This window comes from Aulonocara sp. 'chitande type north' Nkhata Bay, linkage group LG11 (genome assembly GCF_057382095.1).
Source record: "Aulonocara sp. 'chitande type north' Nkhata Bay isolate Kocher_YH1m ecotype deep benthic linkage group LG11, A_spYH_male_GT1.1, whole genome shotgun sequence".
In the NCBI taxonomy this organism is placed as follows: domain Eukaryota; kingdom Metazoa; phylum Chordata; class Actinopteri; order Cichliformes; family Cichlidae; genus Aulonocara; species Aulonocara sp. 'chitande type north' Nkhata Bay.
The window spans coordinates 30,968,593-31,249,779 of NC_141354.1; the positions used below are offsets into that span (position 1 = coordinate 30,968,593).

Below are 281,187 nucleotides of genomic sequence, written 5' to 3' on the forward strand. Positions count from 1 at the left end.
TCCAGGGTATTTTATCAAACCATCCACTGCAGGACTGAATCCCAAGCCTAAAGGTTGCTGTGACTGTTCAACCAAAACTTGACAGGGAGTCTGGTGTTGATTGTCCAAACGCAATTCTTGTATTTAATATCCATATCCAGGAGTTGTGGCTGGACATCATGCTCCCAACTCTCATTCTCTACCTCCTGCAATAGCGCAGAAGTCAACAGAGGAATTAACTGACTGTCCAAAGACTTGACTTCATGGTAACTGTTCTCCTGCTCTGTTCTGGATGACTCTCCATCTCACGAAGTTAACCAGTCATGGCATGTATAGTTAGAGCAAGTGAAAACAAATAATGAACTCTAAAGGCCAAAAAATGCCCAAAAGATTTACTTTTTCAAGTGGACCATTAAGGCATTTGCTATAATGGTTCAAGTGATAGTCATGTTATATTTGAACTTTATTGGCATTTTTATTTAGAGTTATAACAACCACAAGAACTTGGTTCTCAAATTAAAGTCACTTTTGGTAATTTCAGTTAAGTCTTCAGAGGCAGGACTGTGGCATATCATGTAATTATTGTGGGGTTTACTTTTTCTTTTCTTTTACAAATCTGTATAGAAGTCTGTGTTAATAATTTGTTTTTAGGAGAACATTATACTAACCTGACAAATTTAATCGGAATTAAGGTATTCAATATTTACATGGATGTTTGTGTTTATATTTCCACAAGAGTCGTTTGTGCGAGTGAATATAATGCTGCATTAATGTTAAGTTGAACTTTTAATTTAATTCCATTGTTCGTATGTTTTAAGCTTAAATTGATCTAATAACTATAATAATGATGTTTAACATAAAATGTCACAATGTGCTTTGCTGACTTAGAAAATATATAATGAATGAAATATTTTCTTTTATCAAGCTGTTTGTGTAGAAAAATAAAATTTTAGATATCATCTCAGTCTTTGTCATTATTACCAGAGCCACTCAATTTGCAAAAGACTGGCTGTTTAAAGGGGAACGATCAATACACAAATATGGATCATGTACAGTGTTAAATGGGACACTTTAGTTATTATTAATAGGAGATTAAAAATACTCTGATTTGCTCAAAGAAAAGAAGCTGCTGTTACCAAGAATAATGATGAACATAACTGATTATTTGTAAATCATTTATAAACCATTTGTTTAGTGTGACAGGTATGGGAGGGGGAACTTGATTTCTTGTAAATCACATGCGGGAAATCTGGCTTGAACTGAGATGGTTACACATTGTGAAAGAAAGGAATAAACACTTTCCAGGCAGCAAGCCAAGCAGGGATATAAAAAGGATTTTTTTAAATTAAACATCTTGTGCTCAGAAATGTTGGCCTGAGAGTCTATTGTAATATGCAAAATTAAAATCTATGTTTTATGTAAATCTGTACAGATTAAGTATATTTTTAACACCAAAATGTTCACACTATGGAAATCACATGTACGTTACACATCTGCGCACATCAGGACACATGCTACATCTAGTAGTATTAAACTGTTATCATATTATGTCTTGAGTGTCATGTAGTTTTATCACTTTAAGATGCAATAGATGTTTTTTCAGCTCAAGCTGGAAAAACAAACCAGGGGGAGGGCAGTGATAAGATCCAAATGTTGTGAAATACAGGGGTGGATGACTAACAAAACCTCAGTTAATCGAAAGTCTGTGTCAAAGCAGGCAAAGAAATCAAAGCAGCGCGATGATGTGCCACATTTTTGTGATACAGCTCCTAATATGGATCGTGGAGTGTTCAGCGCAAAACAGGTAAATTTAGGAAGAACTAAATGTGATGTTTTAATGCGATGTTGACTCATTTATTATTGTTATATAGAAGATTGACATTATAGATTAAATAAATTACATGTATTAGTATTCCCATATATCTTTCCTAAGACTCAACTTGAGTTCATGTTGTAGATAATACTGAACATGCAGCACTGCAGATTGCATAGTTATCGAAAAATCATTTAATGGGAAATAGATTAATGAATGATGCAGCAAACACTATCTTTCATTTTTGTGTGCAGATTCATCATCTCAGCCCCAAATGTGTTTCATGTGGGTGTTAATGAGAAAGTATTTGTCCAGATGGAAACTTGTAACAGACCTGTTAGTCTCTACCTGGAGGATGAGGTTTCTAATACTATTTTGTCTGAGAAGGGAAATGCTTCATGCAGAGAGAAGACAGAACTAGTTAAGCTCAAGGTATGCAAACTTCACCAGAAAGTAAACAATACAGACATTTCAATTTTATTTATATAGCACCAAATCACAACAACAGTTGCCTCAAGTTGCTTAGACAGAACAGAGTAGCAACTACCCACTTTACCCTAACTTTATAATTTACGTCTTTACAGCTAAACATGGCTTCTTTGTTAAGATTGCCTCAATTTCCTTCTTACGTTATGCTCGTGGCAGAGAGCCAATCCTTCACACCCAACAGGAAGTTAACAAGGGTTCTGGTGTCAAAACACAGGGGCTACATCTTCATTCAGACAGCTCAGCCAATTTATAACCCAGCAGACAGAGGTAAAAACAAAGTTAAAAAAAATAAATGAAGCAATTCTACAGACTTTACCTAACGGTGAACCTTTAAAAAAAAGACATTTTATATTCCTTTTATGTTATCGTTCTTTTAGTGAAGTACAGAATCTTCACTCTTGACCACACGATGAGGCCTCATGAGGAACCTGTCCACATATCAGTAATTGTGAGTTATAATTATTAATATTATATATTTTCTTTATAAATATATCTTTGGAAATATAACTTTGAAAGACAGAGACATACAGTTTTCCTGCCTTCTTGTCTTGGTCTGTGTTTTGGTCACTCTATGATAGAATGCTGCTGGAAACAAAATACTGAAAATCATGAAGATTGCAAAGGGAGGAGTACATCAACACTCATTCCCCATACCTGAAATCTCTCGGTAGGTTACAACAAATTTCAAATAAAAGTGAAGATGTCAAGCAACTTTGACGCTTACTGTACTTTGTTGTTCGTAAAGAACGGGTACGTGGAAGATTACTGCACACTATGAGAATGATGAAGCAAATGCTGCCTTCAGAGAGTTCAAAGTTCAGAAATTTAGTAAGTTTACTATAAACTGATTCACACAGTTTATATTGTTCTTAAAATTCACAGAAAGTATATGTTGACTCGGAAAAATTGTTTATTGTTAAAAAACTCTAGTTTTACCAAGCTTTGATGTGAACATCGCAATGGATCAGAGATACATTTTGTTGACTGATGAAGAGCTTCAATTCACCATCTCAGCAATGTAAGTACTTATTTTCTTTCCGTTAAAATAACTCTGCTGATAAGCTTTCTTTACAAATTAATATCAAGAAAAACCTTGAAAATAGTCAGATCCCATATCCTGTCATTAAACATAGGATGTTCAGCGAAATTAGAAACACCTCCCCGTTGTAGCATGTATGAATAAATACAATAAAAACAAATCTAAAAAAACAAAATATGAACATTTTAAAAGTGAGTTCTGTAATATTGCACATTGTCATGTGTGTGTGTGTGTGTGTTGTATGCTTGTCACAGTTATTGATGTTTGAGTTTGGGTTGTGTGTATGTGGTCAGTATGGAGATCACCTGTGGATAGAAACCATTCCTGAGTCTGTTGGTACTGGTTTGGATTGACCTGTAGCGCCTCCCAGAGGACAGTAGGTCAAACAGGTGAGATGCAGGATGGGTGGAGTCTCTTGTGATTGAGAATAGGGAGCTGCAAGTAATCCCAGTGGAAGGGGTTACATGAAGAGGATGTGGGGCCTGTGGATTCTCTGAGACCCAACAGGATTTTACAACATGCCGTTCTAAAGCAACTTCTATCACAAATAGAAACTGATGAGGTACAACAGTCAGGTCAGGGAGGAGATATCATCCCCGACCTTCAAGACTGAGTACCAAGCCCCAAGAATAACTACTGCGCTGAATGTGCTGAGGGTGACAGCAGCTGACCTGAACGAGGCTCAGCTGGAAATCTGTACCCTGTGTGACCAATTACCCAGACCCAAGACCTCTGCTTGATTGATAATCAGTTAAAATTGTAGATATGATAGTTGTAGGAATGCTTCAAGTGTACATGTTACTATCATATTTCCTTCTTTCTTTCTTTGCTTTTCTTCTTTAGGTACACACATGGTGAAAAGGTTAAAGGAGCTTATCACTGCCAAATTGGAGTTGTAAAAAAACATGGCTCCAGTGATCAGAAAACCACTTTTATCAAGGGTCTAGAGCTGACTGGTTCGGTGAGGATGTAGACAGTCCATTCAAAATTCAAAAATCCTGCTAATTTTAAAATCAGTAACATAATGTAAATCAGCATTGTTGCATTTTTTTTAAAGCTTTACTGTTTGTTGCAGGTCAAAGATGGAAATGCAAAGGTTTCTCTTTGGTTAAATGAGACAAATGCAAAACTTCAGAACCAGCTGAGCACAACTGTCTCTAAGATGCAGGAAAATGGAGATCAACTCTATTTGAGAGTGTTTGTTACCAACATACAAAGTAAAGGAGATATTTACATTCATCCGTTTGTAATTATTCAACTGTAGTTTTATTGTTGTTACTTGATCAGTAATGTTCTTTGTAGGTAAGTACACCCTACACATACAATATGTTAGAGTGAAAGATTCGAATATTTTTCATTGTCAATTTATACACGGGATACATACACAGGACATACGAGCCAATCTAAATACTGCTTCTCTTTTACTTTAGTATACTGTAGTTTAGGAATTACAATGTACAATAGTCACAGTAAAGCAAGATATAATTAAATAAATAAAGCATCTTGAAAAACATACAAGGACAGTAGTAGACCAACAGCTGCAGATATGACAGTGTTGAAATCATTCAAACATTGTCCTTTTAGAAGTCAGTCTCACCATGTGGGTAACCCTCTGGAAATGTATTTGAGCAGTTATGTTTTGAGAAAAAAATAGTTGCAGACTCTGGTGTAAACAAGATTTTAGAAACTTTCTACCCTCTAGAAGTTATACTGTTACCACCAGATGTTTCCCGCTGTCTCACCTATATGTCAGCTGGGAGTGGTACAGTCTCTGCATTACCCTAGTTTCACCCATCCATTTTCATTACAACTGCAAAAGCAGTTATAAAAATGGTTAGATGGAATATAATCTCATGAAACTATTAAATTACTGAAACTTAGTGGAAGTAGACTGTCCTACTGTGCAAACACTATATATTACTTTATATGGAAATTTTAATTTAATTGACAGAACTTACACTACAATATGATTGATAATGCAGTTAATATTAATACAACTAAAACCTAAAGAGAAACCCACTGCAATGTGCCAAAGACATGGAGAAATATTAACGCGACCTTTTATTTTTCTTGATAATACTGTGTACATTTTTTGGCCTAGGTGGTGAAATACAAGAGGCAGAAGTTTACCTGCGAATCTTCGCCCACAAATACACGATAGACCTCTCTCGAACTCGATCTCATTTTATTCCTGGATATCCACTGGACGTGGTGGTATGTCTGAAACTAACACATGGGAATAGTTACACAAATTACTGGAATGATCTTTAATATAACACTTTTCTTTGTTTTTCATATAGGTGCTCGTGCGTCTGCCAGATGGCTCTCCAGCAGTTGGTGTGCCAGTAAATATTAATCTACCAACATCACAGCCTTGGGAAGGCACCACTGATCAAGACGGGGCACTGTTCAATACTTTTAATGTTCATGATAAAGCTGATATTACAGTTGAAGTTAGTATCCCCAACCTTATTCAAAGGTGTTGTTTAACAGATTTGATTCCAGTTTTAACTGTTTGTTCATCTGCCTCCAACAGGTTTCTACAAATGGATTACGAGAGAGAAAAATAATGCGACGTGCTTCCTCTCAACATGACAGCTACCTTTACATGACTTTTACCAGCAGGATCTACTCTGTGAATGAATTCCTTACCATAACATTCAACACCATCAACAGCCCACGCAGTGGATATATACACTACATGGTCAGAAATATCTGACTAAATGCAATATTGTGTATTCTCATAAAGGAGCAGCATTTTGTCTTGATTTTACACGTTTTAATTGTCTTTGTTTCAGGTCTTAAGCCGGGGAATTGTAGTAAACAACGGCTCACTCCCACTTGGTATATCAGCTAAACACCAACTGCAGATAACACATAATATGGTTCCATCGTTCCGTGTGATTGGCTACTATCACAACACTAACGGTCACGTCATAGCTGATTCAGTGTGGGTAGATGTCAGGGATGAATGTGAGCTAAATGTCAAGGTAAGTAAACAGAACAGATAAAAAAGTGCAGCACGAGCAGAGAAAGCAAAACTATTTCAAATGTGTGCGCTTAAATCTGTTCATTCTCATTAATTTGGATCCTTTTTTAGTGTTCGTTAACCTATAACTTCCATAAGTATTTGGACAAGAACATTGCAGGATACTGTAATATGTCCTATGAATATTAGTTTATCTATGTAATTTCCTCTTATTTTTAAGGGGTTAATAAATTGTTCCAATGATCATTTAGATCATCATATAACACCCCCCACTCCAACACACACACACACACACACACACACACACACACACACACACACACACACACACACACACACACACACACACACACAGGAAGTGACATTACATACAAATATTTAACTAATGGAAGTGTACAAACATAGCATATATTTAAATAATTTAGATTTACCCCTGTCTACATGTATTTATATTGATAGATTTATTTGATTTTGGTTTTAGAAGTACTATTTGAATTTTCCTTGACTGAACATAAAATAATGAAAATCCTTGTATATCTTAAATGTCTTAATTTAGGTTCAACCCAAAGGTCCATTTGCACCTAAAACACAATCAAAGATAGACTTTGATCTACATGGGAACAGAGCAAAAGTGGCTTTGCTGGCTGTGGATAAGGCCTTCTACGCTCTCAATGCTGACAATAAACTCACACCCAAACAGGTTACAGTCTTACACACTACTTTCATACTTATGGTATTTTTTGTCATTTATAGGTAATCATAGTAGTAAGTCTAAGCTTTTCTTCTCAATTGTCAGGTATTCTCTACTATGAACTCATATGATCTGGGTTGTTCCTATGGTGGTGGACCTGACTCAGCATCAGTTCTGTTAGACGCTGGCTTGGCTGCTGTATCTAACGATCTGTCTGTATGGAGAAAGGGTAAGAGAAAAATTAACATTGAAATGAAAATACTAAATGAAAAGAGTTTGTGTTTTATATTTGGTGTCAAATAAATGGTTGTCTGCTGGAATAGACAGTTATCCAAAATATGGGTTCAAAAAAGTCTTAGGAAGTGCTGATTACACACCACTATTGTGTTATTCTTGTAATATGGGCCCTGTTGACCTTAAAAAGCAACAAGGATTTTTTAAATAGACAAAAGCTGAAAGTTAAAATAAAGCTACTGTTGAGCAAATGTATGAGGTATGCTGACTGTTACTGTTAATTTTATATATATATATATTTATTTTATTTTATTTTTTTTTCTGTTGCATTCAGACTTTGGCTGTGCTTCACCATCTGTGCGACAAAGACGCTCAGTGGACCTTGAACAGGAAATGATGACCTTAAGTAAGAGGATTCTGGTATTGAAAATGTTAGTCTTATAACAAAAATACCTCCTGAAAGTGCATCATTTGTCTTTTCTCATTCCCTTTAGAACTGAACTACACAGAGGAAAGCCTGCAAGAGTGTTGTGTTCATGGATTTTCTCGAATCCCAATGGAGCGAACTTGTCAGGAAAGAGCAGATCGGGTCCTTCTAGTGAAAAAAAATCCAACTTGTGCTGAAGTCTTTTTAAGGTGCTGCCTTGAAGCCGAGCGTCTAAGACAAAAAATGATCCAAGAAGAACTCCAAAAAGGATTTGGCAGGAGTGAGATAAAAATGACACTTTAAAGATCAACTTCAGTAGCTTTTAATGGGTTATTAAAGTTTGACTATGAACTTTTGTTTGTTTATCTTTTTGTTTTGTTTTGTTTTCAGGTGCAACCGCTGATGATATCGAAGACTTCTTCTTGGACACGTCTCAATACATTCGAAGATATTTTCCCCCAAGCTTTGAATTTGTAGAATTTGAAGTCACCAACAAAAGAACGTAAGCATTTTTAATGTTAATAAACATATTTCATTTTTTCCATTTCCAGTCAAATACAGTGGTTAGATGCGTAATTACACTATGCAGTAGCTTTGTCTATGTACTCATCTTTATTGGTGTTGCTGGGAATACTGTGAGTGTGTTATTTCACTTAAGCAGCTTATCTTTGAACCCCAGTATAAACTGTGTCATTTGTCTGATTGATTTGATTTAATTTGATTTCTCTTCATCAAAAACTCTTGTAGCTACTCATTGCTCCTTCCTGATTCCATCACCACATGGGAGATTCAGGTTGTCACATTATCTCCATCCACCGGTAATAATAACTCTGTGCTTTATAAACACATCACAGATATTTTTGACAGGAGCTCCTTAACTGCAACTTATTTCTATTCACTCAGGTTTCTGTGTCGTTAAGCCAGAGGAGATCAGAGCCTTTAAGAGGTCATTTGTGTCTCTGAGACTGCCCTCATTTGTGAAAAAATTTGAGCAGCTGTCGGTTTCACCTGTTATCTACAACTATGATGACTCCGAACTGCAGGTAGATTAACCTCAACATCAGCGCTGAGTGTCACTGGAAACAGTAACTACTTTGTGTGGAATAAGTAAAGATTTTTTTGTCTTCTTGGACACCTGCATGTTCACAGGTGGCAGTGCACATGGAACAAACTGAAGGGCTTTGCTCTCCTGGTTCAGCCACCACCTCATCTTACGTTAACATTACTCTTGAACCCCAATCCTCTCACTTTGTCTCCTTCTCTGCTGTGCCCATGGTCGCTGGTCCAATACCCATCAAAATACGTCTCTATGATATGGAGAATAGCTTCGGAATAGATGCAATAGAAAAAACTTTGAATGTGCAGGTGAGTGAAATGCATTAGTTTATCGTTCTATGAAATGTTTTTTATAGTAATTAACAATCCAAACCAAGGCATCTTATGTTATAGATGGAAGGATTTGAAAAGAGAGAAGAAGAAGAAACCATAGTCCTCAACTTAGATGGTGAGTGATTCGGTATTTCTCAGTAAAACCTTCATGTCAGATGTTATCTTTATATCAGCTTACTTTTGTTATGATAGGGAGAAGCTCAAAGACCTTGATCATTGATGGATCCTTACCAGATGACACAGTCCCTGACTCCAGCTCCAATATATTTGTTTCAGTAGAAGGTAGACACTGAGAGACACAGACATACAACTCACAGACGTTCGTAAATAGCTGGACTCTTAACTTTCCAGTGTTCTCATCTAACAGGGAAGGGATTTGGCAGTTCATTTGCACGAAAACTTCTTTCTCCTGAAAAAATTGCTAAGATGATCGTTTTGCCAACTGGATGTTTAGAGCAGACAATGTCAAAACTGGCTCCCACAGTTCTAGCTGTCCGGTACCTTGACTTGAGCAATCAGTGGCTTGAGCTGCCTCCTGGAAGCAGAGATGATGCTCTTAATAAAATTGAGCATGGTAGGTACACACCAGAACAGTTAATTCCTTGTATAACTACATCTTTATTATTTATTGAGGATGTTTGTAATTGTAATTTCTAATATTTTTGGCTTATCTCTTGAATCCATTCTTTGTCTTTAAAAAATACTTTAAAAAAAAGAAAAAAAAAGAAAGGAACTCAATTTCAATTTTATTTATTTATAAAGCACCTCATCTCATGCACCTCACATCTCAAGATGCTTTATATTGTAAGGTAGACCCTACAATAATACATACAGAGAAAACATCACGAGGCTGTACTAGTGGCCATTCTCCAAATGTGAATGAGTACTTTTTAGCTGGATTAAGTTTTTCTTCATTATGTTATTGGTTTCTCTGTTGCAACAGCAACATATTTGTAATGTCACCCCCAGCGTAAACAAGACTCAATGAGAGACTACACATCTCCCTATTATAGGTGTTCCTCTCTAAAGTAGGCTTATAAAGTAGAACGAAGTTTACTTTTATAGATACACCATGAGGAAAAAATCCACTACATATACTCTTGTTAGCGCCCCGTATTGTGAAGCAATTGGATGACATTTCCTGCCACAACCCCTGAAACATTTATTAACTGAATAAATTAATTACGTAACAAGACTTATGATGTGACACAAACACAATTACTATTGTGCTGCATTCTTTCACTGGATCAGGTGAAGAACTCTGTCTTTTAAACCCTATAAATCAACTATTTTGGTGTAACTGGTTCTCAACCAGTTCTTCTTTTTTTTTTTTTTTTCAAATGTTCTCTTCTTCAATTTCCATTAAAAATAACAAATAATATATATAATATTGATCTGTGGCACTGAAAATTAGGTTGGGCTGGTCGATTGAATATGTTGTCTGGTGTAACTGAAAAAGCAGTTATGTTGTAAATATTATATACATACATATATATATATATATATATTTAATCAGGCTATACGTGGGTTATGACAAAATGGGGAACCAAAGCTGATGGATCTTATGGCTCATTCTATACAATGCCACACAGCAGTAATTGGTGAGTATTTGTTATTGCCACTATTATTATTACTTCTTCAATTTTTGTTGTTTTTTGGTTGTTACTGTCACAGTGTCACATAAAAACAAATTTTCTTCATTTTTACTCTGTACGACTATTAAACAAACTTTTCCATATGCTCTTTTCACTTGTTTATCTTCTTTTGTCCTCAGGGTGACTGCCCTTGTAGTGAAAATATTTTCATTGGTGGCACAACGCCAAACAGCCGTTTTTGGACTGCAGGGTCGAATTAATAAAGTTGTGCCAGAAATAAATATCAGGAAACCAGTCAAATACCTGCTCAAAATACAGAATACTCAGGATGGGTCGTTCAGTGATCCAAATCCTGTGATACACAGAGGAGTCCTGGTAACTTCTCTCAAAAGTTAAAACATGGTCTGCATGTTGGCCTATATGTAAACCCAGTATCAGATTTTTATAGATAAATCTGAAGTACATACATTTGAATGCACACTACTGTTTCTGTGTGTTTAATGTAGAAAGGCAAAAACCAAGATGCATCCATGACTGCGTTTATGACTATTGCATTGTACCGGTCCCTTGAATTCCTCCAGCTTGAAGTGCGAAATGATGTGGTAAGTTGATATTTGAACCTACTGTCTGTGCTAACTGTTATTAGCAGTGACAGTGGGACAACGTAGTCAATCATCTCAAAAGCTAATTAAAATATCAAGAGTCAAGTTGCACTGAGGATGAATCCTCATAACTCTGATGACTCATCAAATACAAAAATACGCTTAACAGAAGTTTATTTTATGATCAAATTTCAAACACTATTGATCAGAAAAATGAAGAAAGCAGAACGTCATCAAAAGTTGGAATGATAACATTTAATTTAAATAGTAATATCTCCCAGTACAACATGTTTGTATGATTATGATGTTTCTCTTATAAATGGCAATTAATAATTTGCATTGGAACTTTTAATTTTTTTTTCACTTATTCTTTATTCTGCCGCTAGGAAGCAAGTATTTTGAGATCGACATCATATCTCCTATCACACCTAGCGGAGCTTCAGCATCCCTATGCCATTGCCATTACAGCCTATTGCCTCTCAGTGTGCCTGCCAGAAGGAACAGATCATTCACGTACATGGGCAAAACTTAAAGCAGGGGCTGTTAAAAGTAGGTGTATCTGATATTCTTATGTAAGGGCTGTTTCTGCATCACCATAATAATGTTAGTCCGGGATCAAAATTGCAACTAACCAGCCATATTGTTGTGATGTCATTGCTTTGAAATATGGGAAAAAAGAAAAACAAATTCCCTTCATTATGTAGAACTCTTTTCTGGAACAAATGGTAAGCATTTCAAGTGATTTATTTAATAAGTTATATAGTATAATAAATAAATGATCAAGTTAGGTTTGGTGTTAGCCAACTTCAGGCTTGCTCCTCCCCCTTTTGTGAGTGTGGACGCTTCCTCTCTTTGCTCTTTAAATGCTTTGCTTCTTTTCCCAGGAGAAGCTGGGACCCTGTTTACTAGAAGGTTTTCAAATTTCTGTACTTTTAGGTGACAGAAGGAGACATGTGGCCTGGTCAAAACACAGAGAGCGGCACTCTAAAAGATCTTTAAATATAGTAAACATACCTTGTGTGCCACAGACTGCTCCCAAACACTCTAAAACACTTAAGTTGGCTTTATTAAACATTAGATCCTTAGCTGGGAAAACATTTTTAATTAATGATAACTGTTTTTAACTGAAACTTGGTTGGACCAAAGTAACAGTGGAGCTGTTCTCATCGAGACGACCCCTCCTAACTACAATTTTATCAGTGAGGCCAGGGTGAGCAGGAGGGGGGGGGGGGGGGGGGGGGGGGGGGTTGCTGTCTTATTCAATGAATCATTTCAATGTAAGCAGCTATCACCTGGAAGTTTTCAGTCTTTTGAATATGTGGCTTTACGGCTGAAGGCCCCATCCAAAGTTGTGTTTCTTTTTCTCGGTATGTAACAGAGGCCACACATAATAGAGGACACACTCTTGACCTACTGATCTCCAAGGGTCTGAGCATTTCAAAGGTTACTGTGTCTGATGTGGGCCTGTCTGATCATTACTGTGTTTTCTTTGACAGTAAAATTTCAGCCCACACAAATATATCAACAGCAGTGATCACAAAACGGTGCATAACTGAATACAGTAGTGAGATATTTAACCAGGTCTTCCCATTAACACCTGACCTGTCCAGAGGTTCAGTCAATGAGCTCGTCAATAGCTTCAATGCTAAAATGTTAAATGTAATGGACTCTATTGCTCCCATTAAGGTGAAGATTATCTCTGGAAGGAAAAAGTCTCCCTGGAGAAACTCCACACTGGTGAAAAATGAAAAAAGAGAGTGTAGGAAAGCTGAGCGCAGATGGAGAAAAACAAACCTCCAGGTTCATTATGACATCTATAAAGAGAAACTTCACAATTATAGTTCACAACTGAGGAGTGCAAGGAGGTCCTACTTCTCTGACATCATCACTAAAAACAGTCATAATGCTCGGGTCTTATTTTCTACAGTTGACAGGCTAACAAACCCTCCTGTGTCAGTGGCAGCTGAACTTCATTCGACCATGGCCTGCAATGACTTTGCCAAATTCTTCACAGACAAAATCCAAAAGATTAGACAAGCAATTGGTACATCAACAGCAGATTCAGAATATGTACTGTGTCCACCGAAAAACTGTTTAAACACCATAAAACAGTTTCACCCTATTAACAGCAAAGACCTGGAGGACATCTTAGGTCAACTGAACTCCTCCTCTTGCTGTTTAGATGTCCTGCCAACAAGTTTTTTCAAAAAGGTCTCAAAGACTTTGGAGTCAGACCTGTTACAGATCGTCAACTTTTCTTTAATGTCAGGTGTGTTTCCAGAACCACTAAAAACTGTAATTAAACCTATACTGAAAAAGGACAATCTTGACAAGACACAAATGAACAACCACAGGACGATCTCAAATCTCCCATTTTTAAGTAAGATCATTGAAAAAGCAGTTTCAAGTTTTTTATCAAGGATAAAAGATCTGATGTCTCAACAGGACCTGGAAAAACCAGTTCATGTATTCATCTTTAGTAGGCTTGATTACTGTAACAGCATCTTTACAGGTCTACCTAAAAAATCAGTCAGACATCTACAGTTCATTCAGAACTCTGCTGCTCGAGTCCTCACTAAGACCCAAAAAAGTGGACCACATCAGTCCAGCTCTGAGGTCTTTACACTGGCTGCCTGTCCGTCAGAGGATAGACTTTAAAGTTCTGATGCTGGTCTATAAAGCTCTGAATGGTTTAGGACCAAAATACATCAGTGACCTCCTGACCCAGTATGAACCTTCCAGATCCCTCAGGTCATCTGGATCCGGTTTTTTATCAGTTCCCAGAGTCAGAACCAGACACGGAGAAGCTGCATTCAGCTTTAATGCCCCATATATCTGGAACAAACTCCCAGAAAGCCTCAGATCAGCTGAAACACTCGGTTTATTTAAATCCAGGTTGAAGACTCACCTGTTCTCAGCTGCATTTGAATAAAGCACCAAATCCACACTTTTAAGCTTAAATTTCAAAACTTATATTTTAACTACTGATTTTATCTATTGTTCTGATTTTATCTACAGTTTTTTTAATCAATTTTAAATCATGCTTTTTATTTTTTAATGTCTATCTAAAGCACTTTGAATCACCTTGTTGTTGAATTGAGCTATATAAATAAACTTGCCTTGCCTTGCCTTGCTAAGGTAACCCCTGACTCATGCTAAGTAGTCTAGCCAAAAGTAGCCAAAAGTATAGACCAGTGACTAGGCTTGACAGGATTACAACAGGAACTGAGGTGAATGCAAGTGAAAAAGATACACAAAAGATACAATTTACAATTTCAACAATACCAAGTAATAAGCTGTCATAACAAAGCAAACAAACCAAAAAAAACCAAAGTTCTATTAGTCAAGTCAAGATTGCTTTTAATTTCAGTTCTGTTATTGTTTTGTTACCGGTAGAAAAGAATGAAGTTCTTTAACAAGGGTTCAGTTCAGTCTGGGCACCAGCTCGCCATCTCCATCCGGAGAAAATCCAGGAATCAGTTCAAGCTGCTTTTTAGACACCAAAATAAATACAAGATGAGGTATCAGGGCGAACATAGCAAGGCACACAGTCACACGGTCTCTCTAGCTCATGCTCCTATCAACAAGAAGACCCCAATAGTTCAGCATGGACTGTCTGCAGCCTGTCTTGTTTACTTCTCAAAGTGCAAAAGACCTAGCTAATACGTGATGGTGATCCTCCTGCTTGGAAGGCGGGACGAGCATTGCTTCTAAACTAGTATCACCCATCGCGATCTGTGAAGCAGGAAAATAAAATTAGAGAGAGGATTGCACCTCTTTTCAAAACAAGTATTTTTTTCAAGTAAAAGTGTGAAAATGCAATGATACAAATAAAAGGGAGAAAGAAAGAAATTTGAAAAATAAAAGAGATTTTCTCAGCTAGGTTACACTAACTTCTTGGCTAAATGCTTAAACAATGTCAATGGTCAGTTCCAATGTTTACTCTGGAACAAAATTATTATGATTATGTAGGAACAACACCAACACTGAGAACTCGATTGGACTGGACTTACCTTCAATGCACAAAGTCTGGGTGATCGGTGTACAATCCACTGTTGCTATCTGTAATTTAAATTGAATTTCTCGATATTGCTAATAATGGATGATCAACTGAGAAAAGTTGGGATATCTGGAAAGAAGGATCACTTAGCATTATATTGTTTAATAATTACATTACTCTTTGCTGTTATTTGATTTATTTGTTTATGCATCTTTAATTACCAGGGAAAGATGGCTGTTCTTTCTGGCCATCTGATGATAACCAAAAGGTGGATGCTATCACAGTAGAGACAACAGCCTATGCTCTCCTAACTGCAGTTCAGCTTGGGCATGTGAAAGAGGCTGATGAAATAGCCTGCTGGTTAAACTCCCAAGAAAACTATTATGGAGGCTTCAAGTCAACACAGGTGATTAGGCTAGAGCCAAAGAGTACATCTTTGAATGGAGCTCCTGTTTCCCTTTTTGTCTGACATCATATATTCACCATCAGAGTAGAGATATTAAATATTATATTAATAAGTTCTTACCATTCCCAGGATACCCTCGTGGCCCTGGAAGCCCTCGCGGAGTATGAGCTAAAGAAATCTGCCAGTTCTGAAACAAGAATGAAAGCAGAGTTCACATCCCCAACAAGGAATGAAATTGTAACACTTCAACTGGAAAATAAGAAGGAAAGAGTGGAAACTGACTTGAAGGTATCATAAAACATTGCACTCAGACATATCTATATAAGATTAAATCCCATTCTGAATTTTTTTCTAAATACATTTTTTTGTGTCTGTTGTTCTAGAAATTTACAGGGAACAAAATCACTGCAAATCTGACTGGAAAAGGAGAAATTAAGTTTAAAGTATGTTGGATTCACTTCTTTGTTTTTATATTATGAATCAGATCTATAATTGACTCTAAATGTCCCTTGTAGATTGTTAAGGCTTACCATTTATTGGAACCCAAGGATGAATGTGACCAGGTGTCTATCAGTGTCAGAGTGGAGGGGAAAGTGAAGTACACTGGTGAGATTTGTAAATGCTAACAAATCACAACTACTGATAAAATGCACACACTTACATTAATCTTTGTCTATCTAGCTCCGATATTAGAAAATTATGAATACTATGACTACGATGATGCAAAACAAGACCAGGAAGACCTGGGACGAACAGCTATTGAGGGGTCTGATGCTCACACCCGATACAGGAGAACTGTTGATAACAACTTAAGTACAAAAGAGGCTGTTACCTACACTGTCTGTGTCAGGTTAGTTAAAAAAATCCACATCACATTTATTATTTATTAATATACACAAAAGAAAGAACTCTGCAATAAAAAGTCCACAACTCCTGAGCCATCTCAGAACATCTCTTTTCCTTTCCGTGGCCATAGGCAGAAGAGCAATCTTACAGGAATGGCCATTGCTGACATCACATTACTGAGTGGATTTAAGGCTGAAACTAAAACTTTGGAGAGGGTTAGTGGGTGTCTTTTCTTACTCTTCATCACTGTGTCCCTTGCTTGCTCAGCAGGAGCAAGGGAGGACCACATCTGTTTTAGTCACCTGTGGTCCTGGGTGTCACATCTGGATGCTGATATCAAAGGAAATAAAGGGCACATAATAAAACAAGCCATTATTATTAGGGCACAAATCAGTCCTGCAGTCAATGAATACTTAAAGTCCAATAATTATAAACAGCAAAAGTTCAGACAAATAATGTCATATTTTGGAGGAGTGAGGGCCCAGAAGCAGACTCTACAGGTAAACAGATGTAAGCAAAAAGTTAACCTTTTTGGTTGATAGCAAACTCCAAATAAACTAAAACTAGCATAGAACATGTAGTGAACACAACAGTAAAACACAAACAACAGTAAAACACTTTAAGTACACTCAGACACAAAAGGGCAATTAGGGAGGAGTGGAAACATGAGTGTACCACAGCTAATAAGCAACAAGAAAACTTGGAAAGTAAACCTAAATACAAAGCAGGAGAGACAAAGGACTATCAAACTAAAGCAGGAAGTAAAAACTGTAGCTCAGTAGAGAATGCAAAGACATGCATGAACTTAACAAAAGTTCAAATAGAGGGTGACTGGGGTGTGACCTATAATAAGCTATGATCATCATGCCATCATGTTCACATGAAAGAGGTATCATGTGTTTGCGTCATGTGATATGTTTCTTGTGTCATTTTTTTATCAGTACAACTTGCACTTTAGGAACAAATGGTAACACCTGGATATGTTTAATATTCTGTGCTTCTGTGAATCAAGGTGTTTAAATCATTTTGTCTGGCATGTAGTAACGTTTTAGCCTTTTTAGCTGCATTTGGACACAGGCAGTATAAACACAGATTTCAAAACTCCAAATACACTTATTTTTAAACTGACAATCAACAAGAACAAAGCTTCTTTAGGCCTATAGCCATAAAATTGCTTTGAAATATCTTACAGCTAGCAGAAAAAAGAAGCAAGGAATGAAGTTCCATTCTGTAAGAATCAAGGTTTCTCATTGTTGCTTGTTAGAGAAGGAGAAAAGCTTCATATGATCAAACAAAAGACCATATATTAGCTGTGTCCCAATTCCTAGGCCGATTACGTCACAGCCAGGCGACGAAGGCCATCCCAATTCGAAGGATGCACCAAATGGGGCAGACAAATGCGTCCTTCATTTTCCCTGATTTGAAAGATTGGTTGGGTGTATCCTTTGTGGCCCAAACTATCCCAGAATTCATAGCGCGCCCAACCAATTCCAGTTTCTAACAATGGCGGCAGCTACTTAGTTTTAATATTACTCTTTCTGGTTCACAAACTAAACCTTTAAGATATTTTCAGGCGAGAATGTAGCTGTGTAAACTTCAAATATCTGCTCGATTAATCAAGACATCACATATTTGCAAAAGTCTGTTGCCCCACTGGGAGGTCGAGGCTCACTAGAACCGGTGAGAACACTGGACTCCCGGCACATTATTTTCAGCTGGGGAAGGAAAAAGGAAGGGAAATAACTAAATGGAAAGATAACACACATGGACATGAATAGATAAAATACAAAGGAATAAAAGGAAATCAAAGGTAAACTTCAGAAACTTCCTTTTTGCTATAACGTAGAATCAATTAATTCTTGTCTTCTCCAGCTAATGGAGCCATCTGAGCAATACATTTCCCATTTTGAGGAGTCTTTTGGAAAAGTTCTGCTCTACTTCAATGAGGTACTGCTGAATTCAAATTATATACAATAATTGTACTTGGCCAACACTGAAACATTTTTTTAATCTCTCTAGCTTTTTAAATCTGAGGAATGTATTAGTTTTGAAGCTACACAGCAGGTACCGGTTGGTCTTCTACAGCCTGCTCCAGTCTCGTTCTATGATTATTATGAACCAAGTAAGATTTTCATTTCAGAAATTTCTGTATGTATTTGTTAGGAAAGAAGGGATTTTATCATCAGGACTATTTGTGTTTTTCCTGCAGATCGAAAGTGTACTGTGTTCTATTCTGCACCGCAAAGAAGCAAGATGGTCTCCACATTGTGTTCGGAGGACGTGTGCCAATGCGCAGAAAGTAGGAAAATACTTTTACTGTTCAATCTTTATTAGGGCCTCTGTCTAAACTGAAACATCTAAATCTGGAAAACACTGAAACAGTCAAATTAATGTAACTATCTCAGCTGAAACAATCTTTATTTTATTATCAGTGCTGTTTGTAAAGCATAACTCAAAATTAGATGAAATTTTCTTTAAACTGCTTTTGCCACAGACCACTAGCCCATATTTGTGATTGGGCTGCACAGACTCTGTTGAAACTCCTTTTTCATTTAATGTAAGAAAGAAATTTTTCACAGGGCTCATTAAGGGTGCACCTAAATACACCCACATCGGATGAGCGAGACATAAATAAAGCCATAGTGGCTCGGATGTCTCCAGGATTAACAAGGTGTGCGTCAGGTGTTGAGGTACCAGGGTATACTGATGAGAATTAGGCTACTAGGACAAAGCATAAGTTGATAAGGGATGATAATAGAGAACTGCTGTAACGCTACTATACATGTAACCCTAGTGAAAGAGGATGTGGGACCGATGAATTCTTCATCTAGACTAACATTCAAAACACTGGTAGCTCAGTGTTCCAACATTTTCAAGAAGCAACTGCTATTGCAACTAGAGATTGATGAGATACAACACAAATGCTATAGCAAGGGAGAATCAGGATATCAGGTTAGGAGGGAGATATCATCATCCCCACACACTGAGATCAGGTATCAAGAAAAAACAGGTACATTAAAAGCCAGAGCAACTGACCTGAAAGAGAAGATCCCGGCTAAGCTGGACCCTCCATGAATGAATACCAAAACTCTGAACATCTACCATAAGATTTAATCCAGAGTTACAGAGTATCCCTACTGCGACCATCACTGAAATCAACCAGGTGATCTATATCACAGCAACAGTTATCCTTCAGATACTTGGCTACAAGATGAAGGGCCACAAGGAGCAGTACCCTGTATGGATAAGGAGACTAGAGGTCAAGATAAAGGTCAGTTAGCCAACTGCAGAACAGTGTTAACTGACAAAGGGTCTAAGAAGTAATCCGAGGCCTGCCAAAAAAAGGATCCCAGCCTTGGCTCACCCCTTGATGAGGTAGAATACAGAGATAGAAGGCAGGAGAATAAACCAGCTATACTCCACTGAACCATTCAAGGAGTACTCTAGGTGGCAGGGGAACAATATGAGAACAGCCCCACTCAGCCTGGAAATGAAGGAAAACTAGAAAAACATATGGGAGAAGGATGCAACACATAACAACGATGCTTAGTGGTTAGTGGGTCTAAAAGCAGCCCGCAGCCACCTCTCTGAACAGGATTATCACAACCAAAGTGTCTGTACTGGAACATTTGTGCTGAGTAAGACCTGAGGTCAAAATGTGATAACCAAGCTAAGATCCTATCAGACTAACAAACTGGTGATGGCTAAGCAGCCAGACAAAGTAGTAGTGGAGAAGCAGAGGAAGATGGCTGCAGCAATAGATCTAGCTATACCAAGTGATAGCTACATCAGGCAGGAAGAGCACGAGAAGCTTGAGAAATGCCAACCTGAAGGCCACATGAAGTTTGTAGGTACTGACTCTGCAGAAATCTGGCGACCTCTGTGCGCTCGTGCCTCAAAATCTGCCAACCCCACACTGTGATTTGACTGCCCTACCACTTTGTGGCTGAATTGCTGTTGTTTCCCATCGCTTCCACTTAATTATAATACCAACACTTGACTCTGGAATATTTAGCTGCAAGGGCAGGTGCATCCTATCATGGTACCACGCTGGAATTCACTGAGCTCCTGAGAGCGAACCATTTGTTCACAAATGTTTGCAGAAGCATGCTTAGGTACTTGATTTTAGATACCTGTGACCATGGAAGAACACCTGAATTTAATGATTTGGATGGGTAAATGAATACTTACTATACTGGTAATATAGTATATGCAGTAATATATATCGACCGTCCGTGAATGTTACTGTAGTCTATGAATGAGAAATATTGATTTAAACCCAAAATGCATCATATGACTGTAAAATCACCCTGCTGTGTAATCGATTATCATGCAAACAATGAATGAATGACATCTACCAATGAATATTAGATAGTGTTTGAAAGCAATTAGCTTAATATGCACACTTTCTGACAAGTATTTGTGAATAAAAGCATTCCAGTGCCTTATTAGGTTGATGTATAATTGAAAACTCACTCATGTTCATTCATGTTTTTATAGGACCTTGTCATAAACTACAAGATACATTCAATCGAAAAAGAAGAATTAGGAAGATTAACCGTGTCCAACATGCTTGCTTCTTCCCTATCGTAGATTATGGTGTGTATTCTAAACAAAACATTTATTTGCATCAAATAATAACTGCTTGCTATCATGATTTTTAAATATTAATCATATTAAGCCTTTTTTTGTTTTGTTTTCCAGCATACATTGTTGAGGTCACCAGCATTTCTGTGAAGAGTAACTTTGAGCTGTACACTACTTCTGTAATTGACGTTCTCAGATCAAGTAAGTGAACTAACTACAAGCCTTATAAGATGCTGTAAAACTGACTCTTATATCATATGTTTCATTATGTTTATTAAAAAGCTTTCTTTAAATATTATGATTATAATGAATATAATTTATTGAGTCTAATCCTTCTGCTAGATAACGATGCGTCAGTGAGTGAGAACTCAGTCCGAGTGTTTGCTAAGAGGGTTCACTGCAAAGGAAAATTACACTTGGAAAAACAGTATCTCATCATGGGCAAAGATGGCACGACAAAAGATTCAAGTGGAATGTGAGTATGTCAGTGATATTAAGGAAAGTGTGTTTTCATAAAATGATTCTCTGGTCAACCATTTTTTCTTTTTATAGGATGCAGTATCTGCTGGAATCAAACACATGGGTTGAAAAGAAACCTTCAGTAGAATGTAGTAAAAGTGTCAATAAATATGTTTGCAAGGAGTTTGATGAGTTTGTAGATGAGTACAAGGTGGATGGCTGCAGACAGTGAAGCAACCTGCTCTCATTTTCATTTTCATGCAAGTCAGTTAAATGAATTTCCCATCAGATACACAGTTAGCATGGATGTTAAGAGTTTCTGTTGTTGCTTTTACTTTTTGGCTTATTCTACTGCCACATCACATAGTTGCACATGTATGTTCTGCATGTATCTAGTGATTTGGCTTTTCCTTTGCTCCTTCTAAACTGCTTTAATAAAATATCCTGCATTCAAAAAGTCTAAATTCTGGACATTCCCTTTTTAACCTTTTGTGAAACAGCAAAGGTAAAAACCTATGTTTTATCACAGGTTACTCTACCATTAAAAATGAACAGATTCTTGAGGTCTATTAAAGGCCACTAATTTTCATTAGTTAGTTACCAAGCGCACAGATTTAGAGGAGAGCTGCTGCTACACTGACAAGCACGCAATCAGAGGGAGCAGGATCAACATCAGGAGGGCAGTTAGAGCTGGGCGAGTATCCTTCCTGCCTCCATCTGACCTCAGTCTGCCTACTGGGTGATAATCATAGCATTAGAGATTAAGACTTTTTAAACAGAGACCCTATTAACTATTAGCAAAATCACATACAGATAAACTCTGTTTTAGCACCCTGTAACACTTTTAACATAAAAGGCTGGATGTTAAGTCCTTTTACCCTCTCTCAGATGTAAAGAGAGGTAATGCCATCTTTCTCAACACTAGCTACCCATGAATCAAAATGGTATAAGCTTATGACTCAGTCACGTTGTGATTTAACCTGTAACCTTTAACCATTTATTTATATGCAAAACAATGTTCTGTGTTTCATTTAAATCGTCTAATATTGAGCAAATGACATTGCATGTGTATTACAGTACTAGTCCAAAGGAGCAGTAATACACACACAAAGTAGCAAGAAACAGAAGCAACTGGAAAAAAGATTTATATTTATAGTTTAAAACAATCTAATTACCATAATGATGTTTAATTTTGAATATCATGAAGTGCCTTGCTATATTTATTTACCTTATTATTCAATTCACTAATTAATACACACATAAGGACCATGTGTCACGATCTGAGGAGACAGACCATGCGGTGGTGCATGTGGTGGACCCAGGTGCGAACACAAGAGAGTAGACCGGAGTAACTTATGAGTCTTCTCTATGAAGACTCAGAAAACCATGACAAAGACTGGTCGTGAGGACACGACACAGACTGAATAAAACACAGAGACTAAATACACATAAGGGATGATCAAGGGAAGTGGAAACACATGAGGGGGAACAGCTGATACACATGAACCTAATGACAGGACAGGAAAAGTGAAACTACATACACTGACATTAGACACAGACTTTCAAAGTAAAACAGGAAACATGGAGATTAGACGTGATCTGAACTGAACATAACCACACAGACATGACGCATGACAGGTAGACACACGAACCAGGGAGACTGCGTACAGGAGGAGATGACATAAACACTAAGAAACAAAGGACTAAACAGCAACCTCAAAATAAACTAGATGAACTAAACTAGGGCACAAATGAATACAAAAGATACATAAAACTCAAACACTGGGTCGCTCGACCCAGGACCATGACACCATGTCCAGCAAGTGTGGAATAAACAGCTTTTCTAACTATTACAAAGAGATGAGAAATACTCTATGACTGCTAAAGAAAAAGAGAACAATTAATCTGTATTCGTCAAATAATTTGTCAGCCATTTAGTTTCAAAGGTAGCTAGGAGGGGGGGATGAAAACAGAAAAAACAAACATGATTTCTTGTAAACCACATGACTTAAGGGAAATCTGGCTTCAACTGACCAATGAGGAGATGGTTACACATTGTGAAACAGGAACACTTTCCAGGCTGCAAGCCAAGTAGCAATGTAAAACGGATTTTAATAAAACCAAACAGCTTGTTGTCAGAAATGTTGGTCTGGTGGTCTATTGAAACCTAATGTGCAAAGTTAAAAAAAAATATATAGATTTAATAATTTTAATAATTGACAAAAAAAACACATTGTGTGTTAAACAGCAGCATGCATCGAGCAACATGCTATATCTAGCAGTATTAAACTGTTATCATATTATGCCTTGAGTGTTTATGCATGCATTTTTTAAAGTTTTGTAATTGGTTTTAAGTTTTATAAGTCTGTTCATCTGCAGCTGAAAAAAACAGAGGGAGGGCATTAATGAGATCCAGATATTGTGAAACAGGGGTGAGTGACTTACAAAACAGCAGTTAATCTAAAGTCTGTGTCAAAGCAGGCAAAGTAATCAAAGCGGCGCGATGAAGTGCCACATTTTTGTGATACTGCTGCTGATATGGATCGCGGAGTGTTCAGCACAAAACAGGTAAATTTAGGAAGAATGAAGTGTAATGCTTTAATGGCTGATGTCATTTTAGCTGATATATATAATTAAATATAACTAAAGTTTTTGTCTTCAAACAATTTCATAACCTTACAAATGAAAAAAAAATCACATGTTGGTATTCCCATATTTATTTCCTAATAATCAACTTGACTTAATGTAAGATACGCTCAAATATGCAGCACTGCAGATTGCATAGTTATCTAAAAATCAGATTATGTGAAACAGATTATTAAAAGATGTAATGTTCACTATCTTTCATTTTTGTGTGCAGATTCTTCATCTCAGGCCCGAAAGTCTTTCACGTGGGCGTTAATGAGAAAGTGTTTGTCCAGATGGGACCGGGTCACCTTAACAAACCTGTTAAGCTCTACCTGAAGGATGAGATCTCTAGTACTGTTGTGTCTGAGATGAAAACGGTTACGTGCACTAAAGAAGACAAGATTGAAATAGCTGAGCTCAAGGTATGCAGACTTCACACTCAAACAAAAAGCAAACAATAAAAGACAGGACTGAGATGTTACTACCCACTTTACCCTAACTTTATAATTTACATCTTTACAGCTAAACATGGATTCTTTGTTAGGATTGCCTCAATTTCCTTCTTACGTTATGCTCGTGGCAGAGAGCCAATCCTTCACACCCAACACGAAGCTAACAAGGGTTCTGGTGTCAAAACACAGGGGCTACATCTTCATTCAGACAGCTCAGCCAATTTATAACCCAGCAGACAGAGGTAGAAACAAAGTAAAAGAAAATTAAATAATTCTACAGACTTTACCTAACAGTGATTATTTTGTGAAAAAGACATTTTATATTCCTTTTATGTTATCATTCTTTTAGTGAAGTACAGAATCTTCACTCTTGACCACACGATGAGGCCTCATGAGGAACCTGTCCACATATCAGTAATTGTGAGTTATAATTATTAATATTATATATTTTCTTTATAAATGTCTTTGGTAATACAAGTTTGAAAGACAGAAACATATTCACTCTTTCTTGTCTTGGTCTGTGTTTGGTCACTGTATGACAGAATGCTGCTGGAAATAGAATAATGAAAATCATGAAGATTGCAAAGGGAGGAGTACATCAAGACTCATTCCTCATACCTGACGTTTCTGAGTAGGTTACAAATTTCCAATGAAAGTGAAGATGTCAAGGAATTTTGACACTTACTGTACTTTGTTGTTCGTAAAGAACGGGTACTTGGAAGATTACTGCACACTATGAGGGTGATGAAGCAAATGCTGCCTTCAGAGAGTTCAAAGTTCAGAAATTTAGTAAGTTTACTATAAACTGATTCGTGCAATTGAGATCTTTTTTTTAAATTCACAGAAAGTATCTTTTGACTCTCATAACTTATTTACTAACTGTAGTTTTACCAAGCTTTGATGTGAACATCGTAATGGATCCGAAATATATTTTGCTGACCAACAAAGATCTTCAATTCACCATCTCAGCAATGTAAGTGCTAATTTTACTTCCATTAAACTAACTCTTTCTTTGCAAATTCATGTCAAGAAATGTTAAAAGCTAAGGCTTTGGCATTGGGGTGATTTTGTCAACATCTTATCAGCAGGATGACTTTTAACAAATAGAACAGTTTAACTGTTTAACCAAGTCATTACCTGACCAAGGGCTGCCAGTATTCAAATAAGCACACTCATGCAATGAAAAATGCAAAAAACGTAAGGGAATCTGCAAGTCTACTGTAGCACGATTTGAAAAATGAAATTAATGTCACATAATGACTCATTATGACACATGATGGTCCTTGCAGCCTCTGATCACTTACCAGGTGAAAACCTGGAGTTTGAGATTGGGCATTTTCTCTTCCATAATTCTTTCCTATGCAGTGAAAATAATAAAACTTTTTATTAACTTGGATTCAGCAACAAAAAATATTCACTGCTTGAGTCAGACCGTTTAATGCTTGGATTGACTGTCTCAAGTATAAATATACTATTGCATTTTTAGACTATCTTTGCTCCAGTTAACAGTTGTTTTCTTTAGGTACACACATGGTGAAAAAGTTAAAGGTGCTTATCACTGCCAGTTTGGATTTGTAAAAAAAGATGGCTCTGGCGGTCAGGAAATGACTTTTATCAAGGGACTGGAGCAGACCGGTTCGGTGAGGAAATCCATCCAAAATTCACAATGCAGCTAATTTTAAAATGAGTAACAAACTGCATGCCATTATTGTTTCATTTTATCAAAACTTCTCTGTTTCTTGCAGGTCAAAGATGGAAATGCAAAGGTTTCTCTTTTGTTTAATGAGACAAATGCAAAACTTCAGAGGCAGCTGAAAACAACCCTCTCTAAGATGCAGGAAAATGGAGATCGATTGTTTTTGAGAGTGTTTGTCACAAACATACAAAGTAAAGGAGACATTTACATTCATCAATATATCTGAGTTTGTTTTTGGTTATTTTATTTGAAATCATAGATATTAGAGTATTTAATTGTTGTAAACAATGTGGTTTCATATAGCAGTGCATAATACAGAATTTCTGGAGCTACATTTAATTATTGCATTTAATAAGTAAAAGTTCCAATATAATAAATCTATTGATAAACTCATTAAGACATGGAGAAATATTAATGCGACCTTTTATTTTTCTTGATAATACTGTGTACATTTTTTGGCCTAGGTGGTGAAATACAAGAGGCAGAAGTTTACCTGCGAATCTTCACCCACAAATACACGATAGACCTCTCTCGAACTCGATCTCATTTTATTCCTGGATATCCACTGGACGTGGTGGTATGTCTGAAACTAACACATGGGAATAGTTACACAAATTACTGGAATGATCTTTAATAAAACTTTTCTTTGTTTTTCATATAGGTGCTCGTGCGTCTGCCAGATGGCTCTCCAGCAGTTGGTGTGCCAGTAAATATTAATCTACCAACATCACAGCCTTGGGAAGGCACCACTGATCAAGACGGGGCACTGTTCAATACTTTTAATGTTCATGATAAAGCTGATATTACAGTTGAAGTTAGTATCCCCAACCTTATTCAAAGGTGTTGTTTAACAGATTTGATTCCAGTTTTAACTGTTTGTTCATCTGCCTCCAACAGGTTTCTACAAATGGATTACGAGAGAGAAAAATAATGCGACGTGCTTCCTCTCAACATGACAGCTACCTTTACATGACTTTTACCAGCAGGATCTACTCTGTGAATGAATTCCTTACCATAACATTCAACACCATCAACAGCCCACGCAGTGGATATATACACTACATGGTCAGAAATATCTGACTAAATGCAATATTGTGTATTCTCATAAAGGAGCAGCATTTTGTCTTGATTAAACACGTTTTAATTGTCTTTGTTTCAGGTCTTAAGCCGGGGAATTGTAGTAAACACCGGCTCACTCCCACTTGGTATATCAGCTAAACACCAACTGCAGATAACACATAATATGGTTCCATCGTTCCGTGTGATTGGCTACTATCACAACACTAACGGTCACGTCATAGCTGATTCAGTGTGGGTAGATGTCAGGGATGAATGTGAGCTAAATGTCAAGGTAAGTAAACAGAACAGATAAAAAAGTGCAGCACGAGCAGAGAAAGCAAAACTATTTCAAATGTGTGCGCTTAAATCTGTTCATTCTCATTAATTTGGATCCTTTTTTAGCGTTCGTTAACCTATAACTTCCATAAGTATTTGGACAAGAACATTGCAGGACACTGTAATATGTCCTATGAATATTAGTTTATCTATGTAATTTCCTCTTATTTTTAAGGGGTTAATAAATTGTTCCAATGATCATTTAGATCATCATATAACACCCCCCACTCCAACACACACACACACACACACACACACACACACACACACACACACACACACACACACACACACACACACACACACACACACACACAGGAAGTGACATGTCAGGGATGAATGTGAGCTAAATGTCAAGGTAAGTAAACAGAACAGATAAAAAAGTGCAGCACGAGCAGAGAAAGCAAAACTATTTCAAATGTGTGCGCTGTAACTAATTTTTACTAACATTTAACTAATGGAGGTGTACAAACATTGCATATATTTAAATAATTTGGATTTTTAAATTGCCTACATCTACATGTTTTTATATTGATAGATTTATTTGATTTTGGTTTGAGAAGTCTATTTGTATTATTTGAATTTTCCTTCACTAAACAAAAAAAAAAAATCCTGGTATATCTTAAATGTCTTAATTTAGGTACAACGCAAAGGTACCCTTGAACCTAACACACATTTAAAGATAGACTTTGATCTACATGGGAACAGCGCAAAAGTGGCTTTGCTGACTGTGGATAAGGCCTTCTACGCTCTCAATGCTGACAATAAACTCACACCCAAACAGGTTACAGTCTCACACACTACTTTCATACTTATGGTATTTTTTGTAATTTATAGGTAATCATAGTAGTAAGTCTAAGCTTTTCTTCTCAATTGTCAGGTATTCTCTACTATGAACTCATATGATCTGGGTTGTTCCTATGGTGGTGGACCTGACTCAGCATCAGTTCTGTTAGACAATGGCTTGGCTTCTGTATCTAATGACCAGTTTCTGTGGAGAAAGGGTAAGAAAAAAAAGTTTTTCTTCATTTAGTTAAAGGAACATTAGGTAATTTTTTGAGGTTATTTAATTGATTAGTGTGTAATTATATCTTCTCCTTGAAACTTTTTTAATACATTATTGAAATAATCCAATAAAATATACATAGGAGCGGGCACAGCTCTGTGGAAGCCACCATGTCGTCCCACCATCCTGAATACAGTAGCTGAGATGGACAGGGCCTTTCTACTTGGTTTCGTTTTATGTATGCGATTAGAGACTAGCCATTTACGTAGTATTGCCTATTGCCTATAAATTTTATCAAGATCACAAAAAGCTCTTTCAAAGTTGATATGACTATTCAACATTTGTACTTTTATATCTATATCATGTCCTTTTCATAATGACTTTCTACTCCTACTTATCTGCTTCCTCCACAATTGCCCGGTCCTTTTTCATTTCCACCTCATTATCTTCCTCGCACCAATCCCCGTGTCTTTGAAGTCAGGACCCTAACACACAAAAATGTGAAGAAACATGCTTATTTCCTCTCGACATTGTTGTAGAGCTCTGTTATGCTATTTTAATGTAATAAAATACCCTGTTTTTAGAAAGAAAACTAACAACCTCTGTTAATTAGTACCAAGGTGTTCTGAATGCCATAGCAGTTGTTACTTCATATTATTATGATATCTTTAGGTTATTTTCCTTTTTAAAATACAATGAGTGTCTTTTAAGGAATTGTATTTTATGTAGACTTCACTGTTTAAATAAAAAATTGTATTTTCTGACTTTGAGAATAAAGCTTCCATCAATCCAACCATAAACACAACACTTTCCCATCCATCCATCCATACATACATACATACATCCACTCTCTTCCGCTTATCCTTTTCAGGGTCATGGGGGGGGGGGCTGCTGGAGCCTATCCCAGCTGTCTTAGAGCAAGAGGCAGCCTACTCCCTGGGCAGGTCGCCAGTCTATCACAGGGCTAACACATGAAAACAATCATTCACACTCACATTCATACCTGCATTCACATCTATGGGCAATTTAGTTTCCAATTAACCTATCCCCACTAACTGCATATCTTTGGACAGTAGGAAGAAGCACTTTCGCTTTTCCAAATTATTTCCTACAACAACAGCTAATAAATACGTATTACATTTTTTTATTCCATTCGAATCATTTTTCTGTTGCTTTCCTGCTTCTCTCCTACTACTAGATTTTGGTTGTAATTCTTCATTAACACGACAAAGACGCTCAGTGGACCTTCAACCCGAAATGATGGCCATGAGTAAGAAGATTCTAGTATTAAAACTTTGGTCTGATTGTATAAAATATTTTTTGCAAGAACATGCTAAATGTGTCTTTTATTTTCTTTAGAATTGAACTACACAGAGAAAGAGCTGCAAAACTGTTGTGTTTATGGATTTTCTCAAATCCCGATGGAACGAACATGTCGGGAAAGAGCTGATCGGGTCCTTCTAGTGAAAAAAAATCCAACTTGTGCTGAAGTGTTTTTAAAGTGCTGCCTTGAAGCGGAGCGTCTAAGACAAAAAAAGATCCAGGAAGAACTCCAAAAAGGATTTGGCAGGAGTGAGATGAAACTGACACTTTATGCTGACACTTTAAAAATCATCTTGAGTAGCATTTAATAGCTGTAGCTTAATTATCAAAGTCTGACTTTGACTGACTTTGACTTTTTCTGGCTTTTAGCTGCATCCGTTGCTGATATAGAGGAGTTCTTCTCAGAAACCTCTCAGTATATCCGAAGATATTTTCCTCCAAGCTTTGGTTTTGTGGAATTTGACGTCTCCAACAAAAAAAGGTAAGCATTTTTAATGTACCTTTAATATATATATATATATATATATATATATATATATATATATATATATATATATGTGTGTGTGTAGACTACATGCCTTTGGAGCAGAGGATCGCATGTTCGATTCCCCCCTGGGGTGTCTGTATCCAGTAAGGGTCCTAAGGCTAGACCTCCCATGCTAAGCGAGCCTACCGCAGACATGAGCGAGACAGATAAATATGAGGCATACCGGCTTGGATGTTGCCCGGATGAACAAGGTCCGTGTCAGGTGTTGAGGAACCAGGGCACCCTGACGAGAAGTGGGCTACTGGAACAAGAAGGCATCGGTGGGCAAGAGACAAAAATAGGGCATTGTTGGAATGCTACTACACTAGTAACCCTCGTTGAAGGGGTTACATGAATAGGATGAGGGACCTATGGAATCTTCGATACCCAACATCCACAACGACGGCGAAACAACTAGCTCAGTGTTCCAACATACGAAAGAAGGGACGGCTCTCACAGCTAGAGATTGACGAGGTACAACACAAATGCTGAGCCAGGACGCCAGGTCAGGAGGGTGATATGATCAACCCCACTCGAGATTGGGTACCAAGCACCAAGTGCGATAGAAGAAGGATCGTTGAGTGCGAGAGGAAGTGACCTGAAAGATGGGATCATGGCCAAGCTTGAAACCTGAATCCCCCGTAGCCGGTTACCAAGTCTACGTGAAGTACCCTCAGAAAGTCTGTTAGACTATGTTAATGCAGCACTGTGGACGATACCTACAGCCACCATTACCGAGACTAACAAGCTGATCTACACCATGGCAGCAGTGATCAGTGAGATGCTTGGCTACAGCCACAAGGGGCAGTGCCCTCCATGGAGAAGGAGGCAAGAGGCTAAGATCAAGGTAGTAGGGAGGGAGGTTAGCCAACTATCGGAGCTATACAAGATCAACAGGAGTCTAAGAGCCTTCATCAGGTAACAGTGGTCCCAGTGGTAATCGGAGGACTAGGTGCGGTGACTCCCAAACTAGATGAGTGGCTCTAGAAGATCCCAGGAACAACATCATGTGGGGTGGCTGTGGCTCAGGTGGCAGAGCAGGTCAGCCACTAATCAGAAGGTCGGTGGTTCGATCCCAGGCTACCTCCTGGCTGCATGCCAAATATCCTTGGGCAAGATACTAACCCCATGTTTGCCTACTGGTGGTGGTCAAAGGGCCCGGTGGCGCCAGTGTCCGTCAGCCTCGCCTCTGTCAGTGCGCCCCAGGGCAGCTGTGGCTACAATGTAGCTTGCCATCACTAGTGTGTGTGAATGTGTGTGTGAATGACTGAATGTAGTGTGAAGTGCTTTGAGGTCCTTAGGGACTAGAAAAGCGCTATATAAATGCAGGCCATTTACCATTTTACATCGGAGATCTCTGTCCAGAAGCGCACAGTCCTAGGAACAGCTAAGATAACGCGCAGGACCCTCAAGCTCCCAGGCCTCTGGTAGAGGACCCGAGCTTGAAGGGGCGAGTGGGGAATTTTTTTTTTTTATATACACAAATCCATTTCCAGTCAAATACAGTTGTTCGATGCATAATGACACCATGCAGTTGCTTTGTTTATGTACTCATCTTAATTGTTATTGCTTGAATAATGTGTGATTATTTCACTTAAGCAGCTTATCTTTGAACCCCCGTATAAACTGTGTCATTTGTCTGATTGATTTGATTTAATTTGATTTCTCTTCATCAAAAACTCTTGTAGCTACTCATTGCTCCTTCCTGATTCCATCACCACATGGGAGATTCAGATTGTCACATTATCTCCATCCACAGGTAATCATTACTCTGTGCTTTATAAACACATCACAGATATTTGACTGGATCTCATTAACTGCAACTTACTTCTATTCTGTGTTTCACTCAGGTTTCTGTGTCGATAAGCCACTTGAGATCAGAGCCTTTAAGAGGTCATTTGTGTCTCTGAGACTGCCTTCATTTGTGAAAAAATTTGAGCAGCTGTCAGTTTCACCTGTTATCTACAACTATGATGACTTCGAACTGCAGGTAGATTAACCTCAACATCAGCGCTGAGTGTCACTGGAAACAGTAACTACTTTGTGTGGAATAAGTAAAGATTTTTTTTTGTCTTCTTGGACACCTGCATGTTCACAGGTGGCAGTGCACATGGAACAAACTGAAGGACTTTGCTCTCCTGGTTCAGCCACGAAATCATCTTACGTTAACATTACTCTTGCACCCCGATCCTCTCAGTTTGTCTCCTTCTCTGCTGTGCCCATGGTCGCTGGTTCAATACCCATCAAAATACGTCTCTATGATATGAAGAATAGCTCCGGAATAGATGCAATAGAAAAAACTTTGAATGTGCAGGTGAGTGAAATGTATAAGATACTTTTATGGCAGTCTGAGTTCCAAAAACAAGGCATACTATAAACTGGTTGTCTTCTATCTTATGTTGTAGAAAGAAGGATTAGAAAAGAGAGATCAAGAAACCAGTGTCCATAACTTAGATGGTGAGTGGGTTTGTATTTCTGATGGATAGTTTAATGTCAGTCATAGTTATTGTTCTCCTTTTTATACTTATCTCTGTTATGATAGGAAGAAGCACAAAGACTATACCTATTGACGGATCCTTACCAGATGACACAGTCCCTGACTCCAGCTCCAATATATTTGTTTCAGTAGAAGGTAGACACTGAGACACAGACATAAAATTTGTTGACTTTTAGAAATACCTGACATCTTATTATTTAATTTCTCTCATTCAACAGGGAATGGCTTTGGTGATTCATATGCAAGAAAGCTTCTTTCTACTGAAAGGGTTGCTGAAATGATTGTTTTGCCAACTGGATGTTTAGAACAGACAATGTCAAAACTGGGACCTACAGTTTTAGCTTTCCGGTACCTTGACTTGAGCAATCAGTGGTTTGAGCTGCCACCTGGCAGCAGAGAAGATGCTCTTAATAAACTTGAGCAAGGTAGGAAGACATGAAAAAATATCCTTATTAGGCGCTAAATATGCTACAAATTAAAATTGTTTTATAATTTATAGATTCACTGGTCAGTCCACATACAATTATTCGGATCTTAAAAAAGTTACCATTTGACCTCTCCGAAGGATTTCTTGAACAAATATTTTAGCATGAAGTTCACCTTAGTTTAATGATGTTAGAGCTGAGTTACAGGCTCTTGAAATATACTGTAGCTCAATTTAACCAGTCTCCTGTCCCACATGGTAATACAACACCATCAAGTATACACAGCATGCACTTTTTAAAAAAAGTTTTCTCTAGTGACTTATCAGAAAGCAAGTAAAACATTAAGGATGTGAGTGCTTTTTTCTGTACTCTGCATCATTAAATTGGTAAAGTTTTGCTCAATAGTAATTGAAGAACAAATCCTAATGAACAAATACAGGACTTTTTAGATTATTATTTTTGGATTGGGTGCATAATAAACCAAAAATGGAGCTTGAATGTGTTTTTAGCTCAAAAGATTTCATGTGTTTTCATCTCCTGTAGTTCAGAAGCTATGAGGACTCAAATATGTTGGAAAAAATTATGCAAACAAAAAAGATTACAATTTTTGACTGTGGTAAAAATCAATAGAATAAAGGTAAAAAAAAAAAATACATAACCTTATTAAATATGTTAAAGTTATTGTAAAAAAAAATCATACTTGAAATGCACTGAAATGCACTCACAAATTTTTTTATGGAATAACTTTCTGTGTTTTAATTAGGGGAAAAGTCAGTTTTGTGTCACAAATCATCACTATGCTTGTATTTCGCCTTCGTGATTCATATATGTATTCATATATATATAGTAATGAACTGACACTTTTATAAGCACAGTGTACTTTTTTGCTAGGCAGTAAACACATCACAAGCTATAGAAGGCATGATGGAGCCTATGGTACATTGAGTTATGTGCCATCGAGTAATTGGTGAGTATGGGTTTATATAACTCTTCTTTAGTTTTGGATGTAAAGTAGTAATTTGAATCTCACTTTATATTTATATTTTAAAATCTCCATTATGAATAATAATGAATCAACCTTTTCACTTTGTTTTTTCATGTTCTCAGGGTGACTGCTCTTATAGTAAAAATGTTTTCATTTGTGACTCAGCGTCAGACTAATGAAGAACGGAAGAACGTCAGATTAGGAGAAGACATCAGAAGATCAGTCAGTTACTTGCTCTCAGTCCAGAAACATGATGGGTCATTCAGTGACCCAAATCCTGTGCTACACAAAGGAACCCTGGTAAATTCTCGCAAAATAAATGTATTGTGCATATTAGAACTAGGGGTGCAACGATACTCATATCGATATTGAACCGTTCGATACAGTGCTGTCGGTTCGGTAAGCATATGTATCGAACAATACAAAATTTTTAATTTATTTTATCAACTTTTCTTCTGACGATGCTGTCCGTGTTGAGAGCTCAGTGGATCTGCGTTCGACTACTCCGCCTAGGCTGCACTGTTGAGCGCAGATCCACTGAGCACAGCGCAAGCTAGCAAGACAGAAGCTAAGCTCATTGCAAAATGGCAAATTGAACCTCCCCCACCCTCATTCAGATCTGGCCTTTGGAACTATTTTGGTCTTTTTTTTTATTATTATTATTGTATCTTTATTTCAGACATATACAGAAAAAAAAACAATATGTACACAAGTACACATACTTGCATTTACAAATATGAATATATATGTAAATACACACATATGTATGGGGCGCCGTTTGTAAAGTGAAAAATGCTGAAATTAACGGCAACATTTTTCCACATTGTGCTCAGATAAAACCAAAAAGAAAATAAATAAAACAAAACAGAGTCTTCATGTGAAGTATGACCCTGAAGGTAAGCGCATCATGGACAAAAGTAAAACAGTATGTCGGATGTGCCACGCAATGCTCAATTACATGGGTGGGAACTACTGGCTCGTTAATGTGTTGGCCGTCTAGCCCCAAGCACGGGGCGATCCGCGGTAGCTCGTTAACGGAGATTTGCCGTGTTGTGGCGTTAACGTCATTTCAGATTAACGCTGACAGCACTAGTGGGAACACAATTAATATGACTGCACATTGACTCCGACATCATCCTAGTGCAAAGACAAGTGGAAGCCGACAAAAACAACAAGCACACATGCTACAAACTTTACCCGAGTCATTTAGACAGCCGTTAGCACATGATTCCCCTTATGGGGACCTGATATGTTTAATATGCTGCTGAGAATATAGCCCAGAAGAAGCGTATAGTATAGCTTTTATTTTGGAAAGAGACATTTCTCTGTAATAAACTCTCTTTTCCAAAGATGAGTGATTTCTCGATCAGATAGATTTATTTTTTTATTACTTTGTTCTTTCAGCAACATTAAATTTAAAAACTGTACTTTTGAGTTAAAATATATATTTATAATTTTAATAAATGACAAATTAAAAAAGCATAAAAAAAATTTGGTATCGAAAAAATATTAAACCGTGACACCAAAGTATCGAACCGAACCCTGAATTTTGTATATCGTTGCACCCCTAATTAGAACATTAGGGGTATAAACAGATGACAAATTAAAGGAAAAGTCATAAAGCCTTGGTTGGCCCATTTCCATCCTGATGGCAGCGGTTTCTTTGCAATAGTCATCATCTTTAAATCTAACTAAAACACAAAAAGAAGGGAATATTTTTGGAAGAAGAACATACTATTTTACTATCAGAGCTCCAGACACTGGTCGAGTCAATGCTAAGTTACATTAAAGCTGTTCTGGCAGCATGTGATGGGCCAATGCACTGCATTTTATAATGTTCATTCTTTTCCTTTAATTTTGTCTCCCATATCATGTCAAATATCATGTTTCTAAATACAACAAACCAAAATACAGTGATCTGAGTGCAACTTTATATCTGTGTGTTTAATCTAGATAGACAAAGACCAAGATGCATCAGTGACTGCTTTCATAACTCTTGCACTGTACCGGTCTGTCGAATTTCTCCAGCCTGATATGCAAAATAAAGTGGTGAGTGGTGATATTAAAAACCAACTGTACTTTTTTTACTAGTTTTGACTACAAGTGGGTAATTGTAGTCAGTCTGGTATCTGAGTCCAGACTGCAGTCCAGACAGCATTTAAATGATAAACTCTGATGGAATATTACACAAAAGAGAAAAATAACCAAAGCATATGCCAAATTTCCTGCTTTTGTAGTGGTGAGCACGCTCACAAATGATCAGTTATTCCGGTGCATTTAATTAGAAGCACTAGGTTGCTACTTACCTTCCTAATTCCTATGAAAGGTGTCAGGATGTACTTAGTGTTTCACCTGCAGGGAGTCCTGTGAAAAACGTTCTATATATTAGCATTACTGTTGCTATTTAGATAAAACAGGACATTCATCAGGTTCGGGGACACAAAATAATTGATGCTACATTGAGAATTGTTAATTTTTATTTGCCACAGTTAGCCCATAAGTCACAACAAATATGAGCAAAAAATAATTCACCACCTTCATGTTATTCTCTTCCAGAGACCAAGTATTTCCTCTTCAACATCATATCTCCAGTCACTCGCAGTGGAGCTGCAGCATCCCTATGCTGTCGCCATTACAGCCTATTGCCTCTCAGTGTGCATGCCAAATACAACAGATCATTCACATATATGGAAAAAAGTGGAAGCAGCGGCTATTAAAGGTATGTCCAGTACAAGAAAATGAGTGTGGGCACTATACATACAATAATCTATTACTATGACCAAATTATATGTGCTGTCTCTTCCTATATTATCATATAATGTCTAATTTTTGTATAATTATTCTGTTTTGTTTTTTTTATTAGGAACGAATGACTGCTATTTTTGGGCAGTTAATGACAGCCCAAAGCTGGATGCTATCACAATAGAGACGACAGCCTACGTCCTTCTAACTGCTGTTCAGCTTGGGCATATAAACTGGGCAGAGAGAGCAGCCTGTTGGTTAAACTCCAGAGAAAACTATTATGGAGGCTTCAAGTCAACACAGGTGATTAGGCTAGAGCTGGAGAATCCATCTTTGTGTGGAACTCCTGTTTCCCCTGTTGTTTAACACCATTTATTCACTGTCAGGGAAGACATGTCAACCATTATATTATTAAGAATTCTTACCATTCCCAGGATACGCTCATGGCCCTGGAAGCCCTCGCAGAGTACGAGTTAAAAAAGCCTCCCAGTCCAGAACCAAAACTGAAAGCAGATTTCACCTCTGCTGGAAGGAATGAAATTGTAACACTTCAACTAGAAAATAAGAAGGAAAAAGTAGAGACCAGCCTGAAGGTATCATAAAGCAATGCGCTCAGACATATCTGTATAAGATGAAACCCCCTTCTAATTTTTTTTCTGTTGCCCTAGAAATTTACAGGGAACAACATCACCGTGCATCTGACTGGAAAAGGAGAAATTAAGCTTAAAGTATGTTGGATTCACATCTTTGATTTGTATATTATCAATCAGATCTATAATTGACTCTAAATGTCCCTTGTAGATTGTTAAGGCTTACCATTTATTGGAACCCAAGGATGAATGTGACCAGGTGTCTATCAGTGTCAGAGTGGAGGGGAAAGTGAAGTACACTGGTGAGATTTGTAAATGCTAACAAATCACAACTACTGATAAAAGGCACACACTTACATTAATCTTTGTCTATCTAGCTCCGATATTAGAAAATTATGAATACTATGACTACGATGATGCGAAACAAGACCAGGAAGACCTGGGACGAACAGCCATTGAGGGGTCTGATGCTCACACCCGATACAGGAGAGAGATTGATAATAACTTCAGTCCAAATGAGGCTGTTACCTACACTGTCTGTGTCAGGTTAGTTAAATGAGATCCAGTAAATTCATATTTACTTTTCATGAATATGAATTCAGAGTATGAGCTGTGCAGTTCAAAAAACAAACAAAAAAAAAAAACATTTCCTGATCAATGTCTTTCTCAATGTCCTTTTGTTTTTTGTATTCATGGTCATAGTAAGAAGAGGAATCTTACAGGAATGGCCATTGCCGATATTACATTATTGAGTGGATTTGAGGCTAAAACGGAGGACCTGGATAAGGTTAGTATTCTTCACCATTACTCCCATTACAAAGTAAGAGAAGATTTTCTAGACATGTGCAAATCTCGATGCCACAGCAATTATTTACGCTGAAGGGGAATTGCACGTGGTGTGCTTCATTTTAACATTCTTTGAGGCAATATTTGTCAGAGTTGCACTGTGACATAAATACAAGTGCTGGGGTGTCATTCTGATAATTAGAAATTACAAAAATGTAAAAAATAAACATAAAATAAGACAAGAAGCCTATATGGAAGGTTCGATCCTGTATAAACTGCATTATACTACTTCCAAGTAAGTTCGTCATGCTCAGGAAACTAACATTAGTAATCAGACTTAGTGGTTACATAAAAGGTGGTTATCAGCTGGTGTTTTCAGCATGAGAACATGAAATCATCCCACAGCAGTGTGTAACCGGGCTGCTGACCAACATGAGGACGAGGTGCCAGGCTTTTATAGCTGTGTATGGTTCTTCCACATGGTGCTGGAGCCCATATTGTGAAACAAATGAATTAAGATGCAAACATGTCTTGTTGCTTCACACTTCAATGTGAAGCAACCCAAACAAGAGTCAACAGGAGTATAAGCTGTTTGGCATTGGCAGAGCAACCCACATACTCAACTGTGATGCTTAACCCATAAGGCATTTTAGAATAGAATAGAATAGAATAGAATTCAACTTTATTGTCATTGCACATGTCACAGGTACAGGGCAATGAAATGCAGTTTGCTTTAGCCATGATACAGATATATTACAATATATATTAGCAATAATATAGATATGTAAGTGTATTACAGAAATGGGTCTATTATGGGTATGTTATAATGTACACAGTATGAAGTATGTTATGAATATTCTATAACTATAAGTATGTACAGACTATGAACAGGATATAAATATGAAATAAAAAAAAACTATACAGAAATCTGAGGTATACAGTTATACAGAAATGTGAACTATGCAGGTTATAAACAGTTTTAGGATTAAAAATTATGGTATGTACAGAATGATTATTTACACAGAACTATACATATATATTTTGCTTACAAATGTGGCGCCATTTAAGGGTAAAACACAGGCTTTCTGGCAGTATTAGATTTCTTGTCAAGAAGTATTGTTACAAAAAAGAAAAAACTGACCAAACACAAATGATCTTACTTTTTGTGCTAAGTTTAAAAACACAATTGATAACCTTAATAAGATGTTTTTGCAAATTTACAGTAAACAAATACAAGCCTTTAGTTTTCTCTGTTAAAGAGAGAAAACTTGTGAAAAAAATGTATTTAGTCTTTAGATCTTTTCTTTATCTATGTGTGAAGTTATTTTAAGTTAGCTATATTTAACATACAGAAATCTCATTTAACTCAAGAAAAAAATATTTTGTGGTTTCAAAGAGCACATCAAAAATATTATAATAAAAGTTACATGTGAAACTGGAATGACCTGTACTCACACTGAAACTTCAGAAGATTCTTTTTTTCTGCTAAAATGCAAAATTGTTTAATTCTTTTTTTCCCCAGTTAAAAGATTCACCTGAACATTACATTGACCATTATGAGACGTATTTTGGAAGACTTCTGATTTACTTCAACGAGGTATGGATGAATTCAGGTTATGGAAAATAAATGTGCTTGTCAAATGTTAGATTTACTTTTTTATCTCTGTGAAGGTGAAAGAGGATGAGGAATGTATTAGTTTTGAAGCTAAACAACTGGTACCAGTTGGGCTTCTACAGCCTGCTCCAGCCACATTCTATGATTATTATGAACCAGGTAAGACTGTCGTTCTTTCTTTCTCTCTTTATACAAACACATATGCGATCTCTTTTATTGAATAGGACTTCATAAATAGTACTATGTGTTTTTCTTACAGACAGAAAGTGTACTGTGTTCTACGCTGCACCACAAAGAAGCAAGATGGTATCCAAACTGTGTTCAGAGGACGTGTGCGAATGCGCAGAAAGTACAAAAAAAATTTAGTACACTACAATGACACCCCCAAATCTAAAACGGCCGTCTAAAATCAAAATAAAAACTGAATCCAATGATTTTCAGATTTCATAAAGTCATATTTTATTCAAAATAAAACTGAAAAGATATTAAATGTTTAAACTGCTTAAAATGTTTTTAAAAAAATAGCCCACTTTTTAATTGAAAGGCAGCAACGCATCTCAAAAAACAAAAGTCTGTAAATTTCTGTATATGTCTGAAATAGCGCTGGACTTTTGAGAGATGAATGTTGTCCAATTCTTGTTTGATACAGGACTCGAGATGCTCGACACTTGTGGGTCTTTTTTGTCATATTTTACATTTTGTCAAGCACCAAATGTTTTCACTTGGGCAGAGGTCTGGACTACAGGCAGACTAGTTGAGCACCCAGGCTCGTTACTAAAATATCATGTTTCTTAACTTGATGCTTTGTATGGTTTTACATTGTCTTGCTGAAATATGCAAGACCTTCCCTGATATATATTGCCTGGATAGCAGCATATGTTGCTCTGCAATGCATACAGACCTTTCAGAATTGAGGGTGCCTTTCGAGATGTGCTAATATATGACTTTGATGAAGCCAACAGCTGTATTCACAGAAAAGTGATCCTGAGTCCATGCTGGGACTTCCATAACAGAAACATGTCTGTTTTTAATTTTATGTAATTTTGTGTAAAAAACAATCAAAAAAATATAAGTGTCTTGACTTTTTAAAAATCTTTTTATAGGACCCTGTCATACCCTACAAAAAACATTTGATCCAAGACAAAAAATTTGGAAGGTTACCCGTGTCCAACATGCTTGCTCCTTCCCTATCGTAGATTACGGTCAGTATTCTAAACAAGACATTTACGTGAAAAGAATCAAATATTAACTGTTTGCTAGTTAGCTTGTTAGCATTTTTGGGGGTGTTAATCACTGCATTATTTCTATATTTGTTTTGTATTCCAGCATACATCGTTGAGGTCTCCAGTATTTCTGTGAAGAGTAACTTTGAGTTGTACACCACTCTTATAATTGAGGTTCTCAAATCGAGTAAGTGAACTATTGTTGCCTTTCATTATGTTTATTTGAAGACTTTCTTTAAATATAATAATTATAATCCTTCTACTAGATAACGATGTGTTGGTGAGTAAGAACTCTGTCCGAGTGTTTGCTAAGAGGGTTCACTGCAAAGGAAAACTAGACATGGGAAAACAGTATCTCATCATGGGCAAAGATGGCACCACAAAAGATACAAGTGGAATGTAAGTATATCAGGGATATTAAGGAAAGATTTCAGAGAACGATTCTCTCTTCATTGCTTTCTTCTTTTTATAGGATGCAGTATCTGCTGGAATCAAACACGTGGGTTGAAAAAAAGCCTTCAGAAGAATGTAGTAAAAGTGCTAATAGAAAGTCTTGTAGGCATTTTAATGACTTTGTACAAGAGTACATGATAGATGGCTGCAGACAGTGAAACAAACTGCTTTCACTGTCATTTTAATGGAGCTTGATTAAATGACTTTCCCATCAGATACACGATTAGCATGAGTGCTTAGAGCTTTTGTTGTTTTTCTTATACTTTTTGGCTTATTCTACTACCACCTCACAGTACATAGCTATACATGTATGCTCTGCATCTATCTAGCTACCTATAAATCAAAATGATAAAACCTTGAAACATATACAGTAAGTACAGTAAGACATTGGTAGACATACTGAGTGTGACTCCATCACTTTGAAATGTAATCTTTCATATGCAAAACAACGGTCTGTGTTTCATGTTAAATAAAAACATCTTCATGCTATAGAGAATATGTCATTGTTTGCATAATATTCATTTTATAACTTAAAATGAAACAGAAGCAACTGGGTAAAAAGAAACACAGTGGGCCCAAACATGTATGTCTGCACTTTCATATTTTTTCCCAGAAGTGTGATTCAGTGTGGTTTGATTTAGGTTTCTGTCGAATATATTTGTTTTTATGTTTTTTTTTCTTCTTTTTACTGCAGCAAAGGCTCTGAGAGGGGTCTCTGTACTCAGTGTAATTCCAGTCACCCCCTCACGATATAACATCTGCAGGTTGAGGAGAAAAGGGGAGGAGGGGGTGGCTTTTAGTGCACGAGTCCATTGCTGCTCATGGATTTGCACACTGACAAGATATGGTTCAATCATCTCTTCACAAGCATTAAATTTGATCTGTAGTCCCTAAAATGTGGTCATATTACACAAATGCAACATGGGGTACTCTGTGCAGTTATATAACTTGCAGGTAATGCAGAGGGGCGGGGAGAAAACCAGAGGTGCCGGGTTGCACGGTGAAGTGGCTGAGAACAAGCAAAGGCTTATGTGCTTATATTATTCTAATCTCTGAGTCCAGGTCCAATGTAAGCAACACAGCGCACTGACCATAACTTCAATCACAACCAGATCAATGTGCGCACTGTTTCAGCCTCACCATTAGACATTTCATTAAATCTGAACCAATAAAAGTTAAATAAATAGTCTGACTTCAGCATCGCATATTTTCATCTCGAGATTGCTTTGGTGTGCTGTGAGCTGCCAACAACACATTTTAAAAAGATGGGGGTTTTTTTTCTTGTCGAAGTAAGCAGTGGCTTGTCGTGACCGAACAGTTTCGACATGAGTTTTCGTATAATGACGTAAACCAAAGAACACTTGATTTACGCAACGCAATAAGTTATTCTCACAACAACAACTGATTGAAGTGCAGTTGAAAAATAAAGTGTTTATTTTTGGTAGATTTGTGTATTGCCCAAAGGGATTTACTGTAAATGTACATTTTCCATTCCAAGTACAATCTGACCTGCTCTGGCCTATGAAATGTGCTTGAGCAACATCTGGGAACAGCTCTGGGGGAAATTTGAAGTGTGCTCATATAATCAGGTGTATTTTCTCAGGTGTGCATTTGCCATAGGTGTTGATGGCACGTCTATAACCATTTTTTTTTTCCAAAGGCCAAGAGAGGGTCAGCAGTTTGAGGGTGGTCTACGATGTCGAGCGCCGTAAAAGGCACAGGTGTTTCAGGACGGTGCCGCAAGATAAAGCGGGACCCCCCACTTAGCAGTCCATGCTGCGCTGTCTTTTTGTTTTTCACTTTGTTTAGCATGATTTGTTCTGTTAACAGGATAAAACTTTGCCACAGAAGGTGGATAGGGGAATACCACTCAGCTTCTTCAGTTTCAGTTTTCAAATCAACATACGCATCTGAAAAAGAATATACCTGACTTTCCCATTACTTTGTTACTGGCTTATTTGACTTCTGTGACTCAGAGATTAATTTATAGACAGACAGGAAAGTGTGTATGTATCTGTAAAATGGCTCATAGAAACCAGTTAATTAGGTAAATGTGTATATGCATGTGTAGCCTTGCTTGTATACTTATACATGCAGTGTAACCATTCCTGGCTTTCCCACACTACATGTTAATTGTTTTGACTGTATCCTTGCCCTTTAGGTTATGTGATTACATTTTTGTAATCTAACAAAAGAAGCTACAATTTAACAATTACAGCTGTAAAAACACACAGTGGTGTTAATATAACTCAATTCCATAGATCCGAATGCCTCAGAAGACTGCTGCTGTTCAGTCTTATAGCTTTCTCCTCCCAAAGGCAGGGCGCAAGTATGCTTCTGTTTGTTTGTCTGTCTGTTTATATTGAGTATCGAGTAATAATAATGTGTTATTGAGTAATATATCATATGAAAGGGCATTAAAAGAACAGACTTCAAAGTTTTTCAGGGATGCCCTACGGCGCTACAATCACACCATAAAGTGTTACAAACTCAAACACTACATGAATATATCTTATCTCGGTTTTTTACAGCTTATAGAAGCCAAAGATTTCAGCCATGTCTGCTCCAATCATGAGGGTAAAGAAAATAATTAAATACACAGTTTTAGTATCTAAGGTCATAGGTCAAAGGTCAGACATGAGAGTGCTGTTATAAAAGCAGCTGATGACAACATGTTGTAAAAAAAAAAATCATTAAACATTGAACTTTACATATAGTCCATGGCATTTGGGGGGAGTTGCGCTCTCTTGTTTAGACTTGAGTCTCACTCTATAAAGTCTCTGAGCCACATCATTTTTTTATCAAGTCAAGTCTCAGGTTGCACTAAAGTTACTAAAATTAAAATAAAAACAAGACTTTTGAAAAAAAAAAAAAAAAAGAAGTTTAATCATTTTGTTAACTTGGAAAACGAACTAAAATAAAATGAAAATATAGAGGGAGTATCTCAACTGAGTTACCTAAATGTTTCCTCTGGCATATTATATCTAAATAAAATGCTACTCAAAAACACTAAAACTAAATAAAAACGAAACTACAACTAAACATTTCCAACCAAAAGGAAAGCTACACTAAAACAAGCAAACCCAATGCCTGTTCTACAGTGTCTATCTTCAGGGCAGTTGTTTGAATTGCTATAAGCTGTTTTTGTCTCAAGGGTCAACAAAGACACGGAAATCAATGTACTGAAGGCTATGCAACTTTATACTGTTTTTTTAAGATGAGGATTTATGTTATGTTGCGTGTGGATACAAAACTGTGTGTAGGGATTGAACCAGTGTTACCGAGAAAGAAAAAACACACAATAGAGCTCAGTGATGGGCTGGCCTCCCCACAGTCTGGACTGCAACACTGCATTGATAAGTATTGACTTTCAAGCTTGTTAGAATTATGCAAACTCTGTTTTTGCCTCATATACTTTATTTCTGCGTACTTTTGCACATTTAGCAAGAAATCCATTTTTAAAGTTAATATAAAGAACTGATGATACAAAACAGTTTATGTAGAATACAGTGGGTACTCTAATATGAAGGTACAATGAAAGCCAAGCAGCAGACACTGGTATAGTGTAAAACCTATATAATATACTGTTATATGTTTTTTTTTAAAAGAAACTATTTCTGCAGTTTACATTACATTAGGTACACTGTAAAAATAACTGCACAATAACCTTTTTGTTGCCGGCAGTTTTCCGTAATTTAACAGTAGTACTTGTTACACTGTATGCCATTTTTAAGAAAGCAAGTGACGCCAGCAGCTTTGCTGTGCAGCATCAGCTGTTAATGTTGCACTCCTGCCGGCCTGGAATCCCCATAATTCAATATGCAATTATTGTCGATTTTTATACATTTACTATCTGCTTGTCATTGACATTCCAATACCACAACAGTGTATTGTAAGTTGCTTGTTGTGTCTACCAAGAAAAACCTAGCTACGTCAAGATATTTGCAACAAAAGTATGAAATAACAAAAGCTGAATAACTGACGTTTTACACACACAGACACACACACTGTAACATATATGGATTGAGCAGACGTAAAAGTAAAAGAAAACACGCTTCTTCTGTATCACCCATAGTTTCTTACCTCTTATGTTTCTTATGTTAGCGCAGTGTCTTAACCTATATGCTCTCTTGTACATTTAGATGAATGTCACTTACATACCTTGTTTGCTCTACACCCTTGATATAGCCTACTTGTCTTCATGTGGTTTACAAAAGGTGGGTTGGTGGGTGGCCATCTTGTCTGAGATGCAATGCATCCACAGAGGATTCCTTAAATCTGCTGGATATTTGGTCACTTACATAACTCCCACGTAGTTACATCTCATTACTTCCAACAAACAGCCGATTCATATAGAGAGAGGGTCCTGTCCCCCAGAGTCTGCTCTGAATGCCCACAGTGTTATGTATTCCAGATGAATCATGATTCTCACACCGGGGCTTTATTCAGCCAAAAACTGTGTGCTGCTAGCAGCAATCTTTGGGATAAGGCAAGTTACATGTGACAGACATTTGTGAAATAACTGCTATACAATCTGCAAAGCTGAGTCATAATAATTTTAAATTACCGGTAAATAGATAAGATTTATTTGATTGTTTTAAACAATTCAGCAATTCAGTTGCCGTGTTCAACAATTCAGTGTGTTGTTGAGACAAACTAAATGAAGTCATTTTGAATCAACTCTTGAATCAACAGTGGATTTTCAGCTATAAGAAGCAAACATGTGCTTTCTTTGTGCAAGCAAATAAAACAGAGTAACTTGTCATGTTAGATACAGAAACCAGTGTAAAATACCATGCCTTTTTGTAAGTCCAATACAAATATTTTTCATGGTGGTTGAGAGAGTGGGACCATAAGATTTGGTAAAGGGCGTGGGGGTGGGGGGATTTTCCTTAAGTAGGAGCAGACTTTATCACTCTCCTCCTTTCTAGTGGTGGTCCTTCTTCTCACCTCTTTCCTCTCAGGTTAGTTGAAGAAGTTCTGTGTCCACTCTTCCAATTAGATGGAGGGAGAAAGTCAAAGAAAGAGATAAAGAAAGAACCAAGTCATTATTCAAGTAAGTGCAACTTTTTATTCCCCTTTTTTGTGAAAACTGCATTGGAATAACTAGCATCCTACTTTCAGGTGTGTTTGTGTGGATGGGTTTTTAATCTTATTGTTTATTTGTAGAGTATAATGTTATAATTTTCTGTGTCTTAATGAGTAGAAAGGGTTTTGGTGTTGATTCTTTCCTTGTTTTATTTACAGTGAAAAGGATTTATAAATAGTAGTTTTTGTGAGTGCAGTGGAAAAACAATTTTAAAAAAAACCATTATTGCTAAATTTTTCCTTTTAGTTTTAATCATGGAATCAAAATGAATTCTATCAGTTTTAGAAATAAAGAAGACTTATTAATTCAACCAGCACTGAAGCCCATTTAAAAGCAAGGCTGGACGTATTTTCTTTTGTGGTTTTATGAGTTGTGGGTGACGAGCTTTATGTAACCGTCTGTATAGTGAAAGACATACTGTGTCCCACAGTTCTTACAGTAAAGCTCTGTTACCTGGCCACATAGTCTCAGTGGCACACTCTGAGTTTCCCACTCAGGTCAGCTTTTCCTTCCTGCTCAGTGTCCAGTGACTTAGACCTTACTTGGTTTGAACAGCAGTCACTTTACGACTGAACACTTGGAACACTTCTGAATATCTGGATGCATGTCTGTGTCAATTTTTACAGCAGCTTTATTGTAAAAAGCACATAACAGAGGTTTGGACATGTTTTCCAGTTATGAGTATTTAGGTATATAGCATATTTATAGTATATATAAGTGGCAAAGCTCAAAGGAAATACTTAAAAGGTCATTTAAATAAATCTGCTTAGTTAGCTCTAAAGGTCAGCTCACTGCATACAGCTTCTGCATTAACACTTTAACACCTAGTGTATCATATCTGATATTTTATTTTTGAGAGTTCTCCATCATATGCGTATTTTCCTCTCTGGAAAAACTTGAAACAATTGAAAAATAGATTTTTAAGCAATAGACTACAAAAAACAAACAACAAAAACAATTAGAATTTTTCAGTAAGTTTGTTTTTCAGGAAAAAAAATCTAAATGTTTTTTGAAACTGAATAGAAAAAGTAAGTACTTAGAAGCCAGAAATGTCTTGTCAGTTAACCACTTTTTAAATTGCTGCCAGTCTCTGATTAGCCAGTTCTACTGAGGAGCTTTAAGTGTGAATGGAAGCTCTGTGAATGTGATGCTGGTCAGTCCTGTAAAAGATATATGTATGCTCATTAAAGTCCTACTTGGAACTCAAAAATCAGCTATAAAATGGCCTACGTTAGTGTTTCCTGCATTCAACTCTGCCATAATTCAGCTCTTTCTTTATTTCTGTCTTCATTTCCAGGTGAGACCTGGCAAAGAAAAAAGCAAAATATAGAAGAAGGAATTCATAGATTTACAGTAACGTAAATTCAGTTCCACTGAAGCAACAGCTTCTCTGACCACAGTTGCTGGATCAAAATGTTATTTACTCTAGGACTACTCCTCCTTCTCACCCCATTTCCCTCTATTCAAACCACAACCAATGAGAAGAGAGACTCCACAGGAAGTGATGTGACCAAAGCCAGTGCAGCATTTACCCGTTCAAAACCAAAAACCACTGCTCTCCCTGACAAACAGACCAACCAGCTCACCCTTAAGCCAAATGCCATCAATCAGACAGTTTTACCCACTCCAGCTACCAAGCAAAAATCTCCAACAGCCAATGTTACACTGACCACCAAAGGCAGGCACAGCCCAACAGTAATTCAAACCACTCCGTCAGTGGTAAAGGCTACTACACCCAGAAGCACCCTCTCAAACAAAGACAAGCACACAGTCCCAGTTAACCAGACTAAGTCCCCTAAGTCAGCCTCAGGTGGTGAAGTAAAAGGAAGCAAAGACAAGCATTCCCCCACTGGAATTCTAAATGTTCAGCCAACACCCACAAAGACTGCTTCATCCAGCGGTGCTAAACCCACCAAACACAAACTTCAGCCCTCTGGCAATCAGACTATTCTAATTAGGTCTCCTTCAACTGATCATGGGAATACTGCCAAAGACAGGCCTGCCACCACCGTAGTTCAAAATACTCAGTCAACATTTATAAAGTCCACTGCTGCCACAAAAAACAAGCCCGCACCATCTGTCAATCAAACTGTTGTTGCTAGGTCCCCCACCATCAATGACGTGAAGTCCAAGGGCAAGCCTTCTCCCACAAAAGTTCCAACTGTGTTGCCACTGGAGACTCCAGCAAAGACAACTGACAAAGAAAAGGTCACAACCTCTGCCAATGACACAGTTTTAATCAAAGAATCCAGCAAAGACAAGCCTGCCTCTTCGCAGCCCATCAAAGTGATTATCAGTGAGGGCTGCGACTCAAGCAACACCAAGGAGCAGGAGCTGAAGCTGAAACCTGGTGCTCCACTCGTCATGACTCATAAGATCAGCTTGTTGCCTGGTGGCTGCAGTGGAGAGTGTGAGGCTGAAATGGCCGAACTGAAAGGGCGTGTGGCTCGGCTCGAAAGAGAGATGTCCTTTCTCAAAGATAAATGTATCATTTTCTTATGATTTATTCACCATATTTTATCATTTTAAACACTATTCAGTATAGACAGGATTAAACATTCCTTGTTCTGTTTGTTTCTGCCCAGGTCCGTGCTCTGCAAACTGTCCAAATGACTGTGGCGACAATGGGAAATGTGAGAAGGGTAAATGTATCTGCCACAAAGGATTCATGGGTCTAGACTGCAGTAAGTGTGCACAAGGAGCCGAGTGTAGCAAAAGTAAGTTATGTTTGCACTAAAATGAGAAAAAATAAATATTTTTATGTAACCTTTGAATGATGCAGCCTCTCCCTGGGCTTTTCAGAAGCTAGCAAAGGGAGCACCATCCAGCCAACAGTGGAGACTGTAATCCTGCAGGTGAAAAAAGGAAAGGACAGCATGCAGGAGAAAAATACCAAAGCAGAACAAACACTTTTCCAGAAGAATGTGTCTGAGACTGACACTACACCTAAAGAAGCCACTAATGCCAAAGGAGCTGTTGATAAAACACAAGTGAAAGAAGACACCGCTGTGAAGAAAACAACTACTAAAGGTTCTTCAAATCCTGAAAACACCAGTCGCCCAACTGTTGACAAAAGTCTCCCGAAACAAGAGGAAAACAAGAAGGAGGTAACCCGAAAAGGCAAAACAACACCCTCAGCCTCAGAAACCAACATTAAAGATGGGACTGGCAGCAGAACATTTTCAACGTCCGACCATCTGAAAGATGAACCACAAAATAATGCAACACAAAGCAATGTGAAGAAGGTTTCTAAAACTGACACAACCATCTCCAAGGGCACAGGGACAACCAAAACCAAAACAGACAAGGACATTTTGGAGCAGTCCACGAAGGGTGAAAAGAATGTATCTCAGTCATCCGGCCATAAACCAAATAAGACAGGTAAATTAGACACTTTAATTTTGCAGACTGTGGACAAAAAAACTGACAAGACTGGGAAAGGAACACAAATAAATCTGGATGTATTGAATCGAACCATTGGAGCTGCATCAGATAAGACTAAATCTCATCATGACAAAACAACTCACCATGACTCAGGGATCAGCATCAAGAGGACCGGAGGATCTGGATTAGGATCTGTGAAGGCTGTAAACATATCTTCCCACAGCTTCACAGTCACATGGTTAGCACCCCAAGGGATGTTTAAGAACTTCACTGTGATCAGAAGAGAGCCACAGACAGAAGGAGACGAAGATGGTTACGAGGACTTTGAGGAGGAAGCTCTTCCAGGACAAAAGCCCTCTGCAGCTAGGAACGCAACGGAAGTCTTAGTACAGAGTGAGCGCACCACCACAACTGCCTCCTCCAGGAAAGCTGATGGATCAAAAGTTAAAGCTGACACCAAGAGGATCTCGATGGTGGTCCCGGGTAATGTGCGCTCTGTGGAGTTCAGTAATTTGCGGGCAAACACGCGCTATGTCCTGCATATATATGGTACAGCAGCACAGAGAAGATCAAAGATTCACAGAGTAACTGCAACCACAGGTAATAACAGCAGGAAAACGTTTATGTATAAGTCCATCAATATCTAAGCAAATGATACACTATGTTGTACTTTTTTCTCTTGCTAGGTCCTGAGCCAGCCACAGAGATGGTTTTCAGTAATGTCACAGAGGCTTCTCTCAATGTTTCCTGGTCCAAACCAAAGACAACGTTCACAGGCTTCAGGGTCACATACACCAACATTTTAACAGGTCTGTTAAGTACTGCTCATATTGTTTATCTCAGACCAGAGTTATCCAGCATAAAACACTTAATTAATGCCAGCTCAACCCAAGTGAAGGTTAATGTCAGTTTATTAGGAAATGTTCTTAGTGTCTCATTGTGGTGCTTGTTGTCGTCCTGACAGGGGAGAACCGCTTGGTGACAGTGGGCTCTAAGCAGTCTTATGTTGTTCTGTCCAAGCTGTCTGCTGGGTCTTCCTACATAATCACTGTAACTACGACACAAGGCCAATTCCAGAGTGATCCACTCACATCCGTCATCACCACAGGTACAATCTTAGACAAGTTTACTATTATAAAAGGCTACTGTCTTTGTCTTGGAGTGCAAAAATAAAACATAAACACTGTGGATAATATCCGAACTGCAGTGCCCGCCCCTCCAACGCATCTTCAAGTTGTCAATGTGACAGACACCAGAGCTGTGCTGCAGTGGACTCCCAGTCTAGGGAAAGTAGACCGCTTCGTCATCAGCTACGAGTCCTCTAAGAGTGAGTGTGGCCACACTGACATAATGACTAATGAATAAGTGCTTGCGACTAAGCGGAATGCTCTTATTGCCACAGCTCCTAATGTGACAGTGACCGTGACCTTGTCAGGAAACTCAGTGGAGCACCAGCTGAGAGGCCTGCAGAAAGGCACCCTCTACAGGGTCAAAGTGCTGAGCCAGAAGGACAGTCTGCAGAGTATGGCCATCTCAACAACATTTACTACTGCAAATGGTGAGCAAAAGGGTGGGAAAATGAAGTAAAATCATAATCTTAAACAAGAGAGAATAAAATAATCCTTCATGGATGAGCAACCTAGAGAGTATGTTTAGTTTTAAGTGAGTAAACTTAAAAAAAGAAAAAAGAAAAACTGCCAAGGGGCTTCTTGTGTCTCTCAGTGGTCAAAGCCAGTGAAGTTGGGGCTCGAAGTGCAGTCATAGCTTGGAGAGCCACCCCTGCCGTTTATCACAGCTACAAAGTGCTCTATCAGGTGGCCGGAGAGGAGACAAAGGTCAGTTGCAATTTTTGATCTTTGGTATACAATAATTAAAGAGAGACCCGACTTTTACAGAATTTCAAAGCTCTGTGTGTGTTACTGTGTTTATATTAGGAGGTGATTCTGGAGCCCACCATCACAGAGTACAAGTTGACTGGGCTTTTGCCCATGTCCCGCTATTTTGTTGTGGTGCAAGGCGAGAGAGATGGACACTATACATCTGTTGTCACCACAGAATTCATCACAGGTATGCATTTTACGTGTTGCAATGTAATCCCATCTTGTGATTACTCTAAAAACTAATTTTCTTTATCTGTTAGGAAAACTGCGCTTCCCTTTCCCTACCGAGTGCTCTCAGGAGCTGCTGAATGGAGCTCTGCACTCAGGAGAGTTGGACATCTACCCTCAAGGACGAGAGGGGCGAGCAGTTAGAGTCTACTGTGACATGGAGACTGATGGAGGCGGCTGGACAGTAAGACAAACTGCAGTCACTTGAATAAAAGTCAAAAATAGACTTTTATTTGGGTTTTAGACAGCAGTCTCTGTGTTTTGCAGGTGTTCCAGAGGAGGATGAATGGAAAAACAGATTTTTTCAGAACATGGAGTGAATACAAAGCTGGCTTTGGAAACCTGAGTGAAGAATTCTGGCTTGGTACAGTATAAAGCCAAGCTTCTAATCACTTTTTCTGATTCAAAGTGTTTTCTTTTGTTTTCACTACATCTGCTTAAACAGCATCTTTTCTCCCAACTCCCACCAGGAAATGAGCTCCTGCACAACCTGACTAATGTTGGCCCTGTGAGTCTGAGAGTGGATATGCGATCAGGAAACCATACCGTCTACGCTCACTACACGAACTTCTCTGTCGATTCAGAGACGAGGCACTATACGCTCACCGTGTCTGGCTACACCGGAACAGCAGGTCCAGTTTCAAAAACTGCATTAAAACAAAACAAGTGCAGTTATACCTGACAATTTGGATCTCAATATCAATGCACTTTTCTGACAGGTGACTCTATGAGGTACCATAACGGTCGTCCATTCTCAACCCGAGACAAGAACCCTGATCCCATGGGGATCCACTGTGCCAAGGCCTACATGGGAGGCTGGTGGTATAAAAACTGTTACAAGGTCAACCTCAATGGTCTTTATGGCATCAACAGTAACAATCAGGTACGACTAATCTCTGCTGATTTCTAAACGTTTTTATCTTTTAAAGCACACTGGCCAAAGATAGATTTTCTTTTTCTGTTTCTGCTCTAGGGAATAGTCTGGATAGACTGGAAAGGTAAAGACTCCTCCATTCCCTTCACTGAGATGAAGTTCAGACCCTCCAGGTTCTCCCCTGCAACTCATGGGTAAGGATGGACCAGCCTCCATCAAAACTCTGCATCTGACAGAAAATTAAAGCTCCAGAAATTTTCGAGAACCTTGGATCTCACGGTTTCTGTGTCTCTGTCCGAATAAAATAACCTATAGTTGTTTTGATAGCTGCAGCTGTCAGTTCATTTGATTCAATGTGCAAGTAATTTTCTGATCTGTTTTTATAGCAGACGTAACAACTAATTTTATTGTAACTTTTGAATTCTGTTCTACTGTTCTGCCTGACTCATTCATTTCAATACAAATGTGTTTTGTGCCCCAAAATTGTATGCCACCCCACTACTACTGTAATTAAACATGCACTGTTTCACTCCATTGGAATAAATGTGGCTAACCTTGGTCTCGTGAGTTTTTATTTCCTGAAAGCAATTTACAATTTCTCACCTCCCTGCGTTCGTCGTGTTACAAGATTGAGAAACACAGGCTTGACAGATTGTAATGTCAACTAAAATGTGTTAACATGCCCTTTAGTGAGTGCAAATCATGTCTAGGCTGTCTTGTGCTGCATTTATCACATCAACAGTCATGCTGACCTAACAAATATTTGGATGTCCTTGATTATAGCGAAAACACCAAACACTGTATCGAGCTGACAGGCTTTAAGACCTGTGAGAGGACTATAAATGTTCAGGGCTGCGTGTTGACCACCGCGAGAAGACTCTAAGTGATAATGGAAATATCAATAGTCAGTGTGGGAGCTGCGTTCCTGGTTGTACTGCTGTTCATGGTGCTGAATTGGATTTCTGGTCAGAAACACAAAGATGTTCAGGAAAATCATAAGGGAAGTAAGTCAAGTTGAGTATATATTCACGGTCTTTTTATAGTATATGGTTTTGATGGTTGCAATAAATAATGAAATTAAAAATATGGAGACTTACAAAACTGAAACTGGTTGTTATTCTATATCGTTTGCGCCTGTCCATTTTACTTTGTCTTTTCTAATTCTGTGTAGGAGATGATTCTAGATTTCTGGACCAGTTTCTTCCCTGCTCCTCATCTCTTTCCCTCCCGGGCCCTCCCGGCCACTTTCTCATTGGTAATATGATGGAGCTGAAACATGATCATCTACCAATTCACCTCACAAATTTGGCACAGCGCTATGGAAGCATTTATCGCCTTAAATGCGGAACAACAAGTAATGATCCATTAATTGATAACGGTTGACATTTTTAGTAAATTTCAGATTGCATAACACCAAAACACTGCACTTATAATCGTGTTGTTTCAGCTATGGTAGTGCTGAACAGCAGCGAAGTCATAAGAGAAGCACTGGTGAAGAAATGGTGTGACTTTGCCGGGAGACCGATCTCATACACAGGTAAAGAGTTCAGTTCAGTGCACTGGGCTGCGTAGTTGTCATATGATATCATGACCCTGACTCATTTCTTTCAGGTAATATTGTGTCTGGGGGAGGTTGCAACATATCTTTAGGTGACTATACTGAAAAGTGGAAGGCACAACATCGCCTTGTCCATAGTTCTCTGCAGCGTTGCTGCAAAAAGTCTTTGCATGATGTCATTGAGAGACAAGCGCTGCATCTGTTAAAGGTACAGTTAAAAAAAGCTGGAAAACAAGATTTTAGAAGGAAGACTTTGCAAACCAAATGCTCGGGATAAAGCACGGGTTTGTTCACTGTTTAGGTTTTGATGGGCTATAAAGGCTGTGCTGTAGATCTGTCAGAGGATTTTACTGTGGCGGCCAGTAATGTCATCACCACTCTGGCTTTCGGAATAGAAGTGAGTATTCTTCTCCCCCTAGTTCTGTTTGTTTTCATGTCACCGTCTTAGAAAAGGTACATTCATAATGTTCTGTTAATCAGGAAGTGAAACTCTTGAGGATAAGCATGACGACATCTCGTTCCCTCTGTTTTTGGACAGTGTGTCTCATTACTTTGTGTCTTGTAGTATGATAAGAGCTCATCGGAGCTGCAGGAGTTGCACAGATGTCTCAATGAGATTGTTGCTCTGTGGGGCTCCGCTTGGATATCAGCCCTGGACTCTTTCCCACTGCTTAGAGTAAATATCCACCATTTAGACTATTGGTCAAATAAATAAAACCAGTACCATGTTGTGAAAATAATTTCATGTCATTTGTTCTCTCAAAGAAATTACCCAATCCTGTTTTTGCCCATCTTCTGAAAGAGGTGGTCAGGAGAGACGAAATCATAGGAAGACATCTCAACAATTACAAGGTTAGTAATGTAAGATGATAAGAAAATAATGATCTCATGAATTGAAATCATTCAGATCGCAAGACAAAGAAAATACTTGCTGTGATTTTGTGAAACCAAACACAAAATCACACAAGTTATTTAAAAACATCCAAAATAACTCTCTTTTAATCTACTTTTGCTATTTATTTAAGCAGTCACAGGACAAAAAAAATCAGGATGTCATCATAGGATCCCTCCTCCAGGGACTTGACAATCAGAACACAGAAGACAAAGCGGTGAGTACATACAGTGAATACCAGGAGAGATAGTGGACTGCTTTCCTTAATAAATCACCTGAAGTCCCGATAATTTTACAAACTATGATGATAGAGCAAGCTTAGTTCAAGATCACAATTAGAAGTGGAAACATGCAACACTGTAAAAGTATTAAATTACATGTCTTCATGTTCCCAGCTATTAACAGATATTCATGTTCACATGGCAACAGTGGACCTTCTTATCGGGGGAACAGAGACTACTGCGGCCTGGCTAAACTGGATGGTGGCCTTCCTCCTGCACAGACCAGAGGCACTGGGAATTTTTACCAAAAAACAAAAAAAAGTTAAAACAAAATACATGTTTTTGTTTTTTATGCATCCTTTCTAATGTAATCTACAGGTGCAGGAGTTGGTATATGAGGAGCTGTGCACAGTATTGGAGGGCCGATACCCTAAATACAGCGACAGACACAGACTTCCGGTCCTCTGCTCTCTGATCAGTGAGGTGCTCAGGCTCAGGCCAGTCGCCCCTTTGGCAGTACCACACAGAGCCATCAGAGACAGCAGGTCAGCCTGCACATAATAAATAGCAGGAACTACACAACACACAATAAGCACTACTGACTAAGTACCTGTGTGTGTATATGTGTGAGTGTGTGTGTGTGTGTGTGTGTAGATGGGGGTGTGTACACACATGTACCATGTTTACATATCTTTGTGGGACCAAAAATTTGAAGTTTTCTTTTGTTGTGCGGACCAACAGCCCTTATGGGGACAAAATCCATGTCCCCACGAGTTTGAAGCCATTTTTGAGGATCAAAATGTGATTTTAGTATCAGGCACTCATTTCGTTTATTTTTGATGGTTAGGGTCAGGGTAAGCGGCTAGGGAAAGCATTATGTCAATTAGATGTCTCCACAAAGATATGAAAACACAATTGTCTTTGTGTGTGCGTGTGTGTTTATGTGTGAGATACATGTGCTAGTACAGCCTGGCTGAGGTCTCCAGATCTCCCACAGTCTCACATTTCTCCAAAGGGAGTGGTTTTAATTAATGAAGTATGCTGGAATGTGATGCTGGAAGTATGAAGTATTGCAACATTTGGCACCGCTCTTCCTCCAAGATCAGACTTATGAAGAGACATCCACTTGAATTACCTTTAGAAAAATGTAATTTATTAAAACAACAAGCACCAGCATTGTTTATTTATGTAATTGTGCAGAAAGAAGATGTGTAGACATTATTTAAATTAACCAAAACCTGAAAAAACAACAACAACAAACAAACAGGCATACACACATACACATTTTCTGCTGTTGCCCTGTTATGTATGTGTGTTGCTTGATACTTGGCATTAAGACAAATACATGGCTCCTCCTCGTGTTTAGCATTGCAGGTTATTTCATCCCTAAGAACACAGTCATCATTCCTAATCTTTTTGGAGCACATCATGATCCTGAAGTTTGGCCTGACCCATACAGCTTCAAACCAGGTACTGTCCCAAACGCTGTGTGATTTGTGTTCATTTCACTTGGCTCAGAAGAGTTCAAATAAAGTATTGACACTCTCTCTTTCAGAGCGCTTTCTGAATGAAGGAGGAGGAAGCGGAGGCGGCTCCACCCGTGACCTGATCCCTTTTGGAGGGGGGGCTCGGCTCTGCCTGGGAGAGTCTGTGGCCAAAATGGAGCTTTTTCTGTTCAGTGCCTACTTGCTGAGAGATTTTCAGTTCCTCCTGCCTGAGAGTGAGACCTCACTGCCTGATCTGAGAGGAGTTGCCAGTGTTGTGCTTAAGATCAAGTCCTATGATGTTGTAGCACGTCCAAGACCTGTGACTAATCCCTGAGCTGCAGTGGGTGTATTGCTGACTTGTTGTTTGTGTTGGCCATGCATGTGCAAATTTATGTTTCACATATTTATATTTTCTCTTCTTATTCTTATTTATTCTTACACTTTATTATCAAAGTTATTTGTTCCACCATCACTGAATAAAATGTCCAAACCAAAGTCTTTATTTCTTCAGTGGCGATAACCCTGACAATAGGTGACCACTCTTGCGAAATTAAAACAAACACTGCAGTCAGAAATGTCCCATTAGAGTGCAGTCACAAGCAGCTTTATTAACTATGCAAAAAATATCAGATAATTAAATATATATATATATGTGTTGGTCCGACTAAAACATTCAGCTTGTCAGTTAATCAGCTATAGTGAGTAATCTACCCAGTAGTACATTTACTACCCCGTTCACTGAGCAAGACAAAGGCCTACTCCACACCTGGTGCACAGCCTTTTGTCACCTAAGCACCTCCCACTAATACGCCCACTATTCTCATTCATCTCGCAGGGACCTGGACATTCCCATACACTACATAACACATAGAAAACTCCACTGACTCTTAAAAATGCCACACAGTGGCATAATGTATGGGATAAGTCCAGTTTCTCCTCAGCACTGGGTTACAGGCGTATCTGCTGTTTGGGTTTTCATCATTAATATCCTACTCATGATGAAAAGGAATGTAAAAGTTATTATTTGAAACAATAATAATGGATTGTATTTATATATATGCTTTTCAGTACCCCTCAAAGCACTTTACAATACCACTATTCTTTCACTCTCACATTCATACACTGGTGGAGGCAAGCTACAGTTGTAGCCACAGCTGCCCTGGGGCAGACTAACAGGGGCGAGGCTGCCATATCGCACCATCGGCCCCCCTGGCCATCATCAGTAGGCTTTAGGTGAAGTGTCTTGCCCAAGGACACAATGACCAAGACTGTCCAAGCCGGGGCTCGAACTGGCAACCTTCCGATTACGAGACAAACACACAACTCTTGAGCTACGATGGCACCTTTATCAAAATAGTAACCCACATGTAAAACACACAGCAGTCACGAGAGTTAAAGTGACTGTAGCAGAGTCAACATAAATAACTCTTACAAGTAAAAATAACTCATCTCTTATGACTCACTCTCATGAGCAAAAAGTGAGGTTCCTGTGTCATTTCGTGCAACTGAATGGGTTTGTGTTGTAACGAGAAAGTTAAAAAATGAGAAGTTAATGAAAAGCTTTCTCTGGCAAGTAATTAAATTACATGTTGCATTACGGCCCTGTCCTTTATTAAGGTCATTAACTGCTCACACCTGCATGGGTTTAGAAAGTTTAATTTACAACATCCAACTTTGATAGCTAGGGAATGGACTGCCAGGGTCTCTCTTCTTGAATGCCACCCAGCACACACTGCACCTGACTCTATGTCACCTTCTGGGTTGTGGGCCTACACGAGGGTAGCCCTTTCTTCCTGGGCAGGGTAAACTGTCCCCAGATCTGACCAATCAGACTACTGCATTTGGCAACAAGTGCACTCATAGCTCAAAAACGGTACTGAAACTACAAATACCTCAGACACATAGCTAAACATAGCTCCAGCTCAATCAACTGAACTGAGTTTAAAGAAACCCTCAGTCCTCCTGAAATATGTATGAAAGCCACCACAGACAGAAGGTGCTTCGATGACATCAAAGAAGTGATGCATTGCTGACTGTATGCATGAATTACTGAACGGTTGCATCTTCATGCAACCTCTGTTCTTGATTCAACTGATGAAAATGATTGCTTTCCCCAGCTCTGCAAACACATGCCTGTAAGTATCCTCCTAATCATTCTGATAGTGGAAGGGAGGATTCTATGGGGCGATCGTGGCTCAAGAGTTGGGAGTTCGCCTTGTAATCGGAAGGTTGCCGGTTCGAGCCCCGGCTCGGACAGTCTCGGTCGTTGTGTCCTTGGGCAAGACACTTCACCCGTTGCCTACTGGTGGTGGTCAGAGGGCCCGGTGGCGCCAGTGTCCGGCAACCTCGCCTCTGTCAGTGCGCCCCAGGGTGGCTGTGGCTACAATGTAGCTTGCCATCACCAGTGTGTGAATGTGTGCGTGAATGGGTGGATGACTGGATATGTAAAGCGCTTTGGGGTCCTTAGGGACTAGTAAAAGCGCTATATAAATACAGGCCATTTTACATTTACACATTTACATTTGCGTGGAAGCGCAACAAGGATCTGGGGAATAAATCCGATTTATTCTGGATCTGAAGGTTGAATACTTCCACAATGACGACAATGTTTTCCTTCTTGGTCTGCAGCTAATGATCAGCCCAGTACTGAAAGATATTTTTGAAAGATATCAAAAAACAGGATCATGCCGAGTCAAGCTCACGTGTCCTATTTCACTAATGTTGGTGCTCTTCTCCTCAGACTCATGTGTACGAGGTCGTTCAGGATGATCGTAATGAGGAACAACAACAACAACAACATTTAAAAAGAGAAGCAGCCACTGCAACAACCAGTTTTTATGATTTATTACAAGCTGTGAACTAGAGTGAAACCACATGCTATTCTTTGTCTTTATCACAAACTTCAAAATCATCAACAGATGTGGTTTACAAAACCTGTTTGAAAACAGACTTTTTTCTATTTCAAGAAACAGAAATGCACAGTAAATCAGCTCCTCCTTTGCCAGACATGCATGCAAGATGTTTTAAAGTAAATTTAAAAAATGTATGATTACATTGTAAGCAATTTTGAAAAACACATTTTATTTCAATAATATGGTTTTTAAATTATTCATTTTAAAATTTTATTTTACACACTCAGTCAAACTACACAAAAAAAGATGAGATAACTGCTGAGGAAAATCTTCTTTAGCTTGAAAGTGGCTAATATTGGACTGCAGTAAAAGAGAGAAATAATTTTTTGCGACAGGCTAAGATTTGAAAATCATAATCAATTGAGAAAACAAGGCATGATACCGCTAACAAGTAACCAAGATTACATCTGGCATTGGGTAGAGACTGCTGACAAGCTGGCTTGGATTATCTGTGAGAAAAGAAAAAGGTTCAAGTCAAGTGTTGAACAGAAAGGCATCAAAGAGGCTAAAAAGCGCAGTAAGAAAAGAGTTGGCACTCACTCCCCAAAGGCGCAACAATTTCATATGTAGACATACAATTACCTGAATAACAAGAAAACACCGAACCATTTAAACAACTCAACACTACATTATGATAGTGTGATAATTTCAATTCAATTTTATTTATATAGCGCCAAAACACAACAACAGTCACCTCAAGGTGCTTTATATTGTACAGTAGATCCTACAATAATAGATACAGAGAAAAACCCAACAATCATATGACCCCCTATGAGCAAGCACTTTGGCGACAGTGGGAAGGAAAAACTCCCTTTTAACAGGAAGAAACCTCCAGCAGAACCAGGCTCAGGGAGGGGGGACATCTGCTGGGACCAATTGGGGTGAGAGACGGAAGACAGGATAAGACATGCTCTGGAAGAGAGACAGAGATTAATAACAGATATGATTCAATGCAGAGAGGTCTGCTAACACATAGTGGTCGTGTCCAAATTCATGGGCTGCATCCTCCTGAGGACCCGGCCTTCGCGGTCTACGTGGGCCGGGTCCTCAGAAGGTCGGGTAGGCCGGAAGTAAACGGCTGTGGAAATTGGACGGTCTAGCCTTCTGATTTACATCACCGCTGTCTCGGTGGAGTTTAATGAACTCAGCCGTCTGCTCCTTCCTATCTAAAATATAACAGGACACTGGCGTAAATTCTCAACCGTCTCACACTTCTGTTTAATCAGTTTTCTGTTTGACGTTTATTCAGCTGTGTGAAAACTAGGACTTTAATCTCAGCCAAACCGATTTACTCAGGAACAAATCAAACAGTGAAAAAAGCCCAACAATAACATTTTTAGGTTGCCTAAGTGACTTATATATCACGTTTAACCTGAGTAGACTGCGGTGATCTGAAAGTGATGTGCCGGGAGTTGTGCCGTTCTCGGCGGCTCCAGTGACCCTCGAGCTCTCGGCTAGCTATCGAGCTGGTGGGTAGCAGACGTCTCCGAAAACGTCGAAGCACTTTTGCAAATATGTGACATCTTGATAAACCGAGCAGATATTTGATGTTTACACAGCTACTTTCTCGCCTGAAAATATGTTAAAACTTTATTTTGTGACCCAGAAAGATTAGCATGAGTAATTTTAAAACTTAGTAGCGGAGCATTGGTAAAACTTAGGAGCATTGTTGGAAACTGGAGTTTGGCTGGGCCGCGCTATGAATTCTGGGATAAGGTGGGCCACGAAGGACACACCCGACCCATCCTTCAAATTCGGGGAAAAGGAGGACGCATTTGTCGGCTGCATTTGGAGGAGTCTACGAATTTGGACAGCCTTCGTCGCGTCGCTGTGATGTAATCGGTTTACAAATGCAGCCTCAGGAGGATGCAGCCCATGAATTTGGACACGACCAGTGAGTGAGAAAGGTGACTGGAAAGGAAAAACTCAATGCATCATGGGAATCCCCCGGCAGCCTACGTCTATTGCAGCATAACTAAGGGAGGATTCAGGGTCACCTGATCCAGCCCTAACTATATGCTTTGGCAAAAAGGAAAGTTTTAAGCCTAATCTTAAAAGTAGAGATAGTGTCTGTCTCCCGAATCCAAACTGGAAGCTGGTTCCACAGAAGAGGGGCCTGAAAACTGAAGGCTCTCCCTCCCATTCTACTTTTAAATACTCTAGGAACAACAAGTAGGCCTGCAGAGCGAGAGCGAAGTGCTCTAATAGGGTGATATGGTACTACAAGGTCATTAAGATAAGATGGGGCCTGATTATTTAAGACCTTGTATGTGAGGAGCAGGATTTTGAATTCAATTCTGAATTTAACAGGAAGCCAATGAAGGGAAGCCAAAACAGGAGAAATATGCTCTCTCTTTCTAGTCCCTGTCAGTACTCTTGCTGCAGCATTTTGGATTAGCTGAAGGCTTTTCAGTGAGTTTTTTGGACATCCTGATAATAATGAATTGCAGTCGTCCAGCCTGGAAGTAATAAATGCATGAACTAGTTTTTCAGCGTCACTCTGAGACAGGATATTTCTAACTTTAGAGATGTTGCGCAAATGGAAGAACGCAGTCGTACACATTTGTTTAATATGTGCATTGAAGGACATGTCTTGGTCAAAAGACATGAGACTTTCAACTCTTTCATAAGAATGAAAGTGTTGAAAGTCAGATCAATCCAAAAAGGTGCCTCTAGTGTAACTGTGTGATTCTCCGGGTTTTGCATAAAATGGAACAGCTAGTGAAGAGACAAAGATCAGTCACACACAGGCCTTTTTATTTTTGCTTCCACTTATTTTCATTTCCTTGACGTTACGCAGAAGTCTCGACTTGAAACTATAACCAGTCTTTTGGTTGTTCTGCGATCCATAACTGCCAGTTTTGTTGCATAAGCCACAAAACTGGCCCAATAAATACAATTAATCATTGCACTTGCAGTTAAAGTTGGGAGAGAAAAATAATAACAGAGAGTTCTTACGGAGAAGTTTAAAAAAAAAGCAAAAAAAAGCAAACAACCGACAAATAATCAGTTGCTTATTTTTTGTTTTTGTACAGAAAGAAAATTTGCAAAGATAAGAAAACGTAAGAATATAAACTACACACACACATGAAACCTGGAAAAACAGCATATTTCTATTTAAATGAACATTCATACACAGACAAATGTCTGACGTACACATTTTCTAATGTTGTTAAGTTGCTTATTAACACTGTTTTTAGTTGGCCTCATGACAAATATTTGACTCCTCCTCATGTTTAGCATTGCAGGTTATTTCATCCCTAAGAACACAGTCATCATTCCTAATCTTTTTGGAGCACATCATGATCCTGAAGTTTGGCCTGACCCATACAGCTTCAAACCAGGTACTGTCCCAAACGCTGTGTGATTTGTGTTCATTTCACTTGGCTCAGAAGAGTTCAAATAAAGTATTGACACTCTCTCTTTCAGAGCGCTTTCTGAATGAAGGAGGAGGAAGCGGAGGCGGCTCCACCCGTGACCTGATCCCTTTTGGAGGGGGGGCTCGGCTCTGCCTGGGAGAGTCTGTGGCCAAAATGGAGCTTTTTCTGTTCAGTGCCTACTTGCTGAGAGATTTTCAGTTCCTCCTGCCTGAGAGCGAGACCTCACTGCCTGATCTGAGAGGAGTTGCCAGTGTTGTGCTTAAAATCAAGTCCTATGAAGTTGTAGCACGTCCAAGACCTGTGACTAATCCCTGAGCTGCAGTGGGTGTATTGCTGACTTGTTGTTTGCGTTGGCCATGCATGTGCAAATTTATGTTTCACATATTTATATTTTCTCTTCTTATTCTTATTTATTCTTACACTTTATTATCAAAGTTATTTGTTCCACCATCACTGAATAAAATGTCCAAACCAAAGTCTTTATTTCTTCATTGGCAATGCACAGAATAACTGTACTGTTGGTGCTCATTAATGTTCACCTGTACTGGAGGGAAATTACAACAATGATCATATAAGTAATTATATTTTTGCAAAATGAAAAACTAAAGTGAGAGGAGTAAAAAGTCGTAAAAATGAATGCTGTTAATGTATCTACGGAGTTGGACACCACAATGTGAAAGAGCCTTCTTTTTTGCAGGTTTCACTGAATCTGACAGCACCACCTGGTGGACAAACCTTAAAAATGCAGTCTCCACAGCACTGGATACAGCAGTATCTGCTGTTTGGGTTGTTACACAATTAATAGCATCCTGGTGATAAAAAGGAATGTAGACGTTATTATTAAAAGTAATTTAATTGACAGGTAAATCACAACAGTCACAACACTTAAAGTGATTGTGACAATTTTGGATAAACATGACGGACTCGATCACTACATAAATATAAATTTCTCTTATGAGTCATTCTCCTCAGTTAAACATGATCTTCATGTGTCATTTCCTGGAAAAGTGTTTTGCAAAACTTCTGCTATAAGAGCATTTTGCAATAACAGAGAAAATCTGGAAACGGCAAGATGGACTCGCTCTCACTGTTGGTAATCTGTCTTTTTTATCTCACACAGGCAGCAAGTGGACATCATCCAACTGGTAATTAAACAAACATATAACACCTATAAATATATATACACATGATGTAATATATTCACACGCGGTACCTTGTAAAACCCTCTTGGACATGGCTTAATTTCATCCTTTCTGATTGTTTTCTAACCCACGAGGCACCGTTATGAGACAAAACTTGTTGGTGTCACAGAAAAATAATTAGTCAGTGGTTACTGATTTTTTTTTACCTTATATTGTATCATAGCAAAATAACCATAATAAAAATAACTCACAAAATAATTGTGATCTCAGATATTCACTCAGTCCTTTGTGAACTGCTCACATGTACACAAGTGTTACAGTTTTCATTTTATGGCATATATAGATTTTAAGAAATCTTTTTCATTTAAAAAAAATGCATTTTTCTGTAATTTTCTTCAGGGAACCCTTTGCTAATGGTCGCTGTAGAAGGAGATAATGTTACTTTGCCATGTGGTATCCCTTCTATCAAAACCTGTTCTTCTATCAGCTGGGACATGAGTGCAGAATTTAATTTAACTGATGAGATTATAAAGAAAGAAAAACCGACAGCTCCAAGCAGCCACAGGTATCGCCTGCTCAAAGACTGCTCTCTGCAGATTACTCAGCTGGTGCTCAATGACGCACGGCTTTACACGTGTAAGAGTGGAACGCTCAAGTCAAGTGTTTCACTTCGAATTCTTTGCAGTAAGTATTTTTGCTTCACACCTTCTTTTTGTTTTTTTTGTTTTACATACAGAAATAGTAAACAAAAATATCACAATGCTCACTTTTTTTTATCCACCAGTTACTGAAAGGTCACTTCCTGCAAATGACAAAAAGATGGAGCTTCATTGTTACCTCAGTACAGATAAAGGAGCTGACCCCTGTTTCAACCGCAAAGAGCTTCATATCAACTGGAGCTCTGAGGATGATACACCAATAAATGGAAGCAGATTTGTAATTGAACATCCACATAATTGCTTCTCTAAACTGATCATTGATACAAAATCGACAGACCACCACAGAAAATGGAGATGTCATCTAACTCAGAATGACCTTGTTAAAGCCACCATCAGTTATACGACAACAGTAAAAGGTGCTACACAGCCTGTACACAAAATGAAAGATGTTGCTCAGTACGTACAAAGTGTGACCAGTTCTCCCTTTTCCCCAGATGGACTAGAGGAAGTGTTTGCCACAGTGGGTGAGTCAGTACTATTGAATTGTGGCAACACTTCCTCTCCTGATATGAAGTGGACTTTGCGTGAAAAGCAACTGAGAGATGCTAGCTCACCTGATAATGGCCAAATAAAAGCATCACATGTTAATCAAGATTCCTCTCTGGTCATTAGCAGACTGAGCTCACTGCATGCTGGAGACTACCAGTGTTCACACTCCACTGATAAAAAAGATGTGCTCAATAAATTCAGGCTGCATACCCTTGATGGTAAGTATTAAAACTTTGTAGATGCAAGTGTATATATATACACATACAAATATGAGAGAGAAAGAGAGAGAGATGGAGAGATGGAGAGATAGCTATCGATATCTGATGTTTCATCTCTCATGTTCTACATTTTTACAGTAACTGCAATGCCTGCAGGGCTCAGAGGAGAGAATCTCACCTTGACCTGTGCACTTACCTGTGCCACAGAATGTGAAAATGACTTTGAATTAACTTGGTCAGGAAGTGCCCACAAAGGTTGGCAGAGTGAATTAATGAATATCAATAATACTCTGATAAAGAAGTTATTTCTCCCAGAGTCATCAGTGCGATCATACGAAGATATAACATGCTCTGTGCACAGAGAGGGCGCTCGGGTGGCATCAAAAAAGTGGCGTGCCGTTGACCGTAAGCATGAATTACTTTACTGTTGCCTTGTCTGCTGAATGCACCTTCTATTCATGACCAAACTGATCAGAAAATTATTCCTTTCCCCAGCTCTGCAAACACCTGCCTGGGTAGGCCTGCCTCTAGTCATCCTGATAGTGGCGGGTGGGCTCTACATTTACACCAAGAGGAAGCGCAACAAGGATGCAGGTACTGAATGTGCTTCAGAAATTACAACCAAACAACAGCTACAACATGAATTACTCTAAGGCTTTGATGGAGATTGAATATTTCCACAATGACCACAATGTTTTCCTTCTTGGTCTGCAGCTAATGATCAGCCCAGTACTGAAATGGTAAGATATCAAAAAACAGGATCATGCCGAGTCAAGCTCACATGTCCTATTTCACTAATGTTGGTGCTCTTCTCCTCAGACTCATGTGTACGAGGTCGTTCAGGATGATCGTAATGAGGAACAACAACAGCAACTACATTTAGAAAGAGAAGCAGCCACTGCAACAACCAGTTTTTATGATTTATTACAAGCTGTGAACTAGAGTGAAACCACATGCTATTCTTTGTCTTTATCACAAACTTCAAAATCATCAACAGATGTGGTTTACAAAACCTGTTTGAAAACAGACTTTTTTCTATTTCAAGAAACAGAAATGCACAGTAAATCAGCTCCTCCTTTGCCTTGCTACAGACATGCATGTAAGATTTTAAAGAAATAAAGTTACAAAAACATGATTGGTTACATTATAAGCATGCAAACTTATCTACTTTTGAAAATCCAACCCACACTGCAAGGATGAGATAACTGCAAAGGAGAATCTTCTTCCTTACTTGAAAATATTTATTATTGGACTGCAACAAAGGAGAGAAAAATGTTTTGGTTTCTTTGGTTTTCGTTGTTGTTGGGTTGTTTTTTGTTGACATGATAAGATTTGAACAATTTCATAAAGGAGGCAAAACCTCATACAACTTACAGGTAACTAAGCTTTCGTCTGGCATTTGATACAGACTGTTGATTCGCTGGCCTGGAGTATCTGTGAAAAAAGAAAAAGGTTCAAGTCAAGTGTTGAACAGAAAGGCATCACAGTGGCTAAAAAGCGCAGTAAGAAGAGAGTTTGCACTCACTCGTCAAAGGTGCAACAATCTCATATGTAGACATACAATTACCTGAATAACAAGAAAACAGAAATATTTAAACAACTCAACACTACGTAAAGTTAGTGTGACTGCATGACAGTGTGATAAGAATGAAAGAGTTTAAAGTCAGATCAAACCGTTAAAGCGCCTCTGGTGTAACTGTGTGATTCTCTGGGTTTTGCATCTGCGGTACACAACGAGTCCAATCACAGCAGCAATTATGATCATCCCCAAAATGACACAGACCACAACTGCAATTAAAGCATCATTGCTCTCCTCCTTCCTTTGCGACAGAGATATATCATTGGCTTTTGGTGCTAAAGAGAACAAGGCGAAAGTTAAAGCAACAATATAGTGAACATATAATCATAAATATGATTTAATGAATGTGCAAGACAGCAAAGGCAAACAGACCTGGCAGACTCGGAGTTTTTGTTGGAATAACCGGAACCGTTGTGGTCACAAAAGCTTCGTGTGAAAAAACAGGAATCTTACATATTACTTGTGTGTATGTTTGATCATTGCTTTTGACATGTCAAAGAAAAAAATCACTGACCTTGTACTTGTAGATTGGTGTCAAAGCAGCGCTGAGTTTTACCAAGCGTGTAACTGCATGTATACCAGCCACTGTCGCTGGTGTTCACAGACTGGAAAGTCAGAGATGTACCATCAGTTTTGGCTTTGCTGGAGTCGAGTGATTCACGCATGTCTCCTTTCTGGATTGCCCAGGAGATGTTTTGAGGTTCTTGTTGTCCACTTGTCATGTTTACTGGGCAGTTTAACTTGGCAGGCATGCTGGGTGCGGCCTTCACAGGTTCAAGAACTTTGCAGTCTGCAAGATCATAACAAATCATGTGACTCACCAGTGAGATATTTGCTTGCAAAGTAAAGAGAAAGTAGTAAAAAGTTTTACCTTTTATTCTCAAAGATATGTTTTTGGCCGCAACACGGTCCCATCCTTTCCACATTTCACAAGTGTACAGTCCTGCGTCGGATTTTTGAAGTTTTGTCAGAGTTAAGCATTTTTGTCCATTTCCATCAGCTACCCATTTTACACGTTTATACACATCGTTGCTCGGTGTGGGCCATTTAAACATATCCTTCACTTGATTAGGATCTGTAGCAAACTTTGTCACGCTGTATCTGTAGAAGCTGTTTGGATCCGTGTCATTTTGACTGAAACAAGTGAGAGCTACATCTTCTTCTTGAACAGCTAAGATGGGCTCAGTATCTGTTAAGCCAAAAGTTAAATAATGAGTCTAAATGTACTAATACATGCATCGCATTCAAGGAAGCAAGTACCTCATTTTTGCTGGTTAGAAAGTTTACACCAAAATATGCAATATCAGATTAGCAGTATGCATATTTTTAGATTCATGGCATATAATGAAATTGCATTTGTTGTTAAATAATTTTTGGAGCCAAGATGATATACACTGAATAAACCTTTAGTTACTTAATTACAAATGTAGTAAGCATAGTTAAAAAGCGTTTATTTTTATCCAATCAGATCCAGACATTATCTGCAGAACTGCTTACCTCCAAATCCTGATGCGACATTCAACAGAATTAAAGAAAGGTAACCCTGAAGATATAAATGTAACATGTTCTGTGTAATGCAGCTAGTGAAGAGACAAAGATCAGTCACCTCTAGACCTTTTTATTTTCACTTCCTTGAAGTTACATAGAAGTCTCAACTGGAAACTACCATGAGTCTTTTGGATGTTCTTTACCTGATTATGTGATCAACAATACCACAGTGTGGCAAGAACTAGGCATTACATTTGGCCAGTTTTGTGGCCAAGTTGCTTTCTGGGCTCATGTTTAAAGTAAGGAAAAGAAAGTGATAAAGCTGTAGTAAAGTTCTCTCCAAACACATTGATCTGACTTATGTGACTGCTTAAACCATTTTACTTCCACCTGTTCCAGTGGAGCTGTTCACTGGTACAGACATTTCACCTTTGAGGTACTTCCAGGTGTAAATGTGCATAACTCTTTCATTTAAATGAATAAAAAGGAACCCACACCCAGAAAAAAAAACTGTGAATAACAAAATATGATGTAATCCAAAAATGCCTCATGAGCAAAAGTTTCCAGACTAGAGCACTAAAGAAAGATCTTATTGCCACATACGTCTTCTTCCTAAAACATAGAATTTTAAATAAGCTGATAGATCACACGTGTGTCCTGCATGCACAGTTCTCCTAAATTATTATCTGTGTCATCAGGTTGGCTTCGTTTTCTGCAGCCTTAAATGTAACAGAGGAAGCTCTTCTGTCTAACTGAAACTTTGTCACTTCACTTCCTCTTCTCGTTCAGTTTATAGAAGCATCATCGTAACCTTCCGCCTGTGTTTGTGTTGGTTTCACAGTTTCTCAGCTCTCTTGACAGAAATGGACTGTGCTCAAGGTTAGTTTGTCTTTCTGTTAGCTTTGGTTGTTAAAGCCACTTTAACCAGCCTGAACAATACAAGACTGAATTTACTTATTTAATCATTCATTTATGTTATTAATTCATCCATTAAACTACCAGTTCTTATTGATTGTTTGTGAGAGTTCTCTCAGGCTGTTGTTGTTCCTAAAATATTGGTTTTTCACAGGTGGTAAAGCATTTGGTCTTCTAAAGTCTCAGCAGGAGGAAAAGCTAAATGGTATCAACGAGGTGAGCTAAACACAGAACTGTCCAAGACGTCGACTGACACCCTGCGATGCTAAATTGTGTATTTATGTCATTATTAGGCTTTTCTCACAGATCCTAAATATGAAGGAGAGGAAGACCTGGCCTCAAAGCTTGAAATGTTTAAAAGTGAGTCTCAAAGGGGGTACCAGTAACACTTCAGTTCATTGTTCAATTGGTGCAAAGTCATAAATTTTGGAATAATAATAATCTTATTGTTTATGTTACAGAGAAATACATGGAGTTTGATCTCAACGACAAAGGGGAAATAGGTAGGACGCCACTAGCCGTGCAGCCCTGAAGTAATTTTTTTTAGCAACATTAAGCAAGTGCTACTTTCAGTAGTGCCTCAGACAAAAACAACAACAAAATAAACCTCTCAGATTAAGCAAGCAGTAATGTTTTTTACTTCATTTTTCTTTTTGCGCACTTGTAATTTTATAGACATAATGGGTTTGAAGAGGATGTTGGAGAAACTTGGATTGGCCAAGACTCACCTGGAACTGAAAAAAATGATGGCAGAGGTGGTTGGAAGTAGCTCAAAAGACACTATCAGCTACAATGACTTCCTCAATATGATGCTGGGAAAGAGAAATGCAATTTTAAAACTGTGAGTATGAAATAAGTTGCTATTCAGAGCATAGCTGTAGACTGCAAGTGGAGTCCAAGGTCAAATAAGGTTATAGTGAGAAGAACTTCCCAAACAACTGAAAAACTGAACTAATACTGGACATCAGAAACCTATACTTGTGAAATTACTGGTTATGTTGAAACTGAGCCTATATATCAAAGTAGTCCTTCAGATATTTTCTGCAGTTTGGTTAACTTGGGGAATGAGTTTCATTTACATGAACACTTTCTTCTCATTTACTTTCACTTTACTTGCTACGTGCACATGCTCTGTAGGTTTGTCGTTTTGTTGTTGGCAGTGGGGTAAAAAGATCCTATCCATCTCACTGTGATAATAACAATTTTACATAAATAAATACTATTCACAATAACAGCTTGCACAGCAACCCATAAGATACATTTACAGATGAGAAGAGTTTTTCTTAGAAGGAATAATAAAAGAAATCTTGTATTTCAATTCCAGCACAGAAGCATTTTCATAAATAAACTGAAACTAAAAAGATCTAGGCCTACCGCTTACCGACAATAGAGAAACAAATGCGTAACGTCTGAGGTTTGCAAGAATGCTTTTTAAAGCATGTAAAATGTCTTGTTTTTATTCAAGGATCTTGATGTTTGAAGGCATGGCAAAGGAAGAAGAGCAGAAAGAAGTTGGACCACCTCGTCGTAAAACCTTTTCAGACCTGCCCTGACCTTCCATCCGAGCTGAATTCTGTCAATAAACCTCCCCCCCTTCCCCCCGCCTAGATTTTAAAATCAATCAAAGGTAAAGTTGTGAAAAAAATGAAACATGAAGTAAAATGTGCAATTTTCATGAAGAGATGTAAACTAGCCTGCATGTACTAGAACTGTACTGTTCTAGGTGTTTGTTCAAGTACTCTGATAATGTGAAATGTACATGGCAGTGGCAAAATATGTGATCAGTGTGGTTCATGTTAGAAGGTCAACATTTGTGGTTAAACAGTCACGGATCTCATGTTGTGTTTGTTAAAGTGAAAAGATTAAACTGCATTGCATTTTGCTTTTCTGTTTTTAACCCTTATAGCTAAAAGAGCCTAAAAGTAAAAATATTAAACACATGAGATATAACTACAAACAGCTGCTTTCGCTCGCTTTTATTTTATATTCTTTCATATTAATTAAAAAAAAACAAAATCAAAGGTATGTTTCCATTGCATCTCCTCCATGCATCAAGGTATTTTACAGACAGAGGAGATAGAGGCACACCTCTTAACTATCACATTCAATTTGGGATGCATGACTGACATTATCATAACATTAGCCTACTTGAACTAAGGTGAACCATGTCTCATTTGGATCTGACGTATTACTTCCATTATTGTTGGATTTGATTGTATTTATTTACTATAGTAGTTTAAAAAATTGGGTGTTTCACAATATACAACAGTGTGGCCACTTTTCTTCTAATATAGCAACGTCAGATGTTGATCTTAGAGAACATGGCAAACAAACAAACAACAAAAAGATAATTGTACCGGTAGTAGGCTTATCTCTCCTTCGCTTTCGCCTAATATATGCCGTATGTAGTGATGGCGTGTGTCAAAAAAATCAACACACTGCTTCAGAAGCACTGTGTCGAAGCTTGATTCGTTTGGCCAGAGTCACGTGATCAGTGACGTCCGAAGCTTCATTTAGAAGCTAACTGCTTCGGTATCTGATTCAATGGTTTATAAGCAGGTGAATCATTCGCGGGATTTGTGGAGTGTTTTGATGGTGACAGATAGCGAACCACTGATCAGATTTGGAGCCAACGAGGAATAGAGGAGGTTCTGTTGTGTGGGAGTATTTTGAGTTGATTTTGGTCAATCGGGTGGGTTTTTCCAGCTTTGTGTTCTGGCTGTTTGCTTTTGTTTTGTGCGTGTTTATTTTATCTGGAAACGGGAAAAACTTAAAATGTCAAAAATCTGCTTTTCATAATATAAATATCATTAAATAACTTTAGAAAAACTTTCATTTGACTCGTAACATTTAATGTTATAAAAAGATATATTTTATTTTAAAAAATAATCTTAAAAATGTTAGTCTACAAAATGTGCAGCAATTTAATTTATTTATTCTCTTTAGCTGATAGTTTGTGAGGCCCAGTTAGACTGTATAACTGCATCTCTACCAGTTTTTCTGCAATCCAGCATCTTCTGTGCCATGTGAAGGGATTTTCCTTAAGGCAGGAGAAATTATCTCCACGAAAAGGAACAGGTTCGGCCATCGCACAGCGGAACAAATTCTCTTCTTAAATAAAAATGAAAAGTGTTACCTTAAATGCATCATGTTTTTAATTTGCAACCTCATAAGCATTTTCCCTTTCCATCTCACAATCAATTCTACCCCCAGGTCAAAAATATGTATAGGAAAATTTCCCTAATATAATATTGTTTATAAATATACCCGTCTAGCGATTAATTGCATAAGTACATGGAGGCAGGACGTCACAACAGAAGCATACTCCATAATGTGCATTATTATATGTATGTTATATGTAACGTGGTATTTTTCAATTATTGTATTTACCAACATCAAGAAGTCACAAGCAAAGAAAGACCACACCATGGTGCATGTTTAAACAAGGAAAGTTTACTGGTCAAAATTATTTATTAAACAAATAAACCACATTTTTTTAACACAAAAAAATACACGTTCAAAGCAACACAACAGCAGCCCAATATCAGACAGAATTCCACTCTGTAGAGTGGACAATCATTATGAAGCAGTTGGTTTTATTTTGTGGATTCAAGCTGCTCTTCATATTTTTGGCCACAAGATGTCACCAAAAAGGACTGTGTTGAAAAGCTTCGAGTAACGAACCGTTTTCAGAAAGCTTCATTTGGCCATCACTAGCCGGATGTGTAGTCGGCTACCTTATTTTGAAAAGAACGCATGACCGGAAATTATATTTTGTCACCCTGGGAGGGAGGACAGCTTAGCAAAGCTTCCAAATTGATGCGTTATTTAATATAAAAGAAGGGTGAGTGAAAGCGAATGTTTGTATACAGTTATACAAACACATAGGCGGTATTTATGTTAATGTGCCGTTACAGTAATACATTTGTACTGAACGTGTTAGCATGAACGCTAGCCAGCATGCTAAATCAAGAGCTGACGTATTTCCCAGGTTTGAGAGGCAGGTCTAAGCTCAATTAAAGATTATGTTTGACATTTTTAGTAAAACCCCAGGTGTCAGCTGCAGTCCTTATCTGTGCTGAAAATAATGTTGTGCTATGTTCACTTATAAAGCTCGGCTCACTAACCCTGTTAATGTTTTACTGCCTTTGTTTTTAACCTTTCTGGGTGTAAATTGGTTCACTGCGGCTATGTTGGTTTGTCAGGAGGATGAGCAGCTCAGAGGAGGTGTCCTGGATATCGTGGTTCTGTGGACTCAGAGGGAACGAGTTCTTCTGCGAGGTCAGTCTCATTTTCATTTTCACTCTTTATTTTTCAAAGCTTTAGTTGCACCGTCATAAGCTTTTCACAGACTTCATCATTCGCATCGCCTGCTGGCGGAGTATACAGAAGCGTAAATTATGTCCCCACACCATCAGGCTGCTCTACACTGTGGCAGCACAAGCACTCTGCATAAATACACAATTCCTTAGTGGTTCGCATGATTAAATTAAATCGAACCTTGACTTCTTGATTTTTGGTCCATATTCATCACAGCACCAAGATATATCAAATGTATTTGCACATCAGACCATACGTACAGACTTTCTTTGAATAAATCAAACCTGATGTGGTGTGCTGGTTTCTTATGATCACTTTCTCTGTTTGCACACTTATGTTAATAGTTACAACATCACCTAAAGAATAATTTATTGATTAAGATCATGGAGACACTTGAACTTTATGATTGAAAGATTTCTATAAATCATGCAGATGTAATCTGTGAACCATTTCGGAGTTCAGCAGGATTCTGAGACCCTGCACCATGCATGCTTAGACTGAAAGATAAATGCCTAGTATAGTGGTGACACATCAAAACAGCCAGTACTTAAGGATATGCTGCATGTTGCAAAACCATTTGGAAATCGTAGTGAAGCTACTCTCAATCAAAAATTACTTTGCTAAATTTATAATCTCAGCTAACAACATAAAAAATAAAAAACAGTTTGAGAGCGTACTGGGACCTTTTGCCAAACCAGTAAAGTGTGACGTGTATGGTGGACTAAAGCCATCAGCTATAAAGAAGACAAAAATGACCACCACACTCATGATTTTGTTTGATATATTATGTGGAATAACACATGCGAGTACTGAAATGTACAGAATGTGCTTAAATCAAACTAACCAGGCTATGTAAAGATGATATTTTACCTTCTTACCAGGTGTATGTGCTTAATGAATTTATTAGACCACCTTCCATAAAAACAAGAAAAATTCAAATGCATCAAAAATGTGTTTGAAGTTTTAAATCTGAACTGTTATCTATTAGGCAAACAACACACTGAATTCAAATGAATTTGTAGATGCTAGAAGTAGCTGCAGCTTTACATTAGAAGGACTCTTGGAAGTTCCTTTGGTTAGAAATCAGTTAATCACCTCAGCTACTTTTTTCCATCCAGTAGTTTCTGTTCTGTTGTAATTTCAGAACTGAAACCACCAAATAAAACACATTTCCCTTTTTTTTTTTGTGTTTGAGTGTCTGAATTTCTCTCTTGGTCAAATATCCCTGTACTGTTATTTATATTGCAGTGTCTCAATAACTTGCAGGGAAATCTTTAAATGATGGAGTAGGTCGTCACCTACTGGATATCAACCTGGGGTCAAGGTCACACTATGGCCAGTAACCTGTAACCAGGATAATCTGCTGCGTCATTTACTTTCTGGTCTGCATTATTTATTTTATTATTTGGTATCTTTGGGGCTGGAAGATGCCACCTTGGACATTTTACACACACGTAGTTTTCAGTTCAGCTACATATAGTTAAGACCTGACTGTTGCAACTGCTCTCCTCGCCTGTTTGTGAAGAGCACGGAGGGTTTTCTTTCTAAGAGTACAAAAAGGGCATCAAGTAAAAATGCTTAAATGAAAAATGCCAAGAAATAGCTGGCTGCATCGCAGTAATCTTGTTAAACTTTTGTATAATGGTTCTATATCAGTGTGCTGTGCAGTGCACTGCTGCAACAGTAACTTGTGCTATTAATAGCCTTTGGTTTCCTTCTGCTGCTGTGTTTTAGGTTGATGAAGACTACATACAGGACAAGTTTAACCTGACGGGGTTGAATGAGCAGGTGCCTCATTACCGCCAGGCTCTGGATATGATTCTTGACCTGGAGCCAGGTGAGATTTTAAAGTGGTGCAAACCACTTCTCTCATAAAATGAGATAGTAAAATAGTTAAACAGGCTAAATTGTTTCTATTTAAACAGATGAGGAGCTTGAAGATAATCCAAACCAGAGCGACCTGATAGAGCAGGCAGCAGAGATGCTGTACGGACTTATACATGCACGTTACATCCTCACAAACAGAGGCATTGCACAAATGGTGGGCTCTTATTTTATAGTTTTTGCAACAACCTCTTACAGGCACCACAACATGATCATCACGAGTGATTTAAGTTTGTTCTTTTTTGTAGTTGGAAAAGTATCAGCAGGGGGATTTTGGCTATTGCCCCAGAGTGTATTGTGAGAATCAGCCAATGCTTCCGATTGGTAGGTCTGATTGTTTTTGATCTTCTCATTGGGGGGGGGGGGGATCACTTGAACTAAACAACACACTGTGATATTTGTGACTATCCCTTCTTTTCTCTCTCTCCTGCGTAACGTAGGTTTATCGGATATACCGGGAGAAGCGATGGTGAAGCTTTATTGCCCAAAGTGCATGGATGTGTACACCCCTAAATCCTCTAGGCACCACCACACGGATGGAGCCTACTTTGGCACGGGGTTCCCTCACATGCTGTTCATGGTGCACCCAGAGTACCGCCCAAAGCGACCCGCCAATCAGTTTGTGCCAAGGTTTGTTCTTTTGCATCAATGTTACACTCAGTTTTCAAACGACACCAAACCACTGACCTCTGAAAAGCGAGGAATTTATTTATTTATTTTTGTTCTTTTTTTTAGGCTGTATGGTTTCAAAATCCACCCGATGGCTTATCAACTCCAGCTTCAGGCAGCATCAAGTTTCAAGAGCCCAGTAAAGGTGATTCGCTAGAAGCCATCTTTGACAAAGACAGTGGACTCAGAGACTTTGTTGTTTACAACTTGCGTGAAGCAATTGATTGTGTATAACCAATAAATACCTGTACAGTTCTCCAAACTCACCTCTGTGTTGATAAGCACTTTCAGATTCAGCCATTTCCCCTCTTTTAGGAGGCAGTTACAGTTGAGCAGTTTTTAATTATACTAATTAATTGAGCTTCAGACATGTGGTTGAACCTTAACTGATGTCAGTCCATCTTTTCAAAATAAAGGGGTTTCTCTTTTAGATTGAAAAGTGACTTTTACTGCAGTTTGCTTTGCGGCTTAGTTGAATGTAACAGAATGTCTCACCACCAGCCCCAAGAGGTTTGCCTTATCAGTGATTAAGCCTCATGAAAATGTAACTATTAAATCCAGAACACATGTAGGAATGTGCTTAGATGTTGTTCTTGTAATATGTGCAAATAGATTCAGGTGCTCTTACCAACAACCAGTGAATACCAAATTAGAGAGATAAAGAAAAGCCAAAAGGACCTATGCTTGTTTTAAATGTTACTCTTCAGTTTCATGAGATATAGTGGCTGTGTATTTGCTTGTTTAGACAGCTCTAACAATCATTTCCTGAGGGCTCTGTTTGTATATGTTTAAATAATGGGATAACGATCTAGACCAGGGGTGTCAGAACATAAGGCTCTGGGGCCAGAAGTGGCCGGCAAAGACTCCAATCCAGTCCACTGGGCAAAAAAAGTTCAGAAAGTTTGAACTTTTAACTGTATTTTCATAGTTTTGACAGCATTTCTTATTGATAAAGATCTCCCATTCATAATTCATCACAATAATTAATAATTACATAAAAGTTTGTTTTTTCCACTACCTACTATGATTTTTTTTTTTTTTAGGTGTCTGTGAAGTTATGAAAACTTTATATTGTATAATTACAGAATAGTCTGGGCAATGAACTTCCAGAACTACTGTAATTTTAAACATCCATCAGTTTCATTGATTCGGCTCACTTAAGATCAAAGCGGACTGACTGTGTAAAATGAGTTTGACATCCCTGATCTAGACAGATGTGACTCTCTTTTTTTTTTTTAAGAGTTTGGTATTGAACGTGCAACATCCACTGCAAAACAAGTGACTGGCATTAAATAAAAAAAAAAAAAAGACTGGCATTAAATATTTATTACTTACCAAGAGCTCATTTTTAATATGACGTGCTTCATTCACAGACAGCCCAACAACATGCAAAATAATGCTTATTTTATTTTATTTTCCATAAAAAGACAGGGATAAGTCACAAAGCAACAATATTTTCAATTTTCTAAAAACTATTATTTTTTTCTTAATGTGAAACTACTTTTTTATCGAGGGAGGAAAAATGCAGATGTGATTGAGTTTTAGCTATAATAGCAATGGCTTTTTTTTTTTTTGTTTAAAAAAAAAAAAAAAATGCTACCAAACATGCTATCTAGAAAAGATTCGTATGTTTTCTTCTCTATGAAAAAGTACAGGAAAAACAGCAAGTGAGAGCAACCTACTCAGACTACGTGGTTAAAAAGGCTTTACAAACTTGGTTGATTATGAATGTAGTATTTAACATGGTGGAAGCCTGGAAACCAGCTTGTGGTGAAACATCACAATACATCAAATCACATGAAACAGTTCCTACTTAACAAATAAATTACTGTATAGTAGAACACGTAGAAAAAAAAACAAAAAAGACAACGTGTGCTCCCGTGAGAGGAAAAGCCACATTTATCGGGCAGCTGCCTTCATGGCTTACATGTGTGGCTATTGTGACAGACAAGCTTTTATATTTATTGACCTCACTTGACTGAACATACATGTACATTTACAATAGAGGTGGATAATAAATACATGGACATTCCTCATACAATCATACGGAGGTCTGTAGTCTTACAAAGAATATCAAAACCTGAGATAAACAGACCAAAAACCTGTAAAAACTTTTCATATCAACCAAATATGTTCAAAGCAGGTAGGACTTCTATTAAAATGAACAAAAACAGAGCTGAGTAAATCTCCACTGTTATCTGTGAGTTCTGTAAAGTCGGATGTACTTGGTGGACTACGAGAGGAAACGAATAAGAATGATTCAGGGTGATTCAGGCAAGACGAGTCTTAAATAGAGACCTCAAAATTCAGTAAAACACCACAAATGGTAACCTACATTTTCATGAGCAGATATGAATAACTTAAAAACCTCACATTTGTACAAATACTATAAAAAGCATTACTTCTATAAAATAGAGAAATATTTCAAAATAGATCAATTTTTTAAAAATTCAAACTTTACAAGAATATGTAGGCTACTGGTTCTTAAGCTGGTTGGGGAAGAAAATATTAACTTGGTTTTTTTTTTTTATTTCTTTCTTTATTTTTGTACCTGAGACGTGAACAAACTGTCCAAATTTGAGCAGAAAATATCTTTGTCCACATAGAGATGTGAGGTATGTCATTTCATTAAAATAAAAAGTCTCTCCTGAATTAAATAGACAAGTAAACAACAAGAAAAAAAAAAAAAAGAGTTCCCTTGAATGTGGTCTTAACGTTCCCCTAGCAGCACCGTGGGAAGAAATGCTGATAATGGCATCTAAACTATAATGGAAACAGTAAATTTGTATAAAATCAATAATGTAAAAACCACTAGGAAAAAAAAGTATTTAAAAGCAAACGTAACTTGAGATCACACAACTGCAAATGCTGGGATTTAACCAATAAACGTGTACTCGCTAAACTTTTACAACACTAGGATAATCTGAGGACTGTGCAGCTCTGCCTACAATGAACAGCCTGAAAAAAAATACAAAAACTGAAAACAAACAGACTATTAGGAATTAATATACGCTGTTATCAATCATTTTAGCTGCAGAGTTATGAGTGGGGGTTTTTTCCTGTTTTTTAAGATATGTGTGCGCAAGTACAGCTGGTCACTGTGTGTTGAGTGCTGGGGATATCGGAGGTGATTGGTCAAAGGAACAAGGTGTGGTTCAGTTACAATGCTGATGCTCCGCCGTGCTTCTCCTGCAACACAGACATGTTTTGTTTATATGATCTCAAGTTGCTAAGACAAAACTGTCCTCGTCATTAAGCGCTAAAGAGTTGATGCAAGTACAAATTTAAGCAAAACACTATAACTTCATATTTCAGATTAAAGAGTAGTATCTAAAACTAAGGAAGCTTGTTTTCGGTGCTGAAAAAAAATTGGATAAGATTAGAATATTCTGTGCATTAAAAATATTTTTTGGACTCGCCTACTATTAATGCAGCTGTTCACCTCAACCGCTCACATGATTTTGCGGGATGAGGTTGTGGCATTTATTTTTCCAGTTCAACCTCAATTTTTTTGATTTTTCACATGTAAAAAATACAGATCTGACTAATCACAGCACTGCATTTGGCAGCAAGTGCACTCGTAGCTCAAAATGCGCACCCGTACTGAATGCAGTGATTAAATAATATTGTTTTACCTCAGAGACGATTACACGACAAGTTTGCATCTGAAAAATTTGGAATGAAATGCTGTTATTTTGCACCGCACTCTGTGTAACGTCTTTGCTAACTATCTTGGAATTTCCTTCCAGTTGTTGAAATTTTGAGTTAAGGCTTTCTTTCCTTTTACTGCACAAACAAGCTTCCATAGAAAACTCAGCCAAGAGAGCAAATACCGCCTTACGCCTAAACCTGTGTGTAGATTTTGTACCTTATCTTGGTCGATGTCAGAGTCTGCGGTTATGACAATTCTCTTCTCCACGCGAGTTTCTGAAGATCCACTTTTTACTACCTGTACAGGAAGGAAAATCTATATTAGGCATATAAAGAGTAATAGAACGGGAAAGGCGAGAGCCTAATTTGCTCTGCTGACCTTTGAGATGTGAGTGGTGGTAGTCGTCACTGAGGTGCCACTGGTGGTCTCTGAGGTAATGGTCTGGGAACTGGATACTGTTGAGCAATCTTTGTCCTCCTCTGTCCCATCAACGGTCACCTGAAGGAAAGAAGAAAAAAGGGGGATGTACTGAATAATCATTTCTAAATCATGTGACATCAAGGTTTCACCGAGGAAGGCACGAGGCTGCTTCATTCTTATTTTGGAGCCCTTCTACTGATCCTCCCAGACCTCCTTATTGGGAGTTTTTGAAGCCACCTCCACCATGCAAACCTGACTGCCTATAGCTGAGACAGATCTGGGCTGAGCAGCTGCTGGAGCCCCTACCTTTGAAGACTCATAGGTGAAGGTCCTAGTCGGGATGATAGGGACCTCTGTGGTGGAGATGCCACTGGGTAAGGGGCTGGAGACGGCTGTGATGGTGACAGTCTGCGTCTGCACCAGAGGGGGCTGTGAAATGGAGCACAGCCCCATGAGTGGCTGTTTAACCAGACACTTTGCACCACAGCAAACACTTTATTTCACACCATGCATTAGCTATTGCCTTTTTTTTCTTTAATTAGACTTTCACCACAACCGCTATTTCCTCTCACCAGATTAGTTTATTGTATTCGAAACAGAAGAATCAACGTGTTAACGTCACTTCCCACCACCAACCACTCCAAGAGAAACGGTGAATAAACGGCACAGGTGCGTTAGAAAGATGATCAAAAGTAATGGTTTTGTAGCAGAGATTTTTACAGTGACCCGTCACCGTCGTTAAAAACTTAGCACACCACTGTGCAGCACTTCTGCAGCGTCTTGAGTTCCATCTGACAATAACAAGCACTTTCACACCAAACCGAATACCACCTTAGGAGAGTCACAAGTTTTTTTATTTGTATCGGTGCTGCAAAGGAGTGTGTCAGCCAAGAAGGGAAATAATCAGCATCACCCCGAGGGAGTCAGGAGGCTACCTGGAAACAGCGCATGACCTGTGGACCATCGCTCCAGAAATAGGAAGCTGGGGAAGATCCAGCTATCCTCCCAGAGTCAGCCGACACTCCGGGACACGATCCTTCTTCTTCCGGGATCACTTCTAAAGCATTACAGGAGGGATCAAAGGAAGGAGGCAGCTGTGCCATTTCCACCTCTACGATTGGCACCAAGTTCGCCTCAAACACTACAACCTCTTCCTGATCACGTAACTCTTTCTCAACAGTAGCGCTGTGGACTTCGACACTCTCGGGCTCGCTCTTGATGGGTAGGTCTGTAAATTCCAAACTACTGCTGGTTTCCTCATGTGCAGTCTTTGTGTCTGAACCATTGCTTAGGGGTCTAATGCACACACTCTAAAAAAGACATAAAATAGTTACTATGTGAAGTATTTCCAACTGATACTGTGAAAATGATAAATACACATGCATGCAAGCTAAAAATATGTACATAGAGTGGATTAGGCTGCACAAAGTATAGGTTTTATGAGGTACTGCAGAGACTCTGGTTATCTGATTGCACTTATGTAATAAAAATCAGCCCTGTTTTAATGCCACACAATGGCCACAATCATTTCTACATGGTGCATGCTAAAAGTAGATGAGCAAGTTTTATGAATGGTTACAACTTTATGGCATGCATCTTAACAATAAATAGAATGCGTCATGATTCAATTCTCCTGTTTAAATTTGGAGAGGAAGGACCAGTGGAATATTATGAAACCTGAAGTTTATATGAAATAATTCAATTCCATAAATGGAAATAAGAAGCATATGAACTGAATATGGAATGGCTTTTATTCTTTGGTCAACGTTGATTGTCAAAAAGTCATGCAACAAGGAATCTCTTGCAGCTGCTACATACTCCCTTTCCAAATACTGGTGGAGGACAAACAGGTTATTAAGAATAACAATTAAGCTGCCTCAAGAAATACTATAGTGTGAAAGGGTACTGATCATTTCCCCCATTAACAAGACTGCTGTTTTCTAGTGCATGTGAGCTCAGGAAAAAAGTCACAGTGGTCATCTTTTTCTTTTTTTAAAGACTACTGACAATATAAATGAACCTCAACACGTGTATAAAAGCAGGCTCAAAGTGATGCGGTCAAACATTAAAAACCTCTGGATAAAAGTCAAAACTTGTATCTTTAAAAGTCCAAAAGACGTCACAGAAAATGCAAACAGCACTGCGTTATCACTTCCAGTCCTGATCAGTCTTTGGAGAAGGAGAGGTCTGATTCTGGTTGGAGAAACCAGGGGTGGGGTGGGGGAATTGTGCCGCAGTGGAGGAAACAGGGAATCAAAGTCTCAACAGTTCAAAGGAAGCCTGAGAGAAAAAAAAAAAAAAAAAAAAAAGAGGGCAGCTTCTCAAGTGGAGCAGAGGATGAGAGGTGAAAATGCTGGAGTGATGCTGCAGAGGAAGCAAAGGAAGGAGAAGAGGAGAAGAGAAAGCTAGAGGCTGATGGGTAGATGGGCAGGGTGCGGTCTCCGTGGGTCACATTCACACCTTGTGTGGGGCCTCCGCAGGGTTGAGACGACCCCCTCAGCTGCGTTTGGAGTAGAAGTCGAGCAGGGGGCCGCGCGGAAGGCGGATGACAAACTGATGGGGGGACGAGGATGAGCAGGAGGAGGAGGGGGGAAAAGATGAGAGGGAGGAATTTTAAAATACGATAATGAACTGAATTTGTCAAATCTGAATTTGTGCTGATAAAACAGCTGATAAAATTCTAACATTTTAAAGCCTTTATTAGAAAACAAACCAGATTTTATTCACTTTTCGTTTGTTTTCAGAGCATTGAAATGTTACATGCATTTTAACATGCACTTTATTTGTTTCCATGAACAACAAACTTTTCTTTCTTCTCTTGAAAAGACAGAAAAGTCATTCACACTTGCGGTATCTTATTTAAAACTATCTCATCAGCTAAAGCTGATGCAGCTGAGAGCTGATGGATAGCAACAATGCTATGCATCTCAAGTGACATCAAGCTGTCATAAAGGTTCATAATGTCAGCAGCTCAGAACCTAAAGTTTAACTGGTTGTTTTAACAAGTAGCTTTTACTTTATTTTAATTCAATTATCAGTCCGTTAGAAGCAGCAGAATCAAATCTAGCTCTGCTTAAAGTTGATGTTTACTTTTCTCACAGTAGTGAGTTGTAAATAAGACGATAAGCTGCCTTGGAAAAAAATTATAAAAAATAATATTACTCCTGTTATGAGTCGTGTGGTTGTTGGCTCATAGACTTTCTACAATTGTTCTGTTTCATTTCCAAACTGCTCGCTGTGAGCTGTCAGTACAGTTGGTCCATAATTTGTTGGACAAAGGAACAGTGTTTGTAGTTTGCCTATGCACATCACCACAGTGGATTTTAAATCAATATGACTGAAATGCAGACTTCCAGCAATTCAAGGTGTTTAACAAGTTGTGAGGTTTAAAAATAATGACTTTTTTTTGCCAATTTTAAATATCAGGTTTGTTCACTTGAATAAAAATGTTCAAGTCTACAACCTGCTGACATCAAATCTTCTGTTTACGTCTATTTGTGCATCTTTGAAATTTGTCTCCAGTAAAAAGAAAATCAAAACTGTTTGGCTGAGATCAGGTGATCAACTGGCCGTGGAAGAGTATCTCATTTCTTTTCCTTGATGGCCTTATGATCATTGGCTATTTCCCTCCTTATCAATACTTTTCTCTTCCCATCATTCTGGTAGTTCATCTTGGTTTCATGTGTCCAAACTCTTTTAGATGTTTTCTGGCAAAGTCTAATTCAGCCTTCTCGTTTAACCACCCAGCTGTAAAGCCTCTGTATTTCCATTCATTTCCCTCTTCATAATACACTCGGACACTGATACTCTTACCTTGCTAACTTGCTTATGTGTTGTGAAAATGTTTTTTCTTAACCTTGGAAATATTTCATCATCCACTTTGGTTGTTTTCTGTGGTCTTTCAGGCATCTCGGTGTTGCTGAGTTGGCCATTGAATTCATTATCTTATAAAACGTCCGAGATTATTGATTTGGCCACTCTGTAGGTTTTTGCTATTTCTCTGATAGGTGTGATCGGATTGTTCAGCCTAATGACAGTCCCCTGACTTGCTCTAGCCTCATATTTTTGAATAACATTTTGACTCAACTTGTTATGTTACGTCTGTTTCATCTGTCGAGAAATAATAAGGGCACAAGTTTCACCTGGCCATGAAAATGTTGTGGAGACAGTGCATAAAAATGGCTGCAATTCCTAAACAGATAATGCTATACTTTTGTACAAGCCCTTAAATTAAAGCTGACAGATGGCACTTCAATCACATGTTGATGACTTGATTTCAAATCCACTGCGAAACTATTAAAAACAAATGTCTATCTCCAAGAAATTATGGCCCCTCCTGTACGTTTTTCTTTGAAAACTCAAGTGCATACTGACAATATGATATTTTTGAAGGAATTTAAGTTTTCAAATGTAATAATCTTTGTGTCCAAGTCATCATGAAGCACTTGATGCAAATGCATGTCAAGTGAACGTCAACAGATTACATAATTACTCATGTGACAGCGACTAAATTGAAACTGAGTTTCCATCCGTGAAAAGCTTCAATTACCTGAAATACTGTCATTCAAATATTTACTCATGTCAATAACAATATTAATAATAATAATAATGTTGTATTAGCTGTTTGCTGATACAACTGTGAATGAGGCCTCATCTCTTCATAAAAAACAAACAAAGATGCTCAGAGAAAGCAGCAAAATGAAAAAGGTGAAAGCAGCGTAAAAAGAAAGTAAGCCAAGAAAAAAAGAGAGGAAAAAGAGGGGAAATACTGTTCAGCGCCAGCACGTGCAAAACGTCTTGAAGGTGGGTTGCCTTTTAGTCATGCAGCAAATTTGTAAAAGTCAGGTCTGTCAGTCATGCAGTACAAACGTGTTGGGCTTCAGAGGCATCCTAAGCAGGTCTGATTCAGACCGAGTGACATCTCAGGGAGGAAAACCTGTGCCAAAGATGCCTCACCCACAGTGGTCTTTTATGTGAATGAACAAATATAAAAGTCAACGAGTCCGGCTGCATTCTTCATACACATTCAATTAATGCATACCGCATGCCATCAGCTCAGATACATGCACACGCAAACTGTCAACACTGTCTACATCAGAAAGAGCCTGAATGACTCCTCTTCACAATTTCTTCTTCTTTTTAAGCATTACTCAAACACAAGTAAGTGCCAAGTCAGTTCCAAAACTGCTCATCTTAATTAGCCAAATTAGATGTTATTTTTTTACTATTTTTTCTCTCAAATTCTTCAACTGATAGACTAAATGAACTAAAAGGATCAGTTGTTTTTTGTGCCAGACTTACCCCATCCGCGCTGGGCAGAGGCTGACCGTTGATTCCCAGGGTGCGGAAGGGAGAGTGTGTGGACAGGCGCTTGTCCCACTCACTTGGCTTGTGATCTGGGACCGCCTCCATGAAGTTTCTCTTCAGCTCACTGATGCTGGCGTGATGCCTGAGCAGCACCTCCTGAGGCTTATCGAAATCCTTTACAGAGGAAAGTCGAGATGGGAAAGACGTTGCGGTTGAGGGGGGGGAAAGGATGGAGGATGGAGAAAGAGGATAATACAAGGACAGAAAGTACACAGAGGTTGTCCGGGAAGGGAGAGGGAAGGCAGAAGATGTGTTGTAGAGAGGGAGAGATTAAAAGGAAAAAAAAGTCAGATTATTTGGTGTTTTTTTGCCGTTTTGTGCAACTTTGGTTGATTTATTGATGATTAAATAAGCAGAAGCGGGGTTAACGTGATTCTAAGCAAACATAAATGTTTCAGATTCCTTAAAAATTATCAGTGTCTCCTATTCAAAATGCAAATTAAACCTGGCAGCTGATTCATGAGAGCAGAGCTGGAGCTGCGATTTATCAAGCTGATAAATATTTGGAGTCATTTGGAGCCGTGGTTGGGTAGAGGGCCTAAACTATACAGCACAACACTGAGTATCTATTTCACAGCATTAGGCTCGCAGTGAAACATGTTAAGAGAAGAGGCTGCAAACCAAAGAGCAGGAGAAAGACGGTGACAGCAGACATTGTAAAAGCTCTTGAAGATGAAGGCTTGTTCCAAATGAAATCCCCGTTCATTTAAGACAAATGAACAACGGTCAAAGCGCTGATTTGGCAACATTTAGCACCAAGTTGATCTTTACAGGCAACCGCAGGATGTGATAGCAAATAAACAGAACATACTGCAAACTATATATCTGTAAATCATGAGCTGTTGTGGTGCAAAAGAGCAACTTAATGATAAATGTTTCACCAAATGGCATTTCTTTCATACACAACACAGCAGGGATCCCCCCCCACACACACATTTTCATTTCTACAGACTAAAACACTCATTTCCATAATTGTCAAGAAAATGAAATGCATTACTGACAAGTCTGAAAATGAGATGAAGGACAGAGCAAAAGCAGGAACAGGAGAATACTGATGATCTTGAATAAATAAGTGCATAAAACATGAGCTCGGAATGAAACCTGCCATTAAAAAAACAATTAAGGAAAGCTTCACCGTTCTTAGACCTTGGTGCCGCACCAACACCGCACGGTGAATCACTATGAACAGTTTGTGGATTATCAGGAGTGCAGCATCCTGAACAAGTTCAGATTGAACCCAGTCATTTTTTCTTGTTGTTCTAAACTCAACAGCACTCTCCTGAATCAATCGGATCAGAGTCGGTTGCCCCACACAAACACACATTTTTCATGTAATCTACAGCCGCTCGTTAACGCCGACGAGAAAAGTGTGAATCATGCCGCATGCAAGCGTGATGTTAAACAGCAGCCGGTGCGCCAAAGAGCAAGAAAATGCAGCTGGAGACCGACGTCTCCAGAAGGGATACCAACCTCCAACATTAATTGGCTATGTCTGATATATATTGAGTCACCCTCAATTTTCTTAGCTCTTTTCTGTGAAAAATGAAAAGAACAAAAAAAAGAAGGTGGGTTTGTTTCAGTTTCCCTTTATGCTGGCATCAACCACACCTCTTCCATGCACACTACGAAGTTCACTAATGTGTTAATAAAACAGAGAAAGTAAGAGTAAGAGTGCATGCACAGTCGTTTGTGTGACCATAAGGGACCAAAATCTGCACTACACTAACAAAGCAAAGAACAGATGGCTCTGGAGGACTGACCGAAGATTTCTATTCTTATACCGAGAAAAGAAAAAAAAGTGATGGAGTGACATAAATGTGATAAAACACCAGTTACCATGCCTCTTTAGTGCATTTAATCTATAATCATGCATGTGTGCATTCCAGTGTTAAGAACAGCAAGCAATGGGAAGAAATGATGTAACTGTTTCAACTTTTAAAAACAGCCAGTAGGTGTTAACGTACTCTGAGACTGTGAAACTGTTTGCAATCTAGCCATTGTTATATTTTCTACCTTTTATGAAATTAATAAAAAATAAATAAAAACATTTCTTGTGCATCGAACCTGATGTAGGTTTCATTTACGACCTAGCTGTGTGGAAGCACAACATGAGAAGAGGGTGATATTAGTCTTTGGGATGAGAAGCTCTTTATCATCAGAAATGGAGGTGGAGAAAATGGCTACGGTAGTATGTACGGCACTAAGAATCTGACCTTTCGCATTCGCACCACCTCCGTGCTCGTCGTCTCAGACTCGTGCTACCCCAGGGGAGGAGAGAGGAAGACGTGTTAGCATCCCCTGAATGTTGGCGTTAACACTCAGATCTCAACCGTGGTATAAGCACGTCTTCTGACATGCAAGACGCCTGCATCTGACACTAACCTGGATGTCCCCATTCATGGTGGATATCAGTGATGAGTCTAGTTCTCTCTGGTCCCTCCACACTGCTGGCTACAGCAGCAAGAGATACACAGTTCACACTCAGACACAGAGAGCGATCTCAGATACTTTAGCATCTTTCACCACAAAGGCGTTGTACCATTCACAATAAAAGACTTTCTATGAAAACACAACATTTGTTATCACTTTTTTCCACACATATTACATTACCAACATTTACAACAGCAATCAGAGTAACTGAATACCTTGGCGTCAGCCCCGGCTTCGATTTTTGAGGGCTCCACAGCTTCTACGGTGACCTGCAGCTTCCGTTCCTCCTGGCGGCTGGTTTTGATTGGAGTGGAGGTCTGAGGCTGGTCGAGAGTGGCCATGGGGATTCCCGCCTCCATCAGAGCAGCCTGGGAGAAGACCGGAGCACTGACAGGGCGCGTGCCCCTCTGGGCGCTCGCAGCTAGACAAAACGCAGACAAAATGGAAATGAGTGAATGTTGGGTTTTAGCACTGAGCAGGCTGCGAGTGGAGAGTTTTGTGAGGATCACGGTGAGTAAAATGCACACGAAAACAGATATAGCATTAAAAATAAAACAGCTTAACAAGCATATGGCACACTTAGCCTCAATGCTGCACAGGTATACTGTACCTCATTTGTTTCCTTTGCTCTCATTTAAAAGGACAAGCACGCATAAGCGTAAGGATGTGATGTGGGCCAGAAGCAGATGTCCACAAAGTGGATCAGTAAAAGCGGTTCTTGTTATATTCCAAACAAATGCTGCAAAAAGGCATAAAGCTAAATGAGATTGAACCAGGGAAATGACGACGTTAAGAAAGCATTATTTCTTCAATCGAAGGTCCGTGAATAATGGAAAATGCTAGCTGTGAGCCAGTGTGTCCCGTGCAGAGGTAGCAGCTGTTAGAAATGAGTGTTTTTATGAAGCAAACAAGGCATGACCGTGTGAGGTTTTTTTTAGCCACACACAAAACGAAAAAACTCCACACAAGGAAAAAAATACCTGACGCTTTGAGGTCACCCTCGAGTAGAACAAACCAATTATCACTGACACGTGTTTGCGAGGGTCTTTCTTCCAGGATCCGTTTCTCAAACCCCGGTCTCGTCTCAGAAATCGTAATCTTTTTCGTGGCCGCGGCAGGAGCAGGAACTGTGACCTGTGCTGGGAGCTGCTCGCGCTCCGAGACAGCGGCTAATACAAACACACAACCAGGTGTTACTCACCTCAGCGAGAAATGTTTCGTATGTATTGGCATACCAAGCTCTTTGGGATTATACCTGATTTCTTAAGGGACTTATCCAGAAGAGTAAACCAATCATCTTCCACCTCTCTCACTGCTGGACGTGGCTGCACCACATCCTGCTGCTGCTGCCGTATTCTCTCCACTACTGTAATTGTCTGCTGTGCTGTCTGCTCTGTGAGTGTAAGCTCTTTAGCAGGTCTTACATCAGGATATATATGGATGCGTTCCACCCCAGCCGCTGACAGAGTACAGAAAAAAAAACTAAAATGAGATCTGCATGAAGTTAAATATTCCCTCTACCTAAATATCTTAAATGAGCATTTTCCCCTGACATACTGCACCACCATACAAACACAATATAACTAAGGCTGGTGCAGTATTTCTGCATTCGTTTATAATGTGCTCCTAGTACAACATAATAGAAGTCGAGCACAGTTGCCATGTTATTCAGTCTGATAGCATCTCATAGCAAAGCCGCATGGCCATACAAGCAGCAGAATACCTGGTGCTTTTGCTGCTACATCCAGCAGCACAAACCAATCATCGTCCACTTTTCCTGCTCTTGCCATTTCAATCTTCACCATCTCCACAGGTGGCCTCACACCTTCCACGATCTTCACTCTTGCTTCAGTGGTTGCCACTAGATCAATAATAGGTTTGACTACAGCAACAAACACAAACATAAACGTAAATACATCTGATGCAAACTTTTTGCGCACAGCTTCACACAGCACCCATTCGGCGTAGAAATCTACCTGGTTGTACGACCACAGGCTTTTCAAACAGGACAAACCAATCAGCTTCTCTCTCAGAGAGGGAGGCAATTTGGCTCGCTCTAATTTCAGACACACTTGTCCTGTCTTGCCCGCTGTCCGCACCAATTACTGTCTTCTTCCATTTTTCGGTCACCTCAACCTCAAAAGTCTTCATTTCTGGAACGATCTGAGCTGGAGTCACTGGCACAGACAGAGTCAAAGGCGTTGAGTGATACTGCTATGACCACCATAGTCCTCTTAGAATATTATGTTTCAGTCTGAATTTACTGTAATACCTGTTGGTATCATGACTTCATCACGTGCAGTACCAAACAGAGCAAACCAGTCATCCTCTCTCTCTGGCTGGGGAGGCTGTGGTGTAACCTGGTCAATCTGAAGCAATCTCTGCTCTATACTTTTCACTTCAGTTGAAACATCTGGATAGATTTTAGTCTGCATCGACATAGAAACTGCAAAACAAAATTTTGATTTCAACACCGGCTACTATGAAGCACAAGATAAATCTTTTGTTGATCTTATAAAAGCACATTTGTGAGCTGCAGATACTTATAGGGACATCTGGAATACCTTGCTTGGGAGCCACTGCTTCCACTTTCTCCACAGCAGCATCCTCAACTACAAGCTCCCGCCTGGAATCAACAGCCTCTGCTTCAGTCAAGGCAGAAACACTCTCTCTGGTGTAAACCTCAACATACTCAGCCATGGAAGCTACCAACAAAGAAACGGAAAACTCGCTGTATGACACTTGAGGCAAAAAGTGAATGAAGAAACAGCAGGAGCGCAGCGGAAAATCTGCTCTACCTGGTGCCACAAATGAGGGCTGCCTAATGGGAACATCCAGCAGCACAAACCAGTCATCTTCTCGCTCTTTCACATCCTGTAGAAGTGCTACCCCCTCCCTTTCTGGCAGCATTTGTTTTGCTTCAGCACCTTCAACCAAAATGTCAACTCTTCTTTCTCTCTGCTCAAGAGCTGTTACTTCAATCAGAGAGGCACGTTCCTCTGGGTGAGCAGCAATTCGCTCTGAAAAGGTGACTTAGTAAAAAAAAAAGAGGAAAAAGCTCAGGGACTTTGAAAATAAGAGTACCTGCAGTGCTTAGAATAATTGGTTCTGCTAAAGCTGTGAGCCAGCACAGGGGACTTTTATGAATACCTGGTGGTGCGTGTGACGTTTGTCTTGAAAAAACATCCAGTAACACAAACCAATCATCAACTTTGTCTGACACTTGGTGTTGTAGCTTTTCTCCTATATATCTCGATCCGTCTTCGATTGCTATTTCTTTCCTCTCTTCCATGTGAGTAACTGGTAAGCAGAGTCAGGAGAGGCATCTTTAATCGCCAGCATTAACATGCAATTCTTTCATGAGCGAGTAAGGACAAAATAAAGCACAAGGAAGTTTCAAAAAACAAAACAAAAACAAGACCGAGCAGTACCTGATGGCCCAAAAAGCTTTTGTCGGGGAATAAAATCCAGCAACACAAACCAGTCATCAACCCGTTCAACGCTGATATGTGGTTTTTCTTTCTCGGGGTTGAAATGACCACCCTTGTCCACTTGAACACGTTCCACATCGGCAACTATGTAGGAAAGTGAAGACAGAATATTTGAGCGCGACGGAAAACAAATGCCCAGCTGGAAGAGAAGCTGGGCAGTGGTGGTTATTCTCTCTTTAAAAAATACATAGGCCGTATGAAAATCTAAAGTCGAGTATATCTTACACCTCACTGCAGAAATCAAAGCAAAAGAAAAGAGCAAAACGAAAGCCGGTTTGGTTAATATAATGCTAGTGCTTCCGGACATGTATGTCTTTATGGTTTTGATGATATTAGAATATCAGAGGGATTAGCATACTTTACCTGGTGTTTTGAAACCAGCTTTGTGTGGAGGCTGATCTAAAAGTATGAACCAAACATCATCAACTCTCGCCTGAGACAGACCTTCTGACCTCTCTGGAACCTCCCTATGTGGCCTCTCCTCCACCACTTCTGTCTTACGCCACAGTTCCTGTCTTTCTAACATCTCCTCTGATGCAACACTAGACTGTCCCTGCACGTCTTCCATGCCTTCCTGCTGCTGCCCCCTCTCTTGTACAATAGTCACTATCTTCTCAGTCCTATGCTGAACCTTCTTGTATCCTGCTACAGCAGCAGAGCCGGCGACGTCTGCATCTTGCCACTCCTGTTCCATTTCACGCAGTTTCTCTCTAAAGCTATCGTCTGTGTCTTCTTCACCCTCCCACTTCACCCGTTTTATTTGTTCTTCCAAGTCATCCACTTCACCCTCACTTATATCTATTCTCTGCACAGATTTCCTCACCACCATGTCCGTTATAACCCTGGATTGGATTGACTGTCTCTGCTCCAAATTGCTCTCTCCTTCCCTTAACGCTTCTACCACTTTCTTGCCCACTTGTTTTTCGCTCTCCCGCTTCACCATGATGTCTTCCTCCTCAGGCAACAAGTCCTTTAAAAACACCTCTTTTATTTGTTCTTCCAATTCGTCCACTTCGCCTTCTTCACCCTCTTTTATAACTCTTCTCCTCACAGATTTCCTCACCACCATTTCTGTTACACCTTTGGCTTGGATCAACTGTTTCTGCTCCATGTCTCTCTCTTCTTGTTTTAGCTTTTCTACCTCTTCCTCCCCCAGTTCTTCCTCTACTGCATGCTGAATTCTCCCTGCAATTTCATCAATTTCTTGTAGCCTTTCCTCAAGATCCCTCACGTCCCTCAATCTTCCTTCCAAAATTTCCTTCTCTGTAAATGCATCCACCAACATCACTGTTTCCCGCATCCTCCCAATCATTTCCTCAGTGATCATTTGCTGTTCTTTCACGCTTATGACCTGCTCCTCCTCCTCCCCCTCCGTGGTAGAGACTGGAAGAGTGATACAACAAACCATTTAAGTGCTGCAATTAATTGTTTTTTTTACCATTTTTTACCCAAAAAAGTGTGAAGGTTTTTGCAGAAAGCCAGACAAAGAAACTCACGTTGAAGTTTTTCAAAATGCTCAGAGGGAGACACGCTGAGCAGACGGTCAAAGTACAGGAACCAGTCATCCTGTTTTATCACCACTGGTTCCAGTTGGTGGTCCATAGAGCTCGTTTTTGCCAAGCTAGTTTCAGCTGACATCAAAAAACAAGGTGCAACATTTTTTGTATCAGGTGATCAAACAACAACAAACTTCAACCAGCTGAAACGAGAAGGCCACGTGGAGCCACGTGCCTGGTTTCTTACTGAGTAGTGCCGTGTGCATATAGTATGGTGGCAACATGAATGAAGTGCATGTTAAATTTGCGATATTTGACGCTACCCATGCACTATAAAGGTAGATACCTGGCTCTTCAACAAAATCAAAGGGTGAGATAAATGGAATATGAGGCTGATGATCCAGAAGAATAAACCATTCATCTTCCGTTCTCCTCTGCTGGTGATCGTCATCGCTCGCCAGATCCAGCCATGGCTGACTGAGTGTCTGGATAATGGTTTGAGGACCAGCAGTCCCAGTCTCCGTGCCAACAGTACGCCCCTCCTCCTCCTCCCAGGACTGAGTGAAATTCTGCTCAAACTCCCTTCCGGCTGTGAAGACATGACGAGGTGATGCCAGTTATGTAATGGTTTTGCTGCAGAGATGACGACCGGCTGTGAATGCTGCACAGCGCTTCAAGCAAGCAAGATTTCAAGCTTTTGTGCCAGACTTCTGTGAGTCCAGTAAAGCGAAGTTAGTATAAAGATGAATGAAAGATGCCTTTTGCACTTTGGAACACAAACAGGCTCCAGATGGAACCCGTTACAATGATGGGCACTGGGGCAGTGATGAGGGAGGTCAGTCAGTCAAAAATTCAAGCATAAAGGCAAATGAAAATAAGCAAATGAAAGCGGTTGTGCAACACACGTTAAGTGCAAAGTTATGAAATGAAAAAAAAGAGGAACAAGAGCCTCAAGACTGGAAATACCTGTTTAGAGTTACATTTGTGAGGAAATTTATTTAATTTCTTTCAGATTTCAGTAACCAACAATACTGTGGAGTCACACCGGGGAAAGTACAGGGTACGTGTCCCATCTCATGTATCAGAATAGGTCACTTTCCAGACAAGCTAACTGTGCTGAACAGCAACAGTTTTGCAGGTATGGAAGCAAAGATGAATGGAAAAATGATGCAAAAAGGCTGTTAGATCCTACAAAGCAATCTGCGAGTAGAAGGTATGCCAAAAGGCATCACTTCACACACTTCGAAGTACCTGTGAATTCGGAAGAAGGCTGGGGTCTTTCAGATACCATCAGCAGTGACCAATCATCAACCTGAGTCCTGGCTGATGCCGAGACTACCTGCAGAAACTGGAGAGTTTCATCTCCAGGTTCTATAGCAAAAGAAGTCAGAGGGCACCTTATTGGACCTGTGGTTTATTGCAGGACACACACACACACACACACAGGTGTGACAACATACACTCACGCATACCTCCATCTAGGTTGCGAGACAGCCTCTTGCTTGCAGATCGTGTGAAGCGAGGTGCCGGCCGGTCGATCATGGAGCTCGCCTGGCGGGTCTGGGCCTGAGTACGACCGCTGTACCGGAACTTAGAGCCCAAGGCGAGGAAGCGACGTGAAGAGGGCGGCTCCACTGTTGAAACCCTGAGCAAGAGATATAAGAATTACATTTTAATCTACACATTATTTGACCATTACATGAACACTGTGGATTCAAAATTATAAACCCTGCACTGTCTTCTTTAAAAAAAAAAAAAAAGGATTCGTGTTATGTAAAAAGATTAGCAACATGTTTGGATTTATCTCATTAAACAGACAAAAGCTTTAAGAGTGTTCAGCTTTTCCTCTGTGGTTAAAACTGCTGTGGTGCCAATACAGGGCTTAAGGTGGAGTGAGGAGTTAGCCAATTAACAAGTGGATAGGGAGGACCTAAGTGTCACTCAGAATCAAAGCGTTGTTACCTGAAGAAGGTATGATGTTCAACACAAACTTTCCACAGCTTCTTTGAGGCTTTGTAGTTGGGCAGCTTGAAACCAATGGTGCTTTCATACTGCTCTTGCTAAAAGCAAAGAAACAAAAGTCAAATTCAATGACTCCATAGCGACATTATTCTGCAATTGTGAAACACAGTTTTCTTTAAATAGTGAAAGAAACTGAAAGACATCTGAAAAGCTGGATGTATCTTATCATTCTTGCAATCAGTTGGCTCAGTCGTACAGTTACATTTATGTGTATAAGAAAACCAATAGCAATATAAACTAACAGTACTATTACATTTTATACCAGCCACTTCTGCTGAGAAATAATAAATAAGTCTAGGGGGTTAGAGTAAAACCCCCCCACACAATCTATTGGTTATTAAAAGAAATCAGTTCTTTACATTTTTCAAAGCTAAGCTCAGAGGAAATCTATGGAAATTGGATCTGTATAGAACAATACAAAAATCAATACAGGTCAAACATACAGACTATGTAAAGTGAGATTTACCTCTGACGGCCTGATTTTGATAAAAAAGCTGCTCCGTTTGTATGAGATCTTGAGCACTTTGGGCCAAGGGAAACGGTTGATCCTCAGCTTGTCTTTGTAAACCATCAGACCACTGGAGCAAACGCCCAGCATTATATCAACACCGTCCAGATCCTGCATGCAAGAAACACCACGGAACATTTACAGCCCTGACCAAACACCGCCAGCCTGCTCTTGCAATAATCAGTCACCGGGGGGCAGACTTTCTCACGAAACACGAATGCTGTTTGAGGTCATGGAGTTTAGGATGTTATTAATCTCTCTTTTTTTTTTTCCAAAGGGGGATGACATCAATTTTGTAATTAAATATGGATGCTACTGCTGCAATACAATGATGCTATTGTAAAAAGAGCATTTTAAAATCGAATAAAAATCAATACATGCATACATACTCGTGACATGCTTCTATGAAAAAGACTGGACCACGTGTTAAGAAGCAAACCATTCATCCAAACCAGTAAAATAATTTTAAAAATAAAAATAAACATACCTTGGCTTGGTGCAGGTCAACTCCATACATGGCGAGCTTCTTGGCATTTTCCAGAAACAGCAGGTCTGCCTGGGCTGGACTCATTGATCTGGAGGCACACACGATAACGTTTAATTCAAAGACGTATTTTACTGTCAGAATCATTTTTGAGGCTCAATCATCTTCAAGCAGCTTCGAAAATGAATTAGGTTCCTTCAATGTATGCACACTGGGCTTAAATGAACACTGTGAAAAGGGCGTGTCTAGACAACTCCTTACTGACCTGTATGTGCGGTGCAGATCCATCACTTTTTCCTCCAGCTCTTTGCTCTGTCCGGGGGCCAGGTTCAAATCTTTAACGTAGTCTGTTCCATGGAGCTCGGGGTCATACTCTCCGAGTTCTGACTGGGCTGTGTAGGAGCCCAGCAGGGACAGTGTGACAAAGGAACAGGGAAGAACACCAAGCATAATGTCCTTTCTCAGCTGGAGACACAGAAAGTACCTGGAAAAGGTGTGAAACGATTAAGGAATTGAGTCTATGAACATTTATCCTGGGTTGAATAAATGCAGTGCAAAAGCTCCCTATTGCCTCATGTTGATCCATTCCTCCAAGCTGATGCTTGCTCACCTGGTTAGGTCTTCAGTAAGCTGAGCTGGATCAGGAGGGTAGAACTTGACGTTGAATGTAAACTCATAGACAGCACCTGGGACCTGTTTCCGTATCTCTTTGGTGGGTTCCAACCATGTCTGAGCAAAACGGAAGAAATGCAAGAAAATTTGCTCACTTTTTTTTGCACTGTCATTCATAACATCCAGTTATGCTCCAAGTAATTAACACTACAGAAGGGTAAAACCATCCTACCTTGCTGGTTGGGGTTTCCCAGTGAGCCAGGCCAAAGTAGTCTTTCTCCAGGAGGTTAACATGGTCACACACCTTTGTAAGAAGTTCTTGGCCTTTAGCATGTTTCTAAATGAGAAAGAGAAACGCAGACATGGGACACACGGCAAGAGAAACTCTTCAGTTTCCATGTTTATCATCACAGAAAAGCAAACGCAACAGTGGTGCATTTTGGGAGGGTTTGCTTACATCAAGTTCACACTCAAACTGAGCATCGTCCAGCAGGGTGACTTTGCACTGCATGGTCTTCTGACGTTTAGAGCCTTTAACCTCTTCAGTCTTCTTTTCTGTCTTTTCTTTTGCAGGCTTCTCTTTCTTTGCCTGCTTTTGTTCCTTTTCCTCTTCTTTGATTGGCTCTTCCTTTTCTGCTGGTTCTTCCTCTATTTTCTCCGTGTCCTCCTGTTTCACTTCTTCCACTGCTTCAGGCTCTTTTATCATAGCCTCTTCCTTGTGTTCCTCTTGGGCTGGCTAAAATAGTCAAAACCAGACAATTGCCAAAGTGTGTTACAAAGATGAAAGAGAAAGTGGGAGACATTATACAGAGCACCATACTAAGGTAGTACTCAAATAACCCAGGATGAACCCGAGCGGTTGATACTAGCGTTAGTTCAAACCAGCATGGGTCATCTTTGTTTCAGACCAGCCTTTAAGCCCAAGTGAGCACAGTGATGCTCACTGAGCAAGCTGTCCACATAAAAAATTCATTAGAAAGCAAAACCCAATCAGCAGCCTGAAGTGCTTTTTTTATAACCTTTGTCTGCAGTGATGTTCTTTTTTAGCCCTTGTTTTAGAAAATACAGTTAGAGGAGTTAGATAAATCCGTCTGGAGTCGGTCTACAGCACCTCTGAAAGTCTGTAATACCTCTTTTCCATCAAGGTCAGGCTTCCTGGGATCTTGTTATCACAAGGACATTGCAAACAGTCTGAAATCACGGCAGTCAGCTTAAAAATAGAACTGCACATTACTCCAAATAAATACGGTCTGTTTTTAGTGTTAGCTTTGTTTTTTGGTAGAAATATACAGGCAAAATATATTGTTTGACCCGTAAGTTTTGGAGGTCTGTTTAGGAGAGGCTGCCATATCTTTACATTTCCAGTGATCATGCTAATTTAAGCCAACTGCCTACTGGTTCTACTTTCATCTTAATCACAGCGAATCTTAGAACAAGTACTCTAAATGTGAGATTGTTAGGACTCACCTGCGCCTCTGTGCTGCTTATAGAGTGCTGATCAGCAGCCTGTTCAATATCTGGCTCAGTTTTAAGCTCGGGCTCAGGAGCAGCAATTGGTGCTTTCACCTGCTCCTCACTTGGTCCTTTCACTTCCTTCACTTCCTTCTCCTCTTTCTTTCCTTTGCTCTTTCCCTTGTCTTTTTTCTTCTCTTTGTTCTCTTCTTTTTCCTCCTTTTCTTCCGGCTTTGCTTCCTCCCCTTCTTTCTCTTTCTTCTTTGCTTCTTCTTTCACCTTTTCGTCTTCTTTTTTCTTCAACTCCTCTTTTGGTTTTTCCTCTTCTTTTGTTTTTGCTTTTTCCTCTTTCGTTTTTTCCTCTTCTTTCTTCTTAGCTTTTTCCTCCTCTTTCTTCTTCGCTCTCTCGGCTTCTCTGGCTTTTTCTTCTTCTTTCTTCTTTGCTTTTTCCTCTTCCCTCTTTTTTATCCTCTCTTCTTCCTCTGCTTTCCTTTTTGCTTTCTCCTCCTCTTTCTTCTTTAATTTCTCTTCTTTTTCTTTTTTCTTTGCCACCTTCTTGTCAACCTTTTCTTCCTCCTTCTTTCCAGCGTCTGCCGCCTTGCCTTTGACCTCAGCAGTTTCCTTCTTTTTCTCTTCCTTTTTCTCCACTTGCTTTTCCTCCTTTTCTACAGTCTGCTGTGTTGTCCCTTCCTCGTTTTGCTCCTCTTTTTTCACCAACTTTTCCTCCCCCTTTTTTGTCTCCTCCTTTTTTACTTTCTCTTCATCCTTTTCTTCTGCTTTTTTCTTGGCCTCTTTCTTTTTCTTTTTGCTACCTTTCTTCTCTACTTTTTCTTCCACGTTCTTTTTCTCTTCTTTAGGTTCTGCTTTGTCGTCTTTCTTTTTCACTTCTTTCACCTCTGGTTTTTCCTCCTCTGCTTTGGCCTCCTTGTCTTGACTTTTCCCTTCTTCCACCTTCTCCTCTTCTTTCTTATCTACTTTTTCCTCTTTGTCTGCCTTTTCGTCTTTGGCTTTTTCTGCCTCAAACACCTCTTCCTCTGAGCACTGCGATCGGCGCTTGAGGAAAGAGGAGAAGAGACGAGAAAGGCCTTTGCCAGCAGAGGTTCTGGTACGAGGCTTTAGCTGCTCCTCCTCAGGGGAGGTCGCTGCTTCGGCAGGCCCAGGCTCAGTGACCTGTTCCTGGGCCTTTGTGCTCGACTGCTCTCCCTCTGGGTCAGATGTAGCCGCCTCTGCCTTCTGCTTGTTCTCTGGTTCGGGCTCAGCACTACTGGTCTTCTGCTTGCCCTCAGTGTCTGCCTCAGTCACGGCAGTTGCCTCTGTTGTCATGGTAGCCACTGCGAAGGTGAAACAGAAGGGAGTCATAGATGAAGAAAGGTCACAGCATTGATGGTGTCCAACAAACCAGGTTAACTTAACACTTCATTTACACATACGCAGTTTTGGAACAAAAGTTTTTTTTAAATAAATTTTAGGACATTTTTAAACCATTTTTTGACATTTTACAGGTAAAACTAGTGACTTTTTAATCAAGACAGCAACTATCACATCAGCTACACAAAATTTACTAAAATCTGTGGATTATTTCCTGTTTTAAGCTCTATCTAATCTGCCTTTCAGTCATCGCCCTCGGCTCAGATTGCCAGCAGAACAGATAATGTTTTATTTTATGACACAAACAGGATTATTTCTACCCGTTCCTGCTTATTTTCTCTTAAATATTCTGCATTTTGGCTTACACTCTTAATTAACAATAAGCTATTTTTCACTGTAATTTTCATTATTGCTTCAGTGTATCGTTAGCTTCCTACTCCTTAAGAGTGCCTATTATTTATTAATATTCCAGGAAACATGGAGCCAACTGCCACCTACAGACTGCGCCGTGACTCAAACACACGCACGTATTTACACATGCACAAACATCATTTCATCGCACAATGGTCCTCCTTGTTGCAGAGTGTTTCTCTGTCTGCACAGAGATCTCACAACAGGCTCATTAAAGCTCACTGACACAAAGGAGGCATTCTGCTCTGGATTTGCCTATTAGCACTGTCTACATTGGGCATGCCTGGCTCTTCAAATCACACACGCCCCTCATGCTTAGGTCATCTAAGGCACTAGAACAATATGACAATAAAGACATAAATAAACCAATAAAAAGCTTATAAAGTTTTTTAAAAGTCATTCCTAATGTCTAAAATTGCAGGTCAATAAATTAACTCTTACTTCAGTCACATTTTGCTCTGCACAGTATTGTTATTGTATATGTCTGCTAGTAATGAGTAAATAAGCCACCTGATTACTCACACAATTTCAAATAGTTTAACACATCGAGATTTAAAAAAATATTTCGTAGTGGTTTCACGTCCATCTCATTTTACCTCTTGTACTTTTCAACCTCACTCGGTTAAGGTGAGGCTGACTTCTGTCAGTATGTAACAGAGCGAGCATACCTGCCCGTGTTATTACAATCAAAATGATGTGACTCGCAGTCCCAGTACTTGGGCCCTTTAATGAACACAACTTTGATCCTCTGCGGTGGCAGTGTGAGGACAGATCTGGTATATTTAGAAACTTCTAACCAGCTGATTAAATCACACAGGGACTAAAAAAAACTGCAGGTATTGTGCAATGGCACAACACCTCGCTTAAGCAAGTTACAGCCACTCGCATCGCAGATCAGCTCCTTATTTCGACTGTGCCGATGTGCACGCTCCCCTGAACTAGGTCTCGTCTGACTGGTGACGAATGTGGCTGTGTTTTTGTCTCGTCCATATGTAGTTCAAGTCCCACCCTGGGCTGGGGGAGGGGTGGGGGATGGGAAAACGCTAGACGGGCAGACGGGCCAATCTTCCAGATGCACGGGGCCGCCCCCGTTGGGTGCAGCCTGGACCTCTATACCGTGCACTTCCCACTGGCACTACAGGACAGCGGGAGAGGAGGAGGGGGGTACACATAAGAACAAATCCTCTTTAGCCCTCCCATTGTTTGTGTCCAGTGACCAATAACTGGGCTGAACACTATAACTAATCCTGCCGACCCTTCCCCCCCCCCGTAGGCCTATTCCCTAGGTCACCACACACACACACATATGCACATACACACACAGATAGTGGTATGCATCAATGCTCACAGTCTCCTTTGGGTCTTTTAGTGCTCTGTCATCTCAATTCTGATTGTCAGAAAGCAGACATGCTCCTAATGGACCAGCTGAGCTTGTGTCTGCTGCCTCCTCCATTTTGTGTTGCCTATCTAACATCTCTGCTGTCACCCAGCTGAGCAGGCCCAACCTGCATCCTGACCAATTGAGACGGCGACCGTCACGCCACAGGATCTCAACTCACAGTTAATTTCTAGCAACGTGACTAATATCTCCTCCTCTTACACATGGATGAAATGTTGCTGCACCGAGAGGGATAAAACTGCCCTCAATACCATATAATTAGTGTCTCTAATGAGCTAAATTATAGATGAAGCAGGCCACCCTCCAGCATAAGTGAGCTGCTGGATCAGGTGTGAACAGAACTGGAGTCAAAAGAGGATGTGATTTAGAGTTTATTATGCTCTTAATTCATCTGAAGGTTATTTAAAAATCTGAAAATAGGTGATATGATTGAGTGAACCTGACTTACAAGAAAAATTGCATATGCTTAGTTATTAGTTATTAGAATAACTGCTTGAACTGATGCTAACCCAGCCACACGATCAAAGCTCTATTTATCATTCTCACACTCCGAAAATATATTTGTCTCGCTACTAAAACCGTCACACTGTTTACCAGTGACGCTGCAGCAGCACCGCTGTGTGCATGTGTAATAAAATAAAAGCAGAGGGCTGAATGAAGACGAGCTTGCAGAGACGCAGGAGGAGGTAAAGTGTATAAATAGCAACGTGTGCGCAAGAAGCTGGGACTCATTAGTTGGCCTTTACAGACAACCTCATATCTATTCCTGTTCACAACACGTGTATACATGCGTGCACCATCGCAACTGCACACTCAATTCCACTTAAAGCCCAGTTTTTGAAAATGGATTTAATCTGAACGAGTGCACTGCTCCGTCGTTATCAGCACTGACCGCTGACTTAAAATAAGCGCGGCTCCCAAAATAACTGCAACGACGTATAAATACTAGAAGACAACGAAAGCATGTTTCCTGGGCACTGACAGTAGGCTTAAGGAATTAGAAGGAGTTTAGAGTTAATCAGCCCCCAAGTGAGATTATCTCCATCTACCTGCCCACAGGATCTCTCTCTCTCCCTGTCGCCCTCCACCCTGATTCGCCAGCTCTGTGCTCCTCATCCTACATGCATCTGTATGTGTGTGTATGTGTGTGTGTGTGCGTGCGTGCGTGCGTGAGCAAGGAAAAAGAAAAGCTGGCAGAAGCACAGTGGTGATCCGCTGTGCTGATTCATGGTTTTATGTGGAGCCCCGCCTACCTGGCTGAAAATCAACAGAAATGAACTGAAGACCAAGATATCAGCCCCTCCGCCACATGGTGGCTCCCATTAACCTCTCCTTGCAAACAGAGGCACACATGACAACATACACGCCAACACGTGCCTCGCTAACCTATCCGTGTGCGGTTAACATAGAAGCCTGCCTAGCAACACTGTGAATACAAGCACACGGGCAGGGATTTATATCCATATTTCGTCTTTACAGTTTTCATAAACACGTTTCTTAAATGATCACAGGATGTAAATTGCTACTGTGTAGTTATGGATTATGGACAGGAAGCATAGACTGACTACAACAAATGAAATGTAGCAATCAAAGATTGGGTCCACAATCTCCCGTGTGAACCGGAGGACGGTCGAACAAACGGTGTGGGTTTCCAATGGTTTATTTCAGTCTGGCTATCAGTGTAAACCTATCCCAAACTCAGTGCCACACCAATCAATACACACAGATGGTGTCTGTGAGTGTGATGCTGTAACATGAACCGACATGGGAAAACAATGAAGTACCGTGATTGATTTACTGCGGTTGCCCTGAAAGCAATTTCGAATCCTTTTCCAACATTACCTCAGCCGCCGCCGATTAGAGTCATAATATTTCTGTACATTGTGAACGAAAGCTTCTTTCCATGTTGCAGAGACATAGAAATACAGACACGTTATAAGATTCAGAATCAGCTTTGTGCCATTACTCAGTTTTCTGTCATTAAGTGAAAAAAATGTCTAATTTGATCCTAGAATTATTTGTGAAAAGGTTATGTTAAATTTATTTTTTCCTTGGTGTTTAATAATCGTAATCACTGTCCTAACTCATGAAGGAAAGAGCAAATGGCTCTAAGGGATGCAGAGTCTGTTCCCTGTTTGGTAATGCTCATACAACACAGTAGTAGTCTAACTGCTCGAATGCATCATAACTCCCAAAAGAGGATTAACATCAGCAAGCTCTTCTGGGACCTGGATGACCTCACTCTCACACAGAAAGACCAAAAACATCTTTGCGTATCACTTCAGCAGCTCTGTGTCCACAACACTGCTGATTCAGCAGTGCAGGAGACCCTCGGTCTTATCTGTTATTTTTAACCTCCGTGTTTACCTCTGTTGCTCATGCCAGCACTTGCCAGTTCTGCTGCATTAGTTCAATCCGCGACACTCTCCCTCATCCGCCCTACGTCACATCTGCAGCGCTTCATAAAAGATTATCTGACTATATATATTCAGCAGTATCATCAATGGAGGTGAGGCTTATTGGATGAGTTGCTCCGAAGTACGCAGGCAGGAACAAGACAGACACAGGCACAAGAAGCCCTGTGGTAAAGATGGGAATCTTTTAACCCCTAATACACTCCTCACGGTGCAAAAGCGAGCAGAAAATATGAAATCCAAAGCAGAGCAGCACCAATTAAAAATAAACAAACAAGCAACAACTGAACATCTGAACAGAGAAGACAGACACAAGAGCATCATCAGCAATAACACATTTTAAGTATGATTTAAGAGACCTAAACAGGGCGGCCATTCTCAGGCATCCCAGTCAATACTTTTAAAGCTCTTTATGTACCTGTCAGACAATAAAAAAATAAATGAAATAAAATAAATTAACAAAAAAACAGTTTTATAGAAAACCTATGTTTTTTCTCTTGTTATAATCTATGTTTATCAATTTTTTTCAATCATAATATATCAGGATTACTATAATAAAAAGAAGGAAAATTGCAAAGTGGGTTTTCCCGAAATGTCTAAATGCGCCCTCTTTTAGCAGAGCGATCAGTGCATTTATTTATTTATTTTACACTAAACAACAACACACCCTGCCTCCACACTACTGTTCGTTTCTAAAGGTGTTTTTTTTTGTTTGGTTGTTTTAAACTAAACAATCCTCAAGCGGAACAAATTCATTAATTACGCGTTAATAATAATAATAATAATAATAAATGATCAATTACGTTTAAAATAATCTAAAATGTAACTTTTTCACCCTCCTTCCCTGAAACAGTTACGGGCTGTGTCGGACCTACATGCCGGGGTATTTAAACAATCTGTGCACGAAAATGGCGCCGAATGTGCAACAAAACAAACACACACCAACTCATCTCCACAGCCCCGGCGCATGCGAGCCTGAAATGCGGCTTACCTACTCCGGGATCAGCATCAAGGAGGAGACTGGATGGCGCAAAGACGGACAGAAAAAAATGCGATATTCCGCGCGTTCACACGAGAAACAATGCTGCTGAGCGACACATGCTTTGTTGTGCTTGAAGGTGTCCGATGCTCGTAAAGGGGTGGAGTCTCACGCCGAGGCTTGGACTTCAGCTGAGCGAATGAGCACCAACCAGCGTGGCTTACAAACCCATTCCAAGGCGGAGGCGATGCACACAACTTTCATATAAGGCTGATGAGGCCAGCTCCAGAGAAATTCTGATTTAATATAAAAATGGTGCATAATAATGACGTCTAGAACATTTAAGATGGTTTTAGAAATTGCTCATGAATGAAATTTAGTAAGGCTATGTGGGTTTGCCAAGTAAAAACCCATATTTTGATTCATTTCACTGTATTGACCCCTTTTAAAAGTGCATGCGTGGTGTGGCTCGGTTAAAGCGAGCGATCATTAGTACTGTGCAACGCCTAGAAGCAGGAGGAGGCAGGCACCAACACAACATAGGTAAGGGTCTCAAGAATGCAGACGTGACAGAGGAACAGCTTAAAACTCTGCCCAGCTGAAAACTACAATCCCAGACACACCCACCCGTCGATCTACATCTCAAAATTCAAAAACAAGCTCACACACATATGGGTCTTGTTTTTGGGCACACACATACACACAAGCAGTCTTTATGGACCACATGACGGTTCCCCCACCCATCTGCTTGACCCCATTAGCGACATACGGCTCATAGGCAGAAGGGGGCTCATTATTCTCAGAACCACACCGGGGTGAGGCGCCATCACCTTTGTCCTACACAGGCAAGTTCATGTGGCGGGCGTTATCAGTGTCATGTCATGTCTAGCACTATTATATGCTGAAGAAGATAAAATATCTTACCGGCAAAAAAAAGGTTATCCTGCGATTCCAACTAAAATAATACCGGGTTGCCGTAAAGTCCGAAGCTCTTACCGTTGGGGCGAATGATGAAAGTGAACAGAAAATATCTCTCCAGGCCAGTAACAGTCTGTGTGCGTCTGTGTGCTTTTTTTTTTTTCTTTAGACTTTGATCGCAAAGCAAAGCGAGGACACCATAACAGCACACCGACTGGCATTTGTTAAACATTTACTTTGACATAACACATTAACAGGAATCAGGGTTGCGCACAGGCAGGATGTAAGTTTTGTGTCGCTACTGAGGAGAAAACAGAGGAAGGGGAGCAAGGCAGGCAAACAAAACCCATATGAACAACTTGTGTTGCTTCCAGTTGCTTAGGAACCCCTGCCCAGCCCTAGGCCTACTGCAAGGAGCAGGTGTTGAGCTGGACCCAGGAGAGGGAGGAGAGACAGACTACAAAGGGGAGGAGAAGAAGAAGAGGTGCAGAGCACTGGCAGACCCAGTCTCTTGAGACAGTGACAGCCTGGAACCGCAGACCCTGAGATGGCCCACCTCCATGCACTCACACAGTAGACACACCCAAAACACTGATGCAAACATTCTGCTTCCCCTGCCGCTCTTCTACATTTGTTCAAAAGCGCAAGCAAACACGCGCATATAACGGAGCCGTGCATCACTCCAGCTGAGTGCATGGGGGTTATGTTTGTTTGGAACATCTTTATCCCTCTCTGGCACTATCGCACGGTGATTATGTAACGCCCCCCATACCACTTCCACCCAATTCATCTCTCTTTGACTTTCGTGACTACATCTGGGTACGCATGTCACACACACGCACACACACACACACGCACACACACACGCCCTGTACCCTTCCATTTACATCTTATGTAAAACAATATGTGCAGCTTAAAAAAATGCTTTAAAATGTGAAGTTGGAGTGCATCTGAGAGAGGCACAGTTGCAGGAGGTTTTCTCTGTTGTTTTTTAGCTCAGAAACTGAGCTCTCAAAAGCACTAACATGATAGATGGTAAGAGTACATCAATATTAATTTTGCACCATTATGTTGTGAAGAATTTATGAAGCGGGAATGTTCCATGCGTCTGCCCTTTCCTTCCCACGGACAAGTTGCCCCTTCTTATTCTACTAGGACACATTTGACTCTCTTGCACTTTAAGGACAATAAATTACGCTATGAAAGGTACAGAGCAGGAAAACAGCTGAACGAGAGTGAATTTAAATGATCAATTTATTATTAATGAAGGTAAAACGATTGTTGTGCTCTGCACTCCACTTTGTAGTGATGCTCTATCCTTCTGCCCCTCTGTGGTGCAATTTTCACTTTGAATGTATTTACTTGTTTATTTTAATCTTAACTATAAAAACAAGAGTTAAAAATGTCTTCTTTATTTTGCTTCAATCATGTTGTACGGCTAATCAATGCAGTATAACAATCAATCTCCTTTCATAAGGAGAAAAAAGAGAGAAAATTCTGATAAAGATACTGTTGAGGAAGTCAGATTGGAAGCAACATGCTTACATACATGTGTTTGGATGTCATCTGATTTTAATGGCTGGTGGAACATTGAACAAATTGTGGCAAAAATGTGTTCTCCCAGCTGAAGCTACTCCCAGAATGGAAGCTTTTAATTTCAGTAACCAGTGTGATGGTAAAACCAGTCTCATCTTTGTATCATAAACCACAGTAAACCTTTCACTAAAATCATCTTTCCATTATTCACTTTTATCCATGTGTAAGTCATATTTTGAGTCTAGTAACAAACAAAACAAAAACAAAAAAAACACACTGAGGCGGAAGATCAGCTAGTTCAAGCAGTTCAGCGTAAATTATATCAGATGAGTAAGAGAGGATCACCGCCAATTCTAGAGGTGTAATGCATGCTGGGAGCGGGTGTTCATGAGAGATAAAGACCTGTTTGCGTCCAGATACCTCAGGGTGACACCATTAAACAACTCCTCCCAAAATTTAACTAGGCTTCGAGTAACCAGCAGTAAAACAAAAACTATGTGCCATAATTTTTGACAGGAAGTACACTATAGCCTTTTCAGATCAAAGCCTTAACAAAAGCAATCTTCTCAATTCTAAAACATTTTTTTAACCCCCAAATTTTATTTTTCCCAGATAGAAAGAAAGTGTCAGAGCTGACTCTTCCCTCACATCCACTACCCCAAAAAATACTGATAGAGTCTGAACCCAAAGTGAATGGTTTAAAATAGAAATAATGAATAAATGAATATTTAATCATCTCTCTAAAGCTTGATGAGCTACGTCTTTAGGGAAATGCTCCCTCAATATAAGTGAAAAGCATCTGTGCAGCTATTTAATTATACAAACACTCTGCATTAACTATGAATTGCATTCAGGTGCATTAGGAGGACATCACTGGTGCACATGACAGGGTAAAAAAAAATCATTGTAGGGCTTCAGCAGAGCACTCACAAAGCACAGCACGAATGCCTTTCATTCAAATTAAATGGGATAATACTCACATTATATCCACGTAGAAGGTCATTTCATAATGCATGCGCAGTCGCAGATGGAGTGACCAGGTCAAGACAGAAAGAGGGAGAGGGGGACAAAAGTGCATCAATAAAAAAAAACACTTTTCTGTTTAAACAGTACAGATTTTAAGGATTTAGTTAAAAGCTGAGGTAGACAATAATATTATACATGATATTAATAAATGGCACTGCCTGTTAAGAAGTAGCATGCAGTGCTAGCATCATTTGAAGCACATGAAAGGAAGGGGAATGGGCCTGGTTATAGGTGACTTATCAGCTGTCCGCTCAAAGTAATTACATCACCAAATGTTTTCTTTCTCGGCTTCTTTTTCTCCACATTAACAAACAGGCGTTGAGTTTTTACACAGTTACTACACCACTGCTGCTACCTGCATTCTTCCTATTATGCTAAGTATGTAAAGTATTTAGGGCCCGGGAGGTTTGAGGTACTGGGAGCAGCCTAACGACACACCTCTGCATTCATTTGTGGGCATTTTTCTTTCTTGTTATGAAGTCATATTACTGCAGTAGGTCAGCAGTTCTACTTATCTTTTTGTTTTCCTTACCACAAATACTCCTGACCTCGCATAATCCTTCTAAATGCGTTGCAGTGAACTCTTCACGAACCACCGCCATGAAGAAAACACGCCGCGAAAAGCTCCTGCAGGTGAAAAAAAGGTGTGCAACCTAAACACAAGCAGTGTCTAAGGCTGCGGGTCATACCTGAACACGTAGCAGTCTCCTCTGTGCGTCTTCTCCACCTTCAGCTTGCTGCCATAATTCCGGTGTTTACCTTCAAGACTAGTTGGAAAGTATCGATGGGGTTTCCACAGGGAGGCGGTGACGCAGCCACAATGACGAAGCACTAAGTACTGGTGATGGGTGGAGATCAGAGGTGGGAGCTTTGCTCAAAATCCTCATGGGGTTCTTATTTAGTTCTCACACAGTCTGTAAAGCAAAGATCTTTTTTCTCACACGCAAAGACATTTTTGTTTGAGCCTGTCTTTACAGATGAGTGTAAGCGGCACTGCTGAGGGGACTGACTCGGGGCTGCTCTGCCAACTATATGACAACTTTAGGGCCTGAGTACCTGAACAGCTTCTTCTAGTAAACTGTTGGAAACTTTCAATGTGATATCATAAGTCACTAGAGCTATTTGTGTCTGTGTGTGTTTTGTTTTTATTTTACAGCTGACTCCACACAGAGGCGCTGTTGTGCATGCATGTGTGAAAGTGCAGGTAATGGTGGTATTTACAGTCACCAAGGAACTTTTATATTTACTGAGACGTGTTTCTGTATATGTATCAGGAGTTAATAAAAGTCGTGTTACTGCATGATTTGTCCCTCTGATCTCATGTGTTATCGTGTGTCCTCTAAAAAATACACAAATAAATAAATAAATGGCTCCCTCTTGTCACGGCCTGTCATGGGTTTGCATTGGTCCCCTAGAGTAAGTGAATGCACAGAGTACTAAATCAGCCCTCACAAATAGACAGTGCCCTTTGATGACCTGGGATGTCTTCTTTAAAATGCAGAGTGAAATCCCAAAAGGTGCAATAGACCTCAATCTAACAGCTGATGCAGCTGGAGCATCTGTCGCCGCGTTACCTAAAGCCCAGAGGTCTATGCTGGCTCTGTCCCAGCAGGATATTATAACATACCCGGCCTTATAGATTTACTCCAGTGATGTGGAGTGGAACATTCACTTCAAACGACTTTAAACATTAAAAAAGAAGCTTGAATTGAGATTCGATTTTTGTAATCTATAAATTTAAGGAAACTTGAAATTCTATTTAGTTTTCAAATGCAAATATTTCAACCCTTATTATCACACAAAGCAGCCAGGATCCGCCCAGTGTGGAAACATTTAACTCCTGCACAAGATAAGAGCGACCGTTTCCCTAAACACACTGTGGAACGGCGTTAATGAAGTCACGTTGCCCCCTGCTGAACGTTTTCATTAAAGCGGAAGTGGTTAGATAATATAATTTTGTTTTAGTTCTCCACTTTAGCTATTACTTATCCCACAAAAAGGTTATGATTTTGGTAATATTTGCGCGCGTGTCGTTCAATCTATCAACACCATAGCTCGATATGTTTTGAATTAATTCTGATTTAAAAAAATTAAAGAAAAACCTTGTAGTGATAAAGAGGGAGGTCAGTTTAACAATCTATTAAAATTTGACGTACACTCAGCAAGGTCTACAAGATCAACTTAAAGATCTATTGGTCAAAAAATAAAGAGAAAGCAACAAAAATAAACATATTTTTTAAGAAAGCCTAACAGCTTAGAAGCTATGATTCTTATAAAAGTGGTGTGTGTGTTATCATTATACAGAACGTAACCTATAATATCACATTAAGTGCAATTAAGACTGTCCTCTCCCCCTTCCTCTTCACCCTCTACACCACAGACTTCAGCCACTGCACAGAGACCTGCCATCTTCAGAAGTTTTCTGATGACTCTGCGGTGGTTGGATGCATCAGCAGGGATGATGAGACAGAGTACCGGGCTGTGGTCGACTCCTTTGTCACGTGGTGTGAGCAGAATCATCTGCAGCTCAACGTGGCAAAGACCAAGGAACTGATCGTGGACTTCAGGAAGACCAGGAAACACTTGACCCCTGTTTCAATCCAGGGGGTCAGTGTTGACATTGTGGAGGACTATAAATACCTTGGAGTACACATTGACAATAAACTGGACTGGGCTAAAAACACCACAGCACTTTACAGGAAGGGCCAGAGTCGTCTCTATTTTTTGAGGCGACTGAGGTCCTTCAACATCTGCCAGAAAATGCTGAGGATTTTCTATGAGTCTGTGGTGGCCAGTGCGATCCTCTATGCTGTTGCATGCTGGGGGAGCAGGCTGAGGGTCGCAGATGCCAACAGACTTAATAAACTGATCCGTAAGGCCAGCAATGTTGTGGGGATGGAGCTGGACTCCCTCAAGGTGGTGTCGGAGAGGCGGATGCTGTCCAAGATAAAGACAATGTTGGATAACACCTCCCACCCACTCCATGACATGTTGGTCAGTCACAGGAGCTCGTTCAGTGAGAGACTGAGATTACCGAAAAGCACCACTGAACGACACAGGAAATCATTCCTGCCTGTGGCCATCTCCCTGTACAACGCATCCACTTAACACACTGTTTGCTGCTACAACTACACATGTTTCTTTTCCAAATATTTATTTATAAGTGACTTATGTATGTATGTATGTATATATATGTATATATTGTACTATTCTTAGTTAGCGTATTGTCTGTCTTGTCTTAATGTTGGTTTAAAATGGAGCACTGTAACAAAAAATAATTTCCCCCAGGGATCAATAAAGTATTCTGATTCTGATTCTGATTCTGATAATCCTTTCTGTCATCGTTGTATTTTTACTCAGTTGCATATAGTATTTGTATTTGTATTCTATTTTTATCTTATTGTATATTTATTTTATTTTATTCTACTGTATATAGTATTTTATTTTATTCTATTCTGTACAGTTGTGTACTGTATTTATTCTTATTGTATTCTAATTTTTGCCTCATAACTTTTGCACTGTCCACTTCCTGCTGTGACAAAACAAATTTCCCAAGTGTGGGACTAATAAAGGTTATCTTATCTTATCTTATCTTATCTTATCTTATCTTATCTTATCTTATCTTATCTTATCTTATTAACTGATTATGACCAACCCCTAATAAATTTGTGATCAAAAACGTTTTTCATTTTATATTTACTAAACATCTAAAAAAAATCACTACACAATCAGACGCACTATGCACACGTACTATATTCGCATAAAAAACTAATTACACTCAAAATTATGTCAAGTACATTTAAGTGCGTTTAAAAAGAACAGAGAAAACAAAATGAATGCATACAACAAGAAACAAAACAGTACTATTCCCTTAAAAGTTGTTCCTGCCCATAGAGTGAGCGGCGGAGGTGTGTACTGTCGTAGTGCTTCTTGTTATAAACAGAAGTAACTCAGGACCGATTGTTTTGGGTTTTTTAAGTTGTTGTTTTGTTTTGTTTTTTTAAGACTTTCTATACTTGATCTAATTAGAAGACACATACATATATTTTTACATGTATATGTTTTGTTTTTTATTTGTTCTGAGTTTAATTCCATCCCAGCTGTGAACCCATTATGTTAACCAGGAAGAGGCCAGGTAGGATTAGGACAGCCCTCTGCGGGAATGTGACTTAGTCAGCGTGCTCGGACTGAAGTTATGACTTTAATATGGCTGATAAAGGTCCGCTTTTAACTTCGTGTATAATTTTTTATCTGTCGATTGGAGGCGCGATATTCCAAATTTTTGAAGAAGGAAACTGGAAATCAGCCAGAGACCTCTATGTTAAAGAAAAGGAAGACATTCTGAAGAAATTTAACTTGACTAAAGAGAATCTGACTGAGATACTGAAGGTATGATGAACCCATCTCTATGTAAAGGTAACAAGTCGAGCTTTTGTTTACAGAGGCTTCATTTCGTTACATACTGTATTGCTTATCTTACATTCCAGCGTGGACATTAGAAAGGAAAGGAAAATGTAATTGCCTCCACATGTCCGGATGTATCAAACCGGTTTTACGTGATTTTGAACAGAAATGCAAACGTGTAAAGAGTAACTATCAAGCTAAACATTCTCAGAGGGAGCGGGGGAAGTGAAAATCCTCTTATTTAACAGCACAGAAAAGTTGTGAAACTTCAAACAAAACACTGATGTGTGCGCTGGGTGTGGAGCAGCCATGCAACATCAAGGACAGAACAAAAACATAAAGGCTGGCACAACGCGTGCCCGTCGGTAGCCTGAGCCTTTAGTTAAGACTTTGAGGAGTTGTAAATATTTCCAGTTATTCGGTTACAAATAAATAAGTAAAGTAGTAGCAGAAGTATTAGATTTATGTTTTTTTTTCTGGGACTGATTGATTGTGTTAACTTTCTAAAGGTAGTATCACAGGCTGCCGGGCAAGGCGTGGCGATCTCCGGGGACAAGGATCGCAGTCCGTGGGACTGGGGGAGTTCTGCCATCTTCGCTGCCTCCATTGTCACCACTATAGGTATGAAAGACTCAGAAGTTGACACACTTCATGTTCATGTTGTAATAGCATCCACTTCTTCTTCTTCTTCTTCTGGTTGCTGCCATTTCTTTGGCAATGGGGTTGACTCAGGAACGCCCAATCGACTTGCTTTAACAACATGTCTGGCCCTGCCACAGGCAGGCGATGTGTCCAGGGTGTACCCCGCCTCTCATATTCGAAGCTGGATAGGCTGGGATAATATTCATGTAACACGATGCCTCTTCACTAAAAGCTGCATTTCTCTGGGCCTAATTGTGATTGTTTGTTTATAAGACACATTATAAGCTTCACAACAGTTACTACAGGGATGAAGCTATGGGTACTCTGATGCTGTGACTGTTTCAGAACAGGAAATGCTTTGTCTCAAAAGTTGGGAAATTATCGTGATTTGGATCTGAAATGTTTGTGCACTGGAGTTTTCCTGCAAAATGTCCAATAAAGAACGTTATAAAGAGAAACCAGAGCATAACTGAGACGGTAAATCCTAATCCTCATTGTTTTTTAGTTCAAGAGTCTTCTAGGACTTTGTTTTCCATATATAAAGCAGCAGAGAGACAGACACCCTCCCTACTTTTCCTACACTTAGATTACACTTTATCAAAAAGGAAAGTTTTTTTTTTTCTTTTAAGCTTATCATAAGGCTGGATCAGGTGACCATGAATACTCCCTTAGCTATGCAGCAACAGGGCTTGGCTGCTTGGGGCATCCCATGATACACTGAGGGTATTTTTTTCTTCATTCACTTTTCTTTTAACTCACTGTGTGTTTATACACCACCCTGGATTTAATCATTAGCTTTTATTGATCTGTGCTTCTCTTCCAAAGTGTTTCTTTTGTCCTATTTTCCTCTCTTCACCCCCAACCGGTCACAGCAGTTGGCTGCTCCTCCCTGAACCTGGTTCTGCTGAAGGCTCTTCCTGTTAAAAGGGAGTGTTTCCTTTCCGCTGTTGCCAAGTGCTTGCTCATGAGGGTTGCATGATTGTTGGGTTTATGGTTGTTTTTCTGTGTTAGCCCTGCAACAGACTGGCAGTGTGTCCTGGGTGTACCCTGCCTCTCGCCCTGTGGTAGCTGGGATGGGCTTCAGCCCTCCCCGTGACCCTGATAGAACAAACAGAAGAGGAAAATCTTCCTAAAATACTTATCACATCATGGACTGGTGTGATTGAATATTTTCTCACTGTATCTACAGGTTATGGTAATATTGCCCCCAGGACAAAAGGTGGACGTATTTTCTGCATCCTTTATGGTCTGTGTGGGATCCCTCTGTGTCTGGTATGGATAAGTGAGCTGGGTTCATTCTTTGGAGACCGGGCCAAGCGTCTGTCTGGGGTGATGATAGACAAAGGCATATCAGTGGTAAGGTCTGACTAACAATTAGTGTTTATCTGAAATTATGAAGTTTCAGTGTCAAATAATTATTTTTTTTTCCTCTGTTTTGTCAGAAAAAAGTCCAGTATACCTGTATAGCCTTGTTCCTTCTATGGGGGCTGTTGGTGCATCTGGTGATTCCGCCGTTTGTTTTCATGTCCATGGAACAATGGACCTACTTAGAAGGTTTCTACTTCTCTTTCATCACACTCACAACAGTTGGCTTTGGAGATTATGTGGCAGGTAGGTTTTTACATTTGGCACAATTTGAATTTCTGAATTGAGGATATCCAAGTAATTTTAGCCCATAACTCATTTTAGGTGTAAATCCAGACATAAACTACCCCCGCCTCTACATAGTAGGTAAAGAATTATGGATTTGCATGGGCCTAGCTTGGCTGTCCCTGTTCTTCAGCTGGAATGTCCACATGGTAGTTGACGCTTCCAAAGTACTAAAGAAAAAATGGCAAAAACGCAGGCACAGAAACTTCTATCATGAGGAGCTAGTGTCTTTAGAGGACAAGCCACATGGAAATGTAAAGCCCAACGTTGTTGACATCTTTGGCTTCTTATCTGAAAAGGAGGAAGACTACAATACTGTCATAAAAGAGATTGGAATGAGAAGACACAAACCAGCGCCAGCAGACAAAATGAATCGCTCAAAGAGCTGCAGTGACCTCCACGGCACCTCTATCCACAACTTGGAGCACTCTCCAAGGCGCAGACGTATGATCAGTATCAGCGAAGTATTCCTCAATGCAAAGGCCGAGGGGGACAATGACACAAAAGACGAGATGCTCCCGTTATTGCAAGAAAGCATGGGGGACCCTGAAGTGCGTGTGGAAACTGACGAGGAACAAAAGGACAGCTGTGCTGCTGATTCAGAAGATTGTGATATTGCCCTCAGTGGACCTGCCAAAATAGAAGAGGAAACTGTTGAGCATCCTGATGGGGGGGAGACTAGGTTTAGGATTTCCAAGGTGGCTGAAGAAGAATTGCTGTTGGAAAACGATGAGAAAGGGTAAAAGAATTGTCCAAAGGCGTATGCTGCTTTAATGTACCGAGAGAACAAAATGTGGAAATGACACTGCATATGGCATCTACAGGAACAAAAGCTGACAGTCGAATGGTTTCCTGTCTTACAAGGTCACTATTTTTTTATAAATGGCAAAAAACATGTTTAATTTTTTTTTTTTTTTTTTTTTTTCATCCCTTTACAACATTTGTATTCATTAAGCAACAGTGATCAACGGCATTATTTTAGAAGACAGTATAAGGCTTTGTGGAAAACAGAGCCAATAAGCAACTTTCCCTCATAAGGAGCTGCTACACTGGAGCCCATAAGGACATGGCCATCATCCGCGTACTCCATGCTCACCACTGGCTGCTTTGAGTGAATATTCTTGATCCGGAGCACCTGAAGGACACATTCATAAAATGAATAGGTAAAAATCTAGCTGCAATGTTTTTATTTTATTTTTAAACAAACTAACCTCAGAGCCAGGTGGATCTTCAGGATCATAGCTTGACAACTTCATGGCATTTGGGTGACAACCCAGCCATACGTCACCTGTCTTGTGGTCCACCTCGATGTTGTCACAAAGTGATCCAACAGCTACAGACTGAAAGCATCACATGTTGTTTACATGCTGTAAATGAAACCTGATTATTCTGTCCTTGTGTATGACGTTAAAGCAACAATCCAACCTTTTTTTTTTTTTTTTCTTCTTCTTCTTGCAACAGAACTTCTTTCTTATTCAGCAGAATTAAAACGATTAGTGCTATTTTTATGTCTACATGTTAAATATGAAGCTACAGTATTATGAAAAATGTACAGGCAGCTGTCACTGATACCCCTCAGCCTACTAGCAGATGTACCTATGGTATACATTTTTAAAATTCTAGGCTACAGGAAAGTAAATCTTTGACCTCGAGGTCATTGAGATTTAAACTCGTTTTTACTAGATTCACCTAAGGTATCGTACGTCACCTCATTCTCCACTTGGGCATCCACTCTGCCCACAGGACGGGGTGATGACAATACCCCCTCAACCTCTCACGGCTGAGGGGTAAAAACTGCAACACTAGGCTGGGCTTAGCTTCACATTTAGCACGCAGATATGAGAGTTTTGGGTTGTTGTTTTGTTTTTGTTTTTTGTGACTTTAGAATACACAACACTATTACCTTGATGTACCTCAATTGTTCCCCTTCTTGCCTTTCAAAAACATCTATGTCATGATCCATAATATCCGAAACGTATATGTACCTGTGTTTAAAAAATAAAATAAAATAAAAATCATGTTACAATAACAAACTGTAAATCTCATCCCACTCCTTTTCAAGAATCTAAATTGTGTTTTATATAGAGATGTGGATGACAATTCGATGTCTTCACTTAATTTACAATGTATTCTGTTATTTCTGTTGTATTTCTGTCTGAAATAAAACAGACATTTAACTCAATCAACACATACATGATCAGTGATTGGTGTAACGAACTGAGATTAACCTTTTGTCAGGAGATATGTTTATGCCGTTTGGGGACCGCAGACCATCGGCCACCACCCTCACTTCGTGTGGACTGTAGAACACCACGTCACACCAGGTTAAGTCCAAAAAGACAGTAATAAGCAGAAGTGCATCACTGTGAAAGTAGCGGTCATTTGTGGCGTAGAAGCTCTCCACTCCGACTGCAACAATGTCATTCACACTGAAAAACATGGGGAACAACAAGCACACAAAGCGTTTTATAAAACGTGCCTCAGTCACACAAGCACTTTTTTCCCTATGCTTTTTATCTAACATTTGCATACATTCATGCTCTGATGGATGCATCGGAGAGCAGCTTGGGGTTAGTATCATGCCCAAGGACATTTGGCACACAGGCTTTACATGATGGGATGAGCCACAGCCACCCCAATAAATAAGGCATTAAAAGGTTTCTCATACAGTTCATACCTGTGGAGTAAGGGGTGGGTGATGGTTTTTATGTGCACGAGTGTGTCTTCCTCAACATAACGAAAGATCTCTACTTGGCTGTTGTGATGAGGGTGATTGACCACAAACAGGTACACAGAGTCATCTGCAGAGAAGAAGAAAAGTCTTGTCAACCCTGCTGTGTGGAGGAAACGTAGGTTTCCCTTAGTGTTTCAGTCATGTTTGTGCTCAGGGAAATAAACAACAACTAAAATAGCTTATTTAAAAAAAAAAAAAAAACAAAAGAAAAGGCAGACACGCACATACACCAATTTAGGCTGCAGACTCATAGTAAATTGTCACCTTCTTTCCTTCCCTAAAGCAGTAAGGAGCAATTTACTTTTTTTATAGCCTGACCCAACAGGATCTTATGCTTAAGTAAGGGGACAAACTAAATGCAGACAAAATATCAAAGCCTCACAAAACTCCCTTTTACTACACAGAGATGTTTTTGGCACATATAGGAAAATCTCAGATATGTGTCAAAGACACTGTAATGTAACCGTCTCCTCTTATTCGTTTATCCAAAACCTGTTATCAAGTAAAATGAATAAAGGCAACGAAAATACTGATCATATTTGCATCATTACATTAATTAAAATTATTAATAATATAGCTGTAAACATAAGGCCCCAAATTTCTTTATGCATTTCACTGTCACTGGGCTTTAACCTTTGGCATCTCACACTGTTGATACAAAGTATTCTGCTCATTTTAGACAATATTCCAGAAAAGACTGGTCCACACAATAGGATGTTTCATAAAGCAGATGGATATGCAACACATAATCACTAGCCAGATGAATCCAAAATTTATACTAGACACTATGGTGAACATCACCAAGCTAATACCAGTGAAAGATATTAGCAGTATCATGCTATAGGGGGTGTTGTTCAGAAGCAAGGGGCAAGTCCTTGAAGAAAACTTGGATGAAGGTACAAAAGTCTTAAGCCTATGGCCATGGAGAACCTTCAGCATGAAGAACCAAAGACTACAGCCAAGACAATACTAGAGGAGCTTCAGACGTGTTCCTGAACAAGTCTGGGAAGATCCATTTGGAAAATTAGATACATTTCCAAAACCTACATGTGCAAAGCTTGTAGAGACTTAACCAAGACGACTTTAGTTCATTTATAAGTCACAGTAACAGTGTAAGGTATACTGCCCTAAATGTACTATGACAGAATGCACAGTCACCACTCAAAGACCCATTCATGTCATTTAGTCCAGAATTACTGGCATACCAAAAAATACCCCCCCCCCCCCCCCCCAAAAAAAAAGACGACAAACAACATGGCTCACAGACTTTCCAGAGAAACAACAATATTACACAAAATTAGCTGCAGTTAAAAGCTGTGTTACATTGTATATCTGCCTTATGTAAATACAAGTACTGTGTGTAGCACGTGGGTGTGCAAAAAAACAAAAACAAAACATCAGCCCTTCTAACTTTACAAACCTATGCATGCGTGCATAAGGGTACAATGAAAAAAAACAACCCGAATACATTTCTGTTGCTTAAAATAATAACAAATTTGATGCCATTATTCACCTGCTTCATCAGTGTATGCACTAATGCCATGTGGGTTGAACGAGCTGAGGTCCAGTTCTCCGCTGATTTGCAGCTCCACTGGCGTGGGTTTCGGGTGCAGCAGATCCAAAACATACATTTTCCCTGGTTCATCAGAAAACGAATGTAATCCAGGAAACTTCAACCCCTGAGCCGTAAACACTACATGTTAGAAACTTTTCTAAATGTGGGGCTTTGCTCAAGAGGTCATCACACAAACAATTGCCCATGAAATTAATAACATACCGTACTCATGAAGGCCAGTCCATCTTTCAGTATGGTAATATCCTCTGCCCCATATTCTGTACAAACAAACAAATCAATAAATATTTTTCCCCTTCTCAGTTCTTACAGAGAGCACAGTCTTATGTCATGCCTTGGTGACGCATGCTCTACAGACAGTTGTGTGAACTTCAGACCCTTCAGCTAATGCCACATATTAAACGCAGTTTAAAGGTGATTTTTCACGATGCAAACCCCAGAACGAAGATACGAGCATGAATACAAAGATTACATACCAATATTCTGCAAATAATGACAGCTGAGGTGTTTCACTGGAATCTCTCTGGAAGCAAGCATGATTTCCCTGCGGAAGAAGTTTACAGAGCCATTACAAAGAAGCAGTACAAATCAGTATTACAGTTTGAAAGTCTGCTCGAGAAGCCCAAGGATACATTTGTTAAGTCTTTCCATGAAAACATTGGCCACACTTCAACGTGCTTTAGCAAACAACAGCTGTGAACATTTACAATCTGTGCTGCCAATCCCCAAATTTAATGCGACATATGACGTCAGATTTTCTTGTCGGAACAGAACTTACTTCAGTTTAAGGAACCTGTGTCCACTGAAAACTGCAAAGGCAGCAACAGCAACAGCAAGTAGTACTTTCTTCATGGCAGCCATGTTTATAAGTGTCAGGGGTTACCTATGGAAGTGCCATGATTTTCAATGTGCATTAACACAACTGCCCCAAAGATGGAGACAGAGTGCTAAAATTAGTTTGATCTGTTAAAATTAGAAACAGCTGCTAAGACTTAAAAAAAAAAAAGAAAGAAAGAAAAGAAACCATGTTGTTGTTGTTGTTGCTTGTAACAAGTCAAGGTAGCATTAATTTTAGGATATTTATAACATAAAATATTTGCCCAAAGAAAGAAACAAAGTTTAGTGAATATAAATCATAGCTACACACGGTATATGAATAATGGATTATTTATGCAGCACAACCTAAAAGCTACACTGTATCCGAACACACCGCACGTACGTGTGCACTGCTACCATCAAATCTCAGTTGGAAAAAAATCATGGTGTATTTTTTTTTTCTGTTTCGTTTTATTTGCACACACATAGAATCAACAACAACAACAATGTACAGTTTAAGAATAAGAACAACCACCTTCCCTATAACATGAACAGGTAAGCAGCTGGAACAGACAAGTTACATACAATCATTTACAAATATAATAAATATATATTTGTGCTATTAGAAATAAACATAGTTTTTAATTGTTTTTGAAAGAATAAAATGCAGTTGTGAACTGAAGAACTGGTGATAGTTTGTTCCAATAAAGAGGTTCTCAATATTGATGTGTATTTTGCTTTCTGCATAAGGGTAAATAAAAATCACCATGGTGTCTTGTTTAGTAAGTATGTACATCTGAAAAAGACATAAAAGAAATGTTGCAAAACAACTAGTAAATCACCAATTAAATATACATACTTCTACATAAAAAGAGATATGCAATATGTATTCACATTAAATGTTGTCAAGATTTAGTATTTTACAAAAAGAGGAAAGTCTATTTGAAAAATTCATTATCTGCAAAAATGTCTTTTGAATTAATATAATTTTATGAAGACACAGCACCCCAAACACTATTACAATATATTATGTGTGGACAAATTAAAGTATAATACAATATCAACACACAAGCACAATTTATGAAATGCAGTACTCAGAATACCAATCATGTTCATTAACTTTCTGAGAGAATAACCGAGAAGCCTAAGGACAACTTTGTGAAATCTATATCAGTATAGACAATGTTGGGACATCCTGCTAATGAGATGATGGATGGTGTCCTGAGGGATGCCCCCTCCCCTAGAGTACGTCGGGCCCTCAGGCCACCCTCATGAAGTTTAGTTACTGTTGTCCATCTAGTGCACCTGTTCTTAATCTCATTAACAAGACCTAATCAATATCCCAGAAGCGATGTGATGCTATAATCTGATTAAAAGGTGTTCCTTTATCTCTTTATTTTTGGGGCAGTGTGTATACAGTGGGAGAAACAGTTATGTGATTCCCTGCTGAATTCCTAAGTTCTGTCACTTACAAAGGCATAAACAGTCTATGCCCCCCCCCCCCCAAAAAAACCCCAAAACTAAAAAAACCCCACACTACATACAACTTTAAAACTGACCTGCATGTCATTGAGTGAAAAACGTATATGATCCCCTAAAACCCAGGAAGAATTCTGGCTCCCACCGAATGGTTGCACGCCCATATGGCACATAGATTACAAACACTCAATCAAGCAATCAATCACAAAAAGCACACCTGTCCACAGAATCAATTTCTTTAATTCCATCCAATCAGCAAGAAGGTGACAAGTGTTGGTGTTGTTATTTGTAGATGGAAGAAATATAAAATGACCATCAATCGCCCTCGCTCTGGAGCTCCAAGCCAGATCTTGCCTCATGGGGTGAGGATGATTGTGAAAAGGGTGATGGATCAAATAACATTCCCCCCCCCATGTTGACAAATGTGCATTTACTTACTGGGGACACAGTGGACAACTTCATTGTGGAACCACAACAAATATATTTATTAAAGTTCACATTTCACCTTTTATTTAAAGCCAAATACAGACAGTCACAAATTATCAAATTAAAAACATTATTTTCATAATTGTTCCAATTATTTAACAGTGAAGCAAATATCTTGATAGTTCAGTCATTTCTGTGTCTAATACCACTTTTGTAGGCTGAACGCAGTGCAGTATAAACTGTCCCAGTTGAGAACAGATACAAATATTTGTTTTCCCTTTTTTTTGTCCTTTTAAACACCTGAATTGAGATTTTTTTTCCCCTCTCATGTGTTAAAGTGAGTGGCAGTGTTTGCTTTCATCGTCTACTGTAAATCACAGCACAAGGCTTTGTGGAAAATAGAGCCAATGAGCAACTTCCCTCCATACGAAGCGGCTACCGAAGAGCCCATGATCACATGTCCATTGTCTGCATACACCTGTGTAACCACAGGCTGATCAGAATGAACATTCTGGATACGGATGATCTGCAAACATACAAAATCATAAGATGTTAAACATAATCAGATCAATCTCTACAAATGGGTGCATGTGCTGTTATATAGTGAGAAAAGAAACACAAATAAGAAGAAACACCAGACCTCTGATCCTGGTGGGTCTTTGGGGTCAAACATGAGAGCCTTCCATGCATTAGGGTGACAGCCTAACCAAAGGTCACCATTTTCAGGGTCAACCTCGACGTTGTCACAGAGTGTACCCACAGCAACAGACTGGTTAAATGTGAAACGAAAGACTGCAATTACACACACACACACATATATATATATATATATATATATATATATATAAAAGACTTTAACTCTGCAAGTACTTGCAGTGAGCATATTCAGCGTTTGTATTTTCTTTTAACACCAAATGTAGATATATTTAATACATGACTTTTTTTAGACTAAATAAATAGCACAATAAATTTTTAAGCAATAATTTGGGGAAAAAATGCTGGATATGCCAAAATGATTCAAGTTAAAACTCATATATGCAAATTTATATTAATTTTTAAATAAATCAGTTAGAAGGTTCAATTAAAAACAACAACAACAACAACAACAACAACAACAACAAGAAAAAATAAAACACTTTTTTTTTAATTGAATTTTTATGTAATGATTTTATCATGACCATAATTAATTTATGGTTCAGCCTTAGTTCAATTCAAGCCACAGACACGAATCCCTTGTGGCAAGAGAACTGAAAGGGACTTTGTAAATATAGCAATATTATTTAAAAAATGTTGATAAATTATCAAAGTATTTTTCGATGGATTTAAATTTAAAAAAAAAACTGTCAAAAAAGCAATTCCACACTGTTGTGGTAAGTCAGTTTTATTAGCTACCTTGACGTTGGCCAATGAATTGTCTTCTTTCCGCTCCAACACGTGCACTTTTTGATCAAAAAATTCTACGACATAAATATACCTATAAAAGAGAGAACGTTAAAATAAAGACATTCAGATATTTGAAACATATGTAACCGTGTGCAAGGGCCTCGTGATCATTCTTACCTTTTGTCTGGTGACATGTTGATTCCATTTGCAAAGAAATAACCCTCAGAGACCACTTTTACCTCCTCAGTACTATAGTACACAACATTAGCCCACGTCAGAGGCAGTAAAGGCTCCACAAATACTTTCAGGATTTCTTGGTTAAAATAGTGATCATTTGTTGCATAGAAGCTATCCACTCCCACTGCAACAATATCATTTACGCTAGAATAGAAAGGAAACAAAAAATGTTTTGTCGTGTTATTATACATTAACATGCGCATGATTTGTATGGAACTATATTATGACATGAGATGGTCGCACAAATATTGTTTAAGGCTGACTATTCAGTAAATCTCAAATGTCATTTATAACAGAAATTTGTCATATTACTTTACCTGTAGAGAAGTTCATGTTTAATGGTTTTCAGGTGCTCTAGGGCACGGTCCTCCTCCACAAACTTGAATAGCTCCACTTGGCTTTTTTGTTGAGGATGATTGACAACAAACAGGTAGACTGTGCTATCTGGAAAAAACAATAAGAAAGGCAGAGAACAACAATAATGTCTATAAGGCATGTGTGTGTGTGACTGTGTCAAAGTTGAGGAGCATGCAGAACTTGAAATTAAATAAAAAGAAAATTATCACTAGGCTTTGCAAACACACTCATGAAAAGCCTGGCTATTCTTACTGTACTTACATGGTACCACCTGTAAGTATCACAGCAGGTTTGACCACATGCTTGGCAAGCACACACAAGCAAAAGAAAAAAGTAAACATTGTCCTCAGTGCCCTAAGTTGAGCAATAAATTGCAAAGTTTACTCAAATCGAGGACATCAGACTTTTTGCCTTCCAGATGCCATTCTGTGGACACTTGCATGCGATGTGTGCAAACGCATATGAACTGTAGGGTTGTTTACCACTTGGATCGATGTATACACTGATGCCATGAGGGTTGAAAGAGTCAAGATCAAAGTTCCTTGGCATGCGGAGCTCTACTGGTTTCATCTGAGAATCCTGTAGATCAAGCAGAAATATCTTTCCAGGCACATCTGAGGAAGGCAGTCCAGGAAACTTCAGACCCTGCACACACAAAGCATGAAAAATACTGTAATTATACAAAGTGTAATAACACTAGCTACATTATAAATTCCTGATGTTATTAACATTCTTATTACACACGATTGCTATGGGCTTTAAGACTGTTAACCTAAGAGGTGGAGATTTGGCTGCTTTACAGCAAAAACAACTTACAGTGCTGATAAGGGCAAGCCCGTTTTCCAGGATCGTTATATCCTCCGATCCATAATCTAAAAGCACAATATTCACATATTGTTAATTTTTCTGGTTTCTAGTCTGCATGAAAGTATCGGCTGCATTTTCTTGCATGTTGGCTTACCCAGATTTTTGAGTGCAACACAGTTGGGGAGGTGTTTCGGGACGATCTCTCTAGTAGCAAGGCACCTTTTCCTGCAGAGTTTGCATAAAAAAAAAGTTATTTTGAAACAGTCCGAGCGCACAAAAGTGCTTCGACATGAACGCTATCTGTAGTACCTGAGGTTGATAAATCTCTCTCCTAACAGCACCGACAAGGCAGCTACAAAAAGTGAAATGTATGCGAGCTTTCCCATTTTGAAATCTGGAGGAGGAAAGGTTTTCAAACGGACTTAAAAACTGCAACAGCGGGGCGTTCCCGAAATGCTGCATTCATAACAATCCGAAATACCGCTTCTTACCATGTGAAATAAGAAATGCATCGCTTATATATATATCGCATTGTGAATCTCTAAATTTGATAAACACGTAAATTTGCTGTAGATCCAAAGAGTTAGCATCTAAAAGACAGATCTATGTTGTTTGTGCGCATGAAAGTTGGGTATTTTGAAAGTTGACAGATGTTGCATTTTTTGCCCTTAGTAGACCATGAAGTGCACACAGCCTGCAGGTTTGTTCCTAATATTCTAAACACATTCTACCAGCAGAGTTGCCTCATGATTAACATTTGGCCTCTTGACTCTGCACATGCAATGGAGTCACCTTTGTGTGTAATATGTACCTTTGTGAGCCCTCTGGGAACATCCAGTGCACCTGTATGGGATTATCTTTTAGTAAATTTCACTTTCTGTAAGGGGATATGTACTCACTGGTCACTTCATTAGATACACATTTTTAACCCCTTGTTAACAGCTAATGAGCAAGTCACATGGCAGCAACTCAGTGCGTTTAGAAATGTAGACCTGGTAAAGATGACCTGCTGAAGTTGAAACGGAGCATCAGAATGATGGAGAAAAGTGATCTAAGTGGCTGAAAGCGGCATGGTTTTTGGTGCTGGCCTGATTATTTCACTAACTGCTGGGATTTTCCCACACAACCATCGCTAGAGTTTACAGAGGATGGTTTGTAAAAGAGAAACTATCCAGTGAGGAGCAGTTCTTTGGGTGAAAATGGTCAGTGGAGAAAATGGTCAACACACAGCATGTTGAAGACTGAAGCACATGGGCTAAATCTACACTACTGGCTGCCACGCCTGTGAGCTAAGAAGAGGTGCAGTCCCAAGAAGTAATTTCCGTCACCGAAATTGCTGAATGCACGGGGGAAGGTTTAAAAAGTGTATTGACATTAAAAATGTCTTTTTCAAGAAAGATCTGGCCAAGATTGCAGTAGAAATTGCAACAAGTATAACCCCACCATTCTGCAAAGATATCTTATGAGCCAAAAGAAGCTTGGACTGATTGTAATGCAGCTACAAACACACAGAGTGATGAAGATTAAACAGATCGTTCTTTATTTTATATATAAACTCTTCATAAATCCTGCTGACTACAGTCTATTTACTAAAATATGCTAAATGATTACACATAAAAAACACAATTTCTGGCAGTTAATCAGTTGTTGGTATAACACATGAAACTGAAAAGAATATGGCATTATCAACATGAAAGCATGGATCCATCCTGCCTTGTATGGGCGGTTCAGGCTGCTGCTGGTGTAAGGGTGTGGGGGATGTTTGCTTGGCACATTTCGAATTATTGTTTAACTGGCACAGCCTACCTGACCATGTCCATCCCTTTATGACCACAGCGTGCCCATCGTCTGATGGCTGCTTCCAGCCAGATAACGTGCCGTGCCACAAAGTTCAAACCATGCCGAACAGTTTCTTGAACATGACAATGAGTCCATTGTACTCACATGGCCTCCACAGTCACCAGATCTCAAATGAATAAGCAACTTAATGTGATGGAATGGGAGATTCTCATCGCGGATGTGCAGCCAACAAATCTGCAGCAATTGCGTGATGCTCTCACATCAACACAAAGCAAAAATCTCTGAGGAATGTTTCCAGTACCTTAATGAACCTATGCCATATAGAATTTTAAGACAAAAAAGGGCTCAACCCAGAACAAGCAAGATGTACCTAATGAAGTGGCCGGTAACTATGCAAGTCATGCTGACTCACTCTCAGGTTTGCTGCTGTTGGTTACAGCATGATCAGGGCTGTGAATGCAGGTCCTTCCCACGTTTTAGACAGAATTAAAAACAAGCAAGCAAACACACAGAAGTCTTAAATAACAGTAATGTGAATATGAGTTGTGTATAATTATGGCATTGGATAGTTTTACTAATGTTTCTTAAGGTCAGCTATTCAATAAATCTCATATATAGCTTTTAGCAGGTTTGTAGTAGGTAAAGGGAAGTAGAGAAGTGTTTTTATGGTTTTCAGGTCCACGGGGGAAGTGGTGGCCTCCGAGCAGCCTGAGGATAGTTTGGGCCTGCTGTGAAGTGTCAGTTTAACTAGTGACATAGCAAAAAGGAGCGAGTTGACAGACCCCTCTGAATTCATAAATCAGGTGTGACTCTCTTTCTCCATGCTCCCTGCACTAATGGCTTGCTAAACTTCTCTCTCTTCCTGGCCTTTGAAAAATCTGCACTCACACCACAGTTTGGAGACTAATGTTTGCTTTTGTAATCTGGACAACCTTCCTCCCAATGCAAGGTTTCAGCATTAGGCTGTTTTTGAACCAGTAGTGAAGATAACCATTTAAAAGCCTTCTATCGCCACTCATTCACATTTTCAGTGTAACTGGACTGAAAAAAAGGACTATTTCTCTATTTTTCTTTTTAATAACAGCTACCCAAACTATGACTAAAGTGACTTCTTTTAGCCACAATAATCATATATTAAAAATAAGATATTGCCAGTTATAAAAACATGGGGTTAGCTTCCAAAATTAGCAGCCTGGTGATGTTTTTTCTTTTTTTTCATGAACAGAATGGCCTGCGATAGTCAGAAATCCCAGCCTAATTCATTGTTTTATTCCACACTTGCACTGGGGCGTGGTCCTCGACAAGCTCAAACAGCTCTACCTGGTTCTGAGAATTTTATCTGACAAATGATAAGAAAAATATAATATGGAAATAATCTCAAGGGGTGTGTGTGAGCGATTACATATGTATTCATTTGTTCTCTCCCACACAGAGGTTGCCGTCAGGTATTTCGAACCCTTACATTCTAAAAACACACCTATATCCACTAGTCCATCTAAAGGAAACCTAATATTAGGTGTAAATATTCATTCAAGTAAACTTTTCTTGCAGTAAACAATGACTATGGTGTTTCCATTCATTGACACATACCTACATGACCAGCCTGATGTACTGGTGTATATTCAATAACATGTAGGGCCTGCAAAACCCTGTTTAAATTGTTTATTTTTGAAGTTGTTTTCTGTAGGTGATGACCCCTCCCAACATAAAACAAAAAAGTTACAAAATTGTCTATAATCAAAATCATGTGTAAGAGACTTCATAAAAAACAAACATGAACACATACATACACATACAGAAGTGAAGTAACATAAAATTGGCAAACTATTGACCCTGTGAAACTCAGCATTGGGTGCATGCAACCTGACAGTAACTGTAGAATATCTACAAAAAGTCCAATTAAAGAACGATAGCGTCTAACAACTTCAAAACACCTACAACTCCTGCACGTTACATCGTGTGCGACCAGCGAGCGCTGTTGGGTGGGGCGCGCCAGATTCCTGACTCTTGTTTCGTGAAGTCGTGTCAAAGGTTCACAGTGTAATACAGCAGGATCCCCGTCAAACAGTTTCAAGAGCAAGACTGTATATTTGAAACATACAAAATAAATTTTTATTATCCATTCTCTTCAGGTCTACATCTCATTAGGATTTCTAGACAATAGCATTGTCAAGTAACACACCCAAATTAATTTCTAATAATTCTGACAGGTGCAACAATACATTTCTGTCAAGTCCAGGTGTCAAAATAGAACTGAATGTGAAAAGCAATTTAAATCTTCTTTGTTATTTTTCCAACATAAAAGGGGGAGCCATGGCCCCGGGTCGTAGTGAGAGCTACGTGGGTCATGGCCGTGGGACACAAACACGGGTGAGGAAGTGGCTTCAGGGCTGGGCCCCGGTGGCCGCAGGGACTTGTGTGGCCAGGGTGTTGGGGGCGGGGATGACGGGTGATCCAGCAATGTTAGCCATGGGCTGTGTGGAGGACATTGAGGTGATGCCTAGGAAAGGAAGAAGGATCATTAATCACCCAGAAAATGCACAATTACAGAAAGGAGGGAGATCAAAGAACGGGCATCACGATGGGCTGGATCTTACACCACAAGTAAAAATATTCATAATCACAAAGTTCAAGCCAGCTAGAATAATACAGGTGTTTTCAAAATGTTCCATAGTTATAATATACAATCAGCACACATCTTCGTACACACGCATGCTGTTAGGTTGCTTCAATTTGTTTCAACTGAACTTTTCTATTTTCAAAAGGAAAAAGTGTGAAGCTGTCCAGGTGCCATTCTGAGAAAAGTAAATATGAGCAACTCCTGCAGAGCATGCCTTAAACACACCTGCAGCTGATATTATTATGTACCAAAGTTACCTGATGCAATCTATAAGAAATGTTGCCACATTACTAATCAGAAAATCACAGCTCTAAACGGTGATGTACTTTATTAATGTTTTTTAACACCAGTGCATAACTTTAACTGCAGCCACTGTCAGCAGGTGCTCCTTCAAAAAAAAAAAAGTCACACCTCTACTTTACAGTAAAGGGCTAATTATAGATATCTAACAGAGGTCATCTATCTTCTAGATAATTCTTTGCAAAAGCATCGTGCAGCTAGCAAGACTGTTGTCTGTAAGTGCATGCCACTTTGAACAAGATTACTCACCGGCCATCATACTTGAGGAGCTGACTGGAGTGGAGCTGGCAGCCATCCCTCCAGGAGTGGCCCCCCTTCCCTGATCTTTTACGATGGGATCTGAGAACAAACATGTATGTAAGCAACCACAAAATGTTTAAAAAAAAAAAAAAAAAAAAGCAATACATGCAGAGACAGGAAATACAAGACTTACAGAAGTAAGGATGATCCATGGCCTCTCTGGCCGTGAGGCGGGCTTGATGGTCGTAACGCAGCAGTTTGTCAAGGAAGTCTAGAGCCTCTGTACTGACTAGGTGCTGGTTCTCGCTGTGCACAAACCTTTCCCACCTTTTGCGGGAATGCCTAGAGGCAAACAATTGGCCATTGAGATTTAGTCATAAGCCAAAACACTCAATGGATGCTTTATTATGAACAAGCAGCTATGATCTTTTACCTTCCCAGAATGTCATTGAACCGTGGATCCAGCTCAATGTTGTACTTGTCAATGTAGTCATACAGGTCCTCTGTGCCAAGTACTTTTGCAATTCGCACAAGCTGCAAAACAAAAAAAATTACAAATAATAATAATAAAAAAAGCAGTTGGATTACATGAAGCATTTGTTTGACCATGGTGTGTACAGACCAATAATTAATGGTGGGAGAGTACAAATACAGGACAACACATTTTGTTATATTAAGACTGGGCATGTTTGACACTCATTCTGTTCATTCTGCTTTTAATCATAAAACTTATCAAAGCACGCTTAAAGGAAAATAATTTAAAAACCTGATGATAGTAATTATTTAAGAATCAGACATTATTTTTATTTAAAAAAAAAACCCCAAACAAACAAAAACATGTGAGCACAGAGTGGAAGTAGTACAAAGTGAACACTTGAAATATAAAATGATGAGAGAAAAAAAACAAAAAAAAATAAAAAATGAAAATTTGCTACATCATACCAACAAAAAAAAAAAACATTAAAAAAACAAAAAAAAAACCAAAAAAAAAAAAACCATACAGTTCCAGTGGTTGATTTTCTTATCAGTCACACATATTTCCAGAAAATAAAAGCCCACGCGAATAAACGTGTAATTTAACCTTTTACTGTGATTCAGTATTTTTTTTATTAGCAACGACCAAAGGTTTCCTATTTATCGATGGTGGTTTACTTCAACTGGGTGGAGCATCTAGAGAAATGATTAACTGATCGTAGCACAGTCATCGTTATGATAGCTTTTCCTTTGAAAGTATATGAATCAACCTTGTGACCCTTAAACTGGTTTGAAATGCTACGACTGTTTCAGTAAGTAAGAAATACCGATATGAATCATCTGTCGCTCGCTGCATTTTGATATTATAATTCAAGAAATGGAATTATGCTAGATGAATTAATGCTGATAAATACAACTGAAAACTGCATTAGCAGGTGATCGAAAGCTAAAATGTACAAATAATCAAATATGGAATACTAACGTTTTATAAGAGAGGTTCAATAAAGGATCCTAACTATTTAGTTACAATAAAGAGGACTTGATGCTAGGCTTCAATTTAATGGACTACTTTAGCATCTTGACCTTAGTCCTAGTGTAGATAAGCAAAGCTCCTAACATAACTGACATTACAGACGGGATTAAACTGTGTCATGACGTACGTCCTTAGATATGTCGTCACGGCTTGCACCCTTTGTTTTTTTCCTGGTTCATTTAATACATCAAGCTGGCACAAAGTTAAGAATAAACAAACCCTGAAGCAATCGCTGCTGGTTTTCCACACAAGGTTATGATGACACCAGCGCCTGCTCTGAGAATACTAGTGTGACTGTGTAGAAAATAAAAATACTCTGTATTGTGGGGAAAAAAAAAAGCTCTGCAGCTCTATTTTGGCCATAAGGTCCCTGACCACACTGACAAGACTATATTTAAAGAACAAAAACAAAAAAAGATCATACCTGATCATAGTTGTCATGACCATGAAAGAAAGGTTCCTTCCTGAAGATCATGCTGGCGAGCATGCAACCCAAACTCCACATGTCCAAGCTGTAGTCATACATCTACAAATAATATAAAGACGGGCACTGGATTGAAGTGGCTTCCTGACTTGATTATATATTGAACACAGACATTTATTTGCCTCTACATGCAGATAGTAATATAAAGAGTTTCACCTGGTAGTCTACCAGCAGTTCAGGTCCTTTGAAGTACCTGGATGCCACTCTCACGTTGTATTCTTGGTTTGGATGGTAGAATTCAGCCAAACCCCAATCGATTAGACGGAGCTGAACAAGAAGAACAAGTCAGAATATGCTGCAATAACTGTATCGGGCTACAAGCCTAAGCAAATGATAATGACAATAGCCAACATAATAATACAATACCTTTCTATGTTCATGATCAATCATTACATTGTGTGGCTTGACGTCTCTGTGCATAATTCCCATACTGTGGCAGTAATCCAGAGCCTGCCATTAAAAATTTTTTTTAAAATAAATAAATAAAAAGATATCTAACGTTTCCAATATAACAGAACAGCTGGTGCAATCCACATGTACGAAAAACTGCTTACCTTTAAGATTTCGTACATGTAGAACCGTATGTCAAAGTCGGACAGAGTTTGATACAATTGCTGTAAAAGAATAAAAAACAAAACAAATTATAGGCAGTTTGGGGAAAAAATAGTAAGATTAACATTTCAAAATTAGCAGTCCACAAAAACACAACATCATTACCTTGAAGTCTGTGTTGTTGACATGTTCAAACACCAGAGCTGGGGTCCGTGACTAAAAGAAAAAGGGAAATGTGTGTTTTTGCAAAAAGTCTTTCGCGTTTAAAAGCCTCGAATTATTTTAAGTAGAAAAACAGAACATTACCACAGGGTCCTTGACGATATCTAACAGTGAGATGATATTTGGACCACCCCTCAAATTCTCCAGGATCTTTATTTCTCTCTTGATTTTCTTTTTCTTGACAGGCTATGGACAGGGACGAGGTCTCATGAGGCTTATAAAATCTCAACTGAAGTGACAAGGTGAAATCCACCAACAATCAATCGATAAACATCCATACCTTCAGTATTTTGACGACCACTTTTTCATTGTTTGTGATGTTTATGGCTTCAAACACTTCACTATATTTGCCTCTCCCTAGTTTTCTGACTAGCTGATAGTCGTCTTGGTTGCTGGGGAAAATTTTTTTTAAAAGTCAGAGTTAAAAACCTAAGGAAAAAAAACAAAACTAAACCAAGGTCACCAACAATAACCCCTTTTCCTTACCCCCATTCAACAACATGGGACTCATAGTCCCAGTATTCCCGAGGTCTCTGTGTGTTTACATCAGGGTAAACTCGAGAGCGGCTTGGAACAGGGCCAGACATATTCTACAAAGGGTCTTCTCTAAATCTCCTGAGATGAGACAGAAAAAGGACAAATGATATTATACAATAAAGCTCTATTAAAATCACAGGGGCACAAATGTGCAAGACAAATACATACTGATGGTTACATAAGCATTTTTGAGTACTGGTTTAGCATTCCAACTGTTATAAACAGCCTTGTATATAAAATGTTGGCCAAATATTGAAATATAAGACAGCACAGCATACCTGGGAGGTTTCCTCCAGGACAATGGTGAAAGGTGAACTGAAACAAAGTTGGCTGAAATGCCTCTACGGTAAGTAAGCTACATAGGAAAACAGACAAAAAAAATATACACATATATATATTGTTAAAAACCATACCAGTTCTTGGCATTTATTAAATATTACAGGAAGAAATGATGAGCAATGTGTAGCAAAAAGTTTAAGACATATTTAGACTCAATGGTAGCCTGATTAAAACTTTCAAAAGAAAAATGTGAATATTCCCCACACGCTACAGAAGAGCAGTAATAATATCTTAAGTAAAACAGAGCAATTTTAAAGTAAAACAGACACGTTTAAACAAAACTAAGGATAGCCCGGGGATGTCTAGTGTGTGGAAATGTGCTGGCGTATAAAATGGAGCAACCTGAATGTTAAATGGGGGCATCCAACCAGTCTAATCAGGAGGTACGGGATTCAATACAGTCATCACTGGGGGCTACACCAAGCCAGTATCTCCTGTTGAAACGGGGCAGAAATGTAGGTCAATTAAAATCAACAGTATCAATCAGGAAAACACGAGCAGTGTGCTAGCCAACGTACGCCAACCACTATATAACGTTATTAAGGTTATGTCAAATTTACGAGCACACGAAGAGCATCCAGTCGACAAATGATCTATCTGCTACGAGACACGCGTTTAGCTGGAGCCAGTTTGCCCGCTTAATACTTTGATGAAGAGGTGAAATGTGCGCACAAGCCTTCTGTGGCCCCACAAGGCCTACTGTGGAGCTAAGAGATAGCCGGGCAGCTGGCTTACATGCTAGTTAGCATTAGCTTCGCCAACTGCAGAGTAAAAAAAAAAGCCGGGTACAAAGTCACAACAAGCTCTCGACCACACTATGGGTCTGTAACGGAAAGAAAATAATAATTCTGCGTTAAAGTAGTAAAACGACTTCCCAATTGCCCATTATTAAAGTGGAACTTCACAAAAAGCTTCGAAAAAATATATTTCTTAAAGCTAAAAAGTGCTAAGCTAACAAGCTAGGGGAGTGAATAGCCAGCTTGGCTGGCGAGGCAACTGGCTGACAACGCCTTGAAAAAACACCCTTGAATCACTGTGATCGAACAGCAGAATGGCGTCGCGGCTGTGTTACTTATCCATAGCCTTTCCTCGTGTGCATAGCACCCACAAATAGCTCTAAACCAACGAATATTTGCGATTAAATAACCCGATTACCTCTCAGCGTTGTTGGGACGTCAATATGGCGATGCTCGAGATCAAGAGCTTAGTGCGAACAGCCTCTCCTGCAGGGGGCGCTCTCTCTTTTCCTTTTCATAGGGAGACTGTAACTCAGTCTGCCACCAACAGGTCTCGCTAGAGGAGGAAACTTTGATCCGGACGTCTCTGTAGTTAAAGCTTTTTAGTTTATTTAAAACTCAGTGTTCGGTTCCACAAGTAGACTAAAACATCCCATCTGTTAAAAACAAGTAAATGTATGAATATAAATAAATGTATTACTGTGTGCATAATATTGTATTTTGGCTTTCTTGTTTCTATTTTGTTTCTATTTTGTTTCTATTTTTTTTTCTAATATATCTCTAATTCATTTTTTCTTCCTGTACCTTGTGCTTTTGTAACAAGTGAATTTCCCCTGTGTGGGTTTAAGCAAGGCCTATGCCTATATTTATCTGAGCATCACAAACGGTTTACTTAATTCAGTACTGTTATTTTCACATCTGACATCGGGAAAATACCTAAATAATAAATGTAATCATTTAAGGTTGAAATTTGATTACTTTTCTTAAAGTGACCCAAAATACACGAAAATAAAACTCAAATATGACCTTCATTCATTGAGATTTTTTTTTAGGTCCACTAATGTGCGTCAAATCAAGGAAAATGTGTAGTAGGGAATTTTGAAACTGTGAAAATGTACATGCCATGTTTATCTATCACATGAATAGTCAGTGTTTCCTCCACATTTGCCCAGGTTTCTGCAGACAAAGGAACCTATTGGTCTTTGAAGGATCACGGTGGAATCGCCAAACAGCATCATAGTAAAACATCAGGGGGAATGATCATAAGTAACAGAGGTATGAGGTCTGAAATAAGGTGGGCATAGTGGTAGACTGGTTAACACTGTTGCCTCAGTGCAAAAAGGTTCCTGGTTCATATGCTTGCTGTGGCATCTCTGTGTGGAATTTGCATGCTTGATCTACTTCAGTGTATCTAGAGTGGGGTTTTTTCCCCCACAGTCCAAAGACTGTCAGGTTAATTGGGGATTTTGAATTTGCAGTCAATATGAAGAAGATAAAATACTTAAAGTGTATGGAATAAAGTTCTGTATAAATGTATAGTTAAAGTGTGAATTATAGTAAGACGAGTGATCATTAAAGCTATACTAAATATAAATGTGTGTACCAGCAGATAACACATGTGAGAATATCTAACAATAAACAAACTGTAATCCATCTATTCTGAACTATTGAAACAGAGATTAAAGGAGGGAATGCGGCAGAACAAGATTATAATGGCATGTGTGTGATTGACCTTTTATTGCTGCTTTGAACGCACAGACAAGTTTGCAATAAGCATTCTTTTGCTCTAAGTGTTCATTAACATTGAATAAATATTGATCATCTGTGAAACAATATTTAAGGATAAATCATTCATTTATTAATGCAGAACAGGTTTTGTATATATTCTAAATTGATCTGATCTGTTGTTCAAAATTTGTTGTAAACTTTTACTATGAATTCAAAATTGATCTGAATCATAATGTGAAAGCATATAGATTATGAACAATAAGGGTTAAATGTGATTTACATAATTTTCATGCTTTTAATATCATTGTGGTTGTACTGTAGAACTAGAGAAAGAAGGGATATATATGAAATTGCAATCTAAATAGATTCACCTGAAATCTTGCACTCTTCATGACATTTGTAGAACCACAATGAATAAATGGACAATGGAGAAACAATACATGTTCTGTGGCCATAGAATAGCCTCAGGGGCATTTCTCTGAAAAAAAAAAAAAAAACCAGCCACCTGTAATTAACACATAAATGAGGGGAAGACCAGTGGCTTCTGTGAATGTTAAGAATGATTGTTGTCATACTGAACTGAAATGAATAGGCCTTTGTAAACATATCAGAGCCTTTAACCTAATTGTTGCTCCTCTACGTGCCATTCACGCACTGTTCAACACAAAGAAACAGTCTTTGACTAAAACTCAATTTGATACTTCTTGTGAGAATCTATAATTAACTAAGGCAAGGCCTATTAAAGGTCACAAAGCGAGACAAAGCAGCAGCACATAAAAGCCACCTAACTGCACCCTTACTGACCAACAGTGGACAGACCCAGGACCCAAAGTCAGCAATGAAGATGTAAGTCTGGATGGATTTATTTTGCATTTTAAACTTCTGTAATTAAAGCTACTTTCATGTACTAGCCACAAATGAGATATTGCATTAGTTTTGATATAAGTATATATTTTCTAACTGAAATCTTGAATAATTTTTTCAGCCTCTTGTGTTGCCTGCTCCTGCTTCCGTTTGCAGATATGGTGGTGGCAGCTTCTATCAAAGGTAAACCATTGAAAGAGAGTAAATAATTAAATATTGTTCAGGAAACTGTTAATTTTGTAATAAAATTCAAATCTGTCTAACAGGGCAATCCCCAAAAGAAGATGTGTTAAGCTGTCTACATGGTAAGAACTATTCATGTCGCTAAACAATGCTTGTACCATTGTTTGAAATGATCACAAGACTTGTTCATTGCAAATTTGTAGATGCACTAGCACTTACTACAGAAAGGACCACACCTGCAGCCGTCACAGGTCAGTGCTTCCAAATGTAGCTTTCAGATGTACTCACATCCTCAAATTACTTTTGGTTCTCTATAAAAAAAATCCTGAGTGCATTAAAGAGAACAGAAACATTTCTAGTAATCGTGCTGTTTTTGTTGTTTACTTTTACTTGTTTAATGCAGCACAAAGGACCCCTCTATGTGGCACTGTGAATGAGCAAGACTCAGACGGTACACTTTTTTGTTGTTTCCTTTTTCATTTTTAAAGAGCATCTAAAAACACACTGAACAAAACAAAAGAACTCAAACAAACAAAAAAGCACAATTACTTTTTCAATAAATGGCTAAAAATTCATTCACAGATATGTCAGATGCCAAATCTACAGAGAGCTCTGAAACCAACAGATGTTCAGGTACGTGAGCAATTTGGATGATGTGCAAATTTAGTAAAAAAGAATGTAATGCAATATCAGTAAACAAAGACATTTTCTAATATTTCAGAACCTGATGCGTTTGACAAAAATGGAGATGAAAGCAGAGGTGCAGTGCTTTTAATCAAAATTATTAGCCAATTGAATCAAACTGTCTGTATCAGTGCGGTGAATGTGGTGATTCAGATGGCATAGCAATGACTTCCATTCTTCCTAGATGTATCCAAAGACCTTGACAGCGATGAGATCATGATTCCTGGAGCTGTGGCAAAAAATGAGGCTCCGTCAAGGAAGGTGACTGTAGTGGGCAAAGACGGTATGGCAGTGATGGATATGACCAGCAGCCTGGTTCAGGACCATGGGAGCAGGGAGCATAGTTTGATTCAAGGAGAACTCCAAGCAAGCAGAGACAGTGAGGAAGGAGGGATAACAAATGCTTGGGAGGGTGGCGGTCAAAGCACCAATCTCCAAAGGTGGGCCACACGAGGAAAAGTTAATGGGATGAGTGGTATGTTGGTCCATGGCCAAATCAGAGAAAGGCCAAATTGGGGTAGTTTGGAAGACAGCAGTGACAGCCTGGCTGGAGTCAGCACCAATAAACAAACGGACTATGATGGTAAGACCATATTCTGTATGACATATTTCCAGGAGTTATGCTGTGAGAAATAAAAAAGCTATACAATTGTTAATATTCCCACAGAAACCAGAGAATATATGAGCTCTGAAACCTATCCAGTTGGTAAGAATTTGTTGTTCTCTTAATTACTAATGTAATGCACACAGTGACTGTTTCCAGAGGGTTATATCAGTGTTTGTGATCCTATCTTTTCTTTGCTTTAGTCCCACAAGAGCACAGGCCCAGCAGCTTGCCCATTCCATCCAAGAGCCATGTCGTTTGATGAGCACACAGAGGTCAGTTTCCTCTGGATTTGAATCACATTTCAAGTATAACTCCAAGTAACCAACCTGACTTAGAAAACCACTGATGCCACATTGCCCGACTTAATTCCTCACATTTCCTTCACTTAAGATGAACCAGTTTTCTATATCTGGCTTGTGTTCCACATGTTCTGATTGCAGTTTTAACATTTTTCCTCTCTATTTTCAGATTGCATGTCTTCCTTATGAATCACGGATCACTGTCTGTTGACTCAGGAGACTCAACTTAAGACAGTTTGCTTCCACATCCGGATACTGCAGGGACTTTTTCTATCCAAAATTAGATTTTCAGCACACGTTTTTGTTCTCTGATCAAACAAACAAATGTAAAAAATAAATATGTTTTGATTTAACCTGTGCTGGGTGTGTTGGTGTAAGCTGTCAGAGTGTGATGAAAATAAAGCCAACATCAATTAAATCATAAATGAAGCAATGCAATTACTTTTGAAGACTTGACAGGATCTGTCTGAGCCAAAAATCTGGTTTTAAAATGTAGTTTCATTTATTATTAGTTAGATACAAATACATATCATAAAACAGCCTAAAACAGGAACGTGAAGCAGCAACGATTACATTTAGTGCCAGGCAGTACTCACTGAATACAACATCAATCAATTAATGCAGAATAAACAAATTATTTGCGAGTAAATGTGACAAATCTTAGTTTATATTTTACATTGTGGAGCTAATTACAAACAGGACACTGTCAGCACTTTGATACTTTTTATGTTATTCAGTCATTTCCTATAGTGCCGAAGTTCACTGTAAACATCTGACTGGACTCCATGTAACTCCTACAGAAAAGTCAAATCAATGCATCATTGTAATACGTATAATATACATTATATGTATTGTTTTGTTTCAAGTGTGTTTTTAGTTAGTCATTTTTTATTTTTAAAAGAGTCTATACATCACCTGGTATGGAGATTCTGTGACCTCTGTTGCCATTTTCTTTGAAATTGATGATGGTACACTTCTTTTGCCTGATAGGAGATTTAGAAGTGTCAGGTTAATGCCCATTTGGCATAACACCACTAGGCAAACATACACATGTAAAGAAAGGCACACGAATACAGTGCTCACCACTGTGTGATTCCCATTCCCTCTTTCTCCTCTGATGAGTTGCAAAGCAAAATACAGAAATAGTGATGAAGATGGTCAAGATGATGTCAGAGGCAATAATGCCTATTACAGATTCCATGTTTATCAGGTAACAGGAACCACATTCTGTTAAAACAAAAAAAACCCCAACAACATATGATTGAAATACAAAAGCCAAACACACACATCATACACGAGCAAAGAGTTGAAGCTAGATACCTTGCTGTCCTTCTGATGAGCCTGCGAGAAAAAGAATAAACGAACCTCAGGTTATAAAAAGAATCGAGGGTAGTCCTGTGTTCCTTTGCTACCATTGCTATAGATGTTCAAAACCAAAGTATACGCTACTCACCAAACAACGAACCCACAATACAGAGAGCATCAGACATCTTCTAAAGTTTTTGGTTTCTGGTCTAAGAGGAAATGAGACAAGGAGGGTGAGAGCCTCCGGTCCTTCTGTTCTCTTTCGCTAGGCTCTCGCACCTAGATATCGAAAGGTAGAAGGGTTCTCTGGTAAAGGGCTGTCCACAGGGAGCGTTGTCAGGGTGTCAGGATTCGTGAGCATATGACTCTGATAGCAGGAGGAGAAGTGAGTCCACTCAGAGAAGAGGAAGCTGGTGGTTCTGTTTTTGCCACATTTCTGTGAGGAATGCTGCTCTATAAAAAGAAAATATTTGACTTTAATCCTTTAATTTATTTTAATTTTAATTTTTAGCGATGTTTTCATAAAAATAAAATCTAGGCTAGGCAAAGATAAGGAGCTGTGTGAGGTCAGTTTCATTACACCTTCAGTTTCTGCAGAAATACGTGTGATGGTATCTCTGTATAGAGCGTTTCCGCATGACCTGTGGTTTAGTGCGAGCGGTTGGCCACAGTAAGAGCTACCTAGTCTCTGAGCCGCTTTAAAACCACCGGTTTATCTATAAGTCGGGTGTACTGTCTGTAAAAATGAAAGCTTCACTGTTATTGTCAAGCAGATTCCCACATTTAACCAAATATACACATTACTGTTCCCGTAGTAATTAAGAGGGTTAGTAGCAACTGGGTGCTGCGTTTCAGGACACCCAGTGATATATTGAGCACAAATTCAGAATCAGTGAGTGTATGAACATTAAAACAAGACTTGTGTTTTTCATGTTTTCAGTATCACTATTTTGCAAGACAAATTCAAGCATTTTGACTGTTTCTGATAATTATCAGTGAAACATCCTTGAAGTTTTGTATTTACTTTCACTTTACAGATTTAAGAACATAGTGTGAGTGTCTAACATGAAGGCATTGAAACAGAGGGAGAACTAAGTTAGGTGTTGAGTGGGGAGAGCAATTACTGGGGAAAAGGTGAACACTGAATTTGCAGTCTTATTTGCAGGAGGAGAGCATGGAGCTCTGAGGAGGGTAGCCAAAACTTGAGCTGCACACGAGTTACGCGGTGTCATGTCAGAAACTGAAGGCACAAGGAAATCAAGGCAAGTAAAGAGCATAGACATAAAGATACGAAGCAATGAGGCCTGGTTACCACCATGAGGTAGCTGACAAACTGGCGGAGAGTGGATGACTGCGCTTAGCTATTGCCTCGCTGATTGCTGTCAATGGATGGGAGGTGAGCAAAACATGGAGGTGTTGACTTAATATGATCCAATATAGCATGGAGCTAGCTTGCGTGATTTGAGAGGAATGCCTCTGGCAGCAAGCCCTGGTGCATACTTGGGGTTTGGTCTTCTCAGCCGATCCCCGTAGCAGCGCTGTCCATCAGCGGTCCTTAGTAATGCTTCCAGAGTCCAGGTCCAAACATGTCGACAACTTTCGGTTTGACCATTGGATAGCCGGTGGTATCCGGTGCTAAGGCTTACTTTGGCTCCCAGGGAGGTGCAGAAGGTCTTCCAGACCTCTGAAGTGAACTGAGGACCTCTGTCAGAGACCTTATGGAGTCTGTGGAGTCTGAAAACATGAGCCACAAAGAGCTTGGTGTTTTCGGAGGCAGAGGAGAGTTTGTCCAGAGAGACAAAATGGCCTGACTTGGAGAACCTGTCAACTGCAGGGAGAATTACGGACTGGAGGAAACGGGCTCGCTGGTAGCAAAGTCTAAAGTTATATGTGACCAAGGTCTATGGGGGTGGTTAGTGGTTGAAGTAAACCTGATGGTCATTGATGGTCATTGAGTGCTGCTTTTGTTTTGTGCACTGGTGGAACAGGCAACTTTATAGCCTTTAACATCACTTTGTAGAGTTCCCCACCAAAAGTAATGTCTGATAAATGGGGGTGACAGGTGACATGTGAGCCCAATGAAGTGGAGACATAGCGATGATCAGGTGGCTCAGAGCATAAACCTGAACTGATGTCTTATTAGGTGACACTCTTGACCTTTATTCAATTACTTAGAAATTAATTACTTGGAAGACTGTTTTTAAAATATAAAACAAAATAAATAAAATATAAAATATAAAAATAATTTCAAATACACTTTTTTACACAAACACAGATTAACAGGGAAATGTTGCGTTGTGTAACATTTTCTGTTAATTAACAAAGAAACAGGCAGCAAGGCATATTTGCTACATATCACCGGAAGTTTAGCTTTAAAAGTTGACATCATCCACAAAACTGTGAAAGTAAATGACTCACAAGGTAATAAGAGACGGTTGAAAGGAGACACTGTACATCAATCAAGCACACTGTGTACTTGAGATCAGACACATAAGTAAAGAGATATGAAATCACTTTGGTTAGCATTTTTCATTCTGTGTTTGCCTGAAAGGACAAAGTGGAGCCATGTTAACCACACAGCGGAACCACGCTCCAAATCTAATCATGTCCTACATGTTTGAAATCTAATCAGGTCTTAAATGTCAGCTACAGAATGACCAAGTAGATGAAAGCGAGAAACAAACAGAAAGTAATGAGCAACCGAACAATCTGTGAAGCTATACAATGTAGAAAAACAAGACTAAGTTAACTGGCTAAAAACCATATAAATGTGTTCTGTGAACATGTCTGAAGATGAAATATTCCTCCATCTTTAAAAAAGAAAAACTTACCAGACACAAGAATGTTTTAGCTTTCTTTTATTAATGTGCTAAAGTGGACATTTTTTTAGCATTACTTTTTATACATTTTACAGTTTGTAAATATAATATGAACATTTGCACATCTCCATGTCCCGTTAAACTATTTCGATAGTTTGCATTAAATTAACATTAAATAACACTGCTGAAAAATATTAAAGGAAGATTTAAACCACACATCTGATGTCCGTGAATAAAATACTCAAGTTGGAATCCTTGTATATTATTTTTTGTAATCAAAATGCTGTAACAATGCTTTGAGGGCTGTTTATACAAAATCAGAGCAAAAATTAAAGTTAAGATTGCTCAAATGTTTCCTTGATCGTTTTTAACAGTGTATTTGAATGTTAACCATATGCAATTATTATTATCACACACAATTAATATTATTAAAATGCAGTACTATTGTAGGGTCCTTATTTTACAATAAACAGTACCTTGAGGCAACTGTTGCTGTGAAATGGTACTATAAAGATAAAACTGGACTGCCTTTTTCAAAGTCTCTACTAAATAAACTGAAACACATCTTATCTAACTTTGTAACATATTTAAAATCACAGTCCACATTGTATGAGTATGAAATCCCATTTATGAGACTCTTTTATTTATTTTTTGTAGTATGAATTAACAGGTTGAAGTCTAAGAAGTAAGATATAAAATGTGTAAAACAATGTGTTCAACTTAAAATGTAATAGTTAAAGATTTTTTTGTATAATTAATTTTCAGAGGAGATTTCTTTAAAAAAGGTAAACAGTTTTCTACAAGAAAGTTGAAAGTGTTTTCATGCCCTGCACCATCCTTTTAGCTCTTGCAGTTGGCCCGGACATTCATATACACTTTGTGAGCTGTGAAGAAATCAGACAAGAGACAGCACAATGGAGAAAAGCTATTAGTTGAAAGTATACACTTGATGCTAAAATCACACATAACAGAAGAAGTCAGTTTGATGAATATAGTGAAAATATAGTTGAGAAACAGTCTTATAGGTGAATATGAAAGAAAAAAAGAAATCCAATGTGATAAAATAAAAGGGCTCCCAGGGACCGGCGAGCCCTTCACCGTCATCTTACCATTATCTATCTTTTGACGCCGGAAACTGGCACATCGGTATGTTACAACGACAATAATAAGGGTCAGCACCACATCTGCACAGATGATGCCTGCTATTGTTCCTGGCTCAATCCTGTAGCAAGACACTGTGCTGTCTGGTAAATACAAAAAGTGAGAAACAGACAGTTAGACAGAAATGGAGTGGGAAGAAAGAAAAAAACCCAAGAGATGTAGAGAAAAACTGAGTCATCACGACTGGTTGCCTAGTTCTACATTTACTTTTATTTGTATTTTTTTTCTCAACATTAAGATTCATTTTTTTTAAATGCATTTAGGAAGTTGACACATCGTCTTTTTTGATACTTACCAGCAAGTGCTGGAGCAAGGCCTTAGAGAAAGAAAGGGAACAAAGAGGGATATGTTAGTTGAAACTTACTTTAAGTTCCTCTAACAAGTCAGTTAAGTTTCCGTCGTGCACAGCAGCTTGTGGTTTTACTTTCCTGTGTGAGACCACCTTCATTTTGAGTGTGTGTACAAAAAGAAAAGAGAAATACTATTAAATCATCCTTACTGAAAAAAAGACCAAATAGGACAACGGTGAGGAATTTGTTATTTGCCATCGCCATGAAGGTCAGCTCAGTTATGTTCTATCTGAAAGACAAGAAGAGACCAAACATTGTCCTATATTACATGTTCCAAAGATGTGGAGAATAAAGTTCATGTTACAGTATCCATTCTTCGAATTTTGATACATTTTAATTTTTGTATTAAGGACAGAACATCTGAAATGTCTCAGAACTGTAGGCTTGACCTCTTTTGTATACTCTACATCACAACGAGACATGATGGACTGTGTGGGTAGTTACAAAGCGATAGAGATAAAATTAGTAAATGAAAAATTCAGAAAATGTTAACATATGTCTAAATCATTACAATTATTTAAAAAAAAACCCAAAAAAACCTAAAAGATTTAGTTCAAGCAACTGCATTTCATATGCAAACATTTCCTGTTCACAACTTTATAAATCCAACCTTTCCTCGAATAATCTAACCGAATAAAAACATTCTGACAGATTAAATCTTTAAAATTGAAAATGATGATGAAGAGAAAGTAAATGGGAGTCCAAAAAAACCGTACCTTCTCTGGTTTGCTGATCTGCCTTCTGCTATCCAAAACATGGTGTGACTTGCTATTCGTTTTCTCCTCTGACATCTCTGACGTCAAACTTTCTAACTTCCTTTGGTGGGCTGAAGCACCGTCTGCAAGCTTGTCTCCACTACAGATTATTTAATAACAGCTGAGCTCTGACAGAGTGAATCTGTATTTAATGGAGTACAACATTGTTTCCAAAAAACCCACAATATATCCAATGTTGAAAGGAAGAATGTGGGAATCAGTTTTATTTATTTACTACAGTCCATTGCTGCTGTTAGCTGTTGTAGCTGCTGAATGTGGTTTTGGGTTTCTGTTTTTTTCAAATGTTGTTGCTGTCAGCGTTCACACTGACAGAAACTGTGGGTTGTTAAATGTCACCACTGCTGATGCTTACAACATAACTCTTGGCTACTCCTAAAATCCAGAAAAGAAAAAAGAAAAGAAAAGTTATATTTTATTTAATATGTATATAATCGTAAAATGATATTTCAGGATTCATTTGAATAACTAAACTGTAATAAATACATTTCACTGAAACCCTTCTTCCAGCAATTCAGATTTTGACTTTTGTAAAATTCTTTGTTTACACATTTTATCCAGTGGTTGCAAAATAAATCTTGTATTTTGTTCAGCGCGGTTTGACTTCGGTTTCGGTTCAGGTCAGCAATATTGCACTGCCACCTGCTATATTCTAGCTGTACAACAGCAGAGGGAGCTGCAGGCCTTCTCATAGAATAACCAAGCTCATCTGTTAGACCAAAGATCAATAAATAAGCAGAAAACATAAAGGAGAAATAGCAGGACTAAACACTTAAATTGAAGTAAAACAGTTAAAAGACCACAGAAAAATAAAGGTGCACATTGATGCACACATGGCTAGGACTGCTTTCTTGCTGTCTCTTCTGTAAACAAGCTTTGTAGCCACAAAAGCAGTGAATGTATAACCTGTGGGTGAGGTTAGTTACCTTATAGAGGATTGTGAAAAGCACAGAGTACTGCTTTTACCACATCTATAATGTTAGAAGGTGAAAAAAACACTTCCCTGTTTTATTTAATTTAGCATTACATTTCTTCATTGATATTTATTATTGGTCTGAAATTGGTACTTCCACTTTTTCCTTCTATTCTAATTAACATCCATCCATTCTCTTCTGCTTATCCAATTCATGGTTGATTTGAATGGGCAATTATCCAAATGATCCCAATGGGCAATTTGGAATCACCAATTAATCTAATCCAAGTAATTTCTAGATTTTGGACTGAGGAAACCAGAGTAACCAGAGTATGGGGGGAACATGCCAGCAGACTCAGAACCTTCTTGATGTGAAGCAACATATAATATAATAAAACAACATAGTTCAACATTTGAGTCTTAAAATACTTTGGGTTTGTTGGTTACTATTTTAGTAAAGCAATCCACTAGCCACTTCATTAGGTACACTTTGCTAGTATCAGGTTGGACCTCCTTTTGCCTTCAGAAGTGCTCTAATTATTCATGACACTGATTCAACAAGCTAGAAACATTCCTGAGAGATTTTGGTCCATATTGACATGATAACATCACACGGTTGCTGCAGATTTTGTTAGCTGCAAATCCATAATGACCATTTGAGAAAAGTGAACTCATTCTCATGATCAATAAACTAGTTTGAGATCATTTATGCTTTGTGACATAGTGTATTTTCCTGCTCCAAGCAGCCATCAGAAGATGGGTACAGCAGTCATTAAGGTAAGCAAAAATACTCAGGTTATGCTGTGGTGTTTAAACAGTGTCTATGTGTGTGCCAAGAAAACAACCTCAGCATCATTACACCAACACCACCCACCAGAACGACTGATACAAAGCAGGATGGTGGTGACCCCGCCATCAAAATGTTGCAGCAGAAATCGCAGGCAATGTTTTTACAGTTTTCTGTTGTCCATGTTCGGTGAGCCTGTGTAACCTGTAGCCTCAGTTTCCTGTTCTTAGCTGTGTGAGTGGCACCCTGTGTGGTCTTCTGCTGTTGCAGCCCATCTGCTTTAAGATTCGACATGTGTGTTCAGAGATGCTCTTCTGTAGCTCAGTTGAAAACTGTTGTGATTTGATTTACTTTCGCCACTGACCTCTGGCATGAACAACACATGTTCACTACCACTCACTGGACATGTTCTTTTTTTGGACCATTCTCTGTAAACCCTAGAGATGGTTGTGTGGGAAAATCCCAGTGCATCAGCAGTTTCTGAAATACTCAGATCAGTCAGTATGGCACCAGCGACTGTGCCATAGTCAGCGTCATTTAAGTCACTTACCTTCCCCATTCTTATGCTCAGTATTAACTTCAGACAATCTTGACCATGTCCATGTCACTGAGTTGCTTTTGTGTGATTGGCTAATTTTGATATTTGTATTAATGAGCAGGTGATTTGGGTGTAACTAATATTGTGGCCACTGAGTGTATATCTATTATGCTTAGCATTAAAGATATTATTCAGCAAATTAACTACAGATTCTCATTATCCTTTAAATAGCCTCCTTAAGAAGAATACTGTTATTTGTAGACACTTATCTCTTCTGAATATGTGAAGATAAGGGGACATCAAAGAACTGCCATATCTTTGATGGTTACATAGTTACTGTGACTTAATCTAATAACATAAGTATGACTAAGAAAGTAAGTTAAAATCTTTAAAATCCCCATGACTTTAAATAGTTTAAAAAAATACTTTTAACATAATTTTGGAGCCCTGTAAATAGTTGCTACCAAAACATGAGAAGAAGTCCCCAGAGGTTGATTGTTTACCCTGAAAAGATTCTCTGAAGAATGATGCATAACTTTCTCTGAAAGAAGCTTATTAGTTTTCTTTCTTACTAGGAAAAGTGTAGCTGAGCGTGTGGCAGACCTGAGGTATTTCCAGTAGTTATGTGTACAGGTATACTGGCATTAGCAGAGCAAATGTGGGATGTAGAATATAGATCAAACCATCTGGAGAATTTACTGAGAGGTGGAGCCAGAACTCTCGGTTAGGCTTTGGGCTGGGCTGTGGATGACCACAGCCTGATATACTAAACACAGAAAACATCTTGTGTAGTTTCCCTTCTTTTATCTGCCCTTTCAAGTCTGAGTTGTTCCTTGAACTAAACAGAGCTTTCAGCAACAAAAAGTCATCAGGGTCCAGAGTCATCTAATAGAATGAAGACTAAACTTGGGACTGCTGCACAGACAGTTAAAGCTGGATGGGCTTATTGTTAAACTGTGTCCACTGTATGCATTAACTATGCCTACTGGATATAAACTAAACATCTGAAGATATATATCTATAGTATATAGATAAGTAAATATTTCCAACACGGTATATATTTGTATTATAATCACTAGACGGTACAGTCCTTGTTCTTTGTATCTGACTTTCTTCCATTCATTGTTTTTGATCCTTTCTGCTTCTTTCTTCTTTTTCTAAATGGAAAAAACCTAAATCACAGAATTCTCACACATACAAGAGATGCAAAAGCTTGAAGTTTACCCATTACATTCATTTTCAGCTTGCCATTTACAGTTTTGGATCTGACTAGAGTAGGTCTGCATGATTCACAGATTAAAATAATCCTTATTTATGTTATCTTATTCCTTTACATATTTCATACTGCACTCCGAGGTTCAACCTTTGTCTTAAACTGGCTTTTTCACCTCTGTCTTCAAGGTCACCCTCTCTTTAAGCTGATTTTCTTCTGATTAGCTTCCCTTTGCATACAAAAGGTTTGAATAGCAAGTGAGCATGACTGCTGTATTTACAGACAATGATAATCATATTAAGGACGCCCACTCAGACTGAGAATAATACAGAAAACCACAGACTTCAGGACAGCCTGAAGACTGCACTTTTTGCTCAATTATTTGAGAATTGTTTAATATGAATTCCCACAATGGGAACATGTATGACAGGGCGAGCATTAGGGTCACTATAAGATTTTGTGATGAATGTACAGGTCACAAGCCCTAGTCCTGAATATATGGAAGTGTGTATTTAGTCCTCTTGGTAGGTTCATATCTGAGAGCATATTTACAGCAAGCACACAAATGGAATATCCAAACCTTTCAAAAATAACTAAACCCACAGCTAAATATCTGATGAGACACATTTTTCCTTTAACATTGTTTAGTAGCACTTTTTCACAATTACACATTCTTTAAATATATATTCTAAACTCTTTTTTCCACTTGTTTACATCTTTCTGCATTATTATGTTGTTCAGCCTCTCTCTGTGTTGTCTGACAATTGTTTATGGAGAAAGTAGGCAAAAAAAAAAAAAACCCTAAACATATATATTAGTCATTTGGCAAAAAACAAAAAACAACTCACCACCAAGTTGGATGTTTTGATGTTGTTTTTCTCTTTAGGTGACACAGAGATTCCCGTAAGACTTTATCTATACTGGTAACAAAGATAAGAGAAAGATAATATGTTTACATGGAGTTTACATACAGTCCACAAAGAAGAGCTGGAAAGGAAGGTCTGGGCATCTCTATTGACACTGCGGGCAGCAGAATGGCAGAAAATTGATATTTTAAATCATAATAAATACCCTGTTCACTGTAAGCTGAGATCACATTTTTTGGCTATAAAAACAAACTTGATAGGAGTTCATTATCTTTAGAACTTTATATAAGTCATAATAACAGTAGGTTGAGATAACGTGTTACTATATTTCTTTAGTTTTCTATCAAACGTTGTTTTGCATCAGCGCAATGTTGAAAATTTCAGATCACTTATCTCTTTGCCAGTTACTACTTTAACATTTAGGCACTTGTACTTTTGCGATCACTTCCACGACCTTTTTGATTCCACACATCTAAAACTACCAACTTGAGATGAGCTTTTGAAACATGACATAAGTGTCATTATAAACTGTACTACAAAACAGTCAAGGAGTTCCAGCTTGTTTAGGCTTTCAGCGCAACGTAAAAACTAATGTATTTCGCCGTCACTCACTTTTGTCCTCAAAATGTACTTCAAGTATTAAAAGCGAACGTACTCTATAAGCAGAATGTCTGATTGTGTTTATTGTTAGCCTACTACGAGACTGGACAACCCATTACTCATTCCTGAGGCGGTTTAGTCGTTCAGCTGGTGCAGGGTGAAGTAATGGTAACCATTTATAAATAAACGCTCTTCTGTCCGAAACAGCGCCTAAATATAAACAACTCTTTATTCACTTGTCATACCTTTTGCTCGCATAACTCACAGCTCGTTCTCACACTTTTATTTTTTTCTTTTTTTTCTTTCTGCTTTTCACGCTTTGCCCTCCCTCCTCGTGCTCGAGGGCGTGACCACAGCTGGGGGTTGAGGGGAAAGGGACTGCATGCTCTGTGTGGAGCACTATCACAACAAGAAAACAAGCCAGACAGACTACAGCGTGGCAGAGCGTCAGAGATCCCTCGGTCATCCCTCATTGAAAAGGTTGGCGAGCAAGCGGACGATCTGTCGAAGACTTCACAGCAAAACAGTTTCTGACATGCACTTTGATAAATGTGAGTACGTTTGTGCTTTTGATGCGGCAGATTAGAAGCCTGATCATGTGAATAGTTTGACTGTGATGACGACACCGCTAACTCATTACTTTGTATGTTTTTCGGGTTTTTATATAGACAGGGATGGTGAAGCTGTTTCTCTTTTTTGTGTTGTGCGTGTGTGTGTTAGAGTTTAATTACAATGAGGTGTCATTTAAAAGCTTACGTCGACACAGACCTCCTATGTCATCAACAGGACAGGACACATCTGATAGGGTTTTCTATGAATTTTAATCGGGATGCTGCCTCCTAAACGTGGCAGGAATCGCTCTTTTTCAGCTCCTGGTGTGCTTTTATAGTCAGACTATGTTTGCCACGCTATGCCAATAGGGGGATGTGTTTTTGATATGAATAGAGTACAGTGAGTTCAGTCATTTCACTGGTGCTTTCATGCACTAGCCTTCCTCTTGGCTTGGTTTTTCATATATGACATCACAGTTCGGGTGAATCCAACAAGCAGGACATCATTTGGGGAAACCCTAATACACCTCCACCCATGCTAGTATGTTTTCATTTCCCCATTTTATGATTAGTGCCAGACAGGCAGGCTGTGTGACGTGACAGCATCTTGTTTGCTTAAGCTTATTTGTTTATGGTCTCCCTTAAAAAACAAGCAGAACGATTACATATTCAGCTCTGCTAAACCACAAAATGAGGAAACTGGCTGTATGCTTCTTTCTTTTCACCGAGCATAGAGCCAAAAGAGAAAGGTCGTCGGAATCCCCAACCGCCCACTCACATGACTCAATGTCCAGGGGTTTCCACAAAACCTATTTGAATATAGCACAGTCTAGCCCAGAGCTGCGTGGGGGTTAGATTAGTGTAAGCCCAAATGTATGTGCATGCGTGGGTCCCCCAGGCCATTTCCTGGCGTCTGGCAGCCTACAGGGCAACTTCGATCAACTGGTGGCATCTTTTCAGAGATACTTTTAAACAGAGAATATGCACTTATATTGCAGCATTACATCACCGGGCCAAAAGTGACATTTTGATATAAAGTTAAAATGAGTCAGGATTGAGTAACCTATAGTAACACCTTTTGAACTTGAAAATGAAACTTGCGGCCCTGAAATGTACAGACTGATGTCATGTATTCTCATTAAGTGACCTTTATTGTGTGCTGGGGGGGGGGGGGGGGGGCGGCATATGACACACAGCACCATGAGCTTATTGTCAAGGACTGGTTTTTAAGTGGAAGTGAGATTATTGTTTCTTTTTTTCCTCCTGCTTTGAGAAGAAGCGACACAGCTTGCCAACAGAGATCTACAATCTTTTCTTTCTTTTTTTTCTTTTTTCATCTCAGTGGTCGAATTTGCATTTTTTTTCCGGAAGCGCACACTCCGTGTGTTTGCTTTGGTGAACAGGGCTGTGTTGTCCCTGTAAGGCTTAATATTCATAAAGTAAAAGCTAACAAACAACAACAACAACAACAACAACACAAACCCCAAACAAAACAAAACAGAGACGTGACAAAAGAGCAGACTTCTTGTGCTCTACCTTCCAGACATGGTTCAATAGAAAGCACAAGGCAACTACACGTGTTGAGGTGACAAGCCTGTGACACACCAAGGCAGGAAGATGTGGTTTGCCATTGTGTAGCGTAACGGAGCGGTACTACAGGAAGATGTCATAGAAAATAAGCAGTGGTTATCCCATACTACAGCCTTTCTGATTAATCTGTCTTTTTTGCTTGGCCACATTATCTGTGTTCCTAATGGAGGAGGTTTTGCATAGTTTTGTCTTTTGTACCGCAGTTCCACAGACAGGGTGGAAATATCACTTTATCTTACACATGTGGGGTGAAGTTTTTGAGGAAACAACCTGTGTGGTCACAACATCTCAGCTGGAAACATCTGAATTCTGTTTTGTAATATTTGTTTCCTATTTTTCTGATTTCCTTTACCTGTTCAGTGGAAATGATACTTTAGTATCAGAAAGGGAAAACACACTCACTGCATAATGGACTTGATGTGAATGTATGTGAAAGGTGAGCGTGGAGAAAATGAGATGTGATGAGAGTTGTACAGCTTGTGATTCATTTGATAAATGAATCATAAGCTCACGACTCACTTTATATTTCTTATTCTGATGCTTTCATACCTTTTAAGCTTCATTTATATCAGTGATAATTATATCATTAGGCTGGTTGACAGTTAACCCTCAACAAATCAAAGCCAAGTGGCACATAGACTCCATAGAGTACACAGTGAGAGTAAATCCACTTCTGCAGACATAAAAAGGCTGTCTGTGATCAGACTTCATTTATTCGTTTAAAGGTTTAACTTTTTGATAAGCTAAGTTTTAATGGCTGTAAACAAGTTTGTCCTTTTGTTGGAAAACATTTCAAATTGATATTTCCAGACATGAAACGCTCATTGCATTCATTCATTAGTGGATTAACAGAAAAAAAAAAGAGGCAGGTATTCAAGCGTTCTCTGCTTTCATTTTTCAAATCTCAAAATTTGCATCTTCACCCTATTTTAGATCTTTGTAAAGTAAGTCTGTAAGAAACAAGAAAAAGAAAATGTATCTTTGGCTGTAGAAAACCTTTCGATACTCCAAGACATTCTAGACGAAAGCAAACAAATGACTAGTGATGATTAAACATTGCCTCTGATATCGATTAAATGTCACCAGTATATAGTCATGTGATTAAAGAAGTAAAAAGGCAACAGATAGAGAACATGTATCTAAAATTTACATTTTGTTGTCATTTATGTACATTTGAATAAATTTAAAAACATGAATCACGCAGAAAAAAAGAAAAGAAAAGTACGCTCATGCCCATACACTTACCACACCTTAAAATCAGTGAAGTTGGAATCAGGTTCCAATCATTAGTCTCGCTTGTGTAACAAGTTGAACCTCTGGGTCTGTTGTTCTCATCTCCCTCCATTAGGCCAAGGTCTAAAGAGCTCTCTAATAGAGGTATCTAAACACAAAAAAAGGTTGTGGATCCCTGTAACTGGGATGAGATTTAAGAAGTCTCAAATTTGTCCTTAATTGCACCCTTCGCTAAATTGAGGCTACACGATTTGATGGTCCAAAAATGCTACCAAGGAATCACAGGGTCTGCAGGTGACTCTTCTGTTTGTGTCTAAGTGCATCTACAGAAACAAAGACATTCAAATTTGACCTGCATTTGGACACATATAGGCATAGCTAGGCAAACCTTTAGGATCATTATGGTGTATACAGCTGGTCACGGGGACAGTAGACAAGGAAGGAACCTCACACCAACTGTGAAGCAAGGTGGTTGGAATATCATGATTTGGGCTTGCTCAACCGCTCTAAGGACTGAGGAGGCTTGCCAGTAATATGTTGAAAAATTGAGCAATTTCCATATTACTTACTTTCCCAGCGCCAAAAGAGAAGCCGTGTTGCACACTGCCCACAGTGAAAAAACTCTTGGAGCAGAAGAGAAGACGCGAGACGTCCTCTGTGCCACCCTGCTGCCCGACAACCAGCACAAGTCCTGTTCCTCCAGCTACTGTTACAGTAAGCCAGCACATATAGTACCTGTGCATCTCATCAAATTTTACATTATCAGGATTTGATTGTTCACAGTTTTTCCTGCTTCTTCTTCTTTTTGCAGCAATTGCCTCCATCAGAACCATTTTCCTGTACAGGTAAGGACTGGGCAGCTTCTGTTAAAGACTAAATGCAAAAAACTTTGGATGTGTAGGCATTAATAAGCATTTTTCTTATTAACACTGACCTCAACTATTGCAAAAACTATTGCAAATGATTGCAACACAGAGAGTAGAGAATCAACCAAAAGTATATCAGAGATCTTGTTATTTAAGTAATTTTATCTTTTCAGTGATAAAAAGAAGTTTTCTTCTTTCTAGGTGCAGCAAGTAGCTACTCAGACATGGCAGTGAGCTATGAGCAGTGGGCCCCAGCTCCTGAGTCACTCAGTTTCTATGGCAACCAACCAGGAACCAGCTTTACCACAACCTACAGCCACACAATGACACCTGAATACACACAGCAACCAGTCCATCCATTTGTGGAAACAATGTCCCAGCCATATGTAAGTGTTAGCCTTTGTTTGCAGACTTTGCAAGTTTGATAATCCTATCTTGAGTTTGTTGAGTAAAATCTGCATTCCTTTGCACAGGACTGCCTGGGGGCTCTCTCAGATTCTTCCTGGTCACTTCTGGACCCAAGCCAGACCACACAGCTGACTTTCAGTTCAACAATGGATGCCACCAAGCTCGAGGAAGCCAGAATGCTGCTTAGCAGGATGGACTACAGCAGAACTACCTGCCAGGATGAAGACGGAGACACGTGAGTGATCATGAGTGTGTTAGTGGGGAGTGTTTGGTTTATACCGGCTATTGAGATTTAAAGCAGAGAATAAAAGTCAATTTGCCAGTGGGAAATGTGGACTGAGGTTTCAATTTTAAGTTCTAGCCTGCATTACAAACATTAAAATACAAGTAAGTGTTAATTCTTCTAGATATTTTGCAATGCAGTGCGTGTTCACTTTCTGGACCCACGCAAACCCCCGCTGATAACTTTATTGCGCTCTTTGAACACGAGTACACAATTTATTTACTTTCCTACAGTTTCGTTTTCAGTCGTGAGCTCAAAGTGAGAACCCATTTGGTAATCCTAGACAGATGAATAAAGAAAAAAAACTAAATATGAAAATGAGTCAGCCACTCATGCTCAGTGACAATTACAATCTTACAAATTCTATTCCTTGTCACAAGTGAACTCGTGAGAGAAAATAGAGTGAAATTGGCTGTGGGGATTACCACAATTATGTAGTCTCATTCATAACTAATTTGTGATGTGTTCTTTCTCTATCAGCATCCTGCACATCTACACTGCCAAGGGACTGAGAGAGTGTGCCTATGCTGCTGCGGAGAGGCTGAGGGATGTAGGGAGACTTGATGCAAAAGAACACAAGGGAAAGGTATGAACAAAAAAAAAAAACATCATTCAGTTTGATTGTTGTTGACATGGTCTCTTAAAATACATGTGTATACTACCTGTGCTTGTGCAGACTGCTTTACTGGTGGCAGTGACGGCAAACCAGGCAGACATTGTCCAAGATCTGCTGTCTTTGGGAGCGGACATCAACGCCTGTGACGTTAATGGACAAACCGCTCTTCATCTGGCTTCCCACTATGGATTCCCAGGGGTTCTGCGGGTAAAGCTACAGTAACTACTAAATGACTTTGGCATGACTTAAAAAACAAAACAAGCAAAGATAAGAGTGAGGAGATCTAATCAGCGATCTGTTTCTGCAGGCGATTCTGTCGAGCAGGCCGGCCGTCAACCTGGAGGCCCGCAATTTTGAAGGTAAAATAACATCTTTGCTTTTAGCTCCAACTCCAACATATTTACTGGAACCCCTAAAAGATATATATTTTCTTTGTCTCAGGGATGACCCCTCTGCACTGTGCAGCCATTTCTCACAGTGTCACGGTGAAGGCTTTGTCTACCAATGGGCATGCAGATGTTAATCTTCAGACCAAAGCTATGGAGAAGCTCTCCTGTGTGCAGATGCTACTTGATGCAGGGGCATCCCTTCTCAGTCAGGTAGGTCAACTGTGAAGTTCAACACAGTAAGGCCTGTACTTCAAGGCAGAATTTTAAGCTACCTGGGGTTTTATCTAACCAAGATGTCGTCATGCTGCCAACCATTCCCCTCTTTGTTCTCTCTTTTGTTTTCTCCTTGTTGCTTGACGCTTTTTAGCGGTTCTAGTCTGACTTGTGGTTTCATTATGTCTCTCCCATTACTTCCAATTCTCCAATTCCAGGAAATCAAAAGTAACAAGACTGTGCTGCATTTGGCTGTGAAGGAGGGGAACATTGATCTGGTGCGTTATCTGCTGAGCATTCCCCTGCCGAACATGAAAGACTTTGTCAATATGAAAGTGAGTCCCACACTGACAAGAAACTCAGAGCAGAATTTTATGCATACACGTGTTTATGCGCAAATACATAATGTGTAAGCGTACAGCTATAGCTGTCTGTGAACAGTCCGAGTTATGCGGCTTTTATATTTTTCCCCCCACAGGCTCACGGCCACACAGCTTTACACATGGCAGCCGGTCTCCATGGTAACCTCCACCAGGAGGTGATCCTGCAGTTGCTGCTGAGCAAAGGAGCTGATCCCAGCATCCGCAATCTGGAGAATGACCAGCCAGCTCACCTGCTGCAGAGCGGCCTGCTGGGAGAACAGGTAATCACCCATATCTTCACTTTTTTTTTTTCTTTCTTTTTTTTGTGATTGACTTGATTTTTCAGTTTACTTATATTAATTTATCTCCTAACTTGTAGCTCAAGCTCATGCTGAAGAAACGAAGTGCTTCCTCTCGTCGACGTATCGTGTCCTTGCAGGACCAGGAATGACTCAGATAATTTGTAGTCCCATTTTGGAGGGAATATGTCTTTAAGATAGTTCCTCTGTTGAGAAGGGGGGTTTACGTTTTATTTTGATGACACTCTGGGAGTATCCAGCCTATATATTGATGAGTAAACAAGACTACTTTGGTATATAAATCTCCAAATGCTGTGTAATTCACATTGCAATAGACAAAGGATGCTTTAATTCTAAAGCTTCAAATTTGCTTGGTATTTAGTTTCTGTAAAACTGTAGTGTTTTATTTATTTACTACTCTTAGGCAGAAGTATTCCTCTGTGAGTGAAGGATTTCATTCCGAAATGTGATATCTCTGTGAAGACTTTTCCACGAAACGCTGTTGCTAGAAATCAGGCATGCATTTGAAAGTTTTTAAGTAACATATTTATTTTTTTTAACATTTTGCAATGAAACAACAGAACTACAAAACATTAGCATTAGTTATTGGAAAAAAAAAGTAGTAGTCGAAGGTGGAGTAATATTTATTTTTCTGTTAGGCTAAACTCCCGGTTTTATGTTGATTTCTGTGAAATCGTGAAAATAAGCTCCAGGACAATGTCCCTGAAAGACCTCTTGTTGTCTCAAATCCCCCTCGTTGAAATATTATCATAATGATACAGTGAGTGATGGTTGTCATATCAATCAGTATGTGTGCTTCATGTGTGTTTGGAATGAGAATAATCTGTTGTACGATTGAACCTCCTTTCTGTATGCATCATACATATTTGTGTAACCTCAGGTGCACTTTCCTTTGTGGAAAAGGAAACTTTAAGGGTAAAACCTCTATGTTTTTAAAAATGATTGTGACAGACAATATGTTTTTTTTTTTCTTTGTCGAAGAGGCATTACATGAGTAAGTGTGGTGACAAATTGTCTGACTGACTGTACTTTTTACTCATGAGTCATGAGTGCGAGGACGATAACAGTGCTTAAATTCCATCAGGTTCTTTTGATCTTCGGGGTACCCTTTGAACAGTCCCGTTTACATTCAGCTTCAGAAATTAGCAGCATGGAAAATACAGCAACACATAAGAAGCTTGCACTTTTGTTTACACTCACAGTATTTATTTTTCAAGGCCAATTTCAACCAACCTTCACTGCAATGACAGTGAAACTTAATCACAGATTAAATGAGTGTAAACTGAGTGACAAGTAAGCCTCTCACTTATGTGTCATCCTTTATATTAGACACGCTGTAAATTCCTGTAAAGCACAAAGGAAATCTCACAACAAAACCACATAACATTTCTCATGAACATGCTTTTCATTTGCTACACTCTTGCTTCACATGAGAATAATTTCTGACATTCTTATAACAAGAGTAGATGGGATCCATTTGAAAGTAGTCTCCCTTTTAGCCTTTACAGGGAATTGAATACTGTTGCTTTAGAACTGAATCAGCTCTGACTGTTATATTTGTAAAGGTAACCTCAAAATGAATGTTGACTTTTCATTTATTTCATTTTGCAAATTTTGATTTGTTATGATTCGGTTTTTCCATCGATTGGTTTACCAGCTGGATCTGCTGTTTGAAAGATCCTGCGCAGGAGAAAAAAAAAAAGGAATAAATCATAAAGACGAATGTTAAACTGGCTCAATGAATGCAGTTTCAATTGCTGTACACATGATGGACACATTTCTAATTTTGTAATCATGCTCTTGATTTTATTGTTTTATAACAGTAAAAGATGTAGAAGAGAAACCACACCCATTTCCTGTGTTTGATGTGAACATTGAGTGTCCTTGTCATTTCTTTTTCATCTTAAACACTACACAGAGTAATCTACAGACAGATGTTTTGCAGCTTTGCCAAATAATATGGGATGAGGTCAGGTTGTATAAGAAAACCCTGTTTATCAATCACCCATCAGAGGTATGTTATCCATAAGAGGAGTGGCCACCAACACAGCTGATCTACTTGTATCTATTTGCTAGCATGGGCTTCTGTTTTTGTTTTCAAGCTTGTGCTGTAATGCCTATACAGTTGGAGGAGGTACTGCAAAAGAAAAGGAAATAAGTCAGAGAGAATAATGGAAAAATAGCAAAGTTTTAACGCACACAGTCACTCTAAACAGTTCCATCTAGATAAATGAAATTACCTTCTGTCTTTGGGATTTGAGTACCAGATGAGCTGGAACTGCAATTAGAAAAACAAAGGAGGAAATTAGTCAAGAGGTGACTTCAAAATTAAATTCATCAATAATTCCAATAAAAACATACTCGTGCGGTTCGAATACTGTGGCAACAACTTCAACTTGACGTGTTTCCATTATCGGGGTTGCAATATCAGGTAGATCTAGATGCAGTTGAAGCCACAGGCTTCTAAGTGTAACTATAGACCAATATGCAGCTTTTGCCCCATTTAAACAGCAGCTCTCGCCTTTCTTCCAGTCTTACTATACAAGCAGCATGCAACAATCTGAGAATCGACACTGCCCATTCACTACCAACACAGGAAGAGTGATGCGTCCATTCAGAAATGCTTACTATGCGCATGTGATTTGCCACATCTGTGTAATCTTATAAATGTGTTGGAAGTGTGTGTGCAAAGAGCAGAATAGGGGCATTTTGAGAAGAGGCATCCAGTGCAGGGATAGGGGGGGAGGAAATGTAGGATATATAAATATATATATTTTTTTTTATTTAAAAAAAGATGGCAAATTCATACAACATGCACAGGGGGGATCATCTGCTAAACTCTTACTTGGATGAGGATTTTACACATTTTGTGAATTTTTTACCTGTTTGAGGAATGATAGATGAGTTACCAAAACAATATTTTTATATTGATATATGTTACAAAGCCTTTGCATTACATATATATTTTTACAGATATTTTAAAGTCTAAACTTACTCAGGGCTATTAATATGCCAGAGACAAACATAATGACAGCAAGGATAACCCCTGTTGTCCGCAATGTCTCATAATCTAAAAGGAACAAAAACCACACACGAAACACTTATAGGAATTTATTGTGTATTTAAAGAATGCTATCAGTAGAAATACAACACTCATTTGGCTTTGATCTTTGAAATGAATAAACAACATAAATCTTACCATATTCGAAGTCGCTTTGGTCTGGAAACACTGTTTCTGCAAAGAAAGAGTGTCAAGTTATAAACCACATTTTAAAAGTGTTTATTTGGCCACAACAGTAATGGGATCATTACAAAGCTTTTTAATGCACTACAAGGGAAAGCAAGCTTTTCAGCTTCCCAGTGTGCAGAATTGGCTCCACAACTCCTCAGGAGTATTTTTCCCCCTTGACTGCAGCATCTTGGCTCAGCAGAAAAAATGGGTTAGAAGCCAGCAGCAGGATACAGAGGTGTCATCCCAGCAGCAGAGGATAAAAAGATCTTAAATTGAGTTAAACAAGAACTTGAAGTTAGGAAGATATTTTAAAAAAAAGATTAATAATAATAAACTAAAATAAGCAATTTAAGGAGTCCACCCCTCATCAACATAGTGACTTTTTAGAAACATAAACGAGCAAGCCCGTGCTAAGCAATTAAGATGTCTGGATGCCAATAATGCAGCTTGCATATTGCGGAACCCTCAGTTTCTCAGCAAGTGGCTGAGCAGACAGTTTTTCTTCCCACAGGTTTCCCCCTTCCACAAAATCCGAGAACTGTTTTAGAGAAGTACTTAATATTTGATCTGTCCATTCCAGCGGGGACATTTACTCAGGAACTCCCTGTGTTATGACACTCCGTGCATCAGCAGCTAAACTGTTTCCCACAACTCTAGCAAACAATGCAGCAATGGAACAGCATAAACATAGGTGTGAAAATGAAAGCAGTGATTTCAATTTGTTCCTGATCTGCAAAATAACTTTTTGTACGCGTTTCATTTCAACAGGAAAAACAAACAAAGAAACAAACCTGTGGTGTCCATGGCTGCAGTGCAGAGGTGAAGATGAGCTCAGGTGCTGGTTTGCAGTGTTGGACTGGATGCGAAAAGTGGGAGCAGCATAGCACAGCAGGGAGAACAATAAACTCAGGCGGGTCCCTCTGGTGGTTATGGTGAAACACTGCATGCTAACCGAGTGGTGCAAAATGAAAAAAAAAAAAAAAAAAAAAAAGGCAGCAGGGCTGCCCCACACTGTTAATGATCCAGCCAAAGTTAAAACAAATATCTAATTTTATAATTGGTAGGCTTGGTAATTATCCTGTCTTCTACTACCTGCTAAGGACCCCAGCCTTGTGTTGTGTCTAAGTTTGTGGTGGAGAGTTGCTGTTATTTTCTGAGTAGCATCATTTTGTTTCAGCAATCATATGTAACCGTTAACTTTCTGCTATAGAGTATATAAGCTTGCACGCATAAAACCCCAGCTCCTGCCTCACATTGTCTTTTGTGCAGTGCAGTCATCCCATTGCTGCAACTCCAGGGAGGAAAAAAAAAAAAACAGCCTACATCTGCAGCTTTTATGTTCACTGAGGCTGGCAGACTCATACTGGTACAAAACCTGCCAATAAACAGCACTGAACACAGAAACAGGCAAAATTAAAGCCTTTTTTTCAAAAAGAAAAAGAAAAAACTCCAAAAGCTGCAAAACGCGGCATAAATCACTCTGCACACACTGCTGGTTGTTACTACTGCATGTGTAACTGAGCTGGCTGCAGTGTCAGCAGAATCAGGGGTGCGGTGTGGTACAGTACAGTTCACTGGTTTAAATTTGCAGTGGCGCCAAATTAAATAAACACGCATAAAAACGTAAAACATCGTGTCAAACATTTGCTTTATTATCCTGCATCGAAGTGAAAATCTCAAAAATACAAACGATAACAACACTATCGCCATCATATAATGTTGGCACAATATCTACTACCATGGAAAGGAGATAAAAACATAAAAAAGGAGAACTGTAACATTATGTAACTGTAGATAGCTTCATGTGTTCGTGGAAAGATTGTCTGCCGCTGACGTAGTATTTGCTGCCACCTAATGGCAACATTCAGCAAAACTGCAGAAGAGGTAAAGGATTCAGTTCAACTTAACAGAAATTATTTATTTTTGAGCTTCACTTTAAAGGTGATTCACACATGTTTGCAGGATACTTACCAGTTGTGCATCTATGTCTGTTAAACTGTGGAAAGAGTCTTATGTTACTACATGGTCAGTAGGAAAAAAAAATAAAAAAAGAATAATCATTATATAAGAAAGGAACCATTTACCTCTTCGAACACCTGGTTCCCCATCAGGACCCCTGGGTCTGAAAACATAACAAAACAGAATTACATTAAAAAAACTGATCGTGTGCATCCAGAATGAAAAATGTTTATTTACTTACCTTGGGTTGTCTCTCTTTGAACAGGTACACTTTCGGCCTGTTAGTTAAAAAAAAAAATTAGACAGAATCACAAGTAAAAGAATTACACAGGGCTGGTATCAACAACACTATGCTTTTCTACAAAAAGCACAGAAGCAAATGTTAAGAGAATTTATACAAACACAGCAGTCAGCTTTGTACCCTTAAGTATTAAAGGAGGGAGACTGCTCCAAGCCTTGATAGATACATTAATTCACTTTCAAGCTCATTTTCATAAGCACGTCTGGGCTGCAAGCCTAGGAAGGCCTTATAAGCTTCCAACTACTTGGACTGAACCCAAGACTATATTCATCCACCAAAATCCCCCCAAATATTTGGTTGCTTAACTAAAAATACATGTGGCGGTGCGCTGGATAACTTCAGGCTAGTAGAATTAGTCGTGCATGGTACGTGCAAGCCAAGAGTGCTCAGCTCGCTTTAAAAAATAAATAAATTACAATTTAGCGATCAGTTTGCTTTTAATCTCAATGAGGCAGAGATGAGATGATACAGTTTTTTATTATCCTTCTTAAATCTCTTCTGTCAAGCTGCAGCACTTAGAAAATATCTGAAAAATTATTAAGCCTGTGACCTACGTATCGCAAACTGTGAGTGCCTTGAAACCTATCTTTTATTCAATAATTCTGACAAATTATATCTATCTATATATATACACATATACATACATACACACATACACATATATACATATACACACATATATATACACATATACATATACACACATATATATACATATACACACACATATATATACACACATATACATATACACACATACATATACATATACACACATATATATACATATACATATACACACATATATATATATACATATACATATACACACACACACACACACACACACACGTGTGTAGGTGCATTTTATGTATATTCTGAAATGTCATTGAAGATTTTATTTTCTATTCAATTAAAAAAATCTGTACTTTTCTTAAACAAATGGCATAAACGTCTTTGGTTAGCCTCTCTGTTTAAAGGACTCATCAATGACTGCTATTTCTATGTATAATTTCATAACTCATATACTAAATACTAAAACAAAAACTTTCACAAAGTGCACTTGGAAGCCCACTCTGCTTTTTACAAACAGAGGCAGGCAGAGAGTGTGGCCGAGCATGTGAGTGCCACTGAATAATTTATTGGCAGGTTTTGGTTTCAGGGCTCCGAGTGGCAACAGCAGCATGTGCTGGCAGGTTAGAGGAGGACCCTTGGAAAGACACTGACTTCAGATATAAAGGCCAAATTGCTGTGATGCAAGGAGCATAAATGTGTTGAGACTGCACCAGAAGCATCTGTGTGGCTCCCTCCGAGACCTCTGAGGGAAACAGGGGGGCTGTGAGGTGAGTTTGCGCACACAGGGAATACAATCCGCTTACACTTTTGCGTTTACACATTTGCACTCTTGCTGTGTCTTTAGACGGCCATGCACTTACTGACAATGATTGCGATGCCCAGGAAGAACAGCACCACTGCAAAAACCAGCCCACCAATTCTCAGAGATTCATAATCTGAAATAACAAAAAACAAAAAAACTAAAAACACTTTGTAGTGTTTGCAGATTTACATGATGTAACGTTTGAAGTCTTCAGTCTGGAAGCAAGGCGTGAGACAAACAGCAGAGAGCGAGAGAACATCAAAAGAAGAAAGGTCTGTCTAATATAGGTATATTTTAATTATACCTGACATCATTTTGAGTATTGTTAATTAGTAATTATCTGTATTTATTTGTATATAGTACATGTACATTCATTTCATGGTTTAGTAAAATGTGTTAAAATCTTTAGTAATAAATATCAACTGAAAAAACATTTTGATCACAAGTTTATTTTGTTGTTAAAAAGAACAAAAACACTTATTACGGTACATTGTACATGTATTCAAACTGCTATGGATTTAAATAGTTATTACCTGTTACTCTAATGCAATTAAAGTCATAAAAAATAATGCAACTATAGTCAAACAGTATCCCATGCCAACATCATCACTTTGAACTTCAGATAAATCTATTAACCTAGAAGCAGAGGTTTTAATGGCACTTTCTCTTGTTGCCAATACGAACTATGATTCTTACAAGTGTAGTGTGTAACTTCTAAGGCTTTTTCTCAATTTTTGACTATTTCATTAAAAACTTTGATCATTCTTAATTTCATGGCAGCAACGCATCTAAAAAAAAAAAAAAGGTTGGGTTCCACAGAAACCTTCTCTTGGCCAAACCGTTATGTGATCAAATCGAATTTTCAATTCTTTTTGGAAAACATGGATGCCATGCCCGCTGGCTAAAGAGGACAGGTATGAAACATCTGGATTGGTATCAGTGCTCAGTTCGAAAGCTTGAATCTCTGATTCTATTACACTCATTGTAAAAGAGCCTGTCACAAAATGAGAAATACAGTCAACAAGTCCCAGGACTGTTTAGCTGCTAGAATCCCATGTCAACAACATTCCTCTCCCAAAGGTCTGGCAACTGGTCTGCTCGATTCCCAGATGTTTCCCTGCTGTTGAAAGAAGAGGGGATGCTGCACGTTGGTAACATCATGTCCCCGTCCCAACTTTTTTTGAGACGTGTTGCTGCCTTCAAATTCAAAATGAGTAAATAAAATTTTATTTGAATTTGCAAATCAGTAGATTCCATTTTTATTTACATTTCACACACTGTCACAACTTTTTTGTTGTTGTTGTTGCAAATTTAGGGTTGCGTATACAAATGATTGTGGTACTTTTGCATTACAGTGCACTCATTCTCCACCAATATCTTCCTTGAGACAGCTCTGTTATTGCATCCGGTAAACAACAGATCACTGCTCTTAGGAAAGCCTATTCCTGTAGTGTAGCATTTTGATTATTTTAGTGCTGTGCCCAAGTGTATTTTAACAGGAAACACTTTGGTGGACCTTAAGTAAGTGAAGCAAATAGAAACACATGGAGGAAAAAGCGAGTTGGACAAAAACAAACAAAAAACTTTCCCCAGTGAAAATGATGCGTTTTGATCACCGTTTTAGTGGTAATTGTGTGGAATAGTACACTGTGGGCATGAGACAACTACCAAATAATCCCCTACCCTCGAGAACAAAACACAATAAAAGTGCATATAAAATGCAGATGTTCAGTCATTCTCTACACTCTGTTCCTTTGGGTCGACTAAAAAGCCGTGACAGTGCTCGGTATTTACATTGGATTTACTCCAGAAGCTTGGCCTTAGGGTGGAAGTTTTCCATCACTTTTGGAGAAAAAACAAGTGAAAAATGTAAACTCATCTCAACCTCCCAGATGTTTCCTGTGTGGAGGGTCGATCATTAAAAGCCCAAGTTCATCTGCTCAGCCCTCACCGTATTGAAAATCCCTGTCGTAGTCTGGAAGAAGAAAGCAAAAAAGAGGAAACAAATGAGAAGCAGATTTACGCACTGACACGCTTCAGCGAGTACTCACAATATGACATCAGTTCTAGAGCATTATTAACCACTATGAGCCTAGTACCAGTTTATAGTAAATGCTCTACAGCGAGTACTTAGATTAAGCTAATTTGACTTTCTAAAAAAAAAAAACCCCCCACAATACCCACCTTTGTCATCATCAGCTGCAGAAACTGTGAGAGAGAAAGCAAAGAACATTGACCTCTATTAAGAAATTCAGCAGGTTACATAAGTGCATGTCAGCAAATGAGAGGCTGTTGTTGGACAAAACTGGGTTGAGCAAACATCTGAAACAGCGCCTATTAATGAAGGTCTTCATTTTGTAGCTGGCTCCTTAATTAAAACAAAACAGAACAAAACACGCACGCATGGACATTGTTCTCATGGGAACAGCGTGTTAACACTGTTAAGACCCAACTTCAAATCAATAAAATCAGGATTAGAGGGGTTCCAGTTATTGGCAGGAGGACCAGTTTCTATTTAAGTCTCAAACATCACAAGAAATGTAGAGGATAAAATGCTCGCTAGCCCAGATATTTAAAAAAAAAATCCCGGAAAATAATAACTGTGCTTCTTCTACCCCAGTATTTTTATTTCATCGCCCTGTTTTAATCCGTGCTCTGTCACTAATGCGGGGAACTTCAGATCGGTCTGTTCAAACACCATCTCTGCCTCCATGTGGAGAAAAAAAAGTTGGCTGCAGACTTTCAGATCTACACTGTTCATTATAAGAAAGGAGAAAGCAGGCACTGTTTATGTGAGCGTCAGTGGTCCGAGTGAGAACAGTGTAACCTTGGAGGAGCACAAGAGAACGCTACATAAATACTTGTGTTAGGCAACATTTTGCATAATTAATGCGTTATTTTTAACGGTTATCATTAACAATATTCGACCATAATAGCCGATGCTGAAAGCACTGACATGATAAGGCAAGCGGAGAGTTATTAAAGAGTAAAAGCTTTCTGTTCTAAAGTTTAAGCTTAGAGACTTTTCTGACACTTGCTGAAAGAATCACATGAACTGCTACAAATAAGATTGATGCGGTTGAAACCCTGAACTCAGTAATATGTTATCTGTTCTACTGCATCCTGGCTGCTGGAGAGGAAGGGTGAAAGTCACACAGTTAACGCTGAGCTTGTTCTTGGGCAGTAAATCCTAATATTATTCTTTTTCCTCACCAAAGCAGAAACACATTCTATCATACCGATGCCGACAAGTCTTCCAAAATAAGGTCTAACCCAAGAGTCGGACATAAAAGTCAAAGAAGATCTGCTTAAGATCAAGCACAGCCGATGGCATGCGGGGTGCACGGATAAACAACTCTGAGACCAGAGCTTGCATTAACAATGGAAAACTTGGCAGCAGTCTGAATAACTGATTTATTCAAACTGCTGTATAAGGAAACATTTACACTAGTCTGACACGGCCTTTTCTCTGTGTACAACACCGGGGTGAAAGATTTAAGCTGATTTTTGTTTAAGTATGCAAATTATGTTAGACATTATAAACATCTGACCATGTTAAAGTGCCATACAATTATGCATGCAACATTAAACAGAAGCACATCGAACGTTCATGCTTCGTCAGTGACCACTCACGCAAACTTACCAAACACCTCCCTTCCAAATGCTGATCCTATTATACAGACACATCAGCTCATTTAGCATGGAAGGACTTAAAGCAAAAGCTAGGGAAAGGGGAAGCAACTGAAGAGGGTCATGCTTGTTTTAAAGGGGGGAAAGCACGTAATTCTGCTGAAGGTCTCGTGAAAAGAATACCCACCAAGCGCAGGAGCCAGCCAGGAACTGAATGCCACCAGTGTCACAAGATCCATTGTACCTGTTTGGAAAAGTCAAACAAGATTGGGCTGTGTCAGGATGTGAAATCACAATAACAGGAAACAATAAATGTCTTAACCCGATTGTACACAGTTGTAAACGCCCCCCCAAAAAAAGACAACTGACAAACGCAATTCAACTGGATTAATAACACACAGTTTTACTTTTCGTGTCTTTATTCAAGACGCCAACTGATTCCTCACAGTGCAGGCTGAAAAAAAGTAACTCAAACAACTTTCTTTATTAGCAACAACCTCAATCAGATGCTAGCCTGGAGAAGGAGAGGTATGCACTGGAGAAAACAGGAAGAAATAACACATTTGTGTGAATGAAAGACAGACAAGTGGGACAAACAAATAATACCATTTTAAGCTACAGACAGTGGACAAGAGAGGTGAAGAAGAGAGTGCAGGCAAGTACTGATTTGGTGATATTATTAGACAAAGGATGTTAACGATGGAGCTGCCAGGCAGGAGAAAAAGACAAAGGAGGTCCAAAGAGAATCTTTATGGGTGTAGTGAAGGTCATGCATAGGGTTGGTTGATAAAAGTGGATCCTAAGGACAGGGTAATATGGAGGCAAGGTAATCCGCTGTGGCGACCCCAAAGTGAGTAGTGGAAAGATGAAAAAGAAGAGCCTCAATCAGATGTTACCGGTAGCTGCTTATGAGATCGGGCAACAATCAAGAGGAATCTCGCAACGTTTTAGGAAGATTTTTGAAGCATTTTCCAGCTAGGGGCACCTCTTTAATGAGTTTTCTAAAATTCTAAGAGTTGTCTTGATCAAGGCATAATTTACACATCTACACATTAGAAGAACAAATTCTACAACCCTCATTTCAGATCTCATCTCCTTAACAAGAACGTCTGATTCCAAGACGATTTGGGAGAACTGATTACAGCAGATGCTTTTACCAGCCTGGACTTTTAGCGAATGTTTTTGTGTTCAATTAAGGCAAGTGAAAGATAACTTTTTGTGTTTCCAAAACATGCTCCAAGTTCACAGATGGTGTTTTTGTAGAACTATAGAAGCAGCCTGCTTACAACTTTGTGTGGTTATGAAGAAGCTTAATTTAATCTGAATGACATCTTTCTTCATGAATATCTGACATCCTCTAGTCTAAAATAAATCAGCTGCTCACACTGTTCTGCTAACGGAGAATCAGCCACTTTCGATGAAGTTCAGAACTGTTTTCACAATAGTCTATGGTTAAACTGAACTGAGTTTCACGTGGAAAATCATTGACACCATGCCTGGTAGGGAGACAATGCTCTTTCTCAGCTAGATGCCACATAACAGGCTCATGAATGTTTTCTGTATGGGAGTCTTAATACATAGTGCCTTAAATCTGGGTAAGCGAAGAGGGTCTATTTCAAGCGCAGCCCCTCAGAATATGGAGCTCAGCAGTGGAGGGGTACCAGGCAAGCCTGGTGTTGAGTTGCACTTGATATTTGGTCAGTGGATTTGGACTGGTTTTGCTGGGTCATCTACTTTACAAGTGGAGCAAAACCTTGGGGGAAGCATTACGGTCTATATATTACCTAGTACACTGGGATTCTCTTACACCCATATGTGTAAGGTTATGTTTTAGGTTATGATCTCACCAGATCCCACCCTTCATGATTGGAAATGGGCTGAAGGTCCATTCAAGACAGTATATGAGGCGAAATTTTGTTTGCTTCACAGCCCTAATTACCAAGAAAAAAATACCAAAACAGGACAACAAAAAATGTAATGCAGGTACGCAAAGCTTAGCTCTGCAGTCATAGAAAATCTAAGCCATGAAATAACATCTTTTGCAATGCAAAGATCAAAGCCTATGTTAGCAGAGCCAATGGCTCCCTCCCTGGCCCAAAGCACTGATGGGGATTCATGCATGACTAGAGTGGGGGTGTGAACACGAGCCTGGAGCCTGGAGTGGAGAGAAATGAACACTTCAACCCTGGGAGCAGGATTAACAACAAAGGCCTGCCAATCAGGTTTAATCAAACAAATACAGGGTGAGTTATTCGAACAAGTGCCAATCCAATAATCTTGTTTGTTAGCCTTCTGAGTGATGGAGAGGAATATAATGGGGAGACAGGAAAGAAGCCCGTAGAGCAACACGTAAAATGAATTATAATGGGTTATAATAAAGTGGGATTAACACAGACTGTTTGCAATTAGGAATAGGAGCTTGTGTTTTACATTTCACTTACATAAACCCGTTACGGGGTATATTTAGACTCCAAACAGACTGCATCACCATACTTCCAAGGAACAACACTTGAGGTTTTTTCCTTTCGTAGTTTATTCTGTGAGGTATAGTCTGAAAAACTATGATATTCTGACATCTGTGCGAGTTGTCAACAATTGAAGCCATTCAGATTGTTACAGATTAAGTGACATTTCACAAGTTGTTGGCCACAAACTCACGGCTCAGCGCAAAAACGAGCCTCCAGTGAACTTGGCACGTAGAAGTTAGAGCAAATTTATGAGCAGGGAAAAAAGGCTTTCATAGTGCACAGAAGCATTGCAGGTATATGCAAAGAACGCGTAGGCGTGAGAGAAGCATGAGCGATGGCTTATCTAATTAGACGGTCACATGGTGGACGCAGGCGTTTAGTTGGGGGTGGTGGTGGAAACAACGTTGGAGAAACCAAGTAGAAAGACGATATCTTTCTAAGAACATATCTACCAATCAAACGCTGCTGACACAGGGTCCTGTTTATATGCGTGCAGAATCTATTTAATATATTTGTACCTGCATTAATATGAAAGTCGTGTTCAAGGAAACGCATTCATTTCAGCAGAGCACAAGTCAAAGTGAACTTACCGTATATCCGCCTCCTTGAAACTAATGTGAGTTGAGACTTTTCGCTCAGTGAGCTAAACTTTACTTGGAGGGGAGGAAAAAAGTTTCCCTACGTTAAACACGCACAAATAAATAAATAAAATGCATGCAAAACCTTCTATTATGACTTGATTAAAAATGAAGCCGTCTGGGTTGCATTCTGTGTGGATCGTTCACCATTCCCGCCTGGACCAAGTCGGTTTCTCCTTGGTCTTGCCTCAGGAATGAAAGGGGGAGGGGGAGGCGGGGTGCCACTGAAGTTACTCCCAAAAATTACCCAGGACTGCCCCGCTCACAAGTAAACAACGCAGGCAGAGCTGGACTGCAGCGCTACTGTGAGAGGACATCATCATCATCATCATCATCATCATCATTATTCCCACGCTCTTTGTTGCCAGCGCCTCTTGTCAACATGTATTCCATAATGAACTATTAATCACGCTCATTTCTCCCCACTGGCAAATAATAGCCACAAACTGCACGGAACACAGTGAACTCTTTGTTCTGTGCTGCAATTTCCAGGCTTCAAAGAGAGGCTCGGTGCAATTAAGCAAATAAACACTAGATGGCCAGGGCAGACTGTCACTGTTGCAGTTTTCTCTCAGCTACATGAAAACTTTGTTCGCGAGGTGTTTTTCCAAGTCAGAGTGCCAGCTTTCTGTCCCCTGACAGCAAAGCCTGGCCGGGGTGGAGGAAGGGCCCCCCTCCCTACTCTAAGGACCTTTAGTACATATAGGTTTCTTATAATGGCATTAGGTTAGCATTACTTCTATTACATGTGCAAAATGTCATGTTTTTCCAGTTTAAATTGATACAGGTTGCTAGAGCTTCTCTAGAGGAAACACGCGAAGAATCACAAACAACCCACATACTGCAGAGAAAATATCTTTATTTAGCGGTCAGAACAATGTGTTTTTTAATAACAGACACATATTAAAAAGTATTGCAAGACAGGCAAGACAGGCAAGACATAATGGGAAAGGAGATGGAATAATTTTCTCCCCCACTAGATGGAGATATTGGTCAAGAATGAGCTCCATGCCTCTTTCGCCCCTTTCTTTCCCTCTTTTTTCTAAACCCTGGGTAAACAATAGAAGGCACAATCACCAGGAAGCAACTTAAACTATTCCATGAATCAAGACGAGGTGCTGAAGCAGGTTGAGTAAATCTGTGAACAAGCGAGATTCTTCATCCTGTTTAAGAGGGGAAGAAACATGGACGTGAGCCACTGTGCAGCTGTTTTATTCATGAGCAAGCATCAGTTAATATCTGAACTTTATATTTTATTACCTGTTAACCAGATGCTTTTGTCGGAACAGGACCAGCATCTCTACAGGCCACTGCAATGAAAACAAAAGGGAAAATGAACTTATAAGGAGACTGGAGCAAAGGAAAGTCGTGTCCACTCGGGCACAGCGGAAATTACGTGTGATGACTTTGTACATGAAATTTGTGTTTTAAAAGAACTGAGGATTAGCACTTGTTCTTATTAGAGTTATTTTCTTGTGTTCTCTATGGACTTGTTGAAAAAAAAAAGCCAAATAAACGACAACTCTGAAAAACTCAAGTCAAGGGAGGAAAGAGACGGACAAAACTCTGCTCTCCAAAGAGGTGACTTAAGGCTAGGACACAAAACTAAACATGAGGGCTCAAATTAATATTGCACCCAGATGAGTCTTAAGTGTCCTTGGATGACAAGCAGTGATTGGATTGCAAGCTTGGTAGCTTTTGATGGCCATGCCTGTCAGCCTTACCTGCTTTTTAATCAGTAATTACCACAGGGGATTCTCTGGCATTTCTTAATTAAATTGGACCAAATGCAATTAAAAACCACACTCTCATTCCCTTAAAAGGGCTCTGTGGAGTCCTTGTTTAGTTCTTGCTGTTAAGAGAATAAGCGGTTGAATGGTCATAGCACCTTCCCATCTCTCGCTGATCTGTACTTGATTATTTCAGTGGTCAAATTAAGTTTGCAGTTTGCATAATACGGGGAAAGATAGCATTTAAGATTAAAAAAATAAACCCTCTAACATGGAGCCAAATAATTAAAAGTTAATATCTGGAGCTCTGGATCACTATGAGAGTAAGTAGTGAAGCGAAGGCTGATCCTGTCATAGCACTAAGTGTAGTACTATATCTTCCCCTTTAACCCCCATATATTTATACACAGGAAATGCTGCAATGTGTCTTTAAAATACTCACCATCTGGAAAAGTCCCCAGCGCTCCAGGAGCCGACAACTACAGACACATCAGTTGTGATTTTTCCATCTGCTGTCGTCATGTCATCTTTGGAGTCGTTATTGTAGTTACCACAGGCGCCGCACATTTTACCAGACAGGCTACTGTGAATAATGACGGTGACCTCCTGAGAAATAGAGTAAGTGACCCGCACAGCGGACGCCCTTTCGATGATCAAAGCCCTCTCTGAGATTTGGACAGAGAGTGTGCTTGTCACTTTGCTGGGAAGAGACACTTTCCTGCCATTTACCTGAATGACACAGATAATGGAACATAACTGTTATTATTATGGTATAAAATGTCTATTATTATCTAATATAGTATAAAACTGAGCTCAAACCAATCACATTCAATTTTTGCATAAAAATGTTCTCACCCAGGTCACGTGTTCGCTGTTCACTGCCACGATGGTATCGCTGAAGAACACATACACACTGGCAACAGTGGGAGCTGCCCCCTTGTTGCAGACCCTAACGTCCACGACCACACGGAACCACAGCTCAGCGCTCTCGTCACACAGAGACGCCACTTGGAAAGCGCCCTGTGCTCCTATCGCGCCTGACATACCATCAAAGGAGCTTAGCTGGCCATCACGGCTGACGACGCATTGGCCCTGCTTCAGGTGGCAACCCCTGACTCCGTCTCTGATATCGCAAACTTCCCCACTGGCACAGGACAGCTTTTCACACTTTACCATACCAGAGGCCTGGCACACACACTTTGACTTGCAGTCGTTGTCCACCAATTCTTGGCCCACCTGGGAAGAAGATGTTAAAAACTCATCATACAGAACTTGTCATAGCTCTATTCAGGTGTTAATTCAGTGACCAGAATATAGGGCTAGTCAGTTTTTACCATCAGATATCTGCCGTTGTACATACACCCACAGTCTTCCAGGACAACACACTGGACACCATTGAAAACGAAGCCATCATCACACTGGCATCCTTCAAAACAGCCCGGAAAACAACCAAACGGGGTAACAAAACTGGCACATGTCCCACTACAGGTGTCGGCACACAGCTCATAGTGACTGTGTGGAGGGCATGATGCAGCTAGAAGAGAAAACAAGGGCAAAAAATTTGTGCCTGAAATACAGAGCACAGATGAATACATGAGCTAATCTTCAGCTAGAGACTGCTGTGTGTTACTTACGGCAGAAAGAGTTGCTCCTCCACTGCTGGATTTGAACTCCTGCACTCTGGCAGGCCAAAGCGTAAGCCTGCACACTGTTACACAGAGTGTCTTTGTTGCCCCCCACAGCACAAACATCAAACACACAATCCGACAGATATACTGCTGGGTCAATGACACTGTGGCAGGCTTTGAAAGGCCCATTAGGCGCACTGATGATGCCGCAGGAGTCGGATTTTCCATACAGGACAGCTTTGGCCTGCTCACATTCTGGGCACTGTCCTCCACAGCCTCCACATATATACCCAGGTAGGTCCACCGTCCATGCCATCCCAAATTCATCAACGTTTTTGGCTTGTTTGCCACCAGGAAGAATGAAATCATCACCACCGTTCTTGTTGTAGTTTCCACAAAGACCACACATCTTTCCCTGGTATGTAGAGGGAACAATCACCTCAACATAATACACAGTGTCATAGAGGACTGTCAGTCCAAAGGCTGTTCGAACAATTATGTTGCGACCTTCCTGGGTTATTTTGAGACGCCCATTCTCCAGGGATAGCGGAAGGTTTAGTAGTTCATCATCCACCTTAAAGATCGAGACAAAAAAAAAAGAAAAAAAAGAAGAAGATCGAGACAAAAAATCATTTTTGGGGAAAAAAATGAGAAAAAATACAAGACATATTTACATAAGTATGTTTGATCAAGATAACAAACTCACAAAGACTTTCCAAGGCATTTTCTGCTGGATGTAAATGGCATAACCATAGACTGACACTGCCACTGACTTCGTCACAGCCACCTTTCCATTTCCAAACTTCTCATTCCCCTGAGTGACGGTGAACGGCGTCAGCTGACCTTTGTCATCATCACAAACCTTGGCCAGTACATAGACACAGGTACCCTGGAAATCAAACCTACGTCCATCAAAGGAAATGTAATGAGGATCACCGGAAGCCACACATTTGCCTTCCCCCTCTGGATAGCAGCCTTTCACTCCATTTACAAGCTTACAGATTTCTCCTGGACGGCACTTGGCCTTTTGACAAGACACAGCTCCATTGTCCCCACAAGTGCATTCCTCTGCGCACTTGTCTTCAGAATAGAAGACGTCTCCTTTTTGGTAGTACTGACCATCATAAGAGCACCCGCAGTCCTTCACAGGCACGCAGGTATCCCCGCTCAGGAGGTAGCCTTCGTCACACTCACAGCCTTCTGAACAATACCTGTGGCAGCTGGTAACGGGGGTTAAGCTTGCGCAGGTGGCTGGACAACCCGTGGCACACAGGCTGTAATGGCTGTTAGCAGGACAAGCCATAGCTGTGGGATGGAATGAGAAGATGGGAAAGCAAAGAAGGTAAAAGGTAAAAGATATTTTGAAACAAGAGACTTAATAAAACAGGCAAAAAAAATAAATAATTCAAACTCACGACAGAAGCTTTCTGCTCTCCAGGAGTAGATGGTGACTCCAATGCTCTGACATGCAGAGGCATACACTTCCACAGCATCGCACACTGATCCATGGTGCCCTTGATATTGGCAAACGTCAAAAACACAGTCCTCCATGTAAGGAGCTGGGTCCACACGGCTATGGCAATCTTTAAAGGGCCCTGCCTTGTCTGCAATAATGCCACAGTACTTGTTGGCTTCATACACTTTCTTCTGGGAGTCTGAACAGGCTTGGCACCACGGCCCTTGGCAGACTGATGAGCAGCCTGGTACAATGGCCACCTGCCAGCTGTCCCCCAGCTGTCTTTCATTAGACGTGGTGTTGCCGTTGGGCATTGTCAGGTCATCCTGAGCTTTGTCATTGTAGTTACCACACAGGCCGCAGACTGCACCCTGGTAGGTGCTGGGCAGAGTAACGGTCACTGTGCTCTGCCAGTCAAAGGTCACCGTGATACCAGCAGCTGTCTCCACTACAGCTTTCCAGCCGCTGAGGGACACCATCAGCTCGTTATTGTAATTCAGTGGCAACAAAACAAGCTGCCCGTCGAGCTGAAAAGCAGAAAACGAGGGAAGGAGAAGGGAATATTTTTAGGAGCTTATAAATTTAATAATTTTGTGGCCCTTGCTAATCCACTCTAATGTGCAGTTAAATCTTGATTTAATTAAGTCTGCCAGGATCAAAATTTTAATATGCAATTAAAGACATATGCAGAAGAGCATGAGGGATGTCAGAATTAGTACAATGACAAAAGGCATTATCATCCAACGATTTGAGGCTCAGAGTATCTCTTCTGTTTTTTATTTTCAATAAAGCGACTACATGCTGTGCCCTATTTCCTTTTCTCCTCTAATAGCTGCACAAAATGCATTAGGCATTCAATATTTTATTACATCGCCTATATGCTTCACATTATCCACATCATCACTTACCAAGACTTTGTAAGGGTATTCTCTGCTTATGGTGAGAGTGATGCCATATATGGAAAATTTGACGGTGCTTGTGTAGGACACGGCCTTGCTTCCCCGGTGGTCATTCTGCACAGTCACCTTGAACGGCACCAGCCCAGGCTGCTGAGAGCAAAGCCCTGCCAGCTGATATACACACGTGCCTTGGAAATTATACCTGCGGCCATCAAAAGTGCGGTAGTGCGGGTCACCTGAGGCCGAGCAAGTGGCGTAACTAATGGGTCGGCAGGCGCGCTCTCCATCCACTACAGTACACTGCTCTTTGGCAGAGCAGGAAGCCTCACGGCATGCCACAATGCCCAGGGTCATATCACACTCGCACAGGCGATGGCAAGCTTCATCATCCCAGAACTGCTGTCTTGGTTTGTAGTAGCGACCCTGATATGAGCAACCACATGTTTTTGCAGGTACACAGACGCCGGCGCTGAGGACGTAACCCTCGTCACACACACAGGTCTCCACACAGGTCCCGCTGCAGACCTGCTTTTCGCCAGTTAATGGGCAGGATGGCTGACACGGGCTGGCGCAGTCTTCGTAGTGGCTGTTGCGCGGACAGTTCATCGCTGGTTATGAATTAAATAGAGACAATCAGAAAATAAGAACTACATATTTGATTTGAATCATTAGACGAAGAGTTTTTCAAATACTTACGACAGCCAAATTTTGTTCTCCAGTTCTTGATTATTATTCCTTCGTCACGACACTTATCACTGTAGGAGGCCAGAGCCTGGCACAGCATCTTTTTGTCCCCCTTGTTGTAACACATGTCATACACACAGTTGTTCATGAAGGCCTGGGGGTCCACCTTTTCATGACACTTCTGGAACAGGCCGCTGGTCTTGTCCGCAAGAGCCCCACAGAACGCCTCGGTTTTATAGAGCTTAACATCGTCGTTGTCACAGGTAGGGCAGTTTTTCTCACATGTGTCCCAGCAAGGATGTTCCTTGTCCTGTTCAGGTGCTAGCCAGCTCTTGCCCCACTCAATGACTGAGGAAACTGGTTTGCCTGCTGGATTTAGCATTTCATCAAGAACATTAGCGTTGAAGTTGCCGCACAAACCACAGACCAAGCCAAAGTAGCTGCTGGGAAGCTTAATGACAAGGTACCAGTTCCAGTCATAGGAGACAACCAGACCAAAATCTGTCTCCACCTGTGCAGTGTTCCCTCTTTGTAACACTGAGACTTTACCATCACCCAAAAGTACAGGAAGATTCAGCAGCTCCCCGTCCACCTTTAAACAAAATGCACCAGAACAATGGATACACACATATATATATGTACTGTACACAAGCAAATGTCAAAAGTAAGCAGGCAAGAAACTGAAACTCACCATGACTTGACCAACTTGGTTCTTCTGGATGGTGATCTGGTAATCGTACACAAACACATCTACATTTCTGACGTAGGAAACTGCTGTGTTGCCTCTGTTGTCATTCCTCTCAGTGATCAAAAATGGAACTAGACCATCCAGTTCGCCGCACGTCTTAGAGATGACGTACTTGCAGGTCCCCTGGAAGTCATAGTTGTACCCATCAAATGTGTGGTAGTGAGGGTCGCCCCAGGCCCAGCAGGTGCCTGTGTATTTGGGGATGCACGTAGCCTCGCCCTTCTCAACTCGGCATGTCTCCTGTGCCCGACACTTGAGATCTTTGCAGGGATCTGCAATGGATAAATAAAGAATAATTTTCAAATAGCTCTTTAATTGAACCCTAATTATTCAAGTTACTGTATTTTTTTCATTTACCAGTAAAGATTTATCAAATGGGTAAATACAAAATACAGTGTTTGTGTCTTGCCTGTGTTGTAACATGCCCTGATTCCGTTCTTGACCATGCATTTGGTGTCTTGAGGACAGGAGTGCTTTTCACAGATGAGGCCTTTTCCTGGATTACATGTGCACTTTCTGTTACAGTCTTCCTCATACACAACATCACCAGGCTGGTGACACAGAACAAGGTTCATTAGACATGGAAAAAAAAAAACTCATTAGAAACTAGTGAGAAAACATTATTTCATGCCTAATCAGCAATTTAAACACTAAAATTTTAAGAGCAAATCAAAAACCATAAATCAAACATCGAAATGTCCACCACTCTAGAGAAAAAGCATTATTTCTATATCAGTATTTGTTAAAGCCACTTTGACACACAGAAAAACTATATTATTGTAATTCCTCAGTCATACCTTATAAGTTTTTCCATTCTCATAGCATCCACACTCAATCTCTTTAACACAAGTCTGTCCATTGAATAAGAAGCCAGCATCACAGTCACAGCCTTCTGTGCAGTTGGAGGGGCACTGAACAATCTCTGTGAGGCCAGCACAGGAGGCGGAGCAGGCTTCAGCACACACTTCGTAGTGACTGTTGATCGGGCATTTCATGGCTGAAATAAAGTATCACAAGAAAAGAGAAATTATTTTAGAGATGAAGCCAAAATAGTATTAAAAGGGTATAATAAAGATGAATTTGTGAACTTCATGACTTACGACAGAAGGAAGGCGTTCTCCAGTTTTTGACATCGGCTCCTACAGCGTGACAGTTAAAGGCGTAGGCTGCTACGCTGTCACAAAGCACCTTTCCATCACCATTGGAAGCACACAAATCAAACACACAGTCAGCAAAATATGGCTGAGGGTCCAAGATGCTATGGCAAACTGCAAAAGGCCCGTTGGGATTGGTCATTATACCACAGTAGGCGGACTTTGAAAACACTGCCTTGAGAGCTGGGTCACATTCAGGACAAGAATTCCCTTCGCAGCCATTTTCACACACAACATTGGGAATGGTGACCTTCCATGACTTTCCAAACTCATTCACGTTATTGGTAAGCCTACGATTGGGCATCTCGAAGTCATCGTTTCTGTCCCCGTTGTAGTTGCCGCACAGGCCACAGACCTTACCACGATAATTACCAGGTACTGTGACTGTCACTTGATAGACCAGATCATAAGTGACAAGGAGCCCAAAATTGGTTGCAATAACATAACGATTGCCTTCTTGATAAACTAGAATGGCTCCATCATTTAGATTCATAGGAAGGTAGCTCAACACGCCATTTACCTAAAAGCAAGACATCTGTGTTAGTGCAAGAAATAACTCCACATCAGCATTTGTATCTACATAAAAGAAGTAATTACAAATTTCTTTAAAGTAGGCCAACTACTCACCAGGACTCCAAACATATTGTTCCTCATGATGAGAGTGAAGCCGTAGACCTCCACGGCAACCAGCTTGGTTACAGACACCACCTTTCTGTTCTTAACCCTGTCCCACTGCTCATTTTCTACCTGAACGGAAAAGTCCACCAAGTGGGTACCTTCCAGTCCACAACTCTTGGACAGTGTATAAGTGCAGGTCCCCTGGAAATCAAATTTTTTACCATCAAAAGTGAGGTAATGGGGGTCACCAGCAGCTTGGCATACACCCTTGCCAACAGGGTGGCATTTTTGGACACCATCTTCTATTTTACACTTCTCATTAGGGCCACATGTGAACTTCTTGCACTCAACCTAGGAAACAAACAAACAAACAAACAAACAAAAAAATCCAACCAGGTCAGTAAAAAGCTTCATCTAAATGATTAATCTTTACTTTTCCCTCCTCTAGTTTCCTTTACCTCTCCTCCTTTTTTGCAATTGCACTCCTCCTCACATTGCCCATTGGGATAAAACACTTCTCCAGTTCGGTAGTAGCGGTTATTGTGAACGCAGCCGCACTCCGATAAGGGAACACATGCATCTCCGCTAAGGATGTAACCATCATCACAGGAACAGCCCTCCGCACACTGAGCTTGACAGCCTTTAGGAGGAGTCAGACTTTGGCAAGTCGCAGGACAGGCGATTGCACAAATTTCATAGTGGGTGTTGGTGGGACATTGCATCGCTGTATACAAGGGACATAAAAGAGCCAATTCAATTTAGAGCACAGAAGCAGGCAGCCATTAGAAAAGGTACATAAAACCTGAGGGAAAAGAAGAAAAATTCACTGAAGTGTGTAACATAAAAAACAAGACAAACACTGTTTATTCTACCTTTTCCTTTTTTCCAATTCATGAAAAATATACTTATTAATTAATTATTTTTCAATGGAAATTATCTATAAAATGAAAGCATTTCTCACCACAGAAGTGAACCGTTCTCCAGTTGTACACATTGGCCCCTGCAGCCTGACAGGCAGATGTGTATGCTGTAATAGCCTTACACAGCACGTCCTTCCTGCCCTTATATAAGCATACATCATAAACACAGTCTTCAAAAAAGCTAGCTGGATCAACCTTGGCGTGGCAGTCGCGGAATGGCCCTTTTGCATCTTTTACCACACCACAGAAATCATCTTTTTCATACTGAACTTTCTGATTAATGTCGCAGTCAGGACAGACCCCTTTACAGCCTTCGACACAACCCGGGATCTCAGCCACTCGCCAGCTGGTACCGAAATCTACTGGCGAAACGGGTGTTTTACCATTTTTCGGGATCAGGTCATCCTCAGGTTTGCCGTTGTAGTTGCCACAGAGGCCACAAACGGCACCCATGTAGTTGCTTGGTAGTGTTACAAACACGGCACTGTCCCAGTTAAAGGAAACTTTCAGGCCAAAATCAGTTGTGACGACTGCATACCAGCCACTCTTGTAGACAGATATCTTTCCCTCCTCCAGGGTGATAGGCAGATTGACCAGCTCGTTATTCACCTGAAGCCAAATGAAACATTCAGTTTGGTGAAAATAGGACCACAATTCACAGAATTAACATTGTCATATTAAACACTAGGTACTTCTTACCATAAGCTGGCCTTTGTGTGTCTTAGTAATGATAATGCTGAAGGAGTACACCTTGATCTCTACTAACCCGGTGTAGGCGACCACCTTGCTGCCCCGGTGATCATTCTGCACTAGGATTTCAAATGGCACTAACTCTGGGTCCTTGGAACAGAGTGCAACAAGCTGGTAGACACATGTGCCCTGGAAGTTAAATTTCTTCTTGTCAAAGGTCATATAATGGGGATCACCAGTGGCCTGGCAGGTGCTGAAAGACAATGCTTGGCACTTTCTTATGCCATCAACCACTTTGCACTCCTCCCCGGTCCTGCAGCCCTTTTCCTCGCACTGAACCTGTCTGCTTCCAGCTACACATTTACACCATTGCTTGCAGCCTTGGTCAGCCCAGAATGCCTCTCCGGGAGGAATATATCGACCCTCATAGGTACAGCCGCACTGAGCAGCAGGAACACACTTATCTCCGCTTAAAACAAAGCCTGCTTTACAGGTACAGGTCTCCACACAAGGGCGTTTGCATTTGGAGGAAGCATTTGGGTCCGAACATGTGTCAGGACAGGCGCTGCCACAGAGCTCATATTGGCTGTTTGCTGGACATTTGGCAGCTTTAGTGAGAAAAAAAGAATAATGTAATTAGTAATTCTAACAGTTAATGAAAAATAAATGTCGCTTAATTAAATTGTTAACTTAGTTAAATTACTCACGACATTGTGCCTTCTTCCTCCACTCTTGAACCTGGACCCCAGCAATCTGACAAGCTTCAGCATAAGCCTCCACTGCACTGCAGAGGAAATGTCGCAGACCACCTCCCATGCATAAATCATATTTACAGTCCTCTATGTATGGTAGTGGGTCAATGATTTTATGACATTTGCTAAATAGGTCAAGTGCAATGATGCCACAAAACAAGTCACTCTCCCATGTTTTCATCAGGCTGCTTTCACAGTTATCCAACCCATCTGTACAGCCATCTCTGCACTGAGCTTCCCCAAGCCCTGGCACCTTCCAGCTCCTACCAAAGGCCAGAGCTCCACCTGCCTGTGCGCCAGAGGGTGTGGTAAAGTCGTCACTGGGATTTCCATTGAAGTTACCGCACAGTCCACAAGTCTTACCAGCATAACTGCTGCACAAAGTGACCACAAGCCGTTGTTCCCAATCATAACGGACTGTCAGACCAAAATCGGTCTCAATGAGCACAGAGCTTCCGCTCTTATGCATTCTCAGTTTGTCATTATTCAAGGTTACTGGCAAACTCCACAGAATATTGTCAATCTGCCCAAATGAAAGATGAAAAGAATTATTTACTACACTGCATTTTGATAAATATTATTTTGAAATAATAAATAATAATAAATAATAATAATAAATAATTAAAGACAAGTCAGGATGTTTGAAAAATTAAACAGCTTTTTAGCAGTAATAAATTGGAAGGCTTACCCTCACACGCCCAGTCTCGGACCGAACTACTGTGATGGTAACATCAAACACCTTCACTGTGACCATGGCAACATATGATACCTTGAGATTTCCTCTGTGCTCATTCTGGGCGAGGATCTCAAATGCAGGGAGACTATCACCCTTGTCACAGTTTTTAGAAATGACATATGTGCAGGTACCCATGAAGTTAAAGTGTCGTCCATCAAAAGTACGGTAGTGAGGATCTCCCACTGCCCAGCATGTTCCAGGATTTTTTTTTACTGGAACACAGGAGGGACGGCCATCCTTCATCTCACACATCTCATTGACCCTGCAGGTGATGCTGCTGCAGGACAGAGATGCACTTCCTGTTAAAAAAAACAAAACAATAATTACTCACATCAGTCTGCTTAATAAATGTGAAATATTACTGGTGAAGGAGTGGGGGGAATGCTAAACATCAATACTGTGTGCTGCTTACCTGGCTGCACGCACTGTCCTAGGGACCCATAACCGTTCATCTGACTGAATCCTATACTGTAGAGAGCAAAAGGCGAACCTGAGCTGGACAGGGTGTGTTTGTTGTTGGTAGGGCTTTGGTTGTAGGATATTTCTGCCCAAGAGAACTCTGATCCTTCAATCTTTTTCCACTGCACATCACGAGGCAGCTCTGTATTATCCCAACGGAGTGTTGCTGCTGCACTGGTTTGTGCTACAACTAAAGCTTTGTTTTCAAACCCAGCTAGAGCCTCAAATGAGTAGGAAAAGCAGAAACGGTCTGTGGATATTACATTCGTCAAGAAAGGGTCGTAGTACAGTAACCAGCTATGTTCCACACCATTGAAGAGCAATAGGACCTGGATGCCATGATCAGCCTGAATGGACAGCGCGTCAGGATTGTGGTACTGGATCTCTATTGTCTGCCCTGTGCTCAAACTCAAATCATCTTTACGTTGGCCATTTTGGACAGTGACACTTGTGTTCTGGGAGGCCTGAAGGTAGACACTATCAAAATTCTTCTGGAAACTCAGGGGAGGCATGACGAAGCTTGTTCCCCAGCTGCTTACTGGCAGTAGATGCTCATAAACATGGTTGCATTTTGCGAATCTCCAGGTACAAGTGTGACCACTGAAAACGGCAACAGGGTGTTTGGAGGAAACTCTGGTGCCTGAAAGTTCATATGAACTCTGAAGCTGGACACTCTCATATGGCTTGAGGTTTAATACCATTTTGCTGTTTTGATCGTAGACACGGTTCTCAAACTTGATTGCCCCTTGTGGGAAGATCTCAACTTCTTGGGCCTCTTTTCCATTTGTCACAGAGAACTCTTTAAATGTTGCATAGGGGGTTCCAGGAGGTGTAAAGATGAAATATTCTGTACCCCATTCACTGACTGGATAGATCACAGATGTATCTGCTGTGTACAGCTTGTAGTTGAAGGAGGTTACAGTCACATCTGCGGAGGCTTCAATACGCACTGTATTGGAAGACTTCGTGCTACCATACATTTCAACGCCATCGGGGAGACTGATGGTAACCACCTCTCCAGCATTTAAAGTTTTTTCTTGCTTGAAGCTTAAGGGAGGTACTTGCACTGTCACTTTAGTATTTGCCTGAATAGCAGTGATGTGGAGTTGATATTGGGGAGTGTCATAGTGCTGAAGATAATTCTGTAGGAAGGAAAGGGCAAACTCCCTCCCTGCCCATCCAGCGCTAGATGGACCTGGGAGAAGGTGAGAGAGCAGGAAAACAGCAAAAAAACACAGAGTAAGAGCTTTTCACATTCTCAGAAACGAAAAAGGCAGGCATCATCTTGTGCATGATGAAAATATGTCATAAAAGCGTCAGGAAATTAATGAGACAGTTTTTGCCAAAGCAGTCAAAGGATTCTCAGGCTGGCAATACAAAAACACGGCTTGAGAGTTCTTGGATAGCATACAGATTACAAAGAAACAATATGACACCAAAGAGAGAGCGGCTGAAAAATGCCTCCATTTCAAAGTTACAAAAGGCTGGGATGAATGCTACTCTATAATGAATGGATAGCTTCTTTCCTTGATAACAATTGTCAGAGATTTAGACGAAGGAATAGTCACTTGACTGCTTCTCTGGAGCACTCAATAAGTCACTTGCGCAGACAATATAATTGCATAATGGAAATATTATCAATATCTGCGCTTTTGCTGTGAAAAGACCACATTCTGGGCTCAGTCAGGGCCTGAGGGATTTAGATTACACTCCTGTTTCATCCATTCAGTTTTAATAGTGCCAACTCAATAGCAGCTAAAGGTAAATGCTATTCCCAACAAAAGCAAATTTCAATTTAGATGGCTATCCTTTATGTGCCGCACTCTCAAATTCTTTACCTGTTTAACATTCTGCCTCATTCACACAAACACCTAGTGTGGTGACACAACAATGCTTTCAAATCATGAGACTGGAATCTTGGATAAATTGCTTCAAATTGAGCAAAAAAAAAAAACAAAAAACCCCAAAAAACCCAAAAAACAAATTGAGCAGTTTCATTCTGCAAGGTTTGTGTGGTTTGTATCCTGAGATTCTTAGTTTTCATCCATTTTTACGAGGTAATTAATTTAAGGTGACTGGAATTAACACACAAAAAGAATATATAAGAATATATATGTATAGTTTTCCATGAACAATTGAGTGAATTGATTCTTTGCAAGAACTGAACTGATTTCCTGCTTTTATAGTAATATTTGAGCTGGCACAATGGACTTCTTTGAGAAGTAGAAAATTAATCAAGCATTCAACCACTAAAAATAATTTTTCTGTTCAGGAAAACAACTAAACTATAATTAGTAACTGTAATTTGGCATCATAGTAAAAAAACAACAACATTTTTTCAGCTGTTTTATAAGCATTTGAAAATTCATGGACAACAACAACAACAACTATATTTTAGAATTAAAAATATAATTGAAATCTACGTGGACACACATCTCGAATTGAGTTGAAGAAAAGAACAAATGTATCCAAGCAAAATGAAGAATGACCAAATATACTTACAGCTGAGTAAAGCTGCCAAAGCGCAAAGTATCAACAGGGCTCCCATGGCTGAAGGAAAGAAATTCTTGTTTTAATTGCTGAAAGTTTTCTGAGTTATATTATTTAACCAGCCTGAATCTTAAAGAGCCCAATGCTTACCTGCTTCGAGCAATGCTTGGGATGATAGGTCTTTCACCTCGATCTTTTTATAGCCTAATGGGCAAAAGCAACAACCAATAAAAAAACACGAAATGTCCACAACTCTATCAAAACAATACCCTTCCTCTAAAACAAATTTAGGCAGAACTTGGTTGACTTGCTGTTTGTTAATATGGGTGTGACGTCTAATACAAACTATAGGCCCATGTATGGAATGAATCATTTATATTTTACTGTGTGAGCACACTTTGGTATCTGTCAAGAATTCTTAGATGTTTTTAATGGTCTCTGATAAACTTTTATTAAAAAAGAAAGAAAGAAAGAAAAAAAAGTATGTTTTTTTTAAAGTAACTCTTGTTCTCATTTTCTCTTACATAAATAATAAAACATAAAGCTTGACCCCATTTTACAAGTTTTCATCAAAATAAAATCTAGTGACACTCAATATCTAAACACTGAGAGATATAGGCTAATTTTATTATCAGCTGATATCCAGTTGTATATTCTGGTGTAACCAAACAATATAATCTGTTTTAGATTAGGAAAGGCACGAACCTGATAAGGCCAAAATCACTGCTTACCTTCAAAGTTACTCAGATCTCTTGATAATAGAACAACTTTGAACAATACAAAAGTACAGACAGTGTTTATATACTATTTTTTATTTTATTTTAATGTTGATTTCTGATGTTACAGTTGCTTTCTTATTTTTTACTCAGTTTATGTCTATAACAATGATCATAATCATCATCACAATGGCCAGAACATAAAGTGCAGTAACTGGCAATGATTCTTTCACATTGCTGTGGAGGAACCTTGTCCCACTGCTATCTGCTAAACTGTTGAAATCCAGCCATATGGGAGCATTTTCAAGCATTAACTGACAAAGCATTGTGATAGGATTTCAGTCCGGACTTTGACTGGGCCACTCCAAAACCTACATTTTATGTTTTTCAGAAGTGGACTGGCTTTTGTTTCAGATCAATGTCCTGCTGCATAGCCCAAGGGTGCTTCAAGGCACTAAATAAAGACTGGACACTACTTCAGGATTTTCTCATAGACTACAGAGTTCATAGTTCCATCAATTACGACAAAGCACCCAGATCCTGAAGAAGCAAAGTAGCCCCAGAACATCCATATTACTAACACATTTTTTATGAATTGCTGTGTTAGTTTTACATCAGATATAACAGGACTTAAACCTTCTGAAAAGTTCAGTGTTTGTCTCATCAATCCACAGAATATTGTTCTAAAAGTCTTGTGGATCATCAAGATCACTGGAGTCTCAAAGCCTTGTAAATGGCCTTGCAACCCTTGATACATGTCAGTGACTTTGTTTTGTTTTTTCAGTTCATAGGATAATGTGTCCCTTTTTGAGCTCTTTTAACCTACTTCACTTTGTCAAACAGGCTCTATTTAAATGATTTATTGATTTCACATATCTGGCAGTAATAGGTGTGGCTAGTGAAAATTTTACAATTACTTTTTCGCACAGGGGCATATAGGTTTGGATAGCTTTTTTTTTTTTTTTACATTATTAAATAAAGTCAACATTTAAAAACTGCATTTTCAACTAACATCAAAATTTGTTTTTATAAAATGTGACAAACCAAACAAAAAACAGATCATGGGCAAATACTTTTTTATTGCGGCACTGTATTTTTTATTAAGATAAGCAGCTAAGAACACTTTTTCTTCATTTCTCAAATGAGACGTTCTGACCATGTCCAAACTGCTTCTGTCCACGACACCGTATACTTTAAGGAAGTTTCTCATGAATGATGTGTTCTTTGTAAAGCTTGCAGATTGGGTGGATGATCCCATGGAACTGAGTCAACAATTATTAAACTAACATTACTGTAATATGGATATAGCTGGGCGAAATGGGAGGTTTCTGTTGGTTTTGTGTGTCACTCAAAGAATAACAGTGGGCAGTGAAGGGTGCAACAATTATATGTGATAGAGCAAAAGTAAATATAACTCAGAGCTCAAAAGTGTACAGTAGAGTTTGTTAAAAAAAAATCTAATACTCAAATATTTAATTGGTGATCAGGAGGTCTTGGGCAGGGTCAGAGAAAGCCTTGTTTCGTTATTATAGACATATTGTTGGACTGGGTATAGGTGCGCCCTCACTGTTTTTTCTTCTTTTTCAATAGACCTGTTTTAACACTACTGACAGGTCCTCTTTTTTGATAAATGTCTCGGGGTTCAACTGGTAACAGTAATTCCAATATTGTGTCAATATTAGATTATGGCAGACTACAAAGACATTCAGTGCATATGGCATCCAGTTTTGCTGCTATAAAAATGTTATTATGCTATTATATTAAGTAGGTAATATGATATGATTGTCGTGGAAAACAAAACATACCAGGTTGGAAAGTCATGAAGGAACCAGACCTGACAGAACTGAGGATTGAGGTACTTAGGATTTCTGGAGACACTACAGTCTTGGGACCTCTGATTAATCCTTCTTGACACCAAACTATTTGAGCAATGGGTTGCAAAAGTTGTTTTTTGTTTGCTTGCTTGGTTTTTTTTAAAGCTTACATGTTTTTTATACCTTTTTATGTGTTTGAAATTTGGCCAGTTTTGACCTCATAAGTGGTCTATACTGAATATAAAACTACAGAGCTAATTAACATGTTGTCCACTTGTCCACAAAAAATATACACAGACATGATATGTCTGGTTCAGTTTTACAATTTCCTGAACCCCTGATTTTACCTCTATTTAACACATTGATGGATCTAAAATCCATCAAACTAGAGACAAATTTGACCAACAACAGCATCAGCGGGCAAAATTTAGTAGTACCTGTGCAAGAGTATAAAATATAATTTTTAAAAATGTTTTTGATTGAAAAGTCATCAAATTTCAGGCTGGAAGAATGACATTTAGGGTGTCTGTGAAGGTTCTCAATGGTCCAGGTCATCTGCGGTTATGTAGCTTGGAAAGAAAAGCGTCTGGATTTCTTTAAGTTGCTTGAAGACGTTTCACCTCTCATCCGAGAAGCTTCTTCGGTTCTAAGTTCAAATGGTGGAGAGTCCCAGATTTAAGCCCTGTAGGAGTGTCCCCTAAGAAGGACATAGACCCCTATTGATCCTCTACCCAATCACACGAGCCAAGGTGTGAAAACGTATGAAGGTCACATTCAGCCAGGGTTTCAGGTGAACTCATTGTGAAACCTGGCCCCAGCCTATCATGCAATTTCCTGAGGTCAGATGGCCCAGGATGTGAGTGGGTGTTAAGGCATCTGGGAAGGGTTCTCAAAACTGGATTATAGATGGCAGACAGTTGGTGTCTTAAGCCACCGCCTCGGTTCAAAGATGGTCGTTCACAGTAGACACAGATGGCTTCTTTCACTTCTCTTTCAAACCATCTGTCCTCTCTGTCCAAAATATGAACATTGCCATCCACGAAAGAGTGACCTTTGTCCTTTAGATGCAGATAGACCGCCGAGTCTTGTTCCGCCAAGGCGACTCTTCTATGTTGTGCCATGCGTTTACAAAGTGGGTCTTTAGTCTTTCTTCAATGTACAGGTCTAAGCAATCCTCATTACACTGAACAGCATATACTACGTTGTTAAGTTTGTGTTTAGGAATTCTGTCTTTGGGATGAACCAGTATTTGTCTGAGTGTGTGAGTGTGTGGCTGGGTGTGAAGTACACTGGGATGTCGTGCTTGGAGAAGAATCTCCTGAGTTTTTCTGATAAACCGGCTACATAGGGGATGACAATGTTGTTGCGTTTGTCTTTCTGATCCTCCCTAGTTGGTGTCTGATCTCCACCATTTGACCTTAGAACTGAAAAAGCTTCTTGGATGAGAGGTTATTTAGGGTATGTTTACTAATGTCAAATGTCAAAACATGTTTCACCATTGAAAGGTTAAATATGTTTAGCAGCTAGGATAACAGAAAGTATTGCTGTTGTTTTGACTTGTTTTGCTATGACTATTTGCATATTACCATACCAGCACTGACTATAACAACTACTACCCAGTTGGGCAGGTTTCATACAACAACCATGCAGTCACGAAACTTTACTGGTGTGCAGCCAAAGAAGCTTGTTTGAAGATTGGTGTGGTCTGAGTCAATTGATTGCAGAATGTCAACATGTGGATGGACGTTGAAGCCGGCATGTGTTCCCAACACAGAATAAAAGTTAGTTCGCTGATATCAAAATCCCCCCAAATAAGGCTCTGTATAGGTATGGAGCAATACGTGTACAGTGCCTTAATTTCAGGTGGCTGTGGCTCAGGTGGTAGTGTGGGTTGTCTACCGATTGGAAGGTTGGTGGATCAATCCCCATTCCATCCTATAGTCTATCTGTTAAAGTATCCATGGGAAAGATATTGAACCCTGAGTCTCCCTCGATGCATCCAGGTGTGTGTGTGTGTGAGTGATTAGATCAGTGAGAATTATAGTAGAAAGTCCTTTGAGGGTTCAAACTGAGTTGAATGATTTCATATAAATACCAGTCAATTTTGGTCATGGACTAATTGACGATCCATGCAAGACAATTTAAAACGATGGCAAATCTTTTAGAGAGATTCACTCCACATGGAGCTCCTGTGAGGGGCATCAGATTTCAGTTAAATGAGACAACATTCACAGTAATATGTTTTAACTTTAAAATGATGGTTTACAATTAAAAAAAGCATCTTTGTTTAGTGAAAAACCTTAGCACACATTTAGAAATAATCTCATTCTATGCTAACAAGCCTGTAAATACATACAGCAACATATGTTTTCTGTACCATTGCTTTAAAAAAGTCCCTGTTTCTGCTGATCCAGCCAAAAACACCATGTACCTGAGTTTTTAAAATCAGAAATGTGACATAACGAGTTGCAAAAGTCTTTATAAAAGGCACCACGGTTTCATCTGTATTCCTGTGGCATGGCCGGCCGTACATGCGTCCAGTGCGGAGGTAATTTGACGCGCCACAGCACAAACGGCCCTGATGCACATAATAGTGTAAATATCACGCTCCACACCACTGTTACAACGATGTTGCAATTCAGAACTACTCACCAACAGGATATCACATACTGTGCTGTCATGCTGTGACACGTTGTATTCATCTTATCCTCCCCCACAAATGTCATTTCAGTTCTGTCCAGGATATACTACCTCGCTGCGGGAACTCTCAAATCCTTCAGCAAGATGACCATTTCTCAGCTGAAAGTCATCACATCTGTTTCCACACAAGAGGCCTGAGACTGAGATGGTTAACTTGAGGTTAACTTAGTGGGTGGATGACAAGTCAATTTTGACCTCAAATAGTGTGAAAAGTCTGCAGCTAAACAAATAGTGTGAAAAGTCTGCAGCTAAACAAATAGTGTAATTTATATCCTCCATTGTCAAATGGCAGACTGTGTTCCTCTCTGTTTATTGGAAAGCAGAGAGATCAGTTCATGCTTGCATTCTTAATTCATAAACACTGTTTTACTTATTGTATTTTCCTGAGTCACCGCCAATAGAAACCTAAAGTGAAATATTACTGTGTTTATTGTGAAAATGTCATTGTGATCCTTTTTAAAAGGACAGAAAGAAGAACGAACTGACAGTACAGAGGTACAAACTCTACCATAAAATAGAAAAACATCAGCAACAATGGTGAAATCAAAGACATGTAACACTTGGCACACCCATTCCTTGAATCACTATCTGTGGGGCCTGTAGACCACGCCTCTGCTACAGTTACACTATAGGCAGTTTTCTGAGAGTAGAAGTGGCCACAAAGGTCCTTTTGCCCCTAGTGTATTTCAGAAACGCGTACACATTGGCCATCACTGTGGGCGTAGCCACGTTTAACACAGGCAGCCCTTCTTGCTTCTCCAGCTGCAGTTTGCCAGAGAGGAAAGGCTCAGTGGACACAACAGGACGGTGGACCTCACTGAGCTCATAGCGGCTATTCTTAGAGCATGACATACCTAGGAGGGAGACAAGTCTTACATCAGCAGCCTTGCTGAGCTGATTTACACAGCGTATATCTCATTAAACTAATTTTTAAATCTGATTTACATAATATTGCTTTTACTTTATACATACGCTCCATCTAAAGGGCCCTTATCTCTGACCATTCTCTTTAGCACAGCTTTTCCAACTCAGTACAAGGCAGGGTCAAGGCGCACAGTGTTAGATGTGAAATGGATAAGTCTTGTGAAAATTGATCATTTTCTATTTAAATTTAAAGGGTTATAAAATACTGTTTAATTTGGTTTAAATAATGAGGGTTTCTGTTAATTATACCAACTGGGGCAGTAGATATCCCAGGATGACATAAAATACATATTAAATGATGAATATAGGTATGAGATGGCAAGATGTATCCCTAGTGCTGTTCCATTTGTCACTCCCTCTGTTACTATTAACATCATAATGATTATGGGCAATTGCTATTGTCCCTCATAAAGTCTGCATGACTGCTACATGCATAAAATGTTCATAAATGCCTGCACATCAATAAAAGGGCCCTCTAAAGCTCTCGGGGTAAATATATCTTTAACTGAGAAAAAGAATGATTAACCATTTACTCAGCATAGAAAGCGTCACATCCTTACCAACAGTTGCTCTTCAGACAGAATTATAAAGATCTAAGCAGCTAAGCAGCGCCTGTGCTTATCAACAGGAATTTACTACAATCATGGAAGTAAGTAATGGGATTTAACACATGGCTGTGATTCAACAACACTCCGCACTGTCTTCAAAAAGCTTCTGTGTGTGTCTCATAGGGACATGAAGCAGAACTGTGGGTACAAACTAGAGCACCTCAGACAAGCTTTTCATTGGGTGACCATGTTCTCTGAAAAAACAAAGACTGCAGAGCTGCAACTGCTGTGTTTGGATGTGAGGACCAAATGATGAACTCCATCAGCTTTAAGTCCAAATACATTTGAATTATGAGAGATTAAGGTGCGCTGTAGGCATTTACATGGCCTGACTGGAGACTATGATAAAGGCCTATAAACCTAGATGTGCCAGCTGTGTGCATCCAGCTGATCTGGATGTGCACAGTTCTCTAGGCTCTGGGTAAAAAAAACCCACAATCTTAGAAGCAGGCCTGAACACAGTCTTATTTTATTTAATTAATTAATTAATGTTTTTTACAGCTGAGTCACCATTCTTGCAGTGGTCGGTGGGCCTTGCTTATTTCAAGTACTGGTGTATGAATAGCTAATGTCAGGCTACTCACATGACACAGTGAGGAGCACAATGACACACAGGTGTAGTAGCTGAATTGAGGAATTCATAGGCCATTAAAAAAAGTGACAGTCGTGAATTGTATAATACTTTATTACACTGATCATTTAAATGGTTCTATGTCTTTTATAATCAATAATTTAAGCAATTTATCAGGCTGTTGGTGTTCATTCAGAGGTTAGCCAACTCCTAGTGCAAATATGCGGGCGTGCTAAACTTTGACAAGAGGAAAATGATCTAGGATTGTGTGAAAAGGCCACAGTGCACAACAGAGAACTACATCATAGAGGAGTGAAATATTAGACTTTTACTGTTAACATTTGTTCTTCTTTTGTTTGTTTGCATTTTTTGGTTTTAGTTCAGTTTGGCTTCAGTCTCACTTCTAGAGTAGGCTTGTTCATTTTAATCTTTAAGATTTGGACTTAAGTTTACTAAAATGCCCCCTTCACACTCCCTCCCACCATGTTTATTTTTCTGTTTAGCTTTAGTAAAGTATATGTCATGTAAAATATCAGTTGTCTGCTACAGGACATGAATGCATCATGTTGAGGGTAACCGAGTCACCGCCTTTAATTAATTGAATGATTTTAAGGAAATCCTGGATGTGAATTTTATAAATTTGCAGACAGATCTGCCTTACATGAATATGTTTGCCCAGTGCTGCTATCAAAACAGGCACACCTACTTTCTAAGAAAGCATGTCTGCAAGTGTACATGAACCATGACATTCAAATGCCTTCCTATTAAATATACTGGGCTCCATCCCCGTGCCGCTTTAGGTTTGGAGTGGCAACCTAAAACAAATGTAATAAGCTTACCTCCCAATTCTTACTAAATGAAAGAATAGGTTCCACAGCATGACATAAACAGCTATCTTCCCATGTGGACGCCATCGCTTCAACCTTCACGTGTTCTCTATAGTGGAAGCAGCCACAGTTTTCTGGACTGACAGTGAGTTCTCCCTGTGTTTAGCGCCATCCCTCTTATTTTTTTCAGCACAGGCAGAGGCAGAAATCATGTTGTTATTGGAACAGGAGGGACAGAATGGGTCTGCAGCGGTACACAGCAACATCAGTAACTTAGGGCGGGAAGACAGGAAAAGTTGTAAAGGTTAGGGTTGGCCAGTGATGCATTAGTACCATCTAGTGGCTCACAGGCATCTGAAAAGGTTGTGGCCTTAATACCAATAAGTCACTGCACATTTAATTTACACAAACATTTCCAGCGTGTCATAAATACACAAGAAAATTAACTTTACATCAGGTGCCTACAGGCATACATCTGATTTGTGTGCAAATAATGCTCAAAATTCTCTTTTCCTCTTCTGTCCTGATCAATATCAATATCAGCGTATCCAGAACACAATGAAACTTTATGTGCTTTTAGAGGCATCTGCAGTCTCTCCATATTTCATTTGGTGTGCAATGATGCTGAACTACAAACAGCACAGTTACAAATTGTAGAGGATATTAATTCAATTCAATTGCACAGCAGAGCTGGGAGCACATTAACACTCACAGCAGAATCCGAGACTCCTCCAGGCATAAACTGTAGCCTTATGGGAAAAGCAGACAGAAGAATAATCTGCCAGGGAGAGAGAGACAGCGCAGACTGGAGACCTCCATGAAGACACAGGTCACTGATGCAGTGCTTGTTAAAGCTGGAGGGGTCCACTTTGCCATGACAGTGTTTGAATGGTCCATTAACTTCCAGAATTTTCCCGCAAGCCTCTGGGTCAGAGGAGTGGACCAGACGCTCAGATGAACACTTTAGACAACTTTCTCCTATATTGTCTTGCTCAGCCCTCTTCTTCAAAGCGTTCCAAAATGGCCGAGATGGAGATGCTTCAGTGTGCCATTTGCTATGAGGTCACGAAGGTCACAGTCAGGGTTACCACACAGGCCACCAGTAGCATTAGCATATTTTCTGCAGAGATGAATGCCAACTGTTTCCTCCATGATAAAAACAAAATCCAAAGTCAATGTCCTTATAAAGTTCAAGTGCAAGTGTGCGGCTATAATGAGAAGGCCAGTGCAGTGGGGCTGAAGTGACAGGGCAAATTCCTGTTGGTGTAATCAACCTGTAGGGGGAGCCATCTGAAAGGAAGTGCAGAGAAACTTTTACGGAAAGGTAACCTTCCTGTTCATTTGTTTACAACTTATAATGGTACTCACCTCTGTCCATGCTCAGCCAGTAACTTGACTGACAGGTACTGTGCAACTTAAAGTCATTCAAAGGAGATTATGTGATTACCACCGTGCCAACTTGTTTCTTTATAGAATCCAAAGAGTAATCAAAGCTTTGTGCAATGGAGTCATATTTATGATATTTTGTTCATCTTCCAAAAGGAAGATGCACAAAGTTCTTAAGGTCTTAAATGACACTTGTAAGGCCATCCTGATTATCTTCACTGTTGTAGAGATTTCAGTGTTTCTGTGGTGATCAAAATTATCAAATCAACTGAAATAATAAAGGCACAATAAAATAAAATGATTATTGGGACTAGAAAACTCCTGCTGACAGGCAGCACTTATGAAACTGCTGGAAAGTAAAGTTAAATGGATTAAACAAATGTGTCTGAGTTATGAGATAAAGTGCAAAAACTCTAATCACAAAAGTTAAAAAAAAAAAGTTAAGTTGGATGGCATTAAATGCAATCTTTTGTGACACATCCATTTAAAAATGTTATAGTTCCCTGTGAGCAAAGGATAAAACTGATCCTTTATCAGCTTAAAAAGCAGCACCGTTCTGCTCAGGTGGGGAAAAGATGTTAAATATACGTTTAGGGCTTTACTCGCTTTAGGTAAAAATGGCAAGATGTAAAATAAATTCAACCGTTTTTTGTTTTTTTTACAAAGTTAAAAAAGCAGCTTTATCAGAAAACAAAGTGCCACATGAAATCTGATAAAGCAGGAGTAGTGCTGCACGGTGCAGCTGACTCAACAACGGTTAAGAGCTGTCACTCAATCCAGCAGAACCAGCTATGCCTCCTTTTCCTTGCACAGCCCCAGGTATTGTCAAGGGTGTAGCTCTCTCCCTCTGGGCAACAAGCTGGCTCATAGCACACTGTGGCAATGGCAGAGCAGTTTTACTGCTCAGAGCATCCCTCAGCCTACGATTTCACCCTGATATACAGAAAACAGTGAGTCACCGTGTGCAATTGTCCAATTGTTTTCAAAACACCAAGCAAACAAGACAGCATAAAATAAAGGTTTTGTAATTTGTCACGTCATATGCAGGTGAGGCATATGCATGATTGCCCAAAACACTGAATCATGTTACTAACAGTGCATAGAAAAACTAAGGCAAGGCACAGTTCAGCTGTGGCAATAAGTGTGTTTATAGCTATAGAGCTGGAAGGTGGTAAAGTAATTAAAGGAATACAAGGTTTAGCTAAATGTGCAGCTACTCATCTCATAGCCCTGTCCACAGAACAAATGACATTGCTCAGGTGTGATGCAGTCCTTCTCACTTTGCATGTATCCAGAACTAAATTGACATTCCTCATAACAGTGACAGAGTACATCAGATAAAATAAAGCAGGACTCAGGGCATGCAGCAACACATACAGTGTAGTCAGACTCTTGCAGGCACAATAGTGCTGTGGGAGAAAAAATGGTTTGTGTACTTAGCAGAGTTGAGCTAGTCTTATACATCAACCTGCTGAGTTTATTGAACAGAGCATGACAGTTTTAGCAAATGCAACAGAGATATGTGTGCAGACCTGTTTGATGTACATGCACTGGCAGACCATACTGGGTTTATGAAAGAATAAATATACACATATACATGTGAGTCAAGATTAATCTTAATCATAGCTCTTCTCACCCTGTGTACTCTCTCAGTGTACTGCAAAACAATTCTTCTCCCATTAGGAATATTGTACACAAGTCATTTACACAGTAATGAGAACAAGGCAACCACCAAATTATCCCACAGGCGCAAGCAGTGTACTGCAGAGGTTATTAGATGTAACTGTTAAAGGAAAATTCAAATATTAAAAAGTATAAAAACAAAGCACGCTATTTTTACGAATATTTGTAACAACATTTTGTTATTTTTATGAAACTTTTCAATCATAAGTTTCTTTTGTGACCCAGCGACAGCTAAGCTGGTAGATGACAAAAAACTGGGCCGCCTTGTCCAGCATAGCTCCTGAAGTACCTGCCTCCTACAGTATTATGCTGTTATTTTTGTGCCACTATTCTGAGCGCACATAAAAAAAAATATGAGCGCAAGTAAAAAAAGTTTGCAGGTGCAAGTGTCGCATTTTGAGGAGAAATTTGTTTTGAGCGAAGAAAAGCTGAATTTGAGTGAACATAATTCATTGCTACGTGCAAAAATGTATTTCAGTGTTTGCTATTATCCACACACACACACAATAGCAGCCCCTCTCGCTCAATTTTTGTATTTGCGCTCGCTCGCAATGTGTTGCTCGCGCTCTCAACATTTCTGCCCGTGCGCGTTCAACTCTTTGTGTTATATTTGTGCCACAAAACCAGCCAATCACAGACTTGGATGCAAAAATATCTGATTGGCTGTTCTGGTCTCCAATTAGCTCGAAATGACGAAATGCAATATCCCAGAATCCATTTCGTCCAAAACTCAAACGAGGCAGTGGCGGAGGAACACGGAGTGGCGGAGTTTGAAATATTACTCTGTCTGGGTCACAAAATAAACTTTTAAGATATTTTCATGCGAGAATGGTGCTGTGTAAACTTCAAATACCTGCTCGATTCATCAAGACATCACATATTTCCATAAGTGCTCTAACGTTTTTGGAGATGCCTGTTACCCACCAGCTGACCGCATAGCTGGACTGGCCATTGGGCATACCAGGCATTTGCCTGGTGGGCCGATGGTGATTTTTCATTTTTATGTTTGTTTGTTTTTGTAACGGTATAAACAATGAAAGGTGGTGGATTAGCCCAGCGGTCCCCAACCTTTTTTGCGCCACGGACCGGTTTATGCCTGACAATATTTTCACGGACCGGCCTTTAAGGTGTCAAATACAACAAAATAAAACTAGTACCGGTACTGAAAAATAGAAGAGTTATTCATAACACACGTGAAAAGACCCAGGAAAACCGAGTTAACGATAAAAACGATAACAAAATAACACTGAAAACTGATAAAAACCCTGAAAACCATACATTTCACACCTGAGCCTCAACTCTCGCGGCCCGGTACCAAACGACTCACGGACCGGTACCGGTCCGAGGCCCGGGGGTTGGGGACCGCTGCATACAGTATGACCATGACTGTGCATTCATTAGTCTGTAATGTGTTGTACGCTCCATAACCATCTTAGGAGGCACATCTTGTACCATTTGGATGTACCATGTTCTCTCACACACAGTAAAACAGACAGTCCTCATTAAGATAGAACTTTTCATAGTTGTCATAGTAAACCCAATTATTGCAGAGTTTGGCATACATTCACCACCGCTGTAGGGGGAAAAAAGGCTTGAAATACTTTGTATTTTTTATGCTAGAGGACTTGGACTCCACACAGACACGAGACTGGAGTGCAGATGGTAGACATTGTTAGATTGGGTAGGAAATCTGCATAACAAAGAGGTCCATATACTTTGCAAACAAAAAATAAACTAAAATAATTTGCTTTTACTATAAAAGTTGGGGGAAATGTTTATCTATTCACATACAGCAGCTCCAGTGTCTTGACCCACAGCTAAAAAAAAAAGAAGATCTAACAGATCTTCTAGATACAGTTATTAAAGAAATCCACTGTTTTGTGGCAGCTTGGGATTGTCCCATTTGTATCCAGTAAACTTCCACAGAAATCTTTCATCTGATAAAGAGCCATATCTTGTGGATCCCAGCCCAAGGTGTGAATGGGTACATTTACACATTCTTGTTCAATGCTGGTTCACCGCTATCTAAGGGTCTGAGATATATCAGGTCCATCGATGCGCATCAGGTAATCCTGTGGATTAGCATTAAAGTTCTCACACAGGTCACAAGGAGGGAAGAGAAGACCTTGGAATTTAAGCTGTGAGGACATGAAACTTCTACTGTTCCGCTCAGAGGTTTATATATGCACTCATGATGAGCATAAATATCATGCCAATTTTAGCTTGACAACGACGAGGCCTATTAACATCTCATTAGTGGTCATATTTTACTACCACTGATAGTTTCTTGTTGCTGACATAAAAAGGATTTGTTTAACAGCACTCATAGGATTGACTAATACTTAAAACACCAGGAAAATCCACTGAACTCAATTACGATCTAGGAAGGTGAACTGTAGAGTTACACAAGTTGAAAAGGTCTCTTGAAGCTATTTCTAAATAGAATCCAACATAATCAGTTCAAACAAAAACTGTACATAAATATGATGTTTTTCGGATGTAAACTTGTTGAATTCTGAAAGAAGAACCAAAACTGTCACCCTCAGATAAGAGGAAATTGGTTAGGATGCATAGGAACAAAACTGCCAAGGCTCAACCCTGCCACAAACCACAACGAAGTCCCTGCTCTAAAAATGGACACCTTCAAGCTTGACTGAAATTTGCAGCTCCCCACATAACCCAAATGCTTTATCAAGAATTTTTTGCTATGGTCATAAAACAACGACAATTTGGAGGAGTAAAGGTGAGACTCTAGCAACACTGAGCCAGCTTGTGGTAGCATCATACTCTGTGGCTGTTTTGCTGCCATTGCTACTGGTAGATTGCACAAAGTAGATGGAATAATGAAGGAAGCATACTACCTCTAAAGTCTTTAACTTGACCTTAAATAAACAGCTAGACGCCTGAAACTTGAACACAGTTGGGTGTTCCAGCAGGGCAGTGATCCTAAAAACACATCAAAACTGGTTTTGGAAAGGATAAAGGAGGCTAACATTAAGCTTTTCGAATAGCCTTCCCAAAGCCCTGACCTCAACCCTATTGAAAATTTATGGACTATGCTTAAAAGCCGGGTCCATGCCAGGAAACCAAATGATTTAAATATTTGGTTGGTTTTTAGTCTCAAAGCCATAAGACTTGTAAAATAAAACAACAACAAAAACAGTGCTTTTCCTCAAAAATTGTTAAGGACTTGAAGATGATTCTCCATTTTAGGATTCTGGTTCCAAGATTATGGCAAAAATTGTCCAGGATGAAGAGGAATATGCAAGTTTAATCAGTATTTTGCAACAGACTGCAAAGAGATGCCTTTATTGCAAGGAAAAGCTTTTGCCCTGGCTTTGGTTGAACACTGCACATGAGACAACAAGATTTCAGTGCCAATTAAAAGACCCTTTGGCACTTTTAATCACCCACGGGAGGGTAAAATCCACAATCAGTCTTATCAGTGCCATTAAATGAAATTATGCCATCTGAAGATCTATGTAATATATCTCCACAGAAACCACACAGGGCAATGCTCATGATGCTTCCGAGATAATGCAGAGCTAAACCAAAAGTGATGTCTAAAAGAACTAAATATATTTAGATATAGTTTGAGTGGCCCATTGCATGCCCAGCATTGCTTATTCGAATGTGATCGTTATTTTTAACTATGGCAATATTAAAGACCCTGATGGTGTTCTGCATGTTGTGGAGGGAGAGAGTGACACCATACTATACCACTTTGTCAATCCTACTGAAGTATTGTTGGTGACCATGTCCATCTGTTAATGTCCACTGTGTACCCATCTGATGGTTGCTTCCAGTCGAATAATAGGCCATGACACAAACCTCAATTCATGTTAAACTGGAGTCTTGTCTTGTGTCTTGTGCGCTCACTGAACTCAAATGGTGTCCAAAATCATCAGATCTCAAACCAACAGAGCAAATTTGGGATGTGGTGAAATGAGATATTTTGCATCACGATGATTTACATCGTCATTTCCAGCAACTGCGTGTGCGATGATATTATGTCAATATAGACCAATGTCTAATGTAGATACAGTCTCTGTGGAGGATATATATCTCTTCCATTAAACACGAAATAGAAAGATACTGCACGCAGAGCATGATTCATCTGAGTGGTTTACCACATGTGTCAAGGCTCGTTTTTATTTTTACATTTCATAGAGTTTAAAATTTTCATGCAACACAAATTAACGAAGTCACCATAAAGTTAGCACGCCACTATAGATCTATCAGTAACAACAGCTGTTTTGCATACACCTACATCAGTGGGTCAACTGGTTTTAAATGTTATCTGTTCACTGTGCTCATGCAGTGTCCTAGCATCAGGATATGTTCGTGAAGAGAACTAGAGAATGAATTTACCACCAGATTAGAATCTTCTGCGTTAACGTATTGATAATGTCAGTTTAAGTCGTTCCACTGAAATCTTACAAATACTTAATCTGGCATGTATATTCTACAGAAGGTGGGGAGGGCTGTTGTCCGTTCTACTTTCTGAAGTAAACATGTTGATCAGAACTGTCACCAGTTCTGCTGATTTTATCTTAAGTCATAACTGGGATGAAGTTTAAAGCACTACAAATAAGAAGCACATTCCTCTGCCAAGTGCAGGTGATGATGTGCAGAGTTGACACTAGTCACTGCCAACAGGAAACTGGAACTTATTCTTGTTGTTCAACATTGGAGGGAGAAGGTACAGGCAATCCCCAGGTGCATGCAAAGTCAAATAACAATGCCCACAGCTTTTTGAGAGGTTATCTTTGAGCCACAGAAGCTTGAGCTGCTTTGGGTGTAAATATGGTGACCATATCTTTACAAATTAAATGTGAGACATAGAGTATGCCTGTGGGACATGATTTTAACAGTAATGGTTCTGCTTTTTGATATACAACACATGCAATGTGTGCAGATTGTTTCATGCATCAAATAGCATGAGAAGGTCATATATGTATATATATATATATATATATATATATATATATATATATATATATATATATATATATATATATATATACATACACATACATACACACACGTGTATATGTGTGTGTGTTTTGAAGTGTTCCAGTTTCATTGCTAAGTTAACAGAACAAGTAGAAAAAAATGGAAGCTAAAGTTTGTTCTTGTGGTTTTATGTGATAGTCTCACATAAGTCTATCACCTGTTTTCAGCATAGTGACAATCAGAGATGGGCAGTAGCGCGTTACTGTAATCCAATTACTTCTTTCAAGTAATGAGTAAAGTAAGGGATTACTATTGCAAAAAATTTAATTAGATTACTGTTACTTTCCCGTAAGCACGCTGCGTTACTGCGTTACTAAAACCGTGATTTTTTTGCGAGTGTCTCATGACAATGACGTAAGCGAGTGCGACGTTTGTGGCGACAGCTGTGTGCAGATCAACAATGGATAATATATCGAGTGCGGGAGAGAGTATGAGCGTGCAGCGTTTAAAGCGTGGAAGTACTGACCTTACTTTGACTTTGATTCCGTGGGAAGAAAACTTCTCTTTACAGCGAAAAAAACCCCTTAACTTCCGAGCAAGCACCGAGTGCGCTACCACGGAATAGAGCTGGGCGATATGAGATTTTTTCATATCACGATATGTTTTTTTCATTTCAGGCGATAACGATATCTATCACGATATAAGCCAAATAACTATATTTGTAAGATTTAAATGTGCCGTTGCTCACAAGTAAAATGTGAAATAATCAGCAGCTTGTTTTTATTTAAATATTTATTTCCCATAATAAGTTCAACAGGGTAGATGTACTTAAGGAACATGAGACTTTTTCAGATAAATAAAGGCAAATATTGCAAACTACACAAAAGGCAGCCGCTAAAGCGTTTAAGTTTCAAAATAGGACAAACGAAACAGACTACTAAATTGTCAATTCCCCTTAGAAACAAAATATTAATTCTAAAAATAAATCTTAGTTTGTTTTACAGAAGAACAGACAAAACTGACTAACTTTTGTCAATATCAAATAAACTGAGAACTAAAAGGAAATTCTCAATCTCTCCTTGTTGTATAGCTGAGCTTTTCAAACAGTTTTAACAGTTACTTTAGTCTGACAAAAGCCGAATGACGAATTAGCGCTTCCAGTCAGAGACTGAGGCTACGTCCACACGTACACGGGTATTTTTGAAAACGGAGATTTTCCGTTTTCGTTTTAAAAAATAATCCCGTCCACACATAAAGGCAGAAATGAAGGAAAACGCTGCTATGAACATGCCAAAGCAGCAGGTGGCGCTAGATTCCTAACCGTGCAGAAATGTTGGCCAATCAGAAGTCTAGAAGCCTCGGTGGGAAAAAGTAAACAAAGCTGGGGCATAGAAGCAGAACCGAGTCGTAAGTGTGGAGGGACAGTAACTGTGTGTATATGTAAGCATTTAAACACTGCAGAGAGTAGAATTAACAGTAACAGTATTGTAGAAATTCATTTCACCGAAACAATAACGTGGCGCACAGTGTGACGCATGCACCAGTTTATTGTATTTCCAGACTTGCTTTCGGCACAATTTACAGTGCACGCTACTCTGTTTTTTGTCAGACTTGAAATAGCCGAAATACCTTCACACTACGGAACTTCTATGGCTCTTCCGTTTGACAATCTCTCCGGCATTGGAACCATCATCTGTTTTCTCTTCGGTCACGCTCGGTTGATTTTTCTAGTCGGCACACTCATTTCCTCCATTACGCGCTGGCTCCATTACCCGCTGGCTGCTTCCCAAACAAACACACGTGCGGCTTGGCACTTGTGCTGTACGTAACAAGTCACGCGACGTGACGCTGCAGCTGTGATTGGTTCGGCTCTGCGCTACTTAATTTGGATTGGCCGACCTTTTTTTTTTTTTTTTTTTTTTGAGGACAAGAGCGGCGAGGTCTATCGCGATAGCTTAATTTCTCTATCGAGTAAAAGTTATATCGCGATACATATCGTTATCGTTCTATCGCCCAGCTCTACCACGGAATGGGAAATTCACAGACAAACTCGCGGATTCTTCCACTGACCACTGCGGCACACCTGCACCAAGGCAAACATCCGCCTGCTATACAGGTGAAAATAGAGCAACAGGAGTCTTTGATTTTTTTTAAATTTCTGCTGTGTTTCACTTGCATTTATTTGAAAGACTGAGTGTAAACACAAAAATAATATTTTATTTTATGTGCTGGAATGTGCAGAAAATAGGTTTAAATGTTAAACAAATTTCTTCCAGTCAGAGAATGTTGCATATAATTACATTTTTGCTTGATACATAAAGTTAAAAGATAAAAACTAATAAACCAAGTTTTAAAAAGACAACTGTCTAAAGTCAGTATTGACCTATGAGAAAAAGAGGCAATCACATGAAGAGCACTGTCGTAAAGGGAGACAGGATTAAAGATCTGCATGATCCCAGCAGTTTAAGGACACTAATGTGAGACCTGAGCTAGTGATCACCATTGAGCTGGCAGCAGTCTAGTTAGGAAAGTGAGCACTAATAGGATAGTTAGTCCTGCAGGAGGACACGTCACGAAGTAAGCTGTTGTTGCAACCGGTCCAGAGACAAAATGCTAACAGGGCTGTGACAGGCCACGGAGAAATGTCACACTGGGAATGTGGTAGAAGTCATTGTTGGTCATTCCCTTTGGCAATGACAGGCTGCAGGGTCATTATGAGGGGAGAAGAATAAACAGAAAACTCACTACCAATAGCTACTGGCTTCTGACAGGCCTGCAGAAGAGAACATAAAATTGAATTACACTTTAGATTCAATAATAAACATTTGAATATGCTCCTGCATCCCAGCTGCAGGAAACATGCACATGGAGGAAACAATAACACGATTAAGAAACAAAGATGAACTACCCTGACAGCAGCAGATGATTTTATGAGCACAAACAACACACTGGCGCTAATGTGATCACTGTACTCCTATTCACTTGGAGCACCGAGCAAGTTTCACAATCTGCATAGCAAGTCAAGTTGTAGAACAGATAAGATAAGTGGTGTCAAATTTCCACAAGCTCAGCAGCCAATGACGAAGTTTGTTGGCTGACTACACCTGTATTAATGTGCACACACTCTGGCAGTTTCCATGATAACAAGGATCTTGGAGAGCGAGCAACAACATACCAGCAGAGTATCGAAACAACTGAACAACTCATTTAAATGTAAGTTCACCTCGCAGCCAATATTCTACCTGAGTTTTGCTTACTGAAACTGCACATTTGTTCCCTACATGTTAGCTCCCTGCATACTTTTGTACTGTATGCCTTTTTATTGCAAATAGCTGGGAAACGTAATGAAACTCAAACTGTTGCTATTATTTTATTTTTTTAGCATTATTATGGTAAGAAATGCAAACTGCTTATCGGTGTGGTGGCTCTGTTTTTAAAGTACAAGTCAAGCGTATAAAACAAAGCGTTCTCATCGGGACACCAGTTAATACGACTTCCGTTTCTTTTCTTTTTTAAATATCACTTTACTTTTTTTTTTCTTTTTTTTTTAATTTCTGAGGGAACTGGTCATTCAAATCTAGACAAATGACTCAAGGGAGGCAACAGAAGTGTAAGCAAAACAGCTACTGCAAGCTAAACCTTAAGTAAACGAAGCACTAGCCTGCTAAAAATAAAAACAACAGGCAGACTGTAACTGTTCGCACAAGCGACCTTTGAATGATTGTTAAGTACAGCCGAGCACGATCAAACCAGGTGGCGCCAACTGGTGCGAAAGTACAAAGTGAATTTAAACACATTGAGATATTAGCGATTTTCCTTTAAAAAACAAAACAATAAAGCTTATGCAACATACAACTGGACGAGGAAAAGCTTAGATTCAGGCTGAGCTAACACACCTGTGCTTGGTGCAGTGGCGCGCGCGAGACTGTCAATCAGCCGCGCGCGTGTGGTCGTAATCAGTGGCTGAATAACTCCGAGCCAACTAACTGTCTGATCATAAGTGCTGTAAGTGTTTTGTTTTCGCTCCCCTCCCGTTGCAGCTTTTAGTTTCAGTTTAAACAAAACCATCATTACCAAACCGGGGGCAAGTTCTTCTTTGCCACATTACGTTTAACCCCCACTCGTTTTCAGGAAACTCACTTCTTGACAGCTCTGAGGAACAAGAACAAGAGAGGCGAAGGTGCTTTCCGCCAACTAAAACTCCAAGTGTTCAGCTAGTAGTTTAGCTCTAAATGAGTTGACAGTGAATCCCCCTTGTAGGTCAGGGAGACGGAGAGAGAAAAGAAGAAGCTTGCCCTGATCGTGGCCTACACAGCAGAAAAGGGTTTCCTGTTACACACTCGGCCCCCGCGATTTACTCATCTGATCGGTAGACGTCTGCCGTGAGTCCGCCACTTTAAGGGATACACAAGGATATTATTACAAAAACCGCTCCATATTCCACAGTCGGAGTGTGTGTTTTGAAATGGTCTGTCTCTCGCATTGGTAGGTCACTGGATTTTTAAACGTTTCACAAGGTGCGATTTTTAGTATTCAAATGCTACAGGAAATCAGCCAGCTTCACAGTCTTATTGTCTTTGCTAAGTTCGTGTAGATTGTTGTATACCTGTCATTTTAATTATTATTATTATTATTTCTTTTGTTTTTATTTTTTTAGATGTTGATTGAGACATACTTGATTCTTAACAGTAGCTGATCACGCAGTGAGTCAGCATCAGTACTGTAATTTTATCATCAGTTCAAATCAGCAGGCTTCTTCCATAGAGAAACAGGTGCTTTTCAAAAAAAAGAAAGTTTGATTTCTTTTTTCCTTTCTTGGGACACTTCAGCACCCCTTACCTCACTTTCTCTGTGTGCTGCTTTCATACCAGTGCGAGTGAGTCTGTTTTTTGTCTTAAAAATTAATCTGCAAACAAATAACAGTGTCTTTTCCCCACTGTTCTTAATCAGGTTGCTTGCAGGGCTTGTCAGAGGTAGAGCACAGGTATCAAATCTTGATCTTGCAGAAAGTTTTTGCTCACAAAAAAAGAAGATGGTGAGAGAGAGATTTTGTGTTGCTTGTTTCCTGACAATGCATTTCAGATAGGTTGGATTTTGAAAACCCTCGATGTGACCAGGATAGGTCTTGTGATAGTGTTAACAAAACAGAACAACAGCTTTATCTCCATCAGATAAAAGTAAAGCTGAAGAGTATGTGCCCGGTGTACTGTTTGTCCTTATTCAGGTTGTTGATGCCCTGGTCAGAGCAAAGGTTAAAATGCACCTGCATTTTTTTTTTTTTTTTTTTTTTTTTTTTTTTTTGTGCAGCTGTGGAATTATACCTGCTCATTCCACTGGGTGCTAACCGGTTTTATGTTTTTGCACACAAACACAGGCAGAAAGGGAGGCCAAATACAGGATATGAGTCTCCAAGACGGCGGAGCCCCACAGCCAGTCACACACTCATATCCTCTTAGTTGTTTTACTCTTAGCTGTACGACCTGATGCTCAAGAAGTCACCCACAGTCTAACACTGTATTGGAAATAGCTGTGTAGTTGTCATACTTGTTGTCTGCCCGTAGTGGATTTCTCACTGGTATGCACGGAACCGACTGAGTTATTGTGAGTTTTGCTTTATTTGATTCTTTTTCTTTTATCATTACTTTCATTGTCACTTTGTTTGTGGTCCAGTGGGACTGCAGTATGCTATAGAAGAGAGGGGGGAGGAAAAAAGGAACAGCATCAACTTCACTTAGATAAACAGCTGCTGCACCGTTGGCAGAGCTGAGTAAACATTTCAATAAAAATATTTTCAGTCTTCGCCGAACCAGAATAAGCATCCACTTCTGGGAAAATAAATGGGGAAGAATAACGAACAATCTCAGTGCCTTTTCTCTTCCACGCAAGCTCTCATATACCAAGTTGGTTTAAGCAATAACACATTATCAGAATGATGGTAAAGTTTTTTTTTTTTTCCTTTTTCGTTGCAGTTGTGTCCTATCGTTCAGTTTTTCTTGTATTTGGTTTCCTGTTAACACTTTACATGGAAGAAATTCTGATATTTTTGCCCACTTTGATTGTTATCGTTCGTATCAGAGCCTTGTCAAGGTGCACAGTGGAACGAGCAGAGGGCTGTTATCTGTGTGAGCAGATAAGAGATGGTCGCCACTGCAGTTAAGTTTATGCACTTGCACTAAACTTCTGTTTGTGCATCTGTTTCGCTGTTACAGATGAAATTGGATGGGTTGGAGGGAGTCAAAAACATTTGTTCCAAATTAACTCTGGTAAACAAGATTTTTGGTGCTCTTAGGTCTGCTAATGTGGCTAGACAGGTATGATGTTCAGGGTTAATCCTGTCAAACTGCATTAGGGGAACTAAAACAAAACCAAGACATATTCCCCCTGCAGCATCAGCAGCACAGTGTATATGCCTGTCATGCAGCACCGCACTGTAGTTTGATGATTTGTTGATTTCTTCATTTATTGTCTACGATCTTTGCACCTGTAGCTAGACGGCAGCTGGCATATGCACTTTACAAGTTATCCCCCGGTTATTATATGTGGCAAATTGGGTGTGGTGTAAAAGAGCAAATTCAGTTGTGATTCAGATATGCAAGAATATATTACTCAATTTGAAAAAAGGAGGGGAAAATGGGGGTAAATATTATTCGGGAGCTGTTTTGATAGAGAAGCAGTGGACTGGGATGATAAATATTTCCAAATTGGATCAGCTTATTATTTTGCCCAGTGCGACTCTGAAAAGCAAATTGGATACACAGAAGGGGATTGTATTTGCAGCTTTTTAGGTTGGCTGCGTTTGGAGATTTTCTTCAGCTGTTTAAGAGGCCTGCACACAGCACACTCTCGCTCAAATCAGTTGTGTGATTAACATCTCTTTTCCAATATAATCAGCCCAAATACTTCATGATGCTGCCCTACATTATAGATATTTGTCTCACATGAGAGACTACAGTTTTCGACTGGCATAACAGTATTTATAGATGAGATTATACATGGCAGAATTAAGTGTTGGGTAGATCTCTCATTAATCTGTCCAAAAGCGTATTGCATAAAGAAGTGATGTCTGCTAATCCCGTTTCTTATTGCCCCTGCATCTTATTCACTTTCATTCACCATATTTGGAATTGGTGCTACTAATCAGAGATCATTGTGGACTACTTCCTTAAATTGTGCTAGTGTAGGATATAGTAAGTGACTAAGTGCTGGGGTAGGCGCCCCTTAGTGTTTCATAATCTACACCTTCACAATGCAGGTCACCTCAGTTCTTCCCTCACAGCTAAGGAAATAAGCACACAATGGGGAAGGCTAACAATGAAGGGGCGCCTACTGTGTAACATGTGACACAAAGGTCAGTGGGAGAACTGCAGTGTTTCTGTGTACAGTATTAAACGCTGCATGAATGACTATTGGTTCCTGACCGCATGCCAATTTTTGAGTGACTGAACCGCGCCATGAAGGCTACATCCGGGACACTGAGTGGGAGAAAGGTCATTCTCATGGTTTTTCCATTTAAAAATATCTGCATCCACTTTGTGTTGGACACAGCTGGGGCTTTGTTTGGCACGTCAAGAACACCTGCGTTTCACATCTACATGGTTTTAAAAGGGAATAGAGATGGCGTTTGTTTTTGGGCCCTCTGCCATGAGGAAGTTCCGACATGGATGTTTTTTTTGTTTTTTTTCTCCTCCTCAAAAATAACAACGTACCATACAAAAAAACAAGAACACCATCATGGAAAATGTATTTGTCACTCGGTGTCAATGACCAGATTAAGGTAGAAGGAAATGAAATTAAACTGAGCTCATATTTGTTTCCCCCTCCAATTAGGATGACAATAGTAACCTAATGCTTGGCAGGATGCACTAAATAAATAAGAAATACATTTATTAGTTTTGTCACGAGTTTGAAAATGTTGAGCAATGAAACAAACCAACAGAGGCCCAGGAGAGTGCAATCAAACAATGAGTTTATTAAAACACACGCAGCAAGTATGCAGCATCACATCAGCACACATCTCCTGCTAAGAATACACTTGAAAATGATTTTATAACATCAGGGTTCATGCCCCTTCTTGCATCAATTACACATCGAATACATCGATTGCAGTAAATGGTACACAGAAGTTCCTCTTATAACACCTTCCATACATGGCAATAAATTTCAAGCCTATATGGTCTCTAAGGGCTTGTCCTTTTCTTAACTGGTCTTCTGCCATCTGTTACTAAGCAAACTGAAATGCAGTTAGAAGCTAAATGAATTTCGGGCCTTTGGCCTGGCAGGTTTCTGGATTATATGTGTGTTGTAAGCGTGTATGCTGTTTATCCTTCTATGCGCCAAGTCACCTACACAATAGATTGTGAAGACATAGCGCTTCACAAAGCTTAAAACCTTCTTTAATAGACTGAGCATCAACACTGAATGAGCACAAACATGCAATGTGTATAAAATAATTATAGCTGCATCTGTAATAAAAAGGTTAAAGTGGTGGCAATAGCTTTAATAAACATCTTCAATGCAATATCAAGGCTGTGGGATATATTATTAATGCAATGTTGTATTGTAGCAGTAAAATGATTTTCTGTATCTCCACAGTTTCCTTTTTGTTTTGTCAGTGAACCTCTTCATGGACACCTTTCTTGCTCAATCTTGTTTTCTTGCCTTGGTCCAAAGGCTTTGCATGAGGGTTGGAAAATGATGAATAGGCACTTGTTGCTAGCTGAGTGTGTCAGAATCGTTAGAACGTTGGGTTTTTTTGTTTGTTTGTTTTTCTTCCTTCTGTTGGGTATCATGAGGGGGGAACGCCTGTTGACACTACCCATCTAGGATTGCAATCTAGTTATGCACGCATGCCTTTAAAACTTGTTAAAGTAGCGCAAGAACTGCCTGCCTCAAAATTTGTAGTTTTCCACTGACTAGCAGCACTCAGAATGCCAGGCAAGACCCCAGTAATAGACAGCACTTCATCTTTCAATCTCACTCAGTCTCTAAACCAAAAAACACCAAGCTTTCACACATATCAGTGACTGAATATTAATAGCAGATATTTTTAACTTCGTGTCTTTTTTTTTTCTTTTCCCCTGCAGCATTTGAAGATGATGCGATTGCTGTGTCTATGTCTGCTGCTACTTCTGCCAGCTTCTGCTGCTGGTAAGTTCTCATATCTTTGACTCTTTCAGGTGATAAGCATCTAATCAGGGTCTATGCATCCCTGTGCCAGCTCCTGTTTTCCTCAACTACCTGCATATGTGTATGTGTCTGTGTCATCCTCAACAAGGTTAATGCGTGCAGTCACTGTTGATTTCCTTTTTTTTTTTTCTGCCTATTGGACACACTTGAACAATAATAAGTAATAAAAACATGCATGAAGTTTATAGCAGCAAGCCCATGGCTGTGCTTTCTTTGATATGGAAGATGTCATAAATGAACAGGTGACAGGAGACTCTGTGACGTACATGAAGTACAAGTATGCAGTTAAACCGACTGAGTCTTCATCTGCGTGCTACACGCTGAGTGCCTCCTTTGATATTACCAATAACTGTTTTGAATAATAAAATGTTTGAAAATGTGTATCTCACTGTTTCAGCTCTGCAAGCATTTCGTAACTCTTCAGAACTTGAAGGATCAGCTGATGGTATGTAAGCCATATTTTGTCCAGTAGTACTTTTACTGCATCGCCTATGGAACAAATTGTTTTTTGCAGCCTGTCACTTTAGGAATCAGTCTGACACATTAATTCATTTTACTTAGAATTAAGCGCTCGGATCAGCAGGCCGACCACACCCGTGCATGACGGTGAATGGCCTATTAATGTGTTTTGAGAAGAATTACTAGGCTTAAATATTCTGAAGTCATTTAGCTGCTTCAACGTGTTTTTCATGTGCTGTCGTTGTCGCCTAAGTGTTGATCCTTGTTTTGACTCCGGGTAAGCGTAGTCAGAGGGAACAAGTGATTTATTGATTTATTTATTTATTCATTCCCCCCTTGTAAAATAGAAATATGATATGAAATAGAATATCATTAAAAACATGATATAGCTGTATAAATCAGCCCCGTGTGTAATGGTGGGTTATAATTTTCCATATCTATCTCCACTCCTGGTAATTGTTGTATGGTGGCTACCACTTAAAGCTCTTCTTCCTCATTTAGAGTTTTATTATTTGCTCACAGTTGAAGTTGTTTTTAAGGCCGCGTTGTTCTTGTTTGCAGTCTTATTGTTTAGTGTTCTCATAAGGTTTAGCTTCCCTGTGTTACAATATTGATTCTTGTTTATAGTTTTCATTTTTTCCTCTCGGGCCTCTTGGCCTCAAACTGATTTTATATTCCCACCCCTTATCACCACCACAACCACGATCAATAGTGTTGCTAAAAGATTCAAAGTGTTGTCTGTATCCTCACTGTTGTACAATTCAAGAACTCTTACACTGTTAATATAAGAAGGCGGTCATAGTGAGAACCTGCATTTCTGCACTGACTGAACAGACGTCTCATTTGTCCCCCTTTTTTTTTTTTTTTTTTTTTTTTTTTTTTTTTCCCCCCCGCAGACCCAGATGACGAGGATTATGTGGAACGTGGTGAGTTTGTTGCCCTACTCTGTGTAGTCTCTATTTCATACACATGCACTGTACTGACAGCTGCACAGAAGCCGGTATATGAAGGTTATGGCCTCTGTTATTGTCAGTAAGTCTGTATAGTATATAGGTTGTTCTACTCCACTAAGCTGTGGCCCCAGTTGGCTTTTAGCTCCCCTCAACCATTACGGCCTGAATAGAATCAATTAGCTCTGTAGAGGGGGCCCTGTGGATTGTGCTGAAAGGCCAATGAACACGTCAACATCTCCGTCATCCTGTCGGTCAGCTAATCAACACTGGCATTCTCGTTGTCTCACCATCCGCTTTTCCGTCACTCCTCATCTTCGCTTTGATAGACATTTGATAGACTTACAGATCTGTTTACAACGGCCTGCCTGCCAAGTGGAGAAGCAGCATTTCTGAAAATGGCTACAATTCTTTTTGAAGCCCCAAGTACTCTTTTCCTCTCCTTGTAGACACACGTACATAGGCTTAAATCTTTTGTTCATTTCCTTTAAAGTGCATTTAAATTTCTCAAGCAGCACACGAGTCAAAATGTGCAGATAAATTAGGGAAATTTCATTTGTAGAAAGTATGTGTGTTTGTGTGTGCGCGCGTGTGGACATTTTGACATTTCTCTTTGTAACTTTCCAGAAGCTTCAGCCAATTTGAATCTAAATGCTGGGCCAGGCAAAACCACTGGTGTGGAGGGCAACAGTGGTAAGAAGTATCTGAATTGTAATTATTTATATATAGTAATGTATAAAAATGATTTTAAATGTCAACATTTGCAAGTGATTCATAATGTCATTGTGCTGATTCCTTTTTTTTTTTTTTTTTGGTCTTTCAGATGAGGGCTACATGATTATAATAGTTATAGCGGGGGTGGTGTTGGCTCTTTCGGTCGCAGCAGTTGTCAGTAAGTACTCTACGTTTCCTTGAAATAAAGCCTTTTGCATTTCCACAGGTGACAAATATATTCCTTTAAAGCCCTCCAGTGCTTGGCTGGAGTCAGCATAGTTTCTGTGTGCTTTGTGCAGCTTTTAATTCTTAAACAAATGTGAACTTTTCTCTTGTGGAGCGTTGACCTTATTTGTTTTCTTTCTTTTTTTTCTTCGTTTACTTGCAGCCATATTGATAGTGAAGCGCAAGATGCAGCAGCAGGAGCAGGGGTAAGAATTAGAACATTTTCTGACTATTTTCTTTGCATCTTTTATGTACTTCAGTGCTCAAGAAAAACGCTGTATGCATATTCTCATTATGTCCGTTGTGCATACTGTGGCAGCGTTTTTAAAAATTCATGTTTTTCTTTACGCTAAGTCGGCCTTCGAGTAACAAAACCAGTCGGGTGGGTAACAGCCTTTCTGGCTCCCTTGCCGATTTGTCCCATTTAATCCAACTCGTCAGCTTGAAAACTAGAGAAAAAACAAAATTGTAAGCTGCATCCACCCATTTGAGCCTGTCTGGACTTGCACAGCAATTAGTAACACAGTCTGAGTCCTACGCCACCACCAGTGAACACACCACACCTTACCTTTTTAGCAATCAAACAATAACCTTAAGGCAGGGCCCCTAGGTCTATATGACCGAATGGGACAGGACTTAACCTGTTCAAAAGCTTACCTCATGAGCTGAGGCCTAAGTAGACACCTCTAGTCAGAAATAACGCAACAGGGTAAACATGAGACTGACTCAATGACAACAGTTGGCCAACGGCAATCAGACAGCAGAACAGCCTAAACCAGTTAAACTGAGAGACTCTCTCTGTTGTTTTGGGTTTTTTTTTTTGGGTTTTTTTTTCCTCCTCTGTTGGAGAACATTTTGCAGTGTAATCAATTTCTTTTGTCCTGGAGGTGTTATGTAATGTGATGTGCAGGTTGGGTCAGAGGGGTCATGGAGGTCAAATCGGGCTTCAAAGATCTTTAAAGCAGCAGCGAACAGCTGTCGCAGAGCGGATCCCCAAGTCGATGTGCAAGGGTTAAATTCCTCTGCAGGATTACTGGCTGCCTCCTGGGGCTGCAGTCAGCTCTGGCAGTGTTTGGTGCTGACTGATCGCTCTGTTGAAAAGAGGCTTAATCACACAGCAACCTCTGGCTTGTTGGATCAACAGTGCCTTGCCAGGTTTATAAGTCCCACCTGGGGATGAGCTGTGTTCTGAGGTGATGCAGTCACTGTGCACCTGTCAAAGCCCTGTAGCACTCAGCAGACATGCCGTTTCCTGAACTCCGCCACACAGAGACGCTTCTTGTGCATCTCCAGACGTTTTCTAAAAATACCTTTAAAGGTGAAATTTTGCTTTTAACCTGCTTCACCTCACCCCCTCCTGTGGTCTCTTCTCTCTCTCTTACTCTGTCTCTCCTCAGGATCTACTCTGTGCCAATAGAACAGGACCACAAAGGGTCCGTCTAGTTCCTGGTCTACAGCTTCAAGCCCTATAACACACAGGCAAGAGAGGTCGATGCATCAGGAAATGTTATCTCCTACTCTTTGACTCAGGACAGCTAGACTTCTTGGAACAACAGCCTGCTTCTGAATGTTCAGTTCATTCCTCCCTCCCACATAACCTCCTATACATGTGTAGCATATGCAGTGTGTTTTTTGTTTGTTTGTTTTTTGTATATTTTTGTGTTTGTCCCAGTCATTTGTTCTGTACATACACATAATTTAGCCTGGGACTTTTGGAACACAGTCAAACCTTCTAATTGGATTCTATTTGAGGAATCCAAATCAAAGCCAGTGAATGTGGCTTAAAGCTCCTTTTGTTGAAAGGGATAATTTAGCACAGCCAGAACTCCCTGATTTTTTTTTTTTCCCCCTTTAATTCCTGAGACAAGAAATTATTCCCAACGACTATGCAGTGTAACTCTGAGAGACCCGTCTATGTGAAATGGTCGTTGAGTGAGACAAACCACACTAATCCAGCCTAAGCCGGCCTCACGTTCATTCCTATTCACTTGTGTCACATTTTCTCTTCCTGGCCCATTAGGAATGACAGGAGGCAACAAAATAGGAAGATAAAAACCCGTTCACTGTCTTCTTAACTTCCAGTTACAAGAGGAGAGGGAGGGAAAACCCCTGAAACAAGTGGAAATGGCTAGTGCTAAAACCTTCCTGCACTGCCACAAATTAATCAACCACCATGAATGATGATGTTTTCCAATCCCCTCTTCTTGAAAGGCTTTCACTTTAGATTGTAAATAGCTCTCTGAATGCTGTGGAGAGTTAGATTAATGCCTCCCACACTGTTACAGAGAACCTCGTTATGAGGGAGGGAAGGATAAAATCTCAAGAATTAAATAAAGTAGGATGATTGGGGAAAATGCCAACAATGCCTTTGTTTCATTCATACAGAACACACAGTTTTCTCTGGTTTTATGCAAATCAACCTTTTCGTGCTGTGTGCAGGAACCCTTTCTATCCAAGAATCTAAGGTGCCGGCTTCCCTGGTTGTTTGTCGGCAAAAGGGAATCTGTTTTCCTTGTCAGCTTTTTGTCTGTGCCATCAGAAGGAGCACTGATAATGGAATTAATAACACTGGGAATGACTATATAGAGTTAAATAGTGGATTTGCCGAAGCAGCGTCTCACTTTTCTCTTCCACTAAATATCTTGCAATATATCTTGCCACTGGGGAGTGGGCCTGGCTGCCATCCAGACCTGAGAGCAAACCTCCCCCCCCTCTCCCCCCACAACAACTATGCAATCAGGTCCTTATCAAGGATGTGCACTCCCTATTGGTGTGTGTGCTGAAGTGCTTTCGTTTAAAAACAAAAACAAAAAAAAAACTATGCTTCCCACTCGATGTAACCCAGATGTGATTATTGTTTGTGCGTTTTGTTTTTACTGTGCCCTGCGCTATTGTTATGTCTTGAAAGTGTAGCATTCCCCTGTAAGCCTTCAATATCTGTCAGCATTTCAAAAAGAGGACTATTTGAGGGGAAAAAAATTGCAGCACGAAACATTTCACTCTTCTCTGTCTGTCAGTCTGTCCCTTAGTATTTACTGATTCTCACTTTGTAGGACAAGCATAGCACATTTCCAAAACCGATGTAGCAATGTAGAAAGCAATCGGGCTCATGCGGAAACCCAAAGAGTTATTCAGCACCAGCACGCCTTTAACCAAATTCTACTCAGCTGCTCAGTCTCGTAAAGCCTAACTGTTGTGACTCTATTTGTGTAAAGCAAATGTTGCTGTGGAGCTTTTTTTTTTTTTGTTTTTTTTTGTTTTGTTTGTTTTAACTACTGATATATTTATCTTTGCAGGCTAAAAGCATTGCGAAACTGTGCACTTAATCTTGCTTTCTAATACACAGTATAATCCATGTATTTACAAATGTACACAGCAATGCACTTGCATTGTCTCTATAGAAATCTCATGTTTTGGAGAAAGATTTTATTATGATTCTGGGTGGGGCCCACTGATAGTGGGAGTTTGTAAAATGTATATATGTTTGTTTGTTTTTTTTATTTAGTTTCATACAAAACTACATTACAGGTCCTTCTCAAAGAAAATAGCATATTGTGATAAAGTGCATTATTTTCTGTAATGTACTGATAAACATTAGACTTTCATATATTTTAGATTCATTACACACAACTGAAGTAGTTCAAGCCTTTCATTGTTTTAATATTGATGATTTTAGCATACAGCTCATGAAAACCCCAAATTCCTATCTCAAAAAATGAGCATATCATGAAAAGGTTCTCTAAACGGGCCTGACCTGACTGCTGTCCAGAAGGCCATCATTGACACCCTCAAGCAGGAGGGTAAGACACAGAAAGAAATTTCTGAACAAATAGGCTGTTCCCAGAGTGCTGTATCAAGGCACCTCAGTGGGAAGTCTGTGGGAAGGAAAAAGTGTGGCAGAAAACGCTGCACAATGAGAAGAGGTGACCGGACCCTGAGGAAGATTGTGGAGAAGGACCGATTCCAGACCTTGGGGGACCTGCGGAAGCAGTGGACTGAGTCTGGAGTAGAAACATCCAGAGCCACCGTGTACAGGCGTGTGCAGGAAATGGGCTACAGGTGCCGCATTCCCCAGGTCAAGCCACTTTTGAACCAGAAACAGCGGCAGAAGCGCCTGACCTGGGCTACAGAGAAGCGGCACTGGACTGTTGCTCAGTGGTCCAAAGTACTTTTTTCAGATGAAAGCAACTTTTGCATGTCATTCGGAAATCAAGGTGCCAGAGTCTGGAGGAAGACTGGGGAGAGGGAAATGTCAAAATGCCTGAAGTCCAGTGTCAAGTACCCACAGTCAGTGATGGTCTGGGGTGCCATGTCAGCTGCTGGTGTTGGTCCACTGTGTTTTATCAAGGGCAGGGTCAATGCAGCTAGCTATCAGGAGATTTTGGAGCACTTCATGCTTCCATCTGCTGACAAGCTTTATGGAGATGAAGATTTCATTTTTCAGCACGACCTGGCACCTGCTCACAGTGCCAAAACCACTGTTAAATGGTTTACCCACCATGGTATTACTGTGCTCAATTGGCCTGCCAACTCTCCTGACCTGAACCCCATAGAGAATCTGTGGGATATTGTGAAGAGAAAGTTGAGAGACGCAAGACCCAACACTCTGGATGAGCTTAAGGCCGCTATCGAAGCATCCTGGGCCTCCATAACACCTCAGCAGTGCCACAGGCTGATTGCCTCTATGCCACGCCGCATTGAAGCAGTCATTTCTGCAAAAGGATTCCCGACCAAGTATTGAGTGCATAACTGAACATAATTATTTGAAGGTTGACTTTTTTTGTATTAAAAACACTTTTCTTTTATTGGTCGGATGAAATACGCTAATTTTCTGAGATAGGAATTTTGGGTTTTCATGAGCTGTATGCCAAAATCATCAATATTAAAACAAAAGGCTTGAACTACTTCAGTTGTGTGTAATGAATCTAAAATATATGAAAGTCTGTTTATCAGTACATTACAGAAAATAATGCACTTTATCACAATATGCAAATTTTTTGAGAAGGACCTGTATGTTTTAAGAAGTTACTTATGTTTTTATGCACTTTTCTCTTAAGGTAAACTCATGTTTATTTTGTGCCAACGATCACAATATATGTACATGTGTGATAGCTCACAGGAAAACTGTAGGTGACAGAATATGATGAATTGGATCTGTTTGCACAGCTGCAGTCACCTTGATTTTCTTCTGATGGTGATTACAACATACTACTGTATATTGTGTATCTATGCTGCGCTCTGGATTGTGTTTGTTTTTTAATAAATGTGTTATGAAATCTGCGTGCCTTCTCCCAGTTTCTTGTTTGCATAATTTTGATGCCATATGGATACAGAGATAATGTGCCAATGGATGTTGTTTAATCTAGGGCTTTACTCGCTTACAAGCATAGAGCCACTAAGAGGCTTAGACACTCTTACTAAACATCCTTTTTCGTTAAGATTCAAAGTGTAAAGCGAGTGTGGGAGCTATGATGAAGTGAGCTAACTTTTATTTTTATATCCTCACAGAACAGTGAAAAGGGCTGTGCGAGATTGTCAAATATGAGATGATGCGGGGTTATTCCTCATAACCTTTAATAATAAATCCGAGCTGTGAGACACTGCCCGTGGCTATGGCATTAGTTACAAGATGCAAAGGTCATTAGAAACCAGCCTGCTTCATGGCTGAAGGTTTGATTAAAGTGGGATTCATCTATTCATTATTGTCCTGGATAAATAATCACTTAACTTTTTAAAGGAATTTTTCTTGCCAACTATTGAAATAGTTGACCATGATGAACCCGATGATGGTTCCACTTTTTTTACTTGTCAGCATGAATCATGATTTCCAAGTTTATTTATTGTTTTTCTATGACAGTTACTAAGCAGTGTGTCAGTCCACATTCACGCACACACAGACTGTCAGGTGTTTTTCGATTGATGGATTCCTGGTTGTTTTCTTGCAGCTGTTTTCTTTGGTTACTGGATTCATACGTGCTCTCTCCTTATCCTTGGGCTACCCGGTATGACCTGGACCAAAAAAAAGGGGGGGGGGGGGGGGGGGAGGAGGAAGGCATTACTCTTAAAGAATCAAACACTATTTCAGCAATCAATGATATTCATCAAACCTAAATATGAGGAAAAAACAAGATCTGTTGCAGTTCTGCCCTACAAACAGCTTAATGATAATCCCTTTGATCTATTAATCATCAAAGAGATTTCAGTCAGCATTCTGTTGCGCTATTATGTATGAAGTGACTCATTGCTATATATCATCAAGTAGCCTCTGATATTAACTATTTAAATCATCCAAATGCAGTTTCCCAACAGCACAAGGAGAGATGCTCCTCATGCACAATGGGCCGATATAGAGTCAGGTGAAAAAGAGAGTGCATTTTCTCTTACTTCCAAGGGTTTGGCTCAGGAAAAGAAGAAAAATAAATTACACATTTAATGCTTCCAAAAGAATCAAGATGCTAAGTACCAACCAGGTGCTGCTAATCAAGTATATTTGCGTAACTGATCAGCCAGTATTAGAACTTCTATAAAAACTGAAGTTTTGGAAGTTTGCTGGAGCATTCAGGTGTGTGTTAACACAATCCCAAGGAGGAAAGACATCAACATTGATCTCAGGGAAGCAATTGTTGCTACCCATCAATCTGGGAAAGCCATTTCCAAACAATTTGTCCATCACTATGTGGCGATAAAGATTATTCACAAGTGGAAAACTTTTTGGACAGCTGCCAATCTGCCAAGCAAATTCACCACAAGGTCAGATTGTGCAGTGCTTACAGAAACTGCGAAAAACCCAAAAGCTCACCTCAAACAATACAGGCCTCTGTTAGCATGCTATATGTTACAGTACCATTAGAAAAAAACTAAACAAATATGTCCTTTTTGAAAGGGTTGCTCGGAGAAAACTTCTTCTAGCGTAGCTTAAATTTGTAAAGCTGCATTTGAACAAACCACAAGACTTTTGGAACAACTTCCTTTAGCCAGAGAAGACTAAATAAAATCGAGATGTAATGCACAACATCATGTTCATCACAAACATCCAATACCAAATGTCAAACACTGTAGTGGAGTGGTGATGATTTGAGCTTGTTCTGCAGACAAAGGACCTTGGAATTTCCTTTGTCTGCAGAACTGACTCAGTGACTGAGTCTACTATGAAATCCCCTGTAAACCAAAATATTCTAGACATCTGTGAGGTCATCTGTCTGATAACTAACACCGATGAAACTGGGCCATGCAACAGGACAATGATCCCAAACACAGCTCTGGATTTACAACAGCATGGCTGAAAAAGAAAAGCGTCAAAGTCGAGCAGCAAACAAGTAATTCAAGTTATTACTGCTAAAGGTGGTTATACAAGCTATTGAATTCACACACTGCTTCTGCAGGTTGTATTTAAATTATTTTAGAACCTGGGAAGGACCAGATTATTTTTTTTATTATTACATCCTGAAATGAAAAACTTTAGACTTTAGAAGGTGCACTTTCTTTTTTTCACATCAGGTATAGCCAGACATTTTTTGATGTTTAACTGTATACGAATTTTGTACTGATAAAACAAAAGTTACAAATGTAATTACTTACTTTGTTGACCTCTTGCGGCATTTGGGCAGCCGATTGAACTTTCCGCCTACAGTCCAAACATAAGCAAAAGAGTAAGGAAGTTGGTAGACTATTACAAGAAATTGCAAAGCACAAAAATAGCTTTCAGATTTTCAGATACTTACAGGTAATGACCAATATGCCAAAGACGAACAGCACTGCTGCAATGACCAGTCCAGCATAACTCAGGGACTTATAATCTAAGTATATAAAAAACAAATCAAATAACCACAGAAAACGAGTAACGACACACAATCACACACAATCAAAGAGAAGCTTCTTACCATAGGTGAAATCTTTGTCCCACTCTGACTTCCACTCTATATGGAGTAAAGGAAGAAGAAAAAAAGTATTGACTTAAGGTTGACTGTTGAACAGAGGAAATATCTATAGGAACAAAAAAAGAGGCTCAGTGGGGAACAACTGTCAGAGATGGCATGAGAGATCTACTGGCTCTGCTGACATGCTGTTGATGGCGTATCAAAAACCTATCTATGGTAAGCCGGCACAGCATGAGGACACAAATATCTTATCTCTTCTTGCATAAGGTACAATCAAGCATTAATCTGTTAGCAAGAGAGGAAGTGAGGTGCTCTGTTCTATCACTACGCTGTGGGTTTGTTTGGAAGACGGGGAATTGTGATACTGTCACAGTCTGCCATGAGATAACAATAGAACCACGATGCCTGTGGCATTTAGGGTAACTAAGGAATATGGGAAATTTTTCCATTACTCCAGACAACTTTAGTGTTCCTTTTACCGATGGTTTTCTCGGGTGCAGAAGGGTTGGTTTTCACTGCAGGTGCTGGAAAAAAAGGGGAAAAAATTACTACATTGGACTTTTTTTTTTCATCTCTACTGAATATGTAATAATTTACAAGTTAAAACTTTTTTATTTTTGGGACATATTGACTCCATAGCTTACAGTTACCTCTCATCAAACTCCAGATTCAGTCTTGTGTTTAAGTAATTAAATTTCTAAATGTTTCAGTAGAATGAGTCAAAAGGAAATGTATGCTTTTCAGAATGTAGCATTTTCTCTACCTCAAGTGCTCTCTCTCGCTCTATTTTTGTCGGTGTCTGGTGGTGATACAGTTTGCTAACGTGGTCTACTAGCTAAACTTAATGGCTCTACTGACTCTTGATGTTTGAACATACATAGGTTAGGCAAGGCAGAGGGTAAAGACTCATACCTGAAGTTGATGTGAGCTTTGGTTGACTTGTTGCTTTTGTACTTGAAGCTAAAGAGGATGAATACGTATGATGAGAAAAATAGCATGCAGAAGAGAAATAATGGGGTTAGACACACACAAGACAAACTACCTGCTGAAGTCTCTATTCGTGATGTGGTAACACTGAGGGAGACGTTTGCTTGCTGGTTTGTGGGTTTTTCAGGTATAGTTTCCAGGGAGCTGTTAATATCTCTAGTTGTTCTCTTTTCCAGTGCTTCTCCTTTTACACACAGAAAGAAACTGAATTAGATGGATTGACAGACAGACAGACAGACAGACAGACAGACAGATAGACAGACAGACAGATAGATAGATAGATAGATAGATAGATAGATAGATAGATAGATAGATAGATAGATAGATAGATAGATAGATAGATAGATAGATAGATAGATAGATAGATAGATAGATAGATAGATAGATAGATAGATAGATAGATACCAGTGTTTACTGTAAATGTCGATTCAGCCTGCTTTGCATCTGTTGGTGTGGGTGCAGTTGCAGGTGCAGGTGTTTGGGCCCTTGACACTGTGGGGGGAAAAAAGATCACATGTGAAAAACTAAAGAAAAGTAGAAACAAACTTTCCATTGAAGGTTCCTATACTGTCCACTTTACATCAAGAACAAAGCACAGCGTTGTTAATGCCCGTGATTTTCTCAATGTGGCCAGACTTCAGAATGTGTCTGGCCAGGCACAGTAGCGAGGCCTGCAGATGCACTGAGTATGTCACAGTAATAGTCTTGTGAGTGGGCCTGTGAGGCAACCTCTGAGTGCAACAGAGCTGGATTGTTGTGCAAGACCACAGGACAGAGAGGCTGTTGTCTGTTTACTCACTCAGCACCTTCCAAATAGTGCCGAAGCTCCACAAAACCTCTACTTTCTTGGGCCAGTGCTGCCAGCACTACACAAATAAAGCCATACGAGGGAAAATATACTGAGATAGAAATGATTAACAGCTCACTCTACTTTTTAAAATTTTACCAATCCTTTTAAAATTTGTCACCTTCATGAATGGGACGTGTTGCTTAGATATAACTGTTAACAAGCTAATCCCCAAGTTGCAGGCTATTTTTTTCCTAATCTTACAGATAAAAAAAATAAGACAAGAAAAATTTTTTGTTTTGTTAATGCAACACCCCCCATAAGCTTCACATGCTTTGCTCCACTGCTTACTCCTTTACTTTAAGGGGAACCCTAAAAAGTAATGAAGCAGACATAGTTCTTTATTACCACCACTGAACAGAATAAGCTGCACTAAAGGTTGGAAGCCACACAGTATTTTTAGCTCCATCCCATCACAGTTTTGTGGTTCAATGACGGAACCATATTGTTACACTGGCAACCATGTCATGATTGTAGGTGCAAGAGTTTAGCAGACAATAAAAGTCATTATAATGGACTGATTTTTTTTATTTATTTATATATTTTTTAGATATTTTCTTTGGCATTTTTTTCTCTTAGAACTTTCTAAAGTTCCCCTGGCTGGTTCTTGGTCCCATGTGACACTGCATTCAAAAAATCCTGCAAATACGCCAATGTGCATCCTAACATAGGCTTACTGCACAGATACCCTGCTAAAGCTAATCAAGGTGATTAGGTTGTAATGAAATCTACAGTCTCTTTCAACCCCCAAAACGTTCACACTTGACTTCAGTGAGCCAAGTCTTCAGATTTTCTGGCACTCACCTCTTAACATCATAAACAGGAAAATGCTCAAGTAAACCAAAGTCATCTGAAAGAAATAAAAACAAAACATGTTTTCATGAGATGCTGTGAAACAGTGATGCAGAGAATGCAGCTCTCAACTACTGTCTGAACAAACTGTTGTGCAGTTATAGAATATTCAAGCACATCCATACCGCATGCAGACAAATGGCTGATCATTAGCACTGAGAAAAACGCTACTGATTTGTACTGTGTCTCTGCAGTCATGTAATGATCATACAGTTGTTAGCCCTGGGAATGAAAGGCTCCGGGTAGACGATTGAGGCAATACAGTATTCACTCTCCAACATATTGTGCACCGCTCAGTTACCAGTCAGGAAGCTGTAATCAGTCAGGTTCGTGCCACATGGCAGCTTCCTCTTCCTCCTATAGCACGCGGCGACATCACCCACATGCCTCATTCAGCATAGCAGAAAACAAATTCTTACTTTGAATGTCAGACTTTATAAGACACTTTTTTTTGTCAAATGTGAGTGATCGAGGCCACATATTATAGATGCAGTCCTCCCACGTATGCCTGTGCTAAACTTTGTAGCTGTATAGATCTAACTTCATCATATTTTGTTAGCTGTCACCAATTTAAAAATGGCATTGCAGCATATGTCAAAACGACTCTTTTCATGATAATAGAAATCCTTGTACCGGCGAGCCGCAACCTCCACATCAGTGGAAAACGTTGGCTATTTCTTCCTCCCCCTCAATATTTTGCCCACGGCTTAAACAAAAACAAAACAAAACAAAAAAACAGAAGTAGGAAATAAAAGTGTATTGTGATGTATAATTTCATAGCAACACCTGCCAACGATGAGCAACAGAAGCAGGCAGGGAGGCTAAAGGAAGTCTGTGCCAGGGACTTAGTTTGAATCCACTTCCAGTGAAAAAAAAAAAAAAACAATTAATCATGATCTTTGACCTATCCGGTGGCAGCTCATCCTCCGGGCTGGGAACAGTGTGACAGGTGAGCATTTGTGGCCGTCATGAGCTCTGACAGCTCAGATTAGCAGGTCATGCCAATCTTCATTTCACTCCAGAGCATATGTCAAGATGAGGCCTGTATCCCCTGGGCTGTACAGACGTCTTTCCCTTCCCCTAGCCTGACCCGCCTGCCTGTTTGTCACATCTTGCACTCTCACTCACTCTCCGTCTGTCTGTTCATCCATTTGTCTGTCATCCTCCATCAATCTCTTTTCACTTGGGTTAGACCAAAACACCCTTCAGCCCTGGGATATTCAGTCTTTCATCCAGGCTATTATGCTTACCTTTGTATCCATCCTGCGAGGTGCCCGAGTCCAGAGATGTATCCGCAGCTTCATCATCCACAGCGCTCTCCTCTGTGTGTCACTTGTGTGCAAGGCTAGTGGAGAAACGGTTAACCAACCACACCCATGTGATCACCCACTACTTCCTCACCCATTTGTCTGAATTCATTTTCAGACTTTCAGTCTCTCTCTCTCTCTCTCTCTCTCTCTCTCTCTCTCTCTCTCTCTCTCTCTCTCTTTCTTAGTCTCTTCCTCTGTGTTCTTTGGCTTCCAGTTTTCAGTTTGTACTTCTGCTTCATCAAAGCACCGTATGCCTTCTCTTCCTACTGTATCTATCTGGGCTAGTTAACCGTCTTGCTTCACATTTATTTCCTGTTTTCTCTCCATCTCTCATCTGACGCTGGCTTGCAAAAACAAAGAAATGTGACCTTGTATTAAGGGATTGCAGGCATGTTTACATTCACTTAAAAATGCATTGCATGCTGTATTAATTATCAGTCCCTGAACGCAATGAGATTGCAAAAAAATAAAGGCCAGAGGCCGGCAATGTGTATTATTCACTTTGAATTTTAACCCTATATTTTAAAGCATATAGAAAAGCTGCCCTGTGTACAGTTTCTTTATGTTTTGTAAGAGTTATTTATACATAGCAGTTTAAAGACTTATTACCGCACTGATTATAATCAACGTTCATACTCATACCCCAGAACATATCACTACAGAAAGCCGCTTCCTTCATATTTATTGTGATGTACTGAAGTTTTAAGGAATTGGAATTGCCAGACTCTTGAATTACTGCTTTTTGTCTGTCGTGCTTTATTGCTTCAAGGCTGAAGAAATGAAGGTTGTGATTGTGACCTAAGAGCTTTACCAAACTGAGAAGCACAAACCTACACTGTTACAGCAGACAAAGCCTGCAATTCAAGAAGACTTGCAGAGGAGAGTCTTTGTGCAGAGTGCTGGTGATGCATTTTGAACAGCTTTTCACATTTTTATGTGAAATGTTTTTTTTTTGTTTGTTTGTTTTAAGAAGTGTTAATATTTACACTAATCAACCACTGACAGGTGAATCATTACAGTGCTCTTGAAACTGATGTGAGCAAGGAAAATGGGCCAACTTGATGGCTAGATGAGTCAGAGCTCCTCCAAAACTGGGGTGCTCCCAGGATGCAGCAGTTAGGCTCACTGATGATGGATTAATGGCTGGCAGATCAGAAGAGCCTAATTGCAGAAAACCTGAATGCCATTTAAGAATACAAAATGCACTGCAGCATGGTGAATATAGGGCTGGGCAGAGATGATGTAAAATGCTCAAGAATATTCAAGTGAGTGTTACAACTGGACCCTGGAACAACAGAAGATGACACAGTCTGGTTATCCGCTTTTTCGTTGCTTAAACCTTACATACAGCTGACATTTTCACACCTTCGAAGTATGACTCAAACCAAGAACTCCCTCACAATTGTCTTTTGAGGTTTCTAACCTGATGACATGCACACATTGCTCAAGATTTGTCCGCCATACTAAACACGCTCAAATGGAAAACATGTGTATTTCATAACTACGTCACTCCTTCCTGACTCTTGCTGGGTGAAACTGATTGCTGCATCAAAAACGTAGTAATTCGTAATGGCTTTGGTTGCTAGTGGATTTTCACAGTTATAGTTGCTCATGTTTGTTCACAAACACTAACCAAGCAGTAGTCTGTGCTTTGGAACCAGTGGTAGAAAGCCTTGCATGCGGGACTTTCCCACACTCACTGAAATGGCAGCACAGATACTATCTATAAGCTTATGACCCCACCCCCTCCCTAATCCCATCCCCACCCAACCCTCCTTTTGATATACATTTTCATACGAGTTAGTTTAATCTCAATTAGATTAGATTAAATCTCACTTAGTAGAGTAAATTGACCTCCGTAAGACTCCTGCTCTTTTTGTGCACCACACATCATCGCTCCTGTGCTGTTTTACTCTTTCAAGATTCTCCCATGATCCTTCAAAAACCAGCAGGTGCCTGTGTCTGTGGGAACCTGGGCAGGTGTGGTAGGAACACAGACAGCTCTCGTGACAATGTCAAGTTCCCCCTTGAACTCTGTCACCACTGTCCCAGAAAAAATTACACACAGGCATGTAAGGGAGATACAGCTTCTCTATTTTGTAATTCCCTAAAAGCACCAATTTCATTTTATTTGATTTGACCCACACTGGTGGATCTGAAACCCTCAAATTTGACTCTGTGCAGCCTCAGACTTTAATAGCACCCAAAGAAAATGTTTTAAATATTTTCATCTTTGTGTGTTTGTGTGTCAAATTTCATGATAAAAGAATGACATTTAGGACATTTTTGTTGCTGTCAAATGTCAAAACTGTTCAAATTTGACCAGAAGAGTGTTGAAGGGTTAACTTGGGAATAAATGGAAGCCGAGTACATGATGAGAATTCACTGGTCATTTAAACCTTCTGTCTACTACTAAGAAGCCATCATAGAGGCACAGACTCAAAATAAATACATAAATAAATAAAAAAAAAATCCAGGAAGCATGTCACGTGGTATCAGCCACTGAGAAAGCAACAAATTCTGTTTAATGCATTGGACTTGATTTTCCCACAGGTAATCCATCTGTATCTGATCTAAAGAGCAAATAAACACCTTGAAGTGCCTGTCAGGCATTCAGGGACAGTTTGTAAAACTGGCAAGCCCTGTTATTCTGCTGAAAGAGTGTGATGGACCGAGTTGAAAAGCAGGAGGAGCCCAGGAATTATTAGAAAAATATAGTTTCCATTTATTTAACCCCCAAAAATTATATTTACAAGACTAATAAATGTTGAGCTCATAAAAGAGGTCAAAGAAACAAAACTGAACTCAGGCAAAGACTGCAAACTTAACAAACCAAATGACTGCCCAAATATACACAATTGACCTAAAACATGAAATGACATACAAGGGTATATATATAATGGCTGATCAGACCATTGTGACACATGAGGGGGTAACAAACAAAACACAATCATAAATCACAAACGATGCAGTACAATCTAGTTTGTTAATAAACTAAACACTAAAGAAGAAAATCAAAAAACCCCATTAAACCCTAAACTCAAATATTTAATTAAATACAAATACTTTGTTTTTAAAGTTAAAAACACACACATTCCCCCTTCAGCAGGAAGTGGTGGTGTGGTCCAATTATCTTCCTTTGTATTTAATGGTTTCAAACCCTGGCTACCATCTTTTGTCCAGCAACTCCCAGGGATGATGGCAGGTAAGAAATAAAAAGACAAAAGTTAGTCAGAAAGCAAAGAAATTAAGTAGTATGAATACATAAGTAAACTAAATGTGCGCGCTTACAAATAGAACAAATGTATCCAAACCAATCAATAAAGTTATTGGCAACTAAAATGTATTACTATGTTCAAATGAAGAATGAAAATACAAAAGTTACCGACTTTAGAGTGTGGCCACAGGTTTGGCCATCACAAAGAGGCTACTGGGGAAGTAGCCTTGAAGAGGTTTACTGTATTCATTTGCTAAAGTCTACAATGAGACAATATTTTTTGTTTAAACATGACAACATAGCAGGCTCTGGCAAATGGATACTGTATTCTGGGATTTCAGGATGTGAAAATGTAAAATAGTATAAAGTTCCTAAAACCTTTCATATCAGACTCTGACACTGAAATAATAATAATGCTTATCATTGTCTTTATTTATCCCAGAAGACTGCCACACAAAAAAGATTGAATAATAAAAACACCCAACTGAACTAGTTCTACCGTACTGTATATACATTACAGGTAGCAGGCTTTTGGTTCCCACCTTGTCAACATTAACAATTCATTGTCTTTCTACCTGCTAATATTATTCCATTATCTAATATTCTGTTTAGTTAGTTGTAGTCTATCATTCACATGTTGGGGCAAATTACATCCTTCTTCCCAACAACAGGAGAGCAGGGCCACAAAGCGAGTCATGATAGCTGCCAGTGAAATCATGTTCTAATTTGTTAAACCTGTGGTTGCTTTGATTTGATTTCTTGATTTGATTTCTGAATAATGAGAGCATTGACAGAGTTTTCAGAAATTACAGTTAAATTTTTGAGTTTGCTCCCAGCTGGCAGCACAACTAAGTAAAGCAATAAAGAGGATTTATTAAATCTTACCTTTTCCCCCTCCCCAAACACTTACCTGAGAGTGGTAAGGAAGATGTTAAACCAAACCAATGAGGTAATTAGTCGCTTAATTCTGCCCCCCCCCCCTTTCTTTTGACTTAATTGTGCTCTCATACAGCCTGCCTTTTCGAGCTCTCTTGAGAATCCTCTGAAAACAACACATCACAAATGTTCACGAGGCCAATGAGGAAAAATAGAAGCTGACATACAATATTGAGCCGTCAAGCCTTCATTTTAGCAGATTACTGTTCCTGCCTGAGCTAAAACGATACATTATGAACAGGCTTTGGCACAAAACTGCAGTCAGACAGGAAGTGAACAACTGTTCAGTAATGAGACAAACAGTTCATGATGGAGAATAGCATGCGTGACTGAGGAATCATAGTAAAACATTTAGTTTTATCTCCTGGCACACACGTCCCGCTGAGGAGACAGAAATATGTGGGTTTGACAAAATTTTGGATTGTACCAGCCTCATTGCATGGGCTGTGGAGTGAAAGCCTTCGGCGAACTGCTTTTCTCTGAACTAGAGAAGAATTTTGGAGCAGTGGCCACAGCAGCGGCTTAGCTTAACCCTGTCTTCTGCTCTCTCTATCGCTCCCTGACTGCCCACTCGCCGCGACTCTGCAAGACAAATTCCCTGCATGGTTTCTCCTTCTCTCGCTCTCTCTGATGCTGCGAGCCGAACTTCAATCCCAGAGAAAACAGGATTAGAGCCTGGCCCTAGATATGGCTTTACCTCCCGAAGACATAACTGTGCTAAATACCCCTCACTACAATCCCATTGTAGGGATTCCCACAGACTAACTGTGAGATCTGAAACTCTTTGTAGGAGACAAAGGAGGGATGGCACACTGTTCTCATCTGGATACATGTTGGAAAATGTCGATGTAGGATGGGTCAAAAGGATGATGTCTGCCAGGGTGGCACCGTCAGTCTGTACTGCTTCTGCCCCAGCGCACAGCCGTGTCAGTCCATTTTTATGTCTCACTGACTCATGTCTACCTGCAGGCCAAAGCGATGGATGGGAGGGAGGGGAGCGTGAGTAGTGACCAGCACTTGGCTCCAAGAAGCAGGGCAAAGGTGAAAGGGGCAAGAGTGGAAGAGGAGAATAGACTATGATTTCAGGGAAGGAAAAAAACAAGCTCAAAAAGGAGATGAAGAATTTTATTAATAGAAAAAGCTTGTACAATAGCATCGGTTTGACATCCTTGATTGCATGTGGGTCTTGAGGCTCTTGTACTTTCCCCCCCTCAACCTATTCATTCCCTTTCTTCCAGCTTCCTTTAAGCTTGTTCAGCTTTTTGTAACAGTCAGTACATTAGGTCAAACCAATCTTTTGAGGAAAATTTCAAATGATCAGAATATACAAAAAAAAAAGTCAAAACACTTGAAAATTGAAATTTTGCATTATGTCACATCTCGGTTTTTGCCTTTTCATTCAAGGTGATTGGTGAGATACAATTCAAAGAGAATGATGATAACAGAAAAACACAGTGGTGAATATCTGTTTTACAATACTCTATTGAATGGATACGGTCGACTCACAAGCCGTACCGTATAGAATTTGTTCGACTACTAAACTAACTCTCCTCGTAGCTCAAAGGGAAGATCAGAATCTCTCTGCGGTTGGTGAACAGCCATGAACTGCCTCGTTCTCTCAGCACCCTGCAGAGACACGTTAGATGTATGTTAGGTGACACGTGTATTGTGTTTTTTACGGTTTTATCGCAAGTAAATAATGTTCAAATCAAAGATATTTTATAACAGGGTGTGTGTTTATTTACACACCCGAGGGCGGGTTGGCAATCTCCATTCGTTCCTTTGTTGACTCAGTTTGTGTTCAAACACAACTGAAGGGGGAGGACGAGAGGGAGCCGCTGTGTCCTGGTACATACCCACATCTTCATACAAATGGTCGACGGGGCGACGGATGACATCTTGTAGAACGCATGGCGAAAACACAATCGGGAAATACTGTAAATGTGCTGCATTAGAACAAGGTCAGATATAGACTCTAAATGTAGCATGATATTTAGGCTGTGAGGTGTTTACTGGCCTGACTGCTCTGAGCCACGTTTGCGTCTTACCAAGTCCACGTGTTTCCTCAGGGGGGGGGCTGAGATGTGGCGTGTAGACACCGGTGGGATAATAATAATGGGAACATTCCTGCAGAATATGAGACAGAAGCGATAGCATCAGCTCATCAGCCATGACCTTCGATAACTTCCCTTTAATAGCAATTCCAGATGTTTCTCATCAATGGAGGGATGGAGGCTACCGTGAATTTTTTAAAGAAATGATTCAACCTATTTATTTGTTCTTGTTTCTTTTATTTGTTCTTGTTTCTAATGTCTCTGTAAAGCACTTTGAATCACCTTGTTGTTGAATTGTGCTATACAAATAAACTTGCCTTGCCTTGCCTATTTCTGTCGCCACTTTTGTCTAGAAATAACCTCGCAACACATTTTGAAGATTCCCATCATGGATTCCTGCCTGTTTAGGAAAACATGGGAAGTGAAGACAAAGGGTATGTAATCCCTGTTATCAAATGGAGAAGTCATTGGCATCCACACACTAACAGAAACAGTTTTTTATCTTAAAAATGTTGCAAACAGGCTGAAAATCTGGCCCAATCACACCAAACCTTCTATTCAAAACTAGTTATCATTATATGTTAAATATGTTTATAGGCAAATCAGTGTAAGGTGTTTGCAGATCCATCCTGTTCTGACAGCAGTGTTATGTTTTCTTTTTACTACACTAAACTGTTTTCTCCAAGGTTCAAATCCCCGTTGGCCTCTTTAAAGTACAAAATGATAATTTCTCCAAGATCGATATGTATTTTGAATGCTAATTGTGATGTATCGATCTCTGTTCCATCTCTCTGCACTGCTAAAGGTTTCATTAGCTTATCTATCAATTTCCCATGTTATGGCTGAATTCTCCGCTTCCTCTCCTGCCAGTATTCCTCACCCTGTGCATAACCTCTTTCCTTCCTTCATCTGTTTACGCAACCTTTTTTGTGTCTTCGCATGTTTTTCAATTGCCCTTTTCACTTTCTGCTCTTTGCCTCCTCTCTCGGGTTCCCACCTCCGCATAGCTCTCGTACACGTTGCTGTCCGCTTCTGATCCAGAGTCAACGAGCAGCGTGCGCTGGGCTGCCGCGTTGATCATCTCTCTGCTCTCGTACTTGTTGGAGTTTCCCGCAGTTGATTGACTTGACCTGCACGGTGGAATCACACTTTGTCATCTGCCAGCCCACGATTTATTTCCCCGCAACTTGTAGTAATTAGTCCCCAGTGTGAATTCAGAGTTACAAAGCATTCACCACGCACAGCAGCTTGTTTCCTGCATACATTAACTTCTTAATAACAATACATTATGTGGCATGTGTATCCATTTGTTGCAGGGTTGCGGTGCGGGTTTATTGACACTAATATCAGAATCAGAATCAGAATCCTTTATTGATCCCTGGGGGAAATTATTTTTTGTTACAGTGCTCCATTTATAAACGGGATATTGAGAGACTTGTTGTTTTTGCCTGCCTGGCTGTTTTCTGGGGAGTTTTTTTGTCCACGGATGAGCGGGTGGATGAGGGCTCAGACTTACTTGAGTGGATTTGGTTGGTATTTTTATTACTTCTTATGACAGGGCCTGAACCTACCCCTCATCTTCTTTCTTCTTTCCATCCAACACACTGTCCCTGCTGCCCGCTGCTGGGGATACAAAAGAGAAGCCAAGATAATCAGAGAAATGTAAAAGACGAGAGTGAGAGTGAATGAATGACGAGTAGGCTGTAAAGAAAAAGAAAAAAAACTATGTGAAAACCAAAAGGCAGGTGAGAAAAAAAAATCTTGAAGGAGAGACCTTGACAGTTAGAGTGAAGAAGAAATGGGAAGAGACAATAAAAGCGATAGAGGACGGACATAATGATAGCAAATGAAATAACAGATATATATGAAACACAGGGGTGACAGCTTTGAAGGATTAATGTGGCGCGGAGGGTGGAGGCCTATGTAGTGAGGAAGAGGAGAAGAGACAGGGTTGACAAATAGAAAAAAAAAGGCACATAAAGAGATGAGGCGAGAGCGAGAGGCTAAGCTGACAGTTGTATCGTGGCTCAGTGATATTGCTGTGGAGGTATGTGAGGAATCAGAACAACGCGATGACAGAGCGCCGTGGAAGAAACATTTTAACATCCACTGATGGGAATATAATTATGTTTACCTGTCTGACCTTGCCTCTTTTTCCACCTTAGTCCAAAGAAGCAACCAATCAAATTAAACACCAGCAGGCCTCCTAATACTGCTGTCAACACCACAGTCAAATAGACTGGCAGTCCACTTCCACCTAGTTTGCAAAACATTAGAAATATTATCTCTGTGCAGAGGAAGTAATATGGAAATTTGCAAAGATAAAAACTGACTGAGACAGGCCCGACCACTCACTCAATTGTCTTTATTGATTAGCAAAAACTAGCAGAGGGGAAAAAGTATGGGTGGGTGCCATGACAACCACACTTTTACAGCAAACATTAAAAGCATTGGAGGTGCATATATTAACATGATTTAGCCAAATGAAGGTAGCTGCTGTGTAAAAGACTTACCCTGTGAGGCTGGGTCTATATCTGATGGGTCCTCATCTGAATCTGGCCTCTCTACAGACAAAATAAAATAGGACCGCAAATGCACATTTGTTAATTAGATCTCAGACTATCAGGTGCTTGTGCTGTTCAACCCTAAAGTGGGGTTACTCCAAACTGACCCTTAGTGGTGATGGTCAGTACTGCATTGTTGTCAGCATATTCGCTCTCTCCTATTGCATTAAGGGCATTGACAGAGAAGTTGTAAGTGGTGACAGGCTGCAGACCAGTAACAGTAAAGGTTGTCTCACTGGGAGGGAAGACATCCACATACAGGAAACTGACAGACTGATCCCAACAGTACCTGTCAACCAAAACAGTTAGTCAAGTACAATTCTTTGAGACTCCGAAAAAAAACCCCACCCTTGTTCATCTGACATCGTTTCTTGGCTCTTTCACCTGATGCGGAATCTCTGTTGCAAACCACCATTGAAGCCGGGTATCCATTCAAGAGTGACAGAGTCATGGCCAACACTGACTTGGCGAAACGATGAAGGGGGATCTGGGTGATCTGAGGGTAAAAGAAAAAGCAGAAAAATGAAAAAAGAAGAAAAACAAAGAAAGAAGGAAGAAGAAGCAAGCGTACGCTCAATTTTTGTGAGAGAGCTGAACACCGTCACTCAACAGGGGGCTGTTTGAAAAGGCTTTAGGTGCTAAGAAACTGAGATGTGTGCCATTATATAGTCGAGTGATTCCATTCGCAGGCATGAAGAGCTACTGTGGATTAGACTGGTGCCGCCTTCTTTTTAATGGAGCTGTTAAAAACAGACAAAATGATAAACATGAGTTCAGAGCTGATGTTTTTTTTTTATTTTTTTTATTTCATTTCCATTATTTATTTATTTTTTGACAAAAGGAAAATAGAAAGAAAAATCACTTAGGGGTACTCTCACTTTCCCCATTTGTCATATAGCTGTGTTAGGAACAAAATCATTTTGTCTGATATACTGCACCCATACTGTGTATAACTGTTTACCTCAGAACAAAATGCTCGCTTTATTTTTTTGCAGTTTAATTTCATGCTGTGCCCTCATGACACATCACTCCAGGTATATTAGTCTGGAATGTTTAATCAAGAAAACTGGGAACAACCAATGACGGTAAACAGGCCAGAAGAGAGATGATCATTGTGGTTAAAATTTGTCGGAAAGCTTTAAAAGCTTGTTTATTTTTTCCAACAGTTTATTCTTTGTCAAAGTTTAGCGAAAAGGCTTAAAAAACCCTCATATTTCCCGACAGCAGCAGTTTTGCATCACTCCTCATTTGCTCTTGCTTGCCCTTTGTTGTATAAGCGATGAGTAAACATGGGATTTAGCTTTAGCTGGTCTTTCTCAGCATAAACTAGCTGATTTATCCATTTTATCCAAAAATGTTCTGCAGTGAAGGATGAAGCCTCTTGATTATTATCAGTATTGTGAACAAAGGTCAGTGTAAGCAATCCAGGTCTTCAGTCTGACACGGGGCATAACTTCAGTCAGGGTAGTAAAGCAAAAGTGGATTATTTGGCATTTGGAGCGTAGAAAAAAGAAAAAAAAAAGAAAAAAAAGGAGGTTGGTTTTTTGGGGGGCAGAGGGAGAGATAGTGGAGGGGAAAAGGAGGAGAGATAGTAGCGTAGCAACATAAGAAGGATGCTCTGCTCGTCTATGGCTCCGGGCTTCAGCCCAGTTTGCAAAGTAAATAATTCCCGCTATCAGCTTTGCTCATAAGATTCCAGGGCAGAGAGGTCAGCCTTATTTGGATCTCGTCTCCTTCAAATCCAAAAAGCACCATGCTACAAGAGGAAAAAAGCTCTCCTCCTCTCAGGCTCTACAATGATAAGGAAGCATATAAAATGTATTATCACTGCGTCAGATAAATTATGAATATTCACAGCTGTAAAAAAAAAAAAAAAGAAAAGAAAGTGACTGGGGAAAAAACAATATTGGATTGTATTTTATGGTTTTTATAGTAAACATTAAATGTGTCCAACTGTGGCTGTGGGCTTTTGCTCAAAGCTGGACTGTGTTGATAATAGTGGTAGTGCACAGATACACTGGTAGCTTGAAGGTAGAAACCTCTAAGCATGCTGGCAGACTCAAGCATATCACTGCAGCATTATCTGAGGAAGAAGTAAAGTAGTGCTATGGGCTAAATGATAAGGTAGAGATAAAGCAGTGGAATAAGTTTACTTAAAGTGCTGCTTCTCAGGAGCAACAACTCTCTTCACTTTACAGAAGTCTAGATGTCTAGTGCCTCCCCCAGACTATTGTAATTTTGCTGAAAACGGCTGATAGACTTTGGACAAGGCAGCACTCAGACTCAGTCATTGTGATACGCTGCCAAATTAGAAATAAAGGAAAAAAAATAGCCCTCCACTACCAAGTATAATGAATAATCATGAATAATGATTATTCATGATAATAACAATAAACCATGAATAATCCCTACATGTTGAGCCATAACCACTGAGTTTGATCATTTACCATCAGCTACTCTAAGTCAGATCTGAAGGGACCACAATCACCAAGAACACCATTGGTAACACAGTTATTATGCTTATTACGACCCAGAGAACAGCATCCCTACAGTCAACCACAGAGGCTGAAACCTTTGCTTTAGTGCTGTTTTTCCCCTAAGGATCCAGGATGACTTCATCGCATTGAGGTTCCTGTGGAGTGAAGATGGAAAGAAAATCTGTGGAGGGAACTGAAACTTTGAGTTGCCAAGCAGCAGCCAAGAGACCTAAAGGACTAAGAGATTTTCTGTAAAGAAGACCGGCCCCAAATCCCTCCTGAGGTGTGTTCAAACCTGGTGATCATCTACAAGAAACATATCATTGCAGTGCTTGGCAGTAAGGGTTTCTCCACCAAGTACCTAGCCATGTTTTGCTCGGGGATCAAATACGTATCTCAGTGGCATACAAATCAATTTCTAACTTTTTATGTAATGTATGTTTTTTTCTGGATTTCTCTCCATTAAAATCAAACTACAATAAAAATTACATACTGTTAATTTCTTTGAAAGATTCAGTCCTATAACTCTCTACAGAGATAGGCTTACACACACACACACAGGAAACAAAAATAGCGATTCAGTACTTGTGCTGATGAGCTGGATGTCTAGCTTGTCTTCCCCAAGCGAGTTGCGTGCAGTGCAGCTAAAGACAGCGTAGTCCAAAACTGCGCTCACGTTTACCACTCGAACTGTGCTGGTGTGAAAGGAGCCTTCCCTCATTATCATCTCCTCATACCTGTAGCATGAACGTACGCACACAAACACAACCAGAGAAACACAATAGAGAAAGACAAATCCTTAGCATACAGACACACATTTTGCATTTTGTTACTCAGCTTGACACCAAAAAGTGTTGAACAGGTAAAAAATATCAAAAGCACTAAATCTGGATTTAGCAATGACATATTAAAAAATTGCAAAATAGTGTAGCATATAATATTTGACTTGAAGTTATTTTTATTATACAAATTTAGCACAAGCATAAACAATTAACATATTCAATTCTCCAACCTGGGATTTTCAAAATCCATGAGTACACCACTTTTTTCCCAAGAGAAGTCGACACGAGGAACGCCCTCTGCCTGGCACACAATTTCAGCTGTGCTAGTGCCATCCCCTCTGCTTGCTACCTTTCTCCATTGGGGACCTTTACGAAGCTCTGGTTTAACTATATATGACAAGATGGGCATAGAATATTATTCTTGCAGATACCACACAGCGAGGAAATGGAAATGTTTTATCGCCTTCTCACAGTGAAAACCGAATACAAAACTCACATTGCACAACCAACCGTATATGTGCACTGGCAGGGGGTTCTATGCCATTATTGGCTAGGCACTCATAACTACCAGCATGAGCCCGAGTCACATTATAGATGGTCAGAAGGCCTGATTCGTCTTCCTGGGTTTCCTCGCCCATCTCCACCTCCTCCTCTCCCTGTCAAAGATAGAGTGAGGCAGGATAAGAAGACGACAGCCGCTATCCCTCAGCACACATCTGCCTCCCCTACCTGTCTAGATGGATGAGAGCTAGACAGGTAGATTGTGAGGAAGAGCTGAGCTGGAAACCATCAGGGCCTGGGGTCTGGATGGGAAGGGCACTCAATGGAACAAGCTCTGAGAACAGAGAAGAATAATGCCAAAGGCTAGAGAGCCACAGGAAAAGAGAGAAGGAGGGGCCATGCAGGTTGAAAGTGACACGCACACACGACTGCCAGGGGGTGGGTTAAGACTGGTCGGCATCGGTAGATACAGAGACCACGCCACATTGACGAATGTGCCCTTTAGTCACGCAGCAGTAATGAAAGCTATTTTTCTGGATTTGGGCTGAGCGTGGAGCAGGAAGAGGTGGGGTGGAAGGATAGTTAGAGCCAGTGAAATATGGTGCATCTGGGCATTTGCAAAGGCCAGTAAAAAAAATGGCAAGAAAGGAAGCCAGATAAAAGGAAGGTCATTTAGGGGATGACTGCTTCTGTGTACGTTTTTTTTATATATGTGGCTCTCACCAGCCATTTCCAAGAGAACATGCCAGCTATAATCGGGTTCGCATCTGCCACACATATCAGATCTGCTGTTTCCCCCAGGTTCACGAACACCGGCTCTTTCTCTGCTTTGACACTTGGAGCATCTGAGGGTAAGAAAAAAGGAATAAGGTTACGGCAGGAGCAATGTCAACCAGGGACAAATCATTTGGCAAACCATTAAACAGGCTTGCTGCATTGCTGTAATTACTCTTACACCAGTTTGCCTTTGCAAATATTCATAAACCCATTATAATTGGCCACTGTGCTTTGGATACAATGTCATTAACTTCTTTAGGTGATAACCAAGACCAAGAATTGAAAACACAGGGGTCGCAGAGGAGACCAAGCAAAGTCTCAACTCCACTACTTAACTATCAGGCTTGAGTTCATTCTCTGTATGGTCATTAGTCAAAAAAATAAAACAAGAGAAAAGCATCAGAAAGGAAAAAAAAAATCCAAAAATACTAATGAAGCGCACTTACTTAAAACAAGCTCTGTCAACAAGGCAGAAACAGGTAAAGGTCATACACACAAAACAACAATAAAAACTCATTGGAAAGCTGACAGTGAGACAATAAAGAGCATAAAGGCAGTCTGGCTAACATATAAATAGGGAAGTGATTAGCTAAAGGGAAAAGGGGACACAACAAAAATAAAAATAAATCAAATATGGACATGAGTTAAGCAAATGGAATAACTAAATAAGCAAAACAAGAAAGAGAAAGGAAGAAACACAGTAAGAGCATCTGTTCTTCTTATAGATGTGTCTGTAACAGACATCTGGTCATGTGACCTATGAAGGTGTGATAGTGATGAAACAAACAAGAGGAGTAGGGTAACCTGGTGACCCTCCAGTTTGCCATTTTTATACATATACAATCATTCTACATATACGCTATATCTTCTTCCTCACTGCATGACTACACCTCTTTTCTTTGTTCGCCTCTGCCTCACAAGCTTTTCATACATCCCATGGGTGCCTTGTACTTGCAACAATAAAGCCATTAGTGCCTACTTGTCTAAACCTATGTTCACTCTCGAGGAACAGTGATGGGAAACGCTAGCAAGACACAGACCTCTGGGTTTGTGGAATCCACCCATGTTGGTCTCCTAACCAAGAACGACACCAATAAGTGGCTTACACCGCCACACATAAAAGCTACCACAATTCTCCATACATAATGAATATCTACAACTGTCAAGCCCAGTCAGATCAAGATGGCAGAATCCATTAGGCATGTACCATGGGCTTTAGTGAATCAGGCAGACCTACATTTTCCACATTCCTATTATTAAATCATCAGTATCGGGGCAGAGGGCCTAGAGCTTGAGGCTGGGCCTGGGGCAGCAGTGGTGGTGGATGGCCTTGCATGGAGGTCTAATGAATGAGGTACGTTTGGCGGGGAGGAACTAGAAGTCAGAGTTGTTGTCAGCATGTGTGGATGCACACTGTCAAGTTCAAAAGCAGTCATACTGTTCCGATTCAAATTCAATTTACAAAACAGGCAAGAGAAATTCTGCTCGTTCTCTATTTAAAGAAGGAAACCTATTCAATAAAGAGTTACCATCTCAATCATTGTTTAAAAATCTCCTTTGCCATTGTAGTTGGCTTCTTGGGGCACTTTCATTAACTTCTATAAAATGTTTGCTCCCTTTCAAAAGGTATAGGAGCAACAGAACAACATCAGAAAGTGTGTGCAAATCTAAAGATTCACACGAGCTCGTCCATTTCCTGTGTGCAGGGTCTTACACTGAACGTCCAGCGTGATGGAGATTTCGTTTGCGCCTTCATCGTTTTCACACTTGACGGTGTAAACTCCGGCATCGTTCCTTGACACATTCCTGATCTCCAGTGAGTGGTCATCTAACCAGTGATAGCGGTAATCTTCCTCTACCAAAACACACACAGACACACGCACACACAGACGTAAAAAGCAATGGTAAATTAAGTATTCATTACATGCTCATCAACTGAATGTCCTCTGGCCACTGGTCTCTAAGTGACGTCTAATTCTGCATTATTGATTGGTCTGGCCGGATTCTCACATCAAGCCAACAATAGACTGTGAGAGAGAGACACCTTCTTTTCCACAGCGCTTAAAATGTAATAGGTGGATTTCTGCATTTAAAATAGTCATTTTATAGTGCTGTTGTATAATGGAGCTAACAGAAAAAGAGAGTGGGTGCAGCAGGGCCCTGGTGACACTGGCCAGGAGGAGAAGCCAGGTTTAGAACTGTTGTGTTGTATTCAGGGAGACAGCAATCCTCATTTAGACTGCATACATTAGAGCAGTAATGAGAATCACATTTGGCAGGGTCCCATGCTGGCTAACCTGCCATGTTTTATTCAGACCCTGAATGGCAGAGCTGAGTGCTTACTTGCTGGCTCAGCTCAACTAGGACCTGGTTTATAGAGCCATCACACAACCCTAGATCACCTTTGACCAGCTTCTCCCTGCGGTGCAGCCAAATGCAGGAGACCTCCTCTGGGTTAGCTGAGACCAGCAGTGGGATGACTGCCATGTCATCCTCAAGCACCTGCACCTCTGTTGGTTGGTCTGGGCTGAATTCTGGTGGGTCTGACAGACAAGCAGCACAAAAAAATAAAATAAAATAAAATACAGCTACAGTGAATTGGATTCATACTAAGCAAATAGATCAGTGGCAAGGATATAAAGTCAGTGCCACAGAACCACCAAGAGTGAGCACAAAGACACACAAAACATGTTGGACGTGAAAGCACGAAGAGACACTAATGAGAGTCAAACAAGTAGAAAGTCGACATCCCACCAATAATTCCAGATCTTACTAACTTCACACACTTAGAGGACGGGGGAGTAAGGCAGCACAGGAGGAAGAGGGACAGGCATTAAAACAACGAGTGACAGTACTGTTGTCCAACGGCAGCTCTGCACAAACACACAGTGACATTCCTTCATGCTTCATACACAGCACCAAGCTTTGAAACAGTGGCTGGCTGCTGCCTGTGAAATGGCATCAAAGACAAACATGGCCATGCAGCAAAGCAAATGCACAATTAGGACACATTGCCACAGAGCTCAACAGACCCACAACTCACAACAAAGGTTTCCGGTAAACAAAAAAAATTATATTGAACACACATTCTGCAAAGTCACATCAGCAAACTACTTTTTGATCCACGTCATTAATGATCATCATTGTGCATCATTTAAGAATGATGCAACCCAAATCTCTCAGTCAATGACAGGAAAGAATGAGAAAAAAAGAGAGAGAGAGACGTGAGCAAACAATTCACCTTCTACTTACAAAGCACATTGAGCTTATAGTACGTGTTGGTCCCCTCTGCCAAAACATGGCTGTAGGCCTGGCAGATGACCTTCTGGTTGTGATGCTGTGAAGTCAGATTCAGAGACAGAGAACTGTGCACTGAAATGCCACCAAACTCAGCATCCCTGGGTTCCTCCTCGACTCCCTGCAACCTACGACACAATTGCCAACCAGTAAATCCAATTAATAAAGGACTTCAAGTGCACCAAACAGTTATCATTTCTCCTCATTTAATAGGATAAACATCAATCATTCAGACTCATTCTGATAGTGAATTGGGGATCTGATTTTACATAAGAGCTTTTTCTGTTATGTCCCCTTTAGCCTACTGACTAGGCAAACCTTAATGGGCCCAAGATCCAGGAGATGTTTGCCATCGGACTGCTGCTTCCAGCCTGGCACTCCAGGATTAGCGCCTCACCCTGACGAAGTACCTCTTGTTGGGCTGTGATCTTCATACTTACTGGTGTAACTGGAGAACCACAGAGTAAACACGAAAATTCAATTTTGACTCATTGATTATTTCAAGATGAAGGATATAAAATGCAGCAAATCAAATCTGCTGTGAAATTCATTTATCTAATATAATGCTTTTCTCTCAGCTAAGTTAGACTGGGAGAAAGTTCAAGTCTTAAAGCTCCAGTCTTACTCACAGTGAACCCTGAGCTTGGTGTATGCAGAGATGGTTTTCTTTGCTTTATTCGTGGCGTCACAGCGGTAGCTGGCCATGTTGTCACTTGCTGTCAGGACCACGACCAGTTCTCGAGCTACACCCATATCAAACGAGGTCTGCTGCAGTGCACCAGTCACTGCCGTTCCATCCTAAATCACAAAGAAAGATTGTAGATCTCTGTGTTTAGGCTCGACAAACACCACGACACAAATATACAGTCAGGCATGCTCTTACGGCAGTGCATTCTCACCTTGAACCAAGCCAAAGTTGCTTTCGGATTTCCCCCAGTGGCGAAACAGACCATATGGACCGTGCTTCCAGAACGTAAGGGGACATCTTCAGGTGGAGCATTGATCCAGACTTTTTGAGGGGGGTCTGTTGATTGTAATTTTTTATGATCAGTTCCTTTGGGGTTTTTTTTTTTTAAATATGTTAAGTAGACCTGTTTTCCATCTTGTATTAAGGGACTGGTCTCTTTAAAAGAGCTGAAGTTGATATCAATTATACAAATATCAGTTCAAAAATTTCTGCAAAAGACTTTTCCTGGAACTGTGGGGGGGACAGGGTGGCAGTAAACCTCCTGAAATATCATCGGTCCCCACTGGTGCTTTTCTCCAAACTCTGTTATCTAATCAATTGGCAGAAATTGGCTGTTTGTTTTCCCCCTCCTGGGAAAAACAAACAGTTGTCCTCAAATCATTGCAAACACAATAATATAACATTAAATTATACAAGAAAATGCAACGAAAAGACTTTTGCTAATTATAGACACTCAAAAGATTGTGTCCCTCCTTCATTTCCCTCATTGTGGATTGGTCCACTGCCCATCCCTGAAAACCCCAGACACATTAGGCTTCCATATTAGGCTTCCATATTAGTGTCTGCAGAGCAATCTCTTTAAGTGTGTCAGTGGTGGCTGGCCTCCAGTAAGTAGGTACTTTGCAATGGTTAATTTAATACCAAGGATGTGTTGGCTGTTTTTTCAACTGAAAATAAAAAAAAAGACACATTTAATGTATAACTGTAACTACTCTACTTTTTCTTGGGTTTATTACCTTGTGCAGACTGTATATAAAAGATCCATGCTGTCACCCATTGTTCATGGAAGTCCTGTTTTAAAACCTTAGTTTGAGAATTTTGTCTCAAACTAGACATCACAAAGGAGAAACTGGGGACACGGCATGGTTGCAGCGTGTCAATCACAATGTAGCCCCACTCAAAAGCATACTGTATACCACCTTATCCTATATTTTACTTATCTTATAAACATAATGTCAATAAGACTTGGAATGAAAAATTGAGACCATAAATTTATTATAATAATGTTTTTACTGATATAATAGGTGAGCATCAGGATGTTCCATATAAGTTTATTTAACATCTGACTTCTTTTTGCAATTAAACCTGTAAACGATGTCAGTTTTTTCTATCTATAGGATCCATTGGCATATTGTTACCAATAATATACCAATAAGGTATGGCTTTGGAAGCTTACTTGCAATTTAAATATCTCTTTAAATATTTTGCTGTTTAATTTGTTACATATGCTTGATGAGTATTTATGAAACTTCATTAAGTCAAGATGTGGATTTTCATATTAACCTCTAATATATCTTTATATGTTTATGATTAACTTACCCAGTGTAATTAGACCCTAATCACATTCGTGTTTTCTTGCTGCATGTAAAATGGGTGGCATGATTTATCTTATAATGAATTTTGTTGACTTGTATTATTTGGAAATGAAGGAATACTTAATTTATTTTTTTCAAAAATTAATTAACAACTACATATAAAATATTAAGAAGTAAGTATGTTTTTTTTCAGGCTTGATAGCATTTTGGTCTTTGACACATCAACAGAAAAACATTAGGGATCCGCTTCTTTGAAAAAAAAAAAAAAAGACTCATCATATATTTGATTTTGGTTCTGTTAATGAGAGGTTCTTTCTCACATTTGTTAATAACCTGCATCTGTGTGTCCATTTGTATACTAACTAGGTCAGCTAAAGCAGCACAGACAAGAAAAAAACCCTTCTGATTATATTTTCAGTGCAACAAAACATCAAGTAAGCGGAGAGACACCACACCTAGTGCTCCGATTACCACTGGGACCACCGTCACCTTCACCCTCCACATCTTCTCGAGCTCTTCTTTGAGCCCTTGGTATTTCTCGATCTTCTCGTGTTCCTTCTTCCTGATGTTGCTGTCATTCAGAACCGCTACATCGATCACTACGGCCGTCTTCTGATGTTTGTCTACCACCACTATGTCCGGTTGGTTAGCCACCACCATTTTGTCCGTCTGTATCTGGAAGTCCCACAGGATCCTAGCTCGGTCATTCTCCAATACCCTTGGGGGCGTCTCCCATTTTGACCTCGGGACTTCCAGGTTATACTCGGCACAGATGTTCCTGTACACTATGCCGGCCACTTGGTTATGGCGTTCCATGTATGTCCTGCCTGCTAGCATCTTGCACCCTGCTGTTATGTGCTGGATTGTCTCTGGAGCATCTTTACACAGCCTGCACCTGGGGTCCTGCCTGGTGTGATAGACCCCAGCCTCTATGGATCTTGTGCTTAGTGCTTGTTCCTGTGCTGCCATGATTAGTGCTTCCGTGCTGTCTTTCAGTCCAGCTTTGTCCAGCCACTGGTAGGATTTCTGGATATCAGCCACCTCCTCTATCTGCCGGTGGTACATACCGTGCAGGGGTCTGTCCTTCCATGATGGTTCCTCGCCTTCCTCTATTTTCTTGGGTTTCTGCTGCCTGAGGTATTCATTGAGCACGCTGTCAGTTGGGGCCATCTTTGTGATGTATTCGTGGATGTTCCTTGTCTCATCCTGGACTGTGGCCTCACAGCCTCACCCCTGGACTTGGGGTGAAACCCTCCATGCATGGTAAGGAGCTTTCTTGTCTTTATGTCAGTGGCTTCTATCTCCTCCTTTGGCCAGCCTATTACCCCAGCCGGGTACCTGATCACGGGCAGGGCGTAGGTGTTGATAGCCCGGATCTTGTTCTTACCGTTCAGCTAACTCCTCAGGACTTGCCTGACCCTCTGCAGGTACTTGGTGGTTGCAGCTTTCCTAGCGGCCTCTTCATGGTTCCCATTCGCCTGCGGGATCCCCAGGTACTTGTAACTGTCCTCTATGTCTGCAATGTTGCCTTCTGGTAGTTTGATCCCCTCCGTTCTGACTACCTTCCCTCTCTTTGTTACCATCCAACTACACTTCTCCAGCCCGAACGACATTCCGATGTCATTGCTGTATATCCTGGTGGTGTGGATCAGTGAATCAATGTCTCGTTCACTCTTGGCATACAGCTTGATGTCATCCATGTACAGGAGGTGGCTGACAACTGCTCCATTCCGTAGTCGGTATGCTTAGCCAGTCTTGTCAATTATCTCACTGAGGGGGTTAAGGCCTATGCAGAACAGCAGTGGGGACAGAGCATCTCCTTGGTAGATCCCGCACTTGATGGTGACTTGCGCTATGGGCTTGGAGTTGGCCTCTAGTGTTGTCCGCCACATCCCCATTGAGTTCCTGATGAAGGTTCTCAGGGTCCCATTGATCTCGTACAATTCTAGGCATTCCAGGATCCAGGTGTGGGGCATTGAGTCATAGGCCTTCTTGTAATCAATCCAGGCAGTGCACAGGTTGGTCAGTCTGGTCCTGCAGTCTCGGCTGACTGCTTGGTCTGCCAGTAGCAAGTGTTTTGTGCCTCTGGTATTCTTGCCCATCCCTTTCTGTGCCCCGCTTATGTATTGACCCATGTGCCTGTTCATCTTAGCCGCTATGATGCCTGACAGGCGCTTCCATGTGGTGCTGAGGCAGGTTATTGGTCGGTAGTTGGAGGGGACCGGTCTCTTCTGGGGGTCCTTGAGGATCAGGACTGTCCGGCCTTCGGTTAGCCATTCTGGGTGTCTCTCGTTAACTAGCAGCTGGTTCATTTGTGCTGCCAGGCGCTCGTGGAGTGCAGTCAGCTTCTTCAGCCAGTAGGCGTGAACCATGTCAGGACCTGGTGCTGTCCAACTCTTCATACTGGAGACCCTTTCTTGGATATCTGCCACTGTGATGGTTACTGGAGGTCGCTGTGGTCTGCCCTCAGATCCACTAGCCACTGAGTATTGCCGCTATGGGTTGCCGTTATGGGTTGCGTCCTTCTCCCGTATGCTCTTCCAGTATTGTTCTGCCTCCAGCCTTGGTGGTGCTGTTCTCATATTGTTCCCCTGCCACTGAAAAGTACACCTTGGCTGGTTCTGTGGAGAACAGCTGGTTTATTCTCTTGCCTTCTATCTCTCTGGTGTACCTCCTCAAGCGGCTGGCCAAGGCTGTGAGTCATTGCTTGGCAGTTTCCAAGGCCTCAGGTATGGACAGCTTCCTGTACTTCTTAGGCACCTTCCTCATCGCGCCTTTCTGCAACTCCGATAGTTGGCTAACCTCCCTCTGTGCTACCTTGATCTTAGCCTCTAGCCTCCTTCTCCATGGAGGGTACTGCCCCTTGTGGCTGTTCAACTTGTAGCCAAGCATCTCACTGATCACTGCTGCCGTATTGTAGATCAACTTGTTAGTCGGTAATCGTGGCTGTAGGTATCGTCCGTAGTGCTGCATTAACATCATCTAGCAGACCTTCTGAGGTCTTGGCCTGTCTTGGCCTTCTTGGCCTGTCGATACCTGTCAGCTGTCAGCCAGTCCCACAGGCTAACCAAGCCCGATAGGACTCCTTCTTCAGCCTGGTGGCTCCCTTCACCTCTGGTGTCCACCATTTGGTTCGGGGATTACCACCACTGCAGGCACCAACCACCTTGCGGCTGCAATGGAGATGCTGAACATGGTCCATTCGGACTCAATGTCCCCAGTCTCCCTCGGAATGCTGTTGAAGCTCTGCCGGAGGTGTGCGTTGAAGATTTCGCAGACTGGGGCCTCTGCTAGCTGTTCCCAGCACACCCTCACTACACGTTTAGGTGCACAATGCTATTGTGAAAATTGTTTTGTTTACTGGACTGTACAGTTTCATTAACCCTTCAGAACAATGCTGGAATCAAAGTTTTATTCTCCATGAAGTTTTCTTGTGGCAATTATGTACACTAATATCAAAGGAATTCAAGAAACCACGCTTACTTAGAAAACTTAAAGTCACTTACAGTAGACACTGAGTTCATCGCTCTGGGTTTTGGAGAAATGTGTTCCCTTGTTAAAAGCCTCACAGGTGAGCTTCATCCCGTGCTCCTCCCTGGAGACCCGGTGGGTCATGTTGGACATGATTGTCATCCCACCGTTGTCTCCCTGCAGACACAAAGAACATCTGACAGTTTTGGGGGACAGACAGTCTTGGTCTGGCATCCTTACTTAGTTGTATGTGTGTATGTGTGTGTGTGTGTGGGGGGGGGGGGGGTCTGTGAGAAAAACAACCCTCGCTGGTTTGTCTTGGCGAATACAGATGGCAAATTAGCCACTGTAATAACTGATGTTGTGCATGGTCTGTGATAAATAAGTATATTCATCTGACTCTCCGGCTTTGCACACTGTTATAAATTGAGGCAAGTGTCATTTTGCACCTGCCTGATAGTGGTCATGCCTTTGCAGCACATCTGGTTATTAAAGCTATTATTGTGGTAATTACTGTAAAAGCCACAGTCAGAAAGACTAACAAAGACACTGGACAGGAGCGTCAGTCTTCATTCGCCTCACACTGTGTCGCATGCATTAAAGCTCGCATACGGCACAGTGAGTGCCTTGTGTAAGATCAAATGAAAATGCTGCTACCAGATGAATAAAGAGCTTGTTTAATAATACTCATCATCTGTGTCAGCTTTTATTCACTTTGATCTTATTAGCATACACAAAAGAGGAGAAGAGCAGCAGAATACTCTTTTTGGAATCGGATGATTCATTTGCAAAGCTGCAGCAGGCCTATCCAGAGACAGCTCATGGTCATACTGTTTTCTTTCATCTATAACGGTTCACATGAGGTCACATTGCATTATTGAGGATTCTTTTAATGCAATAGGAGGCATTTTTATAGTTTTTTGTTGATACCCTGAAGGCAAGCTTGACTGAAAGGAAATGTTTTTGTACATTAGCTTCCATGCCTTTTGCCTATCTATTCATAAAAAAAAAAAAAAAAAATTAAAAAAAAAAAAAAAAAAAAAATATATATATATATATATATATATATATATATATATATATATATATATATATATATATATATATATATATATATATATATATATATATATATATATATATATACACACACACACACACACACACACACAACCTTTTTCAGTATTCTGTGTAAATCGACCAGGATGTTAACTAGTCATAGGACTGCATGGATGAATTTCAGCGTTGTGCAAATTGCGTCCCGTGTAGTCCCACCTCCTCCATAGCAACAGAAGTGTTGTTGAGCTCCTTGTAGCCCAGCCACCAGCGGATGTCGACGGGGGGATTGCTGGAGGTGGTGTAGCAGCTGAGATTCAACTCTTTCCCCTCAATTGCTGTTAACGAACCCGACAGCGTCAGCTCAGCAGGCTCAACTGATGTACACGCACACATGCATGGGAAAACATACAAAGACAAGTCAGTGAAAATATCATCCTGTGAATAGTACATTCAACAGCTACATATTCTGATCACAGAGCCAGCGCAACTATTTTTGGATGTGAAACACAGAGCTGTATCAAGGGTGAGAGGGAAAAAAATCACTTTGAGTGGCAACTTGTTTTCTCTGGGGGTTTTCATTGTGGTTTCTAAAGTCTGCTTCGTTTTAACCAGAGGGGTAGACAGGGTACAATAGCTGCAGGCAAAGTGATGCAGTCGTATAAAGCCTTCCGGGGAATACAAAGCCTTGGGACCAAGCTGGCAGGCTTCTAGTAGGAGGGGTCATGCATGTAAATCTTTTGTGTTTTTATGTCTGTTCCACATGTGACACTGTGTGGAATGCATCTGCCTAATCCACACACACACACACACACACACACACACACACACACACACACACACACACACACACACACACACACACACACACACACACACACACACACACACACACACACACACACAGCTGAAATTCTTGCAGGTGCTGTATGGTGAAGGAGGCATATTCATATTTCACCAGTGAGTCTTGCTCCGTGCCCTCCAGCTTCTGCCAGCGCCTAGAGCATTGTCAGGCAGTCAGCGGTTCATTTTCACCATCTCTGAATGGATGACTGGGAGGCATGGCACCACAGCCTGCTGGGGGTTTTGGTAAATGGAGGCGCGCTGGTGCAATTTAAACCACATTTACATAGCACGAGAAAGCGGAAGGGCTGCTCCTAATCATATTTACATAAAATCGGCGCATCAATCAGACAGCATTTAAAGCTCTCCACATTGTGTGGCTCTGTAGTGAAAATCAGGCTATTGTTAGACTCAATGCACCAAGGCTGATAAATATTAATTTCGTATTTGTTCTATTGTTGCTGAAACAAACATTTTATATTCAGAGAGAAAAGTATAATCTCTTAACTATGGGCGTTACTGTTTCAAAGTGTCGCCGTTAGTGCCTCAGGACTGCGCGTTGAAGCAATTCAGCTAAATTTATGTAACAGCTACGAAAGAGCATACAGTGGTACTAATCTGGAGGCAATTGGAATTATGGGCTGCAGCCATAGAAACCATTAGTTTCATTAATGATATTAACTTTACAATATTTACTGGGACAGCAAAAAGATTGGGCTTGGAGGAAAGATGTATTATACTCCTCTGCAATGCGTCCATATTATTAATAACCTGCAATCACTCAGTCCTGTCTGGGCTTTGTTTTTTACCAGAGTGTGCATGTGTGTTCCAGCACTGCGCAGTGTATTAAAAGTTATTTTCACTCACAGAGAACTGTTATTTTGCGGCTGACAGAAAGAGGAGATCGGGACACCAGATTGGAGCTTTCACAGCACAGCTCTGCCTGGTTGTCAGCGGGGGTGATCTTCAGTTTGAGTATGCTGCTGGACTTCTGAGCAACAACGTCCTCCTCCCAAGTCATAGACAGAACTTCTCCGTTCTGACAGACGGATGAACACATGAAACTCAAAAAGGCAACAGAATGTTTGAGTAGTTGCAAGCTCCCATATGGCGCAGGCAGCGAAGAACAGAAGCTACAAAGAATGGGATACTTATGCTGCGAGTTTTTTAACAGGAATGGCTCATTTTGCCAGCGTGACAGTGTGTTACAAAGCTTCCTTAACAGATGGCGCAGGAGATTTACCTTGGTCCAGTGGAGAGTGGCAAGGGGGTTTCCACCATATGACACACACTCCAACACAAGCGTTCTCTCTGCTTTGACTTCGTTCCTCTCCAGACCCAGAATAACTGGAGGCTGAGGTGCGACTGTCAAGAAAGGGGGATGGGGGTGGGGGGTGACAAGAAGAAATGGCACAGAGGATGAGCACGAGAAAAAGAGGAAGAGGTGAGAGAAGAAAAGAGGTGTAGTAACTCAGAGAAACAGAACCATGGTGTGGCCAATAGGACAGTATTAAAAAAAAAAGAAAAAGAGAAGAAAAAAAAAAAAGAAACTGCAGTGCGATGAGGAGACTCTTGGCAATTGAACAGGAAGCATCCCTATTTGTTGAGACGGGGCCAATAAATTGGTCATTCAGCATGACTGTGGGATAAGAGGTCCGGATCTGATGAAAGCATTAAGTATTAAGGGAGCAGTGAGCTGGATCCAGTCCATAAAGCAAAATAACAGATGTTCAAACAGTAATAAGGCAACGTGAAATATGAATAAATTACAGCCTCCTCGAATAAAATATATGCAGTAAAATAAATTAGAAGAGGATGGGCCTTTGTTATTGCTGCAATCAGTTTCAGAGAGCAGACTGCAGACCCTGGGCCAGCATGACAAATTGCCACCTTGCTAACAATCTAGCTGGCTGAAAATGGCCACCGCGCTGGCTTTGATGGGCTAGCATACTGAGTAAGACTGCGGCGGTGGTCCCAAGTTCTGCAACACTAGCACTTTAGCAGAGAGCCCATACTGCTTAATGCAGAGAAGAGAGACAGGGAGGAAGGGAGGAGCACTCGCAGTTACTGGTGAATGATAAAACAGCAACTATTGTGTCTCGTGTGTTTCAGTTTTCAGTTTTATTTGTCATATGCAAGTTAGCACAGGGTCAACATCGCAATGAAATGTATTTGACGAGCAGAAGGAAAGCATAGGGACAGCATTAAGGTGTGTAGTCAGCCTGTGGATAATACCGCAGCTGAGCAGGAGGGAACACTCACTGCTGAAAGTATCAGCAGCCCTCCTCCACTTTAATCAACAGCATGATTTAGTCCCGGGACAAGCAGGTGGGTACACTCTAAGGCAGGGCTGCCCAATCCCAGTCCTCGAGAGCTACTATCCTGCAGCTTTTAGATGCATCCCTACTCCAACACAGCTGAATCAAATGGTTTGATTACCTCTTCAGCATGCCATCGTGTTTGGCAAAGGCCTGATAACAAGCCATTCATTTGATTCGGGTGTGTGGGAACAGGGATGCATCTAAAAGCTGCAGGACGGTAGCTCTCGAGGACCGGGATTGGGCACCCCTGCTCTAAGGCCTCAACAATCCATTACTTCAGCTGATCAACAGGGTAGAAAACACCAAACCCACACTGTAGTAAACAACAGCGGCAGTAGAGCACTGGTTGTTTATTCAGCAACAACAGCTTTCATTGTTTCTTTGCCAAACGCAATGGCAAAGACATCCCGCGTGTCAGCTAACCTTCATGTGCAGCAATGGATTTATTATATTATGTTGCGTGGTTTTTATAAAAACATGAAAGAAAAGGCAACAGAAACTGGCTTAGTTTCCTTCCTCGGTGGATTATAAATTTAATTTGAGCTGATGAGCACAAAAGTTGCTGGGCTAGTTTTGTAAGATTTATTATTATTAAATGTGGTGTCCTGAGCTTTCCATATTAGAAATATATTATTGTTAAAAAAAAATTCTCTAGCACAACTCTTGCTCGTGTAATTCATCTAATAATTAGTTTATGTGCCTTGGTTAACGCTGGGGCAATAACCAAGCGTGTAAATAATTCCAGATTACTAAACACATCCAAACCCACAGAAATTTAATTGCAGGCTGCTTTATTAGCCACAGCCAAAACTGTAGAAAACAACTGCTTACTGCTTTGGTCACATCAACCTCTTCCCTCTGTCCAGCACAGGCTGCCTTGAGAGTTGGATGTTCACAAGTTTGCCCCAGCTGAATGTTGTTTTGAAGTAGGTGTGACTTTGCCTTCAGCTTAAATGTTTTTCCTTGCGCCACTAACACAGACTGAGTGCACAATGCCGGATACCCAAGGGCCCCCCTCGGGTTCTGTTCCTGTGTGGTAGAGTGTGTGTGTGTGTTTTATATAAAATGAGGGTGTTGGCCATCAGTTTAAAGACAGGTTGAGACACTCACAGTACACATTCATAGCCATTGTGGTCTCCACAGGCTTGAGGAGGGTGGGGTTCATGGCGTGACAGGCCAACTCCCTCCCATTGTCAGAACTCAGAGCAGTGACCCTTTAAGAGGTAACAGAAGGACAGAAGAAATGACAATAACAAACTATTACTGAAAGATATAAAGCTGCAAAAAAAAATCCCATCATCCCAAAAGATATTCAAATGCGTTTCATAAAAAAAAAAATTGACACATCGATGTAAATACAGTCCAGTGTAAGGTCACAATCAAATGCCTTTTCAAGGGTTGCACGGATTTGGGGATGTTTTTAGGCTTTAGGAAGTCTGGTGAGATAAACAAAGTGACAAGTATCATGTAATATATTTATCCATGAGGAATGAGTTAGACACATGACGTGTATCTGACTCAGAGTCAGGAGACCAGGTTTTAGGGAAGGTGGAAATGACAAACAGCACTGAAGGTAAATATAGTTCAATATACACTCACAGGTCACTTTTTTTTTTTAGGTACAGCTGTGCAGCTGCTTGCTAATGCAAATGTCTAACCAGCCAATCACATGGCAGCAACTCATTGCATTTAGCCATGTAGCCATGGCCCAGATGAAATGCTGAAGTTCAAAACAAGCATCAGAATGGGGATGAAAGTTCATTTAAGTGAATGTGGCATGTTTGTTGGTGCCAGATGGGCTGGTTTGAGTATTTCAGAAACTGCTTATCTGCTGGGATTTTCCCCACACAGCCATCTCTAGGGTTTCCAGAGAATGTCCAAAAACGAGACAATATCCAGCGAGGCGGCAATTCTCTGAGTGAAAATGTCTTGTTGATGTCAGAGGTCAGAGAATGGCCAGACTGCTTCAAGCTGCTAGGAAGGCAACAGTAGCTCAAAAAAATCCATTGTTACAACCAAGCAATGCGGAAGAGCATCTCTTAACATGCAACACTTCACAAAGGCTCAACAGAATTGCAAAAGAGAGAATTTAGATCTGATGAGTCTCAATTTCTGCTGTGACACTCAGATGTTAGGGCCAGAATTTTGTGGAAAAAGCATAAAAGCATGAATCCATGCTGCCTTGTAGCAACAGCTCAGGCGGGGATATTTTCTTGGCAGAATTTGGATTCTTTAATACCAACTAAACATTGTTTAAACAACATCGCCTTTCTCAGTTTTGTTGCATGTCCATCCTTTTATGACCACAGTGTACCCATCTTCTGATGGCTGCTACCAGCAGGATATTCTCAAATAATCTTAAATTGGATTCTTGAGCATTGGACAGTGAGTTCAGTGCACTCAAATGGCCTCCACAGTCATCAGATTTCAATCAGATGGAGCACCTTTGGCATATGTGGAACATCCAGATCAGACAACAAATCTGCAGCAACTGTGATGCTATCACGCCACTATGGACCAAAATCTCAGAGGAAGGTTTCTAGCACCTTGTGGCATCTGTACCACAAAGTTATGAGGGGAAAAATGGATCCAACCCATTACACCCAACAAAGATGGGTGTAAATAAAAGCATAAACTAATTTGCTATTTACATCAATGCATCAATATTGTTTCGCAACTTCTCCCGCTTAATTTTGAGGTATATTTACACTCGTTGCAATCTACGATATCTCAGAATGATTGCTGACTTGCAATGATGTTTGCAGGGCAAACACTGATGATAATGATGTAGGCAGAAACACGAACACAGCAATATAAAACCTCCCTTCTCACCTTTAATTTTTATTTTTATTCCTATTTATTCTATTTATCCCCTTCGTATATTTTATTTATATTGTCTCTGTATTTATATATATGTGTGTGTGTGTATATATATATATATATATATATATATATATATATATATATATATATATATAAAATATTCTGTAACTCTGTAACTTCTGTCGGTGCTGTGCTTTTTTGGAAATCGAATTTCCCAGAGGAACCCACCCGAGGGATTAATAAAGTTCTATCTAATCTAATCTAATCTAATTCAGCAGTACCTGTCTCATAATTTCTGGTGAGTAAAGCTCAGTATCCTCTCTATCCTTTAGCATAAGTTGAAGACTTTACAACCCTCACTAATGACACATTTTAGCGAGGCACAATTCTCTTCACAAACTCACACAATTTCAGAAGAGAATCAAAGTAGAAAACACTTTTGCAAAGATTTTTTCACCGAGTGACAAATCTGTTACATACGCGTACAAATTGCTTACTGAGCAGCTGGTTTAGCTTTCTTTTTTCTTTCCGTATAATTTGATTTTAATAGTTGCAATGATAAAGTGCCTTGTCTTTGTCTGTGAGTGTACTGTGAACACCAGTAAAAGCATAAATCTTAGAAGTCATGAGGTGAATAATGGGGTAGGAAAAACACAGAGTTCTGGCAGAAATGTGTTGTTATTTTTCTCTAGTCTTTGAGTTTTGTGGAAAAAAAGGATAATTTTAACAGTTATTTGCAAAATAAGATAACCAGTATCTGTAACTGGTTAAATGATAAATGTAGTGGAATATTAGAAGTGTTAAATAAAACAAAAAAACAGATGGTTTTAGCTAATATGTAAGTACCCCAACTCTGTTTTACGCTGTGTGTGTTGTCAGGAGCCATGGGAATAAAAGCAAGGCACTTTGCAATGTACTTAGAAACAGTGAATTTATTCTGAGTCTAGTTTACTCTCTCTGTTTACATCTTCTATATCAAACTACAGTTCAGTGACAACTGTAACCATCACATATCGCCCACTGCTGTGTATACTCAGCGTGAATATGTGGAAGAAGCATCAATATTGCTTAAGACCTCGGCTTCTCTGCTTGAGAGTTAAACAACATCGCAGCTCCTCAGTACCAATGTTATCTGAAGATATGACAAGAGGTTATTATCTTTGACATAGAGGAGATATGCAGGATTAAAGTAATCTATGGCCCCGCTTAATGTATGGGCACCAGGCGAACCAGCAAGGATTGGATTTGTCTCGCTGCTGGAATGTAATTTTGTGCATTTGACAGAAGCTAATTCAACTCCACAGTGCCAAGAAGCAGTTTGTGTGTGTGCAGAAATTCATTGTACTCACTAAGACAGAAGGTGAGAATAAGAGCACGGTGAAAACAAGGGAAACAAGAAACATAGACAGACTTGGGGAGATTGAGCAGGTTGGTGAGGAGAATGAGTCTGGCAGGCAGCTGAACACATACGTTACTTCAGCATGCGCGTTCAGAAGTTTATCCTTTGAGCCAGACGTGGAGAAAGACTCTGCACCTGTCAGCTCAACTCCATCTAAAAGACACAATGGGGGGAAGGCGCACAAAAAAAAAGAAGAATACTGTGTGTAAATTTGTTCATGCGAAACACAAACACCAGTGTTATTCTCATGCAGAATTGCAAATACTGGACTATGGTGCATATGTGTGCGCGACTGTCGTGCAGAAATCATGCGTACGTGGTCTAAAAATATGAAACTATGAAATTATATGTTAGACCTACAGCACAACCCCGCAGACAAATTCACACCGCTGGAACAAAGGGAACATCTCTCGCTCGGTTTCAGCACGATACAGCGTAATAGGTGTGACAGAAGAAGAAGAGGTAAAAACAAAGCGATGGCAATATTGTAGATGCTTTTGTAAACAACAAGGAACCTGCAATAAATTGACTCTACATGAAACTGTGAAACAAACATCTGGAAATTCAAATGTTCAGGCTATTTCCTCCCACACAGAGTCTCCTCCTTTCAACTCTGCAATTTAAAAAAACCAAAACAAAACTAAGAAACAAGAAGCCTTTAGTGGACTCGAATTTTATTCTGTGTTTTCTTGTTAAAATATTCAGGTTGAGGCCTATACGCATGGCAGACTGTAGAATATCAAAAAGGCGGCTGGCCCTTCCTTCCAGCTTGTCAGCCTGACCATCAAGATAAAAATCTAATGGAGCACAAAGCATGACTCACCTTTATAAAGTGTGATTTCTGCCAAAGGCTTTGCATCAGGGGCAACGCAGGTGACGGTGTACTTCTTCCCGGCTTCCCAAGGTGTTGACATGTCCATGTCAAAGTACGGCTTGGACGGAGGGACTGAAAGAGAGAAAACAGCTCAAGTTTCCAACTTAACATCAGCACCTAAAAAACTATAGATTACACTGATTTCTAGCCATTGCTCTAAGCTTTATGCGGTGATATGATAATAGGATTGTAATATCTGGGACTGACTGGAGTGTCACACTGTCAGTTTTTGAATGATTTAGGTTTGATGTTTGGTTGCGTTTCAATACAAATTGTGGACAAGAAGAGAATATAAAGATGAAACGGTGATGAAACCAATCCAGTGCTAATCTATCATAGCAAACACCAAACACTTCTCTACTCAGATCACCCCCAAGCTAAATATGTGCTTTCTGGACTGATCAAAGCAGTCTTCACTTCTCCACTGTTCTCTACAATCCTTTTATCTGACCATAAATAGAGATTCCAGGAAAAGAAAAGGGAAAAAACACATAGCTTTTAACACAAGGGACCGAAAAAAATTTGGGCAGTAAATTGAGAAATCTGTCACCAACTAATTATGAAAGAGATTCTTTGCAGATCTGTTAGCCCCTCCTTACCAAGAGTATCAGTTAAATTAAGCACGCACTAGCCTACAGATAACTGGCCATGTATTGTGCTGGCTTATAGTGTGTGGGTGAGCTTGTAGAATTAGAAACTATGGTTACTGTGAAGGTTGTTTTCTTTCATCAGAGATCAAGTGCAAAGGCTGCCTGAGTTAACAGACAGAATAGAGAGTTGGTAAGTACAGGAAGGAGATGTGTGCGTGTAAAGGGAGATGAAAGACTGGCAGAGGAGAAAAGAGATACTGCAAGAATGAAATGTGACTATAAGACGGGCTGTGGAGGATTAGGCGGAGCAGGGAGATAGCTGCCGCTCAGTCCGGAGATAAACCCCGCTGCCAATGTATGGCTCAACAGCTGGACCACAAGCAACCAAACCAGCCAGCCATTCAACATCTACCTCTACGTCCATTTGAATCGTGGCCACTAGGAGGAGCTGTTGCTGTGTGCAGAGTCACCTCTTCGCTCTAGTCTGCTATTGAGACAGATGAGATGTGGCTGCAGCTTCAAACTGATTTAAAAGAAGCAATTGAATCTGTGTGGACTGTGATGGGTTACCCAGAGCACTGCAGAGGCGCGCACAGCAATAATGAGATGCATTTGTTTGTTTTCCCCTCCCTCTTCCCAGAGAAGATGACTGGGCCATGCATCTATTGACAGCCCCTGTACTCTCAATCTACTCAGGCCCACACAATTCACACAGGCGCATCACTTGTTGTGCTCGAAGGGTGTCTGGCAGCCTAACAAATCCTAAAATAAGAATAATGATATGTTCACAAATGAGGCAGGCAGGTATCTAATTTTTTCCTCGCTCGCTCATGCTGGCCTGTTCCTCTTATCTTTCGTTCACTCCATCATCCCCCTCTAGCAGCCCGAGCCCACCTCCCTCCACCCACACTATCTTTCTTGACCACTGCAGTTAAACTGCAGAAGCGCAGAGGAAGGTGTGTTCCAGCTTGGACTGGGACTTACAGCCGCCATCCATCACATCCCCTCAGAAAAGCCATGTGAGGGAATAAGCCCAGTCAAGCTAAACCTGCACCAATGCACATTTGTACAATTGCGATAGAACATGTGGACAACAATAAAACACACATCCGGCTCAATTACTAGACACGCACTCAGAGCAAAGAGCAGACAGCAACCATGCTGTTTTCTTAATTAACTCTTTCTGCCCTTTCTTTGTATACTTCTAAGTGGGATTTTTTAAATCCTTCCTCTTTCCGTCTGCTTTTCTGCTTCTGTTTCTCTTGTTAAGGTACATATATGAACACAGATAGGCAAGGACTTGATCCTGCAGTTCAGATGTGAAACGCTGAGCTGAAATATTCGATTTATTAGACAAATACGGACGGATGGATGGATAAAGCAGATAAGAACCAGATTAGCAGACACACATCAATATGCATAAGCAGCTCTTTGCACCTATCCTTCTTTCTCATTCACATACAGATGCACATGCTCTCTTTTCTCCATTGCACACAAGCACCCAAAGATAAACTCAAGTCTACAGTGAATGCAGATTTGCACGCACAAACACTCCGACACAGGCGAGTGAATGTGCAGACAAGCTACATTCATCTCATTTCACTCTAAAAACAGGCACCAGTGTCTGCATGGTCTAACATGTGATACTAACCTGATTCTCCGAAAGATATTGGAAAAGGCCCAGAGGATAGAAAGTCTCTAAAAAGCTTATGCTGAATAGGATAGATAATAATGGAGCTCTGACTTCTTAACACCAGAAAGACACAACTCATCAGTTTCATCTTTGGATGATAAAGCTTGTCGAACACCATATTTTCACAGTATGTGTGTAAGAATGTTTTTTTTTCCTTCTATATTGTACTGTGCAAAAGTCTTGAGCCACCCCCTCATTTCTCTTTATTTTGCTTTCAATTTGCTTTTTTTCTTGAGCAATAGTTCTCCAGGATTTCTGAATGGCTTTCAAAGGTTTTCTTTGGACACTAGCTATTTTTAAACTCATTTTCAGTTCAGTCGCTTGTACCTGACCATTTTCAGAGGAAGCTACTTAACACTGACCAGTGAATTATTCAAAAGGCACCTAACTGAAGTAATTAACAAGTGTTGCTTTTACATATAACAGACAACTTTGCATCTTTAGGTATTTGATACTAGCAGCCTGTCACAAAAACACATAATTTGTTTCCATTTAGTTTAATGAACACAGAAATGTACCATTAAATTTTGATCCACCATACAATACAATGGAAAGCATCTGATTGACAGCAGTTTCATTTTTCAGCCCATATTGATCCTAAACACTTTCACTAGATAGAAAAACATATAATTAAACACTGTTATTCATGGATTGGCCTCCCCAGAGGAGGGACCTCAACATTATTGAAGCCGTGTGGGATCATGTTGACAGAGATCAGAAAGAAAAAGGCAGTCAACACCCAAAGAAGAGCTTTGAATGCCCTTAAAGAAGGTCGGAGAACTATTCGTGTAGGCATTATGCTTCATCTATGTTATATAGTTTCCATTTTCCAGCAAAATATAAAGAAATTACGATTTACACAGTATTATATGTGCAGAGAAACACATACATTTGGCTATTCATGCACAATATGAACATGGTATTTATTTGACATGTAATCCCTGATGTTGCAAACCACTGAAACAGCTTTCCATTTTCTGTCTGCATTCAGAGGGAGAAGTGGAACAGGTGTTTAGGACAAAAAGCTCTACCTCCATCACCTCTCATCTGCACGAGCGCTGCTCCAGCCAAAACATGTCATAACTGCATCTGTCAGCATCCATCTCCCAAACTCCCATTTACAGCAAGTGCATCACACACGCGCAACATTAAAAACAGATTTAGGCTCAATTGTAAATGCACCTTTGTGATGGATTCTAAATAAATTAACAAGGAACCGCTCATGTTGCTATTAAGCAGAACTTCCCCTTTTCAGAAAGAACCTACTGTAACATTAAAGTGGCGCTGTCAGAATTAAAGCATGGCACCAGTGTATAACACCCCATCCTCTGATGAGGTTATATCTTGGGCAACTGTCAGAACTTTTCATGAACAAAGATGAATAAAGTCACCATGTTCTACATTGCTTGTGCCCCCATTTATAAGTTGTTCCATTATTCATAACAGGGAATCATAAAATGAAGGCTCATTATATACTCTTCAAGTGCTAAACTCATTAGCTCCCGAAAAAAACCTCGCTATAGCCCTGGTTCCTAAAATGTCCTCTAACCTCCAACCAACGCTGATAATAAGCTTACACACACACACACACACACACACACACACACACACACACACACACACACACACATATAAATAAATATCTCGGTGACACACTATGCCAAATGAATGAGTAACAGTCTAAAACCAGAACACATCAAAAACAGTTTTGAACATTTGCAGGAGGCATCTGTACAGGCGTGCACTGTGGTGAGGGAGAGAGTTGTTCATTAATAGGATTAAATGCTAAGGCTAATGGTATAAACCGAGACACAGGATGTGTCAGGTATGTGACGGGCACAGTGCGGGGTAAGTTTTAGTAGAGGAGGGGGCTTTAGCAGAGAGGGTAGAGGTTGTTATTGTCATGGATTACTCACTGCCACTTGATCTGCCTGTTGCAGTAATCCCCTATCTAAGCTCCGCAGGGAAGCAAAAAACACACAGGAGTTAGGTTGCACCAATGGAAATGTCTTGAAAACATCTCTTTGTAAGCCCATGGATGGGGCTTATTGACATTTTTGCCTTTATCCCTGCTATTTACTGCCTGTGGTGATCCATCTTGAATTAGCCAGTCATAATATCACTCTCCCTGACCCAAGAATCCAATTATACAACCACCAATCTCTGTTTTGTTTTCAAATTCCTCCCCTCTCCCCTACTGTATCTCCTCATAAAGACTTTATAGTGTTTTGATTTGATGCAGAGCTTGATAGGATATGGCCATGGTTGACTGGCCAGGGGTGCGGGGCCTTGGGAGCCGTAGTTCAGTGATAGAGAAGTCCATCGGAAACTCATCAGAGACGGTGCACTTCAAAGGGGATACACAGTTTCCAGTCCCAGTTCAGCACTAACAGGAGATTGAATTCATCAGCTCATTATCAAGCCCCAGATTAGTCACGTATTTTGAATCACTTGAACTGCTGGGCTGGAACAAATAACCCTTTAAGACCAAGGCTGCAGAGAGCTTTTTAAGCCAGTCACTTCACTGATTGCCCTTTGCGACAGCTCATCTACAAATGTCCATGTTAAACAGTCAACAGCTGGGACGTGAGCCCAGGACACTGAATAAAAGCACCTGCTGAGATGTGCAGCATGTGGACTCGTATGTGAGCATTTCAGAAACATTATGAAAGAGTCTGTCACGGGTAAATGCTAGTACTAATACTACTACCAGCCATCCCTGATGCAACACACTGGTTGGTATAACACATATTTTCATTGTTTTGATAAAGCAGAAAGCGAGAGTTTTGATTTTGTATAAGTGGGCACACATGCAAGAAGCATCTCAGAGGTAATGAATGTGGGAGTCAAGCCTGCTGTGGCTGCAGGTGTAGGCTTGCCGTAGCATATTAAACTGCAGCAGTGTAGAATACTGCCATTCAAGTACAACACTACCCGCCATTTCTCGCGCCAGCCTATTGATGTCAGAAAAACCTGCTCTCTTCCCAGAAGAGAGCGAGGACTCTACAATCGCCACAACCGCCCCTCCTATCCAAACCCCCATCCTCAGTGTCCATGGTCACCAAAGAGAAAGCCTGCGAGCCAAGAGAGAGGGTGAAATTGTGCGGGGGAGAGAATAGGGAGGGGGATGTAAGTAAATGAAGTGCGCCTGGAGAAGAAAGGTTCTTTTAGAGTCCTTTCCTTACCACATATGGGCTTGCTCCCACAAGCAAAAGGGTTAGGGAGAGAGAAACACCGGTTGTTATAGAGTGACTACAGGTGGTCTAATGTAGTTGCACAATAACATCTATTCCATTCCATGTCTGAGAAGGAACTTTTCAATCACTTCTGTTAAAATGTATTCCTGCGCAAGGAAGAGACATGAATCGCCTTGAGGCTTGCTAGAGAAGCCAGGCTGCTCTTTATATTTTCCAGCTGCTAGTTAAAGCCACAGACCCTTCTGGAACATGTAAAGGTGGCATAGTACTTGAATACTGTTTGAAAAGTTTGCAGAATTGTGAGCACAAAACTGAAACAACCTTCTTAATATTGTCTAGATCCCCCTTGTGCTAATAAAAAAGCTCTGAACCCCTGGAGGCTGGGTCATTACCCTTATCAGGTTCCTCGAGCCATTCTTCATCAATGTGTTGGAGTGCACACTGTTCTGCTGAGGGAGGCTACGGCCATTCAGGACTACCTTTGTGTTCTTGGTTGGCAGCAATGCTGGGTAATTGTTATATCTCCAAGTAACAGTCTCATTAATGTGAGGACCCAAGGTCATCAAAACATTTAATTTTAACGAGATGATCAATATGATTCACTTCACCTGGTGGTACTTTTAATGCTGTGGTTGATCAGTGTATTATTGAATAAAACTGCTACAGTAAACACGCCGTACCAAGGGCAAAGTAACTTAAAACTGTCCTTCAAATGCAATTGCCGTATCTTACACAAATAAAAGCTCTTTATCAATAGAAATGAATATTTAACAGCTCTTTGTATGCTGATTACTGGTCAAGAGGTCACAAATGTTACTGGAGTACTGAGGATGCTCACTGTGCCTTCTAACATGCATTTTGTTACTCGGGGAAAAAAAAAGAAAAAAGAAAACATGATTATTATTAGACTCCACAACCTTTTTTGTCCCCCCTTACTTCGTACGTCGAGCCAGGCCAGCCTGGAAATGATTCCACTGCTGGACTCAGATGAGGTCACTTGACATTCATATTGAGTGTCATCTTCCAGTTGAGCATCTTCAATCTGAAGATGATACTGGCCTGGAACAGAGATGGAGAGATGAACTGTGTTGGAGAGATGCTACATATGTAGATAATTACAAAAAGAATGGGTTCATTTTCCTATGCGTCCCCTTCTACTGAGTATAACTTAGGAGGTCCTAACATTTATAGTATTTATATATTGACAAGCATTTAGCATTTTTAGAGGCCTTTTTTTAAATTTACATAATGCCAAAATTAACTATCAAAGAGAAACTGACAATGGGTTTAATGTAGAGAGCACCTAATTTTAGTTCTACCAAATGCTTTACAATATCTTCTCATTTACCCAATTACAGACGCTCATGCAAAGCAGCTGTAACTAGTAGATCTGAGGTTTTGTCTTGCACAAGGACCCTTTGGTACGTGGAGGGTCCAGGGATCAAACCACCACTTGAGCCACGGCAGCTTAGAAATCTAAATGGCAGTCCTGCGCATCAGTTCAGTACGATAATATACTCCACTGCTGACATTCCTGTTTGATTTGACTATAAACAGCCAGTTTTCTTATTTCTGTAAAATATAAACATTTCACTTGGTGAGAATCTCCAGCTGCAGGCATTTCCATTGACATGCTAGTGGTTGTTTATACTCACAGCATTTTGTTTCAGAATGAATTTCCAGTGTGGTAAATGAAATCCAATCCCAAATTCACAACGCAGACTGAATAAAATGTCTATTAATTGATGCCAGGCAGAATCCCTCACTCTGCATCTCTCTTCTGATAGTGTGGCATGCCAACAGGGCTTGATTTGTTTGATGCATTGCCATAACCTGTGGGGATTAGATGATGTTCAACGTTGGTTTTCCAGCTCCTGATGGCTCACAGCCTACTAATATGTGGAAAATAGTATCTTAGTCTGACAACCACACAGGCCTACAAATACATGTGTCAAGTACGCTGGCAAGATAATTAACACCAACCAGAAGCAATTTTCACATCTAAGTTATCATTGAGTGCAGAAAGAAAGAGACATTGGAGTTATTAATCATATTCCTCTTTCCTGAAATTACTCACAAATAGTCCAATCAAGTTGTAGAGACTGGCAGAGGCTGCAATGAGAATTGGTTATTTGCCCATTACTCTGTATCTATTTCATCTAGGGCCTTTGAAATTTTTGGATACAGTACATCTACATAGATATTATGCCTGCAGTGGAAAATGCCTTCCCTTCTGCAAATATGAATCTGTGCATCAGCCCAGAAACTTTAAAACACATACTATTACATAAGTGGGAAAGGTCAGTCCCCAGGGAGAGGGAAAGAGTAGGGGAAATTGTTGATGTTCGTGTAAACAACCTTTTTCATCATTTAGTCAGGCACTGTTGCCTGACATCAAGAAGGTTCCTGGCAAGAACCTGCTGGCTGACTGAGGCCTTTTTATGAGTTTGCATCCTCTCCCTGTGCCTGATGGCTTTTCTCCGGGTACTGCGGCATCCTCCCACAGTCCAAAGGAATGCTTGTTAGGTTGGGGCTGGTGATTCTAAATAAGCCTGAGGTATCGATATTAGCATGTGTGGCTGTCTGTCTCTTGATGTAAACCCTGTGATGAACTGGCGACCTGTCGAGGATGTACCCCCTCTTTTTCCTGTTTGACAGCTGAGGCAAGCTCCAGCCTTTCTGTGCCCCTGAGTTGGATAAAAACAAATGGATAGATGGAGGGAGGGAGCGATGGATGGATGGATTTGATACTGTATAACAAGATAACAGCAACATATCTCAAAAAGCCCCAGTAAGAGCCTCAATTAATCTCTATGTGTGACTATGATTTATCAGTTTATGATGCTTGCTGATATTAGATAAGATAAAATCTGATTCACTTCTCTCTACATGTGACGTTCATTATTAACATTTTACCTGATTGGCTGGCTGCATGCTATTTTCTAGAGTTGTGTTGTTGCTCGTGAGCCATTCTTTGAATACAAAATGAGAAAGACAAACCTAATGCTTTGGTGCCTTAAAAAAAGCTGTTTTATCTTTAAGGTTCTGTCTTTACACTGAGAGTTGGTGTACATAAATGGCTGAAATCCTGGATCTAGGCTCATGTCAGTACACATTTACATTACTGCTTCAGCTCGGGGAAACTAAGGGTGCTAAATTTACTATAAGTGCATGCTGAAATCAACGCCGGCCTCTCTTCTGTGCGTGAATATGTGATTTCAGTCTTTTTAAGCATCAATAAACATCACTGATGACAATCAGTGAAAACTGGTGGTGTATAAAGTGCAGTCAAGTGTCATCTTAAATGATTTTGCTAGTTCTGTGCAGTGTAAAGTGATTGCATACATCAGTCTGCAGTTTCATTTCCTGGAAAAGGGTACCTGCACTGATGGGCATTTTATTTATGACTGAGCCTATGAGTGTTTGACAGCTTGTGTGTGTTTGTGGTCCTTACATTCATTGTGTACTTCTTTTTTCCTTGTTGTGGATATAAAAGGTGATTTTCTAACCCTGTGTCTATTGTAATGAATAATTTTCTCACTAACAGTTAATCAACAGAGAAATATTTTACTCCTCTGAATGTATTTGTGTAAACTCAAGCCATGAATAAGGGCACACACGAGAATGTGCATCATTGTATCCCTTAGTGTTTATGTGTCACTGGTGGTCTCCCACACTGTGCAACAGTGAAATGCAGCTTGTCTAGTTGTGGGCTGATCAGGAACAGATGCTCTTCTCTTACTCAGGATTGCCTTCTAATTGGCTATTACTTTTTATAGACTGTGGTGCAGATTCTGCAACACACTATATTCTCTGCCACATTTCACAGATCATCTGGCACTCTGTTGCTTTAATTTCTTTTTTTTTAATCTTCATGTGCGAGTGACAGGATAAGGGGGTTGTGCGAGAGGCTGTTGACAATCACATCACCTCACCTCACCCCAGATGATACCCCTTTATAATAGCCATAAGGTTCCTGTAACAGCCATGCTTATTGGAGCATCGAAGCCATAACAACAACAACCTCATCTCATTTACTTTTAGAGAAGCCCCCTTGAAGTCGTACCGCTGGGGGCATCTTGACATGACAGCAGCATTTCATAATTAAACCATATAAACTATAAGTCACAACAAAACAAAGAAGTACATGGGATTCAAATTGTGCTACTATCTTTGGGAAATCATATGTTAAAGTGCCCTTTACGCAAATAACACACAGTTCTCTGATGGTTTCATTTTTTAGTTGTTTAGGTTTACTAATTTTGGCATCTCTTGAGGTTCTGTTATTATACATGTTTATTTAGTTTTAATAGGTCCATCAAAGCTCAATAGGCCATAGACCATATTCCGTGAGTATCCCGGCTTACCTCTCTCGGGGTTTCCAATCATGCTGTAGCGTGGAAAGCCTGGCAGGCTTCTCTCAGGTCCCAGGAGGAAGCCATCTTTGGCCCACTGCACAGTCCCCGAGGCTCGCAACACCTCACACCTCAACACAGCTGTGGCTCCCATCCGCACAGTTAGATTCTTGGGCTCAGTCCTAAAGGCCTGCTGGGCCCGTGTGCCTGGAAACATTAAACAAAAAAACAAAAAAAAGGAGAAGCAGGCGCATTGGAAAGGAAACATGAAAGGGATATGTTGGGATTTCATGAAAAGAGATGGAAAAGAATAAGAGCTGAGTATGTGTGAGGAGTGTGATGAAAGAAATAAAATGAGCAGAAGGAGCATGACAAAAACATGCACCACAGGAGAGCAGTCCTGTGGTCTTTTTGTTTGAGAAGGCATCCCATTGTGCCTGGCCACATTATTCATCTTGGCATATGTTTTATTGATGGGAAACTGCAGTGATACGGCCCTGAAAATGAGTCAATAAAGTAATTACTGCAAATTAAATCCCCCCTCGGCCATGCAGATAGGGTATTGGGAAGAGGAAAAAAAACATGGGGCACCAGAGACCTTGTTCACCTGTGGTTTTTCCTCAATGTCGATGTCCCACTAGCTAATTCCTCCCGGGAAGAGTAATGATTATCACTTTAATCCCCCTTGTTTGTCATAGTTGGTGTTCACCATCCTTCAGCCAAGCTCTGAGGTGACAGCCTATGGCGCAGTGCACTTGAGTCAGGAAGGTTACGTTAAAGTAGACCACCCACCAGGCTTTTACACTGGGGCTAAGATTATATGAGTATTACACACAAAAGTTTATGAATAAATTCAGTTCAAAAAGCCAAATGCAAGTGCATACTCCAATTAGCGTTTAATATCTGAGCGTAAGTCTGTTTAAACAATGCCCCACAGAGAACCTGATTCTATTGGGCTGTTTAAATCTTGACCTTCATTGAAGCAATGGCCAAGTTGTTTGTGAAGTGCATGCTCTGTTGCATCTGACAACATGAGTGAGAGGCAGAGCTCTCAGATCAAGGCTGAACCAGTCACCTCACGTCAAATATGAAGGGCAAGATTGGCCATTACAGAGGATGCATACAAACAGCCAAACACAGAAGCAAATTTGCATACAGTTTACATAAATGAATAGTCAATAATGATCTACAGTGCCTACTAAAATACTTCCACAATGGATTTTACTGAGAAATAGAAATATCAAAATGCAGCAATACAATTTCATTTCCATGTCCTAAAGTGAGCTGAATTTATAATCGTTAAGTTAAACCAGTTTTATGGACCATACATAGAGCTTTACAGTAATATTTGCATACTGCTCTTTTACAATATAGGTGCAGCTCTTTATCCATCACAGACACATACACACCACAGACACTTTGGGGGCAGTTTTTGTGGTCTGTATCAAGGACACTTTGGCATGGATGACCTGCTCTATCTCCAAACCACTAAGGCTTTAACCTACTTAAAGTGAGTAGTGTTAGCTAAACTTAGCAAACTTTGGATGTTTCTGTGGCGTTACAGAGATGGGTTAAATCTTTTTCTTGTGGACTTGATATTGCACCTTAGCATGTCACACATAAACAAGAGTTTTATCACCAAAGCACAAGAGGTTAATACCTCAACAACAGCAAGCATGTTTGTTGTGGCTTTTAAAATTTTTTTTTTATAAATGACATTTATATATACCCATAGGGGAAATTAAGGGGCAGTATGGTGACTTATTAGCAGCGGTCATTATCCAAGGGGCAATCTCCAGAGCTAAAAAATTACCCCAATGCTTCTTGTGCCACATGATGCTCGTTACTTTAAAAATGTCCAAATTTACATCTTTAAAAATATCGCTTACACCCTGGTATAAACAAATAAACACACACACACACACACACACACACACACACACACAAAAGGTTTTAGCACCTATGGCTAGGTTTCATTATTATTATTACTATTATTATTTTGCTAATGCATCCACCTGGATTGATTGACAGGTGTCCTGATACAGGTAGGTGAAGCAGACCGGTTATCTTTTAGGCTTCATCCACCATTTCACGTAACTCTTCACTGTTTATGTCTGCTGGTGGTGCTTTTTGGAGCATTTTTAATGGATTATGTGACCAATATTATGAGCTGTAGTATGGCACAGCGCTAGTTTCTGCTTCTGCAATGGTGAGTAAAATTCTAGTATTTTATTCCTCTCTTGCTTAACACTATATGTATGTCTATACAATTTATGAATTTAGCTTGCTAACCAAACTAGCTAGCATCAGGTGATAAACTAGCATCCAAAACACCAACACGTGACGTCCTGGTGCCTGAAGGTAAGAGTTCAGTTCAGGTTTTTTTGACATTCTGTTGCAAAACAGCTGTAAAAACAGTTCTCACCAGCCAGCATTTGTCCATCCACCCCTTCAGCAGATGTGGAATAACGTTTGTATTCACGTGCAGTTGTGTTTTTGGTATTCTGATAGAGTCAGGTATTTATGCTTTGTTTTGTTCTTCACCTCCTCCTTCTCCTCTTCTTGAGGGAAATATTTTGCTTGTGAAAGAGTGTCAAGGAAGGCGGTAGGTAACCAGACTCAGAAGGCATTTTGGGTTCCCAGAGATGAGCAGTTTTTTGTTTTGTTTTTTTACAATCACCCCCATTATTTGTGAAACTTAAAACAAAACTCATAACAGGAAACAAAGAGCACACGGAATAAGCAACACACCTCACCTGTCAATTCCCCTTCTGTTAGTGTAGCCAGTACCACTAGTTTAAGGTGAGAAATCTACAACTCAACACAAATGGCTGAGAATCACATGAAGCTCACTCCTCTCCTGATTAACTCATTTACACAGCTAAATGCTCCATATAAGAAAACTATTAGGACAAATCACTTCATAATCCTATAAACTAACAAAAGGAAACATGCCTGTGCAAAAAACTCCCCTCTTCTTGGATTAACCTGGTGATGTCAGACATGACATCATCAGCACTTTAAAAGTCAGGAAATGCTGGAGGGATTTGGGGGGAGCTTTCCCACACCTGACCTACATGGATACTCAGAACAAAGAAACAATGGAAGAATATAAATGAGTTAAATAACAACATAATAATGCAACATAATAAAATATAACGCAACATGTGATTAACTGTTTGCTTTAATCTGCTGAATGTTTGAGTTTGACTGCAACATAATGGTTACACAAACAAACCTAGGTATAATAAGTAAAGCAATGTTACTTTGGCAATAGCAAATCAGAGCAAATAAACATATGTAGAGAATAATGTGCTTAATGTGTAAAACATTCATACTTACAGTATGAGACAACTGAAGAGTCCAACTGCTCATCCACCCACATTTCCATACTTATTTTAATGTTGTAAGTTAAAGTTATTCTTTGCTGTTAAAGAGCAACAATATTTCTTGTTTAGGTGACAGATCTACCTCATGTATCTCTGTTCTTTAATTGTGTTTGGTAAATTCCATGAACTGGAAGTCATTTGTCACCATGGAAACATGATGTGACTTTCACTTAGTGTTATTTACTTTCTTTATAAAGTATTTGATGACAAAAAAGCTGACAGTTTAAAAGAATTGTGACAATGGAGCAAAAGTCTTAAACAACTCCCACCTAAGCAAAGTTACAAGCCAAATTACAATTTAGTCAATAATAACACAACATTACTCTGGATGAAGAACTAATTCCCTGTGAATAAGTTTCCTTTATGCCCTGAATAAATCTGGTGGGAAACTGGTTGTAATATAAATTGTCCATCAGCCAAAAACAGGGAAAAGATTTAACCAATGATGTTCTACTTGATTAGGCAAACCGAAGAGACAGTGGAAATTTTAAGAGTAAGTCCTATGCACCTATAGGAGACCTTACCTTACTATAAACCATGATGATGATCCTCAAAGGAGAAATGCAATCTAGTTCTTGCATATTTCTCACACTTACATTTTTCAGACTTTAAAAAGACAAGCCGATACAAAATGCAGTTTTTAAATGGTGATTTCACAAGTCTGGGGGATCATCAAGATATTTTTTGGGCAAATATGAGACAAGCATTCGTGTTCTTTTTGGTCAGCAGTGGTTTTCACCCTGCTCTGGATGCCATTTTTGTTCAGTCTCTTTCTTGCTGCTGAATCATGAACTCTGACCTTAACTGAGGCAAATGTGATTGCAGTTCCTCAGATGCCGTTCTGGGTTCTTTTGTGACCTTCTGGATGACTCGTCCGTGCACTCTGGGAGTAATTTTAGTAGAGTTTCACTACTGTTCCAGGTTTTCTTGATTTGTGGATAATAGCTCCAAACCGTAGTTTGCTGGAGTCCCAAAGCCTTAAAAATGCCTTTGAAACCCTTTCCAAACCGATTGATGTCAGTGAGTTTGTTTCTCATCATTTTCTTAAGGTCGCAGCAAGTTGTCTTGCTCTTTGAGATTTTTAAACTTCACTTTGACAGACAGGATCTGTTTAAATCATTTCTGGATTCAGCAGGTCTGACAGTAATCAGGTCTGGGGGTGGCTATTATAACTGAACTCAGCTTTCTAAAAAATGTGGTTAATTGCAGTTAATTCATGATTTAATAATCAGTTAGTTTTCACATACACCCATGTAGCTATGGATGGCTTTTTTCTGTAATAAATGAAATCTTCAATTAAAAACTGCAGTTTGAATTTGTCTAACATGGAAATTTGTTTGATTATCTGAAATATGGTATATAGTATGATAGATATGGAAAACAATAAGAAATCAGAAAAAAGCCAAATACCTTCTTACAGCACTATATAAGACCCACAGTAAATCAATTATTGCTGCAGAAAACATAGCAATTAAGGCAAGATTTTCAACGTGTAAGGTGAAGAGATCACCATGAGATTAAGGTTGTACAGTGCTTTACTTACTATACACTCCTATTTGAGGCAGGTTGAGAAGGTGACCTGAATGTATCACCGACGTTATTCTGTTTCAGTGAAAATTAAGACTTCAAAAAAGTGCTCTGGCTAGTCAACAGAGCACTGTTCCCAATGCTCTGTTGACCGGCCAGAACAGGGAAGGGACTTGGAAAGGCCACAGTTACTGTAATAACTCCACGGTGACATTTGATTCTCTTACCCAAGATAAAACAGAGAAAGGGTAGGACTGCAGGAGACACAATCCAGGCTGACAAGAAGTCCATTTCACCGCTGACACCTGACCTTCAACAACCCTGGAACAACCATTTAAAAAAAAAAAATCACAAATGACATATACACATCCACTACAGGCAGACATTAGGTTAGAAAGACAAGATGGGAAGGATTATTTTTCTTTCCATATTTTGTCATATTTTGTGAGTGTCGACATGATTTGATTTGCTGACAAACTATTTTTTAACATATCATTGTTTTGTAACAGTCCAGCACATGTTTACAACTCTATCTCTGCAGACTTCCAATTGATCATTCAGTTAATCAATGAATCATTCATAGTTCCATTAAAGTGGAGCTTAAGGCATTTAAAAGCATGGTTCTAATTTTAATGGCGTTTAATGGTGAAAAACCTTTTCTTGAGGATACACTCTTTGCAGTGTGTTTCAAATGAGAAAATGCAGAGGAACATTTTCGTTGAGCTAGAGTTAGTCTTGTGATGAGTATGAAAGTGTGCACAATTCCCTTAAGGCCATACACATATTTGTGATTAGTTGCACTAAAGACCTCTGTGGTCTCTGCAGCATTTCTCCTGGCTTTTCTTAAAGAATCAGCTTTGGGAGCAAAGAATGGAAGATAAAGGACCTTTCTCTCAGCCTCCGAGAGCCGATTTTTAAACTTAGCCTGTGGAAACCAGTGTATACATGGGACGCACAAAAAAATGGAACAAAAATGTCCTTAGTAGTGATCTACATTTCACTAATATAAATTTAGAATTTGTATTAAATTGATATTAAATTAAACCACTATCACTTGGTTTATATAGCGTAGCAGCTGCCTTACCCTATAAAGTAAACTCTCCATAGCTTTTTGCATAAAATGGTTGATACAGTACTGTAAAAAAATCTTAAAAGACCCCTTATTTCTTTATTTCTTCCAAGGACCCAGACATTCTTGTAATTTTTAAGTTGGTCTTCGGCAACAGTCCTCCAGGCTTTTTGAAGCTGTTTCTCTCTGGACGTTGGCTACTTTTTAGCTTATTGTCAGTCCAGTCCTGGTGCCTGTTGCAAAATTTGTTCACATTTGTTTAGTTGAAACTATGACAAATGCTAAAGATAACACAGGCATAGAACTTTGTTTTTACACCAACAAGGTGATTCCTAGTAGACTATGAGCCAAAAACCTGGCATGTCTTGGCATGGTGTGGGGGTTATCCCTAAAAATTTGAAGAAAATGGAGCGTTGGAGGACAAAAACTAAAGTACTGTAGGTGCAAAAAATCGGAACCAAAAACCAAAAACAACGAATTGTATCTTAAGGTCAAGGCCTTAAGATATCGGAAAGACCTGACCTAAGAAATAGGTAAGGTATATCTGGCCCTTTCATTAATCCGTTTACTGTGCACTGAAGTCTCATCAGAAATGGCCTGAATGGACGGGTGGCTCCCAAGAAGCCGTTCTTAGTAATTAAACTAAGAGGAATGCCAGATTACACAAGAACTGGACTAAAAATCAGTGTCAACAGGCCTGATGAAATGATGAATCCAAATGATTTCAATGAATCCAAATGAAATTTCCAGTTTAAAATTTTATCGATATATACAGAAAAGGGCCGGAGCGAGTGTTTATAGCTATCTGTAAAACATGGTGGAGGCTCTGTCAATGTTTAAGACAAGCCAATGCTGTTGGGGATTTTGTCAAAAATTATGGAATTATGAACACAGAAAAGTGCCATCAGATTTTGATCCACCATACAATACCATCGGGAAAAAATCTGATTGGCAACAGCTTCATTTTTCAGCATAACAGCGATCCCACAAACACACTGCAAATGCAGTAAAAGCATATCTGGATTGAAAAACTACACAGAGTGGAACAAAAGGTAGCCAACATCTAAAGAAGGGCTTTGAATGCCCTTCATTAAGTCTGAAGAATTATTTCTGGAGACTAAAAGAAATCAGACTAAAAGATGTGTTAAAGATGGACATACAAAGGCGGCCCTACCAAATGTTAACTTTCGGTCTTGTTAGAATGATATAACCTCTGTTTTTGCTTTATATGTTGTAATTCCATTTGTATTTATACATATTTCAATTTCAAAAAATCTCTGCACATATTTTCCATTCCCTAGAAAAGTATAAAGAAACAAGAAACACTCAGAGAAAGCAAATATCCACCAAGGCAACTCACTCTCTGAGCAGTATTTACTTTTAATGGAATAGTGTTGCATGTTGCATATGTTCATTTAGTTTTCTTTTTAAACATAAGAAATTTGTAGGGCAGTACAACTGCGATAAGGGTAGCATGTTTACTCTGATTACACAGACATTATGTAGAAGTAGGTAATGATAATGATAGTGGGCATAGATTTATAAATAAATGGACATAAAAAAACTTGAGCTTATTTTATATTTTACAACAGTAAAATACTAACTAACTAGCAACCTCATTCTCTTTGTCTTGACAATGCTTTCTTTAAGGATATCACGCATTTTGGAAATAAGGGCAGATGTGAAAAGTAAGAGAGAGATCAGAGGTCAAAAACAACATGATATTTGGATCCAAACTATAATTTGATATTTAGACTCCTCATATGCCAGCGTATCATTTCCAAAATGCTGCCAATAAAAACGAAGGCTTGTAAACATACATTTAAAGATAAAATACATTTTATGAAAGTTTGACCTTATTTGACCCCGAGGAAAAGGTCAAAGATCCAAAGTAAAGGGATATTTAGATGCCCCATATAAGAATCCCTATATACCTATATGCTGTCAATACAAACAATGGTAGTAAGAAACACAGGTTTAAATAGCATCTTTATTTTAATTACCTTCAGATCAATCTACTGACCTTGAAGGAGAGCTCAAAGGAATACTTTTCATATATATTGACTGTATATGTTGAATACGCAGAAACTTGTAAAAAACATAGTTTCTAAGGCTTTCTGTCAGTTTTTGACCAATAAACCATTAAGTTGACCTTGAAGACCTTGGTAGACGTAAGCTACATTTTAATGGATTTGATCAGGATTCATTCTAAACTTTTTGACTTCATAGAGAGAATGACACAGACACAAATGTTACAGCAAACATAACATTCTCAATGGGGGTCATGAGGGTTAGCTCGGGACTTTTGAATATTGCTGTGAGTCAGAAAATCTCCATATGAGTTGTTGTAAATGTTGAGGTAAGAGTACATACAGAGTGTTCTGGTTAACACTTGTATTGGCACAGTCCATTAAGATAGTCAATTAGAGTGTGCATTTGGATATTTTCTCCAGATAAATGAGTATAGAAATGTGGTCCACTTTCTGCATCGTGGCATGCTCCTGTTGTGAATGGTGACAAAAGAACATTTTAGAAATTAATGACATAGGCAGTGCTGTGGTTCCAAGCCAATAGCATTCAATATTGTGGATACAGACTTGAGTTATTTGATCTGGAAGAGAGCTCTGTGGATTTTAAATCAGTATGTAATCACTTCAATGTATCTGCTGCAGGAGTGGAACAAATAATAGTGATTTACTTAATTGAAAACTAAACATTTTCTCATCTGAACAGACAAAATGAATTGGAGGCAATAGCTTTTTGACGCATCTTCCCTGAGTCGATTAGTTGCACTCCAACAGGCTTTGATAAGAATTAACTCACACTTAATTATTTTTTCGCTCTCAAAACATTGGTGTATTTCAGAGCCCCAAGTATACTCTTTGAAAACACAAGGGCAATTATTTCCCTCTTCAATTAATAGAAAATCTTTCTGAGGTTAAAAATGCCCTTCTTCTCTTTATCTCTGCCTCGTGAAGGTAAACACAAAGACGATAATTTTCCGGCTTCTTCTTAAGATTTTGTCTTCACGTGAATGGCAATTTAGCATTTTCCATCTCCCGATAAGCGCTGGATTCCGTTCATTTGTCACCATGCAATTAGAAATGCCAAAATCTCATCTCTACCGTTGGGATTTAGGCCTCAAACATCAACCATTTCCTGTGAGGAGGAGAAATGTTTGTGCAGCACAGAGCGGTTGCTGTTGGCCTCGTGAGTCACCATTTTCATTGGGATTCTTAATGAAAGGAGACACAGCCTGGCTGACCTCCCCACATTCCCATTACCTAGTCAAACAACCACCTTAATTGCCTTAAAAATACAGCCAGTCGCAAGAATGCTCATTAAATGATACATGTTGATTGCCTTTGTATGCAAAAAAAAAGTGCGACGGTGTAGCATTTGCAGACGAACTGTAACGTGTCAGTCAAAATGTGGCATTAGATAAATACCAGACTGAATGGCAATTTAATTTGTCTTCGACTATAAGAAAGAGACATATTTTACTACTGCAGCACTCAATTGGTTCGGTGTTTTTTCTCTTTTCGACCTTGTTCTTCTCTAGCTTCTTACAAATGCAAATTAGAAAGTTTGATTTGAAATTTGATTCGCTTTTAGAGACAACGCTGCCACTCTCCCCGCAAGGACATTAGAAGTAGCTGAACTATTCAGCGTGACCCCGACAGGTAGATTTTTAATGGCATCTTTCATAACATCATCAAACGACTCAATACACTCAATCCTAGACCAATTTAACATAAAACCCCATGAAATCAGTCAATGCGCAGAAAATGAAGTTTCAACCTCCATGCAGCCATCCATTTCAGATGTGGTCATACATCTTAATGCCAACCTAAACTCTTACCAATCTCACCAATTGCCTGTGGGTACAATTACTGTAGCTTATAGAGGCTGTCTTGTGAACTATTACTGCTTCAGCTCTGAGTTGCTGATAAAGAGGGCTTCTAAAAGATGTGGATTAGATTATCAACAGAATCTAATTACATCTAAATCCTCGATTTCTCATTTAAACATGGCATTTTATAAGCAGTCTGATTAGAGCAGACAAGCTAAATCATATCAGCTTGGCCAATACACACGCCCAGTCCAATTTCAAAGCACTCAAGTAAACACTTGCTTTGTTTCCGGTCCCTTTGGCTCAAAGTGTTCAAGTTTACTGGATTACACTGACTTCGTTACACAAACTGACACACCTGCTCTCCCCAGGAAAAAGTTGAGAGACAGAGAGGCAAAGCCTCCTTTCAACCCTCACCAACTCAGGCACATCTGCCTGCCTAGGGTACACAGAAAAAAAAATGAGGCAAGCACACAGACACACAGAGAGGGCGTACCTCCTTCTTAAAAAAGCCAAGAACCTTTTGAATAGGTGTGCGAATTTGCATGAGAGAAAGGGAGCCGTGCTTACCTGTTGAGTGACGCAAAGGCTCAGGAGCGTCTTTTTTGTCTTCCTGATCTACAGATGACTCTCTGAACACAAGTGAGCCTAGGAGATGTTAAAGAATGCCAATGGGACTCCCCCATCTCTCACTCCTTAGTCTAAGACAGAGGCAAACAGATAAAGAGAGGGAGAGAAGCAATAGCGCGGAGTGCAGAATGAAGGGAGTTGTGTATGAGAAGTGTTGATGGAGGTGCTTCGAAGGGGGTCAAGTCAGCCGTGAAATAAATGTCAGAAAAACAATAACAAGGTTACAGCTGGCTTAGCAGTTCTAACATTTTTCTATGTATAAAGCTCCACAATGATAACTGACCACTTGTAATGTTGAAGGACCTCTGGTTTATTGAATGAATAAAAGCGGTAAAGTTATAACAGCTTGATAAAGCTGCAGTCAGCCAGAAATCTGAGGCACATGGATGTAGTTTCTTTTTTGCTCTGCTTTTCTCTGGAGCGTTCATGGTTCCCATTATTTAGCATTACAGTGTGCATGGGTTGAAAGGAGCAGAGCAACCCTCAAAGATCCAGATGCAACATGGATGTCTTTACAACTGCTAGTTTGTAACATTTATGCTCATACATAATGAATGGAATAGAGACTATCCACACGGCTGTATTTCCTGTATTCAATACTCCCAGGCTGATCTGCTCTATTGCAGAAGTGGAGAAAAAGAGGAGCCGCAGAACTCACTTTAAACACAGATTTTTTTTCTTTATTTTATTTTTACTTTTGATTTTTTTTCTGATTCTTGCCCCTTCACCCCCACCCACTCCTTTTGTCAATTATATACTTCCAACTGAATGGTCGCTGGAGAACACCACCATTTGCTCAGTGGAACATACTGAAAGCTCTTCTAGTAAGGCAACTTGAAGGTCATGTTGATTTTCCACGTGCATGTATTTTTCATTTGATCTGCTCATAGTCCATACATGTGCTGTGAATGCATGTACCAGCTATTTGCTCAGTATAACCACAGAAGCACTTGCACAGCTGCATTTGTTATTGCAGCGTGGGTCAGTCATGCAGTGATGACAATCCAGCCACTGTCATTGAGAAGAGTGCAAAGACTTCCACATACATGGCAGCACATAATACAGAAAGAGTGTTCTATAAATCTGGCAACTGGAGCCTTATGTTATGCTGCACAGTATGCTATGTGTACTGCATATGTCTCTGTGTTTGTGTGTAGGTCATGGAGGTGGGTGTGTGCGCACGCGTGTGTGTGTGTGTCCCAGATGTTAGCAGCTGGCTTGTGTATTTGATGCTGGCCCCACAGACAGTCATTAAGCCCAGCAGCCCAGGGCTAGAAGGTTAATTCCCCCGCCTGGAGGGGTCTGTTAGGTGGGAGGCAGGAGGAAAAGGAGCGGAGGAGGTGGAGTGTGAGGTGGAGAGGGTGGTGAGGAGGCGGGGGAGCAATGGGAGGCGAGGGGGCTGTGAAGCTCAGAACTCAGTTCACACAAACAGCACTGTCAGCAAGACTGGAGCAGCTCTACTGCCAGACGAAGAAAGGGGAGGGAGGGAGCTGGGGCCTGACAGAGAGGTAAGGAAGGGAGGGAGGGAGATGGACAGAGGACCTGAAGATGAATGGTGAGAGGAGGGGGATGCAAGGAAGAGATGGGAAATACAGTAAGGGGGCAAAAAGAATTCATGTCAGGGAGTTGGACAGGCAGAGGGGGAGATGAAGGGGACATGAACGAGCAAGGTAATGGAGCGGGAGAAACGGATGGAGGAAGGAGGCCGAAAGATACTGTAAAATGGGCTGTGGAGTGATGAATAGAAGACTAGAGAGGTGCAGAGGAAGGGGGGAGATGGGCGGAAGGAAGGCTGACATGAAGAGTTGTTTTGAAAACCAACAGGAAGTCTACTGACTCAGACCAGTGCGTCAGGGAAAGCTAGGAGGAAGATTAATCAAAGAAAGCAATAAGAACTACGGTGAAAAGCAACACAATATGTGGAAAAAGGAATGATAGGGTCATGTCCAGGAGATTGATTCAGAGACGGCAAAGTAGGTGTCTGGCTGCATGTGATATTTTGGTGTGTTGGAGACTTTGTGCTGCCCGTTAGGCGTGTGTAGCATTTGTGTGGTGGTGGCTGCTCAAATTCTGTCTCTTGTTACTATAAAGACAACATGTTTTAATGGTTTATTGGTTTATTACAAAATGAATATGCAACATGGAGCCAGTGGGTAACAGATTAAATGCTCACAGTGTGATCCCCACCAGTAAGAGGTTTTAACCGGTTCAGTGTCCAGCGTTCAAGAGAAGCGGTTAATTAAATAAAGAGAGGCTTCAGTAACTCTTCAAGACTTCTGAGGAATCTGACAAAAAAGGCCCCCAAGTTGTCTTTTCTCATTGAGTTGGACGGTTCTACATTCACACTCTGCATTAACTACAACTTTCTGACCTGATGATCTGATTGGAGGCCCAGCTTCTGTTGCCTGCCACAGTACAGCTGCCATATCAGTGATGATTCTGTGTTCTAAATCTGCAGACAAGGTCAACATGCCCCCCCCCCCCCCCCCCCCCCCGGCCAATCTGGCTCCTAGTCGACCACAGGAAGGAGATTTAACAGGCAATAGCAGACTGAGAGCATGCACTCCACAAACCAGAAATGACAATTATAGGCATCACTAAAACAGCAGTAGCAAACAGAGATAAGAGGACTTTCAAAAGTCTGACAGCGATAGTTGCTTAATCCCCTTCAGCAGCACTTTCTCCAGAAGTCTTTTATGACGACGTCTGAATAGAGACATGAACCTTGTCTCCCTGCTGGCAAGTTTGCAAAGCTTTCTCTCTCAAGTTGCTGTGCTTTGGTGAACCTGTAGACCAAGCAACGCTAGAGCATGTGGACGGACATGTATCAGGGTTAAGACAGATTTGGAAAAACCCAATTAAACACACCAGTACACTCTTTGCTGCCCTCTTTCAATCCCCATCCCTGTGTCCCTATTCATGTTGGCACTGATATGGAGTTCAGAGCTTGGCATGTGTGTATGTTCAAATGTGCGTGTATGTGATGGGATGGATGGAGAGGCTTGAGAATACCAGCTGCAGTGTCCAGATTGGGAAGGGATTAATTCCCAAATCTCCTCCATTTACCTCAGCTGCCTAACAAGCTCCAGCATAACCATGCTAACTCCCAGACGTTGTGACTTTGATTCCACTGGTAATAACAAACAACAGACACTGTTGACCAATCAAAGAGGCCTAATTGATGAGATGTTATACAGTGCTTTTTCTAGGAGGATGCTGACAGAGCAAGAGGGAGTAGGCGTATATAAAATAAAATCTCAGTCTGACTAAAATGCATTTATATTATAGGAATTCAATTGCAATAACTTTTAGATGGAAAATTGAAATAGATACCACCATGTTGCTGCAGTGGTGCTTTATATATTACATTACACGAGCAGCCGGGGAAGAAGCAGAAAGCTAAAAACCACTAGGCACCTTTGGAGAAGTGGAGCTCTTCATCTAACAGATTCCTGTGTGAAGTCATGAGGTCAGAGGCTG

The 281,187-nt window shown here is 39.9% G+C and overlaps 22 protein-coding genes across 58 annotated transcripts; 11 read left to right on the plus strand and 11 right to left on the minus strand.

Annotated features, from left to right (window-relative positions):
* Positions 1-1,675: 1,675 nt before the first annotated feature.
* Positions 1,676-22,002, plus strand: LOC147319439 (complement C4-B-like). The gene is made up of 41 exons (XM_086312083.1): positions 1,676-1,783; positions 2,047-2,224; positions 2,377-2,548; positions 2,659-2,729; positions 2,860-2,948; positions 3,027-3,109; positions 3,212-3,299; positions 4,164-4,281; positions 4,396-4,537; positions 5,422-5,534; positions 5,621-5,773; positions 5,857-6,024; positions 6,119-6,310; positions 6,866-7,009; positions 7,106-7,229; positions 7,569-7,640; positions 7,729-7,941; positions 8,052-8,163; positions 8,409-8,479; positions 8,565-8,704; positions 8,811-9,026; positions 9,111-9,165; positions 9,243-9,332; positions 9,418-9,624; positions 10,567-10,651; positions 10,825-11,020; positions 11,152-11,247; positions 11,634-11,796; positions 15,472-15,653; positions 15,783-15,941; positions 16,037-16,096; positions 16,169-16,259; positions 16,335-16,503; positions 16,630-16,714; positions 18,372-18,446; positions 18,519-18,621; positions 18,709-18,798; positions 21,000-21,098; positions 21,204-21,287; positions 21,429-21,561; positions 21,639-22,002. Exons 1-41 carry the CDS (start codon positions 1,719-1,721, stop codon positions 21,775-21,777), a joined length of 5,085 nt encoding a protein of 1,694 aa, XP_086168209.1. The 5' UTR covers positions 1,676-1,718; the 3' UTR covers positions 21,778-22,002.
* A 1,977-nt stretch (positions 22,003-23,979) lies between these two features.
* Positions 23,980-42,383, plus strand: LOC147319440 (complement C4-B-like). Its single transcript, XM_086312084.1, has 41 exons — positions 23,980-24,113; positions 24,406-24,595; positions 24,696-24,867; positions 24,975-25,045; positions 25,168-25,256; positions 25,332-25,414; positions 25,511-25,598; positions 26,148-26,265; positions 26,371-26,512; positions 26,786-26,898; positions 26,983-27,135; positions 27,219-27,386; positions 27,481-27,672; positions 28,357-28,500; positions 28,597-28,720; positions 29,921-29,992; positions 30,082-30,294; positions 30,415-30,526; positions 32,260-32,330; positions 32,422-32,561; positions 32,670-32,885; positions 32,977-33,028; positions 33,114-33,203; positions 33,287-33,493; positions 34,385-34,460; positions 34,601-34,778; positions 36,432-36,527; positions 37,035-37,197; positions 37,342-37,523; positions 37,655-37,813; positions 37,889-37,948; positions 38,022-38,112; positions 38,188-38,356; positions 38,513-38,597; positions 40,119-40,193; positions 40,268-40,370; positions 40,471-40,560; positions 41,315-41,413; positions 41,538-41,621; positions 41,701-41,833; positions 41,907-42,383. Exons 1-41 carry the CDS (start codon positions 24,049-24,051, stop codon positions 42,043-42,045), a joined length of 5,067 nt encoding a protein of 1,688 aa, XP_086168210.1. The 5' UTR covers positions 23,980-24,048; the 3' UTR covers positions 42,046-42,383.
* Positions 42,384-46,822: 4,439 nt separating this feature from the next.
* tnxba (tenascin XBa) lies at positions 46,823-53,892 on the plus strand. The gene is made up of 15 exons (XM_086310005.1): positions 46,823-46,943; positions 48,274-49,461; positions 49,562-49,693; positions 49,779-50,960; positions 51,047-51,169; positions 51,325-51,468; positions 51,568-51,687; positions 51,763-51,918; positions 52,083-52,195; positions 52,295-52,427; positions 52,501-52,652; positions 52,736-52,832; positions 52,939-53,100; positions 53,188-53,351; positions 53,442-53,892. The coding sequence occupies exons 2-15, from the start codon at positions 48,390-48,392 to the stop codon at positions 53,538-53,540; spliced, it is 3,849 nt and encodes a 1,282-aa protein (XP_086166131.1). The 5' UTR covers positions 46,823-46,943; positions 48,274-48,389; the 3' UTR covers positions 53,541-53,892.
* Positions 53,893-54,225: 333 nt separating this feature from the next.
* Positions 54,226-64,235, plus strand: cyp21a2 (cytochrome P450, family 21, subfamily A, polypeptide 2). Of its 4 annotated transcripts, none has more exons than XM_086310009.1 (12): positions 54,226-54,346; positions 54,514-54,696; positions 54,790-54,879; positions 54,954-55,108; positions 55,202-55,297; positions 55,466-55,576; positions 55,666-55,752; positions 55,929-56,009; positions 56,188-56,301; positions 56,392-56,558; positions 57,380-57,483; positions 63,842-64,235. In XM_086310009.1, the coding sequence occupies exons 1-12, from the start codon at positions 54,232-54,234 to the stop codon at positions 64,105-64,107; spliced, it is 1,569 nt and encodes a 522-aa protein (XP_086166135.1). In that variant the 5' UTR covers positions 54,226-54,231; the 3' UTR covers positions 64,108-64,235. The 4 variants fall into 4 exon arrangements, with proteins under 4 accessions (XP_086166135.1, XP_086166132.1, XP_086166133.1 ...); XM_086310006.1 differs by lacking the exon at positions 63,842-64,235 and adding an exon at positions 57,569-57,981 and having other exon boundaries at positions 55,926-56,009; XM_086310007.1 differs by lacking the exon at positions 63,842-64,235 and adding an exon at positions 57,569-57,981.
* A 614-nt stretch (positions 64,236-64,849) lies between these two features.
* Positions 64,850-68,046, plus strand: LOC147319443 (obscurin-like). Of its 4 annotated transcripts, none has more exons than XR_015131415.1 (8): positions 64,850-64,937; positions 65,334-65,618; positions 65,719-66,360; positions 66,499-66,615; positions 66,722-66,765; positions 66,856-66,954; positions 67,075-67,100; positions 67,180-67,285. XR_015131415.1 is itself a non-coding variant. In XM_086310011.1 (8 exons), the coding sequence occupies exons 1-8, from the start codon at positions 64,865-64,867 to the stop codon at positions 67,300-67,302; spliced, it is 1,437 nt and encodes a 478-aa protein (XP_086166137.1). In that variant the 5' UTR covers positions 64,850-64,864; the 3' UTR covers positions 67,303-68,046. The 4 variants fall into 4 exon arrangements, 3 of the variants coding, with proteins under 3 accessions (XP_086166137.1, XP_086166136.1, XP_086166138.1); XM_086310011.1 differs by having other exon boundaries at positions 65,719-66,009; positions 66,088-66,360; positions 66,499-66,765; positions 67,180-68,046; XM_086310010.1 differs by having other exon boundaries at positions 66,499-66,765; positions 67,180-68,046.
* On the minus strand, positions 67,275-69,534 carry LOC147319444 (uncharacterized). 2 transcript variants are annotated; one of them, XM_086310015.1, is made up of 8 exons: positions 69,437-69,534; positions 68,811-69,128; positions 68,454-68,729; positions 68,312-68,365; positions 68,035-68,214; positions 67,886-67,927; positions 67,735-67,794; positions 67,275-67,612 (listed from the first exon to the last, which is right to left on the minus strand). In XM_086310015.1, exons 1-8 carry the CDS (start codon positions 69,501-69,503, stop codon positions 67,605-67,607), a joined length of 1,005 nt encoding a protein of 334 aa, XP_086166141.1. In that variant the 5' UTR covers positions 69,504-69,534; the 3' UTR covers positions 67,275-67,604. The 2 variants fall into 2 exon arrangements, with proteins under 2 accessions (XP_086166141.1, XP_086166140.1); XM_086310014.1 differs by lacking the exon at positions 67,275-67,612 and having other exon boundaries at positions 67,662-67,794.
* A 634-nt stretch (positions 69,535-70,168) lies between these two features.
* Positions 70,169-73,175, plus strand: LOC147319445 (allograft inflammatory factor 1-like). Its single transcript, XM_086310016.1, has 6 exons — positions 70,169-70,306; positions 70,497-70,558; positions 70,636-70,702; positions 70,804-70,845; positions 71,018-71,183; positions 71,808-73,175. The coding sequence occupies exons 1-6, from the start codon at positions 70,291-70,293 to the stop codon at positions 71,893-71,895; spliced, it is 441 nt and encodes a 146-aa protein (XP_086166142.1). The 5' UTR covers positions 70,169-70,290; the 3' UTR covers positions 71,896-73,175.
* Positions 73,176-74,053: 878 nt separating this feature from the next.
* Positions 74,054-79,905, plus strand: LOC147319446 (casein kinase II subunit beta-like). 3 transcript variants are annotated; one of them, XM_086312104.1, is made up of 7 exons: positions 74,054-74,186; positions 74,548-74,623; positions 76,397-76,499; positions 76,588-76,703; positions 76,795-76,870; positions 76,987-77,176; positions 77,282-79,905. In XM_086312104.1, exons 2-7 carry the CDS (start codon positions 74,552-74,554, stop codon positions 77,370-77,372), a joined length of 648 nt encoding a protein of 215 aa, XP_086168230.1. In that variant the 5' UTR covers positions 74,054-74,186; positions 74,548-74,551; the 3' UTR covers positions 77,373-79,905. The 3 variants fall into 3 exon arrangements, with proteins under 3 accessions (XP_086168230.1, XP_086168231.1, XP_086168232.1); XM_086312105.1 differs by having other exon boundaries at positions 74,075-74,186; positions 74,551-74,623; XM_086312106.1 differs by lacking the exon at positions 74,054-74,186 and adding an exon at positions 74,272-74,342.
* LOC147319447 (uncharacterized) lies at positions 78,603-109,976 on the minus strand. 17 transcript variants are annotated; one of them, XM_086312097.1, is made up of 34 exons: positions 109,890-109,976; positions 109,733-109,827; positions 99,165-100,462; positions 98,155-98,433; positions 97,930-98,034; positions 97,696-97,814; positions 97,351-97,569; positions 97,089-97,176; positions 96,560-96,712; positions 96,034-96,131; positions 95,544-95,716; positions 95,323-95,442; positions 94,418-94,660; positions 94,072-94,206; positions 92,939-93,958; positions 92,516-92,659; positions 92,235-92,384; positions 91,883-92,116; positions 91,649-91,789; positions 91,357-91,530; positions 91,061-91,261; positions 90,808-90,966; positions 90,340-90,543; positions 90,065-90,253; positions 89,300-89,505; positions 89,037-89,105; positions 88,868-88,912; positions 88,125-88,187; positions 86,589-86,768; positions 82,223-82,597; positions 81,594-81,716; positions 81,246-81,365; positions 81,084-81,164; positions 78,603-80,404 (listed from the first exon to the last, which is right to left on the minus strand). In XM_086312097.1, exons 2-34 carry the CDS (start codon positions 109,800-109,802, stop codon positions 80,375-80,377), a joined length of 7,008 nt encoding a protein of 2,335 aa, XP_086168223.1. In that variant the 5' UTR covers positions 109,803-109,827; positions 109,890-109,976; the 3' UTR covers positions 78,603-80,374. The 17 variants fall into 17 exon arrangements, with proteins under 17 accessions (XP_086168223.1, XP_086168219.1, XP_086168211.1 ...); XM_086312093.1 differs by lacking the exons at positions 109,733-109,827; positions 109,890-109,976 and adding an exon at positions 109,155-109,720 and having other exon boundaries at positions 99,165-100,480; XM_086312085.1 differs by lacking the exons at positions 109,733-109,827; positions 109,890-109,976 and adding an exon at positions 106,717-106,818 and having other exon boundaries at positions 99,165-100,480.
* A 2,663-nt stretch (positions 109,977-112,639) lies between these two features.
* On the minus strand, positions 112,640-121,170 carry LOC147319448 (serum paraoxonase/arylesterase 2-like). 2 transcript variants are annotated; one of them, XR_015131548.1, is made up of 10 exons: positions 120,982-121,170; positions 120,680-120,747; positions 120,408-120,463; positions 120,144-120,309; positions 118,574-118,697; positions 118,125-118,325; positions 117,800-117,881; positions 117,108-117,236; positions 115,706-117,031; positions 112,644-115,570 (listed from the first exon to the last, which is right to left on the minus strand). XR_015131548.1 is itself a non-coding variant. In XM_086312109.1 (9 exons), exons 1-9 carry the CDS (start codon positions 121,062-121,064, stop codon positions 116,870-116,872), a joined length of 1,071 nt encoding a protein of 356 aa, XP_086168235.1. In that variant the 5' UTR covers positions 121,065-121,170; the 3' UTR covers positions 112,640-116,869. The 2 variants fall into 2 exon arrangements, 1 of the variants encoding a protein (XP_086168235.1); XM_086312109.1 differs by having other exon boundaries at positions 112,640-117,031.
* LOC147319449 (potassium channel subfamily K member 5-like) lies at positions 113,110-118,074 on the plus strand. The gene is made up of 5 exons (XM_086312108.1): positions 113,110-113,589; positions 114,114-114,225; positions 115,436-115,602; positions 115,689-115,857; positions 115,936-118,074. The coding sequence occupies exons 1-5, from the start codon at positions 113,407-113,409 to the stop codon at positions 116,637-116,639; spliced, it is 1,335 nt and encodes a 444-aa protein (XP_086168234.1). The 5' UTR covers positions 113,110-113,406; the 3' UTR covers positions 116,640-118,074.
* Positions 121,171-122,718: 1,548 nt separating the features above from the next.
* LOC147319450 (serum paraoxonase/arylesterase 2-like) lies at positions 122,719-126,147 on the minus strand. 2 transcript variants are annotated; one of them, XM_086312110.1, is made up of 9 exons: positions 126,018-126,147; positions 125,863-125,933; positions 125,718-125,773; positions 125,384-125,546; positions 124,862-124,988; positions 124,485-124,688; positions 124,317-124,398; positions 123,565-123,693; positions 122,719-123,450 (listed from the first exon to the last, which is right to left on the minus strand). In XM_086312110.1, exons 1-9 carry the CDS (start codon positions 126,092-126,094, stop codon positions 123,289-123,291), a joined length of 1,071 nt encoding a protein of 356 aa, XP_086168236.1. In that variant the 5' UTR covers positions 126,095-126,147; the 3' UTR covers positions 122,719-123,288. The 2 variants fall into 2 exon arrangements, 1 of the variants encoding a protein (XP_086168236.1); XR_015131549.1 differs by having other exon boundaries at positions 123,313-123,450; positions 123,565-123,716.
* Positions 126,148-129,155: 3,008 nt separating this feature from the next.
* On the minus strand, positions 129,156-135,605 carry LOC147319451 (casein kinase II subunit alpha-like). 2 transcript variants are annotated; one of them, XM_086312111.1, is made up of 15 exons: positions 135,465-135,605; positions 134,652-134,743; positions 134,249-134,325; positions 133,920-134,048; positions 133,714-133,825; positions 133,518-133,619; positions 133,377-133,427; positions 133,214-133,273; positions 133,026-133,109; positions 132,816-132,926; positions 132,600-132,701; positions 131,102-131,202; positions 130,862-131,010; positions 130,678-130,767; positions 129,156-130,008 (listed from the first exon to the last, which is right to left on the minus strand). In XM_086312111.1, the coding sequence occupies exons 4-15, from the start codon at positions 134,018-134,020 to the stop codon at positions 129,893-129,895; spliced, it is 1,179 nt and encodes a 392-aa protein (XP_086168237.1). In that variant the 5' UTR covers positions 134,021-134,048; positions 134,249-134,325; positions 134,652-134,743; positions 135,465-135,605; the 3' UTR covers positions 129,156-129,892. The 2 variants fall into 2 exon arrangements, with proteins under 2 accessions (XP_086168237.1, XP_086168238.1); XM_086312112.1 differs by lacking the exon at positions 135,465-135,605 and adding an exon at positions 134,870-135,399.
* On the plus strand, positions 134,601-139,754 carry LOC147319452 (uncharacterized). Of its 3 annotated transcripts, none has more exons than XM_086312114.1 (13): positions 134,601-134,764; positions 136,219-136,321; positions 137,520-137,620; positions 137,760-137,821; positions 137,905-137,943; positions 138,025-138,072; positions 138,225-138,272; positions 138,404-138,454; positions 138,543-138,581; positions 138,690-139,088; positions 139,173-139,211; positions 139,313-139,384; positions 139,581-139,754. In XM_086312114.1, exons 3-12 carry the CDS (start codon positions 137,613-137,615, stop codon positions 139,369-139,371), a joined length of 792 nt encoding a protein of 263 aa, XP_086168240.1. In that variant the 5' UTR covers positions 134,601-134,764; positions 136,219-136,321; positions 137,520-137,612; the 3' UTR covers positions 139,372-139,384; positions 139,581-139,754. The 3 variants fall into 3 exon arrangements, with proteins under 3 accessions (XP_086168240.1, XP_086168239.1, XP_086168241.1); XM_086312113.1 differs by having other exon boundaries at positions 137,585-137,620; XM_086312115.1 differs by lacking the exon at positions 137,520-137,620.
* Positions 139,755-139,897: 143 nt separating this feature from the next.
* Positions 139,898-151,008, minus strand: tyrobp (transmembrane immune signaling adaptor TYROBP). The gene is made up of 7 exons (XM_086312117.1): positions 150,982-151,008; positions 150,119-150,190; positions 140,865-141,169; positions 140,732-140,752; positions 140,495-140,638; positions 140,327-140,394; positions 139,898-140,205 (listed from the first exon to the last, which is right to left on the minus strand). The coding sequence occupies exons 3-7, from the start codon at positions 140,899-140,901 to the stop codon at positions 140,149-140,151; spliced, it is 327 nt and encodes a 108-aa protein (XP_086168243.1). The 5' UTR covers positions 140,902-141,169; positions 150,119-150,190; positions 150,982-151,008; the 3' UTR covers positions 139,898-140,148.
* hcst (hematopoietic cell signal transducer) lies at positions 143,554-150,190 on the minus strand. 2 transcript variants are annotated; one of them, XM_086312121.1, is made up of 6 exons: positions 150,119-150,177; positions 145,763-146,194; positions 145,196-145,275; positions 144,992-145,012; positions 144,645-144,779; positions 143,554-144,419 (listed from the first exon to the last, which is right to left on the minus strand). In XM_086312121.1, exons 3-6 carry the CDS (start codon positions 145,248-145,250, stop codon positions 144,376-144,378), a joined length of 255 nt encoding a protein of 84 aa, XP_086168247.1. In that variant the 5' UTR covers positions 145,251-145,275; positions 145,763-146,194; positions 150,119-150,177; the 3' UTR covers positions 143,554-144,375. The 2 variants fall into 2 exon arrangements, with proteins under 2 accessions (XP_086168247.1, XP_086168248.1); XM_086312122.1 differs by lacking the exon at positions 145,763-146,194 and having other exon boundaries at positions 150,119-150,190.
* On the plus strand, positions 150,986-159,434 carry nfkbid (nuclear factor of kappa light polypeptide gene enhancer in B-cells inhibitor, delta). The gene is made up of 12 exons (XM_086312116.1): positions 150,986-151,287; positions 154,688-154,824; positions 154,922-154,955; positions 155,178-155,362; positions 155,450-155,619; positions 156,148-156,253; positions 156,344-156,490; positions 156,591-156,642; positions 156,725-156,882; positions 157,104-157,220; positions 157,364-157,528; positions 157,627-159,434. Exons 1-12 carry the CDS (start codon positions 151,119-151,121, stop codon positions 157,696-157,698), a joined length of 1,512 nt encoding a protein of 503 aa, XP_086168242.1. The 5' UTR covers positions 150,986-151,118; the 3' UTR covers positions 157,699-159,434.
* On the minus strand, positions 158,075-171,380 carry LOC147319456 (FXYD domain-containing ion transport regulator 6-like). 2 transcript variants are annotated; one of them, XM_086312119.1, is made up of 9 exons: positions 171,126-171,380; positions 168,255-168,311; positions 166,622-166,645; positions 166,389-166,412; positions 164,496-164,570; positions 163,000-163,036; positions 162,884-162,921; positions 162,771-162,795; positions 162,431-162,672 (listed from the first exon to the last, which is right to left on the minus strand). In XM_086312119.1, the coding sequence occupies exons 2-8, from the start codon at positions 168,304-168,306 to the stop codon at positions 162,791-162,793; spliced, it is 255 nt and encodes an 84-aa protein (XP_086168245.1). In that variant the 5' UTR covers positions 168,307-168,311; positions 171,126-171,380; the 3' UTR covers positions 162,431-162,672; positions 162,771-162,790. The 2 variants fall into 2 exon arrangements, with proteins under 2 accessions (XP_086168246.1, XP_086168245.1); XM_086312120.1 differs by lacking the exons at positions 162,884-162,921; positions 163,000-163,036; positions 164,496-164,570; ... (2 more) ...; positions 168,255-168,311; positions 171,126-171,380 and adding exons at positions 158,075-159,704; positions 159,808-159,845; positions 160,767-160,802; positions 161,591-161,746 and having other exon boundaries at positions 161,892-162,672; positions 162,771-162,801.
* Positions 171,381-172,015: 635 nt separating this feature from the next.
* fcgbp (Fc gamma binding protein) lies at positions 172,016-186,195 on the minus strand. Its single transcript, XM_086312123.1, has 22 exons — positions 186,150-186,195; positions 183,601-184,842; positions 183,141-183,487; positions 182,408-182,975; positions 181,710-182,308; positions 181,052-181,619; positions 180,549-180,814; positions 180,100-180,441; positions 179,419-179,992; positions 179,116-179,315; positions 178,728-178,869; positions 178,262-178,590; positions 177,583-178,162; positions 176,896-177,494; positions 175,947-176,514; positions 175,238-175,836; positions 174,538-175,105; positions 174,238-174,437; positions 173,759-174,139; positions 173,346-173,632; positions 172,434-172,483; positions 172,016-172,336 (listed from the first exon to the last, which is right to left on the minus strand). Exons 1-21 carry the CDS (start codon positions 186,193-186,195, stop codon positions 172,474-172,476), a joined length of 9,015 nt encoding a protein of 3,004 aa, XP_086168249.1. The 3' UTR covers positions 172,016-172,336; positions 172,434-172,473.
* A 13,730-nt stretch (positions 186,196-199,925) lies between these two features.
* Positions 199,926-219,136, plus strand: LOC147319458 (uncharacterized). 4 transcript variants are annotated; one of them, XM_086312125.1, is made up of 8 exons: positions 199,926-200,109; positions 211,406-211,469; positions 211,906-211,953; positions 212,864-212,893; positions 213,545-213,610; positions 213,741-213,809; positions 214,020-214,062; positions 215,254-219,136. In XM_086312125.1, the coding sequence occupies exons 1-8, from the start codon at positions 200,050-200,052 to the stop codon at positions 215,297-215,299; spliced, it is 426 nt and encodes a 141-aa protein (XP_086168251.1). In that variant the 5' UTR covers positions 199,926-200,049; the 3' UTR covers positions 215,300-219,136. The 4 variants fall into 4 exon arrangements, with proteins under 4 accessions (XP_086168251.1, XP_086168252.1, XP_086168254.1 ...); XM_086312126.1 differs by lacking the exon at positions 199,926-200,109 and adding an exon at positions 205,421-205,535; XM_086312128.1 differs by lacking the exon at positions 199,926-200,109 and adding an exon at positions 206,522-206,807.
* Positions 219,137-219,413: 277 nt separating this feature from the next.
* Positions 219,414-225,820, minus strand: fxyd5 (FXYD domain containing ion transport regulator 5). The gene is made up of 10 exons (XM_086312124.1): positions 225,670-225,820; positions 224,372-224,417; positions 223,126-223,212; positions 222,776-222,904; positions 222,646-222,693; positions 222,213-222,257; positions 221,737-221,772; positions 221,578-221,652; positions 221,435-221,480; positions 219,414-219,865 (listed from the first exon to the last, which is right to left on the minus strand). The coding sequence occupies exons 1-10, from the start codon at positions 225,724-225,726 to the stop codon at positions 219,841-219,843; spliced, it is 594 nt and encodes a 197-aa protein (XP_086168250.1). The 5' UTR covers positions 225,727-225,820; the 3' UTR covers positions 219,414-219,840.
* Positions 225,821-231,037: 5,217 nt separating this feature from the next.
* On the minus strand, positions 231,038-269,967 carry nphs1 (NPHS1 adhesion molecule, nephrin). 2 transcript variants are annotated; one of them, XM_086312130.1, is made up of 29 exons: positions 269,665-269,967; positions 267,252-267,446; positions 263,821-263,943; positions 257,354-257,476; positions 256,602-256,683; positions 253,419-253,522; positions 251,231-251,352; positions 250,855-251,026; positions 249,364-249,521; positions 248,124-248,265; positions 243,234-243,358; positions 242,964-243,132; positions 242,653-242,782; positions 242,290-242,462; positions 241,440-241,580; positions 240,752-240,892; positions 238,984-239,105; positions 238,256-238,415; positions 237,990-238,146; positions 237,563-237,714; positions 234,885-234,996; positions 234,608-234,789; positions 234,450-234,500; positions 234,071-234,193; positions 233,508-233,559; positions 232,934-233,066; positions 231,931-232,009; positions 231,632-231,780; positions 231,038-231,508 (listed from the first exon to the last, which is right to left on the minus strand). In XM_086312130.1, exons 1-29 carry the CDS (start codon positions 269,672-269,674, stop codon positions 231,419-231,421), a joined length of 3,672 nt encoding a protein of 1,223 aa, XP_086168256.1. In that variant the 5' UTR covers positions 269,675-269,967; the 3' UTR covers positions 231,038-231,418. The 2 variants fall into 2 exon arrangements, with proteins under 2 accessions (XP_086168256.1, XP_086168255.1); XM_086312129.1 differs by lacking the exon at positions 269,665-269,967 and having other exon boundaries at positions 267,252-267,869.
* Between the last annotated feature and the right edge of the window lie 11,220 nt (positions 269,968-281,187).

Excerpts from the sequence above, each read along its gene's own strand:
- LOC147319458 (XM_086312125.1), top strand. The coding sequence starts at position 200,050 with ATGCTTTATCAAGAATTTTTTGCTATGGTCATAAAACAACGACAATTT. Across the intron at positions 200,110-211,405 it reads GACAATTTGGAGGAGTAAAG|CATTTGAAGATGATGCGATT; the intron begins GTGAGACTCTAG and ends TTTCCCCTGCAG. Across the intron at positions 213,611-213,740 it reads TGGTGTGGAGGGCAACAGTG|ATGAGGGCTACATGATTATA; the intron begins GTAAGAAGTATC and ends TTGGTCTTTCAG.
- hcst (XM_086312122.1), bottom strand. The coding sequence starts at position 145,250 with ATGGCGATGGCAAATAACAAATTCCTCACCGTTGTCCTATTTGGTCTT. Across the intron at positions 145,013-145,195 it reads CCTATTTGGTCTTTTTTTCA|GCCTTGCTCCAGCACTTGCT; the intron begins GTAAGGATGATT and ends TCTTTCTCTAAG. Across the intron at positions 144,780-144,991 it reads CCTTGCTCCAGCACTTGCTG|ACAGCACAGTGTCTTGCTAC; the intron begins GTAAGTATCAAA and ends TGTATTTACCAG.
- LOC147319439 (XM_086312083.1), top strand. The coding sequence starts at position 1,719 with ATGATGTGCCACATTTTTGTGATACAGCTCCTAATATGGATCGTGGAG. Across the intron at positions 6,025-6,118 it reads GTGGATATATACACTACATG|GTCTTAAGCCGGGGAATTGT; the intron begins GTCAGAAATATC and ends TCTTTGTTTCAG. Across the intron at positions 7,010-7,105 it reads ATAAACTCACACCCAAACAG|GTATTCTCTACTATGAACTC; the intron begins GTTACAGTCTTA and ends CTCAATTGTCAG.
- LOC147319447 (XM_086312097.1), bottom strand. The coding sequence starts at position 109,802 with ATGGCGGTGGTTCGTGAAGAGTTCACTGCAACGCATTTAGAAGGATTA. Across the intron at positions 98,035-98,154 it reads AGTTTGAGTGTGAACTTGAT|AAACATGCTAAAGGCCAAGA; the intron begins GTAAGCAAACCC and ends TTTCTCATTTAG. Across the intron at positions 90,254-90,339 it reads TAAGTCCCTTAAGAAATCAG|CCGCTGTCTCGGAGCGCGAG; the intron begins GTATAATCCCAA and ends TGTTTGTATTAG.
- LOC147319456 (XM_086312119.1), bottom strand. The coding sequence starts at position 168,306 with ATGGATCTTGTGACACTGGTGGCATTCAGTTCCTGGCTGGCTCCTGCG. Across the intron at positions 163,037-164,495 it reads GGGCATCGCAATCATTGTCA|GCCGAAAGTGTACCTGTTCA; the intron begins GTAAGTGCATGG and ends TTTAACTAACAG. Across the intron at positions 162,922-162,999 it reads TCAAAGAGAGACAACCCAAG|ACCCAGGGGTCCTGATGGGG; the intron begins GTAAGTAAATAA and ends TTATGTTTTCAG.
- LOC147319440 (XM_086312084.1), top strand. The coding sequence starts at position 24,049 with ATGAAGTGCCACATTTTTGTGATACTGCTGCTGATATGGATCGCGGAG. Across the intron at positions 24,114-24,405 it reads GAGTGTTCAGCACAAAACAG|ATTCTTCATCTCAGGCCCGA; the intron begins GTAAATTTAGGA and ends TTTTGTGTGCAG. Across the intron at positions 32,331-32,421 it reads CACATTATCTCCATCCACAG|GTTTCTGTGTCGATAAGCCA; the intron begins GTAATCATTACT and ends TGTTTCACTCAG.
- LOC147319445 (XM_086310016.1), top strand. Across the intron at positions 70,846-71,017 it reads CAACGACAAAGGGGAAATAG|ACATAATGGGTTTGAAGAGG; the intron begins GTAGGACGCCAC and ends GTAATTTTATAG. Across the intron at positions 71,184-71,807 it reads AGAAATGCAATTTTAAAACT|GATCTTGATGTTTGAAGGCA; the intron begins GTGAGTATGAAA and ends TTTTTATTCAAG.
- LOC147319451 (XM_086312111.1), bottom strand. The coding sequence starts at position 134,020 with ATGTCTGGCCCTGTTCCAAGCCGCTCTCGAGTTTACCCTGATGTAAAC. Across the intron at positions 133,620-133,713 it reads TGGTCGTCAAAATACTGAAG|CCTGTCAAGAAAAAGAAAAT; the intron begins GTATGGATGTTT and ends CCCTGTCCATAG. Across the intron at positions 133,428-133,517 it reads ATATCGTCAAGGACCCTGTG|TCACGGACCCCAGCTCTGGT; the intron begins GTAATGTTCTGT and ends TTTTTCTTTTAG.
- LOC147319444 (XM_086310014.1), bottom strand. The coding sequence starts at position 69,503 with ATGTTACATTTATATCTTCAGGGTTACCTTTCTTTAATTCTGTTGAAT. Across the intron at positions 67,928-68,034 it reads ACACCAGAGGCGCTTTAACG|GTAATTGTATGTCTACATAT; the intron begins GTTTGATCTGAC and ends CTTGTTATTCAG. Across the intron at positions 67,795-67,885 it reads GATTGTTGCACCTTTGACGA|ATACTCCAGGCCAGCGAATC; the intron begins GTGAGTGCAAAC and ends CTTTTTTCACAG.
- LOC147319448 (XM_086312109.1), bottom strand. The coding sequence starts at position 121,064 with ATGGCTGCCATGAAGAAAGTACTACTTGCTGTTGCTGTTGCTGCCTTT. Across the intron at positions 120,748-120,981 it reads CACAGGTTCCTTAAACTGAA|GGAAATCATGCTTGCTTCCA; the intron begins GTAAGTTCTGTT and ends CTTCTTCCGCAG. Across the intron at positions 117,882-118,124 it reads AACATATCTCCTGACAAAAG|GTACATATACGTTTCGGATA; the intron begins GTTAATCTCAGT and ends TTTTAAACACAG.
- tnxba (XM_086310005.1), top strand. The coding sequence starts at position 48,390 with ATGTTATTTACTCTAGGACTACTCCTCCTTCTCACCCCATTTCCCTCT. Across the intron at positions 51,170-51,324 it reads ATACACCAACATTTTAACAG|GGGAGAACCGCTTGGTGACA; the intron begins GTCTGTTAAGTA and ends TCGTCCTGACAG. Across the intron at positions 52,653-52,735 it reads CTGATGGAGGCGGCTGGACA|GTGTTCCAGAGGAGGATGAA; the intron begins GTAAGACAAACT and ends TGTGTTTTGCAG.
- fcgbp (XM_086312123.1), bottom strand. The coding sequence starts at position 186,195 with ATGGGAGCCCTGTTGATACTTTGCGCTTTGGCAGCTTTACTCAGCT. Across the intron at positions 179,316-179,418 it reads GAGAACGCCTTCCTTCTGTC|CCATGAAATGCCCGATCAAC; the intron begins GTAAGTCATGAA and ends ACTTTATTTCAG. Across the intron at positions 178,870-179,115 it reads AGAATGGAAAAACTTATAAG|CCTGGTGATGTTGTGTATGA; the intron begins GTATGACTGAGG and ends CTGTGTCACCAG.
- fxyd5 (XM_086312124.1), bottom strand. The coding sequence starts at position 225,726 with ATGATGAAGCTGCGGATACATCTCTGGACTCGGGCACCTCGCAGGATG. Across the intron at positions 221,653-221,736 it reads GGACAAAGATTTCACCTATG|ATTATAAGTCCCTGAGTTAT; the intron begins GTAAGAAGCTTC and ends TTATATACTTAG. Across the intron at positions 219,866-221,434 it reads TGCCGCAAGAGGTCAACAAA|GTCATACCGGGTAGCCCAAG; the intron begins GTAAGTAATTAC and ends TTTTTGGTCCAG.
- nphs1 (XM_086312129.1), bottom strand. The coding sequence starts at position 267,693 with ATGAATAATGTGGCCAGGCACAATGGGATGCCTTCTCAAACAAAAAGA. Across the intron at positions 251,027-251,230 it reads CCACTCTCCACTGGACCAAG|AACGGAGAAGTTCTGTCTAT; the intron begins GTAAATCTCCTG and ends TCCGTCTGTCAG. Across the intron at positions 241,581-242,289 it reads CTATAAGCTCAATGTGCTTT|ACCCACCAGAATTCAGCCCA; the intron begins GTAAGTAGAAGG and ends CTTGTCTGTCAG.
- LOC147319446 (XM_086312106.1), top strand. The coding sequence starts at position 74,287 with ATGAACGCTAGCCAGCATGCTAAATCAAGAGCTGACGTATTTCCCAGG. Across the intron at positions 74,624-76,396 it reads GGAACGAGTTCTTCTGCGAG|GTTGATGAAGACTACATACA; the intron begins GTCAGTCTCATT and ends GCTGTGTTTTAG. Across the intron at positions 76,871-76,986 it reads TCAGCCAATGCTTCCGATTG|GTTTATCGGATATACCGGGA; the intron begins GTAGGTCTGATT and ends TGCGTAACGTAG.
- cyp21a2 (XM_086310008.1), top strand. The coding sequence starts at position 54,232 with ATGGAAATATCAATAGTCAGTGTGGGAGCTGCGTTCCTGGTTGTACTG. Across the intron at positions 55,298-55,465 it reads CTCTGGCTTTCGGAATAGAA|TATGATAAGAGCTCATCGGA; the intron begins GTGAGTATTCTT and ends TGTGTCTTGTAG. Across the intron at positions 56,010-56,187 it reads AGAACACAGAAGACAAAGCG|CTATTAACAGATATTCATGT; the intron begins GTGAGTACATAC and ends TCATGTTCCCAG.
- LOC147319449 (XM_086312108.1), top strand. The coding sequence starts at position 113,407 with ATGGCTGATAAAGGTCCGCTTTTAACTTCGTGTATAATTTTTTATCTG. Across the intron at positions 114,226-115,435 it reads CTCCATTGTCACCACTATAG|GTTATGGTAATATTGCCCCC; the intron begins GTATGAAAGACT and ends CTGTATCTACAG. Across the intron at positions 115,858-115,935 it reads CTTTGGAGATTATGTGGCAG|GTGTAAATCCAGACATAAAC; the intron begins GTAGGTTTTTAC and ends AACTCATTTTAG.
- LOC147319450 (XM_086312110.1), bottom strand. The coding sequence starts at position 126,094 with ATGGGAAAGCTCGCATACATTTCACTTTTTGTAGCTGCCTTGTCGGTG. Across the intron at positions 124,689-124,861 it reads AAACATGAACTTCTCTACAG|CGTAAATGATATTGTTGCAG; the intron begins GTAAAGTAATAT and ends TTTCTATTCTAG. Across the intron at positions 123,451-123,564 it reads AAGACCCACCAGGATCAGAG|ATCATCCGTATCCAGAATGT; the intron begins GTCTGGTGTTTC and ends GTATGTTTGCAG.
- LOC147319443 (XM_086310010.1), top strand. The coding sequence starts at position 64,865 with ATGGACTCGCTCTCACTGTTGGTAATCTGTCTTTTTTATCTCACACAG. Across the intron at positions 66,361-66,498 it reads CAGGCTGCATACCCTTGATG|TAACTGCAATGCCTGCAGGG; the intron begins GTAAGTATTAAA and ends ACATTTTTACAG. Across the intron at positions 67,101-67,179 it reads ATCAGCCCAGTACTGAAATG|ACTCATGTGTACGAGGTCGT; the intron begins GTAAGATATCAA and ends TCTTCTCCTCAG.
- tyrobp (XM_086312117.1), bottom strand. The coding sequence starts at position 140,901 with ATGTCTGATGCTCTCTGTATTGTGGGTTCGTTGTTTG. Across the intron at positions 140,639-140,731 it reads CTCATCAGAAGGACAGCAAG|AATGTGGTTCCTGTTACCTG; the intron begins GTATCTAGCTTC and ends TTGTTTTAACAG. Across the intron at positions 140,206-140,326 it reads TCACAGAATCTCCATACCAG|GAGTTACATGGAGTCCAGTC; the intron begins GTGATGTATAGA and ends ACTTTTCTGTAG.
- LOC147319452 (XM_086312114.1), top strand. Across the intron at positions 137,944-138,024 it reads TGTGTTAAGCTGTCTACATG|ATGCACTAGCACTTACTACA; the intron begins GTAAGAACTATT and ends GCAAATTTGTAG. Across the intron at positions 139,212-139,312 it reads CTCTGAAACCTATCCAGTTG|TCCCACAAGAGCACAGGCCC; the intron begins GTAAGAATTTGT and ends TCTTTGCTTTAG.
- nfkbid (XM_086312116.1), top strand. The coding sequence starts at position 151,119 with ATGCTCTGTGTGGAGCACTATCACAACAAGAAAACAAGCCAGACAGAC. Across the intron at positions 154,825-154,921 it reads TTCCTCCAGCTACTGTTACA|CAATTGCCTCCATCAGAACC; the intron begins GTAAGCCAGCAC and ends TTCTTTTTGCAG. Across the intron at positions 157,529-157,626 it reads GCGGCCTGCTGGGAGAACAG|CTCAAGCTCATGCTGAAGAA; the intron begins GTAATCACCCAT and ends CCTAACTTGTAG.